General features: G+C 53.1%; 6 protein-coding genes across 19 annotated transcripts in view; 3 read left to right on the top strand and 3 right to left on the bottom strand.

The window, feature by feature from the left end:
* PMEPA1 (prostate transmembrane protein, androgen induced 1) overlaps positions 1-51978 on the top strand; it is a 58653-nt gene extending 6675 nt beyond the window's left edge. For both annotated transcript variants that reach the window (XM_073793132.1, XM_033839178.2), the window contains exons 2-4: positions 42639-42793; positions 47267-47320; positions 47788-51978. In XM_073793132.1, coding sequence (XP_073649233.1) covers positions 42683-42793; positions 47267-47320; positions 47788-48336 — 714 coding nt within the window. In that variant the 5' untranslated portion in view covers positions 42639-42682 and the 3' untranslated portion in view covers positions 48337-51978. The remainder of the gene's footprint in view (positions 1-42638; positions 42794-47266; positions 47321-47787) is intronic.
* Positions 51979-64879: 12901 nt separating this feature from the next.
* On the top strand, positions 64880-77099 carry ZBP1 (Z-DNA binding protein 1). 2 transcript variants are annotated; one of them, XM_073793131.1, is made up of 8 exons: positions 64880-65068; positions 67828-68037; positions 68619-68684; positions 69097-69270; positions 70434-70595; positions 71763-71966; positions 73045-73239; positions 74598-77099. In XM_073793131.1, the coding sequence occupies exons 1-8, from the start codon at positions 65035-65037 to the stop codon at positions 74843-74845; spliced, it is 1293 nt and encodes a 430-aa protein (XP_073649232.1). In that variant the 5' UTR covers positions 64880-65034; the 3' UTR covers positions 74846-77099. The 2 variants fall into 2 exon arrangements, with proteins under 2 accessions (XP_073649232.1, XP_033696377.1); XM_033840486.2 differs by having other exon boundaries at positions 64881-65068; positions 68622-68684.
* Positions 77100-108643: 31544 nt separating this feature from the next.
* PCK1 (phosphoenolpyruvate carboxykinase 1) lies at positions 108644-165802 on the bottom strand. Of its 4 annotated transcripts, XM_073793124.1 has the most exons (11): positions 165169-165802; positions 145937-146039; positions 113673-113936; positions 112990-113171; positions 112313-112516; positions 112003-112190; positions 111626-111788; positions 110780-111004; positions 110550-110681; positions 110068-110163; positions 108644-109736 (listed from the first exon to the last, which is right to left on the bottom strand). In XM_073793124.1, exons 2-11 carry the CDS (start codon positions 145981-145983, stop codon positions 109282-109284), a joined length of 1956 nt encoding a protein of 651 aa, XP_073649225.1. In that variant the 5' UTR covers positions 145984-146039; positions 165169-165802; the 3' UTR covers positions 108644-109281. The 4 variants fall into 4 exon arrangements, with proteins under 4 accessions (XP_073649225.1, XP_073649228.1, XP_073649227.1 ...); XM_073793127.1 differs by lacking the exon at positions 112313-112516 and having other exon boundaries at positions 165169-165800; XM_073793126.1 differs by lacking the exons at positions 145937-146039; positions 165169-165802 and adding an exon at positions 114112-114965 and having other exon boundaries at positions 113673-113961.
* CTCFL (CCCTC-binding factor like) lies at positions 148913-174220 on the top strand. Of its 2 annotated transcripts, XM_004311046.4 has the most exons (11): positions 148913-149233; positions 149327-149452; positions 149881-150094; positions 154165-154335; positions 154645-154778; positions 157849-157969; positions 158646-158795; positions 160976-161136; positions 164436-164618; positions 170274-170397; positions 173816-174220. In XM_004311046.4, the coding sequence occupies exons 1-11, from the start codon at positions 148913-148915 to the stop codon at positions 173920-173922; spliced, it is 1812 nt and encodes a 603-aa protein (XP_004311094.3). In that variant the 3' UTR covers positions 173923-174220. The 2 variants fall into 2 exon arrangements, with proteins under 2 accessions (XP_004311094.3, XP_019799610.2); XM_019944051.3 differs by having other exon boundaries at positions 148913-149452; positions 149896-150094.
* On the bottom strand, positions 167134-257570 carry RBM38 (RNA binding motif protein 38). 5 transcript variants are annotated; one of them, XM_073793129.1, is made up of 4 exons: positions 257138-257570; positions 256276-256399; positions 255745-255799; positions 167134-167173 (listed from the first exon to the last, which is right to left on the bottom strand). In XM_073793129.1, the coding sequence occupies exons 1-4, from the start codon at positions 257372-257374 to the stop codon at positions 167149-167151; spliced, it is 441 nt and encodes a 146-aa protein (XP_073649230.1). In that variant the 5' UTR covers positions 257375-257570; the 3' UTR covers positions 167134-167148. The 5 variants fall into 5 exon arrangements, with proteins under 5 accessions (XP_073649230.1, XP_033695472.1, XP_033695471.1 ...); XM_033839581.2 differs by lacking the exon at positions 167134-167173 and adding an exon at positions 223343-223679; XM_033839580.2 differs by lacking the exon at positions 167134-167173 and adding an exon at positions 242125-243728 and having other exon boundaries at positions 257138-257565.
* A 14189-nt stretch (positions 257571-271759) lies between these two features.
* RAE1 (ribonucleic acid export 1) overlaps positions 271760-281879 on the bottom strand; it is an 18994-nt gene continuing 8874 nt past the window's right edge. For 2 of the 4 annotated variants that reach the window (XM_019943930.2, XM_073793123.1), the window contains 9 exons: positions 281434-281520; positions 280729-280830; positions 280372-280458; positions 279846-279917; positions 278701-278808; positions 276294-276400; positions 276134-276209; positions 275353-275547; positions 271760-272200 (listed from right to left, as the gene is read on the bottom strand). In XM_019943930.2, coding sequence (XP_019799489.1) covers positions 272114-272200; positions 275353-275547; positions 276134-276209; positions 276294-276400; positions 278701-278808; positions 279846-279917; positions 280372-280458; positions 280729-280830; positions 281434-281520 — 921 coding nt within the window. In that variant the 3' untranslated portion in view covers positions 271760-272113. Of the gene's footprint in view, positions 272201-272356; positions 272685-275352; positions 275548-276133; positions 276210-276293; positions 276401-278700; positions 278809-279845; positions 279918-280371; positions 280459-280728; positions 280831-281433; positions 281521-281879 lie in introns of those variants that run through there. The other 2 variants (XM_019943931.3, XM_004324572.3) reach the window with 2 other exon arrangements.

Below are 281879 nucleotides of genomic sequence, written 5' to 3'. Positions count from 1 at the left end.
AGGATTCAAAGATGATTCTCGGGGAGTGTGGCCTGGCGTGTGCACGGCTCTGCGTTCATGGGAGTCGGTGGTGACAGTGCGGTGAACTAGACCCGATGACCCACTTGTCCTGTCCCCTAGCGGTCACACCCTGGCACTCTGCCTTTTGAGAAGGACTTCAGAAGAGGGTTCCTCCACCCTGGGGCTGGGCTGCCGGCACTGGTTGGGGATGTTGGAACGAACAGGCCCATGTGGGTACCATGACCTTGAAAGTGGAGGTAATTGAATATTTGTGTGAGTTTCCTTGTCCCTGGCTGGCAAACCTCCAGCAGGTCCAGCCTTGGCCCAGGAAGGCCCAGACATCTCTTAGGGTCCCCCGCTGGGTCACTGGAATCCAGAGCCTGCTTTGGGGGCAGAGACTGGGCTCTGGGGGTGGAGGGTATGTGGCCATGAAGAAGCACCACCCTGACTCCAGATACCCCACAGGGTCCATTCCTAAGACAGTTGGGAGCACACAGCCCAGAAACTCCAAATGGTTTGAGGCTCTCACTTTGAAAATTCATTTCCATTTTGAACAAGTGAGGGTGCAGGGGTGGAGGATGAGCCATCAGAAAGAGACCGTGATCTTTTCTTCCCCGGTGGGTTTCACTGCTCCACCTCTGAGCACCCGCGTCTTCGCTCCTGCCCTTCCACCTCCCCAGGTGGGCTGTGCCCTCCATGAAGTCACGTCGACTTCACTTTCCTTTGGGTGGCACCACAAAACCAAGCCCTGACATGGCAGGGTCTTGCCAGGGCCTCGTCAGGCACCGGTAGAGGTGTCTGTCACCAAGCCGGGAAAGGTCCCAGAATGGCTTGCCGAGAGGAGCAGGGGCTTCAGCACCGTGGGATGGGTTGAGAAAGGTTTGGGGGCATCCCCAGGCTTTCCAGGAGCCACAGAACAGCTTCTGTCTCCTGTTTCCAGGGTGACTGATGGGTTTTTGTTTCCACTCGCTTTCCTAGTTGGATATGAAGAGCTTATTATGTGCCAGGTACTAGTGACGCATTTTTCTCAATCTTCAAAACAACTCTGTGAGAGAGCTGTTGCTATCACCAATTTGCAGATGCAAAAACGGGATCAGAGAGGGTAAGACACTTGCTCCGGGTCACACAGCCAGGAACTGATGCTCTGTTGGGATTCAAACCTCAGCTCCCTGACCCCACAGCCCATGCTCCCGTGGTCTCTTCCCCATGACACCACACCGACTCCCATTCATGAGGGAAAAACAAATCTCAGAGCATGCAGTCGGACAGCATGCTGACTGACTTTCATTGGAAAGGTCTCCCCCAAACATGTGTCCCGCATCAGGCTGTCTCTGTCTCCTGCTCCTTCCTGCACCCCCAGACCACCACCATCCAATCCTGTGGCAGGGGCTTGCTAAGTGGCCCAGGGCTGTTCCTGGAGGGACCATAGCTTAGCTTTCCTAGGATTTCCAGGCCGTCCGGGGTCTGAGCACTGCCAGCCTTCTGGCCAGGGTGAGATGATGAAGATCTAGACTTTACGGGGGACCTACGTGGGGCAGAGCATCCCGTAGGTGCTGAGTAATTCAGCGCTTCATCCTGCACCGCGGGCGCTGTTCCAAGTGCTGCTCTGGGCACCGCAGAACATCAGGGGACAACTACGCAGATAAACGTACCCTCCAAGGGCTGCCGTTCTAGTAAGGACAGGGACAAGAAAATGAGTTCATTTCGGGGAGGAGGGCTGAGAGGAAACCGAAACAGGGGCAACCTCAAGGCGTCTTTCGGGGAGGCCCCCCGGGCTCCCAGACTGGTCACTGTGTTTGGGCTCCCAGAGCACCCTGTGGGTCTCTTTCCAGACCTATCATGTGGTATCGAATATTGTGTAATGAGTTGTGTCATCTCTCTTCCCTCTGGTCGCTGAGAGGTTGGGGTCCATTTTGTTCGTTATATCCCCGAGCCTGGTTGGTACCTTGTGTATGAGGGGGGAAGGAAGGGGGCAGGGCGGGCCGGCAGGCTCCTAGAAGATTCCAGGCAGGACAGGAGGTGGTCAGGATATAGACTTGGAAAACCATCCTTTTGGGGATCCCTCCTAAGCTTCCCCGCTTGCCCCTCTGTGAAACAGAGGGGAGATTAACACCTGCTTCATAGCTTGTCAAGACAACTGCCCAGCAATGAAAAGCACCGCGGGCACAAAACATTTTGAATGCTCCAGTGACGTTTCCACTGTCTGGGGCAGGAAGCCGTGCCTCAGCCCCCTCCCCACCTCTGCCTCGGAGGCAGGTACTGAAACCCACGCAGAAAGGGGTCTCTCAGCGTCACTTTAGTACCACTAAGAGCTTAGAGATGACACAGGTGCACCGCCGGGCCTGCCCCTCGCCCCCAAAAGGGGGATTTCTAGGACGATTCTTTTCCGCACACAGCTGTTTCAGACTCGGAGGGTTTTTTGATTGCTCTATCCATTTGTCACCCCCGGTGGAGCTGGCGTCCACTCGGATGTGACGGTGAGACCCACACGTTGCAAGGAGTTGGGCAGCTACTGTGACTCACCGTCCGAGGTAACCAGGTGGTGATCAGATCTTCTGGACGTTCCGCAAAGTCTGATATGTATTTGTTTTTCACTGGAGTGGGAGGGGGGAGGAAGGGGGTGGTCACCTGGCTTAGAATCGGTGCCTCTGCAATGCACTTGTAGGATGTTGAAAGCATTGGGAAATGTGGAGTCTGATTTTCTTTACCTTCAGATGTATTTTAACTATAGTCATTTATTACTGTAGTCGGTGGGTTTGGGAAGTGGTTCTCCTGGCAGAAAATAGAGTTTTAATTATTTGGTAACAAGTGTAAACTCCCAGGGGCTCTGGGATCTGAACGTTGTGGGTAAAGTTCGCTTCTGTCTTCCTTGAGCCACAGCTGTTCAAGTTACACTGTCCTCTGGAAACGTCTCCTGGTGCCCCATGCCCGGCACCGGCGCTGGGCTCCCCGGGGCTGGACAGATACACCTTAAACCACTGAACAGTCATATGAGTTCAGGACACCAACGTGCCTTTGATGTTTGGAGAAACGGTCCCATATCTTCTGTCCCTAATACGGACTTCGGTGGTGATGGGGCTGGGGGCAGCTATGCCAGGTTCTACTTAGGATGCGTACAACTTTTGCATGATCTTGGCACAGAGTAGATGTTCAGTAAACAATGAGGCAGTGAGTGAAAGGGTGGATTTATGGTGTTCCTTCGTCACCCCCGTGGCTGCTGGGAGCGTGCACTGAGGTCCTGTAACTGCCGGCATTTGATCCGTCACCTTCTGTCATCGCTGTCACGCTTCAGGGATAGGAGAGTCTCTGTAGGTCCTTAAGGTCTGCAGGAGCTGATGTTTCTATCCCTGGCTTTGCGGTTGCAGGCAAAAGTGACAGATCCAGCTGTGGATCTGTGTGGGTGTCAGTGGTTAAGAATGCAGAAATATGTGCTTTAATATGTAAAACTGCATATCATTGGGTATAAAAAATACATACATATATAGACTTATATTTATAATATAAAATATGCAGAATATTTTAAGACGTGTGCATTCCACCCAAGGCTAGGAGACTTCTCTGAGGTCCCCCGACTGGAGGCCACAGCGGGAACCACATCCCCACACCCCCTGCAGGTGTGCTTTGCCCTGGGCTCCCCCAGGGAGGTAGAATCAGGGTTCCCAGGCTCTGTCCTCAGAAGCAATAGAAACGAGCAGCTCAGTCAGTTTTCCTGCACGTTGTGGGCAAAGCAAACTGCCCTTTCCCAAAAGAGGTTTTTTCAGCCCCGCTGGTCTTGGGTACCTGGTTGCTGACTGCTCATCTGAAGTAGATTCCGCAAGACGGCCGCGTCGCTCCCCTTGCCTTGCTTTGCCTGAGAGGGTCCGGGCAGCTGCTGGTAAGTGGGGCTGCCCTAGAGCGTCAGCCAGGCGTGAGCTCAGTTTTGTTCTCGCTTATGTCACTTTGCCCACCAGGGTCAGACATTCCTGACGGGGATGCTTTCAGACTGTGCTGAAGCTGCCCTATAACGTTCAAATGCCTGACCAACAGCGTCAACCCAAGCCCTGTGGGGTGATTCGTCCCAGAGGCCACATTTACACTGGGGAGGCTCAGAATTTGCACGTGGCCATAGCAAGCGCTCTTTCTCCATCTGCCTAAGCTTTATAGCAGGTAGAGTAGCTTTGCTCTGATGTCCCTCCAGTGGACGTCAGTTGAGAGACGGTGGAAGAGTCTGGTGGTTGTAGATGATGTATTTCAAAATCCCGATCACAGAAGGGAGAATCTGTGTGGTCTGTTACGGCTGCTCCACTTCAGGAATAAAAAATAAAAGTCAACACCAAGACGTTTAGTAAAACTAAGTGCGTACATGCGTACTTCCTTTACACAGCTCATGTGGCTACACAGCAAGGCTTCATCAGGGTCTTAAATAACCCTCCAGAAGAAAGTAGAAAGCGAAGGAGGCAGGGAGGGTCCATTCAGCCTGGGGAGCCCTGCAGGAATTTGGTATCTGCCCCTGCCCCAGTTTGCGAATTCCCAAGTCTGAGAATTCAGGCTGAGGTCCTGCAGCTGGTCACGGGTCTAATCGCCTTCCTGAAAATAATTTAGTCGGTAATAATTCTGTAAACCTATGAATCAACTTTGCGCAAACACCCTGAGTAATTTCTTTGTTCTTTTCTTTCTCCTCTGTAAATTGGCGTCTGTAAAAGCCAAAGGTTTGGTCTTGTGGAAGGCATGATTCATTTATTGGTGTCTGTGCTGCCCCGTTATCGTCCAGTCATTTCAGAACCCAGTCGCGGTGAGCCGGGAATGATTCATACGGGGCTGAGTTGAGCAGCCGATGGGGGTCACAGCCACAGGGGAAACAATTTTTTCTAATCTGTTTGCGGTATGGGAGAAAAAGATGGCTGCATCGAGATGATGGAAAGGGTGTCAATTACATCGGTGAGTGTAGCCGATGAAATGACACCAGCCAGCCCTTTGAACACCCCTCCGTTTGCTGCTGTTGATCGTCCTGATGGACCACAGCTAAATGCACTCCTATCTCGGGTGTATCTCTCCTGTGTTTTGTGGATCCCAATCTCTGAGCAGGCTGACATCTAGGGACACCCCCAGGCAAACCTAGAGCAGACTTTCAACCCAAAAGCCACAAATGCAGAGAACATTGCCTTTTTAAAAAGTCTATCCACTAGGTTCACCACGGGATAGTTCAGATGTCCAGGCTTAAGGGTCAGGGACCACTCCCGTCCCCGCTGTCATGTCTCTAACAAGGACAGTTATTAGGTGTTTGCAGTTGTCAAGTCTCTGCATTAATCTGTAGCGTGTGGGGACTTACACGTGGAACTGCTAATTTTGTCTAATTTTATTAGTTACTTTTCGCCCTAAATAAAATTGTCACCATCCTCCCATCCAGAGGGTAATTAGAGTCGCCTGCGACGTGGCGCAGAGGTGTAATTATGAGTCCAACTTCCAGTCATCCACGTGAATCTGGGCCCTGCCTGCAAGTGCATAACCCAGAAGTCGCTTATGTTTAGTTAAGGACTATTTCTTCCTGTGGCCATTTCTCTTCTGAAGTCTCCTTGTCTGGTTGATTCTCCATCTGTGTGACTTGCTCCACTGTATCCTGTCCTCCGCATCGCTGAGTAAGGTCCTGGCTCGGGTATCTGTGGATCCCCAGCTCCTGTAACTCTTTAGTTAGAGGAGAATTTAGCTGGTACTTATGGAACCACTTTGTGACTTTCAAAGTGTGGATCAGGGATGAGTGCGTGGCGTTTGAGCAGCACTCCCCTTGCTGCCCGTGACAGACATTGCTAATCGATCCCAGCATGGGACTGTGGCAAGGGCTGCAGAACTCCTGGAAGGGAAGGGACTGCTCCTGCATGCAGCCACCGGGACTCCCCACCTGCTCGTCATGTCACATGGAGGCCCTTGGGCTGCCTGACGAGTCGGGGACAGTCCCTACTATGAGTTCTTAAGGCTGTACCACCACTTTGATGTGACCCAGGCCCCGGCTTCAGCTGTCAGGCCTGGGTCCCTCCCAATCCTCTGGGCTCATTCATGGTGAGATCTGGAGTAAGCCCCCCACCCATGTTACTCTCAGCTCCCCAATATTACTTCATTTGTCTTTCTTTAAAATCGGGGTCACCAACTCAAATGTCACAGAAGCCTCCATTTTTACCTGGGATGCATGTTGCAGCGTTCTTTTGCAGTCTAGTGAGAATGAGCTCTGAACCCTCTCCTGGAAGAGACCCAAGTGAGTGGGGGTGGGCTTCAGGACGAAGAGGAAGAAAGGAGAGGAGCTGGGCAGTCAGTGTTCAGGCAGCGAGCCCCCAGTGCCCAGCAGCTCTGTCTGTTTCCTTGATGATTTGCCTTAGTGGCACTGTGGCTTTTCAAACCCCAGCCATTCCTGCCAACAGTCACAGACGCTCACCAAGCACCATGTACGCCCTCGGGGCAACCCCGTTGGCACAGGAGGAAGCGGAGCTAAGGCATGTGCCAGGGGGCGGAGATCACCAGCCAGGAGCAGAGCAGGATTTGAACTTGGGCTGCGGGACTCCAAAGTCTGTGCTTTGCCCGCCGTCCCCCCAGCTTCAGAACCGCCTGTCGCCCGTGTAAGGCTGTGGCCGACTCCAGGCCTCTCCGCCTTTGCCCTCGGGCTTTTGCAGCTGGGCCTGCGTCCTGTTCATCCCTCCTGCACACGCTCCCCTTCTTGGAATGGTCACCGGCGACGATCCCGGGGCTCCGTGCCAGCGAGAGCAGGAATCTGTCCCGTGTCGGGTTGCAGCTGACGGGAGAAAAGGGTCATGGTGACCTGTGGGGCGCTGGGCAGGGCCTGGGCTCCCCAAGAAGGGTGCCTCGGGAGAGGGCGCGAGGAGAGGGTCCAGAGAGCATTAGGACTGAGGTCCCTTCCCAGCCTTCTTCTCAACAGCCTTTCTCCATCCTGCTGCAGGTCATGGAAGCCCTGGGGGGTCTGCAACCCTGACCCTCAGGCACACCCCAAGGCAGGAGTGGGGCTTCTTAAAGCTCCCCGGCTAATTTCCAGGGTGCGGCTGTGGTTAAGCCCCGCTGGGCTGGCCCCCACCCCGTGCCTACAGATGGAGAAACTGAGATTCAGTCGAGGGAAAGGAGGAAATCCGGGCTAGTTTTCAACCCGAAGCCTTTCTGTGGCTAATCAGAGCGCTGCCACTAATAATGTCGTCATTGTAAGGACAGCAGGCTGGCGGGACTCCGTGTGAGCCAGGCCGGAGCTCACACTTGCACGTGTCACTGTGCGCTGGGCAGCAGGACCGCGGGGCCCGTGAGCCCTGGCGTCAGCCTCATCTTCCAGCGTCTGTCCTGTCCTTCCAGGCCGGGTGCTCGAGCAGCCGAGCGACCCCTGAGGCCTCTGCCAGCTGCGGTGCAGGGGAAGGCCTGGGGTCTGGTGGGTGGAGTGGGGACCCGGGGCCTGTAACTTACCGTCTAGTTCAGGGAATGGTAGGGGCCCCCGGTTTCACCAGGATCAGGCTGGGCACCCACCGTCCTGGCTTCCTCTTCTGCCGCCTGTGGCTGCCGGACACGCCTTTAACCCACCCTTCAGCGTGAGCTGCCCCTACCTTTGCCTTCTGGGTTCTTGGCTACCAACGTGTGGCTTTCTGCTTCACCAGGGGCGGCACGTCTCTTCTCGAAGGGTATCTTTCCCGGGGGGTGGGAGGGAGAATCCCGCAGAGGCGGGAACAGGGCACTGGTGGGCTTGCAGTTGAAGGCGGAATGTTCCAGACACAAGATTTTCTCATCCTGGAAGCCCCCGATGAGCCCTGCTCATACCTCTCCCCCGACCATTTCTTTCCTTCCCCTCCCTTCTTAATTTTGTTCTCTGTACAACGGGCTTCATTGAACCCTGAGGCTCTTGTGAGAAGGAAGGCGCAGCAAAGACCCAGTCAGACCTCACCGGCTGTCCCTTCCCTTCCCTTCAGTTGTTAAACTTCCTCTTGGAATCTGCACTTCCCCTGCTGTGACGTGTCTGTTGAGGTATAATTCATAGACAGAAAGCGCACAGACGTAAGGGTGCACTGTGATGAGGTTTGGCACGTGTCTGTGCATGTTACCAGTGCCCAGATGGAGACGAGGGACCTTCCGTCTCAGCACCCGGCCCCCGGCCCCTCCCAGGCTGTACCTGCCCCACCCTGCCCCTCACCGAGGCAGTCACTGCAGATTCAATCACAGAATCTCAGAGATTGAAATTTAATCTCAGGGATTAAATTTTCTGAGTGGAGAACTTTGCATAAATGGCGTCACACTGTATGTTCACTCTCTTTTTTTAATTATTTATTTATTTATTTATTTTTGAGGTACGCGGGCCTCTCACTGTTGTGGCCTCTCCCGTTGCGGAGCACAGGCTCCGGACGCGCAGGCTCAGCGGCCATGGCTCACGGGCCCAGCCGCTCCGCGGCATGTGGGATCTTCCCGGACCGGGGCACGAACCCGCGTCCCCTGCATCGGCAGGCGGACTCTCAACCACTGCGCCACCAGGGAAGCCCTGTTCACTCTTTTTGTTTGGCTTCTTTCCCTCGGCCTCCTGACTTTGAGATCCATCCGTGTTGTGTGTCTCAGTAGTGATTCCTTTTTATTTCTGAGCGGCATTCATTCAGTTGTGTGGATGAACCACAGGGCTGCCATTCAAACAGGGAAAAGCCCCGTAAAAGGGGCATGTGGACCCAGAGGAATGACTATCTAAGGGTGGAATTCCAGGCGCCGTCGTGGGGAAGAGCTTTTATAACCTGAATCTGAGCCCCATAAACGGGCACTTGGGGCCCGGGCACCTGTCCAGCCCTAGCCAGGGAGACTCAGGGTGGTGGCAGAGGCTTTGGAAACTCAGCAGGCCACACCTCTGCCGCCACCTGGCACGGCCCCGCCAGCCACAGATGCCAGCCCGCCAGCCCGCCTCACCTGGCCCGCATTCCTTTGCAGGGAATGAGGATGTGGGTGACCCCAGACAGGTATGAATCACGTCTGGGGGAGGTGGTTACTCAAGCAGAGAGCACCCAGGCTGAGTTCCTGACGGCTGACGGCTGACGGCTGACGGCTGACGGATGGCTCGGACCTCGGGATGGAGCTGTATGTCCTGGGGGTTGGGGCATGCCTCACTGGAGAGTGTGGAGCTGGCAGACGGGGTCCCCGACACTGGGACTCGAGCATTCCCTGAAGAAGAAAAGGATACCCGCAGAATGGCTTCCGAGGCCAAGTGCCAGTTCAGAATCGTGGCTGTGTTGCTTACCAGCTTCGTGGCCGCCAGGCCTCAGTTCTTCGTCTGTAAAATGGGGATGTTAGTAAGCGTTCTGAATTTTGAGGGCTGTACGTGACAACACATAGCTCACCCCAGGTATTTAGTGAATGCCAGGCACCGTGCGACATGCAGTTTTGCAGGAGCTGCCGTTCCTAGATCTGTTTTTCGGACTGGCAGGCTGGGGCTCAGAGGACAGAAGTCACTTGGGTCATAAGTACCTGACCTTGTAAGGTCAAAGAAATCGACAGACCCAAAGCAAACTGGCAGCGCATGAGAAAATTTTAGATGGCATGTGGATGGGTATTTCATATTTAATGGTTCTATTCTTAGGTTAATGTATGTTAAATGTAAATACGGAAGAGCGGAACAAGCAAAAACAGCACATCATTGACTTCATGAGTGTTGTTTAAAACGAGGCTAAGTAGTAAAACTCAGTCGATCGAGTATTTATTTTTTTAAAATATCAAGGAATATAAGTTCCTTTAACGGGGTATTTGGAAATGGCAAAGGTCAGGAAGGCTGGTTGACGTGATGTTTAAGATGCGCGCCCCGAGGAGTCCTCGGGGGTCTTTAATAAGCAATTACAGACTCACGGCACCTCCTGCAGAGTAGAAGCACTTTGCTCTTTGCCCCTCTAAGGTCACCCGGCCGTTTGAAGGTCGGGGTCAACTCAGTTCTAATGAGATCTAGGTCACGGGGTCGCGTCATGGGCGGGAACCCGAGGGGAAGGTTCACGGGTAGAGTTATGGATGGAGGGGAAACTCTCATCCTTCCCCCAGACAGACAGCTCCGAGCAGCTTCCGGCAGGTGACGGGCTCCAGCTTTATCCTCAGGAAGGTGCTAGTGGGGAGAAGCAAACCCATTGCCCCACCAGATCTCAGGGCCGTGGTTTGCACAGGAGTGCTCTGGGGCCGGGGTGTCCACGACCTGCCCCGCACAGCTGTGCGTCATCCGGATCTCGGTGTGTGTTTGAATCAAAATTTCTACGTTCTTTCTTTGTAATGGGAAAAATCTCCTTAACTTAATTGCCCTGCGCTGCCTGAAATGATTTGATGTTTTGCAGAATAGACCTGTGATTTATTACGTAGCCTGCTGATGCACCTTTTCGGCTCTGGGGAGAGGGAGACACAGTGGGAAGAAAGGGAAGCGCAGGGCCCGGTGGGTCCAGCTCCGGCCGGGGCCTCGCGGCGGGTGTGGGCTCCTGCCCTCTGGCTGAGATGCCCCCAGCATCACCTGGTCACTGCTGGGACATGTCCCGTCGTTGGGGGAAGTTCTGCCACCTGCCTGGCTTGGGGTTTGGCAGAGCTGTGCTTATTTCTCCTATTTTCCGAACAGTTTGCATGTCGAAATCCCCTAGCGGTCCAGTGGTTAAGACTCTGCGCTTCCACTGCAGGAGGCGTGGGTTCCACCCCTGGTTGGGGAACCAAGATCCCGCCTTGCCCCGTGTTGCGGCCAAAAAAATAGAAAAAAATCAATCAATCAATCAGTGTTAAAAAAAGAAAAAAAACAGTTTGCACGTGACAGACGGTGGCGGGAGCTGTTTGAAGACCCCACGTGAGACTAGAATTGAGCCTCTTGGTGGTGTCAAGGCTCCCTGGGGGCCCGACCCCGTGAGGCTGCTCCAGCTGGGGTGTGAGCTAGGCTTCTTCCTAAAGAGCCCCTGACTCGGAGACCTTCCCGCACCCGGACCCCAGGTCTCAGACCCTGGGCCTGGGTCTGGTCCTAAAGAACTGAGAGGAAAGGGCAAACAGGTGGCTCCTTGAACCCACTGACCCTACCCGTGGGGCAGCGGAGAGCACACGGCCCTGGTCCCTGCCCTCCCTGCTCATCTGGGGCCCGCCTCGTCCCTGACTACCTGTCTAGGAATTTTTATTGCAGCCCACAGAGGCATTGCAGCTTGGCTGGAATGTGAAAGATCCTGGTGTGCGGCGGGCATCCGTAGGTCCCGGCCCCTGGGCGGGAGTGCAGGGGCAGAGGCACCCGGCCTGCTCACAGGTGAGCATGGCCGGCGTGGTACCGCTGCTTCGGGCCCCATCTGGCCTTTGTGCTGCCTCTTTGGGCCCTGATTCCCCTCTGGGTCCATTTTGCTTTGACCGTTTCCCCCGAGACCTCAAACCACAGCAAGGACTAAATCAACAGTTGCTTGCAGCACTTAGGCAGCCCCACCGTGTCCCCAGGAACGCGGCCCGGGACTCTCCCTGTGACGTGGGATCCTCCCGGCGCCCCCGGCAGGCAGGACGAAGATTGTTAGTCCCCGTGTACAGACGCACACGTGCCGAGGTCGAGAGGGCGCCGGGCTTCCGGCTCGTGGCTGCCGAGGGGCAGGGCCGGGACCTGAATCCCAGCAGCGTGGCTTCAGCTCCGCTTATGTATCCGTGTGGGCTACGGGCTCGGCCAAGGATCTCATCAGCCTTGCCGGTCAGCAACAGGAAGGAGGGATGGTGGCCTGGGGTTCCCAGAGCTCTGCCTTTTCCCTCCACCCTGGAGAGTGGACAGAGGGGCCCCAGCCTCCAGGCTTCCGCAGGCCACCCTGCCAGTGGGTGCCGAGCTCGCGGTGCCGGCCGGCGTGGCAGAGCCGTCCTGCCTCTGCTCCATCTGGCAGCCTCAGCCCTCGCGGAATTCCTCCTGCGGCCAGGAGTGGCCATGTCATCCCCTGCCGGCCACAGGCCAGGTGGAGACCGGGCTTCCCTGAAGGAGCAGAGGAGGGGGCTTCTGGGGGGCAGGACCAGGCTGCCCCGTGGTTATCCACTCCGCCCCCATGATTCACGGGCACATCTGATCTGCCCTGAAGCGACAGCAGCAGCATTTGGAGGCCTTGGTGAGGCCAGGCCCAGCGTGCAGGGAGTGAGTGGTCACTGAGGACCCAGACCCAGGGAGCAGGGGGCATGGGTCTGCCCGCCGCAGCTTAGGAGACGGTCCTCGGTGCCGCTCCTGCTCTCGGGGTTTCTGCTTCCGCCTCTGCACAGTGGGGGTGGTGAGAGGCACCCACGCTATGGGGTCGTAGTGAGGATTACAGGAGAGAAGACATGCTTAGCTGAGCAATGGGCGCCTCGTAGATGCTTCGGAAATGCAGCCTCTTCTGTGGTTTAAGACGTGGCCAGTATTGAGGGAGAGATGGCTACACCCGCCCCAGGACCTGCCTGTGAGAAGGGAGGGGAGAGTGATGTGGAAGCCCTTGGCTCCAGTGGGAAAAGTTAGACGGGACCTTGAGGCATGAGTAGGAGTTCTACCCAGGGAGAGGTTTCTCCCGTGAGATGACAGGGACCAGCCCCTCCCAGGCACACTCAGGGATGTGTTCACCCCACTCGCCAGAGGAAGTAGAGGCACAGTTGTCCACGGCCGTGCAGTCGGGGCGGCGTTAGAGCTGAGGCTGTGGGCACCAGCGAGGTGATTCTGGGCCCCTGTGTTGTATGTGTGTCAGGGACAAAACCTAGACCAGGAGACGTGGACCCGGCCCCAGCTTGCTCTGCAGCCTCGGGCCGGTTTCTTCCCTGCTCTGGGAGTGTGGAGGGTGTGGGCATCTGCCCATCTCCACTCTGACCTGTTAGTTTTCCACAGCAGAGGAGTGATTTCTTTGGGGGAAAAGTTTGCCCTTCCCCCACCCCTGAGGGACCAGGAGAGGAGTTCTGGGGGATGGGAGGAGCTGCTGCCTCAAGGGGGCCTCTCCAGACCCTGCCCATGGGCCTGCCAGCCTGGGCTCCCCCAGCACCTCCTTCACCTTCCCGTCTACCGGCCCAGAGACCCTTGATGACTCAGCCCTGCAGACCCTCCTGAATCCACCCCTTCCGCTACAGAGCCTGCCCAGGGCTCCTGACCAGTGCCCCACTCAAGGCATCTATGGGGCACCCATCTGTGGATGCAAGAGCCCTCGGCCCATCCTAGGGGTACTGGAAGGCTGGATGGGGTGGGTGTGTCATCTGTAATTTTGTGCTCATTAGGAACCTTACTGATGGGTAGTTTGCCTGAATATTTCATTCCTTCACTCGTGAATTCATTTGACACATTTACTGAGCACCTACTATGTGTTGGGCCTAAGACTCTGGAAGTTCACAGCCATGTAAAAGGCAGACTCACTTGAGTGGGGCAGACAGGAAGTAAGGAAACCAATGCAAGTGTAACAGCTTTCCCAAGGTCCCACAGGAAAAGGGAGAGGCGGGCGGGGCGGGGGCCGGGACCCTCTTTCTCTGTTTCCTTTGCTTTTCCATCAGCCTTGTAAACTGAGGTTATCCTGTGGGACCAGTGCAGCCCGTTTTATCACGTGCATTTGTTCTTAACTCAGATATGGAGCTGAACAAGAGGAACTTCGCGACTTTCCCTCTGGGGCACTGATCCAGAAACCTGGGGTGGGCCAGGAATCAGCATTTTTATAGGTTTTCTTGTAGGAGATACAGATTCAAGAACACAGAGTCCTGGATTCTCGTCAGCTGGGGCCCCAGCAATGCTGGCATCCAGGGCCCATCCCCAGGGGTTCTAGTGGGTCAGGGCTGGCCTTGAAGCCTTTGTCCCCTCTCTGAGGTTTCCTAGAACAGATAGATGCCAGGCAGTGGAGTCACAGGGCTAACCCGTGTGTTTGCTCTTCAAGCTTCTGCTCGTGTTTCTAAACGGACCCCTCGGAACGCCCAGAGCAATGTATACCAGCCCTAAAGAGATAACGCTGATTTCACAGTGAAAATAGCCCGGTTCTTCTGATAGAAAAAAGTGATATGTGCTCCTTATTTAAGAAAAATTCGAAGAATTTGATAAATGACAAAGACAAAAGTGTAAACGCCCACAGCCCCATCACGTGGAGGTGAGTTTACTCCGCAGGTCTGTTTCCAGGCATCTGCACTGCAGGCTGATGAAGGGCAGGTAGCCGTGGTTGGAGGGAGGGGTGCAGCTCCCTCCCCTGCAGCGGTTTTTGCGAGGGGGAGGAAGACGTCCCCTCCAGCTTGCCCGTGCCTCGTCTCCCCACTGAGACATGGGGTCTGAGGCCCGCCTGGGGACCTCCTGCTGATGCTGGTTGCCTGGACAGCAGCCTGCGCCTTCACCTCTGATGGCCGTTGGAGAGGCCGGGCCAGCGCCCGCTGGACCTCAGCTGCTATGGGAGACGCAGCCTCTCACCTCTGGGGCTCACATCGGCCGAGTAGTGCTGCTTCTGTGTCCATTTGATACCGCGAAGCTCCTGGGTCAGACTTTCATTGAATTGAAGGTCCTTGCTGGTGAAACATGGTCTGAAAAACCACAGATCTTATTCGAGCCTCTTTTTACAGACAAGGTGTCCCAGAGGCCCAGAGAGGGTGAGTAGGAACCTGGAGTCACACAGCCAGTGTTCACCACCCAGGTGTCCAGGAACACGTCCCCTCCCCTACTCGGAGCAAGGCCTTCCAGATGCTGGAAGACGCCAGGGTCCCTGCTGGGGACTCTCCACCCTGGTCCCCTCAGCCCAAAATACACGTGAAGCTTCTAAACTGATCAAGATGAACAGCTGACATTTATGGCCACGCCTGGATTCAGGCACTGCTCCGGGGCCTTCCTGTGAATTAGCTCCTCGAGTGAATGAACGTTTTAGTGACAGGCTAAGGAATTCCCTGCATTTAGTTTGGAGATGGCATGCCACCCAGGCTGGATCCTCGGGGCTGAGCTCTGGCCACATCTCTGTCCCAGGAGGGACAGGCAGCGAGCGTAGGGGACCCGAGAGGTGTCAGGCCTTCACCACGCCCCTCCCGGCCCCCCCCCCCCCCCACGCCCCAACCTTTCCGCCTGGGAGGCCAGGCCTCCGTCCTGGTCATACAATGCCCCCTTCTCACATTCAGACTGGCGGTCTAGACACTCACGCTCCCTTTTGTTCTGGAGGGTCAGGGGTTGGGGAGAGGCCCCAGAGAGTGGGATTTGGGCCGAGGCAGGAAGAAATCTTCCCCGAAAGAAGAAAGGGGTGGGGGTGGGTGAAGAGACACCCATTTCAAAGGAGGCAGCCCATTGTCTCCCCTGCTCGGCCGGTGACCGGCCTCCCAGCAAAACATGCACCGATTTATAATGATGGGGGCAGCTCCCGGCGCAGACGCGCCGTGAAACCCGACGGAGCTACACCCCCTCGGGCCTGTGCGCCCGAAGCTGCCCAGCGGACGCTGTCTAAATAAAGTCCTGCGGCCCATGCCAGGAGATCTGGGCCAGGCCGCCAGCCAGGTCCCAAGGGCAGTGCTTGGCCCGGCCTGAGCCCAAGAAACCCCGTGGGAAGAGACACAGCCGTACCACATCCCCCGGCCTCCAGCCGCCACCTGCTCAGGGCGCTCCCGATGTCTGGGTGCTTCGTCAAGGGTGAGGCGGACCAAAACATCACTAAGCTGGGAGCCCAAAGCCACCTTGTCCTGTGGCCTTTGTCGACAGGAAGCTCATTGCTCGGGAGCTGGCACTGGCCGAGGAGAGACGCAGAACCTCCAGTTTGAAGCTCAGGTTCTAGGCCTGGTTCTTGGCTAGCAAGGTCTGTAACCACTTAGAGCCTCGGTTGCCTCATCTGTGAAATGGGGACACACATGAGATTGTCCACATTCCCTGCCTGGCACCAAGTGAGTGCCGTCCCTCTTGCTGTTGGTGATTGTGACATCGTTCAGTCTCGGAATGAGCCCCTTCCCCTGGGGAATTCGGAGGCAGTAGGCAGCCTGGGCAGAGGCCATCGCAGTTAGGAAGAGAAGCATCTTTGAGTGGAGGATGGCACTGGGAGGTAGGGGCAGCCGTGGAGGCCTGGGACTGGGGTGGGGGCGACATGCCCAGGATGGGAGTCAGGCCAGTGGGGCTCGGCTCAGACCAGGACTTGGTGCTGTGTGATGTAGCCAGTCGCTTGCCCTCTCTGAATGGCGTGTTCTCACCAGGAGGCCCCTCCCAGCTCTGCTGTGCTAGGGGGAAGCCCCCAGAATCGGAGTGCCACATAGCGCTCATCACCCAGTCAGGCCACAGTACCTGTTGGCCCAGCCTTGGGGAAGGAGAAGCAGGATTCCATCTCAGGGATGAAGATTTCCTCCTGAAGCCAGAAAAAGCGTGCAGTGCCTTTGGGACCTTCAAAGCCACCACGGTGGCTGGAGCTGATGGGTGAAGAGGGGGCCGTTAGAGTTGGGAGGATGGGGTCTGATCTCGCCTGGTTTCAGGGGAGTTTGGGTACTGGGGAGCCCTGCAAGGGTTTAGAGCAGGGGAGGGGGGCGGGTAACAGGGTCCAGTGGATGCCCATCTCCAGCTGCAGAGTGGAGAACGGGCTTGAGGCGGGGGGGCAGCGAGGGGCGGTCCTGTCGAGGTCCATGATACCAGGGATGACGCTTGGATCGGGTATAAGGGGAGGGAGGATGGGCTCAAGGTTATGGTGAGGACAGAGGTTACAGAAGGACCTGGACCACTAGGCTGACCTCAAGGTGCTCAGAGCTGAGGGCAAGACAGAGGGACACAGGACCCAGAATGGTCAGGGACAGAGGCTGTCCCTGAGCCTGGTGAGGAGAACTTGGTTTCCGCCCCTGGACACTTTCCTCCACTGGTGGAGAGAGCTGCCCCAGCCTCCCAGGAGCCTTCTGGGAGGCCCTGGGGGTCTGAGATGAGTTCGGGAAAGCAGAGCAGGGTGGAGAGAGGCAGGCAGAGTAGGAACCCGTGTGGGCAAAGGTGTGGAGAGAGGCTGGACATTTCTGTGGGTGTCTGTGATCCCTGGGGCCCAGCCCATCAGTGGTCCTCCCAGCTGCCCTGGACCTGGTCCTGCAGGAGTTCTCCTAGTTCCTGCCCGTATTTTATCATTTCCTTTCAGGTCAAAGACTCCCCACGACTGTGTTTGGAAAAGAGTTGGCAGAGAACATTTTACTTACTTCCTGGGACACTGGGGACAGGAGGCTCCCAGAGGCCTGTGCTGGGCTCGGGGAATGTGCAGTTATTGATTAGTTATGTCTGCTGTGGTTGCCAGATGAGAGTGGCAGCAGGTGTGTGTAGGAGGGACTCACCAGTGCAGGAAGTATCTGGGTTCTTTCTAGTTCTGGCTGGGTCACCTGGGCAAGTCGCATCCCCAGTGGCCCTGGCCTTGGGGTCCAGTTGTTAAATGGCTGTGCTGACCCAGCTGGCCTCTCCCATCCTTCCAGAGCTTCAGCCCTGTCCCAGGCGCAAGAGACCGCGTGCTCCCGTTTCCCGTTGCCTCGGTTGAACCCCTTGACCAAAGAGAACACCGTTCTAAACCCCGGTGTCATATACCCCATGGCAGTGGATGTCTTGCAGAACCTCCACATCCGTGTGTCTGGGTGAAACCAGAGGTTCTGCCTACAGACGGCGGAGCCTGTGGGCTGTTCACTGTGGGAGAAGCAGCCTCTGGAAAAGCAGTTATTAAAAATGAGTCTGGAAACCAAAACCAAATAAGGGAGGAAACACTCCATTCATTAGTCCTCTGACATATAGCCCACAGTCAATCCCCCGTTTATTTGAGTGGATCAGGGTCCCTGTAAGGACCAGCGTGGGAGGCTGCTGACGCTTTATGTCATCAGCACGCTGACCTCCCCAGTGGACAGTGTAGACAGCTTTCATTGGTGAGCCTCCCAATCCTGGCGGTGTTTTGTTTACGGACCGTGTGCCTTGTGTCCTCACTTTCGCCTCCCAGCGTGTGAAGGAGGCCGGTACCCACTTCACAGGTGAGGGCAGCGAGGCCCGGACCTGGGACTGGGCCTGCAGGATGCCGGGCCAGTGGCGGGGGCATTTAATCCTCACGACAGCCCTTCTGGGCAGGTGGCCAGGACCCTGCTGCACAGGTGGGGAAACAGGCTCAGAGAGGCAACCTGCTTTGGGCCACGTAGCCTGAAAGCGGTGGAGCTGGGGTTTGCTCTGTGTCCGTCTGGCTCCAGGGTCTGGACTCCACACGTTTGAGAGACGGGGGAGGACAGAAAACCAGCACCCTGGCAGAGAAGGCGGTGAGGGTTGATGGAAAGAATGACCCCGCATTGGGCACCAGTGGGCACCAGGCCTTCCTCTAGAAGTTGGCAAATCTGAATTGAAGAGACCGGAGACCCCATGTCGGGGACCCGCCCCATCTGGCCGCCCCAGGTCCTGCACACGCCCTGGGCTGGAGCCCACGAGCTTGGGTGCGGTTTCTCCTCCCTCTGACCTGACCTGGCCGAGTAGAGGCACATCCTCTGGTTTTGGGGGCGTTTGGGGTACACTGAACGTGTCCAAAGGATGCACCCCTGAGGCCGGCCCACCCCCGACACCGTCCTTGCCTGGGAAGGGAGGACTTTTTGCCTGTTTTGCTGCGACTCTACAACAGGGGCAAGGGCCACTCCTGCAAAATGCACGGTTGGAGGTGACGCCAAATTCCTCCTCCCCGTTTATTCTCCGTGTCTTTCCCCCCACAGAGGCAGGTGGAGACAAGTTCTCATCCCACCCACAGCCCCCCCCCATGCCGTTTTTTTTTTTTTTTTTTTTTTTTTTGCGGTACGCGGGACTGTCACTGCTGTGGCCTCTCCCGCTGCGGAGCACAGGCTCCGGATGCGCAGGCCCAGCGGCCCATGGCTCACGCGCCCAGCCGCTCCGCGGCATGTGGGATCTTCCCGGACCGGGGCACGTACCCGTGTCCCCTGCATCGGCAGGCGGACTCCCAACCACTGTGCCACCAGGGAAGCCCTGCCCATGCTTTTTAATGTAACCCTGCCCAGCCTGGGTGTTAGCAACATTTTAGCAGCCGGCTTCTTAGAACAAGAAGAGCGAGAATTATGTGCCGGTGGGCCACGTACAAGTCCTCTTCTCCAGGCCACCTGGAGGGCGGCCCAATCAGAGATGATGTGTTTTCTATTTCTCCGGGGCGGCCCAAGCCCCTCCCCGCCCCGTCCACCGGCAGACCCCAAAACAGACCATTAACTTAGCGTTTTCATTGAAGTCCATCTGACAAATGGTTTCGACGGAGAAAGCAATACTGCATCTTTAAATGGCGACTTTGTCAGCGCGTCTCTGGGCCGCCGTAAAAAGTCCTTTGTTATCTGTGTCTAGACAGCACGCCAGCGGGATATTTGGTCTGCGTGAGGGAGAGCGATCTGACAAGGTTGAATTCATTTACCGGCTTATTTAAAGCAGAATTTCCAAACACTTGCTCATAAACTGTTTTCGGCCCAGACTGCCCCGGCCTCCCCCTCGCCCACGCTGCCTCTTCGTGCTTTTATAATTTTTCGCCGGTTTGGGCAGTGAGCGGGTTGCACCCGGTGCCCTGGCGAGGGGAGGTGAGGGGCGACGGGGGCTTGCGGCTTTTTTCTTTCTTTAATTGTCCTCTTTATGACTGTCTAGACACCCTGCAGATGTACGTTCGCAGGGAAATGGCTTTTCCCTCTGGTTACGGGACACTGTGTAGGAAGGTTGCAGAGCTCCCCGCCCCCTACCATCTGACTGCCCTCCCCCTGCCCAGAACCTTCTCCCGCCATCTTCCCTCCGTTAACTTAAGGCACTTCGCCTTCTGGCAGCGTCTTTGTGTTTATAACACATTTACTTGACTGTGCTAATTTTATACCGCCACCAAAAAAAAAGAGAGAAAGTGACATCCAGGTTTTCTCCTCTCGGAAGGGTGGGCCGAGACCCCTCCCATCCCTTCCCCCAACTTCCCCCTCTTCTTATCACTCTTTGGCATTCCTTCCCCCCGCCCCTGGGGCATAGGCTAATAAAACGAAACATATAGGCATAGACTAATAAAACGAAACACCAGAAGTTAGCTTTTTAAGGATGAAAGTATCAGGGCGACTTGAATGGGGTCCTAGGTTTTAGTTATTCGAAATAGATGCATTCATTAACTTCCTTGCCATAGCGACTAGGGGACTGTTGCCTCAGTGAACAGGGAGCAGCCTGTGCGCCTGGAGGGTCCCCGGCCCCCAGACACCCATCGCCAGCCCTGCAGGACCTGAACCTGCAAACAGGCAAGTTGTCCTGCCAGGAAGGGAGAGTGGGTGCTCTGGGCAGTTTCCAGACCCTGCAGTGCAAGTTGGGCTTGGAGGCGGGACGGGGGTGGGGGGGGTCCTTCTCAAACTCCCCTCCCCTTGGGGGCAGCCACAAGGCGCTGGCGTTAGGTAGGAAGTCGAGTTGCTTTGCAGTCCAGCTATACGTTAGGCTTAGGCTGGGAGGGAAGCAGACACCAGACCTCCCGTCCGGAGCGGGTGAATGTAAGACGGAGACAGGGCTGCACTGCCTCCCTGCCTGCCCCCCCAGCCAAATGCCACAAGGTGCCCCCCAAAAAACTATTGTCATCGCTGTTGACCTGGCTGCAAAGCCATAAATTTCCACCCTCCGCCCCGCGGTCACGAATCGGCCCTCTGGGTTTTACATGGTAGGGGGCACAAAAGGTGGGGAGGGGTTTGGAGGCGTCCAGCTGACCAGATGTCTCCTGGGATCCCTGAACTGCATCTCATTTCTGCCGGCCCAAGCAAACCCAGCATATCAATCTACTTCCTTGAGTGGGGGGGGGGGGGGGCGGGGATTGGACATTTCATCCGCAGGAGATGGGAGATAAATTACCCAAAACACTCCGGGCTTCTCGGCCCGATCCTTTCATTTCTTCCCCCAAACAGACAAAACCCACAGGCAGAGGGGCCTGTGACACTGCTCCTCCCGTTGTACCCCGGCACTGGTTTATTACCGGCTTTGCGCGGGCAGCTCAGCGACGGGCGAAGGAGAACTGGACCGCTGTGGGGTTCCAAGCCTGTCCTGGTCATCGCCTTAGCCTGGAATTCTGTAAGTCCAGATCTATCAGTTCTGATTTGTGACTGAATTGTAATATTTTGAGTTCCACAGTCATTGGGGTCTCTCCCCGCTCCCACATTACTATAACGTACGTCTTGAAGGAGAAAAATCCAAAATGAAGGTCAGGGACCTTTTTAAAACGAGGGCTTCCCTGGTGGCGCAGTGGTTGAGAGTCCGCCTGCCGATGCAGGGGACGCGGGTTCGTGCCCCGGTCCGGGAAGATCCCACATGCCGCGGAGCGGCTGAGCCCGTGAGCCATGGCCGCTGAGCCTGCGCGTCTTGAACCTGTGCTCCGCAACGGGAGAGGCCGCAGCAGTGAGAGGCCCGCGTACCGAGAAAAAAAAAAAAAAAAAAAAACTAAAAGAGAGAGCCCAGGACAGCATCACCAGGTTTGTACTGTGTGCAGATGCACTGCTGACCCTGCTCCCTCCTCCAAGCTCCCGAGCAGGAATGGTCCTTAAGAAGGATGGGCTATTAGATATCCTCAGGCTGGCAGACGTGTCTGTGCTGTAATTGGGTCTGTCTTGGAGTAATTAAAGGAAAATGATTATATTAACCCAGTCACCAAGCCATCGTGGCACAGAGAAACGAGTGCCACCGGTATTGATGTTCACTCCAAAAATTGGCCTTTTTCAGCACATCAAAAATGCACTCTTGGCTTGAGTTTGGGGGGACTTTTTTTTTTTTTTTTTTGCATTTTTTTTTTTATACTTGATCATATGTCTCTTGGTCTTCTTTTTCCTTTTAAAGAGCAGCGGGATCCCCATTCCCTCTAATACAAGCAGCTTCAGTTCACACAGGGAGATGGGAGCTTTGAAAGCCGAGCTTAAGGATGTGCGTGGCACAGATGCCCCGAGAGCCTGCAGCTTGAGAGATGAGATTGAAAAGAGTCTCGTGTCTCAGTCTCAAATCTGGGAGGCCTGGCCTTGTTTTTTTCTTCTTGGGGAAGCTGCAGTTTCAAGACGGCCTTGCTGTGCTGCCTTATTTAGGAGGCGACTTGCTGCTCATTTGTCAGGCAAAACAGATGTGGTAGGGAGACAACATCTATTTTCATAATTCGAAACAAATCTGGTGGCCGCCTTCCTTTTCAGTGGGGCCTGCTCATCCACAGGGCCCAACTCCCCGGCAGCGTTTAGCAGAAATATTTATAGCTCATCAATTGAACCTTTCTTCTTCCAGGAGAAGTTGGTTTCTGCTGGCGACTGGGAACACTGACTCTTGCAGGCAGTGGGGGCTTGGCAGGGATTTTTTTTAATGGAGGATTGGGGGTGCCAGCCAGTCCGAGCAGCTGTGCTCCACCCCATCAGCAGGTCTTCTCAGAGTGGGCTGTTCGCTAAGGAGCCCTGCTTTCCTGTCACTGCACCTCTTTGTCAGGAGGGGCAGTTGGAGGTTGGTCTTGGGGGACCCCTCTGGGCAGGCAGCTGGCACCCCCGACACTCCAGGAAGACCCAGGACCTGGGCCACTATCAGTGGGGAGTTCGTGCTTAGGTTTGCAGGGTAACCGGGGTGTCATCTCCCCATTTTATGGTTGAGAACACTGAGGCTCAGAGAGGAACAGCTTGCCCAAGATCATGTGATACATTGATGGTGGAGCTGGTCTCCTGGCTCAGGGGCAGGGTACAGAAATGACCCGGTTTGTTCAGATTCTGCTCAAGCATTCATTCCCAACTGCAGCTTTCCAGGTACCATAACCCCCAGCTAAACATAGCCCGGTGTCTGCGTACATGCAGTTTATGGAGGGAAAGAGAGTGGCCCCAGGGTTTGGGGAATTGGCCGTTGCGTGTTCATCCATCAGATGGTTGGACTCCTACCGTGTGCCACTGAGGCAGCTGGTGATGGACAGTGGTGACCGAAAAGGATCTGTGCCAGTCCTCGCGGAGCTCAGGCGCTCACGGGGGAGCAGACGGTAGTTTCAGGCGCTGGTGATGCCAGGGTCACGTGACTGTGCCTGGGGGCGTGTGCTGGGCGGGAGCTGAGAGGCCTCTCAGAGGGGCCGACACACATGCTGAGATTTGAGGGATGAGACCCAGCCAGCAATGGGAAGCTGTGGGGTCTGCTGGCCGTGGCACCTGGTGGAGGGAGAGATGGGGTTCAGTCCCCTCGCCTGAAAAACGCACGTTGACCAAAAAGTGGGGAAGTTTCAGATTCACGTGGGAGAGCCACAAATGATGCAGTTCTGCAGGTTGGTAACCACTGGGGACACCTGGACGAAGGTGTAGGGAGATCTCTCTATAGTATGTGAATCTATAGTTATCTCAGAATAAAAATTGTGTTCTAAAAAGCGGAAGACCTGGCAGGACCCCTTCCCTTCTCGTTGCTGGGACCACCCTGATGCGGGTCCCTTAGTATCCTTACCATTGTAGCCCAGGAAGAGAAAACGTGGATAGCTTCTGTCTCGCGTTCACCTGCAAACTGTCGGGTGGGGGCCCTGGGCAGCTTGCACACTGCCCCTTGTGGCCCTGGCAGAAAGGAGGCCCATGCAAGGGTCAGGGTGACTTCTGGGCCTCACACAGGCAGCTGGTTTGGAGGGCATGGTGGAACCCAGTGAGGCAGGGTTTCCCGTAACCACCAGAAGTTGGAAACACACGCATCTCTTGTCTGTCCTGCCGGCCCCTGGGGCAGACATCACTAATCACTCGCAGCACCCTTTGCTGTGGACCTGGACACAGCCTTACCCCCTGTCGGTGGTAGAACCTGGGGTGGATGAGTAGGGTCTCGAGGCCCAGGAGGACTGGTCGTGAAGATGACCACGCAGAGGGCCCCGCTTTGCATCTGGAGGCTAAGGTCACCCGGGACATTGCAGCTGCCTGTAAGACTGAACGAAGACACTGTGTTTCTTTGAGGCCCCTGAGCTTATGGTCTTTGTGTTCGGGCAAAAGCGCTCTCAGATAGTGACTGCTGTTTGCACAAAACTCTGAAGCCAGAGGTTTTCATAGACCCCTGTTTTCCTACAGATGGTCATCCCGTTCCAGAAATCCCCTTTCTCACTGATCCGGGCCCCGCCCGTGGTTGGTTCCTTCTCCTTCCTGCAGAGGAGGGCCTGTAAACAACACAGGGGCTGCTTTCCCTCGTTTTCACTCATTTACTCCTTTCGCAAGCATTTATGAAGCGCCTACTGTGTGCCTGGGACAGGAGACGCGTCTGTGATCAGGGAGCTGCCGCAGCTCCGACCTGCGGAAATTTACAATCCAAGTGTTCAGTGAACAAGTGCTGTTCCCTCGTTTGTCTCCTTTCACATCAGATGTTTCGACTGGGCTGTTGATACTCTTTAAAACAGCCGTGTGTAACTTAAGTCCTTGCCGCCGTCTCCGTCCTGAGCCTAATGAGGACTCTCGTGTTGCCTGACTCCTGTTCAGGGAGCAGGTTTTACGGACCAGGCGCCGTGCTTGAGATATGACCCATCGTCCAGAGTTTCTCGACCTCGGCACTGGTGGCACCGGAGCAGGATAAACCCCTTCCTGTGGGCGCTGTCCTGTGTGTTGTAGGATGTTCACCAGCGTCCCTGGTCCCTTTACCCGCTAGAAGCCAGTAGGACCCCCTTCCAGGTGGGACAACCACAATGTCCACAGGCATTACCAGATGTCCCCCGGTGGACAGAATCGTCCCCAGGGAGAACCGCTACCTGTACCCTCAGGGCCTGCCCTTGAGGTGGCCGCGTGAGTGTGGGCGGGCTGGCAGTCTGTCCCTTCATCTGTCGGATTAGGCGCTGACAGGACGTCCTGTCAGTGGCCGCTGGGAGCCTTGAACGATAGAATGCACTTACAGCTGTAGCACAGCCCAGCCCAGCCATCGTAGCTGGTGTGGCTGATGGGCAGGAGTCATGCCTCCCGTTCACTCATCCAACCTGGGGCTTTCGGTGACCGCGAGGCAGTCTCCACGCCACCTGGAAAAGGCAGGCAGGGTCCTGGTGCGTCATGCTGACCCCCACCAGGTAATGCCGGTGTGGGCAGCTGGTATCCAAGGGATTGGGAGGCTGGCGCCGGCCCCTCCGGCCTTGCCCAGGTCGCTCCGTGACTCTGAGCAGGTCTCTTCCCCTCTCTGGTCCGTCCTTTTTGTTTCTGACCCATGTTGGGGGTTTCCAAGCTGCCGCCTTCCCCAGAGGTCCAGCATCCCGCAGGCCTGTTTTCTGTCCGGCTTCGTTCCTGACCCCAGTCACTTCAGGGTTCTCTGAACCACTCAAGGTCCCAGGTGTCCACCCCTTCCTCTCCCTTTCACCTTAATTAGTTTAAATATTAAGTTCCGGCATTTGCTTTTACATCTGGGACTTGAGTGTAAGAGTTTATTTGAACAAGTGGATCCTCCACTAAAGGAGTGAGAAGCCTGATAGAAATCGACTAATCCGCAGCAGGGTGATTGTAAGACACACCAAATCCTGCAGGTCCCTGAACACAGCACTGGAAGATGTCGACTCGGTCGTGGACGTGGGGGCCGTGTGCTGCGTTTAAGGAGCTTCCGCGGCGATTCTGACGTGTGGCCGTGTTCGGAAGATCGCGCTGGAAAGTGAATCGTTTCGAAACTCACACTTTCTGTGCTGCTTCTGCTTGCACGCACACACCCAGGCACCCCAGAGACTCTCGTGTACTTTGCCGGCCCCAGAGCAGCTCACTCCACTTCATGCCCTCACTCCGTGGCCCAGAGGCATCAGTCTTCTTTCTTCCCCTTGAATGTGGCAGACGTTCCTGCCTCAGGGCATTTGCACTGGACGTTCATTAAGCCAGGAGTGTTCTTCCCCCAGCTCTCCTCACCTTTCAGGTCTTGGCTTGAAGGCCACCTCCTCAAAGATGGGTCCCTGACTCCCCATCCAAGGAGCCTCCCCCCTTCCTGGGCACTCCCCCCATCACCCTCTTGTGCTGTCTTCCTAAACACCCTTAGCTGTTGGTGCTTACTTGCATATTTATAGCTCAGCTTTGGTCTCTCCCCAGTCGACTTGAGCCCCATGGGAGCAGGCATCGCTTCTCCTGAGCTAGCACAGGGCTGGCCTGGACCCTCAGATGCGGAGGGACCAGCGCTCATCACAGGTCAATTCCGGTTCCGGTCAGGTTTCCTGAGAAGACAGGTGAGCCGTATTTGAGAGGACACTCAGGTGTCTCCCAAGACGCCCGTGTTGTTTGAAGATCCCTGCAGCTCCTGACTCTTCTGTGCCCGAGATGGCGACCAGCAGCAGTTTGCAGTCACTTCGTCATCGGCGACGCGTTGACACTTAACAGTGATGCTTTACCTTGGGGATACCTGACGCTTTGACCTGTCGTTTTGGGGCTGTTGGGTTGTATTGGGGATGTGGTGATACTTTGGGGAACCCAAGCTGCTCTCTCTCCCTTTGGGACAGAAGTAGGAGGTGCTTTGCTCTCTGCTGCGGGGGGTGGGGGGGTAGGACAATGCTTAGAGGTTACTTAAAATCTTCCTTCTTCATTTCTAAATTTTAAACGGCATGTTTAGAATTTAATCTTCAAACCTGGGAGCCAGACCTGCAAGTTGAGAGATGACAGCCGAGGGGTGGTTTCGTCTGGCTGGCTGCAGCACAGATGACAGATGCTGTGAGCGGGAGACGGAGCGAGGCCGGGACAGGGGGGCGGGGGGGCTTCTGTTTCGGCTCTTACCCTCCCCCCGAAGTAAGCCATCCTCCCAGCACCAGACCTGGGCCGTGCGTGCCCCAGGGATCGCTTGAAGCAGCTGGCATTGCCCTCTGCCAGGGTGATGTAGGGCCCCAAGAGACAGGGCCCCCCATACTCCTCACTTTTCTTTTTTAACTTTTTATTTTGAGATAATCATAGATTCGCATGCAGTCGTAAGAAATGATACAGGGAGAGCTCTTATACACTTCCTCCGGCTTCCCCCAGTGCTAACAGCTTCTGCGGCGATGGCGCAGTATCCCAGCCAGGAATCGGCGTTCAGTAGCGTCCATTGACCTTGCTCCCATCTTCCCCATTCTCATGCACTCATTTGAGCGAGTGTGTCTGTGCACGTGCGTTTGTGTGTACCTGTGTGCATGCTTAGTTCCATGCAGTTTTATCAGACGAACCGCTGGCAGCCAGTAATCTGTTCATCTCTATAATTTTGTCATTTTGAGACTGTCATATAACGGGAATCGTACAGTATGTAACCTTTTGAGATTGGCTTTTTTTCACTTGGTATGACTCTGAAGAGCCTCGCAGGTCGTTTTGCGTATCAGTAGTTCATTCCTTTCCATTGTTTCTGGGCCACGGAGGTACCCCTGGTTCGTTTGACCACTCACCTGCCGAAGGGCATCTGGGCTGCTTCCAGTTTGGGGCTGTTTTGAATAAAGCCCCTGTGAACTTTCACGTCCAGGTTTTTATGCGAACATAAGTTTTCGTTTCTCTGGGCTAAAAGCCCAGGAGCGTAATTCCTGGGTCGTATGGTAGTTGCATATTTCGTTTTGTGAAAGACCCTCCACTTTTCAGCAACACCCGTCCATCCTCTGGCCTGTGGGGAGAGATGTGAGTCCCGGCAAGTGGACCTTGGACGTGAATTCCTTCCTCCTTCAAATATTAATTGAGGGCAGCGTACGGTGCCAAGCATGGTGTTGCCCTCCAGGGGTTCAGCAAGAGCAAGGTAAACAAGGGCCTTCGCGTGGAGCTTCCTTGCTGCTGAGGTGAAATCAGCAATAAACAACCATCGAATCGGTAAAGAAGATATAGTTACTCTTACACGGTGCTGTGCCCCACGCCACGCACTCTCCACTCTTACAGTCCTCAAGCCGGCCAGGGAGCGGGCGCTATCCTTTGCAACGCCCCTCACTGCAGATGCAGATAAAGAAACAGAGCCACAGAGAGCCATGGGACAGAGTGGATAATCCAGGCTCCTAACTGTGCACTATGTTGCCCCTCATGGCCAAGACAGGCCATCAGGAGGTGCAGAGGGTGGTGGGAGGTGAGTGCATTTGGGATAGGGTGACCGGGAGGCCTCCCTGAGGTGGGAACGTGAAACATCCCAGGACAGAATTGCACGTGCAAAGGTCCTGGGGTGAGAACAGGAAAAAGGCCAGCATGGCTGGAGTGTGGTGAGCACGGGAAGGAGACCAGAGGTACAGGAATGAGGTTGAGTGGGCATTGCAGGGCTTTAATCTGAGCGTGAGTCAGGGATCCAATTGGTGGTGTTTAAAGACTGCTCTGCCTGCTGGGCACAGGGTGGACTGGGGAGGGGTGTCAGCGTGCAGTGGAGGAAGCAGGGAGATGAGAGAGAACACGTAGGCAAACCTTTTGCTCTTGAGGGAGGACCCCCAAGTCTCCTCCAACCTCAGCCTGGGAAGACCCCCGCAGGCTCCCCGTGAGGGCGGTGGGCTCCCTCTGGAGCACAGCGCAGGGCAGAGTCTCCCCGTGGCTGGATCTGCATCTGATGAGCCGTTAGGGCAGGAAGAGGACCCCCGCCGGCCACCCCCTCGAGCATCTGGACCTGGACTTTGGACTCCCCTGTGGGTCTGTCTCCTGGTGACTTTCCTGGTTTCTCTGTCCTTCTCGCCTTTTTCTCTCCTCCCTCTGTCCACGCCAGTTGTTATCCCACAAACTGAACTCGCCTGCTCAGCATCGTTCACTCCGGATCGCTGACGAACACGTGCGGATGCTCTCGTGTCCCTCACACCTGGTCAGGTGCGGCTGCCTGCTTTTTAATCTAATGATTATGCATTTATTATGCACTTGCTGTGTACCTGTTAGTGTTGGGAGAGCTAGTACACATCTACTAGCTCAGTTCATCCTCCACAATCCTGGGAGGTGATACCGTTACTGGTCCATGCTTTACGATGGGGAAACAGAGCAAAGGGGGCCAAGTAGCCACCGAAGGTCACACATACGGGAAGTGGTAGCTCCTGGACTCAAATCCAGAGCCGGGCCGCTTGTCTCCCACGGCTTTGCTATGTCCCCCTCTCAGTCCCCATCATAAGCTCTGCTTCCCTCAGAGAACAGCTGTTCGGAACCTTGGTCTTTCCATTCTTTGGAATTTTCTGCTCCTGGAAGATGTTCAAAAGGAAATGATACCGAGTGCTGGAATAGCCTCACCCGTGGTGTGGGGACCCGGAGAGGCAGCTGGTGTCTGGGAGGCTTGTAACTGCCCTCTGGGAATTTGTTTTGCTTGTTGCCTGAAAAGGAGAGAGGAAGGGACGCATGAGAGTCGCAGGGAAAGACTGGACAGATCTAGACCCCAGACTGTCACGCACACACACACACACACGCATACACACACACACACATACACACGCGCGCGCACACACGTATACACACACACACACATACACACACGCACACACACACATACACACACGCGCGCGCACGCAGGAGACACCCAGAAAGACAAACAGCCCGAGAGAAGGCCATAGGAACGCAGACAGTCAACGATGCGAGACAGACACACAGACGCCCTCAGACAGACCCAGACTCACAGGCCCTCGGAGAGAGGCAGAGACAGACGCTGGGGCTCCCACCTGCTGGGGGAAGGGGGGTCCTGCCGTGGTGACGTCACTTCCCCCACCCGAGCTCTTCCTGGCCGTGGGCCCTGCCCAGCCAGGGAATCCACGCAGTGGCCGACTGTCAGTGTGTCCAGCCTTGTTTCCTAGAGCCCACGCCCCCACCCCCGAAACCTGTAAATAAACTCCTGGGCCAGGGCTCTTCCTCGGGACCCGAGGCCCACATCGAGGTGATGCACCACCTGCGTCCCCAGGCCAGCACGTTGGCACGCGTGTCACCTTGCAGCCCAGTCTGTCTCCTGACGGACTCGGCCTTTGCCTGCTGCCGCTCTTTCTACGAGACAAGAGGAGGTGAGAGAGAGTGAGGGACCACTTCAGCCTGGGGCTGCCGGGAAGCGGTGGTTTGTGGGGTGGCTTCGTGTTGAGCTTCTTGTCGGGAGAGGGTGACGGTTAGGACACCAGGCCCCGCGTGGAAACCTGTGTGAGTGTGGGCGTGTCCCTCCCTGAGCCTCAGATTCCCTGTCCCTGTAATAGGGGGGCCATAAGACTAAGCCCGCCGCCCAAACCTGGAGCTGCTGGGAAAGCTCCATGAGATGAAAACTCGGACCCGGGAAACACGGGGAGTGGGGGCCGCACCTGTTGTATGCGTGTGTTGTTAGAACGGCCTTGGGAGAATCCAGATCATTGATTTCCTGTCCCAGAAATAAATCCACCCAGGGTTCTGAGCACACAGGTTCGAATCCTTTTGCCACAGAGAGCAGGATTTACTTACCGCCCTGGATATCCTCAGCTCCCGGGGCCTGGCTCTGAATCCCCGGGGCCCGGTGCAGGGCCTGGCACATAGGAGGTGCACAGTGAACGTGCGCCCTGGAGTGAATGAGTGGGACTGAAAAGTCCCTGAGGCTGGATGTAGATGACAGAAGAGAACGTCCCTCCTGGAAAATAAAACCACATGCGCCCTGGGAGATTGCGGGCAGGCTGCTGGCTGTGCTTCTATCCCCGTGGGTGCACTTGTGTCTCCATAGGCCCATCCCCACCTCCCCACCCAGGGCAGGTTTCCTGCCTCCACGGCTCGTAGTTGATTTCCCTGCATCAGCTCCTACTGTTCAAGGTGCCAGTAAATTGGGTTCTGGTGAGGGCTTCCCTCCTTGCTGGTAGACGGGCCACCTTCTTGCTGTGTCCTCACATGGCCTTTCCTTGGTGTGTGTGTGCGGAGAGAGAAGGTGAGCTCTCTGGTGTCTCTTTTTTTTGGCCACACCGCACGGCTTGCAGGATCCTAGTTCCCTGGCCAGGGATTGAACCCGGGCCCCGGCAGTGAAAGCTCTGAGTCCTAACCACTGGACCACCAGGGAATCCCCACTGGTGTGTCTTATAAGAATACTAATCCTATAGGACCAGGGCCCCACCCTTATGGCCCCATTTATCCTTAATTGCTTTTTCGGAGGCCCCATCCCCAAATACAGCCACACTTGGGGTGTTAGGACTTTAACATACTATTTTTGAGGGAACGCACATTCAGTCCGTAACACAAGGTACCCTTCTGCTCCAAACAGAGGATTTGAGAAGGCAGGTGAGAACTGCCGCTCCTTGTAAGTTGATCTGTTAGCACCAGCCCCCGTAGTAGCTATCACTTTAGGGTTTGCTATGAGCCTGGCACATCCAGGTCTACACCTCAAGCCTCTGCACTGCTCTGGAGGTTCCAGGCTCCTTGCTTTTTGGCAATGTATTGACCAATACAAGTTTCTTTGCTGCCTGAGCACCATGGTGGGCCAGACACCAGTGAGAAACCAGAAAAAGGGATTCCCTTTTCCTTGGAGCTGGGAATCCCACATGGCAATGGCCTAGGCTTGACACCATGATAGGATGTAAAAGTTGCTCTGGGACAACCACAGGTGGGCTTTGAGGGTTGAAGAGGAGTGCGCACCCCCCCCCTTGCAAAGACTGGGCAGAAAGGCTCCTGCTTGCCAGTCTTATGCTGGCTGTGAGGAAGCTGCAGGACAAGGAGACAGCATCCTGATGGTGTGGACAGACTGACAGTGGCAAGAAGACACAGACCAAGGGAAGGCTAAGTCATGACACATACATTTTCTTGGAACTCATAGCGGATATCCTGGTTGGTATTTACAACATTAACCACCAGTGATATGGGAGAGCTTAAAACTGCCAGAGAAAGCCAGAGAAGGAAGTGACCGCGGGGGGTCAGGTAGCTGGAGCTGGGCTCAGAGCCGGATTAGGAGGAGGAGAGGGGCCATCCCAGGAAGGTGGACCACCCTGGGCAAAGGCCCAGCAGAAGGGAAGCGGAGATGCTGCTCACGGGGCAGCAGGGATGCTGTTGGCTGAGAGGATCTTGTAGGCAATCAGGAGGCGATGAGCAATGAAAGTCGGAGAGCCGAGCAAGTAGCCCTCGTGGATGACAGCTGATGCTTATGGGCCACTTAACGTGCTCCGGGCACTTGATACGGATTCAGCCGCCCCATCCACCTGCATGACTTAAGCTGGGCGCTCCTGGTGCCCCGCCTCTCCAGATGCGGAAACTGAGGCGCAGAAGATGAAATAACGTCCTCAGGTCGCACGTTTGGCCGTAGGTAGAGCTGGGGTTTGGATCTAGGCAGGCCAGCTCCAGGGCTCCTGCTGAGGCCACTCTAGGTGTTTGCTGAACCAGATTCAGTTCCTGGGAGCCCAAGGGTTCAGGGGACCCCGTCCTGCTCTTATAGCTTCTCCAGTCTCTCCTGACGTCTGACCTTGGCCATCACTGCATCTCCTGCCGCTGCCCTGGTTGAGACCCAGAATGGCTGGGCCCTTCGTGGTCCTAAGGGAAGGGGCACCCGTGGCCAGCGCTGAGATCCCTCCTGACGGAGCGGATCTCGCCGACCCCGAAGCCTCCAGCACGGGGTCGGGTTGATGGAGGAGCTATTGAGAAGCGGCTCAATACCGGCCGCATTGTGGGCCGATTCAGAGCTGAGCTCTTTGTCTGAGAGGCCTGGAGACGGAGCCGCATTCACTTTCCCTCTCCTGGCGCTGCCCTCCAAGCCCCTCCGAGCTCATGTTGGGAAACACCAGGCCCTTGAAAATTGGTAATTGAGAGAAACATCTGCTGGTTTCCAAGGAGCACACGGTGACTCCTGAGTGGTGAGGGCAAGCGAGAGTCGCGTTGTCACCGCATGCTGAAACTCACACACACACACACACACACACACACACACACACACACACAGGCACACACGCGCCTGAGTCTCTTTGGTATGTTAATTAAGATTGATTAAATTAAAGTTGTCAATGCTTGTTATAAAGATACAAGCAATATAGGCATACAGAAAGTAAAAAGGATAGACTCCCTCTTTCAGAAGTGGCCATCACGAACAATTTGATTTTTATCATTTTTGCTATAAAAATGGGTCCATATTATATATACTGTTCCGGTTTCATTATTTCTGCTCAGCAGTAATTGCAAACAGCCAGCCACCATCCGACCTATAGATCAGCCGTTCTCAGCCAGGGGTGATTCTGCCCCCCAGGGGACCTTGGGCGATGTCTGCAGATGTTTTTGGTTGTCACAACTTGGCAGTGATGCTGCTCCTGGTATCTAGTGCGTAGAGGCCAGGGGTGTGGCTAGATATCCTACAATGCACAGAGCACACCTCAGAGAAGTATCCAGCTCAGAACATCAGTACTATCAAGGTTGGGAAACCCCACTATAGACTTATGTATCTTTCTAGTGGCCCCATTGTATTCGATAGTGAGATAGATAGATATATATATTTATATATTTATACACACACCAGGGTTTGTCTAGTGGGATTTGGACAGTCTCTGGTTGGTCACGTTTACCAGAAACGCTGCAGAGGTGTCCTTATACGTATATGCTCTCAGCTCCTTCTGCGAATTTTTCTGTTGGATACAATCCTGGAAGTTAAAATTGCTGGGTGGAAAGGTAGTATGCATCTCAGGTTTTGGTAGGTACTGCCATGGTGCCCTCCGAAGTGATTATGACCGTTGACATTGCCACCACAGACAGCTCACTCACCCATGCCTCCTCTCCTCAATTAACAAAACGCATTTCATTTATTTCCAATCGCTTTCCACCGCACCTCCTTGTCCATTGACAGGAAGGGCTCTCTCACCGCAAATTCACTCCATCCTGCCAATAACTCTCCAACGGTGATTGCTGTTTTGCTGACAGTGGGTGTTTAAAGACGTTCGACGTCAGTGACAATAGAAAAAAGCAAGTCCCATTAGTTCTTTCCATGCGGATAATAGCAAGAAAGGTAAAAGGCACTGCTTTGTCTTTTCTTATTGAAGGAGCATTTAATCGTGAGGTTCTAAAATGATTATAAAGACCTTCTGCTCTCCCTGGAGTTGATTTCCCCACCCCGTTCCCACACGCACTTTGAGACCCGGGGCTCACCCATCGCCCAGCTGCAGCCCCTTCCCAGGCCACCTCCCAAAAGGCGACTTCGGGGTGTGTGGGGTGAGGCCCCGCACACTTCTGCCACTCGGCTGCAAGAAGGCAGTTCGCCTGTAACCAGGACAAGGTATCTTACTAGTTAAAAGGAGACGCACACATAAGCAGGATACGTGGGGCTAATGATTTACCATCAACACCCTTTAAACCTGGCCCTGTATTTATTGTCTACTTAATGAACCTTGACTGTAGGGTCCCCTGGGCTTCCGGATGCTTCCATCGCCACTGGGACAGACTAGAGTGGACCTTCTCTGTTAGGCTGCAGCTGTCGGGGGCTGCAGAGCTGCTTCCAGTGCTCCCATCCCGTGATGCTCTAGACTAGAGTAGATGAGTGTTAAGAGCTGGGAGACTGATGCCCACATGCTTGGGAGCTCAGGGGGGCGTGGGGGGCAAGCCCAGCAGGGAAGTACGTGCGTGTGTGCGTGCGTGTGTGTGCATGCGTGCGTGCGTGTGCATGTGTGTGTGTTCATGCATGCACGTGTGCGCGGGTGCAATCCGGGGGGGGAGCGGGAAGTGGGGGAAGGGGTCAGCTGGGCGAGGAAAGGCTGGAAGTGGTCGGGCAGAGGGTGTGGCTCAGGTGTGAGCGTGGACCATCCCCTGTCGTCCCATTCGCTCTACAGCACCACACACTGCATCCCTGGGGAGGCCGTCAGTCCAGCCAGTGTTGGGGAGAGACAGGGAGCCACAGTCTCACGGGGCAAGCTGTGCATTCATGCACACGCGTCTCCCCTCTCCAGGCGAGGGGAGGCCAGGCCCGGGGACTAGATGACCACCTGGCACCTGGGTATCACCTTGGGCTCCTCAGCCGGGGCCACCTGGAGGGGCCATCAGGCCCTTCCGTGCCCCACCAAGGGCAACCTCAGTGCTGCACCTAATCTCCCAGGAACAGTCAGAGGCTACCCGATGCCTGGGCTCCACTGCCCTCAACCCCAGGCTGAGAGGTTTGACCCAGACCTGCTGCCAGACCCAGGATGACAGCACCTCTGCCAGGAGACACCTGGGAAGCCCCATTACGGGGAGAGGCTGCCTGTTCGGATACTGACAGGTGCTTCTTACATCTTTGTTTTTCTCTTTTATTATGAATGTAGTTACACACGCTCAACAGTGCTGAGTGTGCAGGAGCGTGTGTTACAAGGAAGGGGCCGTCCCCTCTTGGGCACCCACCAGGGTAACCACACCTGTCCCCTGGTCTGCGTAGACGCATGTAGTCACGGGCATATGTATTTATCGCAAGATTCGCTTTTGTTTTAAAATACACACGTCTGTGCTTTTCTAAACAAAGATGGGCTCGTCCTACCTGGTGGCTTCTCCTCTTTCTCACGGGGCATCTTTCCGTGTCAGCGCCCACAGACCTGCCGGCCGTGCCTTCCTGGTCGCGTCGACCCCTTGGAGGGACGTTTACGTGATTCCCAGTCATTCTCCCTTTTCGCGCACACCCGCCGTGGGCCTTCCTGACCCACCTCTGTTTACCTGAGAGCCCTGCGATCCTTATTCCACACACTTACTGTGCGTCTGCTCTGGGAAAGGTGCTGGGGACACAGAATGCTCACAGGGTCGCTGGACACTGGCATTCGAGGAGGGAGAGGCAGGAAACAAGCCGTTAGACAGGCCGCATGTGGCCTCTGATTACAGCTGCAGAGAAGAGTGAAGCCCGCACGGGACATGGGGTCCTGGGGACTGGGGCAGGCACTGGTTCAGACAGGATGCTCAGGGATGCTTCCTGAGGAAGTGACGTTGGAACAGAGACCAGAAGGTAAGGAGGGAGCGAGCACGTGGATGTGGGGAAGGATCATTCCAGGCAGAGGGAGAGGCACGTGCAAAGGCCCTCAGGTGGGCTGAGTTGGGACCTTTTACAGAACACAGAACAGAACTCTTATTAGAGCAGAGAGAGCGAAAGGGAGAGGGTCCCAGGAGAAATGCACGTGGAGATAAATACCCAGGAAGTGATTTGCCTGGTCAAAGGTTGTCTCTTGGAAGTTCTGAGAGATTGTTCTTTTGCTCTGCAGAGATGCCCCCAGCTTGCACCGTCCATCAGCTACCGCACTGGCAGAGGGGCCCACTTGGATGGGCCTTCTCCAGCTACTGTGGATTCCACAGCTCAGGTCTGCTAGGGGATAGGTATGGCCCAGGGCCTGGAGTTCTTGGTTCCCGTAATGAGGCTTCCCAGGTGGTCTCCCTGCAGAGGTGCTGTCATCCTGAGTCCGTGGCCCCAGTTAACTCACTTCACACAGCCATGTGAAGTGGGGACTGGGTGATCCCTCTTCCCCCCCCCCCCAGATGAGGACACTAGTGATATACCGAAGGTCACAGTCTAAGTGGTAAAGTTGGAATGCGAACCCAGGAATCTTGGGGGCAGACCTCGTGTTCTGAGTCTGTACCCTAAATTCTTCCACGAACAGCAATGCGGGGAGCCCCAGGCCCCTGTGCAAGGCCGGATCCCCCCGCCCCAGCCAGCCGAGAACTTGTTTGCCCCTAGCCCGCAACACCAGACAGTGGTGGATAGTCTCTCACGGTTATGTGTTCCGGTATGAGGTGCCCGGAGCCCAGCCGTGTGCTTGGCACAGAGTAGGTGCTTGGGTAAGCGATGTGGTCTGTCTTTAAAAAAGAGAAAACTGGCCTAGATTTGCTGCCCACCTCCCAAACCTTAAGAGAAAGACCCATTTTTTACTTACAAATGGTCTTACCCTAAGAAAGAAAGGTGCGTCAGGGGTGCTTGAAATAGCACCAGGAGCGATCAGAAAGTTATTCCTTTGACGTCTGGTTCAATTTTATTTGAAATTCCAGGGGGGGAAGGAGCTGGGCTCTTATTCAAATGCAGTGGTGGAGGAGGGGCAGCAAATGAAGTGGCAGGAACCCCAGGCAGGCTAGGGCTCCACTGAATGACAATGAGGCCCGCCCCGGCCCGGCCCCGTCGCATCCAGGCAGGCCTAACGAGATTAGATTTTCATAAATTTCAGACAGTGCCAATTCCTAATTCCTCGGCGTACGGCCGGGAGGCCAGACAGGGCTGCCTGCACGGGCTGCTTGTTAACCAGGAAGCACGCTGGCTGCCCCGCCGCCCGGAGCAGACGCGATGGGGGCAGGCGGCGGGGGAGGGGGGAGAGCCGTCTGGTCTGGAGACCTCCCGTGGGCTGGCAGGAGTTGGGTGGACTCTGGCCCAGCTCTCCAGCCAAGGAAGGAGAAAAGAGCCCCAGCACCGGGCTGCCGCTCCGATTATTAACTGAGAGCCCAGTGACAGTCGTGCCCACGTCGCATGGTGAATTCTACACCAGCCCCATTTACAGCTGGGAAGTGGCCGGACAGGGGTTTGAACCAAGGCTCCTGCGTTTGGTTCACGTTATGGCTCCATCACCAAGAACAGGGGACCATAAGCTTGGACGCAAAAGAATTGCATCTTTACCTTAACCAGCCCGAACAGGAACATGGACACCAAACCGCAGGGCGTCAACAGCACCTGCGATGTGGTCGCCGGTGGAAACCACAGGCTGCCTGTCGCATTGAAACCTGCCGGGTTATACTTACTGTGATAGTGTCTCCGGGTCACACGTGTGATCCTGTGTATTCTTCCTATGTCGCAAGTCTGGTTGAGAGTTTGAGAACTATTTTGATACGGTTGGCTTCCTTTCAAAGCCTGACTTGAATTTTTATTCAGTTTAATTTTATTTTAAAAATCTCTTTCTGAGAGCGCGTCCTGGCTCCCCCAGGTGCCGGAGGAGGAAGCCTCGGAGTCAGGACTGTTCTCTTCTGACTCTTGGTCTGACCGACGTTGCTGCCCCTCGGGGGTTTGTGGGAACGAAGAGGGAAGGTCCTGTTCTGGGCGGGTGCCAGGCACTCAGGTAGCAGCCGAGGAGAACGCAGCTGTGAGTATCTTTCTGCAGTTTCGCGGGAGGTGCCCAGAGCTGCCCTGAGTGCCTGGCACGAGGTCCTTCTAACCATCCTGTGACTTTCCTCCATGCTGGTGGGGAGGTGGTTACTGCTGGCCAAGATACTGGGTTCGAGGACACATGACAAGCGATGCTCCAGCGGTCCTGAACCAGCCTGGCGACCAAGCCCAGTCCACACAAGCGCCTGGCTTGAACCCACACTGTTCCCGACACTCTGGGGCCACGGCACCCAGGACCGCTGGGTGTGGGGCATCAGCCTAACCTGGCCCTGAAAGTATGGGCTTGGGGGGGTCTGGGCTCTCTTGGGCTGTGTGGCCTTTGGCCAGTCACCTCCCCTCTCCCAGCCTCAGTTTCCCCATCTGTAAAGTTGGCGGCGGGGGTCATGTTAGTATCTACTTCACGGAATGCTGTTGACGGTTCAGTAAGATGATGCCTGTACGGATTTGGGCTGTGCCTGGCCTTGAGGGGCCTCTCTGCGACGCTGCCTCTCTCACTAGTGTCAGAGGGACTGGGAGAGGATCAGAGATGCCCGTGCACGCGTCTCGACGTGACTGCGTCTGTCTCTGGAGGAGGAGACAAAAGGAGGGTCAGGCCGCTCCAATGAGGCGGACGAACCTGTTAATTTGAAATTATTCACGAGGAAAGAAGACACTCAAATTAGAATGACCTTACTTTGCATGTGGAAGATGGGCTTGGCCACCCCCAAGAGCCTGCCACATCCATCACCCATCCCAAGGGGGAGATTATGAAGAAAAGTGGCAGGACCTCTCCCCCACCCCCACCCCTCAACAGCGAGCGGACTTGACGCCCAGAACAGGATGAGGGAAATGTGATGTTTCCTCCCCAAAGGCTCCTGTCCTTGGAGCAGAGACCAGTGCCCAGAAGTCCAGCCGCCACCCTGGGTGACCTTTCTGGACTGACCCTGGGGCAGAGGCCCGTGAGGCATGCTCAGCGTTTCCAGGGCATCGGCCTGGGTGAGGGGTGCCTGTTGTCCCCAAAGGCATGTTGGGAATTGTGACAGGATCACGTGCTGTTTTCTGCCCCGTCCTGAGCTCTTGACATCTATTATTTCATCCCCCGGGGACCTCACAGGGGTGCCTGTGCCCAGGGTCACACAGCTAATAGCTGGCACATGTAAGGAGACAGGACTGGGCATCCTCAGAGGTATTCCCGGCGTGGGAAGGGGAAACTAACAGACACTTCGGGAACGCTGGGAGAATTTAGCAGTTTCCCCTTCTCGCTCCCTGAGGGAGGCTCTGGGTTCGGGACCGGCCCTGCCCTTTGATCTAGAGCAATTTCTCCCTATGCCTCGGTTTGCCCATCTGTAAAATGGCAGTGGTGGTGGCTGGCGCCTCACAGACTCGGGGGAGGCGGGCTCAAAGCAGGGCCGTGCGTGTGTTGTACGTTATCATCCTGACTGTAGTCCCAGTGAGTAGTCGCCACGACAACAGGGAGCTTGGGCTGTGGACCAGCCTGCCATCTCCTCTTGCTCTAGTCTCCCTTTGTCTGTGACCAGGCTTTGCTGTGAGTCCCATGGTCACAGGAGACTTGAGCTGAGTGGAGGGCAGTGGTTGGACCCACGCCTTCCACCACTGTGCTGGGCACTCGGCCGCATGTCCAGCAGGATCGGTGTGGCTCCACATCTTGGGGGCTCCTCTCTTGGCTGGAACTCCCGAAGCTGCCCGTCCTGCAGGCTTTGGCCTGCTCGGTGCTTTCAGAACTCTAGAATGTGTTGCCGGCGTTAAGGCCCAGGCAGTTCTGGGGAGATGGGGAGGTGTGGCTGCACTGGGCCAGCCTGCCTGGGGGCTGTCCTGTTTGGCCTGCTGGGCTTTCAATTAGCAGTGCCTGTCTAGAGTGCCCTGTGGACCTGGTGAGGAGGACCTCCTGCTCGATTAGTGATGCCTGCTGTGGGAGCAGGATTGAGGAGTTGGGTACGAATGCTGAAACCCAGGCTGCCCACAGGGGCCAGGCAGATGCGATCAAGCAGAATGGGGGCCGAGGTGGAGCTTGGGGCCAAGTGGACAGCACAGCCTGTGTAGTGAGGGTGGCTGCCCTGCAGCTCCGTTCCTTTGAGTGGGGGCAGGGGACTGTGCATGCAAGCACCCTCAGGTCCCCAGTTTGCCACCGTTCCCAGCAGGTCCTTTCCGATACACTTCCCGGAAAGGTGGGTTCCTATCGCCCAAGGCAGTGTCTCCCGGAAGGAGCCCCCTGAGAGTGAAAGTTCACTGTGGTGCTGTCGGCGAGACCAGAGCCCCCTCACCCCGTGGCCAAGGTCAAAACACCCAGCCCAGGGTGTTCTCTGCCTCATGGGTTGGGGTGAATCACCTGCCGGCCGGGGGGGCCTCTCCTGCACCCCTTAGTGCCCGCCCTCCCCCGCCCAGTCCGTGTCTCTGCACGGCCCGGAATACCCAGCTCGGTCCTGCTCGACCCTCTCTATTCAGGCTTACGGGTTCGGGCCGCCCTTGTTTTGCCGTGGCTGGAGTGCTGCAGGGCCCCCCACTAACTGGCCACCCTGAGGAGTGCTCTCCGCGCTGGGCACGTCGCCCTCGCACCACCTCCTCCTCCACACAGGGAAGCTGGGATGGATTCAGCGAGTCAGGGTGCTGGAGCCAGCCTGGGGGTCCCCTTGGGGACCTGCCCAAGGGTCTCGGGAGCCCGCAGGAGTCTCCCTCCTCCTCTGGCCAAGACCCCAGGCCTTTGGCTTCCAGAATGGAGCCTAGAAATGATTCGTGGTTTCTCTTCTTCTGAGCGTTTTCCCCTCTCTTCTCCCACATGGATGTGCACAGGGCTGTGGCCCAGGGACCAGGGTGGTCACGTTGGCACTTCCGGCACCCTGGGCTCCTTCCTAGGGGTGACGCTTCACGCTGGACCCCGGCCCCCAGAAATCAGGTCCTCCTGCCCTTTTGGGGTCGGGAGAGCTGTGAGGTTTGTTCACACCCGCTCGGCCTGCTGGGGCCTCGTCCACTGCTCTCTTTCAGGCCCTACCGGCCTTGTTGCCTCGGCCGCTGGACAACACCAGGAGGAGGGCAGAGGCCTGGCCAGGGCCCTGCAGGCCGCCGGGGCCAGGGACAGAGACGGAGGCAGCGCACACCTCCTTTCCTGCAGGCCCGGGCGGGCAGGGCGCCTGGAGAGGGCGGGGGGAGGAGCAGAGAGGTGCCCACCCCCAGGTCCCCGGCGGGGTGAAGAGTGCATGGCCTGGGGGGAGCGGGTGCGGGCCTCTCTGGGGTGGGCCGTGGGTGTTGCACAAAGCCAGCCTCTGTGTCTCCTGAATGGGCAGCTTCATCCCAGGCCCTAGCGGACGGGCCCTGGACCAGCCCGTCTGGGGAGGCGAGAGGTGTGGCCGCAGTGATCGGGGCTGAGGCCAGAGACCTGGCCTTTGCCCAGCCCAGGCCCTGCCGTCCTCCTGGCGGGAAAGTGAAGAAGCCCCTCAGAGGGTTTGAGGCTTGTCCGATTCCCCGCTAGGCGGGGCACGGCCTTCTGGGGCTCGGGAAGGTCTCACCAAAGTCCCTGGCTACTTCTTCCTCCTTCCTGGGCCCCCCAAGGCGAGGGAGGGCTGCAGCTCCACACAGGCCGGAGCCAGGGCCCCGGCTCCAGACCGAATTCCCGGGTGCAGAGGCGGCCGTCCAGCGGGTGGTCGAGCGGGGGCGGGGGGAGGGGGCCCAGCGCTGGGCCCTGGGGCTACACGAGTCTGTCACTAGGCCTGAACCTGGGTCTCCTCACCTGCAAGACGGGATGATAAAAAGTACCCGTGTGTACGCTCAGCCCTGAGCAGAGGTCCTCAGCCCCGGCACACTCTTTGTCCGGGGTGCCCTGTGCCCTGTAGGATGTTAAGGTTCCAGGAGCGCCCCCAGTTGTGACAAGCCACTAGTGTCCCCAGACATTGCCACGTGTCCCCTGGGGGTTAGACTAACCCGACTCACTGACGGCCTCAGGCAGACATTGGCACAGCTGGGCAAAGGCTTGACATGGTGGAGGAAGGTGGGCGTCCTGCAGAGCCCTGGGTGGGGGAGAAGGGGTGGCCGGGGCTTCGGAGAGGACGTGCGGGCAGGCTGCGTGTGGAGGAGCTTCCGCGGCTGTACCAGCAGGGACGCCCACCCGGGATGCCCCGATCTCCCGCGGGACACCGAGGCTAGCGGCAGGAGGGTGGGCCCTCGCCGGGTTTGGCGGGGCCCCGCTTGAGCGACCCGCGAGCGACACAGTCCCCACCTGCGGCCCGCCCTCCGCACCCCAGCTTCCTTGCGTCTCTCTGGGGGGAAGAAGAGCTGAGTCAGTGGCCCTGAGCTTGAACCTGTGCCCCTGGGGAGCCCTCCACCAATTGCTTGTTAGCGGGGGAGGGGGGCCTTCCTGCTTGCCCTCTGGGATCGTCCGTGGGCGGCCTCAGGCTGGCGGAGGCCGGCTGCGCCCCCTCTGCCGCCCTGTCCCTCCCCAGGTCCCCGGCATCTCGCCCGCCGCTGCTGGGGACTCTGCTGGCACCGGGCACGGCCAGCTGCCGCGCCGCCCGACACGGACCCGCTCGAGTCAGCAGAAACCGCCCGACTCCGGCAGGATCAAAATAACCTCCTTCCTTTTCCAGCACTTGAGGGTTTTTCCGCCTTCTGGGGGAAAAACAAAACAAACCCGAAAAAAAGAAATGAGAGCTGCAGTGTTTGCAGCCGCCCGGAATGGGGTTTCTCTGAGGCCTCTTCCCGGCGGTGGCCCGCACACGCTCTGTCCCGTGGAGGGTGGTGTGTCTTCGTGCGTCTCGCGTGTGTGATAGATGTGTGTGTACGTGGCTGTGTTATCTGTGTTCGTTTGTGTTGGCGCGTGTGTGGGTGTGTAGGGGTGCTGACGCTTTTGCGTATTCGGTGTGCATGTGTGTCGGGGTGTGTGGGTGCTCAGACGCCCCGAGCCTCTGCCCGCACCAGCGTCCCTGAGGCCTCACGTGTCCCCTTGGTCTTGCAGCGGAGCTGGAGTTCGTTGAGATCACCGTCATCGTGGTGGTGGTGATGGTGATGGTGGTGGTGATCACGTGTCTGCTGAGCCATTACAAACTGTCCGCGCGCTCCTTCATTGGCCGGCATAGCCAGGGCAGGAGGAGGGAAGACGCCCTGTCCTCGGTGAGTGCCTGCCCTCCCTGAGCTTCCGGGGGCCCGTGGACGCCCCTGATCAAGTGCCTGTGGTGTCGGGGTCGGGTGCTCACAGGAGCTGACGGCAGGGAGGCAGTCTGGGGGGAGCTTCTAGGTACAGGCAGTGACCCAGAAGGAAGGGAGCCCGTGGACCAGTCCATGCAGTGGGGCTTTGGTCCCCAGATCCATCCGTCCATCCATCCGTTGGACAGACATTTACTGAGCACCCTCTGTGTGTCTAGAGCCTTCCCAGGCATTGGGGGGAGATAGCTTCGAGCAGGTCGCCGGGGGGTGCTGCCTGATGGGAGGGATGTAGACAGACAGGAGCGCCGGCTGCTCCGAAGGAAGCTGAAAGGAATCACCGGGAATCCCAGAGGCTGGTTTACCCAGGACAGTCGAGGTGAGCCCCTGAGGCCGAGCTCTGGAGGGAGAAACAAGGGTGGGGTGCAGAGTGGGTGAGTGCAGGAAGGGTGAGAAGGACAAACGCGGCACGGCCCTTGCTGTCCCTACAAAACTGCAGTTTGATATGTTACTAGAACTGTGTGCCCTGTTGGGCATTCTGGAAACCCAGGAATATCCCCACAAAACTCCACAAACTGGGGCAGGTGGAGCAGCTCCCAGCGGTTTGGGAACTCACCCTCGTCCAGACCTGAGCACCCACGTTCCCCTCATTCACCTGCACCTTCGGTGCCACCCCTGCCCGCCGCTCCGTGTTCCTCAGCAGATGGACCAGGGGGCGGTGTAGAGTCCATCACTAAACAGTTTCCATCTCCACGCCTGTCAGGTGTAATTTAACAACCTGGACAGGAGTAGCTGTCTGAGGGACGGGCTGCAGATGACACGGAGAGGGGGGCCCGTGGGCGGCCCCGGGGCTGTGCAGGGAGCACATCTCTGAGCCCGTGTTCACTGGGCGCTGGGGGGAAGCGGCAGCAGGCATGGCCTCCCGGCTCTGGGGGACGCCTGGGGCCAGCGCTGGTGCCCAGAGTCTGTGGGACTGAGCTGAGTCAGGCTGGCAGGCCTGTCCCTGGCAAATTTGGGCATCTCCGCTTGCGTCAGGCCTCAGTATGTCACCAGGTTGCCAGGGCTTGGAGCATCCGCTCTGGTGCCTCTGACGGGAGCACTGGGTGCCCCAAACCCGAGGCCGGTGTGTCCGGAGGACGCTCGGCAGCTCCCTGCAGGGCTTACCTGCGTGTTTATTTGCTGTCGCTGTTGCCTGAGTGACAGTGCCACCAGCTGCACTGCCACGTCCGCGCTCAGTAATCCCTCCCACATTTTACAGAGGAGAAACGGGGGCTCAGAGAGGTGGGAACATTTGCCTAGGGCCACACAGCTTCTAAGCGACAGCTTGAAGAGCCCATGACCCGTTTTGTCCCACCTCGGATGCTGGGGCAAGCTTTGGACAAATGAGAAGACGTCAGCCTGGTAGCCGTGCTCCAGGGTGGGGCATCCTACCCCCTCTGAGCCTCAGTGTGTGCGTCTGTAAAATGGGTGGAGCAAGCCTTTCTCCTTCCTACCCTGCATGGTCACAGGGCGGGTGAAGTTAGCTGAGGGAGCTGGGGAGATGGCAGAGGTTCCGGCGTGAGGGACCCGTGCCACCATAGCGGGGACAGCCCTGTAGGCAGCACTGGGACTTCGTGCCCAAGTGGAGGTCAGGATTCGGGTTCTGGTTCCTGAACATCTGAGGTTAAAAGAAAGTCTCCCCTGCCCCCCTGCCCCCGGCCGACTTCTACCAGACACCTGCACAGGCCCCCGGGGATGCCCAGCTGGGTAAACATGGAGGCTTGTTAGACCTGAAGTACGTGTGGCGGCTCCCCTGGGGCCCCTGCCAGACAGGGCGTGTCTGAGGAGTCTCGAGGGCCCATGACCTCCCAGAGAGACCCAAACGCAGCCGCCGTCTGCTTGGCGCTGGGCCCACCCCTGGCATGGCTGTCCTGCCGTGGCCCCTTTTCAGGGTGAACCTCTGGGAGTTCATTTCCTCATCTGTCAAGAGGGTGGGGCTCAGGTGCAGGTAAAGCCCTGTGGCCCTGGGACCTCACTTCCCCACCTGATGCTGCTGCCAGAGAAGCTGGAAAATACTGCAGGGGTACAGACTGCAGCTGAAGGCAGGGCGGGAGTCAGCCAGGTCCACATAGACCAGGGCCGGGTGCCCACTCTGTGAGTCAGGTTTCTGGGCTCATCCCCACGATCTCTTCTGTGGCTGCAGTGGCCCTGCAGCAGCCTTCTTGGTGGTGTGACAGACTGTCTGGCCCTTTATGGAGCCAGTTTGCGGACCCCTGGTCTAGATGGGGAAGCCATGGGCAGCTGGACGAACTCTCGAAGGAAGCTTTTAGAAAGAGAAGGAGGTGTCGGGGAGTGGAGCGGGGGTGAGAGAAGGAGCTGCCAGGAGCAGCCCTGTGGGCACTGGCACCTGGAAAGGCGTCAGGGCCATTCACTGAATAAGAGAACGAGGTGAGTTAAGACACGGCCTGTGGGCAGGTGTAGTGCAGCCAGCTGGCCTCCGGGTTCCTCACAGCAGGGCCAGGCTGATACAGGAGCTGAGATGCTGTGGGAGGGGCATCCGGCAGGTGGGAGGTTCCTGGAGGCCTCCCTGGAGGAGGAGGTGACCTCCAGGTGCACAAGTTGGGGGTAGTCAGGTGACAAGGATGGAAGTGATTCTGGGGTCTGCGGTGGGGCCTCCCAAGCAGTGACTGGTATTTTCCTAAGCACTGTGGGTGGAGACTCCCCGGGCTAGGGCTCGACGGAGGGCTGGGGGGTGGGCAGTGGTGGGAAGACATTGTGGGGACCTCGAACAGAGGGCCTCCTAGGGGGCTTTTAGGCAGGGGCCCGTCTGGGTCACATTTATCCAAGTTGACCTTGGCTGCTTGCACCCCTCCCCAGGACTCCCGACTTGAATGGGGAGCAGGTGGATGTCCCCCCATCTGCTTCCTGATGCTCACATGGACTGTGCCAGGGGCCCGACTGGGGGCCACAGAGCCTGCCAGGGCCGGCTTGAGCCCGAATGCTTCTGGAGGCGGTGGGCGAGGTTTGGATCCCAGCACTGCCCGCTACCAGCGGGAGCAGCTCGGCTTAGCCACCTGACCTCCGCCTTGCCGGCTTTGTCGGGATGTCGGGAGAGTTGAGTTAGTGCTTTAAAGAGCGTAGCACAGTGCCTGGCGCCAAGGCGTTCCTAATATCAGTAACAGAATGGCCCTTGATGACCATATTAACAGTAATCGTGTATGTCTGCCCTCCGTATCCCCACGCCTGGAATAAACTAGACCCCGGTGAGTCTTTGCGGGGTGCTTTCCTCATGAGAGACACAGAGCTCCCCTAGTGGCCATATAGGAAATTGCAGCCCTCCTGGCAATTCCTCCCCAGGCTGCCGGTGAGAATCGTCTTACAAGGGAACCCTCAAGAAAACATGTCCCCCAAAAAACTCTGGGGTGATAGATATGTTCATTATCTTGATTGTGGTGATGGGCTCCTGGTAGATACCTATGCCACAACAACCAAATTGTATGCTTTGAATAGGTGCAGTTGATTATATGTCAGTTACATCTCAATAAAACTATAAAATTAGAGGAAGGAAGGCATCCCTCCCCATAGGCCCGGGCCTATCCATGTGTATCACCGGAACAGAAGTGGTGCTGCATGATTGCATGATTAACTCTCCTGTATTTCTTCATCTATAAACTGGGCCCCCAACAACGGGGGCAAGACAGACTATAGTAAGTGCTAAGTAAATACGCGGACAAGGTGATTACAGACATGACGGATGCTTTGAAGGAGATAAGCAGGTGACGGGATGTTTAATGGGAGAAGGCCCTTCAGATAGTGGTGCTAGAGAAAGCCTGCGGTGGGCACTGGAATTGAAAAGCGAGAAGGAGCCAGCTGTGCAGTGGGGCAGCCAGTGCAAAGGCCCCGTGGTGCACAGTTAGCACTTCCATGCACTAAATAGCGGGTCAGCGCGACAGGAGGGAGAGTGGTGGTGGCACCCAGCACTGTCACAGGCTCACTGAGCGTTGCGCGCACCCTGGGGGCTTTTGCATGTTCGCCTCCTTCAGTTCTTCGACAGATACTGCAGTATGCACGTTTTCAGATGCAGTAACTTGACCGAGGTCGCACAGCAAGTACCTAGGCTTTCTTAGCCGGTTCACCCGTGCATTTGGATGTGTTCTAAGGCCCACGGAAGCTGCTGGAGGGTTTTGAGAAGGAGGGACCCACGAATCAGATGTATGTTTTGGAAAGTGTGAGTTCGGAGGATGCATTTTCGGGGAGCAGCCTTGGGACCTGGGAGATCAGCGATTGTGTCATGTCCGAGAGAAACGTCCAGGCCCGGGCTGGGGTCGCTGCAGTGGGGCTGAAGAGGGGGATGGGTGCAGCATCTCATGCCGAGTGGAGGCTCTCAGAGTCCACGCCAGGCTGCCCCTTGGCTCTCCCACCTCTGCCCGTCCCGCTGACCCTGTCCTCTTCCTCCCCGTACAGGAAGGATGCCTCTGGCCCTCGGAGAGCACGGTGTCAGGCAGTGGAATCCCGGAGGTGAGACCCAGCGCCGCCTCCCCTCCACCACTACCCTCCCCCCGCCCCCCACCCCCCCACCCCCCCACCCAAGACTGCTGTAGTGGACGCCGAAGGCCCCCTACCCAGTAGCTCCCCTAATCCGGACCAGAGGCACCTCCCCTGCTAGTAGAGTGGCTACAGGAGGCCCACACCTGCCCTTCTCTGAAGAATCCTCCTTGGTTGCTGGCATCGTCCCTACCGGGACATCATACGCTCCCCACCCCCAGGGAGCAGCCCTCAGTACCTGCGACACCGAAGGCCAAAGGCTGCCCTCTTCCAACTGTGTGACGATGTTCACACTCCAGGGCTCGCCAGTCATCAGGGGGCTGGACCCTGGGCTTGGCTCCTCCCCCCGCCACCCGGCGGCCATCTCTCCCTTTCCCCAGAGAGCAGAGTCACAGGGGCCCTGCCGCTGGGGGGACACTCACTCTGCTCTTCCCCTCCAGCCGCAGGTTTACGCCCCGCCCCGGCCCACCGACCGCCTGGCCGTGCCCGCCTTCGCCCAGCGGGACCGCTTCCACCGCTTCCAGCCCACCTACCCGTACCTGCAGCACGAGATCGACCTGCCGCCCACCATCTCGCTGTCGGACGGGGAGGAGCCCCCGCCCTACCAGGGCCCCTGCACGCTCCAGCTGCGGGACCCCGAGCAGCAGCTGGAGCTGAACCGAGAGTCGGTGCGCGCGCCCCCAAACAGAACCATCTTCGACAGCGACCTGATGGACAGCGCCATGCTGGGCGGCCCCTGCCCTCCCAGCAGTAACTCGGGCATCAGCGCCACGTGCTACGGGGGCGGTGGGCGCATGGAGGGGCCACCCCCCACCTACAGCGAGGTCATCGGCCACTACCCCGGGGCCTCCACCTTCCAGCACCAGCAGAGCAGCGGGCCGGCCTCCTTGCTGGAGGGGACCCGGCTGCACCCCGCACACATCGCCCCCCTGGAGAGCACAGCGGCCTGGAGCAAAGAGAAGGATAAACAGAAGGGACACCCCCTCTAGGAGTCCCGGGGGGCCAGGGCCGGGGCCGCAGTAGGTAAAACAGCAAAACACTCCGCACTTCTTGAAAGAAAAGAGAGAGGAGGACGGGGCGACACACAGGAAACTGCGACGCATGACCATCCTCTCCCCACCTCTCTGTGTGTAAATATTTACATGTTCTGTCTGGTCTGAATGCACAAAGCTAAGAAGACTTGCAAAAAAAACCATGTTTCTCTGTTGAGCTGCGTCTTGAAGGCAAAAGAGGAAACAAAATTCTACGCTAGTCTTTCCTGTTTCTAGTTGAGCTGCGTGCGTGAATGCTTACTTTCTTCTGTTTGTTTATGATGATTTCACTTAACTTTAAAGACATATTTGCACAAAACCTTTGTTTAAAGATCTGCAATATTATATAAATATAAATATATATATAAAATAAGAGAGACTGTATGTGCGAGGGCAGGAGTATTTTTGTATTAGAAGAGGCCTATTACAAAAAAAAAAGTTGTTTTCTGAGCTAGAAGAGAAAAAAAAAGGCCATTTTTGAGTGCCAACTCAGAAAGTGTGTATTACCTTGTAAAGAAAAAAAACTACAAAGCAGGGGTTTAGAGTTATTTATATAAATGTTGAGCTTTTGCACTATTTTTTAATATAAATATGTCAGTGCTTGTTTGATGGAAACTTCTATCAACGTCTGTCGAGACTTTTAAGGGAGAAATGTTGGAATTTCACGGTGGACGTCAGGCAGAGGGTGGGCTCCACGCTGAGTCTGGAGAGAGGCTCCCAGAGGGGCTGATTTCCTGCAGAGTGGAAGCTTCTGTCTAGTGATAGGTTATTACCTCGTTATACATTCCCTCCCGAAGGAGACGCATTTTTTTCCCCTCTGGGCCAGGACAGCCTTTGGATCGCAAAGAAAATAGGAAAGTTACTCGAGGCCCCAAGTTCCAGGAGGTGGGCTTTGCTCTTCCCAAAATGAAGATACACTGTTACTGAAGGAATCTTAGTATTTTCTCCTCTTTTCCGAACCACGAAGGTCCCTGTAGGAAGGGGCTCGCTAAGGTGCTCTCTGCCCCCTGCCTGCCTCGCCAGGGCCACGCCAGAGGCGGTTAGGTGGCTCACGCGTGCGGGATACTCTGGTCATTCAGACTCTACTGGCTGAGGTGGGTGCAGCCCACTGGCGTATAGGAAAGGCCCAAAGGACTAGCAATGTGATCTCATCCCTGTCTTTATGTATTGATTCTCACGTAACAGGCCCATAACCAGAAGACCAGAGATGAAAAGGTGACACGCCCAGGTTTCTCCCAGGACACTGCAAAAGGGTTATAACGAGAAAGACAGTCGAACCAACGCGAACTCGAGCTTTAGGATGTAGAAGCAGAACTCTTTCCCTTCTCCCCTCTTTCGCATTTCATTCCCTTCCCCGTGGAAACCATCGTTTTTGATGTGTTTGTGTATCTGTGTTTTCATAAGCGTCTTCATCAGACACAACTCTTGTTTACCAGGGTTTTACTGAGTAGATGTCGGCGGGACCCCTTGCTGGTGGCGTGCGTGTGTGCAAGTAGAGAAGGCGGGGAGAGAGCGGAGTCGGGGTCCTCCCTCCCACCAAGGGTGGGCTAATACTCCATGGGGTGACGCCCTTAGCAGGAGAGCAGGCCGCCCTGCCCCCTGCCCCCTGCATCCCACGGAGGTGTCTTTTCATCTTCGGCAGAATGCCAACTAGCCGGTTAACATAAGAGAAAGGTATAAGAGGCAATAAGTATTGATTTTAAACAACTTTTTTATTACTTGAAAAACAAAAACTCGAGAACAGTTTTGAAGTTCTGACCATTTGAACTCTATTTCTATACGTACCTTTTAAGACCACGGTGACCAATAGATGACCGAGGTGTCTGAGTGCCCGCTCACCAGCCTGGCAGAAAGTTCTGGTACCTTGACAATAAAACCTGCCTCTCCGTGGGGTCTTCAGCCTAACCTTTGCCTAACCTTTGCTTCTCTCTCAAAGATTCTTTGAAAAGGTCATTCATGCAGAGACATCCATAGTTTGTCCTGAAAGGTACAGGGACACATTTATAGATAAAGTTTAAAAGAAAAAAATATATATCGTTCCTTTATGTGAAACGTCTCCCTAGTGCCTTACTGAGAAAGCGGTTGACCCCTTTTGTCCCCCGGCAGCGGCGTTCCTGGACAACGCCCTGCTCACCCGGGCCCGGCCTTCCCGCTCGAGGTGGACAGAGGGCTACTGCTTCTTTAAAAACATCCCCATCGCCTCGTGCCGTGTCCCACCCACCCGCCCTCCACCCTGGATGTGCCTCCCTTGGGTCAGGCCGCCCCTCCTGCCCCTCCAGCCTCTTGTCAGTACTCGTTGATCTCCCACCTGGGTCACAAACCTAGTCGTGGACCTTGTTTGTGTGAGTAGCGTAGCAGCAGACGAGAGCCAGGCCCAAGTGTTCCCGAGGTCCTCGAACCAAACCTTGAATCTCGTTGCTGGGTGGTGCGGTCTGCCGTTGCCGTATGAGCAGCGAGGTAGAAGAAGGAAGCAGGTGAGGGGGTTACTGACCTCAGCTGGCTTGAGGGCAGAGCACCCTCCCCACGCCCCCATTACGCCCCAGGATGGCGGTCCAGGCCTCAAGGCCGCCGCCTTGTCCCTGGGCTCCGTGCCTAGCGGATGACAGTTGCAGAAGTTCATGGTGGAGCAGCTCGTCAAGGCCAGGGCACCTCCCAAGAAAACCATGGGGTGTGTTTCTGCAGACCTCTTGGTTTCCCTGCTGGACCCAGAGCCCTGAGGGTACACTCCTTCCACTAGGTGTTAGCTGTCGTGTCCTTACCTTTGAAAAGCCTTTGCGCATCCCTCGGGAGGCCCCCTTTTTTCAGTAGAAAGTTGGTGGGGTTGGGGGTGGCCCTTGGCAGTGGCCAGTTGGAGGGGGACCAGGCTGGGCTCAGAGAAGGTGGCAGAGCTTGGCTTTCTCTAAGCCTCTCATTGTTTCCCCGCTTGTCAATCATCACATTTCCTCCGGAGGAAAACTCTTTCCCCCGCCAAGCCCAGGTCCACACAGACGGACTTAGCAAAGTGCCCTAAGAGCCGTCCACGTCCCCGTGTCTTTGCCAGGAGCTGAGAGCGACGCCTCCCCACGGCTAGCAAACACCGGGGCGGGGCGAGGACCGAACCCTTCCCAGTCCTTTTCTGTCTGCTCTGTGAATTGTACTTTTCAGAGAATTTTCTTTTCTACGTGCAACACCAAGCTTCCAGATCCGTAGAACATGCTGATGACAAAGGAGAGAAAATGTTCCGTTTTGTTTGGTTTTCCGGAAACTGCGCTTCAAATTCTGCTGTACTATAGAGCTCAGAAGGACCTGCTGCGTTCTCATTTGCCTGCCTGGTTCCATGGTGGTTGTGCTGATGGTGACGCTTTCACGTTGCTCCCTTGGCGTTGGAACCGCTCTCTTTCGCAGCCCTGTTTCCCAAGTTCTGTTCAAGTTACACGTATGTAAACTCTCCGTGGCACGCTGGGTGCGGCGCCCGCGTTGCTGCTGCGTAAGACTCTGTATTTGGATGCCAGTCCACAGGCCTGATGAAATCGCTTGTTGTGTATCAATAATCATTAGTGGCAATGATGACATTCTGAAAAGCTGCAATACTTATACAATAAATTTTACAATTCTTTGGAACGAGGCTCTTTCGCTTTCTTGGGCTGCATTGCTTTCCCTCTACCACCCCACCGCCCTCGGCACCAACACTTGGATGCCTTTAGTGGGAAGGAAGCAATCCCTCGGAGCTGCTGTGTGGCCTTGAGCGATTCCATCAACCTCTCTGTTTTCATTCAGGCAGCGTTCAGGGAGCCCAGTGAAAACACTTGCACGGGCAGGGGGTGCGTTGGGTGACATTGGGGTAAAAGAGTTTGCAAAATACTGCCTACTTTTCCCCCCTCTTGGGATATCAGCCACCGTGGCGTGATGAAAGCTCTGGTAAGGGCTGCGAGAAAGAAACTGTCTTAAATGGGGCTCTTCCAGAGACGTGGACTTGTGTGAAGGGATGTATCAAAGTTCTGCTCCCAGGGGAGACAGTGAAGGGAGCTGGGAAAAGGCCAGAGGGAGGAGAAGTGCGAGGGGGACTGTTTTAGGCCAAGTCCCAGCCTCAGGCTGATCCGCAGGGAGTCTGGGAAGCTCTGGGATGCAGACTGCACCCGGGAGAGGCAGGCTCTCAGATGCTCCTGGCTCTTCCTGCCTGAGAGTGGGGCAGAGAGGACTCCCCCAGGCCCCAGGGTGGCCCTCTGAAAACATCCCCGGATGCCAGCCCCTAGCAGCGACCCACATGGAAGCAGGGAATGGGATCCCGAGGGTCTGGGTGGGACACTCACAGTGCCCACTACAGAAATTCTTGTTTATTTCTCTAAGTTGAACCATTTTTCATGTCTGGTCAAGGATTTTTTTTTCAAGTCAGCCAAAAGAGCTGATCCCCAGGGATGGACATTGTTTGGCCTCATTCCAGGTCTTGTAATCTTCTGGGCCATAGAGCCCTGTGATTGGGGCAGAACCGGACACACGTCTGCCTTACCTGTTTCCCTCTCTGGTGAAAAGATTACAGAGAATTGGGGAGACACCAAAAGAGCTCATTGCTCTTGGCTGGTGAGAGCAGGGACCGCGGTGCTCTGCCCTGGCCTGGCTCCAGAACCCGAGTGCCTCTTACTGGCGGTCACTCCCCTTGCTGACCCTCAGTCACCTGGTCTGTAGAATGGGTTGACAGCAGTGCCTGTGAGGTGGTGTCTGATTCAATGATGCCAAAGGGTGCCTGGCAGACACAAATATTAGCCACTCTCATTAGTCACAGGCTCCCTGGGACAGTTTCCCTATACCTGAATGTCCCTCGAAGATTCTGGATGAGTTTGCATGTCCCGGGCTGAGCACACAGACAGCACCACCTCCCCAGGTGGTGGGGTCGGTCGGAACAGAGCTTTTCCCCACTGGAGAGGGGAGTTGCGGTTCTAACCAAAGAGCTGACACCCCTGCCCCACTTTGAGTTTAGCTCGAGCAGAAGTCGCCACGTGGGTCCAGACTAACAACTGACGTCGCTGCGGCTAATGCTCACTGAGCATCTACTAGGCTCCAAGCACAACGCCAAATCCTGAGTGAAGGTGGCATCTCCTTTCGGGAGGCCTCACTTTGCACTCACTCCCCCCACGTTTTCTGAGTCCTGCTGAGGGATGCTGGCGCATCAGACCCAACCCTGACCTCAAAGAACTCACCTTCTGGTTCTAGAGACAGACTCGCAGCCTGGGACCACAGCCCAGTATGGTGAGGGCAAGGAGAGTGTGCTGTCAGGAGCTGGGAGAGGTCTGTGAAGGCTGGATTTGGAGCTCAAGGATGTGAGGAAGGAAGACGAGGACAGCAGAGACCGAACCAGGCGCTCGCGTGAGCAGAGGCCGCGAGGGCACTCGACAGGGCACCTGCGCAGCCTGGCAAAACCATGCCCGGGAGGGGAGGCTGAGCCCCTGGCTGGGTGGGAGTGGGGGCACGGAGAAGCCCAGCGCGGTTAGAAACACCAGGAAGATAATCATGCGACCAAGAGAAGGGCGTAAGTTTCCTTTAGAGCCTATCTGATAAGCAGGTATTTCACATCCTCTGTACGCCCGTGCCAGGGACACAGGATGACAGGAAAGACCCCGTCCTGCCTCCGCAGCCTCCAGGCTGGTGTGTGCTGCAGGTGATGGGAAGAGCCCCTGACTGGCCTCCCGCAGGTCTGACATTGAGATGGAGTAGCGGGGGGCAGCCTTAGGTAGCTCTTTGTGAGGCCAGGACCTCAGCAGTTACCTAAAAATCAACAGGCCAACTGGTCTCCCCCATCACCCACCATCCCCATCACCCAGAGCCAGTGCCTTCTCTACTCTCCTATGACCCGTGGACCAAATCCCCAGCTGTCTGGTTTTGTAAATAAAGTTTTATTGGCACAGAGCCCCAGCAGCTTAGTTACACATCATCTATGGCTGCTTTTGTGCAATAACGATAAAGTTTAGTTGCGACAGAGACCAAATGGTCCACAACGCCTAAAATATTTACATTTGGCCCATTACAGAAAAGTTTTCTGATCTCTGCTTTAGAACCCCACGTGGCTACAAGATGGCTGCTGCAGCTCCAGGCATCACAACCAAAGATAGAAAAGAATCCCATTCTTCTTTGTATCTTTTTTAAAAAAAAATAAATCTTAAAAAATAAGCTTTATTTTTAGAACACTTTTATGTTTATGGAAAAATTGAGAAAATAGTGGGCTTTCCATACACCCAGTTTCACCCATTATTAACATCTTATACCAGGGTGATATATTTGTTACAATTAATTAATCAATGTTGATATATTATCATTAACTAAAGTCTAAACTTTATTCAGATTTCCTTAGCTTTTCCCTAACATCCTTTTCCTGGTCCAGGACCCCACCTAGGACACCACATGACATTTAGTCATCACAACTCCTGAGGCTTCTCTGGGCTCTGACAGTTCCTCAGACTTTCCTTGTTTGTGATGACCTTGAGAGTTGGGAGTCCTGGTCAGGTATTTATTTTGTAGGATGTCCCTGTATTGGAATATGTCTGAGGTTTTTCTCATAGTTTAGACTGGGATGACGGGTTTTGGGGAGGAAGAACCCAGAGGTAATGTGCCCTTCTCATCACATCATATGAAGGGTCATACATTTCCAAAGATACTTAGGTCAGCACTCTTTCCCCCAACCCCTTTCCCTGAGGCAGTGACACATGTTTGTAAGACAGTTAGTGTCTTGTCACATTCTGCCTTCCATCCAGGGATCCTCTGACCTCCTAAATGTTTTTTAATTTACATACACCAAGGTTCATCCCTTGTGTTGTAAAGTTTTGACAAATGCATAGTGTCATGTATCCACCATTGCAGTATCATACACAAGAGATTCACTGTCCTGAAAAACTCCCCTGGGCTTCACCTGTTCCACCTCCCCTCCCTTCAAGGTCCTGCAAACATGGATTGTTTTACCAACCTGAGTCCTGTTTTCTTCCGGGAAACAGGCCTGGGAGGTGAGTCCTGCCCCATGGTTCTTGCTGAGAGGCCCACTGAGATCAGCAGGACACTGTCCCTTATAGTCTGTAACAGGCGGGGATGTGGTTGTTTTTTTGTTTTTTGTTTTTTTATTGTGTATATTTTACATTCTTATCAAAGTAAAACAGCAGGTCCAAAGCAACAGCCTCCTGCCCCATCTTTTCCAAACCCACAGCCCAGTCCTTGGAGGCAACAACCGTTCTTATACCTCTTCCTTCTGAGAATGACTACTTCATCTCCAAAACAATAATCTTCTACCTCTAGCTTGCGGTTTCCCAAAGTCAAGACGTTACTTACTGACTTCCTGCTTCGACAGACAAATATTTAGCACATTGACACGCCTCCCTACTTCCCAATAAAGAAATGTTCTTACTTGGGTTCCTTTTATGATTGTCTTTATGACTTCAAGTACTGTTATCTACACCTCTGTTTTGTGTTCCTTCTATGAGGACAGTGTTTCTGGACTCCCCACCTGGCAAGTTGAGGAGACTGTACCCCTGGCCTGGCTGGTCTTCAGCTCACCCCCTCTTCCCAAACTCCTTTCACTTCCTTTCTACCTGTGTTCTCTCCATTTTTACTTCCAACTTATCAAGATGAGTGACATTTCTATTCTGCCCATAGCATAATTCAGTCCTCTGTGCTTTATCTGTGAGTTGATCCTAAAACTGAAATTCAGTAAATGCCGTTTACATTGTTGTGACTATGTGGATATTGTTCATTGCACGCAAAGTCCCATTCAATATAAAGAACTGAGTTTTGATATTATTTTTTATTACACTGTGCTATGGACTGAATTGCATCCCCCAAATTCATGTGTTGAATCTCTAACCCCCAATGTGTTGGTATTTGGAGATGGAGCCTTTGAGAGGTAATTAGGTTTAGGTGAGATCATGAGGGTGGGGCCCCCATGATGGGATTAGTGCCCTTAGAAGAAGAGATACCAGAGAACTCTCCCAAGCCCCCACCCCATGCTCTCTCTCCCTCTTTCTCTCTCTCTTTCTCTCTCTCAACCATCAGAGGACACAGTTGGAAATCAGCCATGTGTAAGTCAAGAAGAGAGTTCCCACCAGAACCCAACCAGGTTGGTATACTGATCTCAGACTTCCAGCCTCCAGAACTGTGACAAAATTAGTTTCTGTTCTTTAAGCCCCCAGCCCCCCGTCTTCTGTGGTATTTTGTTATGGCAGCCCCAGCAGACAAGATACACAGGTAATCCACATTTATTGTAGAAAATGTAGAAAATTATAGAATACAAATTATATTGTAGAAAATATAGAAAACAAATCACCTATGTATTGCTAAGAGATAATCCATACTCTCTCTAGGCATTTTTCTATGTTATAGGTAATCACATATGTTTAAAAATGGAATCATCCTCTAGCTTTATAAACATCTTTCCTTAATATACTATAAACACTTTTCTTTATCCATAAATACAGTTCTATATGGCATTTTTTCATAGTTTCAGAGAATTCTATTGTACAGATTTCCTAATGTACTTAACTAGTCCCCTTTGGTTGGACATCTAGGTTGTTTATAATTCCTTCACGTTTATAAACTATCTTGTGATGAACAGCTCAGGCATACGTCTCAGTACACAGGTGATATTATTCATTATTATTATTTCATCAGGATAAAAGAAAGAAGCTCCTAATATTAATGTTTTTACAGAATACAGTGGTTCAAACTGAGGGTGAAAAAGCAGAGGTCACATGCCAAGCATATGGCAAAAGGATTCTCTCCCTCTCTATCCTCCCTCAAAGATGCTTTCCATTCCTAGATGTCCACCAAGTAGCCTTGAATCAATTCATCCAATATTTTAGTCTTCTGTCTGATAAAAGTGTATGTTCTTGTTAATTCTTTATATAATAAATGACCCAAAACAACTGAGACTGAATTCAGCAGAAGAGGGAATCACTGACTCTTGCAACTGGTTGGGAGCTGGGCTAGATCACATGCCCTCCAGGTCCAGATGTGCACACCATGATGTTAGGAAGGTGTCTGTCTCCATCAAACTGCCACCTCTACCAATTTCCCTTTCAAGTAGATCCTCCTCTCCCACCACCTTTTCTCCAGGTGCATTTCCTGACAGCTCTAAGTCAAGTGGGAAGAAATTAGCTCTCAATCTTCTATCACGAGTCCCAGAATAGAATCCCATTGGCTGGCTCAGGTCATGTGCCCATCCCTGAGCCAATCACTACAGCCAAAAGAAGAGAGTGCTCTGGTTGGCCTGGTTTGAGTCTCATGCCCTGCTCTGGACCTAGAGGTGGGGTCAGCTTCCTCCCATCCATGTGGATTGAGAAGGGGGTGAGGTGGCTCACCAAAGGAAAATTGGAGTGATCGTGCCAGAAGAAGGGGGCTGGGTGCTGGACAGCCAAAAGCAGCAGGTGTCATTACACTGGACAAGTAAAGGCCTTAATAATGAAAACAGAAAACTTTCTATAAACACAGCAACACTTTTGCCATGTGTAGCCTGTGCTGCCTCCTTTGCACCGAGCTGGGGAAGGCCGCGGTGCCTGAACCAGCCCTGCCATTTTGACTACTTCAAGTTGGTTTAAAGTTGATATTTGTTGAAATTATTTCAGCATGTGTGTCTGGCTTCCTGTCTCAGTCGCGGGCATAGATGGAACGTTCAGAGTGAGGAAGGATGTGTGAGCCAAACGGGGGAGACAGAACACACAGGAAGTCTGTGCCAAATCAGCATCGCATTTTCTTTAACACGTTGTACAGTTGTCTCGAAGTAAAAGAACTGTTTCTAAAAATAAAACAAAATATTATAAAAGCTTCACAATTAAACGATTTGGAATAAATGATGGGTTTAAATGTGCAAATAAAAGTTTAAAATAAATATCCACCCATGCGTGTGCGTGTGTGAGTATGTGTGTGTTCATGCCCGTGTGTGTGGGCTGGCATGATTTGCCCCTCCCCGCTGCCCCACGCCCCCCACCTCCACTCTCCCCTCTCCTTTGTGGCCCCTCCTTGCCGTGACTGATAACCCTGGAAGCAAAACACTGAAACCATGATGTTCAGCTTATTAAAAGGCTTTTATTGAGCTCAAAATAATTAAATTTGCCTTTAAAAGCATCTAACTTGATTGAGTGAGCAAACGTAAAAATGAATTTTTAAAATTCATGGAGTTAGACTTCTGCCTGCTCTTTACAGTTGTGGGCAAATGCAGGGGAAGCTGCAAAGGATGGACTCAGGGCCCAGCTCTGTGATCATTTGATCTGGATTCAAATCCACCCCTTGTCCCTCTCCAGCTAGTTAACCCTTGGGGCCTCAGTGCCAAGAGGAGTTACTTGTGCAGAGAACTGCAGCAAAAGCCATCAGTAACCCCATCATACCTCCTTGGCCTTCTCCATTTCTTTCATGTGGGTCCAGCTGCCCACCATGCTGCAGGCCAGACAGGCTGGCCAGGCAGGCTGACACAGTTGGGAGCAGCCTCCTTCAGGGATGGGAGTGGAGGGTAAGCACCCCAGCTCCCTCAACCTCGGTGGGGAGCCCTGAGAAGATGTTCCCCATGCTCCCAGCATTCCTAGCGCTCCCTGTGGCACTGAACCCCAGGTGCCCCCAGGGGGCTTGCTTGACGGCGAAGCCCTCGATTAGCCCATCCTTCCCCTGTCCCAGGTCCCCACCACCTTCCCAGGGTTTCCTAGCATCACCTCCTAAATAACTCCTTGCACTCAACTCTGTGCCTCAGAGTGTGCTTCTGGGGCACCCAGCCTCAGACTACAAATTCTAAAGTGGTGGTGGGTACAGCGAGAGATCAGAGCACCTTAGAGAGAAGAGCTCCCTGTGAGGAAGGTATGGAGGGGGTCCTGTGTGTCCGCTCAGGTGTGGACATACAGTCACCAAGTCTTGTTTTTAACCCAATATAGCCAAAATATCATTTCAATCAATCAATATAAAAATTGTTAATGAGAACAAAAATTTTAAACATTGGACTCTTTTCTACTAACTTAGGTTTCTGTGTCTCCGAGGACTTAGGACAGGGCTGTGCTCATAGGGACACTGTTAGGAACTGAATATTTGGGTCCCCCTGCCAGCAAATTCAGTGTTGAAACCCTACCCCACCATGAGACAGTGTTAGGAGGTGGGGCCTTTGGGAGGTGATTAGGATTAAATGAGGTCATGAGGGTGGATCCCCCATGATGGGATTAGTGCCCTTATAAGAGTCAGGAGACAGCTCACTCCCCCTCACCCCCACCAGCTGAGGACACAGAGAGAAGACGGTTATCTAAGAACCAGGAGGTAGATCTCACCAGACACCAAATCTTCCAATGACCTTGGACTTCCAGCCTCCAGAACTGAGAGATACATATTTGTTGTTTAAGCCGCTTGGCCTATGGTATTTTGTTATGGCAGCTAAGCTGACTGAGACAGGCACACTCAGTCAAAGAAACTTTAGAAAAAAGAATAAAATACCAACCTTTTTCCTGCTAGATCTGATAAGTCACAGCAGGCAGCACTAAGCTGTCCAGCATAGAAAGCGTTGCTCCTTATCCTGTGGCAGGATGACACGTACCTGTTCATAACAATAGAAATAATTGCGAAGAGCTTGGCTTCTAGAGCTCGATAGCCTGGGTCTCAACTCCATCAATTTCACCCACTGGCCACGTGATCTTGCCCAGGTTACTTAGTAATCTTTCTGTACCTCAGTTTTCTTATCAGATTTAATATTAAAATGCAGATTTAATATTACTTGTCGGATTGCTGGAAGAATTGAATAAAAGAATGTAAAGCACTGGAAATAGTAAGCTCTAAATAAATCAGTTGCTATCCAGTTGATAAGTCTTTTAAGAAACATTTTCGGGTCAAATTTTAGAGTACGTTACCCATTTAAAACTAAAAGAAGTTACGAATTAACTCATAAAAGTATTCTGCTGGTGCCCCATCTTCTACCCCATACTTGACAATACCCTGGCCACAACTCACCTTGGGCCACGATCCCCAAAAGACCAGGAATCCTGGCCCTCGCGATCTGTCTCTCTGCCTTTCCCCGTTTTATCTTCTAGGTGTAGAAGTCTTAGCACCTCAGGCCTACAGATGCTTCGAGAGCTTTTGAAAATGAACTCCAAAATATGGGGGAAAAACCTGGCAAAATCAGAATCAATACATGTTTAATTAAACATCTAGAAGACGTAACATTATGTCAAGTTCATTAGCTGTTCCATTTGGTCGTCAAAAATTCTTCGTTATATTTTTCATTATATTTGAAACAAATTTATAGGTGAGCTCTCTTCATTGTGCAAGAATTCCCAAGAATACTGGACCCTCGGTGGAGGAATTGTGGCCAATTGTAATTAAATGAATTTCTTGTAGGCAAAGAATTTTGGAAGCAGCATTATCAAAAAATCTTTTGATTATAAAAATAAAAGTTAGTTGTGAATTCATTTCAATCTATTTTGGGGGATGTGGGGAAGGACTTCTAAAAAGAGTTAGTGGGGGAAGGAAGGGTGTGAAAGCAGCCTGATGCTGGCCACAGGTCCCTCCCCTGGACTCCACACAGCCTCCTTGTGGCCGCAGCCCCTCTCCCCCGTCAACCTCCTGCCAACGCTCTCTGGCACCCCTGGCGGTCTCTCCCAATCCCCAGCCCACCTTGGGTGAAAATCTTCCAGGAACTCTTCCGTTGCCCCGAGGGAAGATCACAAGTTTCAATCACGGCCTTCAATGCCCTGGCCCCTGGCCAGCTCCCTGACTCCTGTGACCCCTGCCCAGCTCCCCTTTACCAGCCAGCACTGCTGGGAGTTGGGGGAGGGGACCCAGGACTTGGCCTGAGTCACCCGTCAATCCCTCGATTGGGTAGTGTGGCCTTTTCTGCAGCCGACGTGGGAAGTAGAGCCAGGAACTAGGAGGGGGTCGGGGCTTTCTCCCTGCAGCGCCCTCACCCCACCCCGCCCCCCACTGGCTCCAGCACTTCGCCTGGGATAAAGGAGGCACAAGGAATGAGTTGGTGCAAGACCAGATGAGTAAATGGGACTGCTTGTCACTCAGAGAGGGACAGGTGGGTCATACCATGAAGATACAATAGCTCCTGTTTATTGAGCACATGCTACGTGCGCGGTGCTCTGCTGGGACCTTCCGGAGCAAGATCTCGGATTAGCTTTGCCACAAGCCCAGGGTGGGGCTGCTGTGATCCCCTTTTACAAAAGGAGAAATGGAGGCTCAGAAAGGGTAGTGACCGGCTCCAGGCGCAGAGGTACGAGATCGGGGCCCGGGGATCAGAACCCCAGGTCTCTCCGACGTGATGACCCAAGGAGGCTCACTGAGCTCTGCCTTGAAGGTCAGTGAATGGAGCCCAGGCAGATGCCTTGGGGGGGCTGCACTGAGAACCCGCTGCCCGTTGCAGCCCCTGGTTGGGTCTTGGCCCCTCGCCCTCCGCTGGTAGCTCTTGTGATCTCGTGCAGTCCCTGTCTCTGGCCACCTCTGGCTCTCTGCCCTTTGCCCCTGGCCAAAGACACATTATTGTCCCCGCTTGGTGCCTTCAGACCTTTCCACTCCCTCCCCCCGAGGTGAATTCACAGAAGAACCCTGATCGTAACATCCAGGCTGCCGGGTAGAAAGGAGACTGGGTTTTGCCAACACAATGTGCAGTAAAAATATCTCTCTTTTAAAAGAGAGAGAGAGAGAAATTTAAAGACTAGAGATCAGTAACATGTAATTATCATCTGGTTTGGGCGGAGAGTTCTAATAGTTTCCAGAAAAACACAAGCCATGAAAAAGGAGTGTGCTTTCCAAGACAAAAAGGGATCTGGGCCCCAGCAGGCAGTAGCGCCATCTTGGAACTCCTGTGGGCTTTGAGGTCCTTCCCAGGCAGAGTCGGGGGTCACCAGAGTCCCTGTCTCCCTTCCTCTCCCCTTTTGTCTTGCATGCTGGACGGGAGTCTCTGAGAGTGTGGGAACTACCTTTGAACTCAGCCTCGGACCTGCTCAATACATAAGCTCTGGAGAACAGATATACTTCAAGGCATAGAGGAGGTTTCCTCGTTCCTTTCTTGGGGGGAAAACAGAGCCTTGCAATGGCAGGGACAGCTAAGTATCCTCTGATATCTGTTGTCACCTATTTGGAAGTTAGTCGATCCCTTAATTTTAGCTAGGTGCCTGGTGGCCCAGAATAACGATCTTTCCTAGTCTCCCTTGCTGGGCCATGGGACTGACGGATGTCAGGGGAATGTCTGTGCAACTTGTGAGTATTCTTAAAGGAGCGGTACCTACTCTTCTTCCCTTGCCTCCTTCCTGCTGTAAGTAATGCAGTTGTGATGGCTGGAGCTTGAGCAGCCGTCTTAGAACATAAGGCCACATATGGCAGAGCAACAAGATAGAAGGGGCCTGGGTCTCAACACTATGGTGTGCCACACCACACCTGGACTGCCTACCAGACTGTTGTAGGAGAGAGACACAAGTTTCTGTATCGTTTAAGCCACTGATATTGCAGTTGAAGACAAACCTCATGGTCAAAATTACCTGGAAAGTCTCTTAAATTGAGAAGAGGAAATGCAAGCTAATTAAAACTTTAAAAGCGAGAGCCCCACTCAGTGTGGTGAGATGCTCACAGCAGGTACATGGCTTCCATGAATTCCAAATTGCCACAAAATGCTATGGAAGATGGAGCCCACCCACATTAAATTGTTTTTTCTTTCTCTTTCTCTCTTGCTTTTTTTTCCCCCCCTAATGTCTAGAAGTTATATTATGGAGTTATGGAGCTCCACCACATCACATTTTCTAAATGATGCAAATTTTGTGAACACCAACTAAAGGTCAGGTAAACATGCTTTTTCTTATCTATTATCTTTGTTTTATAATTAAAGAAACCAAGGCTCAGGGAGGTAGTGACACACAGGTAGGGAGGGGGTGATGGAGACACAGGGGCACCGGAAAGGGCCATCCAAACATGTCCAGACAGACACGGGCCAGAAGCAAAGTTGACCCTCAAATCAAGCTTGAGTTCCTCAGCCGGACCTGCAAGCCCGCCAGGCACCCTAGTCAAGGCCTAGGTCGGGGTGTCCATACTAAGGGGTCAGCAGCACGCAGGGAAGGAGCCAAGGAGCCTGTGTAGGAGAGGCATGGGGAATGGGGAGAAGCTGGGGTACAGCCAGATGGAGTTTGGGTTTTTCTAGGGTGGGGGACGGGGTGAGAGGCCCCCCTAAATCAGAGGGACCGGACGAGGGAAGCCGGGACGCAGGCTGGTGAGCGGGCGCCATCTAGTGGCTGGTCCAGGCACGGCGCCTCCCAGCCTCCCGCAGGGGCTCAGCAAGAGCCCGGAGGGCGCCCCACAATCTCCCTCAACACCTCCAATTACTTCGCATTTAACATTAAGACTGTCAGTTTACATAGAGATACACGTTTCTTTGGTTTTACATGAAAAAAGGAACAAAAGCATCATCGTGGCTTCCTGTTTTTATTGAGTTGTCCAACACTCCCCCTTTGGTTGGAATGAAATCACCTGGGACTCTCGGCCCTGCCTCCCGAGATTGGGGTTTAAGTGGTCTGCGTGTGGACTGGGCATCAGGATTTTTCCTGCTTGCTCTGCAAGGACAGCTTTGAGTCAAGTCTCCGGGGCCCTTTCCATGGCTATACTTGCTCCTGAGCTCCTCCCTTTGCAGAAATGCTAGGGATGGGGACCCCTGGGAGCCTGGGCCTGGCCCCCTCCCCAGCTTCTGCAGCTGGGATCCCAGGCCCAGGGGCTTCCAGGGTTGAGTTCTTGACACTCTGGGCTGCCTCACACAAAGCCGTTCACCTCTGTAGGCCTCAGTTTACCGTTCTGTTACCTGGACCAGAACAGCGGCTCTGAACTGCTTGGGGCAGGGGGGGTGTCAATGGCCCCTTTGAGAATTTACAAAAGCGATGCATCCTTCTTCCAGAAACAGGTAAGTGGGTGTCCAGCTGTGTTCATGGCTGTAGAAGGCATGAATTAACCCTTTTAGTCCTCACTACCACCTCCTGAGGTTGCTACTTGTATTAGCCCATTTCATAGATGAGAAAACTGAGGCATAAATAGGTTAAATAACTTGCTCAAGGCGCCACAGACAGTAAATGGTGGGGCTGAGTTAGAACCCAAGCATCTCTGTGGCCTTGGACTAGTGGCCTCACTGACCCAAGCTTCAGTTTCCTAAGAAAAGAGGCCAGTACTAGCCCCTACCCTGTAGATGATTCAGGGGCACACGAGATTGGAAAGCACATAGTAAGTACTCATTAAAGAGGGTTGTTGTTCTGATATGCACAAACGCAGGCACCCACCCATCCACCCACCCAGGTGTCTTGGCCTGAGTGTGGGGCTCAGGGTGGGCAGCGGTGGGAAGTCCCCTGGCCCCAGAGGAAGCGCTGGTCTTGCCCAGCTCAGCTGTTCCCTGCTAGCATCTAGCTGGAGGCCTAACTGTGTCTCACTTATCAATTTCATTTTCGATTTTGTTTCCTTCAAAAGCCACACACAGAAGTTTCATTTTCTTTTTCTCCGAAATCTGATCAGCTTGGGCTGACTAGGCATCTGTTTCCGGGGGGTGTGAACAGCTGACAGCTGGCTGGGTGAAGCTGGAATAGCTCCACAGCTGGCAAAGCACCGCCAGGACCACAAAAGCACACCCAGCCTCGACCGGGCCCACCTTCTCCAGGCCACGGGGTCGGGGAGCCTGCCGCTGCCCTCAAGTCGCCTGGGCTCGCAGCTGCCAGCATGGCCGAGGCCCCTGCCAGCCCAGGAGACGCAGGTACGTTCTTACTTCTAAGGAACAGTGGGAGTGCCCGGGTGGGACTTGCACCTTTTCTCTGGTTCCTTTTCTTGGTCCAGATTAGAGTCACGAGAGGACAGTATCTGAAAGCACAACGGTAGTAAGAAAGAGGGACAGAGGGCACGGCATCAGGTTCAGAGCCTTGCTCTGCCCAGGCCTCTTGCAACATGCTCTGTGTGCATTTTGCAATAACCCGCAGGCCCGATGAGGTTTCCATCTTACGAGTGAGATCACTGAGGCTTGCAGGTGAAATGACTCAGGGGACCACGGCAGAGCCTGGGGCCTTAACACCCGTCTTCACACTCATTTTGAGGAAGGACAGAAGTTGTCTGCTAAGAGGGGCAAGTGCATGTGGTTTTCCTCCTGCTGCATTCATTCCTCGGATAGCACTCTATTCCTGGAAGCACATGATGCAAGTTAACTGTTACTGAGCAGTGCTTTTTCTAGGGTCCCCACTGAAAGCGTGAGGGCTGTGGGCTGGGACGCTTTTTGTTTGCCTTTTTTTTTTTTTTTTTTTGCGGTACGCGGGCCTCTCACTGTTGTGGCCTCTCCCGCTGCGGAGCACAAGCTCCGGATGCGCAGGCTCGGCAGCCATGGCTCACGGGCCCAGCCGCTCCGCGGCATGTGGGATCTTCCCGGACCGGGGCACGAACCCGCGTCCCCTGCATCGGCAGGTGGACTCTCAACCACTGCGCCACCAGGGAAGCCCTGTTTGTCTTTGTTTTGTGATTGTTAGCTATTTAATCCTCACCACAATCTCTGAAGTAGCTGCTATTATCACCATTTCACAGATAGAGAAACTGAGGCCCAGAGAGGTCACATAGCTAGTAGGTGGCAGAGCTGGGGCTCAAAACCAGGAAAATAGGGTGTGCTGGGGAGGGGTGCCGACTGGGTGTGACCCAGGACCCCAGGCTGGTTCCCAAGCTCCTGTTGCACTTCCCCAACCCGGTAACTGAATTTAACTTGCCCCCCGGCAGATTTTCCTTTTAACTGACGTGTCACTTACACCTCATCCGTTTCACCAGCCTGAAGACTCAGCAGGTGACACCAGCCCCGCCATGGACCCCATTTCCCCTTTGAGGTCAGGGCACTGGAGGGGGAGGAAGAGGCTCCCCCAGGGGCAGGTTTTTTAAGAACCAAAACTCTTTTTAAAACTAGGCAAAGCCACAGTGGGTTGGACGGGTATCCCAGTTGAGGGGTAGTTTGGTGGGTGAAGGGGTGGGTGACCCCACGTGTTCTAATTGCACATCACCTGCGCCCAGAAGGACGCAAACATTCCGACCATAAGGGCAAGGCCACGGTGCCCAGCGCAGAGTTGGCAAATGGGTTGTCCCTTCCCCCGCTAGTGCCGCCCACTAGGAATCCAGGAAAAACCCAGAAGGTAAAGGATTGGGTTGCTGCCCTGGAAGGGGACCTAGGTCTTCCCAAGAAGGGCCCTGCTTTGCATTTTCCTCAGGGTTCTCGGGGCAGACATTTCCTCTCCCCAGCCCCTGGCGCTGCAGGCCCCGTGTCTGACCAGTTCTCTCACTCCCCACAGGGCAGCTGGCTTGGGTTTACGGGAGCCTGTCTGGGAGGAGTAGGGGCCATTTGGGGCCATTTGGAAAGTTCCTCGTTGAGCCTCGAGGCACCCTGCTTAGGACCATTAACTCAGGGGGGGCGGGAAACAGAGGCCCCGGAGAGCTACTCATCCCTCGCCCAGGTCATCTGGGCAAACACCTACCCAGCAGTGTACGCTCACTTTTTCACTCAGTCACTCCTTCATTCAAATGCTATTTCCTGAGACCCTACTGTGTGCCCGGCCCCATGCTAGACACTGAGCCACTACACTGAACCTGGCAATCCCAGCAGGGGATCCTTGGGGACACTCTGCAGGGGACCCACACACACCCAGCACCCCACCCACTCAGGGCATCCAGGACAGCCTCCCAACGATGGAGTCTGAGCAAGACCTGAGGAGGAGTATCCGTTGGACAGGTGGAGGGAGGGAACATTGCTCCTAACAGAGGGAAGAGCATGTGCAAAGGCCCAGGGGTGAGTGCGTCTGAAGGGAATGCAGACAGGTTGGCCCTTGAAGGGAAGCTGAGGGCGGGTGAAGACGAGGCTGGCAGAACCACGAGTTGGTGGCGTTGCTGTCATCCGGGAGATGGTGGTGACAAGGAGTAGAAGGTAGAGGCAGCGAAAGGAGAAGAGAGGATTTGAGGCAGCCAGGGACAGTGTTGCTAGGACTCTGGGATTGGGCATCAGGGCGAAAGATCCATTTCTGAGCGGCCGTTGGGTTCCTGGTGGGGATGAATAGTGACATCGCCCGAGTGGATTGTGAGCCCAAGAGGACGGGCAGATTCCACCGGGAGGAGAAGGATGGGGGATGGAGGACACCGGGCTGGGCCTCACTCCCCGCTCCCCGCTTCCTGTGCTCTGCCCCACCCTCCAGCATCCTGCCGCCCCCACTCCCCTCTCTCTGAGGACATCTGTGAGCTGAGCGTTCCCACCTGCCCTCCAGCGCTCACTCAGGTGGGGGACGCTCGGAAGGCCTGGCACCGCCTCTGGCCACCAGGCTGTCCAGCCAAGGTCATTTCTGAGCAGCCCACGTGCCCCTCCCTGTACAGAGATGCTGGTGGATGTCTGCTCAGACCTCTGTGCCTGCCTCTGCCCTGGATCCCTCTCCTGGAGGGCCACCAGCCCAGGCTGGGTAGTTGTGGGGACTCAGTTCTGTCTCTGCCCCTGTCTCCCTCCCCCAGACATTGAGCAGAGGATTTTGGAGGTGCTGAGGGACTCTGGCTCCCCTGTGAAGACTGCCCAGCTGGTAATGAAATGCCAAGTGCCCAGGAAGAAACTCAACCAGGTCCTCTACAAGATGCAGAAGGAGTCCAAGGCAGTCCTGCTCGTAGGCCCCGCGACGTGGAGCTTGGCCAATGGTGGGACCGAAGAAGTGGTTCCTGCAGAGCTGGGTAACCTGCCACCCCGGGACGGGGCAGTTGGAGGGGGCGGGTGTTGGACCCAGCACGAGCAGTCCTGGCAACGGCCTAGCCCAGATTTGGGCCTGGGTTCAAATACAGGCTCTGCCCTCAGGGACACATGATGTACCCTCACTGCATCTTGATTTCTTTTTCTGGCCAGTGGAGGTAACAGTAGGGCTGCTTTGTAGGGTTGTGAGAGGATTTGATGCAAACGGCTGAGCCTAGTGCCAGTATGTAGTAGGTGCTCAGCAAAACATTAATAATGATGATGATGGCAGTAACGATATGATAATAATAGAAGAGCCGTAGCATTGCACGAGATCCACTTTTCTGGTTCTGGTGCGGTGCCCGGGGGTCCTCTAGCCTGCACACAACCGCAGAGGGAGTAGATGGTCTTCCCCCCAACCCCAAGCCACACAGCTGGAAGGGAGTGGGGCGGGCTTTGAAGCTAATTTCCTTCCGAGTTTGGAGCGTCCATGCGCTAGGGGCTTCTGCAGAGCAGCCCACCTCTGTCTGGTAGGGTCCCCATCCCCTCTCCCGCTCGGCTGACCCCTGACTGTCTTTCCTCCCAGCAGAGAGGCCCCAGAAAGATGCAGCTGCAATTCCCCGGAAGCCTGGTCCTGAGTTCAGTCAGCGGCGTAAGCATCTTGTTTCCTTTCAGCTCTTGTTTCCTCTGACCCCAAACTCTCCTTGGCCACTCGAGAAGTTACAAGTGTTCAGGGGCCACGGCCCACCCACTAACAGGTCCCCACAAAGTGTTCAGAGGCAAGACTCTGTCTTTCGGTGAAAGAAGCTAAACGGCTGAGAAACCATTTGATGGGTACTTGGCAATTACTGTGCACCTAGGACGTGCCAGGCACTGTTCAGAGCCCTTGACGAACATCCCCAACCCCCAGAACAACCTCTGTGGTCCATTATAATTATGCCCATTTTACAGATGAGGAAAATGGGCACAGAGGCTGTGTCTGTCCCAGGTCACACAGCGGGTAAGCAGGGGAGTGGATTCGGCCTCCGGGGTCCTCCTTAACTACTTGCTGTTCTGCCTCCCAGAGGAAGAGATCTTCCGGTTTCTGGAAGCCCATGGGCCCCATAGAGCCCTGATCATTGCCCAGGCCCTGGGAATGAAGACAGCAAAGGAAGTCAACCCAGACTTGTACGCGATGAGGAACAAGCACCTCCTGGACTTAGACCAGAAATCAAACACTTGGGCTATTTATCGACCAGGTAGGCCCTTTACCTGCTGCCCACACCTGGACGGGGCAGAGGGTATAACACCCAACACCTGGTCCTTGCTGGGCTCCTGCTAAGCTCTTTGCCTGCCCCACCTCGTCAGAAGCTTGCTGTGCTCTTGCTGACCCGTCCCTGGAGGAGGGTTCCAGGAGGGAGGGACATGCTGGCAGGAGTAACCAGGGAGGGCTTCCTAGAGGTGTGGCCCGCCCCTGACTGTATCAGTCCTGGGCGCAGGTCTCAGCCTGAGTTTGCTAACAGTCTTCTGTAAGCACTTTGCCCAACTTGGAGTTTTAAGGCTGCTGAAGGAATAGGCTAGGCTGAGCTCAGATACCCACAGGGTAGAGTCCCAGAACCGACTTATCCATTACATGCAGCAGGTACCAGGCCTAGAGCCCACGGTGCTTTTAGGGGGTCACAAAAATGCTCTAGTTTCTCTTAAAATCAGAAGAAAAAATGAGTATTATAGTAACAATGAATAGCTAATAATGACTCTAGCCGATATTATATTTGTCTATATCCCAACGCAGTCATAAAATGTAATTTTAAATATTTTTTATGGCTGTAGGGGCTCACAAAGGCACAGGAGCCGAGGGCTCCCGAAGGTGGGAATGTGGCCCCGTGTGTGGAGCCCACGTGGGGCTGACATCCCTGCTTATGGTACCCAAGGAGGGTCTCAGCCTCCTAGGCTGGATGTTAAACACTGGTGACAAATCCAAATTCTTAAAAATGCCTTGTGAGTCAAGCAAAGTTTATCCCATGGCCAGAAACAGCCTGTGGACGGCCACCTTGCATCCTTCCCTGAAGGAAGAGAGGACCCTGGAAGCAATGGTTAGGGCTGTGGTTTCCTCGCAGTGAGAGGTACAGAGGGTGGGCAAGCATCAAGGCACCTGCCATCCTCCCAGGGTGGCAGAGGACACAGGGGTAGGGTGGCCTGCGGGACAAAGTCCAAGCAAGGCTCGTCTGTGATACCTGCAGTGTTTGGTAAACACTCCACTTCCTGGGGCACACCTTGGACCTGCTGACTCAGAGCCCCAGGGTGGGCCTGGGAATCTGTGTTTTAACCAGCTCCCCAGGAGATTCTGATACTGCCAACTAGTATTTGGAACTTCTGACTCCTAGAGAGATACAAAGGGATTGAGTGGAATGTTACTTTGCAGAAGGTTCTACAAATCAGTCCACCCCAGTCATTTACCAGCAAAATCCAGTCAACATGATCAGTCAGAATGGACCAAACAGCCACATTTCCATTGAGAACTCCAAAGCCATCCAGATTGGACACAGGAATGTCATAGTGGGACAAATGGCCTCTGGGGAAAAAGGTGAGTCCTCTGAAATGTCCAGGAGAAGGGACCTGTCAGGGCATCTGCTCCATCTGGGTGGGGGCAGGGAGTGGGGGGCATTCAACCTTCCAGGGAGGAAGGGCAGCTTTCAGATCTCCAAGGTCCTTCCTGGCTTTCTCAGGAATAAGGATGTCCCTGCTTGTGCCTGGATCAAACCTCTCCTGCTTCCCCTTCCTGCCAACATCTTTTGCCTCATTTTCATCGGGACCCAATATTTTCCCACAAGAAACAACTCAGTTCGCTCTTCCTCTCTAGGATGTCACAAGGGGTCGTTGAGCATTCTGTGTGTCCTGAGACACTCTTTTTTCCCATGTGTTCACATCTCAGAAACTGGGATGCATCGTATGGGTGTATCCGAGCTTTGGTGAGATACAGTAAGCAAATGAGTGCCTGCTGCACGGCGGGCACTGTGGGCAGAGGGGCCAGGGCCACCCATCAGTCCAGCCATGGGACGTGAGTGAGAGCGCGGGCCCCAAAGTTGGAACGCTCCCTGGGACCTCGAGAGAGCCCTTCCCTGCTGCAGGCCTCAGTTTCCCCAACTGTGAAATGAGGAACTTGATTCTAGAATCTAGATCAACCTTTCCCCAGCTTTGGTCCTCTGAGCTCCACCTCCCTCATTTTGGCCACGCCCATGGCTGATTCTTTACGCCATGTTGTTAAATGGTTTACTTTTTATTCTACTCAAGTTAATTTTAAAGTAAACTTTCACAGCATTACCTTGAAAACTACCAAGGTTACCATCAAAAATAAATGCTGACAAAATAGAACAATGTCAGAAGCTCTGAGGGCCCCATGCCAACAGCAAGTTAACCCCAAAGGAGACTTTCTCCTGACGGGCCCAGAGGACTGAGAACAGCTAGGAAGCAGTGGATGTGCCCATTGTCTGGGTTTTCAGTGCCCCAGTGACGCCCCAGGCACCAGTGGTAAAAACCCCGGAGCCCCACGCTACCTGTTCTGCCGGCCCACCTGCTCTCCAGTCCAGACCCTGAAGTAATCACTCCCAGTCTGATGGGGTCCAGAAAGAATCCCGAAGCCTGTCTCCTCTGTCCGGCCAGGACTTAGTGTGTGTGGGGGGGGGGGGGGCGGGTAGGGGGTAGGGGGAGGTCAGAGGGGGGTCAGGGGTCACGTTTCTGTGTCCCCTGCCAGGCTCCTCGGCTCCCCTCTACCTCCCTCCAATGGCACCCACTGATCCCTCAACTCAGGGCCCCCTGGCTGGATCCTGGGGGCCCCAGGACATCCGGATGGAGAAGTCTGTGCTCAGACATGTACAGATGGGACACGGCAACGAGATGAGTCTTCACAGCAACCCAGCCAAGGGCCCTGCCCACAGCGCCTGTGGCAGCCCCCCAGGTAACTGGAGAACAGGCTGCCACCCCACCCCCAGCCCACTGCATTCGGCTCCTGGCTAGATGGAACTTGAGCCGGTCCTTGTGGGGAGAGAGGCATGATGGGAAATTCTTTCCCTCCCACCAGGAGGCTGTAGAGCGGGGGGCTCTTTTAGAGTTAGCACCTGGGTTCCCATTCCCTACTACCCCCCTCAGGAAACCTCAGTTTCCTCATCTGTACAATGGGCAGGGGTCATTTCCTGGGCCAGCTGAAGCGGGAACAGAGGAGATGGCTGGACTGGAACTGGACATGCATTTAAGGAGCCACCTAGGCGCTGTCACCAGTGACCAGAGCTCCCAGGCCGCGTCCTCCCTGGCACTGGTCATCGAGAGACAGGCTGGGGTGTGGGAGCACAGCAGAGAGGCCTGAGAGAGAGAAGGAGAACCAGGGACGCCAGGGGACGGGTTTCCAGAGGAGGCGAGGCCGGTGAGATCAAGGGAGGGCTGTAGGGTCCAGCAACAAGGGGTCAGTGGTGACCTGAGGGGACAGAAGGGGCACGGAGAGTGGAAGGAGGGGAGACAGAGCACGGGCAGCTCTTTCCTGACGTTTGGCCGGGAGAGGCAGGAGCGAAACAGCTGCGGCTGGGGGCCGGACTGGGGGGCCACAGGGAGATTCTAACCAAAGATGGAGAGGGTGTTCCAGAGCTGCCAGGAAGCAGGCAGCAGAGAGACGGGAAGCAGGAGGCAGCAGGGGGAGGGGTTGAGTCCCAGGCGAGGCCCAGAGGACCAGTTCAGCTGGGCTGGGCTGCAGGAGGAGGGGCACCCAAGCTGGCAGAGCCGGGGGCCGAGGGAGCCGGCAGCCCCAGCAGGTGAAAGGCATGCGCAGATACGCCGTGTGAGGCCACGCGTCCACCAGTGACAGAGCACGGCATGGGCCACTGAGGGGAGGTTCCAGGAGGACAGCCGTGGAGGACCTGAGAACCAGGCTGGGGGTCAGGCCCACCGTCCAGCTGCTCTCACCGTCCACCTCCCCTCCCGCCCCCCCCCCCCCCCCCCCGGCATCTCTCTCTTTGGCTGACCTGCAGTCTCTGTCCTGGGTACAGGCCCGGAAGCTTCCATCAAAATTCAAATCCCCGAACCAGGACCTCACTCCGAAGGGGGCGTGGCCCAGAGAGTCCACATCCGCTCGTGCTTCCTGGAGGAGACCACCGTAGGCAACAACAACAAGATGACTGTCAACCCAGGGGCGGCTGATCCCAGAGGAGTCGCAAGGGCTGGCAAGCCAGGAGGGAGCACAGGTGAGCCTGGGACACCCCGTGTGTCCTCTTTCCCTCTCTCATTCATTCATTTATTCAACAGTCACGAGCCTCCCATTTCTGGAGTCTGGGAGACAGGAGAGGGTCGTAGCAGGAGCGGGGGCTCTAGGGTAGAACGTGTGGGGTCCACCTAACCCACCGCCCAGCTTGGAGCCTGTTTCCCCGTCTGTAAAATGAGGGTGGTTAGACTAGCCTGTGGCTCCCGAGTTGGAGTGAGGACTGGATACGCTCCCCTCACTGCTGGGACACCTGGACCGGACCAGTGACGTGACTTGCGGTGCCCAGAGCAACCAGTAAAAGCAAGGCTCCTTGTTCAAAACCTAGCAAGAATTTCAAGACAAAGACAGCAGAGCAGTAAACTGAGCACAGGCCCCTCTGAACGGGCCTGTGTGACTGCCCGGGCCACATGCCCGTGAAGCTGGGCCTCCCTGGAAACTTCTGGAACATGATCCCTCCTCAGTTCTTAGTCACCCACTTCACCGATTCTTCCCCCCAAATAATGCGGTAGCCACTTTACGCTTCTTCCCCGTTTCAGTTATTAGGAAGAAGTCGTTCATTCATTCATGCACCTGCTCAGGCCCCACTCCTGCCCTCAAACGCTCCCTCCCCCGGAGATACAGCTAAGGGCACAAACAGACAAACGCTACCCACTCACAGGGGCCAGAGTCCAGTACAGGGACTAGAGACAGTCACAAACCAAACCTTTTGAGGCTTTGAAGACCAACACTATAAAAAACTATAAAACCTGGGGCGGTGGCTGGGCAGCGCCGTGACGGAGAGGAGCTGCCTTAGCCAGGCCGCCAGAGAGGCTCCAGGAGGAGGTGACATCTAAGCCCAGGCGTGTGGGGAAGGAGAAGCTGGCCAAGCACAGATGTGGGAACAGCATTGCCAGTGGAGGGAACAGCAAGTGCAAAGGCCCCGTGGTGGGAAGAAGGGTGACGTCCAGAATCACACACACACGAGCCCAGGGAGCGGAAGGGAGTAGATCCGGTGGGCAAGGCCAGGTCTCTCTGTGCCGGGAAGCCCAGAAGAAAGGTCCGGATCTTATCTGAAGTGACCTGGCGAGGCCTGGAGGGTTCAACCAGGGGCAACTTGATGTGGGGCACGATTTAAAAGTCTGGCTGAAGACAATCGGGGGAAAGCAAAGGGGGCTGAGGAAGCGGGAGCAACGGTAGAGGGGAGAAAGGATGGGGCCTCGGAGATGGGGACACAAGGTCACCCACAGGGGAAGCCTGTGTCCGGGGCAGCAGCCTCAGTCCCGGTGAAGCAAATCGACTTGGTTATTCGGTAATTCGAGGGGAGGCGGCTCACGTGTTCCTGGGGCCCCATCTCTTCCCTAGACCCTCCCTCCGGAGCTGCAGGATCCAGAAGCGAGGTCCCTCCCGGCAGCAGTCAGGCTGCCCCCGTCAACGCTGAGACGCTCATCTCAGAAGAGCTAGCGGCTATGACGCTCAAAACGCAGGGGTCCCAGAAGTGCGGAAGACACCTGCTGAGTGACAGAATCGCAGAGCCAGTGTCCCCGGAGGGTGGAACTCAGTGCAAGCAGCCTGTAGGCGGACTCCTGCAGGAAGGGCCTGGGAGCCAGTGAGCTCTCTGCTGCCGTCATTGTCGTTTTTGACCTTCTCGCCTCCTGACACGTGGCCAGCCTGCCTCTGCATTTGGGCTGGGCCCGGCGTGGGGCAAGGGCAGGGCTGCTGGTGGCAGGAGCAGCCTGCCAGGGGGTCACCTTCCCGGGCCTGCCGTCCATCAGGACCACCCATTCTCTGCCCTTCACTCAGGACCTGACTTCCTCAAGGCCTATCTTGGCCACCTGACCACTTAACTACCTGACCTTTCTAGAACCTTCCTACCTCGGCCTTGAGGGCTAGGGATGGGTCATTCTCTAAAGTTGCCAGAAAAGGGATACCACCAGACAGGTAAGAACCTCAGAAGTCGGCTGTATCTCCCCAAGCGCTGGCCAGTGAATTCACTAGGTACAGAGGCCCTGTCTTTTCACTCTTGAACCTCCGGTGCACGCTGGACCGGCCCCTCCACTGACCACCTCCTGAGTACCATGCCGTCGGGCTACAGAGAGAGGAAGGCCAAGCCCTGCCCTTGGGGAGCGGTTCACAGCCAGCGGGAGAGGCAGCCTGGGACGTGGGCAGTGAGCCCTGAGCAGGAACCATCATGGGGAATTAAAGGAGTGCAGAGCACCAATGCAGACACTGTCCGGAGCGCCCAGGAGGCTCCCCGGGGAAGGAGAAAGCTCTAGGGCTCATTCTTCAACATCTGGCAGAGGGAGGAGGTTGGACGGGGAATGGTGTTCTAGGCAGGGGCTCGGCCTGGCCAAAGGCATGATGGTCAGAACAAGAGGACTTATAGCAGCACAGCAGTTTGGGTGTTGCTAGAAAGCCCAATGCAAAGAAAATGCAAGTGGGAGTTTGGCTGGAGAGGAGTTTGGACTTGATGATGAGCTCTGGACAAGCACGGCTCCACCTGCCCAAATATTCCAGGAGGAACTGGGCAAGTCCATGCAACAAGGAAGTTGGGTTCATTACAGGGAAGGAAGGCTTTTGTCCAATGGGCCGGAATGGCCCAGCCTACAGGGGGCAAAGGCATCTCGGCCACCACCGTGGCCTGGGGCCCCCAGATCCCTCCTGCCTGGGATATCCAGTTCGCAGACGTGCCACACGGTGTAAGGGGCTGGAAATCAGGTTTGACTCGTTGCTTCGGGCATTGTCTGCCCTCTGGGGTGAGCTGAAAACTAACTGCTTGCCTCAAAGTTTGCCTGAGGTCTGTGGCTAACCAGGCCCGTATAAGTGGGCCATCAAAATGCATCTCAGAACTCAGCCTCAGCTCCCACCTGCAGCCCAAGCCAGAACACTCAATTTTCCTGCGAGATTTCCCCTCTCTGTATAATTAATTTGTCATAAACTCGCTGACAAAGCATTGCTGGCTGTTAATAGGGGCCGGAGGTGAAGGTCAAAGCTGGTCTCTTCAGGAAGGAAATGAACTAGCTACCATTAAAAGCAAAGAATGATTAAGTCCATCCACCCCCCAATACTTTGCTCTCACTAGCTCATCCACCGTCCCCCCTTTCTGCAATGATACCTGTGCACACAGAACTTGCCATCCCTGGAGTTGGATGGGGTCGGGGTGGGGATGGGGGAGGAGGAATTTGCTACAAGAGTTGGAAGTGATTTTCCAAAAGCACCATGACCTGGTCACAAATGCAATTCTATTTTCTTTTTCTTTGTAAAAAAATTTTTATTGGCGTATAGTTGATTTACAATGTTGTGTTAGTTTCAGGTATACAGCAAAATGAATCCGTTTATATATATACATATATATCTCCACTCTTTTTTAGATTCTTTTCCCATATAGGCCATTAAAGAATATTGAGTAGAGTTCCCTGTGCTGTACAGTAGGTCCTTATTAGTTATGTATCTTATATATAGTAGTGTGTATATGTCAATTCCAATCTCCCAATTTATCCATTCCCCCCTCTTACCCCGTGGAAACCACAAGTTTGTTTTCTACACCTGTAACTCTATTTCTGTTTTGTAGATAAGTTCATGTATACCTTTTTAGATTCCACATATAAGCAATATCATATGATATTTGTCTTTCTCTGTCTGACTTACTTCACTCTATGACAATCTCTAGATCCATCCATGTTGCTGTAAATGGCATTATTTCAGGTTTTTTTTAAATGGCTGAGTAATATTCCATTGTATATATGTCCCACATCTTCTTTATCCATTCCTTTGTTGATGGACATTTAAGCTGTTTCCAAGTCCTGGCTATTGTAAATAGTGCTGCAATGAACATTGGGGTGCATGTATCTTTTTGAATTATGGTTTTCTCCAGGTATATACCCAGGAGTGGGTTTGCTGGATCATATGGTAGCTCTATTTTTAGTGTCTTAAGGAACCTCCATACTGTTCTCCACAGTGGCTGCACCAATTTACATTCCCACCAACAGTGCAAGAGGGCTCCCTTTTCTCCACACCCTGCAATTCTGTTTTCTTATCCCAGCTTCTCTGCTCCTCTCAGAGTAAGCTTAGACAGGACTCCTCACCTGTGGGGCTTTAGCAGACAGCCAAGATTAGAGGCTTAGAGCAAGAAAAATAGTCTAGGGAGAAATCCAGGAGCATTTGGGCTGCAAATGACAGAAACCTAAAAGGGGAATCTATTTACTCATGCAACTGGGAAATCAAGAGATAACTAGCTTCAGGAATGGCTGGATCCAGGGGCTCAAGCAGTATTTTCAGGCCTTTTCTCTCCATCTCTCTGAGAGACTCTTTCCAGATGGCTGCCAGCCACCCAAGACTTACATCTTGTCAGCTTAGCAACCCCAGCAGAAAGAGAATTCTTCAAGCCAAACACAACAGGTAGAATGTCCCAGGGAGGATTCTGATTGGTTGAGCATGGATCACATGCTGATCCTTGAACCAATCAGGGAGAATGGAGTGCTCTGATTGGCTAATGTGGAGTCAAATGTGCTCACCTCCATGGTGGGGGAGGTGAAGGCATCCTGGCTCTCACTGCCTGGCCCACGTTTTTTGACCCACTTGCACATTCTCTTTCCCACCCCAACCTGAGACCCTATGGCCTTTGCCTCCTTCAGCTGAATCTCCACCAGCTGCTGGAGAAGCGGCCCAGCTGGGAAAAGGCCACAAAACCCAGAGATCAGGGGTGTCCGACAGTGGGCGTGAGGGCCGGGCTGCCCCTTACCTGGGCTGCAGAGCCCCCGAAAGGCCTGGCATCTCCGCGGGGAGACAGACCCAGCTCCGCCCACTGGTGGGAGGCATGAGGGTGCAGGGACGCAGAGTCTGGGAAGGAGGCTGCGAGATTCTAAAGGGGAATCCGTTTCACTGTCCTATCTGTGTGACCCCCATCCCTCACTGCCCATTTAAAGGATCTGAGCCTCAGCCATTTCATCTGCAGAATGGGCCGGGGAGGCGACTAAGGGCACACAGCTCAGGTGTGCGAGAGTGCTGGACGGTATGGGGGCCTCCGAAGGCTGGACCGCACGTGGGAAGAACTCAGTAAAGAATAAGTAGTTCAGTGGTTCCCCATTGGGGCCCATTCTACCCGCATCCTCCCATCCTGGGGACAAGTGGCATGTCTGGAGACTTGGTTGTCACGGGGCAGGGGAAGTAGTCTCCTGTTGCTCCTGTAACAAATTGCAGCACATGAGTGGTTTAAAACAACATAAACTTAGCATCTTCCAGTCCTGGAGGTCGGAAGTCCCACACGAGCTCAGCAGGCTAAAATCAAGGTGTGGGCAGAGCTGGTTCCTCCGGAGGTTCAGCAGAGAATTGCTCCCTTGCCTTTTCCAGCTTCCAGAGGCACCTGATTTCCCAGCTCGTGGCCCCTTCCTCTGTCCCCAGATTGAGCAGGATCACATCTTCCAATCTCCCCTCCACCCCCTCCTCTTTCCTCCCTCTTCTAAGAACCCTTGTGATTACTCTCCGCCTACCCCGCCAATCTAGGATAATCTCCCCTCAAATCCGTAATCACAACCACAAAGCCTGGTTCACTACGTAAGGTGACATACTCATAGCTTCTGGGGATCAGGGCTTGGCCATCATTGTGGGGTGGGGGTGGGACTGTATTCCACCTCCCCCTCCGCTAGGCAGCACCGCCCCACAGCAAAGAATTGTCAGGACCCCAATGTCAGCAGTGCCAGGTTGAGAAACCCTGCATCGGTGATGTTATTATTATTAATATCCTGGAGATAAAAGAATGAGTGGGGCTTAGCATTGCAGCCCTAGGTGTAACCTGAGCATAACCTCAGGTAAGTCCCATCACCCCTGAGCCTCAGTTTCCTCCTCTGTGAGATGGGCAGAGATAAGGACAGCACCCTCTCCATGGAGTTCCTCGGGAGGATGGAAGGGTATTTCACACAGTGATTCTCAGCCCTCAGGGCGTCTAACAAATGCTGAGTCCCGGTCCAGCCCAGATCGATTGACGACAGTCTCTGGGAGCGGGGCCTGGGAAGCAGTATTTTTTAAAGCTCCTCCATGATCCCAAAGAGCCCCTTGGGGGCTGAGATGTCCCTGCCTGGCTCCGGGTGGACACACCCAGGGCACCAATGGACCACAGCCGTAGCTGGGACCCCAGAAACCCCCCACCCAGCACCACTTTCTGGCTGGTCTCTGTGGCAGGAGAGTGTCTGTGGGGAGAGGAGCCCCAAGCCAGGTCCCAGCCAGGTCCCAGGTCCCAGGTCCCAGACGACCTCAGCCTGAGAGCCAGCAGTGGAGGATTCGGGGCTCAGCCTGTCATGGCTTTGGTCCGAGCGCCACCTGCTGGCTGGATATGGCCCCTCACCAGGCAGGGCTTGTGAACTTCCAGGGTCCCAGTCTGGGGCCAGGCAGGATGGGACCATTCCCTCCCACCAAAGTGGCCAGACCTACGGCATTTCCCCTAGGGTTCTGGGGCTCTGCGTTGCACCCTAAGCCTATGCACAGACCCCAGGTCAAGTCCCTGCACTGCCCTCCCTTCCCACAGATGCCAGCACCCCAAAGTCAGAAACCCAGTCCCCACAAAAGCTGATTTTCTTCCCTCAAGAGGAACCCCTCTGTAAGCTGGGACCCACCCCCAGAAGACCCCAGACCAGCTCCTGCAGGAGTCCCAGGGACCTTGCCTGCAGCCCTGAGCCCTGACGTTTGTGGAACTCCCACCTGTACTCAGTCACTTCATCCTTCCATCCAGCCTGTGAAGAAAGGGATTCTCAACCCATTTCACATGGTGAAAATACTGAGGCACAGAGAGGTTAAGCTACTTGCCTAAGGTCATACAGCCAGGGTTGAATCCAGGGGACAAAGTGGGATAAGATAACCCCCTTGGATGTAAAAGAAAACCTTCCTGCGTGGAAGGCCCACATCATGTTTGGGCAACGCCTTGGTCTGGGAGGGCATATGGGGGTGGGGGCCCCGTTGGTGAGTGGAACAGGACCCCATCTGAGCGCAGTCAGGCCCCCTGTCCTCACGCAGGCCCACCACGCAGGTGGATGCCCCCGGGTCTCTGCGACAGTGTAGGACTGAAGAGAGCAAGCTCAGGGCCACCCCAGTTAGAAGTTCAGTCCCACCATTTCCTGCTGTGTGACCTTGGGCAGATACCTAGTCTGCCTGTGCCTCAGTTTCCACACGTGTAAAATGGGATAATCACAGCCCCTCCCTCTCAAGATGGTTTGCAGGATGAAATCAGTGTCTGGCTCATAGGAACCAGGAGTCCCTGTGTCAGTGCTGTTGGTAAGTGTGCCCTTCGCCACACGGCCTCCCGAGCTGCCCACATCTCAAAGGCCGCCCCCCTGCCATGTTGCCCCCCCCAGACCCCATCTTCCCTCCCTGACTCCCTAATTTTAATCTGACATCAGTTTGGATAGGATGGTCAGAAGCTGAACCGCCCCTAGTGAGCCCTGCTCAGGCCCAGCAGGCAGCGGCTTCTCCCTCTGGGCTGTGACCTCAGCCGCCTGACCCACCAGCACACACACAGCTCAGTGTCCGGGACAGAGGGGGGACCTCCCGACAGGGCAGCCCCCTCCCACCATCACACACACACACATACACATGACACACACACATCACTCACACACACACGACACACACATCACTCACACACATGACACACACATCACTCACACACACATCACACACACATACATACATCACACACACACATCACTCACACACACCACACACACACCACACACACACACACACACACACACACACACACACACACACATATCACACCTCGGGGCCACTGGGCAGCATCACCTCCTCCTGCCCAGCGAGGGGCAGCCAGGCCTGGGCCCCGTCAGGGCTCAGACTCTTAGCAGAGGCTTGGCCCTGGAACCGTTGTGCAGTCTCCCTGAGCCTCGGTTCCCCATCTGCAAAGCGGGGGGTTAACAGAGAATCCGTGGCAGTGCCTAGCACGCAGCGAGCGTGCCGTGGACAGCCGTGGAAGTGGCTGCTGTCATCCCTGTGCTCACGGTTCCCCACAAGGCCACGGCCACAGTGACAGCGAACAGTGAGTGTAACCTGCTGTGACTTAATGACATCTGTCACTCAGGGGTAGGAGGTATCCGAGCCCTCTGCAGAGGAAAAGGACAGGCTGGGCCGTCCCAGGGTTTGCCCGACCCACAGCCCATGAATCTACATTTGAACACAGGCCTAGGCACTGTCCCTCCACACAGACGGAGGCTGTTTAACACTCACAGCAGCTCTACGAAATGGACAAACAGATTTTGCCCGTTGCCCCATTGCACAGATGAGGAAACTGAGACCCAGGAAAGCGAGATCAAATCCAGGTCTGACTGGCCCAGACCGGTCCCATTGTGCGTCAGGACCCTCCGACTCTGCGAGGAGCCTGGGGTGGGTCGTGGGGTAACTCAGAGCGCCGCTGGGAGGCTGGGTGGGCCTGGTCCCCAGAGCCATGAGGTTTGTATCCGAATGTGGATTTGTCAAAACCCCCTTCTCATCACAGAGCCGAGGGCTTTGAAGTTTCAATCTTCCTCAAGGGAAGCAACAACAAAACCAAAAAACTCTGGAAAGCTCACTTTGCTCCAGTAAATCCAACCTACAGCGCTCAGCCAGCCTGAGTCCCGCCCTGGCCACACCCAGAGGGCGTGTGCAGCTGCTCAAGTTATGTTGTGAAAGAATCTTCAGCGACACGGAAAGAGATCCGGCATCTGGTGGCGCATAGGGACAATCCCAGCAGGCCCCAGAGCTCTGTGTGGGGTGTGATGCACTTTTTGGGTTAAAAAATGTCTGGATGCATGGAAAAGGGATTGAAGGAAGTCGGTGTACATGTGAAGAAAGGCTCTCTCTGGCTGAAATCCCAGGTGGTCAGTTTCTTTTGACTTTGTCTGGGTTTTCGACTTTACCTGCAGGGCACGTGCATTAATTGCGTAACTATAAGCATCTGTCATAGACTCCTGGGCCCCCGGACACTGTGGGCCCTGACGCGGGCCATGGCCACGGCTCTGGCCACCAGGTGGCACCCCCGATCTTTTTACTGCAAAAGGAGCCCAAGTTTGGAATTAACTGAGCAGTGAGACAGGGGGTCATGGGATCCACTTCTCTGCCTCAGCTAAGCCGGGACGCCTAGGGTGAGGACTGATTCCTGAGGTCCAGAGCTCAGACTCTAAGATCTCCACCTCATCTCTGTGGACCCGCCACCCCCAAGCTGGGCAGTTCTTCTGCAGAGCAAGGGTGACAACCCTGCCCGTGTATCCCGTCTGCCCAGAGCTGTGTGTCCTCAAGGTGACCTTTGGGTGCCTTTGTGTTCAGTTCCTCAGGGGGCCCCATCTTCTCTGGCCCCTTCCCAGCCCTCTCCGACCCCCTCATTCTTGTAGGTATCATCTCCTAGGTGCGCCTAGAGCCCTAAGAGCTCTTGTCTCTCTCCGCCCGTCTCTCTGCATCCTTCTGTCTGATTTCCTCTCTCTGTCTCTGTGTCTCTGTCTCCCGCTCACCATCCCCTCCTACCACATGACATCTTATGGTCCAGCAAAGTCCATGTGTCTGCACAGGTGGCCTCCCAGCCCCCCACCGATGAGAATTCAGGCCAGCAGGTCTGGGTGGGGCCCCGGAATCTGCATTTCATGTAAATCTCATCAGACTCTTCTCTGCTGAAAACCGTCTGTGGTGAGCTCACTGCTCAGAATCCCTCCCAACCTGGGGTGGAGGACAGACCTGGCCCTGCCCGCCCCTTGGCTTCATCTCCAGATGTCCTCCTGTCTCCCTCCCTAGCCCCAATCTCACCAGTCTCGAATTTACTGCAATCCTCCTGCCTCAGGGACTTTGCACACACACTCCCTCTGGCTTCCTTTCTCTGTCTCTTCCGGCTGGCTCATCTTCCAGGTCTTAGAGGGTCCCCTCTCCAGAGAGGCCCCCTCCCTGTCACCCAGGCCCTCTCTGTCACACCCACTGAGCAATTTCCATTTAAGCACCCAGAGCAATCGGCCATCGTTTTACTTCCCTGTTCCTTTCATTTCAGTCTCTCTCCCTGGACAACACTTTCACCCCACCAGGGCAGAGATCTTGTCTGTCAGCTTGTCCGCTGTCCCCTCAGTTTCAAGAACTATGCCTGGCTTTCGAGTAGGGACACAATGTGTATGTATTTCATAAATGAATGAATGAACTCCCGCAGGTGACTGATGTCCAGTACGGCTGGAAACCTGGACGATTAGCCTACCCTTCAGGGCCTTTCAAGATATGGCCTCACCACTAGGCTTCACTCCCTACACCGCCTCCCTCATGGGCTCCCCAGACCTGATTACTCCAGTGTAGGGTCCCCCTTTCCAGCCGCCTGGATGCCCTCCTTCAACTCTGCCCACTAAACTCAACTGTTAAGGTCCCACCCAACCTCCAACTCCACCAGGAAGCCTTCCTGGGTTGTTCCCTAAGTCAATATTTATTTCTCTGTCCTATAAACTCCACCCCACACTTTATGGGTTTCTAGGGGTTCCGCCCAAGGCATTTGCTGTTTTCTCCAGGGGCAGCCCCACCCGGGGCCCGGCCTGTATCGACCATCCTCAGATCCCAGTGTGGACTCCATAGAAGTGCTGGTTCCGGAGCTCCCAACCAAGAGGTGTAGGGTGAGTGTGGCCCCGGGAATCAGCATTCAGCAGCCTCCTCCCTGGGAGCTGACGCGAGCTGTGGTTGGCTGGACTCGGTGACTCACGTCTTCAGGGGCCCAGAACCCAGAATAAGCAGCTCCTGCCCCCTGCCCTCTGCCAGGACCCAGGGCAGCAGGATAAACTGAGGCCTCCTTCTCCAGCTTGAGCCAAGGGCAGGGGCTTTGCCCCAGAGCTGCCCCGGCAGTTCAAACCCTCTCCCAGGCTGGGCAGCTGTGGGCAAGCGCACAGCCTCTCTGTGGCCGGTTTCCCCCCTGCACCAACCTCGCAGGCTGCTGTGTGGGTCCAGGGATCCCAGACACCTGATGCGCCCGGACAGGCCTGACACAGAGAAGTGAGAGCTGTTTGTTTATTGAAGAAGGGAAAGTCAGTCCAGAAGCAGAGAGCGGGCTCTTCCTCGCGGCCCCGTATGACACTAAGGCAGAGAGGCGAGGGTGCTGGTGACCCTCCGAGGCTCTTCCCTCGCCTGTAACAGGGTCCCTCATCCATCCGACCTCCGCCTGGGATGGAAGAGAGGGACTCAGCAGCTGTTCCCTCCGCTGGACAGTGAGCTCCTGAAGACCACGGCCCTGACACTGTGCGCGGTCCCACATGGTCCTGCCCCCTCCCGCATCCCGGTCCACGTTCCCAGACGGCCCTGTGCCCTCGCCCCTGTGTGGGGAATCTGTGACCCCCCGATGAAGCCATCACGGCGGGGCTGCACCTCGGATTCCTTGGGGGCCCCAGTCAGGCTCCAGGAAGATCGGGTGCCCTGGGAACCCCACAGTCTCTGCGCCCACTTCCCTTCGGGCTCCAGCCGCCGAGCACCCACACGCACAGTCAGGCGTGTGGGGCTGAATCCCATGGCAGCTGGGACCTCGCTCCAGGCTGGGACCTCGCTCCAGGCTGGGGTGGTTACGGAGACCCAGGGCTCCCGCCCAGCGCTGACGTCGTGGCCGATGTCTCCGTCAGAGTCCCTGGCTTAAGCATTGATGTTTCTGGCTGATTCTGGCTTTGGACAGGGGACATCTAAGGGAACTGCCAGGGGCTGGACGTGGTGAAAACGGTCCAGAGATTTTCCACCTGAGGCGGGGGCCACCCCTTGCACTCCTAACCCAGCCTCTCCTTTGCTGGCATTCAAGGCCCAGACCAAGCCCCTCCTCTCTGCCCTCGGCCCCAAACCGCCATCCCAGCCCCCCACCTGCACCCCGAGTGTGCCTCCACTCCTCTGCCCAACTGTGTCCCCGCTCCAGCCTGCCTTCACCCTGTGAGGGATGGAGAAGGGTAGGGCTGAGCCACGCCTTCCCGGCCTTTCCAGCAGCTCTGAGGTTGTTCCACCTCCTCCTGGGTGAGACAGAAGTCCTCGAGGAACAGGACCCGGCACCCTGGGTCTCGGCCCTCCCAGCACCCCAGGAGCAGGCAAGGGCCTGGCCAGGGGGCTCTGGGCGTCCCCCACCCTGCGCATCACATCCCCCCCAGGACCCCGCAGATCGTCTCCCTTGAGAAGTCTCCCCGCGGATGGTCCCGACAACACTCACTCGTTAGAGCCCTCAAACCCACCAGAATCCCCACTTCCAAAGCCACTCTGGCTGGGACCGTCTTTCTAGGGACACTGCAGGACCAGGACTCTTCTAGGGACACTGCAGGAGCCTCCCCACTGCCCTCCCTTCTCACCCCTCCGCCCATTCTCCACGCAGCATCCGGGAGACTTGGGAAATGCCTCTCCGGTTCTGCTGCTCTCCCGCTGCAACCCTCCATGGCTCCCCATTGCCTCCTTGAACTTGGCCCTTGGGCCGGCCAGACCCTCCACCCACTCCACCTCTTCTCCCTGCTCCCCGCCCCTCCCCCAGCTCAGCCCGCCACCCCCAGCTGCTGCATCTGGTTCCCCACGCGTGTCGGCCTCACCCTGGCCTCAGAGCCACTGGACGAGGCCATTCCCTCTCACGGGACGCCCTTCCTCCTTCTTCACGTGGCTCAGCTTGGGCGTCCCTCTTCCAGGCAGGAGGTTCCTGTCACTGTCCCCACAGAGGTGCCGTCTTGGTGCCGCGGGTGGCCCTGGGATTGGCACTCAGCCGCGGGTCTCCATTGGAGACAGCTGTGTTGGGCCGAAGTGAGCCTGGGGCAGCAGAGGCTGTGTATGCTCCCAGACACAGCAGAGTGCGGAGGGAGGTCCAGCTCCCTGCCCGGCCCTCATGGGGCACATTCCACCTGCTGCTCGGGTCCCCTCCCGGCAGAGCCCCTCACTGTACCCTCCAGCTGATGTGAGTGGGTCTTGGTCCTGCCCTCAGGATCTGTGTGAGTCCCCAGCGGCGCCTCCCACCGGACCACCTCATGGGGAACTGGCCACTGGCCGCGGGTCCCCAAGGGGGAAGTGTCTCTCTCCATCTCCATCCCAGGCCTGTCCCACACCTGGCTCACAGGTGGCCGAGGGGCTCAGAGCTCACCTGCTCTACCGTTTCCCACGTGGGACCCTGGGTAGGGGGCTGACCCCGCTGAGCTTCAGCGGCGCCCCCCTTCCCCCATGTGGAGCTAAGGATGATTTCCCCACCCAGCGGGGCCGGTGTGAGCCAGGCAGGTGTTGAGCACCCAGAACCGTGCCTGATGTGTAGCAAAAGCTCAATACATGTGAACATTTCCTTTTCAATCGCATCATCCTTTTACCAAGACTTTATTTTCATATTCATGTCCGCATCTGGAGTCTCCCGCCACCAGGTGCTCCTTCGGTGTTCAGTGAATAAGCAGTGGTCCCCAGGGCTCCAGGAAGACCCTGCCCCTCTTGATAGGCTGTGACGGGAAGGGGGCGTCTCTGGGGCTGCCCAGCTCCTGTGCACCAGACCCCGTTTCTCATCTGATCTCATCCCACCGCATCTTGGCTCTGGAAGGACCGTGAGGTGGTGTGACCCCAGCCACGGAAGCTCAGGCCTTCCCCACAGACCCCAAACCTCCCCCTTTCTCGGGTGCTCACAAAACACCCCACTGGAACGATCGTGGCCAGGCGTGATGCTGGGGCCTGGAAAATCCATCCAGGCGGGCTCTCTGATGGACAGGGAATGCTTCACAGAGCCGGCTTGGGCCGGATCTCTGGCTGGAAACTCCTGAGCTCTCTGAGACATTGGTTTGGGTTCACTGCCCCCACTGCTCAGGACTTTGGTAACGAAAAGCCAGGTCCTGCCAAGCCCTGTCCTGGTAGGGCAGGGGTCAGTGCAGGGGACACCGGCTGGACTTCCCCCCGCCTGCCAGAGCTGGTGGCATCCAAGGAGGGAGGAGGGGGACTGGTGACCTCAAGTGCACGAGGCAGCTCTGTCCTGGTTTGCTCCTTGACTGGTTTTGAACTTGGAGGCATTCCTGGGGAGGGGGCTGCTCACTCGCAGGCTCTGAGCCCAGGCACCCCGCAGGCCAGCTGGGGACTCATGCAGGGCAGCTCCCCCAGCCCATCCCTCTGCCCTGGGCAGCCCTCCTCTGAGCTGCAGCTCTCCCCCCAGGGCCACAGCCGCAGCCCAGAACGCAGCCGTGCAGGGTCGGGATGGGCCAGGCCTGTTGTGTGCCAAGCTGGGCGAGGAGTGGTGTGAGAGTTGCCCCAATTCCTCCTCCCAGCACCCCAGGGGTAGGACAGGGCGGTGGGGAGGAACCAGGGCAGACTGGGAGCCTCACTGGCTGGGCTCAACCCCAGCCATGGTTTTGTTCTCTGCAAAATGGGCACAGTAATCCAATTCAGAGAGCCGAGATCAGAGTGGGTAGGCCACTGACCACGGGTCACACAGCTGGAGAGCAGCCTTGCAGGATCTGAGTCCATGACTCCCCCGGCCACCACTGGCAGCCCTGCCCCTCCTGCAGAGGCTGCCTGCACTACAGCCACCTCTAGGCATGTCACAGGGCGTCAGTGTAAAGGGTACTGACTTAGGGTGGAGCCAGCCTTTGCTGCCCATGAGGAGGAAGCAGTAGGGAAGTACTGTGTGGTTGGTAATTACTGGAGCTCTGCTCTTCGAGAGACTTGAGTTCAAATCCTGCCTCCCTGTGTGGCCTCAGGCAGGTCTAGTCTCCCTGGTCATACTGTCCCCATCCATAATGAGGACGATAGCCCCTCTTAGTGGGGGGTGCTCAGAAAGCACCTCTGGGGCCACAGCCCCCAGAATCATCCTCATTTTCATCATTCATGTCCTTGAACTGATCCCTTGAAATGTCTGGGTTAGTGTCCAGGGTTAATATCCAGGGTTCAGCCCAGGGCTCAGGAGGGTTGATCATAAATCACGCTTGCTGGCCTCAGTGTCCTCATCTGTTGAATGGGACTAATAGCAGTCTGCACTTCTCAAGCACTTAGAAGGCACCAGGCCCCGTGAGTACAGGTGTGGGGAGGGTGGCCCACACCTCCCCAGGCTGCTAAGAAGAGCACATGGGTCAGTCCTTCTAAGAGGCTGGAACACTCCTGGCACACAGAGAGTGCCGAGCGTGGCCGGCTTTGTCACTATTCCCGAGGTGAACCATATGCTTCGCTTAACTGCTCCCCAGCCCCGGCACCCCCGAGGATATGCCAGCATCCGTAGAGCCAGCCCAAGGGTCCAAGCCCGCTGGGATAGGTGCCCTTCTTGCTTCTTCTTACTCCCTGCAGAATGTGGAGTGACACCAGGGATGCTGCAGGCTAAACCCCAGAAGCTTCCTTGGAAGACCAGGTCTGTTTCAGGTACTGGGTTAGGTAAGCAAGGGCAGAGCCATCCACATCAGGATAGCAGGATAGAAGGAGGAACATCTGGGCTCATTAAGGGTTGTTTTTAATCACAGGAGTGTTTTCTGGGACGTAGACTCGAAGCCCTTGAGGACTAGAGTGGGCTCGTGGCTGCTGGCACTGTTGGGCATAGCCATTCTGCAGCTGCTTGGGAGAGAGGAGGGAGTTCCCCATCCCTGGAAGAAACCAAGCTGGGATGTGCGTCCCGTTGCCCGTGGTCCTGAGGTGGCTTGCCTGGGTGGGAGGGTGAACCGGACAGTTCCCTAAGGCAGCCGTTTGACAATGAGGGTGGGTGGGTAAGTGAGTTAAGACCTGGTCAAGCATCAGCACAGCGTCTGGCTCACAGCGCCTTCCATGTGCTGGTTATTCGTTAAAGGTCCCTTCCTGTCCTAAACTGCATGAGTCTGTGGCTTTGTGTATGTGCCCCAGTGCATAGCATGAAGAAGGGACACCAGGCGAGAAAATGCTGCAGGATTAAGGATTAAGTTAGAAACCAATTAAGGAGTGAGCGAGTCTAGAAGCACCTCTGAGCTCCGGCTGCCTGTGCACTAGAACATCCGTGGAAACGTGACCAACTGGAGAAATTCATATTTATTAGAGCCCCTCTCAGAGACAGCGTGTTTGTGATTGCGAGAAATCTCAGGACAGACTAACTGGTCTGGGGATGAAACCTCTTTTCCAAAGATGTGTTTGGACCATAGAAGCGCCCCTACAGCTCCTTCTAAGGAGGTGCAGTCATGCTCCAAAGGCCTCGTGTTCAGCGGAGCACGTTGGGGCTGGCGCAGACCTGCTCGGGCCAAAAATGGAGGCTAAACCCTGTCACCTTCTACACTCTGAACACAGGACACAGGCACGAGGACATCCAAGGGGGAGGTGGCCTGGGGGCCTTCTGCCTTCTGTCTGTCCCAGAGTCAGTCCCAAACTGAGAAGCCTCTTTCAGGATGGAGAAAGATGGGAGACAAACAGGTTCCTTATGGCAGCAAGGTGTGTCTCCTCCTTCCAGAAGAAACCACAAGGTGGACCGTTCAGTCCCCTTTGCTTGAGATGCACCCCAGCTGCCCTAGAGGAGAGAAGAGGCCCCTGATGCGCCCCCAACCTGCTCCCAGGGAGTCATTGCTCAACGATGACCTTGTACGATGACCCCTGGGCCGGCCCACCAGAGCATGTGCTCCATGGGGACAGGGCCACATCTGTCCGGTTCTCCATTGTGTCTTCACATGTGCAAAGTTCCTGCACGTGGTGGGTGCTCAATTAATATGCGCTGGATCAGATTACATACAATCAAAGCCTCTTCCAGAGATAAGCATCTGTTTTCATTCTCTACTTGCCATTCCTGAGCTCCTACGTTCAGTGAACCCATATGTCCCTCCCCAGCCTGACAGGCTTCTCCCCAGCCCATCCCCAGGCATCTTCTCCTGAGCTCAGGGAGCCGGCTGGCCAGCTGGTCCCCAAACACGGTCCTTCCCACCTCTGCTCCTTCCTCTGCCATCGGTCTGTCCTCACAGCTCTGCACTTCATTCCAGATTTCTGTAAGTCCTAAACACGTTCCTTTCTCCCCACCTCTCCATCTTGCGCGAGCGTCCTCGGGCCATATCAAACATCGGTTTCCTGAGCATCTGAATACCACGTGCAAACAATGGAATTATTTTTCAACGCTTTTTAAAGTGATCATCTGGTTTTTAAGTTGGTTCTAGTGTGGGGATAGCTCTGCTCTCCGACGTGGAAATTCACGGTGAGCCCACTGGTGTCCCAGCCAAAGCCCTCTTCGTACCTTGGTACTGCCAGGGTGTGGCCATCCTTGGAGGGCTCCATGTTTGGCTGGACAACCATTCTTTTAAAGCTTTGAATGCAATTGTGGAACACAGCTATTGGTTTTTTCTTTCCTGAGTGGGGCACAGCCAGGTTCACCCCCGGTGTCCTCTACCCTGGCACCTATGCCCACGCCCTAGCTGAAGCCAGAAACCTAGGGGGCATCTTTGGCTCTTCTTGTCCGCGCCCCCCACCAGCCCATCCATCTCCAGGTCTGTGGCTCAGCCCTAAATGTAGCCTGACTCTGACAGGTTCTTTCCACCCTCCTCTCTCCCCTGAAGACTCTCCTCCGTAGGATGAAAAGCCCTCTGCTGCTTCCCACCTTTCTCCCACATGGCAGCCAGAGGAAGATTTTCAAACTGTATGTCAGGTCACATCTACACCGCCGTCTACGCTGGTGGCTCTCAGACGTGAGTGAGTGTGGGCCAGAGTCTCCTGGGGGGAGATCCTGGGCCCACCCCGAGTTTCTGATTCAGCAGATCAGGAGTGGGGCTCCCAAGTCAGCCTCGGTAATGAGTTCCCGAGGGCCACTCTGCTGCTGCGGGTGCTGAGAGACCCCAGGAGGAGAACGGTGGTCTGCTCGGGGCCTTATCCTGCCTCCAAACCGAAATCAGAACCACGCGTCAACTACGCCACAGGGTAGGGTGTTAACACACACCCTGTCTGGTTTCAAGTCCTGGCTCTGCCGCTTCCTGTGTGTCCTTGATCAAACGACTTAACCTCTCTGTGCTTCGGTTCAGTTTTCTTCTCTGCAAAATGGGAGCAATAACAGTATCTTCTTTCCAGGGTTGTTGTGAGGAAGGAAAGAGCTCATACTGTGTCTGGGTCGGGTTCTCCCAAGGGCAGACTGGAGACGAAGATGAGAGTGATCCCGGAAGCCCTGAGGGAGGGGTGGGGAAGGGACACCCGGAAGCGGGAGGCAGGCAGTGTAGGGGCCTGGACAGGGTGGGTTATCCCCCTGGGCAGCTTGGACCTGGCCCTTCAGGGGAGCCCTGGGAGCCAGTGCAGGACATGCCATTGGTAACCTTGAGATCGAGGCTGCTCCCTCTGGGAGGTGAGGGAGATGGGGTGTTTATCCAACAACGGGGAGCAGCCGCGAGTTGACAGCTGCCCCCAGTGTGTGTGTGAGGCAGTGTGAGCAGCCTGCCCCACAGCTGGAAGAGCAACTCCAGTGGTCCCAGAAAGCCCCCCGCCCAGTGAGTCATGCTCACCACTGGGAGAGAGCCAGGGGCACGTGGGGACCTCCCGAAAATCCCAGCAAGGCAGGCAGAGCACTGAGGAAGAGCTGGTGGAGCTCCAGCTCCTTTCCTAACTCTCCCCATGACCTGAGCCCCATCCGAATCGCCTTCAAGGCTGGCTGGCCCATGCCAGCCCCCCGGCCGGTTTCCTGCTCCCTGACACTCCTGAGAGCCCTTGCGCTGGCTGTGCACTCCCGAGAGCCCTTGTGCTGGCTGTGTCCTCTGCCCCGAGCATCATTCCCAGCTCTCACAGGCCTCTCTTCCCACTTCCTCGTGTGTCAACACCATCCCTTCTCAGGGAGCGCTTTCCTGTCTCTCCTGTGAAGCCAGCCCCACCGGCCCTCTCAATTCCTCCTCCCCTTGCGCTCCCAGCCTAGCACACCTACTCCAGAATCTCCTCGTCCAGTTCCCTGCTTACTGGTTCACAGTCTGTCTCCCCCAGCTAGTCTGTTTCACCCTGGATTCCAGAAGCAGTCGTGTTTACCATCCTGTCTCCAGACTCTAGCAAACACAGAATGGCTTTCACTGAACAGGTGAAGGAATGAATGAATGAATGACTAGAAGTACCTGGCTGAGAGTCAGAGAACCAGCAATGTCGTCTAAGGAACATGCGTTCCTGAGCTGGCACTGCAAGGCTTGAATCCCAGCCCATTTCTCCCTCCTGCATCTTTCCTCTGACCCTCTTGCTTCACTTTTCTTGTGGGACCACCAACACCCCTCCCACCTTGGCAGCTGGGAGCACTGACCTTGACAGTCTAGGTGGGACTCCTTCTAGCTGAAGGGACCCATGAGCCCCATAGGTCTGAGAACAACCTGGACAACCTGGACAGAATGAACAACATCTGCTTCCTCCTCTATCCTAGGCACTCCCAAAAGCCCAGAACGTGGGTTAGGATTCAGTGTGGCACATAGAACCAAGAAACCAAGGTAAGAGTAACTTAAATGCAACAGATTATTTACCTTCATGTAAAAGAGGCTCAGAGGAAGAACGTCTGGAGTGGGTAAGGTCACTCGCAGCAGTCAGCAAAGCCCAGGTCCTTTCTGCCTTGTTGCCCCTCCATCCTCAACACAGAGCTCCTACTTCATAGTCCAAGATGGCTGCTTGTGCTCCAGCCATCATGTCTGCATTCTAGCCATCAGTTAAAAGAAAGAGGTGAGGGAGACCTTGCTCGCTCCTGATACAAACACCTCCCAGAATGCCACACGTAAGACTTCCACTTATAACTCATTGGCCAGCGCTTGGCTGCACAAGCAATTGCCCAGCAGTTCTGCCATTCTGTTGTTCTTTGATTCATCTAGTATGTGCTGATGAAACAGCAGGGGACAACATGAAGAAAGCCCTGCTTGCTGACTGATGGGACCCACATTCCAGAGCAGGGGGACAGAAGAGAATGAGGCCAACACACGCATGAACTGGTGGCTATGGGCAAAGCCCTACGAAGAGAATGGGGATTGGGGAGAGAGGAGGTGAAAGAGAAAGAGCAGTGGGGAGAGAGGGGGTGAAAACCTGCCCGAGCCGAGGGACACAGAGTGAGCCTTCCTGGGGAGGAGACATTTGGATGGAGCTACTGACCATTCCAAGAAGCAGGAGATGGCCTACATGCCTCCGCTCAGCCACGTGCCCGCTGTGCACCCCTGGGCAAGTCCCAGTACCTCTCTGAGCCCGTTTTCTGTCCTCTGCAAAGTGAACGGTAGCCACTCTCTCACTGGTTAGTGGGGTGGAATCTTATTCGCACGGTGGGGGTCTCCGTGAAGAAATGGAGGCTTACGGAGACTGAAGAACCTGGCTCTAGACCAGTAGTTCTCAGATGGGTAGGAGGGTGGATTTTGCACCCCAGGGGACATGTGTCAATGTCTGGAGACGTTTCTGATGGTCACGACGGGGGAGGGGGCTGCTGCGAATGGCATTCAGTGAATGGAGGCCAGGGATGCTGCCAGAAACGTCCTGTAATGCCCAGAAGAGTCCCCAGGACAGAGAATCATAGACCCCACAAGTCAACAGTGCCGAGCCCGAGAAACCCCGCCCTCTGCAGGCGCCCAGCTGGAAGGAGCAGAGTCAGGGTCTAAAGGCAGGGTCCCTTCACCCAAAGCCCACTCTCTGTCTTCTCCACATGTGTTTCAGAATCCCCACCCCAGACCCCTTCCTTGTCCCCCAGACAATGGGGTTCAAACGTCTGCTTTCTTACAAACACCCACGATGGCTCCGATATTCACGGAAGTTTAAGGAGAGCTCAACTTTGTGCTTATGAAGTGTCAGGCACGTAGTCGCCACCCCCATACACACCCAAATCCATTACAAATCTAAAGTACAGCTATTATTTTTGCAGCATTGCTTAGAAATGGCTTGCAATCTCTAATTTGCTAAATTGGTGTGTATATTGACTAAATAAATATTCGGCACGAAGCCCGAGTCCCCCTCCACACTTATTAATTCTCAGGAAATGGAAACACAAGACACGAAATGAGCTTTTGCTCAGAGCTGCCGACAGGAATACATTATGTTGTTTTTCAAGCGTTCGGGGACTTGACGCGCTGCAGCAGGGGCGGCCGAATCGGCAGCCTCCAAGTTTTCCATGACGCACATGTCTGCCAGCAGACGTGACTGTGCTGCTGAGGGCCCTTCTTGGACTCTGAGAGTCTAGAACAAGAAACCTTTATCTCCATGGGGGAAATCTGGGGCGTCTGCCTTTGGGGGGAGTTGATTTGAGGGGTTGATGGATGGCACTGATAACGGTAAATAGAAATCACAGCTGCTGCAGGATCCTCCAGAGATAAACTGGGGACAGTTTCCTTTCTTTCTTTTTTTTTTTTTCCGGTGTTTGTTTATTTGTTTTGGTCACACCGAGAAACATGCAGAACTTCCCCAACCAGGGACGGAACCTGTGCCCTGTGCATTGGAAGTGCGCAGTCTTAACCACGGGACCGCCAGGGATGTCCCAGCTCCCTTTCTTTAAGGACTAGGGCTGTTAGTGCTCTCAGCTCTGGGGAGACAAGACAGAGCTAACTGGGGTGGGGCAGTTTCTGTGGACAAAGTTTGCTTTGAGTTTCCCCACTCCTGGAGGCTCTCATCCGGGGTTTTGTTGAGACCTAGAAGTTGGCCTTATACCAGGGTGACCAGGGGTCCCCAGACACGTGGGGATGAGCCGGGGGGTGGAGGAGGTCTTTCAGGTATTAACATGTAAAGTTCCCAATCCATAGAACATTCGCCTATGGTGCTGACTGATACCAGGGAAGCAATAGAGCCCAGAGTCAGCAGAGGAGTTCATCTCATGAGAATTGGGAGGTGGGGAAATGGCCTCCGGAGAGGAAAGGCAAGGGCTTTCCTTTTGCCCTATTGGGAGGCCGTGAATCCCAAGGGGGAAGCGTTTCATCAAGTCTAGTCTCTGCCTAAAGCCAGCCCAAACTGCTCAGGTCTCCTCCCCAAAGGAAAGCCAGATTCCATGGGCTAGAGACACAGGGGGCGTGGGCACCATGGAGACCTCAGTTTCCTGGTCTGTCAGATGGGGTTGTTCACGACGACACCACCCGCAGTGACCTCACCCACAGCAAGCAAGCTCCCCGCTACAGAACACAGTGGCGACTTCTCCCTGGACACATGTTTACTAACAGATGGGGCTGGCAGACGGGAGGGCAGCAGGGGCCTCTCTGCAGCCTCTGCACCCTCAGGGCTGTCCCCCGTCCCCGCCCCGAGTGAGCCTGTGGGACCCCCAGGATGGGGCAGCTACAGAGGACGCAGGGGTGAGAGAGAAGAAAACACAGACATCTCCAAGGAAGGACCCTCGTCCCTACCATTCTCCAGGCAGAAGGAGCAGCCAATGAAAAGGCCCTGGGGTGGGACTGGACCTGCTTAACAGGTGGGACAGTGGCCTGAGATGCTGCCCTCCTGTAGGACCAGCAGAGACTTTGTGGATTAAACAAAGGGGAGTCCCACGCCAGTTGCCACCACACATCTAGGGGAGGTGATAGAAACGGCAGACCACACCGAGTGCTGGCCAGGGTGCCGAGGCAGCGCTCGGACCGCTCGTCCACTTGGAAGTCTGCTTGATGGTTCCTGAAAAAGTTAGCTGTGCATCCGCTCCACCTAAGAGAAAGACCAGGTCAGGCGCTCACAGCAGCCTTACCCTAAACAGGCAGAACCAGAAGCAGACCAGGCAGCCGTGCCGAGGGGAACGGCTCAGCCAGCTGTGGTCGTCGCCTCCAGCAGAGGAGGACCACGCAGCTGAGCAGAAGGGTGACCTGCTGGTAGCACAGCCCCTTGAGGACGCTGGGCAAAACAGGCAGAACCCAAAACGGCACACAGAGGATGAACCCAGGTCCACCCCGGTCTCTGTCTACCACGGATAAGGCGAACTCTGTCTCTAGTGATAGAAGGATCAGTGGTTCCCTGGGGCTTGGGGAGGCGGGGGTTAATAGGAAAGGGCACTAGGGAACTTTTGGGGGTGAAGATGGAATGTTCTAGATCTTGATCCGGGTGGTGGTTACACCCAGGGGTCCAAACTCATCCCACTTCCCACTTAAGACTGTGGGTTTTGCTGCATGTAAAACATGCTTGAGTGAAAAGGATCCATGAAACGGGGTCTGCAGTGGGGTTTGGGGTCCATGACCCCCCTCCTCTCTCTTTCAAGCTGCCCAAGTTCCCCAGACAGAAGCAGAAGTTCTGTGCAGGTGGAAAGCGCCTCGTTCCGGCGCCGAGGGCTCCTGAGGCCACCGCGCCTGCCTTCCTGCTTCCATCGTGTTATTGCCAGAGCCCGAGAATTGCTCCCGAGGCGGAATCTTGAATATTCATCTGATTTACGGCCGCCGCCGCCGACAGCTTTATGAATCCGCCCACCAATACCTGCAGCCGGTCACCAATCTTCCCCCGAGATTGTGCTCCTGCCAGTAACTCATGAATTAAAGAGGCCCCCGGCGGCCCTCACGCCTCCCTCCCCTCGCGTGGCGCATCGTGATGGGAGAGGGACCTGACCAGAAGTCAAAACACTGCTGCCGTCATGCCGCGGCGGCTCGGGCGACCTTGGATGACTCTCTCAGCCTGTCTGCAGCGGGGAAGGGAAACTCGGGCGCCCTCACATCAGCCCCATCCCAGCTCCCAGCCTCAGTTTCCCCACCTGCAGAGACAGACAGGGGCTGGGCATCCCCTCTGTCTGCTCACCTGGGAGGGGGCGGGCAGGTGAGTGAGCTCACGGGAATGCAGGACGCTCGCTACTATTGGACTTGGAGATGCTCACAGAACGGGAGAGGTGGCGGTCCTCACAGCAAACTCCCCTCGGCTTTCTCATAAACAGAGTGGGAATCAAGGCAGCGTTTCCCTCCGGGACTTTCGGGGGGCTCCAGGTGGGACACCCAGCCCCTGTCCATAGGGAGTAGATGTGATGATTTTTATCCAGGAAGAAGCAAAGGTCACAGGCTTAGCCCTGGTTCAGGAAGCAGCCCCCAAGTGTTTGCAGAGCTGACTCCTGGGCGGGACCCCTGGCCATGAAGCTGCTACCCGACGCCTTAGCCAGTCTGGCTCAGCCGGGATCCCCAGCACCTGCCATGGGGAGAACACTTGGCAAATGTTCCCGGGGTTGAGCGAACCTTCGCCAACCAGGAAGACGTTAGTAACATCTGCAAAAGCATTGGAAGAAAGCCGTGCCTGGCTCCGTCCTGGTCCCCAGATGGCTGCGAGGCAGAGTGGTGGACGCAGCCTCCCCGACCCAGACACGTCAGGGTTCAAAGCCGCTCTGCCCCTCAGCATCCGGTGACCTTGGTAAGTTGCCTGGCACCAGCCCCCCAGCCCCGAAAGCTGGACGTTGGGGCCATGGTTCCCTCAGAGGGTTGGCTAGGGGCTTGGAGAAGCCACCTGTGGCCAGTGCGTCCACTGACCCGCACGAGCCCGCGGGAGTGTCAGTTCACTGTCCTCCCGACCTCTGGCAGCGTGCTGGGCACCGAGCAGGGCGCCCTGCTCCTCAGTGGGTCACTCAACAAACACTCGTTTCCCTTTGGATGACAAAAAGCTCGTGATATCTGTGCCCGAGGACACACTGCGGGCGCCCCTCCCTACGTGCCAGCTCCCAGCAGTCTCTGTGATGAGGGAACCTCTCCGGGGCTGTGACCTGCTGCCCGCAGAGGACCGCCAGCCCTTCCAGTGCCCTGCCCAAGGGCCCTTCCAGTGCCCTTCCAGTGCCCACCTCCCCAAGGCTTGGGTCCTCCGGGCTTCTGTCTAGTCCCACATCGAGGTGGCGGAGGGTTAACTACGAGGCACCGGGGGCCCCCAGCACAGTGCTGGGCTGGGGGGGCCGCTCGACAAGCATGCCCTCCCCTGCCCCTTCCTCTGCTCTGGACCAGAACCCCCTCCCCGTGTGTCAAGAGTCAGGCGGTTGAGGAGTCCACCAACTATCAAACTGTTTCTGGGGACGGAATACCTTGGAAGGAGGGAAGGAGGGAAAAGGGGAGGCAGAGGCCAAAGCTGAGGGTACCAGTTTGCCTACTGGGCATCCCCTGAAAGGGGGCAGAGCTCACTGGAGGAAAGGTCTCAGCTACTGGGAACACTTTCCAGGGGGCTTGTCCTCAGCTGCTAAGGTTTCTGACCCCTGGACTTTTCACCTTGGCACCAGCTGCCTGACCACGCTGGCAGTATTGACCCTGCGGGAAGGGAAATGGCCAGAAATGGGGGACAAGTGTGTGTATGCCCAGCCCCTGGGCAAGGAGTCAGAGCCAGGACAGCTTGACCCGGGGCTCTGAGAGCCTCTGGCCCCTGAAGCTCTGGATATGGTTTTTCCCCTGATGCCCTCACCCTCTCTGTCCCCATCCTCCTTCAAGTCTTGCTCTTAGGGATGAAACACGGGTGGATGGATGACGCCAAACCCACAGCCCCCGTCTCTGGGGATTTGCTCCCAGGGTGGAGAGAAGAGTTAAAATCCAACTCCCAGGGGGCTTCCCTGGTGGTGCAGTGGTTGAGAGTCCACCTGCCGATGCAGGGGACACGGGTTCGTGCCCCGGTCCGGGAAGATCCCACATGCCGCTGAGCGGCTGGGCCCGTGAGCCATGGCTGCTGAGCCTGCGCGTCCGGAGCCTGTGCTCCGCAACGGGAGAGGCCACAACAGTGAGAGACCCGCGTACCGCAAAAAAAAAAAAAAAAAAAAAAAAACAACTCCCACCCTTGCTAGCCATAAGAACTCTTCTAGTGCCTCATCTATAGAATGTGGATAATGATAACACCCAAGCCTAGCAGTGAGCGGAGGAACTAAAGAGAGAACGCCTGGCGAGTGCCCAGCACGCTGCACGCGCTCAGTAAGGAGAAGCTATTGTTATTGGACCACGAGTGCTCAGTAGATGTTTACTAACTAGATGGGTGGGTGGATGAGAGGATGAATGGATGGACGGGTGAATGTATAAGCAAGTGGATCCCTAGATAGGTAAATGGAGGTAATGGATAGAAGAGTGGATATGCGCTCATTCACCATCCATCCATCCATCCATATATCCATGCATTTATCCATCCAACTCTGTGTGTGTGTGTGTGTGTGTGTGTGTGGTGAGGGAGGCCTAGGTGAACAGAAAGTGGGTGGACAGGTAAACAGATAGATGGATAGGTAGATGAACAAATACACAGGTGGATGGCTGGCTTGATGGGTGGATGGATGTTCCGATGGATAACTAGATGAATGAACAGATGGAGAGAGAGATGAATGGGCAGACGCATTGCTGGATGGCCAGGACCACAAACGAAAACCTAAATGGCCTCCCTGCAGAAGGTGGAGATAACAATTACTTCAGCTCCTGGCTGGTACCACATACATGGACACAGCCACAGGGGCCGGAACACTGCAGCCTTCACAATCTGCTCATTAACTGACTCATGAAGCTTTTCACCTATTCGATGCCAACAGGGGAGCAGCCTGACATTTCAGGTTTCCTTTCAGCAATCGCTTGCTTGGCCTTTCACAGAACACGTTCACTGGCTTTTGCATTCTCTTCCAGAGATGCCTTCAAGCCCCCAGGCTGGTAATGGGTCCAGCTTCCCCAGGGCCGGGGGGGGGGGGGTGTCCTAAAATGTTGGGGGCCCCTTCTCCCCAGCCGCCTTGCCACATCCTCTGTCTGCAGCAGTACCACCAATCACCTTAATTACCCTTCAGTTAGGGGCTTTAATTTATAACGTGGTGGCGAGGAAGTATCGGAGAAGGAGTTTCCCTGGCAACCAAGTTTTTAAACCCAAGATCCTCCGGGTTTTAAAAGCCCCTTCGCGTCTAATTCGCCCCCTCAGCATAACCGCAGGCTAGCACTTGTGTCGGAAGCCATAAAAGATGTAGATTCCTCCCCCGCCAGAGGCAAGACCCTGGAACGTTGCTCGGTTTCTTCTGCCACTTTCTTCTTGGTGGAAAAGCAGGGACTGCAAAGGCCATTACGAAATCCCACCGAGGTGTCATTTTCGGAGCTGCGGGCAGCCAGGCTCCTGAGAGCAGCCTGTTTTCTGGCTCAGGTTGTTCCAAATCCCTGTTGAGTTCCTCCATGAGCGCTGGATGCAGAGGCTCCCGCCCCGGGCACGGCTGGATGGCCTGGGGCTGCACTCACTGACAACCTGGGCCCATCTCCCCAGGTTGAGAAGGACAGTGCCCAGCAGCACCTCCAAAGGGGACGGTGCACGATTCCAGCGTCTACCCCTGGTTCGGGTTTCTCCCACTGGGTGCTCCCCATTAACAGCAGGCTTCCTATCTCCCTGTGCCAACAAACTGAACCCCAGCTGGAGCCGTGGCCTGGATTTCTGTGGTGTGCACCGGCACGGGGGCCTGCTTTCCCTTTCCCACTCTCCGCTATCCACACCCTTCACTTTGCCCAAAGCCGCACTCCATCCATCCAATCTCCAGCCACCTACACAGCATCCCCCCTCTCTTCACCCTCCACCCGTCCGCAAACACACTCCACGCTCCGTCCGCCCTGATCCTGGCTCACGTCCCTTGCTCCACCTGGAATTCCTTTACTTTGCCCTGTAGATCTTGGCTTTCCAAGTCTGACAGCCGTTTACGAACACTGTTCAAAGGCTGCTTCCTCTAAAGAGCCTTCCTGACCCCCCTCCCCTTTTTTCGAAACCTTTGTAGCAACCTGTCTCCACCTCGGGGAGCACTCAGCTCTTCTGCTCTGTCCAGATGAGCAGTTATTGTGTCCTGGAGGCACATGATAGGGGAAAACCAGGCCGAGCTGCTTCAGATTCTGGCTCTCCCAGCTTGGTAGCTGTGTGACCTGGGTGAGAAGACAGAAGGGTGGCTTGGGGGTGAATGCAGAATTTACGGCTGATGGACCCCGTGGAGGTTAGATGAGCACCTGAGTGAATGGTCCATTGGATGGGTGTGTGGATGGAAGATGTGTGGAGACGGAGATGGAGGATACAGGAGTGGATAATTAAATGGAAGGTAGGGCTGGATCAATGGAAGGAAGGGAGGGAGGGAGGTGCATCCCGCTGTCCAGGCAGAGTCACAAAGTCGGGGGTGTGGGCCAGGAGGGGATGTGATCCGGAAATTCTGAACGGGAGCAGAAAGTGAACCTGTAAATTCCTTTCCACAGGAAATAATGCTCCGGATAACTTGAGGCTTGAAGTTTTTCAGTGACCCTGGGAAAAGGACAAGGGCTCCTGCGGGACGAATTCATCGGAAGGACAGTCCTGGTCATCTCATCTAAGCGCCTGGGCCGCCTCTAAGCGCCAGGCCGTCAGAGGGTGTTCAATAACTATTCACTGGAAGGTGACGGATTGATCTTGGAGACCTGCCATCCGAGGGAGGCACGGCTGGCTGGCGACAGCACTGGTGTTTCACCCGTCAGCACCCGTTCCCTCACTCTCAGCGGCAGGAAAAGTTGGTCCTGTTGCAACCAGCCCAGACCCCAGGGTTCAGGCGTTGCCCCCGTGTTTGTGCAGTGACTGTAACCCACACGTCAGAGGGGCCCTGGGTCACACGCCTCCCGACGAGAACCAACATGCATGGTTCCAGGAGGATGAACCTCTGACTGTCTGGGTTCAGTCATGAAGGACCCGAGGTTGCATCAGACCAGTTCAAGGCCACTTGAGTTATAACCTGTTCTCAGGGCTCGATCTGTCTGTGAAGCCAGGAAGACCCTGTAGATAAAGGGCCACCCCGTGGAGTTGTCGGGGGGCAGGGGCAGTGGGGTTGAGTGCCAGCGGGCCTCTCCCACACCAAGTTAGGACCTCCTTTCCAGGGAGGATAAACCTCGATAGACGTTGATCACAGATGCACTCAGAGGCCCAGGAAGGTGCAGACACCTGTTTGCCCACCGGGGCTTCATCCCAGCCTGCAAGGTCTGTTCTGACTTGCGACAGTCTTGCAGACTCTCGCCTGGGCGCCTGGGAGAAGGTTACACTGCACAACCCCAGGGGGTGCCCTTTGCAGTGATCAGGAGGGAGGGTGGTGGGTTTCAGTGTCCTCCATTGTCGGAGGGGGTCTTCGGGCCTCTGGTCCCCAGTGGAGCATCCGAAAAACAAACAAAACTTCCTAACAGAAGTCACTGAGCTTTGTGTTGTTAATGAAACTGTCTCTTTACTTCTTCCCTCAGACTCCCTCCCCACTAGGAAATTAAAGAAAGGGGTGTGGGGGGCTGGAGGGGGACAGATTCACTTCTGCCTTATCTCTGAAGTGTTTAGCTAAGTGCCAGGCTCATAATAAGAGCTCAATAAATAACCATTATTAGGAGAGGAAGAGATGGAGGAAATCGGACGGGTCAGAATTTAATTCTGCCACGCAGATTTATTGTGTTTCTGCCGGAGGAGAAAGAGAGAAAGATTAGCTCAACTTTCCAGCTCCTTCTCTCTCCCAGGCTGACTTTGCCGCAGGCAGTGTCCTCTTGTCCCCTTTTGCTTGCAGCCTGTTGAAAAAAATAAAAAGAAGCAGCTAGTCTGGCACGCTTGGCTGGGCCCCTACCTCTCCAGCCCACAGCTCCCTCCAACTTTCTGTTTAATTTCCCTGGGTCGAGAGGAAGCAATCTGATGATCCCAGTTAATTCAAAATGTAAATTTCATCTCCCATCGGCTACCGGCTCTGAGCTCCGCTTTACATAACGGGGGGCAGCTGCCACATGAATCACCCGGGCCTCTGGCTCCCTGGTCTCTGCTCTTCATGGTGACGAAGCCCTCGCCCAGGCTTCAGACAGCTGACGCCTCCGTGCCCACTGAGGCCAGACCGGAGTCGACCTTGGAGGGCAGAGTGTTGTATTAACTGCGGGGGGGGGGGGGACCATGGGACAGGGGGATAATGGCAACTCCAGGGGCTCTGCTCAGTCCAGGATGCCCCAACTGGGCCAAACCAGTCTCCTGGGGTGCCCACTCTCCCACATTCAAGAGCCTCGGCCCTGGCAGAGAATTTCACCGCGAGCCGGGGGTCCCCGCTGGGCACAGGGAGCTGTCCTCACCCAGATCCGAAAAGTAGCCTTGAAGCCTCCAGGGTCTGGCACTTAAGGGACAGCCAAGGTCTTCCAGATGCTGGCTCTGCTGCGGCTGATACGGTCCCGGAACTGCCCCTGGGCCACAGAGCGTGTCCCCTCCCTCCCCAGCAGATGCTAAGGGCTGAATACCCCACTGGCTAAGCTTCGTGCCCTGAAGACAAAACCAGCAGCAGGATGTCAGTTTCTGTCCCTCCTCTGTGGCCTGCAGGGCAGCCAGGCTTTGAGCCCGGATGGAGGGGCTAAGGGACTGGGGGTGCGCCCTTGAGTCTGAACCTCCTGTTCCCCCCTGTCTTCCCCGGGTCCTGGCACTGGAAGAATTGAGCCATACGTGAGGGGCAGCGGGAGAGACAGGGAGCGGGGGGCGCCCAGGGGTGGGACTGCGGGCATGCTGCATGAGCCCAGCAGAGCTATCCGTGGGTAGAGCGTGCCTTCCTGTCCATGAAGTCGCGCTCTCCACCTTGTCCCTCTCCCCACACCTGGGCCTGGGCTCACTCAATCCCAGTTCTAAGGGTCCCGCCAAAAAGGCCTCCGGCTCTGACGTCAGGGCAGGTTGGAGGGGGAGAGACTTCCCGGGGGCGAGGCTGGGGAAACTGAGCCTCGGGGAGAAGGCTGCCGCTTGGCTGCCCAGGATCCTCGTTTCCTGACCTGGAGTCCATTCCACAGGCTTCTGCTCCCAGGGAGGGGAGAGGGCCCTCCTGCCATGGCTGGTGCCTCTGGGTCCCGGGCACCTGCATCTCGACCCTCCCCTGTGAGGTGACATGAGCCCTCTCTTCCACTGTGCAAATTTCCTGATCCACCGTCAGAGCTGGGTTGGGGCCCATGGACTCCTGACTCTGGGATTTTTCCCTCTGCTGAAGGCCCCTCGACACCCGGACTCTGAGGCCTCAGCTCTGCCACCCGCTGGTCTCCATGACTCCTGCAGGCTTCTGGCCTGTTCCTCCTCTGCCAGGGGCAGAGATGCTTTTTACGGCGCTCAGGATCATTGGAAGAGGGTCACAGGTGCGCGTTAAATGGCATTGAACCCCATAATGAACAAGTCCGTCCCTTTGCCATTTTCCCTGAGTCTTCCTGATACTCTCCGGGAGAGCGTCCCAGTGAGCTGCCTCTGCCCCTGCCGCCTCCCTCTACCCCCTCATCTCCCTTTTTGACAAGGCGAACGCAGCCCTCCAACTCAGAGCCTTTGGCGGACAACCGGTTTCTAATGCAAGTTAAGACAGACTCTTGTTTTTATTGTATTTATTCTTTTTTTCACATCACTCTATGGAGCTTTAATTCACTTGCCATAAAATTCACCCACTTACGATACACAATTTAGTGGCTTTGAATACATTCACAGGATTGTTCACCCTTCACCACAATCTAATTTGAGAACATTTTCATCAGAAACTCTGCACCCGTTAGCAATCTCTCCCCAAGGCCTCTGACCCCTGACCCCCAGAAACCACAAATGTACTTTCTATCTCTGTGGATTTGCCTATTCCGGACATTTCATATCACTGGGACCACGCAATGCATGCGTCTTCTGTGGCTAGCTTCTTCCACTTAGGGGTGTATTTATGTGGTCACCTTAGTGAGGAATGCTGCGTTTAATTAATGATGGAGATGCAACCTTTTCTGCTTCATTCAAACTAGTGCGTTTCCCCCATTTCAGGGTACTGATCGTTTGCTCAAGTGACCAGTTACCCGGGGAAGGTGGGATGTGCCTTAGAACGTTTGGAACACACAGCGCAAATCCCGTCGGAGAGGCGGGGTCCCTTTGCTGTTGGTTCTCTGATTTGGGGAATTTTCCTCTCCCTCCTCTCTCCAGCAGCCACCAAGCCCCTTCCTCCATCCTCCCTGACTTTTCTCAACACCCTCATCGCTCGGAGGAAAGACAGGGACCAGGGCAAAGTCTCTGCAAACAAGCAGTCCCTCCCTCTATTCAGCAAACGCAGAGGGACAGCTGAGGTCTCAACTTCTCCCCAGTCATTCCGTCCGGAAGCAGCATCTACATCGAGTTTAATTACGCAGTTAAAGTCATTCTCCTGGGCTGAGCAAATATTCACAGCATATTTTGCTGAAAATGTCTTCGCCTGGAGAAAGGGTCTGCCTTTGGGGCTGGCGTGTCTGGTGTGCATTCACACATTTACAGACCGAGCTACCAGGGGGCCTCCCGGCGCCGAGCAGGTGGCAGACAAGCCAGCCCCCAGGAGCAAGCATCAGCGCAAAGATGTGGCAGCTGTCAGCCAGACGTGTGTTCTGGGCCCCACCCCGGATGTGACTGTGGACCAGTGACGTCTGTCGTTCCTCCGTAGCAGCCCTGAATCCCGGCTCTGTGGCATCAAAGAAACCTCTGGGCTCTGGGGTGGGGGTGGGGAGGCAGATGGTAGAGAGAATATCGTGCGTGGGAGCAGCTCTGTAATAATCAGAACCGCAGCCACCCTGCCTGCGTCAATGTCCTTGTCACCCGTGCTGTGGTCCCGGGAGGTGATACTTAACAAGAGCCCGCGTGGAGCATCTCCCAAGGGTCCCACTCTGTTCAGCTTTCTGTGCAAGAAAGACTCAAGGAAAGCTTCAGAAAAGCAGGAAAAAGTCACATTTTTAATATCACTCCCTCTGAAACTTGCCTCCATCTCAGGGCCCCGGTTTTCCCCCTGGAGGAAGCTTGATCTCAGTCCATTGCAGGGAGGTCAGAGGACTCAGGGTTTTTTCAGTTAGAGGGTTTCCTCTCCACCGGCCAAGCTCCATGGTTTGCAGCAAAGTTCTGAGTTGGGGGATTTGTGTGGTGTAAAAGCATTGAGGCGGGGCTAGGACAGGAGTGATGTTCAAAATATTGAAAAGCCGGTGGGAGCAATGACCACCCAGAGGGGACCCTGAGCCCAGATTTGGGAGCCCCTCAGCTGTGTGCGGAGGTCTGGGGGTCCTGAGGGAAGACTGGGGGTGGGTGAGCCAGGGGCAGTCAGAGCGCTGGGGCAGCAGCTCCCCATCAGCCTGTGTGGGGTGATTTCAGCTCCTCACCTCCAACCCCACCGTATCGAATGTCAGCCCTGATTGGAGTGGAGGCCATTTTACAGTTGAGGAAACTGAGGTTCAGAGTTTTGTGCGGTCACCTGAAGCCACACTGCTGTGAAGAGGTAGCGTGGGACTCACACCCAGACCCTCTGGGCCCCAGCACCTGTGCTGAGCTGGGCTATTTCGCTTTATACTCCTTGGACTCCAGCAGAGGTCTTATTGTGTCACGGCATCGATCAGGGTGTCATGTCAGGTAACGCTGCTGGCCAAAGGCAGAGCTGGGATGTGTCCAAGGTCACCAGTATTTACTACCCCTGAGGAAAGGAAGGAGTGCAGGAGGGAGGGATGAGGCAGCCCGCCCTTTCCCATAGATGATGGAACCCGGTCCCTTGTTGCTGCAACTGCTGGCAGTGAGGACAAAGAAGAGGTGAGGTCACCGCTCTGGCAGGGGAGCAGGTCCAGGAGCCTCCAGGGCCCCGCCTGTGGCCTTAAAGCTCGGGAAGGAACGTGCTGTGTGGCACCCGGGGGGGCGAGAGCAGGGGCAGACTGGGGACTCTGGGTTAGGCTGGGCCAAAGCAGAGAGGGAGGAAGGGGACAGGGCCCTGCAATTCCCGACTCCCAGAGCCCCCGGCCCCGCCCCCTCACCTGCCCCGCTACCCTGGATTCTCCCCCAGAACCTCGGGTGAACATAGGGACAGGTCTGTTGTCCTGGTTCAATATGTGCTATGTACCTACTGTGTTCTGGTCTTTAACCCAGACCCCAGCAGGGCTCCGGGAACCCATGGAGGTCAGGGGGCAGCCCCTACACTGGATTCCAGTAGAGAACGTCAGTCCCTGTGTTGATTTGGACTCGTGTGTACTGTGGGGAGGGCTGACCAGGACCTGGGGGGCTGAGTTTTCACTCTCACTCCCATCCCACCTGACCAATGGGCCACTCTCAGGGCCTCAGCCTGACCACCTGCACACGGCCTTGGCCTTACCTGCCTTCCCGCCTGGCTCGGGCTCAGGCAGAACACTATAATGTCAGCCATCAAGGTCATAGCGTCCTGATGATTGTGGCCACAGGGCCCAGCACAGAAACTAGGACCTCGAGGTGGAACACAGTGGGCACTGTTTTCGGAAACTGACTTAGGCGCCAATGGTGAGTGCTGAGTCCTTTTGGTTCCCTGAAAACTCTTACTCTGTTTAAGGCACCTCCTCCAGGCTGTCCTCCAGGCTTCCTGGGCCAGGTGGCAACATGGTCATATAAGAGTCTGCTGGCTGGGTGAGTGATGCTGTGCACAGGGAATTCTGAGATGGCTGGCTTTACTCGAAAAGGGATGAAGCCTACCGAGGGCCTGGAACAGGAAGCCGGGGCCGGGAGCATGCATTTTAAAAATGGTGCCCACGCTATATCCTGGAAGTGCCTCTCAGGGGTCCAAGGAACTGCCTCAGGGGGTGGAAGAAAGGAAGCCGGGGGCCCGGGTCCCGACACCCACCCAGCCTCCTGTCGTGTCTCCCTTCGCTGCTGGGTTTCTGAGTCAGAGTACATGTCAAGCGAGTGTTCTGCAGCGAAAAGGAAAAACAGGTCTGAAAGCCACTGATTTAAATTAATACAGCAGATAGCGTTTAATTGAGTTAAATGGTTTTTCCCGTCAGTGGTTTTGCTATCAGAGCTTGACACTTTGCGGGCAGAGCCCCGGCAGCTCTCAACGCCTTAAAGGAGAAGGAAACTCTGGCTCCCCGACGGACCCGTCTGACCTCGGTCTCCCCACCTATAAAATAGGGGGGTCTCAGCTTGACCTTCCACATGGTGCCTGCGAGGCACAGAGGACTTTTGGGGAACCGGCGAGTCTGTGAGCTGTGGCAGCGAGCAAAGCCAAGGCGTCCTGACCCCCCTGAGAACACGCACGGCTGGGGTGTGCTGAGCAGGAGAGCCGGCCCAGAAAGGAGACCGGCAACCAGAGAAGGCCCTGTGCGTCCACAGAATGCGAGGCCCCGTCCAGTGTGTGGTTCGTTCGGGTTGCCCGGAGGACCTGATAAACGAACATCTGGAACAGAGGGACCAGCGGAGGGCTTGAGGCAGCCCATTGTGAGCCCACCAGTGGCACGACACTCTGTATACAGAAGGCGCTCCGTCAATGCCTGGAGAGCCCTTTTGCTGTTTCTTCCGAAGGACCTTTTTCTCTCTACTCTCTTCCCCTATGGATGACGGTGGAGAAAAGCATTGCTCAAAAGAAGTATTGATTGACAAAAATCTGTGAAGTTAGCCACGACAGAATTCTTGTGGAAAGCCGAGACCCAAGGTTTTGTCAAAAAGCACATTTTAAACGTTCCCGTTCCAGTTACACAGGATCCACCACTGAAAGGTTTGTGGAATTGTTCAAGGACACTAACTAGTGGCTTCTAGGCACTAACCAGTGGTTAACTCAGAAAATCCAAAGTGTGGCACCGTGTCACCTCTGGGTAGCATTCTCTCTGCTCACACCTCCCCACCTGGCTCTGTCCTGCCCCCTCAAACCCCACCTAACCCCTCCGTCAGGGGTTAGGGGATTCTTTGCAGGGGATTCCATCACAAAGCGCGTCATCAGAGTTCCCTGTTTGTGGTGGTTCAAATAAGAAAAACACAGCAAACAAATCCACCTTTTCTATAAAAGTTTATTTTGTGATTCTTGTTCCAAGAAGTGTTAAGGGAAAACGTTGAAATCATGTAGAGGTAAGGAACTACGGTATATAAAAATAATTTAAACACACACATTAATAACAAAGCAACGTCGCTTTCTAGCAACTACTAGTAGGTAATCTTGCCCGAGATTTTTCCAGAGTTATTAAATGTGCTTTAGACAACAGTACACAGACACACACACACGTACACATATATACAGCTCAAGTATCTTCTTGTGTGCATTCCGGCTAACTGATACAGCGGAAGAGAAGGAACAAAAAAGACTCTGAGCCTGAGGTCCCTAAGCTGAACAAAGGTGCATCGCATAGTGGACTCTGGAGCTGCCGAGATTTCCCTCCACAGCCTCATTAGTGACTAGCCTTACTCTGCTGTGGTCTTATCAGAAAAATTAAGGGGTGTCTTTCGATCGGCCTCTGGGTGCGGTCATTGCGGTGCTGCAAGCAGTGAGAACTCAGGAAGCCCCATCCCTCTCTCTCTCTCTCTCTCTCTCTCTCTCTCTCGCTCTCTCGCTCTCTCGCTTGCACTGTACGGATTGGAGGCGGAGGACCAGGTGAGGTCTGGGGTGTGACTACATCTGGCTGATTCTTTGCTTCAGGGCCAGGACCTCGCTCTCGATCTCGTGGGGGAGGTCGGCGTTCACCTGCCCCTCCAGGTACTTCTGGATGTCTTCCACCTCCTCCTCCCAGAACTCCTTGGAGATGTGGAAGAGCTCCTTCACGCTGACGTCCCCCAGGCCCTGAAGGTCCAGGGCGTCCTCGTCCGGGATGTAGCCGATGGGCGTGAGCTTGGCGCCCCCTTCCCCGCCAACGCGGTTGAACATCCACTCCAGCACCCTGGAGTTCTCGCCGAAGCCCGGCCAGAGGAACCTGCCGGCCTTGTCCTTCCGGAACCAGTTGACGTGGAAGATCTTGGGCAGCTTGGCCTCGGGGCGCTGGGCCATGCTGAGCCAGTGCGCCAGGTACTGGCCGAAGTTGTAGCCGAAGAAGGGCCGCATGGCGAAGGGGTCGTGCATGATGACTTTGCCTGTTAACAGAGGGGCTCTGTTGGTAAATGATGCCTCAGAGGACGCTGTTGGCACGTTTACTGTTGACATGGCCACTTGGCTTTCTCTACCTCTCTACACAGAGAGAGACACAGGGAGACAGAGACAGAGAGGGAACACAGAGACAGAGATAGAGAAACAGAGCCAGAGAGAGACAAAGACACGCATGCAGAGACAGAGAGGCACAGAGAGAGAGAGACACACAGAGGCAAAGAGGCACAGAGACACAGAGACAGAGACAGAGACAGAGAGCCACAGAGACAGAGCAGTCCATCTCCCTTCTCAGCGGCTCCAGATTCTGGCCGGACTCACCCTTGTGTTCTGCCGCTGCCGTGGCCTCCGATCTCATGGCCGCACCCACAAACACGCCATGCTGCCAGCTGAGGGCCTCATAGACCAGAGGGACACCTTTAGCAGGAGAAAGGAACGTTCTTTACAGGCCTTGACACCCAGACCCCTCGGCCGGCGATGCCAGCTCACAAATGGGAAGACACAGCTGTGTGTTGTCTTTCTAACTGAGCTAATTCTGCATCCCCAGAGCTAAGGGCAGATGCCGCCACGTCAAGTTACAGCAGGAGGCCACGCAGCCGAAGTCAATCTGGGGGCGGCATCACAGGACCAAGGATCCAGAAGTTCTAGGTGGCCAGAAATTACGTTCTAGCCTGGGGCTTGCTCATTGCCCTGCCATCTGGGAAAGGAAGCTCTGCATCCCTGACACCCTCCGACAAGGTCACGTCACAGGGGAGAGTGCGCCACGTCCTCTGGTCCCCAGCCCGAATGCAGGGGAGCCTCACCAACAGGTCGGCGCCCCCCGAAGATGATGGCCTCGATGGGCACGCCATCCGGAGACTCCCAGTCAGGGTCAATGATGGGGCACTGGCTGGCAGGGGTGCAGAACCGCGAGTTGGGGTGGGCGCAAGGCTCCCCTACAGCAGCAAGAGAGGAGAGGCCCTGAGCGTCTGGCCCGACACACACGCCCATGGGCTGGGGCCCCAGGCCTCCCGGGGGGGCGGGGGGCGCTTACCATCCTTGGGGTCCCACTCCTTGCCCTTCCAGGAAATGAGCTTGATGCCCGGGGCCAGTGGCTGGTCAATGCCTTCCCAGTAAACACCCCCATCGCTGGTCTCGGCCACGTTGGTGAAGATGGTGTTCTTCTGGATGGTCTTGATGGCATTGGGGTTTGTCTTCACAGAGGTTCCAGGAGCGACACCAAAAAACCCGTTCTCTGGGTTGATGGCCCGCAAGTTACCTGGAAAGTTTAAACCAGGTAGTAGAAGTAAATACCAAGCAAAGCATAATATATATTCTTATATCTCGCCAGGCTAATTTCTGTACCAAATTCTCAAGTCTTTTATTTTTATCCTCCTGCCTAGAATCTATTTCTCTTTTTTCATCCCAGCATTATCAGTCAACTCTGATTCTTTCTTCCACACCAGTTTCCCACCAAGCTTTTTTTTTTTTTTTTTTTAGTCTTTATTGAATTTGTTACAATATTGCTTCTGTTTTATATTTTGGGTTTTTGGCCCAAAGGCATGTGGGATCTTAGCTCTCCAACCAGGGATCGAACCTGTACCCCTTGCACTGGAAGGTGAAGTCTTAACCATTGGACCGCCAGGGAAGTCCCCCAGCAAGCTATTTTAATCAATTTATTATACAAACAAACAGCAATATAGGGTCCCATTTCAATCCAGATTTGATATGAGATTAAAGAATGCTGATGGAATACATCTGTCTGAGCTTTGGCAAGAACTGAAATAACTGAATTAAAAATCCAAACACTGTGGATTTAAGAGAATTTGGTACGTTCTGAAAGCCAAAACTTCACTTAGGTTCAATTATTATCATCAACACTTGGGCCTAAAAGAGTCACCTTGTTGGTCAAATTTCATCCAGGCGATGTCATCCCCCACACACTCTACTTTCCACCCTGGGAGGGTGGGGTTCATCATGGCCAGGTTGGTCTTCCCGCAGGCGCTGGGAAAGGCAGCCGCGAAGTACTTCTTCTGGCCCTTGGGGTTGGTTATGCCCAGAATCTGTCGGAGGCAAGATTTCTCCTTAAGCACTTCGTTCCTTTCTGCCCCAGAGGTGCACGCTTTAGTCTGGGAGGGTGTCTCCATCATCGTTACTGATGGAATTTCTAGACCTGTCCTTGGAGCACGGTCGGAACTCTGAAGCGGTAGGGGTTCGCCACTTCCCCTCCTCTGCCCGACCCTCTACAGTGCGCAGTTAGAATTTCCTGCTTCTTACCAGCATGTGCTCTGCCAGCCACCCCTCCTCCTTGGCCAGCCGGCTGGCCATCCTGAGAGCAAAGCACTTCTTCCCAAGGAGCGAGTTCCCGCCGTACCCACTCCCGAAGGAGATGATTTCTCTGCGGTCGGGCAGGTGGGCGATGAGTGTCATCTCCGGGTTGCAGGCCCAGTTGTTAACCAAAGGCTCTGCACGGGAGGACACGCCCACATCAGTGTGCACCGTCCCCGCCTGGGTTTAAGGCGAAGCTTGCTTTTTGCTGTTTGTTTTTTTTCAGTTCTAGCTTTTGATTTTGAAACAATATGCTTACTTTGTAAAGGCAAAGGGCACCCCACGGAATGGAGGCATTTGACAAACTCCCCGTCCCCCAGCACTTCCAGGACGGGCGTGCCCATTCGCGTCATGATGCGCATGCTGGCCACCACGTAGGGCGAATCCGTCAGCTCAATGCCGATCCTGGACAGAGGCGAGCCCAGGGGCCCCATGCTGAATGGGATGACGTACATGGTGCGACCTGCGGGGCCGGTGAGTGGGAAGCGGTGAGAAATGACCCCGGACTCACAAACAACCACCACTGTTTCCCTCGGTGGACCCTTCTCAAGATTCCGCCTCTGACAACATCACGCCTTGCTTGCCACCAGTGCCCCCGAGTTAGCAGAGTCCACTGAAAAGTGGCCAGAACTCCAAAATCAAAGAGTTTTCATAAATGTGCAATTGGGTTCCACCAAGCTATCTTAAGTCCACATGTGTAGAAAGCGTTTTCCTGGTCGCATAAGACAGTCTATAAAACCAGAACTGAGACGTACATTTTCAATATGCGGCCAAGTTCACATGTGGAATGTAAGGCTCTCTGGGGCCGGGGGAGTTTCTATGACGAGTAACATTAGGGCAGACGCAATAAGAAAAGGTTCTCTGACGAGTAACATCAGGGCAGACGCAATAATAAAAGGTTTGCTGACATTTTGCTCAAATAAACGTTTCACTCACCTTTCATGCACCCTGGAAATCGGGCATTGAACGCTTTCTCAAAATCCTCCTCGGACATCCAGCGACCCAGCTGGCTGAGGCCGGTTTTGGGGATGGGCACTGTATCTCTTTGCTCTTGAGTAATGATGACCGTCTTGCTTTCAATTCTGGCCACATCCCTGGGGTCAGTGAGAGCCAACCAGCTGCAAAAAGCAAAACTACACAGGTGAGGACTGGAGAGGAAGCGCTGCTTCTCTGCACGGCACCTGCGCCCTGGACGCCCTCAGCCCCGCGCCATTCACGAAGGGACCAGTTGTTCATCATCACTTTCTTCCCACACCTGGCCGGTGCCCAGCGCGCTAGCGAGGCTCCGGCAATGTGGACACAGCCGTGCCGCCGGGGACACAGTCAGGGAGACACACACCAGACCAGGAGCTAGTCTGTTAGGACAGGGACTGTCCGACCTTCCTTTGGATCGGGGACCTAGTTTGCAGACAGCGTTCGCGTGCGCCCCCTCTTTGACGACTTGGGCTGCTCTGCGAACGTCATAAAATTAAGTTTCTGTGGTTCTGGCTCTTTTCCTAAGCTTTTCAAGAGTCTGCAAACCACACAGCCCCGGCCCGGCCCTGCCCAAGGCCCTCCTCCACCACTTCCCCACCTGCACCCTGGGCGGCGCGCGCGGAAGGGCCCGAGGCTGTGCTCACCAGTTGTCATACTTCCTCAGCCTCTTGATCACACCCTCCTCCTCCATGCGGCCCAGCAGCTGCCGGTTCTCATCCTCAGAGCCGTCGCAGATGTGGATCTGGTCGGGCCAGCACAGCTTGGCGTTGCTCTCCACGAACTCTCTCACGGCCTGGGGCAGGCTGTCCAGGGTGCCCTGGACAACTCTGGCTGAGCAGCTGAGACCACCTGAGAGCTGGGGAGGCATCTCTGCGGGGCTGGGCTGAGGGGCACGGGCGCCAAGTTTCCTGCCATAGAAAAAGCACAGGCTTCCTGAACAAAAACAACCACGGAGGCCCCCCAACTCCACGCGCCTTGTCCGGGTTGCACCTCGCCAGACAGTCGGGGCTGGGAGGAGAAAAGAAAGCCAGTTCCTGTTAGCACTGCAGTTTGTGAGAGACATAAACGAACAGCTCTACCTACCTTTCTTCTCTTTGGACGATCCGGATCAGGGACCCAAAGGTCTCTTTCAAGGCTCTTCCCGCGGGTGAGTGTGCGTTCCCAGTGGGAAGAAGGCCCTGTCTGGTGTTTGGGGGCAGAACTTCCTGGCTTTAAATTCCATGAAGGACAGAGGTCCAGCCCCTCAGCCACACCCAAGGAGGCTCATCTCTGACGTCAGGGGCTGGTCTTTGGATCACGGCCACGGTCAGTTATGCTTTGGACCGGCTCACCACAATAACCCCCAGGGAGATAATCATTGAACAGATAGTTGTTAATGAGTGCTGGAGGCCTCCGGCCCCTGGCCCAGCCATAGCAAAGCCTTACACAACTGCTGATTGACGAAACTCTGACCCAGTCCCCTGCTGATGCAAAACACAGGCCCTCCCTCTGACAGGCAGGTGGGACAGAGCACCGGCTTGGGGGGACCTCAGGGCTTTTGGCAGTACGTCTTGTGTACGGACCGCTGCTGGTTGGTAGAACGAGACAGTGGTGAGGTATCACCCCACAGTCAAAGGCCAACGGGAAGAACACCCCCAAATGCAACGGGATGGTGTGCGGCTGTTGGCAATTGTCTGACCTAATTAGGGGTGATTAACCTTATAGAGTGTCCATGGTGCGCCCCCTGCCCTCACTCCAAATAGAAAGAAACTCCGCGAGGGCAGGGATTTCTGCCTATTTTCTCCCTGTTTTGTATGCACAGTTCCTGGCACACGGTAGGCGCTGAATGAATAAGTGCAGAGCACTGTTGTAAGCTCTTTGTATCGACTTAACTCCTTGCCACCATCTGAGGTGGCGCCCACGAACAGTCTGTACAGACAAGGACACTGAGGCACAGGGGGCCCAGCGGCTACTCCCCAGTGCGGGGCTGGTGGGTGGCAGAGGGAGGGTTGGAACAGGAGCCGCTGGGCTCCGGAGCGGCACACCGGACTGCCCCTTGTGAGGAACCTTTGCCCCTTCTGGAACCTTCCATGTATTGTCCGAGGAGTTCCGGCTGGGTGCAGTTATTTCTGGAGTCGACTATACACTTTTTGTCGCCCTTGCAAATCTTAGCGTCCGGGGAGTGGAGGGGGCTGGTTTTGCTAGATTACACTTGAGCAATGAGACCTTTATAACAGCTGCAAAGAATCTGCTTTGCAAGCCGTCAGAACGTCAGTCGAATTTAATGACCTATGGAGCTGCTGGCCAGTGTCGAGAACACTAGGTGAGAAGTCGGGAGAACGGGGCCAAGGCCCGACACCGCCCCCCTCAGCCAGCTCCACAGCTGAGTGGGCGCCCCCTCCCTGGAGGAGGGCGGTGGGGAGTTGCCCGCCTCCCCCGTGGAGGGTGAGCTGAGATGGCTCCGTGACTGTGTCTGCAAGGCGCCGTGACCGTCACAAGGCGTCGGGAACGACAATCTCAGACCGGGAGTACTTGGAGGACCATCCTACGGGGCTTTGCTTCCACTGCCGCGCTGGGTGTGCACGTGTCACCAACTTCCACCCAAACTATCAGCCCATCGCTAGGTTTCATTCACCCAGCTTTTTAATTCAGCCAGCCGGATCTTTCAGTATAAGTACGACAGGAGATGTCTGTGTTTAAAGTCATTTGCCTAGATGGTCACTGGAATTCATTCTTAATGATGCTATCAGCCACACAGAAGGGAGTGTCCTGGCTAATTTCAACCACAATGTGATGCTCCGTCGCTGGGGACACTTCCTCAGCATCTGACATCCGTGAAATTAGCCATTCAAAGGCACAAGCGTACATACACAGGACACACGTTTACACCAGTATGGCTGATCTCCCCGAGTGGGTAGAGATTCCCATTTTGCCAGTAAAAACTGTAATAGTTAAACCAAGTCCCCCCAGAACCGAGTCCCCTTACTGAGTTTATGGTTAATCGCTCTATCCAAAACTGTTCCCTTGCTCTCTGACCTCAATCCCTTTCTCGTCACCTCTGAACTCCACGCTCTGCTAACTGAACACTAATCAACCAGCATTAGATGACCGAGAACATTGATGTCATAACATCACTAACGCACGGAAGCCGCTGCTCTAGATCTCATCGCTAACTTACAAACGCGGGTTGTTGCTCTAGGGCGGTGTGAGCTCACAGCCCCCCGAGCCATGGGCCACCTGGCCAGAGAGTCACATATCAGAGAACCCTGAGCCCTGAAACTACGATTAAGAAATGTCACAGAAATGTCACAAGACAATGATTAATCCCATTTCTTTGTTCCTCCCCTTTAAAACACCCCCGACTCAAAGACCAAGACGGAGTGGATCTGAGGCTTGTCTCCCATCTCCTTGCCTGGGGCCCTGCGGATAAACCCTGACTTTGCTGCAAACACCCGCAGTCAGAGTCTGGCTTTCTGCACCTCCCTTGATAACCGTCAGAGCCAATGGGCTGCGGACCCTCTGCTGGTGCGCGGCTTCTCCTTTGCAGATCCAGCAGCAGCCCAGGTCCCTTTGGCCTGGGGATCTGGCTGGAGAATCCCCTTCTGGACCAAGCATCGGCACCCCTAGGCAGTATTTTAGGCTTGTCGAGAAGGAATGGTTTGGGGATTGGAAGATGTCTGTGGGTGAGCAACCGGCACAAGGGTGTGGGCCGAAAACTTTTTTTTTAGTAATTTTCCATTTTTTTCTTAGACTATTTTTTTTAATGATTCTTTACATTTTTAAAAAAATTTATTTTATTTTTAAACTTATTCTGGCTGTGTTGGGTCTTTGTTGCTGTGCGCGGGCTTTCCCTAGTTGTGGTGAGCAGGGGCTACTCCTGGTTGAGGTGCACAGGCTTCTCATTGCGGTGGCTTCTCCTGTTGCGGAGCACGGGCTCCAGGCGCGCGGGCTTCAGTAGTTGTGGCACGTGGGCTCAGCGGTTGTGGCTCACCAGCTCTAAAGCGCAAGCTCAGTAGTTATGGCGCACGGGCTTAGTTGCTCCGTGGCATGTGGGATCTTCCCGGACCAGGGCTCGAACCCGTGTGCCCTGCATTGGCAGGCGGATTCTTAACCACTGTGCTACCAGGGAAGCCCTCCTCCTTTTTCATTCCTCCAATTAAGGTAGGACTATGCCTCATTTCAGCAGGAAGTAGGCCAGAGTGGTCATCACCCTGTTCCCTCAAAGATTTGGGAAAAGTTAAAACAAGAGTGGGGATTGAAACTGAGCCCCCCTTACCGACTTTAGGACTAATCTCTCTATCCAAAACTTTATTCCCTTTCTTGTCTCCTCTGACCACAATCCTATGCTAACTGATCACTCATCAACCAGAATCAGATGACTAAGACTGCTGTCATCATCGGTAGCATCAACGCACTGAAGGTGCTGTCGTAGGTCTCATCACTAACATACAAACTCAGGTTGTTTCTCCAGAGCAGGGTGAGCTCACAGACCCTGAGCCATGGACCACCTGGCCAGAGAGTTGTAAGCCAGAGAATCCTGACCCCTGAAACTATGAGTAGGAAATGTCACAAAACGATGGTTAATCTCTGTTTCTTTGCTCTTCCCCTTTAAAAACACCCCCAACTCGAAGACCAAGAGGGAGTAGGTCTGAGGCTTGTCTCCCACTCCCTTGCTTGGTGCCCTGCAAAAAAATACCCTGACTTTGCTGCAAACACCAGCTGTCAGAGTTTGGCTTTCTATACCATAGGCACAGGAGCCCTTGCTCCATAACAATAGGTTAGATTCCCTTGAAGAGTACCTAGATTAAAAACAAAAAGGAGAAACTAGAATTTACGCGCAGTTCTACATGCTACCAACACTTACAAGGTTTTTACATTCTGAGTCTCCTGGAGAGAACAAGTTGGTTCAGTTAAAATGTAGGAGCAGTGAGTCATCCAACCGTCCCCTTACGCACATGTACATGATGGAAGGATGGTACTATTCCTTTGCAAGTGTCCCTTGTCAAAATGTTAAAAGTAAACATTGGACCCAGATTTACCTAAAAGTACTGAGTTCTCTAGAAGAAAAGAGTGATACAGAGAGAAGCTAGGGTTTTGAGGACTCACAGGCAAAGTTCCCTAATCCCTCTGTTGATGATGTCTTAGGGCTCCAGTCTGCCCCTGTCCTTGAAGACTCCCTGCTCCAAAGGGGACTCACTGAGCAATGTCTTCAAAGGGCTGACCAGTGACACTGCGTCTTCCCCATTTACCCACGGGCTTAGTTGTATAAGTCTCAGAACTGAGTACCAGCCATTGGTTTCCACAGGGACCTGCAAGGGCAGCTCTACTGTCACCCTGCTGCTGGAATCCCTGAGGACCTTCAGTCAAACCCCCTCATGGATTTTTCAACACACTCCAAGGTGGCTGGGGAGGGTGGGTGGCCACCTCTGGCCAGCCCACCCTGTGAGTTGCATTTGTCGTTTCTGCATTTGCAAACACAGCAGGGACCCCCAGCCCCAGCTTTCCTGGGGCCACTTAAGCACATATGTCCTAATGTACAAAGTTGCTCTTCTTTTGCAGAAACATCTAAAGAGTTGAGTCCACATACAAAACCTCTTTGCTGAAAGGAGAAGGACCAGACACTAAAAAAAAAATAGTTTCAAACCTAAAGGTATCATCTTCCCTACGCCTTCCTGAGGTCACATACACATTTTCTGTTGTCCTAAGCTGCAGCTAGCTGTCCCCAGGGTCCTGAGGAGTGAGGGAGAAAGACTTTGAAAAGCCTACGGGATGCCTGCGTGGATGGAGCCATCAGGAAGGCAACATGGACACCAGGGCAGGGCCAGGACGAATGAGCAGTTGAGGCGAGGGGCGAGGAATAGCTCCATTCCAGATAAGCAATGGAAAACAAAGCCATGCACTTGGGTGGCGTCTCCCAGAGGATTCTGAGGACAGTTTGGTTGACATCCATTGGTCAATGGTTACCTTGAGGCCAATAAAATAAAAATTCCAGAGACCATCAACACCAGTGCTTGCAGTTCCTGTACAGCCAGGATCTGTGGTTTCCATCCTGTGCTCTGAGGGATTTGGGGGCACCCCTCTGAGCCTCCCGGAGAAGGAAGGGGGAATGGCCAGGTGGGATGTGCTCAGAGCCTTCCTCACCCGCAGCATCTCTGACTTCACCCGTGGTGAGTATTATATTAGACTGCCACATCGGATCTCTGTTTGAACAAGGAGTTTCAGAAAACACTGGAAATTCACCACTCACAACCAATTCTTTCATTGGAGGGGTGGAACTGCTGAGACCCAGAGAGGGCAAATAAGCCATTTTCCCAAGCAAGGGCTGTCAACTGCAAGCCCGAGACCTCCCCACTCCACCCCACCATCAATGGGGGTGATGGAGAGGCTCATGACACCCAGGGAATGACCACAAAAATGCCCCTCAGTTCAGGAATCTGAATTCGTAGGTCAGCATGCCCCTTTCCTGGTAAAGATCAAAGGGACAGCAGTTTTCCAGAAGGTGATAAGAAACCAACAATGTAAGTCCCATATCTTGTCCTGAAGCCAAAAGCATGTGCGCAAATCACCTCTGGGTGTCCATTGCCAGGGATGCGACTCCGTGGGCACCAACTGGCCCAGGCGTGGAAGTTTCCAACGGCAGGAAAACACTGTTCAGTCGTGTAATGATCTGTGCAGCACCACCTGCCCCTGGCAATCCCAGTCACCCACCCCGGCTGTGTTTGTTAGGGACAAATATTTAGATGTTCTACTTTTATGGGGAAATCTTAAAAGTCTCTGAAGCGTGGAGGGTTTTTGTTGTTGTTGTTTGTTCGTGTGTTTGTTTTCTACAGAGTTGAATGAGTTGAGTTCCTATTTTAAAGCCACAGAATCATATAATTGAAAGGGTCCTTAAAAGGTGATGTGAATCCAGCTTAATGGGTTGGGGGTCTCCCTCAGGGGTGATGAAAGTTCTGGAACCGGATAGAGGTGGTGGTTGCATCACATTGTGAACGTACGAAATGCCACTGAATTTTACACTTTAAAACGGCTTATTTTTTTTAACATCTTTATTGGAGTGTAACTGCTTTACAATGGTGTGTTCGTTGCTGCTGTATAACAAAGTGAATCAGCTTTACATATACATATATCCCCATATCCCCTCCCTCTTGGGTCTCCCTCCGACCCTCCCTATCCCACCCCTTTAAGTAGACACAAAGCACCAAGCTGATCTCCCTGTGCTATGTGGCTGCTTCCCACTAGCTATCTATTTTACATTTGGCAGTGTATATACGTCCATGCCACTCTCTCGCTTCGTCCCAGCTTACCCTTCCCCCTCCCCGTGTCCTCAAGTCCATTCTCTATGTCTGCGTCTTTATTCCTGTCCTGCCCCTAGGTTCTTCATGACCTTTTTTTTTCCATTCCATTCCAAAATGGTTGATTTCATGCTATGAATTTCACCTCAGTTAAAAAACCAAAAAAAGATTATGTAGTGCCGTCTTTTATGTGCAAGATGTGGGACAATGGCCCAGTGTGGGAGCAGGTATGTTGTGTGTGGGGGAGGGGCGCTCACCTGAAGGCCACTCTAGGAGGCAGGCGGGTCTCCAGCACACCCACCCGTCCCCCACCAGTTTTCTACTCCTGTGTGTTTTCACATGACTTGCAGTGTGGAGGGCGTTAGCTGGGTGGTGTGGCTCCAGGAGGTCTTTGAAAATGCTTGTGCCATCGTTACTGAGCGTCCCTGGATCGGTCCCTTACCCTCTACGGTCTCAGTTTCCTTATCTCTAAACTGAGCCGGTCCTTCCGACTCACAGTGCCCTCGATTTCAGGTGCTACGGGGTAAGCAAGTCCATTTTCCCAGAGCGTGTGCAGCAGAGTGAGAACAGATTCACCGCCAAACACCGTTCCAAGCACACTCACAGAGAAAAGACAGCACCATCAGGCAAAGCACGGGGCAAAAAGAACTAATTGCATAGTTACCAAAAAAAAACAATCCAACGCACTTATCTTGCAGCGAGAAAATGGATCCACTTTGCAGAGCAGTTAACTCTATCGGAAATAACGATAATCGCTCGGGAACTGAACGCTCTCTTTCCTAGAGCTCCCTGGTAACGAAGCAAGTTCTTCCTCATGCCTGCAGTGTTGCGGCTCAGAACAAAAATGTCTTTTCCGATCCGTGCTGGGGATAATTCCTAAAACTCAGTAAATCTCACACTCTCAGCTCCTCTCCCAAGGGTGGGAGGTGGGATTCACAGCACTGGTACTCGGGACACATCCCCCAGGATCGGGGTCCAGCCAGCATGTCTCATCAGGGACTGGGGCATCTAACTTAGCCGTAATACCCTAAAATACTTGCAAATTGAAATACAGAGGAAACGGAGGCCCCTCAGGATGCTGCTCTCATATCCTAGTACCAAGTCAGAGCCCTTCTACCCACACGCAGAAAACCCTGTTTGAACAATGACCACAGAGTCTGATGGAAAAAGATGCCAGCCCACGAGCCGCTTTGCCTAAACTAGTCTGTGCTGCTTGGAAGAGGCAACCAAGTAAAATAAATGGTAAACGTGGAAAGAAACTTTCATTTTGGTGTTTCGGATATTTCAAGAAAAGATAAAATTGGCAAGGGGGTGAGAAATCTGTCGTGGGTACCTAGAATCACAGGCCAACACAGATGGGGAAGATTCGTTGGTGTTTCAGCCGGGAAAATGGGAAGCAGGGGCTGGGGAGACCTCTGCCCTGCTTATGTCTCTGGCATTCTTTAATTTTCAGTCAGGCAGAACTCCATCCTGCAGCTCTGCCGAAAGCCGAGGTTAGGCAAGTTTTCTTTCCCTGGCTTGGTGCAAGGAAGGTGTGACACAACAGGCCTCTTTCGCAATCCTTCCTGCCTTGTTGGGGGCTGACCTGGCCAGGACCAGCAGGGTCTAGGGCACGGACGTCTGTCTCAGGGGCTGGCCTCCGCACACAAGCCCCTGTGGGTCCTCTCTCCAAGCGGCAGGGCCCACTGCTCCAGGGTTGGAAGGCCATGAGAAGTCCGGGCTTTCAGACACCAGCTTCTATATGTACAGACGTGGGCCAACCTCACTGAGCAGTGGCCCCTCTTTGACCATTCCGGTGATCGGAAACAGGGATTGGTTCAGTATTTCAATCTGCAGGCGGGGCCTATGGTGTCCTTTTGGGGGCAGAGCAGTGTCATAGCCGACAGCATGGACGCCGGAGGCCGAGGCTCCCGTCCGTATCTGGACCATGTGGCCCTCCTCAAGTCATACCCTTTCTATGCTTCCTCAGTTCCCTCATCTGTCAAGTGAGGATTATTACAGAACTTACATCAGAGGGTAGCCCCGGTCATACTTGGTAACCCAAATAAACATCCTTGTGGGCTTAGGAAGGGACAACAAAGCAAACGCAAAATTCCTGACTTCTAGGAGTCTGTGTTCTCAATCCTTTCAGCAAACTCTGCACCTTAAACCATGCCTGGCACACAGCAAGCACACAGCAAACAACCGCTAAATAAACGCAGCTGGAAGACAAGTTGTACACACAGCGGCGCAGAGCCCCCCTCGGCGACAGTGACTAAGCACCAAGTACAGGGCACAGGCAATAAATACACCCCATCAATGCATCCGCCCCCTCGTGGAGCAACGGCAGTGCCCCCTCGGGTTTTTATTTAACTTCTTCCATATGCTCTCCTGTCTACTCTTCTCTCTCAGTTCCTTGAGTCAGATTTATGTTATCACGTGTGTGGAATAACCAGCTCATTTTTCACTCCTGATGCTGCCGTGTCCCCGGCATCATCCGCTCCCCGGAGCACGCTCTGCCTGGGCTCATTCGAAGCTATAGCCAGGCAGGCGTTTTTCTGAGCAGCCTTTCTGAGCAGCTGTTTACCTTTCCAGAAGTTCCACAGTGCCTTCTCATAATTAGGAGCATCAGGAACCACAGGACGGACGCATATGCGATCAAATAGGGGCACTAAATAACCCGAGTCGTTTTCAAAGTCCTGAGTTACGGCCGACCGGGCTCCTATGAGCAGCACGCAGGAGCGCATTGTGAATATTGGTAAACACTTCTGGTGGGAGACGCGTCTTGACAGCTTTGATAAATGGCTGGAATCGTCTTCCACCTGGCCCGACTCGTTCCAATCACAAGCTGCTGAAAATATCCTTTTTACACTTGCCCTTTGCTAAGTGCTGAGGCACGAACAAAAGTCCATTCCCAGGCTGGTTACCTAATTTTTATTAATAATATCTCCACTCTATCCATCACTGTTAACGAACGAGAACATATGAAGAAATTAATTTAAGCCTGGCGAGAGGAAGCATGGCAGCCCATTACACTTCCCCTCCCCAGTGCACTCTGTGTCACCGGTGGGCTGCACCACAAAGATGCACGGTGACTCAGGCCGACCTGCCTCGACTTCCTCCGAGAGAGGACAGTTTCTCCTTCAGAGAGCCGTTTCCTAGGCTAGGGGGCTATGCTAGCAAAGTTTTCTTAATTGTTTCCCATCCCTGATCTCATTCGGCGCTGGGAAGGCTGTTGGCCCCTGATGCTCTGGGTGCCAGGGGCTAGTCCATGGGCAAGGGTGAGCCACCTGTCTCAAAACTTCACCTGGCACCGAGGTCGGCCTTTTGCTCCCTGAGCTATTCATTCGAGTCGAGCCTCCATATTTTTGACCAAGGGTGGGGAGCAGAGGAAAAGGAAAAGGAAAAGGGTGAATACCAGGCCCAGAAACAGCTCCCTGGTACCCCTCCCATTGACCCACTGCACCAACCCAAGCTGTATTCAGGCCAACGTTTGTCTTCCTGGGCCCGTGGCATCTTGGGAACAAGACGGTAGCCATGGACCAGTCCTTCGGGGGCTCGTGTTTACTTCTGTTCAGCAAACTACAACTTCCAGGTTCAAAGTCACAAGAGATGCACAAGCATTCTGAACCCTGTGCACACCCGTAAAAAACGTGATGAGTCGCAAACAAGCGAGCTTGGATTTTCTGTGAGTTGGCCCATGGTGGTAAGTGAAAAGTTCCCGTGTTGGGGGTCACTACACGTTTTTAAAATATCTGTATTTGAAGATGTATCTCAAGCACTTCTGTGTTTAGACGTTTTTGCATACGTTTTGAGTGCGTGAAGCCTAGCTGAGTAACTGTAATGCTTCATCTTTCTTCCTTTCAGGTGAAAATTTCAGGTGTCCCTTCAGTTCAAATGAGTCCTTCACAGCCTCCATTTGCAGAGAGAGAAAGAGAAATTCAATCACATTCAGTAGGCGTCCACACAAAGTAGCTCATGTGAATTATTAATGATAAATTTCAGCAGGGGGTGGGGGAACTTCTTGGACTTTCTTTGTTGTACTTTTAACAACTGAATGCAATGCTCATCAGATGTCTTCTTGTGAGATGTCACATTATTTAAATGAGAGCACATCTGACATTTCCAGAAGCACGTGCTAAATTCTGAAAAGGGAATGTTCCCGCTGATTTGATGGGCACCATTTGGGCTTTTCAAAATAAAGGTTTGGAGCACTTTAACTTTGCAGTGACTTGCATAGTTCGACACAGAGATTTAAAACACTCCCAACTACTTTAAAGAAGAACAGCGAGAAAGTTTCCTGCTTTGCGACAGAGGAACCCTCGACAAAGTGACATTTGAAAGGCACTGATGGTAGATAATAACCGCTCAAAATATACTTAGAAACGCTTGCTGTTTCATTGTTCTTTATGTATCTAATTATTACAGGTATTGTCATGTCAAAAAAAAGCTGCATATGACATATGTTTTTCCTTTTAAAAAAAAAAAAGTCTAGGGCTTCCCTGGTGGCGCAGTGGTTGAGAGTCTGCCTGCCGATGCAGGGGACGCGGGTTTGTGCCCCGGTCCGGGAAGATCCCACATGCCGCAGAGCGGCTGGGCCCGTAAGCCATGGCCGCTGAGCCTGCGCGTCCGGAGCCTGTGCTCCGCAACGGGAGAGGCGACAACAGTGAAAGACCCGCTTACCGCAAAAAAAAAAAAAAAAAGTCTAAGTCAGAGATGAAATCTAAGTCTCCACGGTACATCGTGGCGTGGACAGGTCATCTCGGGGAAATGGCCTTTACTATCTCTGGCTGCAGGCACTCACGTTTTAACAGAAAGGCATTTATTTGTTTGGGGTTGGCCCATGCTGCTCCTTCCCTTTCTGCAGTGCCTGGGACATTTACTGACACATACTGGAGCGCAACTCACGAGGCCAGACATTGTGCTAACTGATGTGAGGGGTGAGACGGGTGTGGGACGGTCCACACAGCAACCAGAAGAATCCCAGAAATGTCAGTGCATTGTTTTTTTGTAACCTGCTCCATCTGCTTACCCAACCCTCTGTATCAGATTGTGGTCCGCCCTCAGAACTCCAAAATCAGCTTCCTTTTTGTGAGTTAAACTTGGTCACGTCCTTGAGCCACCTTTGTTCCTACCTCAGGGCCTTTGCACATGCTCTTCCTTCTGCCTGGAGCACTGCCCCTGGCTTGTGGGTGGCTGGGCCTCCCTGTCACTTGGGGCTCAGCCTTTCCAAGCAACCCCCAGCACACTGTCCCCAGGCGTGTTTCCTTCCTGGCATTTATTACTCTTTGACATTAGTGTCTTTATCTGTCTATGGGTTAAACTTCAGGTTCCCTGATTCAAATGTGGTGAGCTCCGTGCCGGACAAACACCTTGTCAGCCTTGATCGGGACTGTGTCCCAGCCTTGACCGTGGTAAATGCTCAGGGCTACTTGCTGCATGAGAAGGTAAACTCCGTTTAACCTAACCGACCTCTTTGCTTGAGTTCTATAGTCTTGAGCACCATGAGACTATGATTTGGTTTCTGAAGGCCTTGTAGGTCATAGATGCCAGGAGTTCAGTCCCAGCACAGCTCTGGTCTCATTGCAGATCAGCATGTTGGTGCTCTTGTTTTTTTTTTTTTTGCGGTTCGCGGGCCTCTCACTGTTGTGGCCTCTCTCGTTGCGGAGCACAGGCTCCTGACGCGCAGGCTCAGCGGCCATGGCTCACGGGCCCAGCTGCTCCGCGGCACGTGGGATCCTCCCGGACCGGGGCACGAACCCGCGTCCCCTGCATCGGCAGGCGGACCCTCAACCGCTGCGCCACCAGGGAAGCCCGGTGTTCTTGTTTTGAACAACAGTCTCGTGAGCTTGGTTAAGATGAGCCCAGCTCTGAGAGCCATCTACTTCCGGGTTACAACATTGGGTTTAAGGATGGGAGTTTGGAGTCGTAACACTGGGCTACGGAAAAGTCAGTCAGAAGTAAATGTCCCCCTCGATGCAACAGGGGGAGCCCTGGGGGCCTCGCCTGGGCCTCCCACTTCTGCCACTGTTACATCTTGTTTGGACTTCCAAGCAGATCAAGAAGCCTCCGGGTTTGATTTGTATGAAGTACTTTACCTCTCTCCTTTCCTGAGACCTCAGAGCCTATTTGTACAAGAATTCTTTGAGTAAACAAAATACAAAAACCTCAAACAAGTGTCTTGCCAGGAATAAATAAGGGCAGCACTAAATTAGATGATCGATTTTAAGTTGGCCACGTGTTCAACAGAGGAGACGCAGACGAGCATTTAGGTGCCCGTGCACACAGCATCTACGAGCGCTTAGCAGAACCTCACCGTCTCAAACGCATTCTCCGCCGGGGGCAGGACCCTCACCACCCCTGGCCACCCGGCTGCCTTTGGAAACGTGCGGAGCTTGTGGGGTTGTCACAAAACGACGGAAGCATGAATGGCATTTACTGCATGGGGACCAGGGACGCGCCACATCCTGCCAAGTGCCGGACGGGCCCGCACACCTGTCCTGTCCCGACACCCCGGGGCCCTGTCGGGAATCTCTGCACATCTGAGTTCTTGGTGGAGGGCAGTGGGCGGGGGATAGGCATCCTGCATCCACACGGCTAAAGGGAGGAACGCAATGACCTCCGGCAGGCATGCAAACATGTTCCAAACTCCATCTCTTTGCAAACGCAGCACCGTCATGAGTCACCGTAGACATAAAAGCGTGAGGCAGAAGCGCCCTTTATGCTGGTGATTCATTTGTTTTTGAAATTAGGTCATAATTTCCCTCATGCTCTGAACATTTACATAACCACGCCAGGGAAAACTCTTAGGAGTCAGGGAGGAGAGCTGGGATGGGGGAGGGGCTTAAGTTCATCTTTTATCATAAGATCGTCACCATTCGCAAAATGTCAGCCAGGCACCCCAAACACGCACTGCTTTACCCGGACCTTGCTCTGGTCATTATTCATTTATTCATTTATTCATTAAACCTTTCAGAGTAGTTTACCATCTGCAAAGAGAGATGATGGCAGAAGATCTGTAGCAGAAAGTCTGCAGTATAAGCCTGAATGAGCCACTTCAGAAAATCTTTAGAAGCTTTTCAATAGCGAAAATATAAAAACTTAAGGGGAAAAAAGAGCCAAGTTTGTGGTGGTAAATTATAATATACTAATATATAAGAAATGCAATTACATACTCATCACTTGCAGTGAAATGATTATTATAATAGTATGGTATTATAAAAATGACAGGGTTATTATAAAATAATAGGGAATTTATCTTACCTTCGTTGCATTAAGATACAATAAAATTACACTCTGAAAACAAATGATGCCTTCCACTACCTTCACGGAACATTAGCTAGGCCTGGGCCGTCCACTAGAAACTTTCTCCCCCTTGCCCTGTCGAGGCATTGATTTCAAAGTCAGCCTTTCTTTCTTCATTTGGTCATAACATTTGAGAACGGGAGAGAACCTTCTAGAATGAGACTGAATCCCTTCTTAGTCTGCAGAGGTCCACGGTGGCTGAGAGTGGTTGCCTGACTCTGCGTGGGCTGGAGAGAGACAGGGGGAGGAGCCCCAGCCTTCCAAGACCCCACCCTCGTCTGAACGCTGAGCTGAGCTGCCCCGTACACCTGAGGCCCGCCTGAAGCGCAGGCCGCGGCCGGCTCCGCAGGCTGGCTGGGCAGAGGCCGGTGTGGAGTGTGGAGGGTTTCCGTGCAGCTTGTTCCCGAGACACACCGAGGCACACTCTTGCCAAGGTGTTATTCCGAGAGCCTGGCGAAGCCATTGCCACTGGAGAGAAGAAGAAGACAACCAACTGCAAAGGAGAGCAAATGTTCAGAATGGCCCTGTCCATTTCCTCTATGGTGACAGGACAAGTGAAACCCATGTCATCCAAGTCTAGGTGGTCCCTGAAAAGCCCTCCTTCCGGCCCTGCCTGGGAGAGGAACGTCTAACCGTTGACGCCGTGGCTCCAGAGGACGCCGGGGAGGGACACAGACGTCAGGGAGGTTAGAAGCACAGGGTCCTTGCTGTGTGCGACTGAGCAAAGCTGCCGCAGGGTCCTCGTCTGGAACAGGGGGATAAGAATAGTTCTAACTGCACAGGGTCACGGGGAAAATCAAAGGCCGGAATGCATGGCAGCCCACGGATGGGTACACGGGCCCCCGGTAACGTTACATGTCTTTACCTTTGTCTGCTATTCTCTTTCTGAACAGAAGAATCAAGGAGATCCAGCGAAACCCCCAAACGTCACCCTGCTCCCACTCTGGCGCCTCACTGACACCTGCAAACTTCATCAAGTCCCGACCGTCCCTGTGCCGAGTCAGAGAGGTCAACCCACAGGACCCCACCGTGCCACGCACCACCCCGCCAGGAGCGCCAATCTCAGATTGTCTGATCATGTTTCCCAGGGAAAGTACACTTATAATTTGTCAGGCTTCTTAATTTCTCCTAAGACAAAGTGACAGACTGCTCTTCCCCTCTGTGTTGGCTTTTAGGATTTCTTCGTTTGTTTTTCCATCTCGCCCACTCTTCCCTCGCTGAGCCCCTCAGCTGTATTCAACTGTCACTTCAGTATTAGCCCACTGTCTGCCTGGCAACCCACTATTATGCACTTATTTTATTACTCGGTTTCCTACCCTGATCTTGTGATTCATTTCTAACCTTTACCGACGGTAACATAACTCCTTTGCCTTTCTTTCCTTCCCCCCCACCAGCCCCCTCCACCTTTAACTTTCAGATGTCAGTTGCAGGTAAAGCCTGCCGTCCCCGGAAAACGGCCTTATCTACAGCTCCAAGTTGACAGTCTTGTTTTTTCACTTAGAGCCATAAGTTTAACCAAATCGAGAGCTGTACTTAATGTTTTCAAGTCGCTTTGAATAAGGTCAGGAGAGATAAACAGGAATCAAGAAAGAAAATCAGGTGATAAATTGGTCCCATGGGCAGGTATCGGACTCGAGACAAAGGACATTCCTTTTTCTAACCCCACCTTGCCTGATTGTGTAACCAGAAGGTTACATAAATGTAGGTCAAGGGTCACAATTCCCATGATCCATGCATGGCGTTTCTAAGTAGTTTTAGAATCGTACGGGACGATTTAAGAAGAATTAGGAACTTTCTGCTTCAAGGACGCCCCGTTCAAAGGAAACCCAATATGTAGAACATCCGAAGTTAGTTAACACCATAAGCGCTCTTCACGTCAGTGCCGGCCAGGAGATGTCGGGTCGAATTTTCTGGGGCTTGGCAAGAAAGAAGACAGGAAGAGAATCTTGGAAATCGCAGGGTATTTACAGCTGGAAAGGAACACATGGATCATTTTATCTAACTCCCTGAGGCTTAGATGAGGAAACTAAGGCCCTGAAAGTTTACGAGACTTGCCCGAGGCCTAGAGGCAGGTCTCCGAACTCCAAAACCCAAACTCTTTCCAGCAACTCAGCACCTGGAGGCATCACTTTTATTAACAGAAATAACGATTTTTAAAAATCCTATTTCAAGTTCTTCTGATCATAACCTCCTAATTCTCTCCCTCTCTCTCTCTGTCTCTCTCTCCCTGTAACATACAATTCACACACCCTAAAGTAATTCATCCTTTAAAAGTATACAATTCAGTGGGCTTTACTATATTCACAGAATTGTGCAACCATCGTCCCAATCACTTTTAAAACATTCCATCACCCCAAAAAGAAACCACTCACTACTCCCCATTCCCAACTCCTAACCCCTTGGGAACCACCCATCCACTTTCCATCTCTACTGATTTGCCTATTCTGTAAATTTCCTATAAATGGAATCATACGAGATGTAGGCCTTTCGGAGCTGCTTTCACTTAGCATCATATTTTCAAGCATGTATCAGTACTTCCTTCCTTTTCATGGCTGAATAGTATTCCATTGTGTGTTTATGCCACCTTTTGTTTATCCAGACCTCTGCTGCTGGACATCTGGGTTGTTTCCATTTGGGGGCTACTATGGATAATGTAGCTGGCTGTTCTCTTTTCCCTTGTAACGATACTATATAAACTTCCTTGGTGACTGTGATGGCCCACCTTTCTCCTAATCTTGCCTGTCTGGCCCTAAGTCATGGCATAAACTACAGACCAAATATCGCTGGGCTGACCCCCCATCCTCTGTAGCAGGCGCTGCCTCTCCTGCCTGAAACCTGACCTTATCTCTAAACCACAATGTGTTTTGTGAAATGTCCCTTGTGACATTTCTGCTTTCCTCCACGGCTCGCTTCCTGTACACTCTCTCTTAAAGATCTTTTTAGGGCTTCCCTGGTGGCGCAGTGGTTGAGAGTCCGCCTGCCGACGCAGGGGACACGGGTTCGTGCCCCGGTCCGGGAAGATCCCACATGCCGCGGAGCGGCTGGGCCCGTGAGCCATGGCCGCTGAGCCTGCACGTCCGGAGCCTGTGCTCCGCAACGGGAGAGGCCACAACAGTGAGAGGCCCGCGTACCGCAAAAAAAAAAAAAAATCTTTTTAGAATTCTGGTATGCCAACCCATCCATTTTCATTTTGCAGATCTGACAGACCCTGTGCACAGATTTTTGTATGAAACCTTTCTGCTTTCCTTCTTTCCCAAATTCAATCTTCACAATTCTGAGAGGTAGGAAAATCGAAGATTATTCCAAAATACTGACACTGCATATTGAAGAAATGAACGTAGTGCGTTAGAGACAAAATCCAAATCTGGCCCAGTTCTGCTGACGGCCAGTCCTGCAAGCTTTCCAGGACACCTCATGGCAATGATTCAACTTCTTAGACAGAGACAGGGAGCTAGTGCGGGTGAACAGGAATGAAAATTCCCTTTTAAAATTATTTACTTCCCTTTGAAAAATCAATAGGTAAAATTGGGTGCCCCAAATTAAATTATGTGAAGCAGCTATAAGACCAGTGTCATGACATGAACATTAGGTATCTCGGAAATATGGAACCGTCGCCCCGGTAAGTACAGCAAAAATGGAAAGGAGCTAAGGAAACCTCATCAATTGTGTACCTCTAATAGGAATTCTGACAGAGGCCGGGTTGAAGTTTACCTTCTCAGATCTTTAAAGAAAGCCTTTGCTAAGCAAATGAACAGTGCCAAGAGGATTTCTGGCGACTGCTGAAGCTACTTAAGGGCTCAAGCTGTTACCCAACACAGCAAGCACAGCGGGGATTATATATGCACTTATCTCCTGGCGGGCGCTGCATAGGCTCACAAAACCAATAAGCAACAGAGACCTTACGAAATGAAGTTCCCAGTCATTCTTGATGTTTACTTAATAGTTCCCTAAAGAATTTTCTTCAGTCATAGTTTTCTAGCCCGGTTCTTGCTGCGTTTGAAAGGAATAAAGTACCTCTTTTTTTTTTTTTTTAGTTGGAAAATTATTTGTGCGTTTACGCATTCAGCCAGGCCTTCTCAGAGATTAGTTCAAACTACAGTGGGGCAAACTGTTCTGGCCATGATATAGCGATTTACGAACCACTGAGTTCCACTGGTAAGGAACATTTGAAATTGGATAGTAACGCAGACCAATATAGGCACTGGAATAATAGAAAAAAAAATAACTGAAGCTTTGACACGCTAAGTTAAGCTCTGTCCTCAAAAACCACTTTGTGGTAAGTATCAAGAGGCAGGGCGAGGTACAATTGAGAATGAAGTTATCATTAGAAAAGACAGAGAAGAGGCGAGAGGCCCGGGAATCTCGGTTCACCTGCGTGCAGGGTACCACTTGGGGAACCTATCGTCGCCCTCATTTTGCACAGGAACCTGAGGTCCAGAGGGGTTAATTCTCATCCCCAAGATCGTAATGCTAGTAAATATCGTGGGCAACCGCACAAGGAAAAAGATAAGCTCTCCAAAGAGGTAATTCTGTGCAAAGAAGGTTGGTCTCCGAGGGGCCAGGGGAGGCTCCAGGCTGCAGGGAGCTTCAGAAACCTGGGGTCAAGGCCCCAGACCACGTGAGCAGCAGTGTGCGGACGGAAGGGCTCAAGGTGGAAGGTCTGTGTGAGGGAGCGTCCCCGAGGGAGAGGCTGAGCCTTGCTCCCCTGTAGATTATCCCCCAGATACTTGGTTCAGAGTAGTCGTTCGACATTTGTCATCAAACAGACAAAAGATAGAGTAGATTAGAAAAGGGAGGATCAGAGCACAACATCGGGCAGGGAGGCCTCCGTACGGGTGTGGACAATGGAGTAACTTATGGAGGACCGTGGGCTTCTCCTTGGTCTGGGTGAAGTTGTCCCTTAGACTAGAGCTCCTCAAGTGGGGCGATTCTGCCCTCTCCCTGGGGACATGGGTCAGTGTCCAGAGGCATCTTTGGTTGTCACAACCGGGTGGTGCTATTGGCATCTGGAGGGAGAAGCCAGAGATGCAGTTCAGTACCAGGGAATGCACAGGACAGCCCTACAGCAGAGAATCTCCGCCTGAAACACCAATAAACGTCAGGGCAGAGAAGCTCTGCCCGTGACCGTCCACCTCTTCATTCGATTTTGTGCTCATCAAGCGATCTTCACCTCCTGGCTTGTTTTGCTGTGGCTGCTGGCGGTGCCACAATCGCTGCTATGATCTCCGCCACCCAAACTACTAAGATTCCTAATGACAGTGGTGAGTTCCATTCCCTGGAGCCCTTGCCATGTCCAGGCACCGTGATCACCATTCAGTATCTCGCTCAATGCAACAACAAGCCTATGCAGCAGATAACTTTCGGATCCCAGTTAGCAGATGAGAAGACTGAAAAAAAAAGCAGCAGCGTATTTCAGGGTATGACAGCTGTAAGAGAAACCCCCTCATTGACTCTGAAGTCTATATGCTTAACCACTGCGTCTGCCTGTCTCATTTACATCATTCAGTGCTTCTTTTTAGACCCAGAAGTTTACATACATATTTTCCCTTAATCTTCCCAACTGCCCTGTGAGTAGGAGGCAGGGTGGCTGTCTTACAAATGAGGAAACTGAAGCTCAGAAAGGTCGGGTCTTGCTGGAGGTCACTAGCGGAGCTGGGACTCTGCCCCAGTCTGTCTTTCCACCAACCACAGTTCTCTCTCATCACAGTAGCCGCAAGGAATGAGGAAGCCTGGATGGTAGAGTTGGGGTCTATCTTTCTAGAAAGGTCGTGTTTTGTCGTAAATTAAGAAATTGGCACTGATTGATATGCCAGTGCCTTCCGAGACCACTGTGGAGTCCCGACAGAATCAAATGCCTAGACCTTCATGGCGGCAAATCAGACCCTGAGCCCAAGCAACAGCCTCAAGGTGACCCCCCGTCCCCCTGTGCCACCGATCGCCCTGTGGCATCAACCCATGACACAATGCACTCGTTAACAAAGCACAATGCCACACAAACAACTGCAGGAAAAAATAATATCAATGCCACCTTACAAATATTAGCGTGTATAAGTCTGACATCTTTGCAGATAGCAACCATGCAGAAAAACTTCCACTTGCAGAGTGAAGCTCCCATGAAAAATGCCCCAGTGATATCTTTAGGCATTATTATCTAGAATAGGCATCAATAGCTATTACATCCTTAACGTCTATACTGACAATGCGGACTCAGAAGCGTTTCATCCAATGAAGATGAATATTTTGGTATTGCTAAGAACACAGACGTCCTTGAAGTGTGTTCCTTTCACCAGTTCTGCTAGCTTGACTTCCACGGCTGGCCCTGTTTGAACTCCATTCTCAAGCAGCCAAACTCTGCCCGGCACTGTCCCCTCATTAGCAAAGAAGCAGAAAGCTAATTGGTTTTTGGTTTTTTGTTGTTGTTGTTGTTTTGGTTATGGAATTCTTTTTATTTATTTATTTTTTTAGCACCTTTATTGGAGTATAATTGCTTTATAATGGTGTGTTCGTTTCTGCTTTATAATAAAGTGAATCAGTTATACATATACATATGTTCCCATATGTCTTCCCTCTTGTGTCTCCCTCCCTATCCCACTCCTCTAGGTGGTCACAAACCACCTAGCTGATCTCCCTGTGCTATGCGGCTGCTTCCCACTAGCTATCTATTTTACGTTTGGTAGTGTATATACGTACATGCCACTCTCACTTTGTCACAGCTTATCCTTCCCCCTCCCCATATCCTCAAGTCCATGCTCTGGTAAGTCTGTGTCTTTATTCCCGTCTTACCCCCAGGTACTTCGTGACCTTTTTTTTTTTTTTTCTTAGATTCCATATATATGTGTTAGCATATGGTATTTGTTTTTCTCTTAGACACTGATGAAAGAAATTAAAGATGATACAAATAGATGGAGAGATATACCATGTTCTTACATTGGAAGAATCAACATTGTGAAAATGACTCTACTACCCAAAGCAATCTACAGATTCAATGCAATCCCTATCAAACTACCACTGGCATTTTTCACAGACCTAGAACAAAAATTTCACAATTTGTATGGAAACACAAAAGACCCCAAATAGCCAAAGCAATCTTGAGAATGAAAAATGGAGCTGGAGGAATCAGGCTTCCTGACTTCAGACTATACTACAAAGCTACAGTAAACAAGACAGTATGGTACTGGCACAAAAACAGAAATATAGATCAATGAAACAGGATAGAAAGCCCAGAGATAAACCCACACACATATGGTTACCTTATCTTTGATAAAGGAGGCAAGAATATACAGTGGAGAAAAGACAGCCTCTTCAATAAGTGGTGCTGGGAAAACTGGACAGCTACATGTAAAAGTATGAAATTAGAACACTCCCTAACACCATACACAAAAATAAACTCAAAATGGATTAAAGACCTAAATGTAAGGCCAGACACTATCAAACTCTTAGAGGAAAACATAGGCAGGACACTCTACGACATAAATCACAGCAAGATACTTTTTGACCCACCTCCTAGAGAAATGGAAATAAAAACAAAAATAAACAAATGGGACCTAATGAGACTTAAAAGCTTTTGCACAGCAAAGCTAATTGGTTTTTAAGCTGCTGTTTCCCTGCATTCATCACTAAGACACAACAACCGGTTCCTGCTGGAGTGAGGGCTGGTCTGTACCAAAGTAAAGATTCAGCGGTCTTTTGTCTCAGTTCATGTGACGACTGCTGGTAATTGGGAAATTACCTCTAAATTCATCTTTCAAAAAACAACTGAAGTCTAGTCTAACTGCTGAAGGGTGCTTAGTCTATAACTTCCTGACGGATTGCTGGAAAGAAGCCAGAGGAAATTCTCAGAAAGCAAGCGGGCATACGGTGCCAAAGCAAACAGTAGGATAAGGGGTGTTGGCACATGTCCACTCCGGAGCCCTGCACCTCCATTCTCTGGAATGCTCCATGTCTTGGAGAGTTCGTTTGCAAGGGCTCAACGCTTGCACAGGGTTAACGAGAAGACTGAATTTGGGGAGTTACGAATGCTGTGTCTGCCGTTGTCAAGGTCAAGACCACCAGCAGTGCCTTCACTCTGTCCACTGCAGGAACTCAAGACTTAAAAGTGCATTATATCAACCATACTTCAATTTTTAAAATTATTTAGTTAGTTATTTTTGGCTGCATTGGGTCTTCGTTGTGGTGTGCGGGCTTCTCGTTGTGGTGGCTTTTCTCGTTGCAGAGCACGGGCTCTAGGCGCACGGGCTTCAGTAGTTGAGGCACGAGGGCTCAGTAGTTGTGGCTCGTGGACTCCAGAGCACAGGCTCAGTAGTTGTGGCGCACAGGCTTAGTTGCTCCACAGCATGTGGGATCTTCCCAGCCCAGGGATCGAACCCGTGTCTCCTGCATTGGCAGGCGGATTCTTAACCACTGTACCACCAGGGAAGTCCTATATTTGAAATTAAAAAAAAAAAAAAAAACTAATAGATTTATAAAGTTTTTTTTTTTTAAGAAAAGGACATTGACATTTGGACTCTTCAAGTTCGCTCAGCAGATGAATGCCAGGCGCTGTTCACGGCTCTGTGGGACAGAGGGGACCAAGGTAGCCCTGCTCTCCTGGAGCCACATCCTAAGGGGAAACAAACAATAAACAGGCAAACTCATAAACAAGAACTGAGAGGAAAGAGCTAATAAAACACGTGACGGTGACAGAAATCATGTGCTGTGGAGGAGTATTCTAGACAGCAGTTACACTGGGCAAAGTACACTTCCGTTGAGAAGGAGTTGCCATTTTTATGTCTGAGGGAGGAGACCCCCCAAAATGGGCATGCCTTTGGCATTTAAAAGGAAAGCTGAGGCCAGGGAGGCTGCAGCGCAGAAACAGTGGGGCAGAGAAGGAGGTGGTGTGACGGCCCAGAGGCCGCTGGCAGGAGCTGGACCAGGCGGGCACGCAGGCCGGGGCAAAGGGTTGCAATCCGGAAAGAACATCTCGGGCTCCTTCTAGATCAAGTGTCCAAGCTCGACCAACCGAAGACTGATTCCCTTACTCTCCAGCCCAGGCTGTTTAGAACAATCAAGACTAAACAGTTCCCAAGTGAGCATCTCCACAAACAGCAACCTGATGAGAAAAATGTTTCGGCTGTAATAACAGACGTGTCTTTCAAGGGAGAGACATGGGGATGAGCTGGTCACGTTTGTGACCTTTCTGGCCGTAAGAAAATCATTTCTGCTCCCTGAGAAGTCAAGACGCCGGGGGCAGCTTGCCTCCATCACCTGGCCATTCACCCGTCACCCTCACCAGAATGACACCTTTAGCAACTTTCTCCTGCCAAGTCAGTGGAAACGCAGCAGACCTTCCCATCAGCAAAAATCACAGTTACCATTATGAAGTCGAAAGCATGAATCTAGGCACCTGAGGGTGCAAGGAGCTGTGAGACGAGAGATAAGGAAAGGAGAGAACTTTCTAAAATATAAATTGGGTTGCGTCACTCCCAGGGGCAAACCCTTCCAGTGGGTTCCTATGGAACCCAAGTAGAGTCCAACTCCTGACCTCGGACCATCCACACAGCCCTGCAGGAACCCTGCCCTCCTCCACCTCCTGGGAGCCCTGAGAACAGGGAAGAAGGAGGGGGCGCTCAGAGGGGGCCTGTGTGGCCCAGGCAGACACAGGAAAAGGCAGATTTGAAGGAGTCTTGAGGGCTGCTTCAGAGTTGGACCAGTGAAGAGACAGGCAAGTGAAAACACACGCAGGGAGCAAGCGTATGTGTGTGCGCGTGCGTGCATCGGGGAGGACGGTGAGAGCCGTCTTTGATGGTGGTGAGAAAAACCGGGGAGCGATGCGGAGGGAAGGGGGTTAGCTTCTGAACACAGTCTAAAGTAAATATAGTCTAAACCCATATGAAAGGCCCTCAAGAAGCAGCAATAGGTCCAACACCACCAGCTTCCCCTCCCAAGTTGGGAAAAGTCACTTTTCTCTGGTTAGCCCCGTTGCAGTAATTGTCACGTACTTGGGGGCTGTAGCAAGAGCCCTGGGGTGCCCCCAGTCCACCCTGATTTCGTGCACACCTGTGGTTCAGATGCTCAGGCCGTGCCTGGACTCCCGGGCCCCGTGACCTCAGGCAAACATCCACGTACCCGTCGTACCAGGAGGGGAATCGGGAACGCCTGCACCGCCGTGGGTGTGGTGAGCCTGACAGCGCTCTACAAAGGTTAATTATTATCACTTCCAGGGCTCTCTTTCGAGAAAAACAATGACGTCGTAAGTTCCTAAAGCGCTCACAAGTACTCTCAGAATGACCCACGGTGCCAACCACCCCGTCCCTCCTTCTGTGACTAAGTAATGGGAACCGATGGGAAAATAGCCCCCTTGGCTTTGGGCCAATCTGGTTCCTGCATCCATTCTGTTTGGTTGACAAGAGGACTGAAAACTTCTTTGAATTAGTTGCCACCGTTTAACACTCAGAGGACTTTAGTTGCACACTCGGGCCCTGGCTTGTCTAGAAAAACAAGACGCTCGGCATCCGTCTCTTTGTGGCTGTGGCTGAGCGGTGCTCGGAGCGCTGTCTCCCTCGGGAGAGGACACCTACCCATCTCCCGCCGCCAGAGTCACCGACGTGCCTGGGCCCTAAAGGCAAATGGCTTTGCCACCTGTGTTCTAGATTTTAAAATGGATCCTTTATCCATGATAGAGGCACTTTGGGATGCTTCATGGAAGTGATCGCTACTGTCACAGGATACTGGGTACGCTTCCGGGGCTGCAGAGGAAATGAATCTGGTAACACAGGGCCCCGATGCTTCCGGACCCCACGAGGCTTTCTCCCCACTGTCCATGGACACCCCTGGCCCTCGAGGACCCAGCTCACAACGTTTAGCTCTCAGACGCCATCCCCACCCGCTTCGTCAGAGGCTGTCCACACACAGACTTTGGGAATGAGAGGACTTTGGAGTGTGAGCTCTTCAGGACGGAAGTCAGAGGCGCTTTGTCACATCAGCATAGTTCTAGGGCTACGGTACAGGAGCCAACACGGCCCCGTAATGTCTAGATAAGATAAACATGAGCCTCCCATCCAGCCTTGTGGAAAAAGACAACATCCTTCCCAAGATTCCTGCCAATTCGCAAGGGGCTTAAATTCTTACGGTCATAGGGATGGGGTAGGGGAGGAGGGTGCGTGTGCCCACAGAGGGGTAGCTGGAGGCACCCCGGGCTGATGGTACTTGCTATCCTGATTGTGGTGGTGGCTACACAAATCTACACGTGTGATAGAACTACACATGCACACACACAGAGGAGTGCACGTCAAACTGTGAAAGTCTAAATAAACTCTGCGGATTGTACCCACGTCCGCTTCCTGGTTTTGATACTGCACTGCGGGCACCTCACACGTAACCACTGCAGGGGACTGGGTAAAGGGACCCCCCCGTACGCTCTTGTTTGACAACCTCCCGTCAATCTATAATTATTTTCAAAACCAACATCCTCATGGTGGCCTCTGCGTCCAAAGCCCAGTTCTGGGTTAATTTCACCTGTGGACCGTTCCCCCGACCCACGCTGGCCTGCACTGCACACGTGCCCACGTGGAAGCCAGCCCGCCGCTTGGTTTCTATATGTACACAAACATCACACACACACCACACACACCGCCCCCAAACCGAGGCCCCTGTGTGTGCGGGAGAGCTCACGGACGGCTGGGAGAGAGAAGCGCCACCTGCAGCTTCGTAAGATGCACCTCGAAGCAACACCTTAGCCATTTCGCGGTACAGGTGACCCTTGAACAACACAGATTGGAACTGTGTGGGTCCACTGACAGGCGGGTGTTTTCAGTAGTAAATACAACAGTGCTGCACTGTCCACCGTGGTTGAATCCCTAGACGTGGATGCAGGGGACCCCTGAGGCACGTTATGTACAGCCGACTGTACGTTATACCAGAACTTTCGACCCTGCAGAGGGTCAGTGCCCCAACCCCCACGTTGCTCAAGGGTCAGCTGTATTGTTTGGCCGTCCCTCTTTCCGTCCTCTCTGCTCTCTTCCTTGCACGCCCCCCACCTTCGAAAACAAACAGACAAGAAAAGGCGAACACAATAGAGGCGAATTCTCCACGTCTGATACAGAGCAGTTTCTTTATCTCGTTGAGGATGTTGGCCGGGAACCTCTTCCACCTGCAGGCAACTTATCAAGGGGATTTTCCACTTCATGATAGTCATGCTCTCCAGAGATGTGAGGAGGCCAGCTGCTTCAGACAATGTGTCTCCCCTTGGGCGGCCTGGCCGGAGGGGCATCTGGCCTGAACAGCAGTCTTTGGGAAACCTGGTCTATCCGCCAGCCTCCCACGCATTCATCGGGGCTTCTAGTCTGCTCTTCAAGCCCCTTCCTTCCTCCCTTCCTTCCCCCTTCCTTCCCTTTTCCTTCCTTCCTTCCATCCATCCATTCACAAATATTTGGCTGACGTGCAGCCCTGACGACCCCAAATTGAAGAGAAGACCGTTTGCCCTGCATCTCGGCAGGTGTCCCACATACGGAGACTCTTCTGAGTCCTCTGTCACCCTAAATGCAGCCCTTGTTCCAAGTGAAAACCATCTCTTCCCCTTTCCAAAGTAATGATTCTTAATTTTAATTCTGTAGAACATATATTTTCGAACATGTGTCAACGAAAAAGCCAGAGGTACTTTGGGCGTAAGTGGTAAACCATGAACAGACTCTCAGCTTCCGTTCGGGGCTTCTATTTCCTACTGCTGTATTACGGCAGGCAGCCTTTCTAAATCCTCCAAATGGAGAAGTTAAAGCAGCATTAGACGTGTGTGACGTTACAAGGATACAGACAACTAACCTTAAAAGGTAAACGGAACCCACTAGGCATTGACTTTGAACGCTTGGCTCTCAGAACCAGGTAAGATTATTGCATAAAATGATTGCACAGCTATTCACTCAGGTCCATTCATTCAACAGGTATTTGTTGAGTGCATTGCAAGGGGCAAGCCTGATCTAGTACCAGGAAGGAACAGACAGCAGAAGAAAACACAGGACGATCTTGGCCCTGGGGGAGCATGCATTTTAGTGACATTTGTTATGAGCACACCATGAGCCTTCAAGTTTTGGAGGACATGCCAACTACTTTTAAGTGCTAGGGAACAGGAAGCTGACAAAGGACACTGGGGGGTCCGTTTTAAACAGGGAGGTCAGGGGTGGTGGTGGTGGGATGAACTGGGAGATTGGAATTGACATGTATACACTAATATGTATAAAATAGATAAGTAATAAGAACCTGCTGTATAAAAAATAAATAAATAAAATTCAAAAAACAAAACAAAACAAAAAAATAAATAAATAAACAGGAAGGTCAGGAAGGCCTCAGAGAAGGGATGGTGGAACAGAGATCAAACTTTAGGGGAGGCAAAACTTTTCCTCTGTCCTCTTAGAGTCTCCAGCTGGGCCTGAGAATTAAATTGATCTAAGACAGATTACCAGGAGAAACACACACAGATTGTTCCATGGACATGGGCGCCCCCCAAGGGAACAAAGACCCAGTGAACGGGTCAGGTCTGGGTGTTTATCCACCGAGCTGAGCAGAGACAGGAAACTACGGAAAAGTAACAATACATGGGGAGACTAAAGGAAAATAGGAATTATTTTAACAAGTCTGCTTGTTCGGACTTCTCTCGGCCTCCACGCCCCACCTCTGGTGACAAGACTGTTTCTTTCTTCCTGGTACCGGGAGGGCACCATTCACGGGGGGGTTTCATCTCCCGCTTTCAGGAAGAAAAGGAGAGGTCAGGAGGCCCTTCTTGCATCTGCTCTTTTCCAAGTGCCTTTAGCTCAAAATAATCCTTATGCGAAAGTGGGGTATTTGGGGTGGCATTCTGCCACCCTTCAAAGCGCAAAGTCCCTGAGGGACAGCCTGCTTGGGGTGTGAGAGGCAGTAAGGGGCTGTGTGACGGGAGCAGGTGGGAGAGAGGTGGTCGCCTGAAGTCTGGGGGGCGGGGGTCACCAGCTCTCCTGGCATCTGGAGGGCTCTGTGTGGGGCGGGATGGTGTTTTGAGCGGAGGCGAGATCCTAGTGGCCTGTGTTGGGGGATGGGCAGGGGAGGATTGGAGGGGTGGTCAGAGCACTGGGAGCTGAGCAGGGACCCATCAGTGTGGTTAGCATTGACCTTGACAAGAGCAAGAATGGAACAGCTCCCGCAAAAGCTAGGCCATCCCAAGCTGTCCTCGGCACTGGACAGCACAGGGCATCAGTCCTCTTAGATTTGAGAGTAGAATTACCAGCCTCTAATTAGCATCTAATTAGGTATGATCTAACCATGCCACTGAATTTAGACCTTTTTCTGATGCTAAACCTACTGGAGAAATATAAAAATGTAAAATAATCCCTCTTTATCTGTTCTGTGCCAGAAGATTTAGGGATGTCATTTTTTTTAAGGCAGATTTAATTTTAGAACTAGCATAAGAAATCTAAAAAGTGAAGTTTAAAAGGCTTGCAGAGGGACTTCCCTGGTGGCGAAGTGGTTAAGAATCCGCCTGCCAATGCAGGGGACAGGGGTTCGATCCCTGGTCCAGGAAGATCCCACATGCCGCGGAGCAACTAAGCCCGTGCGCCACAACGACTGAACCTGTGCTCTAGAGCCCATGTGCCACAACTACTGAAGCCCACGCGCCTAGAGCCCGTGCTCCACAACAAGAGAAGCCACCGCAATGAGAAGCCCGCACACTGCAACGAAGAGTAGCCCCAGCTCACCGCAACTAGAGGAAGCCTGCACGCAGCAACGAAGACCCAATGCAGCCAAAAATAAATAAATAAATAGATAGATAGATAGATAAAGACTTGCAAAATTCCAACAACCTAAATATTCTATTATAAATAACAACTGTTGCATAAATTGGTGAAAAATACTAATAAAATAACTAACATTTATTTTGTATTTACTGTATCCCAAGCTCTGTGTTATTTTTCAGCACTTGATACGGATTATTTCATTTATTCCCCATAATAATAAAATTAGGAATGCACTATTATTAGGCTCAAGTTACAGATGAGAAAATAGAGACTCAGAGAGGGTGAGTAAGCAGTCGAAGGCCACACAGCAGAGAAGCTGTGCACCACTTTTACTGCTAAGTTATGCTTCCTCTGGATGCTGAACAGCAGTTAGAAGCTTGGGCTGTAGAGACAAACGGAGCACAGTCCATAAACCCTCAGCATTTATTTCAGATTTTTGATCCTCCAGGGTTTTTTTTCCCAACAACAAAAAAGTAGTTCACCTTTTCTTTCACACTCGTTTTAGGTACTATCTAAAGAAATTATGCACAGAATAAAACAGTCTTTCCCATCGGCCTCTTCAGTACCCCAGCCCCCAGGTGACCTACCATTCATGGGCTGGAGTACACATTTCCAGGTTTTTTCCCCCCAAAATGCTTGTTTTTGGACTCCAGCTAATCAGACTTAATGTAATAAAGCTTTTATTATTTAGTTATCTACTTATTTCCCAAACGTTTCTTCATGTAGAAGCAGGACAAGGTAGAGGTTATAATGATAAACTTCTGGAGAGTTCCAGAACACCTACTGCACTTTTGCTTAATAGTCAAATTCCCATGCTTGTATCCTGCCTCTTCCCTTCTCATAAACATCCCACATGGTTTTAAGAATTTTCCCCTGTGCCTCCTTTGTCCCCAAACTCTTCACCCTGTGGCCAAGTCCACAAGCAATGCTGAATTGCTCATTAAATAAAAGTACATTCGGTCTGTGTTCATACCAAAGGTCAAAGGGTAATGATCCATATAAAAACATTGTTTGCCCGACAGGTTAACTGGCAGGTTCGAAAGTGGACGCTCCTTGGCAACCCACCGGTTGAAGCCAGAATGACAGCAATCACATTTCAGCAAAAGAGCTAGGCTGTTATGTACTCTTTGGGCATGAATTATCTCTATGACACACGGAGGGGCCAACCTTATCACTGTCACAGCGGATTAAGTAATAATGTACTACCACTTGCTAGTCAGGCTTCAGTGCAGTATAAGCAAATAAACACAGAAACACCCAACCATGCAGAAGAAGAACGTGGTATTTACTCTTAAATTCTAATATTTGACAAAATAGAAATTAACTTTCCATCTCCTCTTCCTTAGCAGTGAACTGATTATAGTGACACACGCAGCTGAGGCAGTACGAACGTACCTTAGTTAGTACCAGGGCTTCCTCCTAACCTATCATGGGTTAAATGCTCTTTACCTTAAAGCAGGCCCGCCGCCCGTCTTGGGAAGTGGCCCATCCAGTGTGGAGTTTGGAAATTCTGGGGCGACACATCATCTTTCAGAAAGGTCCTCTGAGTACCCCATTTCCCAACGATGGAGTTAGCTGAGTTAATTATAAACACCTACGGCATGAATGAACAACTGTTGAAGAAAGTAAAAAGTTTCAGGAAGGCTTCTTAAAATGAAGCGGTCAGAGATGTCTCTCAATTGTTCAGGTAAATATCGCTTCAGGGCAACAGGAGAAAACCACTCTGACGTTTATTTAGGTAAGATTCCAGGATATAAAAACCAAATTCACCCTTCCTGGATGCTAAAGAGGCAAGAAAAATAGAATGGGGAAGGGCTATGGACACCAGCTTCCAGCAATTCCACAGAACACTGCCGAGGACCCTCCCTGTCCTAGGCACACTGGATGCAAACTACTGACAAAGACCCCTTGCCGCAGATTCTCTGACAATTCCAAACTTCACATAGCATTTCACCACCAAACTCCTTTTTCACTTGGGAAGCTCAACTATTTAAGTGCGTACCACGTGCCTTATAACGATTTTGCACTCAAGTTAGGGGGCCAGGGACTCATTAGGTGGCAAGGCTCACGACACTCACTCTGGAAGCAGTGAGCAGACTGAGAATAAATTTTAAAGATGTCGTCAGCACTTGCCGGCCTGCCTCATTCAATGCCGTCCTGCAACACATGCACTTATTATATTTTTGTTTCAAAATATTTTTATATTGATCATGTATATATCTCTGGGTAAATGTATTACATTTCTGAATAGGATTATACATTACGTCTGCTCCCCCCGCTGCCCCCGTCATCCATGCCTCCTGGGTCAAAAGCAGACCTTGGAGGTAGAACTTGTGGCCAAGAGAGCCGAGTAGAGGTACTCGAACATTTGCTTTCTGCAACCAAGTGTTAACGTGGCCTCCTACCCTTGTTCCATCTGACGTGGTAAGCGCCATACACTTGGCCGGGACCCTTCTTTCCTTGGAGCCACGCTGGCCGGTCAAAAGCTGATGATGTGGAGGGCCAAGGAACAGTACCGCCCACAATGCTACAGGCCTCTGTGGCCTCTCCCAGGAGCCCATCCAGCAAGCAGCTGACAGCCACACACAAGTCCCTTGACATACCGGGCAAAAGGTGTGGTGAGCATCCCCGTCACCTGAAGGAGGCAAGCGACCAACAACTACACCAAAGGTGCTGGAGGAGCCTGAGGCCGGCCGGTGCCAACCGCAGCATCTTTAGGAGATGCAGCAGCATATCCCTCCGGGACAGGATGCCAGGTCTCGGCAGGGCTACGCCGTACCCATCAGTGCTCTCAGGGACACCTACGACAGCAAAGCCAAGCCAGGCGCACAGCTCTGGGTATTAGGACAGACACACGGCTCAGCTTACACCCTGTGTGGCCACTTGAGGTCGTCAGGAGATGGGTCTGGATGGAGCAGGGACCGGGAAGGGGTAAAGGAGGCAACTGAAGCGAATCTGAGGAGTTTAGGCTTTTGACAAGACGGCTGCAGGCCCACGAGTTGATTGCTCTTTTCATTCTAGACTACATGCAAGCAACCTGCCTTGCGCTTTACCTCAACGCCCCTAATAAACAGGGCTGGAGAGTGTAACTGGTAGAAACTGCTCCACGCACCTGGGCTGACATAGGTCACATCTCTTACTTTGCTAGTCTCCTGCGCTCCACGGGCCTTTTACAGAAATCCAGCATCTCTTTCTGGAAGTGTCTCCCCCCGAATATTATATTAACCAAGAACGCAGGGAGGCTTATGGAATCGGAAAGGAAGGGTCAGTTCAGATTCCACAGAGAATAAGGAATGGACAGGTGACAGTCACCTGCATCCGCAAAGAAGCCAGCCCTGCCGAAATGAGGCTTCGACAGTCTGGATTCTTCCAGAGGCTGCCAGCCAAGCCTGCTGTCTTGAGATCGTGTCTGGCCTACCGGTGGGCTCCAAATACTGCCCACCTTTTGAACCCAGTCACTGACACGGCCCGGGTAGCAGCCTGGCCCAGGAAGGCTGCCTCGACACCCGCCGCCTCGCGGGTCCTGCACGTGTGCAGTCTCCTCCCCCTCCCCCAGTCAGCAGGGCTGCCTGGAGACTCTCAAAGGAAGACAACCTTCTGGGGTGTCCCTCCTACCTCCACCTTCTGAAAGAAGGCTCCGCAGAGGCTCCAAGGTGACACATCCTTCGGTGGGAGGTTTGCCAGGGAGTCCAGGTTTGCCAGGGAGTCCCAGGGGTGCCTGCAAAGAGGAAAGGAAACAGATGCAATCTTTGCTGGAACTTTCCACATCAGAACCAAAGTTTGGAAAACTGCAGGTTTGTCTGCTCTGCTCTACCTCCTTTGAGTGCTTCACCCACGTCACCCTACTCTCCCTTTCAAGGACGCTCTCCCCCTGCTCGCCCCTCCCCCCGACTCTCTCCTCTTTAAGCCCCTACTTTTCCCTCCAAGTCTACCTCGGTTTCCCCTTTCTATGTCCCTCCTCTCCTTTAAAAAATGTGTTTTTAATCCGTAGTTGAAATTTCTAAACATGAATTTATTATATAAATCCTGTTAAAACTTTCTAGCTTCATGAGTGTGAGGGCAATAATGCAAAATTACCCGAGAAGGCGCTAAATAGGTCGTGATTGCTCAAGCAGAAAAACTCATTTAAATGATTTAAAAGAAGTTATTATAACACAGTCTTTTCCCAGTGACCTTCAAATATTTATCTTCACCCATAGAGCACACATACTGTAATAGAAACCCAGACACAACGTTAAGACTAGCCATCCAAGATTTTAACCAACAAGCCCATTACTGTTGGTACATGAGTTTTTGTTTTTTTGTTTTTTTATTGGAGTATAGTTGGTTTACAGTGCTGTGTTAGTTTCAAATGAGTTTCTTTTAAAAGTGAACTCAGTTCTATCCTTTGTACTATCAAAAATGAAAAAAAATTGCATAGGTACTCTGCACGATAATGTGAAATAAAATACAGAGCTACCAGAAGGGGCTGTGGAGAACGAATGGGCAGACATACAGGAAGCACTTTGATGGACATCAACGATTCTCTGGCTACGGATGGGAGAAAAACCCGTCACCGGTTTGTTGGAAGACGGGCTCAGATAAAGGCAGGCCAGATGACAGGCCATTCCTCCCCGGAGGTTCTGGAGGCCCACCCCAATCCTGTCCTCAAGAATGCTTTCTTCTTTGAGTTATTTTTTGTTTCCCGGCATCCAAATATATTTATACACAATCAGCAAACATTAAATTTTCATTAAAATTTTGAAAAAAATTAAGAAGTAAAAATAAAACAGAATGAAATTTCCTGGAATAGTGTAAACCATGCCTTAAAAACATCAGTGAACTGCAAATGATTTTAATCCTCCGTTGGCCCCAAACTTGTATTTATTCTGTATCTCGCTGGAGAACCAACTCCTTGTGGAGACCATCAAAACCATTATTCTCCATTAAAGAGAACTTATTGAGATGAAATCCGTACAAGAGAAAGTAACCCCTTTACAACGAACAATTCAAGGACAGGTGCTGGGTTCACAGCTCCTTCTGAGTTTCACCTCTCCGCCCACCCCCTTCTCTGTTTCTCCCTCACTTTCCCTTGCCCTCCAGCTGCCTTACAGGAGAGCTTCTGGAAAGCACTTTAGACTGTCTAAAGAGCCGGGAAGGATGTGAAACTGTACGGGGTCCAGCCCCCTCCCAGCGTCTCGCCTTCTCGCTCCCTCTTGCTTCCACCTATAGCCGTGTCTTCCTTCTGGCCTCCTCATATCTCCTCCACAGCCCGCCCTTCACCCCTCAACGTCTTTTACTCCACTGACCGCCATTTCTCACCCCCTGGCCATGTCCTGGGCTCAATCCTGTTTTCCATCACGCCCGCTGTGTTCCCCCCTCCCTCCCTCTACTCCCGCTCTTCCTCTCCTCCGCCATCTCTCCGTAGCCTCCAGCGGGTTCCCTCCTCCCCCTTCCACACACTCCATCTCTCAAAACCCCTTTCAGTTGGTTCTCTCCTCCCCTGCACTCCCCCCACTCACCACCTCCCCGCAGGTCTCAGCGCCCCCTGCAGGTCCCCCTCCCATCCCCCCCTCATCCACCTCCCTCCACGTCTCGGCGCCCCCTGCAGGTCCCCCTCCCCTCCCCACCACCACCTCCCCCCAGGTCTCAGCGCCCCCTGCAGGTCCCCCTCCCCTCCCCCTCACCACCTCCCCCCAGGTCTCAGCGCCCCCTCCCCTCCACTCCCCCCCTCATCCATCCCCACCCCGCCACGGTCTCTCAGCACTACCTGCAGCGCCCCCTGCAGCTCCCACGTCCCCTCCTCCAGATTCCGCATGCCCCATCAACCCCTCCCCCGGCCCCGCCCCTTGCACGCGGCCACGTTCCTGCCCTGCGCCTGCGTACTGCCATTCTTGACCCTCGAGCCCAGGCAGCTGTCTGCGGCAGCAGGCGGCGGCCTGCAGCACGCGGCACGAGGTGGAGCCCACCGGTACTGGGCCGGCCGGGCGCCGATGCCACGCCTCCCGGGTGAGGGACCACCCCCGGGGGCCAGACTGCAGCCTCCTCCAGAGCCGGGGCTGCTCCGCGTGGGTGTGGGCAGGAAAGGTTCCGGTGGGTGGCGAGGAGGGGGTCGGCCAGGGTGGAGCCAGGAGGGGGGAGGTGCCCCAGACCAGGAGAGGCTCATGCTAGACCTGAGGTCTGCATGGCCGAGGGTGCGTGGGTAGAGGCTCGAGGCAAAAAGCCTCCGTGGCTCAAAGGGTGCTGAGTCTGGAATTGTGCCCTGGTGGGAAGCTTGTCCAGGCCTCCCTTCCAGGCCTAGAATGCGCATTTGCTGGAAGCCTGCACAGGGTCAAGCGTTCCAGGCCTGGAATGTGCATTTGTTGAAAGCCTGCCCAGGCCCACATCTGTTGGTTCTAGAATCTTCTGGACAAACACCTGCTTTAGTCTCAGTCCTACTTAGTCCAGCCCCTTGTAGGCCTAGGCTGAGTTAACTTAGTCCTGAGCCGTGTAAGCCCCAAAGCCTTTTGAGGCTGGAACCTTGTCAGGCCTTGAGCAGCCCCAAAGCCTGCTAGGCCGAACCCACTGTGCCCACCCACACGGCTTGCTCTTTCTCTGACAGACCAAGTCACAATGGCAGGGACCGAGATCTCTGTCCCTCCGGAGCAGTTCACCAAAAGCAAAGAACCAGAGTTGATAACAGAAAAAGCCCTGGAGGAGGAAGAAGAAGGGGTGTGCAGAGCGAGGGAACACCCAAGCTCTGAAGAGTTAGAGGCCGAGAGCACCCACGGGGCCCTCCAGGCCAAGATCCCAGGGGACGAGCTGGAGCTCCTGCTGGCCATCCCGGAGGAGGGCGAGAAGCACATCCTGACCCTGCAGATGGTGCACTTGACCTCCGAAGATGCAGAGCTGCAGAACTTGGCACCACAGCACCAGGAAGAGGTGCAGGGGACGGTGCAGCAGGCTGGTAGTGGGCTGCAGTCACTGGTGTGGCTTGGGGAGGGGTCCCAGCAGAGCCCGCACCAGTGTGTCACCATTAGCATCCAGGAGGAGGTGTACCTGCTGCAGGAGGTGGAGGTGATGCAGTTTCATGTTCTGGAGGAGAATGTGACCGGGGCCAGTGAAGACAGTAAGTGTGCAGTGAGCCTGGCAGAAAGCTCTGGATCTAGAAAGGTACAACTAGTTTTAATAAAATGGGGGGCAGGGGAGGAAGCCAGAAAACTATTTTTTAGAGTTACCCTTCATGCAGTATTATGTATGGACAAGCAGTTTAAAATTTGCAATTTAAAATTAAATACAGTAAAAATATTTCCCAGGAAAATCTTGGGGGCCCTCATGTTGTTTTTGAAGAGTTTAAAAAGTTACACTAATTAGAATACGATGAGACGCATCGAGTCTTTAAATTGTGTTCTGTTTCACCACCGAGACCCTCGATGCTTAGTAATTACAGTTGAAGCATTTTGGTTGCAATGGACAATCTTCTGTGCTTCTTTAATTTGTGTTTTTCTCTATGGATTCTGTGGTTTCATCAAAGCAAAGAGTTGAATCAGGCTGTAATTACTAGTACTGTACTTGTTTGAATACCTGTTTTTGTGTATTAGCTTGAGAAAGGTCAGGAAGAGGAACGGCTGCTGGCTGAAGGTGGATCCAGTGAAGAAACAGAAGGGCAGTTTCTTCTTCTGGAAGTGAGACCAGGAGATGAAGGAAGAGTTGAAATTGTTCTGACAATTTCACCCTTAAATATTGAGAAACCTGCGCTGGGTCAAGCACGTGTTGAAGAAGCCAACGCTACAGAAAGTCAAAAAAAGACAAAGGGTAGGCCGGTTCCTTTGTAAGAGACTCTTCAAACAACAGGGCTGCTGATTCTCTTCAGGGGAAGGGGATGGTAGTTGAAGTTTGAAGTGGTTGCCTTAGTCGCTTTCAGCATGTCAGGAAATGGGAGAAGTTTTGAGCTAACGTTCTGTATTGTGAGTCAAATCCAAAAGAGTTTTGCATCTTGTGCGCAGATGTTTTGAAAGCAAAGTACAGAGGCTCCCGAAAGGGCCGTGCACATAAATAGAAATTTGGGCCCCATCTGCTCCCTAGTTTGCATCCCCGGGGGGTTAGGGGGTCTGACGGAGACCAGAGCAAGTGCTTCAGGCCCTGGAGAAGGAAGGAGTGATGCCCAGAGGGCAGCAGAGGCTCCCTTTAAGGGGAGGGGATGTTTAGGTGAGGCCAGGAAAGAGGATGACTCTGACCCTCGAAAAGTATTTGTTCAGCTTTTTTTAAAGTATTAGTTTTTCTCCCTTATTTAAATCAAGAGAGTCCACCCTTGAAGTCTCAACTTTTAGCTCATTTATAAAAAGTCATATCTGGCCACCCTCGGCTGTTTCCTCCTTCTAGCAACAGCTAGTCGGGGTTAGAAAGAGACTCAGTTTAGAAAGCCACACTGCCACCACTGTCCCTTCTTCTTACGTGTGGTTAACGTTATTCATTTAGGCTGATTGCCTCTGGCTTCAGTAGCTGGTTGCATGCGTAACCTTTGCTATATATTAGCTTCTCATATATTTAAATCAAGAGATTGTACCCCCAAATTCCCAGCTCCTAGCTCATTTTCAGGTTTTTTAATATATTCACAATTCTGTGCAAGCGTCACCACTGTCTAATTCCAGAATATTTTTATCACCCTAAAAAGAAAAGTGTACCCATCAAACAGTCGCTTCTGGGCATTTCATTTCAATGGAATCATACCCAGGTAGCACATGGCCTTTTGTGTCTGGATCCCTTCACATACCATAACGTTTTCAAGGCTCATCCACGTCGTCGTAGCATGTGTCGGTACTTCATCCCTTCACCCCTGAATAACATTCCATTGTGTGGATACACACCATGTTCTGTTTATCCAGTGATCTGTTGATCCAGATTTAGGCTGTTTTTACCTTTTAGCTATTGTCCATGGTGCTGCTATGAATATTCATGGACAAGTTTTTGTTTGCACACCTGTTTTCAGTTCTTTTGGGTGTATACCGAGGAGTAGAATTGCTGGACACTCTATGTTTCACTATTTGAGGAGCTGCAGAGCTGCACCAGTTTACATTCCCACCAGCAATGTAGGAGGGTTCCACTTTCTCCACATTCTCACTATTCTCCATTTAAAAAAATTACAGCCATCCTAGTGAGTGTGAAGGGGTGTCCCATTATGGTTTTCATTTGCATTTCCCTAATGACTAATGATGTTGAGTATCTTTTCACGTGTTATTGGCTATTGGTGTGTCTTCTTCGAAAATGTCTATTCAAATCCTTTGCCCATTTTTAAATTGGTACCTGTATTAGCTTCCCAGGGCTGCCATAACAAAATGCCACAAACTGGGTGGCTTAAAACAACATAAACAGGGCTTCCCTGGTGGCGCAGTGGTTGAGAGTCTGCCTGCTAATGCAGGGGACACGGGTTCGAGCCCTGGTCTGGGAAGATCCCACATGCCGCGGAGCAACTACGCCCGCGAGCCACAACTACTGAGCCTGCGCGTCTGAAGCCTGTGCTCCGCAACAAGAGAGGCCGCAATAGTGAGAGGCCCGCGCACCGCGATGAAAAGCTGCCCCTGCTTGCCACAACTAGAGAAAGCCCTCGCACAGAAACGAAGACCCAATACAGCAAAAATAAAATAAATTAATTAATAAACTCCTACCCCCAACATCTTAAAAAAAAAACAAAAAAAAAACCATGAACATATTCTGTCACAGCTCTGGAAGCTGGAAGTCTGAAATCAGTGTTGATACAGCCATGCTCTGTTGGAAGGCTCTAAAAGAGAATATGTTCCATGCCTTTCTCTTAGCTTCTGCTGATGCAGCAACCACGGCATCCTTGGCTTGTAGGTGCATCCCTCCAAGTCTCTGCCTCTGTTGTCACATAAAGTTCTCCGTGTGTCTCTTTCTGTGTCTCTGTTCTCTTCTTATAAGGATACCAGTCGTATTGGATTAGGACCCGTCCTAGTCCAGTATGATCATCTGAAATTGTCTTCAGAGACCCTATGTGCAAGTAAGGTCACATTCATGGATGTTTGCCATTAGGACTGCAACGGATCTTTTTGGGGAACACAACTCAACCCCAAAACCTTCTATTCCAAGTTTGTTGAGTGTTTCGTCATGAAAGGGTGTTGGAATTTGTGAAGTGCTTTTTCTGTACCTATTGAGATGATCACGTAGGGCTTTTTCTCCCTTTCTTTTGTCAGTTTGGTGTATTACATTGATTGATTTCCATCTGTTCAACCTCTCTTCCATTACTGTGATAAATTCCACCTAGTCAAGGTGCACAATCTTTTAAATATGCTACTGGATTTGGTTTGCTAGTATGTTGAAGATTTTTGCATCGGTATTCATAAGGGATATTGGTCTATAGTTTTGTTTTGGTGTCTTTTTTTTTCAGTATCAGAGTAATACTGGCCTCATGAAATGAGTTGGGAAGTGTTTCCTACTCGTCTCTCTTTTTTTTTTAAGAGTTTTAGATGTTAGAGTTTAGAGTTTAGATGTTTTTTAAGAGTTTTAGATTGCTGTTAATTCTTTAAGTCTGGTGGTATTCTCCAATGATGCCATCTGGCCCTGGGGGTTTCTTTGTTGAACTTTTTTGATTAATGACTCAATCTCTTTATTGATTGTAGGGCTATTTGGATTTTCTATTTCTTCTTGAGTCAGTTTTGGTAGTTTGTGTGTTTCTAGGAATTTTCCATTTTGTATAGGTTTTCTAGTTTATTGGCACACATCTGTGTATTCTCTTATAGTCTTTTTTATTTCTGTACGGTTGGTAGTACACTTTGCTTCTTGATTTTAGTTATTTGACTTATCTTTTTTTTTTTTAGTTACAAGTCTAGAGAAAGTGTCAATGTTGATCTTTTAAAAGAACCAACTTTCGTTTCATTGGTCCTCTCTGCTGTTTTCTTATTTTCTATCTCATTTATCTTCACTCTAATCCTTATTATTTCTTCCTTCTGCTAGCTTTGAGTTTAGACTTCTCTTATTTTTCTAGTTCCTTAAGATGTAAAGTTAGGTTATTGATCTGAGATATTTTTTCTTTTTTAATGTAAGTGTTTACAATTAAAAGTTTCCTTCTGAGCACTTTAGCTATATCCTGTAAGCTTGGTATGCCATGTTTTCACTTTTATTCATCTCAAAGCATTTTACAGTTTCTTTGTGATTTCTTCTTTGACCCATTGGTCCTTTAGGAGTATGTTGTTTAACTTCTATATATTTGTGAATATTCCAAATTTCCTTCTTTTATTGATTTCTGACTTCATTCCATAATGGTCAGAGAGCAAATTATTTCTGTCTTTTAAAATTAATTGACACTTGTTTTCTGATTTACCATATGGTCTTTCCTGAAGAAGGTGCCTTATGTACCTGAGAAGAATGTATGTTCTCCTGTTGTTGAGTGGAGTGTTCTATAGCTGTTTCTTCTGTCCAGTTCGTTTATAATGTTGTTTAAGTCTTCTGTTTCCTTGGTGATATTCTGTCTAGTTCTCTTCATTGTTGAAAGTGGGGCATCGAAGTCTCCAACTGTTATTGAACCATCTCTTCCTACTTTCAGTTCTTTCAGTTTTTGCTTCAAGTATTTTGGGGATCTGTTATTAGGTTCACGTATGTTTATAATTGTTATATCTTCATGATGGTTTGACCCTTTTATCATTGCGTTATGTTCTTATTTGTCTCTTGTAACAATTTTTGTTGAAGTCTGTCTTGTCCATTAGTATAGCCACCCAGCTTTCTTTTGCTTACCATTTGCATGGAGCACCTTTTGTTCAGTTACCACATTAGGTGAGAAAAGGATGTGTGTAGTTACTTTGTATTTAAGTGGAACTTGAACACCTAAAGAAAGGTTTGTACAAATACATAAATGTTGTCTCTCCCTCCTACAGAAGGAAAACGAACCTTCCACTGTGACATCTGCACGTTCACCTCTTCTAGAATTTCGAGTTTGAATCGTCATATGAAAACTCACACCAATGAAAAGCCTTATACGTGTCACCTTTGCCTGAAAGCTTTCCGTACTGTTACTGTCCTTCGGAATCATATCAACACCCATACAGGTAAACAGCTGAGAGGGATATTTACCTTGAATGATGTGTGTTGAGGCTTAGGTAAGAATGCAAATCCATCTGTTTGTATATTAAAATAATGCAGTTTTTTAGACTTTAATTTTGTCTTTTTTCTTCAATTTTAGTTAAAAACGTTGGATGTTCCCAAGGTTTTTCTCATATCTTTCCGGGGCCTTTGTGGTTTAAAGAGCCTCTTAATTTTTAAAGCATTTTGAGACTGAGTGTCATTAATAAGTTATGATTCCCTAGGAAAAATGTGGCTAAATCTTGCTTGAAAGAATAAACGATGTGATCTTACAGGAACCAGGCCCTACAAGTGTGGTGACTGTGACATGGCATTTGTCACCAGTGGAGAACGTGCCCGACACAGACGTTATAAACACACTCACGAGAAGCCCTTTAAATGTTCCATGTGCAAGTACGCTAGCGTAGAGGTAAGTTCACTCTTCAAGTTTCGTAGTGTTGTATTAAGAAGCTGCTGTAACAGTCATGTAAGTCAAACTACCAGTAGAATCTCTCGTAACATCTCTGCAGGAAACAATACTCATTTTGTTTCCTAAATTTAATTTTTTAAATGTGATTTCTTTGATTACTGACTAGGGAAAGCAGTATGCAGAGCTGTACAAATTACAAATAACATATGGTCCTGGAGAAATAATTCTCATATTTGTTCAAAAGTTCTACCCTGCATTCTCTGTAGGACTCGTTCCACAAAATCAAAGTGTATTTGCTCTGACAGAACAGAGACCCAATCTGAATGTTCGCTGAGAGTTTTGAGCTTTCCTCAGTGGCACCTGATTTGATACAAAGCAATGTGCTTAAAGATTTAAACATGGCGGGGCTTCCCTGGTGGCGCAGTGGTTGGGAGTCCGCCTGCTGATGCAGGGGACGCGGGTTCGTGATCCGGTCTGGGAGGATCCCACGTGCCGCGGAGCGGCTGGGCCCGTGAGCCACGGCCACTGAGCCTGCGTGTCCGGGAGCCTGTGCTCCGCAGCGGGAGAGGCCACAACAGGGAGAGGCCCGCGTACAGCAAAAAAAAAAAAAAAAAAAAAAAGGTTTAAACGTGGCCATTTCCACTCTTAATGACAGAGGCCAACTTGTTAAATCTTCAGTTATAAGTCATGTTCATTTCAACTAGATCAGTTTCTTTATACCTTCCAGCAGATTTAGTACACCCTCAGTGAAACAACAGAACGGTATATTTACTTTTTTTTTTTTTTTTTTTTTTGCGGTACGCGGGCCTCTCACTGTTGCGGGCTCTCCCGTTGCGGAGCACAGGCTCCGGACGCGCAGGCTCAGCGGCCATAGCTCACGGGCCCAGCTGCTCTGCGGCATGTGGGATCTTCCCGGACCGGGGCACGAACCCGTGTGCCCTGCATCGGCAGGCGGACTCCCAACCACTGCGCCCCCAGGGAAGCCCTATATTTACTTTTGAGTGTCACTTTTGTACAATTAATCTTTAAGAACTCCACTATCTAGCAGAGCGCATGCTGGGTCCTGATTTTGAGCCCCATTGGGAAAGGACGATACGCTTGAATTGAACTGAGTTAAAGGGGAGGGCTAAAGTTTAAATACAGCAGTGATGAAACTGCGTTTCATCAACTAGGAAATTTCACAGACAGGGCAGAATTTGATTCCAAAAAAAAAATTTTTTTTTTTTCTATAACTATTTTCAAAAATTATTTGTCATCTGAGTTAAAGGTTGAAACTGTATGCTGAAAACACAAAATGAGGGTTTCAAAGAACAAAGCCATCTGAGAATCCTACGCCTAGAATAGACGTGTGGTTGGTGTCCTGCCAGTTCTCAGCACAAATTTCCCACGTTCGCTGAGATCCTTCTCCAGGGTCGACCTCAACATATGGACCCTCTGTTTCTGCCCTCACCCTGTGTTTTGCATCTTCCAAGTCCTAGCATGCTGGTCTGCTCTAAGGGGGAGTGGCCAAAGCCCCCCACCCTGACGCCACCCCTTTACACATATGCCAGCAGGAATGTGTGAAGCTGGGATGCAGAGTACCCCAACTTCTGAACTCCCCTCCCTCCTCCTCCTACCTTTCAAAGCCGTCCAGAGAAGGTTTACACACAGCCTTCTTTGATCATGCACACCACTCCGCTTTTCAAACCTCTCATGCTACAGTTTTTTAAATTCCTTTTGTTTTGCTTTCTGATACACTCAAAGCTATCTTTTTTTCTTCTAAAAATCTAAGCTAAATTTTTTGCTTTGGGTCTTGTTTTCCATTCCGAGTCTTCCTTTGTTCTTGAATGTTCTTTAGGCTTCTGGGTACTTTTGCTGCACATTAGGGAACCAGGCCAAGTGGAGCCTTCCTGAGATCACAGACAGGCTGCTGAGGGCTTTCTCACGTCTGTAGCCCAAGCATGGTTCATTACCTCTGTTTCTGCTAAAGGTAGAAAAGAGCCTGAAAGAAGTGAATACAGAATAAGAACAGTCCTAGAAGGTCACTACAATAGGCCCAAAACATGATAAAATGGGCATGTTTGCCTTTTAACTAATTGCCTATGATATGTAATTAATCAAATTAGAAGGTATTTTCTTCTACTTAAGAGTTCTTACAAACTGCTACCGCGTAGAACCTATTCTTATTTTTTATATATAAATGTATTTATTTGTTTATTTTTGGCTTCGTTGGGTCTTCATTGCTGTGCTGGACTTTCTCTAGTTGCCGCGAGCGGGGGCTTCTCTTCGTTCCGGTGCGCGGGCTTCTCATTGCGGTGGCTTCCCTTGTTGCGGAGCACAGGCTCTAGGCGTGTAGGCTTCAGTAGTTGCAGCACACGGGCTCAGTAGATGTGGCACGCGGGCTCAGTAGCTGTGGCTCGTGGGCTCTAGAGCACAGGCTCAGTGGTTGTGGCGCACGGGCTTAGTCGCTCCGCACCATGTGGGATCTTCCCGGACCAGGGCTCAAACCCGTGTCCCCTGCATTGGCAGGCGGATTCGTAACCCCTGCGCCACGAGGGAAGTCCCCGCGTAGAATCTATTCTTAATGGCAAGGAAGGTGTTCCTCCGTCCCTGGGCCGTTTAGGGTCCACAGAGCTTGGAACTGTGAAGTACCTCCGACAGATGTCGGTCCATTCAAGAGCTCATGTTTTCAAGTTTCTCTGTTACGCAAGCAAACAATTTTCTGGCCTCTGCACTTCCGCAGCATGATATAAACTTTGCAGCTATTGAGAGGCCGTTGCCTTAGAAATGAAAATAAGATTGTGGATGCCAGGGAGCAGCTAGATTTCCATTTTCCTTTGTAAAGTGAAGCTGAGGTGAGAGTCTCTTGAACGTCCTGTTCATTGTTGCCCGAGGGTCACACATCAAATGCAGAGCGTCATCCGCCGCAGAAAGGAAGCAGCAGTGGCTTTAGCAGGTTTTCTCCGGGGTGGGAGGTAGGCTCTGCTGTTAAGATCGGACTCGTTTAGATATCTTTTACAACGCTGGTTTATCGAAGACGCCACAAGTTTGGAGTTTCTGCTGCAATAAATATCTTTCATTTGTTTATCAGGCAAGTAAGTTGAAGCGCCACATCCGTTCGCACACGGGCGAGCGCCCCTTTCAGTGCCATCTCTGCAGCTACGCCGGCAAAGACGCCTGCAAGGTGAAACGGCACATGAGGACGCATTCCGGTAAAAGTTTCTCACGCTTAAGGCCAAATAAGTAAAGCGTAGTTTCCTTCTTACAAGTGACCTTGGCAAAGTTATCTTCGGTGCAGAATTAGAAGTCGAACGTCAAAGCGAAGTTTTGACACAGGGATGTTGCCTCTGCATTTATTTAGCGTTGAGGGAGCGTAAGTCAACACGTAAACACAGCACGTAGATACCCCGTGGTGACCCCACTGTGAAGAGTAAACACCGTCAACTATTTGCTCCCATAGGTTTTCCAGGTTTTTCAAAGTCGGCGCCTTAATTCATCCTTCAACGTTAAGGCAAAACAAAAAACAAAGCGTACTGATTTCGTAAAGCACCATCTTTATATTTTGTTGTATAAGGACTGTGATTATGTGTGCTTCTGGGTTCTTTACACCAAGGGTAGGAACTAGGTGTGGGTCTTGAACTGTGAGTACCTCCAGATGTTAGGAGAGTCGCCCATCTGGGCTGCTGTCCACACAGCTGGACATCACGTTGTCCGGGCTTGATTTAGGGACCTGGCCCTAGTTGGGGGTTAAACGTATGAGAAAGGAGTTGCAAAGGGAGTCTTGGGGGGGAAAGAAAGGCTTTCAGCCCCAGGTGTCCTTTGGGGAGCACCAGGGGTTTCGGGGTGAAGCCCCTCGGTGGAGGGTCACTGTTGTCATCCGTGTCCCAGGTGAGAGGCCCTACGAATGCCACATCTGCCACGCACGCTTCACCCAGAGCGGGACCATGAAGATACACGTCCTGCAGAAGCATGGCGAGAACGTCCCCAAGTACCAGTGCCCGCATTGTGACACCGTCACTGCAAGGAAGAGCGACCTGCGTGAGTGTCTGGCTTAGAGAACTTCCTTTAGCTGCCCCGTGGGCCGGCTCTTCGGGAAGCCTGTGGAGCCCTGGGCCTGATTCCAGGGAGGCAGCGGGATTCAGGTGCTGCTCCTGGGTGTGTGTGTGTTTGTTTTCCGGACGTGCTGTGATGCCATCTTGTGGCTAGATCTCGTAAGTGCAGTTTCAGAGTCTGGCCCGGGCCCGGTTCAGGTACACAGATGAGCTCTCACGGGCATTTGAGCTCCTAAAGGGCTTCCCGGGTATTATTTTATTCCATAGTGGGCCTGTTTTTACAGATGACGAAGCGGATAAGGGACAAAAAGCGAACTGCCCCAGAGTCTCGTGACCAGGTGCCAGGAGGTGGCCTGATTTCAGGTTCTGACTCTCTATTAAATGATCTCTCCCGTGACACTCAGCAAATTTTTCTTAAACCCTTGCTGTGACCCTAAGCAATTCTGGGAACCGAGGGTGGAAGCGCGACATGGTTCTTTCCGTAAGGAACTTGCCTCAGTAAAAGAGCCCGCTTCATGTGACGTGAAATCCGTCCTGTGACAAGGTGAACCCCCCTAACAGTACGAGGCACCTTGAGCAGGTCCGAGTGCCAGACTGGGAGCTGGGATTATATCTCGCCTGCAGAGGAAACCGGCCCTACTTAGCCGGGGGCGGTGGTGGAAGTGACGGTGAGTGAACCAGCCCCTCTCCTTTGTTTCGGGGTTCCTGGTCTCTCATTTTCTTCTTTCTAAAACACATAACACTGTGACACTCAGAATATGTCGGCAGAAATAGAGTCCCTGGTTTGCCCAGAGAAATTCTGGATATGAGAGGCACAAACATTTGCAAACATTTCTGAAAGGGTAAAGGTGTTTCATGAAGTCTTAACTTTGCGTCCAGATCCTTTGTCAGTTGCAAAACACAGCCCAGTGAGACCCCGTAGGGCACAGGAGTCTTGAGCCAGTTGCCAAGAAAGGACATTACCGACACCACGGCAAAGAAATACAGGTCATGTCCCATCCAGGTCGGTGGCGCACTCCCTATGCCTCCATATACCTGTAAGATGCTTTGTACACAAGCTAAGTCTTCCTTCCTGTCACTATATGAGACACCAAGCTCTTTAAATGACCGAGTCGGCACGTATGAGGTGCAGAGACGTCTTACACAAAGGACCACAAAGCCACCACGCTTTGGACTTAGTTGAGCCGAAATTATCCTAGAGCGCGCCTCTCGAGTACGACGTAGGGAAAAACAGAGCACTGGCCTCTAACAGAACGTCGGGGCTTCTATTTTAAGCCAGAATACAGAAGTTATATCTTCGTTATGTAGAACCATCTTAACATTATCCTCAAAGTCCGCCCACACCGTAGGGTTCTCCAAGTGCTTGTTAAATGAACACGCCAGGTCCGACGTGCCCTAGCTTAGGTAGCGCTTGGCTCTACGTGAACGAATATTAAGATGAGGTGTCAGCGTGCCATGCATTTAGGGCAGCAGTGTTTTAGCTGAGACTGATTTTACCTCCCAGGAGACACTTGGCAGTGTCTGGAGGCACTTTGGTTGTCACAAGCAGGGAGGAAGGGATGCTACTGGCACTAGAGGGTAGAGGCCAGGGTTGCTGCAGAGAACAGGACACCCACCCAGGAAGGCATGAGCCAGCCTCAAGCGTTAATACAGGCAGACCTCGTTTTATTGCACTTTGCTTTCTCGTGCTTCTCAGCTGCCGCGTATTTTACAGATTGAAGGTTTGTGGCAACCCTGCGTTGAGCAAGTGTGTGGGCACCATCTTTCCGACAGCATTTGCTCACTTCTGGTCTCCGTGTCACATTTTGGTAAATCTCGCAATATTTCAAACCCTCCACCAGCAAAAAGATTATCACTTGCTGAAGGCTCAGATGACGATTAGCATTTTTTAGCAGTATTTTTAAAGTATGTACATTGTTTTTTAGACATAGTGCTAGTGCACACTGAATAGACTACGGTATAGCATAAACATAAATTTTATACGCAGTGGGAAACAAGGAAATCCGTGTGATTCACTTTATTGTGATGGTCTGGAACGGAGCCCGCAATATCTCCGAGGTCTGCCTGTAGTAGCAAGGGTGAGAAACCCTATTTGGAGCGTAGGGGGAAATCGGCCTCACGGAACGTAACCCTATTCTCCCACGTGATGTTCGGTTACTCTTTTAGGCGTCCATTTGCTCAAGCTGCATACGTACGAAGCTGCAGAGATGAAGTGCCGCTACTGTTCTGCTGTCTTCCACGAGCGCTATGCCCTCATTCAGCACCAGAAAACTCACAAAAACGAGAAGAGGTTCAAGTGTGAACACTGCAGCTACGCCTGCAAGCAGGTACTGTGTTTCAGGCACTTGGGGGAGGAGCCGGGAGTTGAAAGCAAGCGTTCTTAAAGTGTGGCTCACAGACCCCTAGAGGTCCTTGAAACCGATCAGGATCATAAGATCAAGATCACTGTTATTAACTAGTTGTAATGCCAACACATTATTCGCCCTTTTCACTAGGTGACATTGGCACTGATGGTGCAAGAACAGTGGAGCTGCTTTAATGTGAGTCAGTGCGGCCACACCAAGCAGGACCACTGTGTTCTTGTTCTTCGTGCCCTGGCAGCAAAAAGGAAGGGCAGTCTACTTAAGAATGTCCTTGACAAAGCCGTGAAAGTTATTCACTTTATTCCATCTTGATTGACCCTGAATGCTCTTTTTAATAGTCTGCGTGATGAACTGCGAAGTTGGCATGAAGCACCTCCGCTGTCCTCCAAAGCACGGTGGTCATCTGGAGGAGGCATCGGTGGGACTTTTGAGTTGCCAGCTCAACTAGCCACCTTTTCGTGAATCACTATTTTTTCTTGAAAGAACAGATGACAAACTCTACTTATTCCATTATTGGGTATTTTATAGACGTTCTCTTGAAAGCCAATGTAGTGATCCTGCCACGTCAAGGAAAATGGGTTGCCAAGAAAGCAGTTCCCACTTGGAAAACTTACATCCATCAGCGTGAACCTGGCAGCTTTCTAATACTTAAGACTTTTCAAATGAGACTGAAGTGATTTTAAGAAAGCATTTTTAATAGTATGTACTCAACACCTAGAAGCTCTTTATAACTCAGAGCTTCTGATGTTTTCCAAATGACCCACCTGTTATTTACAAAATCACGCATGTTATTTACAAAATCACGCATGGGTTAAAGATCCATTGAAAGTATAAAAAGATCAACACATTTTAACATAACAAAGTACAAAAAGTTCACTGGTGTGGTTTCAGGCCCCACATTTTAACCAACTTTTAAGAAATCACCACTTGTTGAATGTTGGTGTAATAGAGAAGAATACCCACAATTATTTGAGAAAAACTATAAAAATTCTGCTCCCTTTCCCAGCTACGTATCTGGGAGAGCAGATGTTCTTCATCTATTTCGGCCACAAGAACACACCCCTGCAGACCGAAGGCAGAAGCTATTTCCTTTGAATAAGGTTGCCAGACTTAGAAATAAAAATAGATAATGACCAGTTAAATTTGCATTTCAGGTAAACAGCAAGTACTTTTGTATACAGGTATGTCCCAAATAGCGCCATCTTATATATGAGGCGAGACATTAGCGTTTTTGTTTTAAAAAAATAGATAATAGGGCTTCCTTGGTGGCGCAGTGGTTGAGAGTCCGCCTGCTGATGCAGAGGACACGGGTTCGTGTCCCGGTCCGGGAGGATCCCACATGCCGCGGAGCGGCTGGGCCCGTGAGCCATGGCCGCTGAGCCTGCGCGTCCGGAGCCTGTGCTCCGCAACGGGAGAGGCCACAACAGTGAGAGGCCCGCGTACCGCAAAAAATAAATAAAAATTAAAAAATAGATAACAGACATTTACAGAGGTATGTTAACATAGTTGATTTGTTATTTTTCAATGAATTGATAAATATTTTTTATATTTTTAATTTCTCAATTGATTTCGAATACAGTCAATATTAATAGATATCATCCCCATAAACAAAAGCTCCTTGGAGTTGGCCATGATTTTTTATGAGTATAATGGGTCCTAAGACCAAAAGCTGAAGAACCGAACAGCGGTTTTGAAGCATTTTGTGCTACTGTGAATATCTTGCCACTGGTCACCAAAGGTGGAGGTCAGTTCTTATTGTGTTTCAAAGTGTGGGCTAGAAATAGCATATGCTTTGAATAAAGGAGAGTGAGTTTTTCTCGTAGATTTTGAGGTTTGGACTGTTTGGATGTCTCAGGCTCAAATTTGTGTAAATCAGCTAAGAGAGCTTCCCGGAAGATGGATGAGACTTGGGAGGTGGTCCCAGGGAGGATAGAGCCCCAGGTGTTTGGGGAGCAGAGAGCAGACAGGGGTACCTGGAGGCCAGGGATGAGGCCAGAGCACTGCTGGGTGCACTGAGCCGCTTTGGTCCTGGAGAGCAGCCCTCCCAGGTTGGACCACGACTCCCAGCAGGAGACCAGGTGATGCTTACCTGGGAGAGAGGGATGAGGTGAAAGGTGCGTGGCGGGGAGGTGTATGTTCATGAGAGAAAGATTGCAAGGAAAGCCATCAGTTAGGGCATTAACAGTAATGCAGAAGTGGTCGTATATTCCATCTGAATAATCATGCCATTTTAAGTAAAACAAATAAAATGTGTACTTTTGCTTGGCTCTCTCTATATTCTTGTCCTGATGCCCCAAATGATTTACTCATATAAATCTTAGTTAAAATTTTTGGCGATTTCTTTGCCAAGAACAATTATTTTCACCCAAATGCTTCTTTTTTTTTAAAAAAAGGAATTTATTAAATTTATTTACTTTTGGCTGCGTTGGGTCTTCATTGCTGCGCATGGGCTTTCTCTAGTTGCAGTGAGCGGGGGCTACTCTTTGTTGCAGTGTGTGGGCTTCTCATTGCGGTGGCTTCTCGTTGCGGAGCATGGGCTCTAGGCATGCGGGCTTCAGTAGTTGTGGCACATGGGCTCAGTAGTTTTGGCTCTCGGGCTCTAGAACGCAGGCTCAGTAGCTGTAGCTCACAGGCTTAGTTGCTCCGCGGCATGTGGGATCCTCCCGGACCAGGGCTCGAACCCATGTCCCCTGCGTTGGCAGGTGGATTCTTAAGCACTGTGCCACTGGGGAAGTCCCCCACTATGCCTTTAAATCGATATGAAGATTTGTAACACTATCAGGAAGTAGCTGGGAAAATGTTTAGATGCTTAATGTCCTTCAGACCCCAAAAGTCTGCTGAGTTGGAACTCTAACAATAGATTTTCAAGTTTGCAGGTTCCATCTGCCCTTTGTAAACTCAGATCATGGCAAATAATTATAGAAATAGGGCTGCAAATACATAAGCTCTTTTGGAGGGGAAATTGATGACGGTTTCACTCCCCAAGGTATGTTCTACTCCATCCCTCCTGGGACTGTAGGACCAGCTGGGATTAATCCTGAGAACTTGGTAACCTGATGGCAGGGACCGTGTAAGCTTGTTTCCTAGAGGCCAGACCGCGCTACTTCCACGGCAGTGCTGTGTCAAGAATGCGTTTGCTTTGTTTTTTCTTAAAAATGCACACATCTTTGGGGAGGAAAAAAAAAAAAGGTATACAATAAATAACGTCTGATGCTAAAAAATTCCTGTCAGTAGCTCAGCCATTTGTTTTCCTTCCCTTCTAGGAACGTCATATGACAGTTCACATACGTACCCACACTGGAGAGAAGCCGTTTGCCTGCCTCTCCTGCAATAGACGTTTCCCACAGAAGCAACTTCTAAACGTGCACTTCAAGAAATACCATGATACAACTTTCGTCCCGACTGTTTACAAATGCCCCAGGTGTGGCAAAGGCTTTACCCGCTTGGTAAGGTCCCTCAAGTCCCAATAAATCCTCCTTGAGAAGATCCCTGTGTCCCCAGGCACGGTGTCACACTTGGGCAGTTTTATCCTGATTATAGAAACTTGCCAGGATTTAAGGTAGCATCTGTCATGCCTTAAGAAAGTGGTTATTAGTTTTCTGGAGTCACAAAACTCTTGAAAATCTTATAAACATGTGGTTTCCCTTCCGTGAAAAAAGACACTCCTGCAGACAGAATCTTGCGAATGGCTTTAGGGAGTTCTCAGGCTCCCGGACAATCTACAAAGAACCCCTGCTTTTAGGGTAACATGTTAAAAATTGTCCCTGTGGATTAGATTTAGGCAGAGAATGCAGTTTTTAATATGTTTTGTAGATATTCTTAGAATAGGGCTCTCGGTACTGTGCTCAGAAATACATTTACTCTTCAGTTTTATTTTTTTAGGTGTCGTATTAGTTATCTATTGCAAAGCAAATTACCTCGAGATGTAGTGGCTTAAGACAACCAACATTTGTTCCCTCTCATTTTCTGTGGGTTGGGAAGTTGGGAGTGGCTCACCTGGGTGGTTCTGCCTCTGGGTCTCTCGTGAGTTGCCGTCAGGATGTTGTCAGGGGCTGCAGTCATTGGATGGCGTGACTGGAGCTGGAGGTACCGCTTCTAAGACGGCGTGCTCAACATGGCTGTTGGCAGGAGGCTTCAGTTCCTCGCTCCGTGGACCTCTCCATTGGGCTGCTCAAGTGTCCTCGTGACCAGAGCGAGAGAGAGCAAGGAGGAAGCCACAGTGTCCCCTAATCTTAGAAGTGACACGACCCTACTTTTCTGTTCATTAGAAATGCAGCATATAATTCAGCCCATATTCAAGGGGTGAGGGGTAAAGTCCCTTTTGAAAGAAAGAGCGCCAAAGAATTTGTGGACATTTAAAGCCACCACAGATGATTAGCTAGATCCCTAGATGATGTGTGTGCTTTATAAAAGTTTAAAATTATCTGAACTTGACTATTTCTATGGAAGAAACTATCTTTTCTCTTAGAGGAAGATGGTAGGGTAGTTGTGTTTTTTGGGTAGTGTGTGGGACAGTTCTGGAGTGTTAATGCTATTAGTTGAAAATTTCAAACAGAAGCGGCGGCAGTGCTCCAAAAACAGTGTCATTCATACTGAGTTAAAATTGTAAAGAAGCTGCCCTTTGGTGTGAGAAACAAGAAAGCAGAGTAAAGAGTAAGTCAGCCTCACAGGATCCTTCAGCATGAAGTCAGAAGTTTTGAAACTTCTCCTTCCATTCAAGAAAGCACATTGGGACTTGCATCTAGAATATAGAAAGAATGTTTACAACACTATAATAAAAAGTTAAATACCCTATTAAAAACAGGCAAAGGATCTAAGTAGACATTTCTCCGAAGAAAATATACAGATGGCCGATAGGCACGTGAAAACATTCGTCACTAAGGAAATGCAAATCAGAATCACAGTGAGATACCCCTAGGACGAGCCATTAGAATGGCTGTGATCAAAGAAGGCAGATAATAAAAGATGTGGGAAAACTGAACCTGTTATACATTGCTGGTGGGATTTTTAAACGGTGAAGTCACCTTGTAAAACAGTCCGGCAGTTCCTCAAAAAGTTAAACATAGAGTTACCATGTGACCCGGCAATTCCACTCCTAGGCATGTATCCCAAAGAGTTGAAACATATGGCCACACAAAAACCTGTACACAAATGTTCACAGCAGCATTATTCATAATAGCCAAAAACTGGAAACTACCCAAATGTCCATCAACTAACGAACAGATAAAACGTGGCCTGCCCATACACTGGAATATTATTCAACCACAAAAAGAAGTGAAACACTGATACATGCTATATAACGTGGGTGAACCTCGAAAAAAGCCAGACACAGAAGGCTACATATTATATGATCCATCTTGATGAAATGTCCAGAACAGGCAAGTTCATAGAGACAGAAAGTAGATTAGTGGCTGCCTGGAGCTGGAAGGAGGGGGAATGCAGAGTGTTTACGGTATAGGATTTCTTTTTGAAATGTTCTAAAATTGATTGTGGTGGATAGTTGCACAATTCTGTGAATGAACTAAAAACCTTGAATTATACATTTTAAACAGGTGGATTTTACGGCATGGGAATTATATCTCAATAAAGCTGTTTATAAGAAATAAAAGAAAGGGATTTCCCATTTCTGGTTCCATGTGTAAGGAACTTGGAAGTCACTACTTCATCCTAACAAGTAAAAAACTGAATAGAGTGAAAAATCAACAACTCTTTAAGATCCGTAAAAGAGGCAAGGCCACAGGGCAAACCTGCCCCCAAGCTTGGAGACACAGACAGGTGAATGCAGGGAGTCCCCTCTTACCTGAGCAGAGACTTAGAAGCAGGAACTGCTGTGGAAGCCAGTGCCGGTGTAGGAAAACCAGAGCTGTCACTGATGAATTGCTGGAGGCTCGGCGTGCACAACTGAGTGTTGAAAGGTGCAGGGGGATCCAGTCATAGGGGGATCCCCACCATATTGTGAGCTTTACCACCAGGAGTTCAACAAGGTTCCCACAGCGAATATCTAAAAAACAAAAACAAAAAAATCTCCTTCTGCTTCCTGCAGGGGGAGTGGAAAAGGAACCATTCTTCTTACCGAGGCTTGTTCTAGGGGTAGACTAGTTAACCAGTACCTAATCTGCTGGGGTTTTATCAGAGCCTAACTGACCTGGGGAAGGGAAATACCCAAGTCCACCCCATTTTGGACATTCTGTCCCACCCAAGAGGGGAGAAAAAAGAAACTGAGAAACCACAGCCCAGAGGCACAGGCTCACGGAAAGGCTGAGCCCTCAACACAGGCTGGAGAACGCACCCCACACCATCACATTACTAAAGGCTTATTTACAGCAGCTCCTTTTATGCAAAAAAAAGAAAAATTCCAAGGCGTGCCAAACAGCAAAAAACACAATTTGAAGAGACAGAGCAAGCATCAGGAATGGCAGGGATGTTGGAGTTATCAGACCAGGAACTTAAAACAACTACGATTCATATGCTAAGGGCGCTAACAAAAAAAGTAGGCAGGGCTTCCCTGGTAACACAGTGGTTGAGAGTCAGCCTGCCGATGCAGGGGACGCGGGTTCGTGCCCCGGTCCGGGAAGATCCCACATGCTGCGGAGCGGCTGGGCCCGTGAGCCATGGCCGCTGAGCCTGCGCATCCGGAGCCTGTGCTCCGCAACGGCAGAGGCCACAGCAGTGAGAGGCCCGCGTACCGCAAAAAAAAAAAACACTTAAACCTCAACAATAAGAAAACAACCCAGTTAAAAAATGGGCTAAGGACTTTGACACCTCACCAAAGAAGATATACTGATGGCAAATAAGCATATGAAAAATTGTTCCCCATCATATGTCATCAGGGAAATGCAAATTAAAACAATGAGATACCACGACACACCTATTGGAATGGCCGAAATCCGGAATACAGACAACACCAAACGCCAGCGAGGAGGTGGGACAACAGAAATTCTTCTTCATTGCTGGTTGCAGCGTAAAATGGGGCAGCCAGTTTGGAAGACAGTTTGGAACTTTCTTACGAAACTAAACATACTCATACCCCACAATTCCACAGTCATGCTCTTTGGTATTTACCCAAAAGAGCTGAAAGCTTATGTCCACACAAAAACCTACACACAGGTGTTATAGCAGCTTTACTCATAATTGCCCAAACTTGGAAACAACCAAGACTCCCTTGAGTAGGTGGATGGATAAACGAACTGTGGTGCATCCAGACGGTGGAATATTATTGAGCGCAATTTGAATATATAAAATCTCTCTTTTATAACATCATTAGGACTAAAGGAGAAATCAAGAATAGAATTAAGATTATATTTACAACTTATGAATAGCACGTGTCCAAACTAATGGGATGCAACCCAAAACTACAGCTATTCGAGTCCTTTGCGTTTCCATTTGAATTTTAGAATTAGCTTGTCAATATTTGTAAAGTTGTAGCTTTAAATGAGTTTATAATACAAAATGTAAAAGAGAAAATAAACATTTAAATTAATATTTTAGAAAGAGCAAAAATAAAAAAGGTCCACATCAAAAAAATCTTAAAAAAAAAAAGACATGGAGGAACTTTAAATGTGCATTAAGTGAAAGAAGCCAGTCGGAAAAGGCTCTACACTGTATGGTTTCAACTCTGTGGCGCTCTGGAAAAGGCAAAACTGGAGACAGTAAGAGGACCAGCGGTCGCTTGGGGTTGGGGTTTGGGGGAAGAAAGAATAGGCAGACAGCAGAGGATTTGTAGGGAAGAAAATCTACCTCCCTCTCAATTTTGCTGTGAACCTAAAACTGCTCTTTAAAAATTGTGTTTAAAAATAGACAAATAAATGAAAGTATATCTGGATACTCAAATTCAATTTAATTTTTAAAAAGCATAGGATTCACAAACTTCCATTCTTTAGCCCACAGTGGTCCCAGGGTATCTCTAGACCAGAATGTCACAGGGCCACCCCTCTCCTCCCCAGTAAGGATCCCCTGCTCTGGATTCAGAATACTGGGCACCTCCTCTCTTGAGAAACAGTTCCCTGACACAGAGCTTTGTGTTATTACTTTGCCCCCTGGGCCGTCAATGTCCATAGGTTTACTTAAAATCTTACCCCACTTACTTTGTAAAGGCTGGATGTGTTTTTGTTTGTTTTGTTTGCTCATCCAAACTGTGTCAGGAGTTCTTAACCATGAACTTTGTGAAGTCGTCGGGAGACTGTGCGTGGAGATACACATGCCTGTTGCTGGGGAAGGAGCCTTGCTTTTTATCATATTCACAAAGGAATCCTTGACTCCAAAAGGCTTGGTTTTATATACTTCGTCATCCTATAAACCAGGGATTGGCACGCTTTTTTCTGTAAAGGGCCAGAGTAAATATTTTCATCTTCACAGACCAGTTTCTGCCCCAACTACTCAAGTCTGCCGTTGTAGCTCAAAAGCAGTTTGCCAACCCGTATGGATAAGCATAAAATGGAAGCAATTTAAATACCATCCCCCTCCCCTTACATACGGATCCTTCCTCTTTCCCCCGACGCACCAGGACAGCCCCGACCACCACACTGAAGTCTCAGTGGAAACTAGGGGTCACATTTTATATAATCAGCATATTTAATGACATGCCGCCAGTATCTTACTTTAGCATATGGACTTAGTGTAAGTGTTCTCACTTATTTTAAACCATCCTGCGTGTTCACAGACAAAAATATATCGTTACTAGGTTCGATAGGAAAGCTCTGAGCTGCCTTTTTCATTCCAAATGTTGTACAGTCTTAATACCTCCATGCATAGTGGGTCTGGAGGGAAGCTGGTAGGGCAGTAAAATGCCCATGGTATAGTGCTGATTTTTATAAAATCGAGGGTATATTGAATTTTTCAAACCTCACTTCAGTAGAAGCAGTCTAGGAAAATGAATTTTGTCTTCTCATTGACGTCCCTGACTTTAAAAATATTTAAAAATAAGCTGGGTTTCGGCTAGACCGAAACACAACGGAAAAGGGTCACCTCTAAAAAAAACCATCTTTTTTGTACAAGATTACCCAAGGCGCGCGTTCCTCCCCGCTTCCCGTCTCCTTAGCCGTGGGTTTTCCACGCCATTCCCAGTGATGCTGGCTTTCTCTGTGCTCTCCTTTCTCCGGCAGAATAACATGCAGAGACACTTGAAAAAGTGTGGCTCCAGGCAAGAGAAGCCAACCACCTCGGAAAAAGGAAGACGAACAAAAATGAGGAAGCCGACCATCCCGAAAGAGACAGCCAAGGAAGACGGTACCTCGTGTTAAATGAATCAGGTTTTATTTTGACGGTGGTTTTCTGGTTCTACGTTTCCCTGGGTGCTGAGCGTTACTGTGCAGGGGACGCATCCAGAAACCCTAAGTGTCCGACCCCAGCAGGCGCCTGTTCCCAGCAGCCATTGCTGCTGCTGCTGCCCCGACGGGCGGGTTGGTGAAGTGGGAGGATGCGCAGAGGAAGTGAGCCTGGGGACCCCGGTGGGTCCACGCCCCCCGTCACGTGGGGTCCTGGCGGGACGTGAGAGCCAGGCGATGACGCTGCACATGCCCCCGCTGTCCCTGGTCGTGCTGGTGGACCGTCCCTGTGCCTGGTGGAGCTATGGGCCTGTGTCCATCTCCTGGGGCTGCCGCGGCAAATGACCACGTGCTGGGTGGCTTAGAACGGGAATTGATTTGCTTGTAGGTCTGGAGGCAGAAGCCTTAAATCAAGGCCATCAGCAGGGCTATGCTCCATCTGCACGCTCTGGGGCGGGGGGGGGGGCACCCTTCCTTGCCTCTTCCGGCCTCCGGTGGCCCAGGCGCCCCGGGCCTGTGGCTGCATCACCCCGTCTCTGCCTCTGTCTGCCCGTGGGCGCATCCCCTGTATCTGCGTCTCACCTTTTCTGTCTCATACAGACACGTGTCGTTGGCTTTAGGGCCTGCCTGGAAGATCCAGGATGATCTCATCCCGAGGGCCTCCATTACATCTTCAAAGACCCTTCTTCCAAATAAAGTCCCAGTCTCAGTTTGGGGGTTGGGATGTGGGCGTGTCTTTTGCGGGGCTGCCATTCAACCCACTCCAGGTGTCAGTCTTTTCCCTCCAGCCTCAGGGAGCAGATGTGAGTCCCCAAGTTAACACAGGGGTTGTCCGTGTGCTGTCGGCCCTGTGGAAGGTTCTGCTCCACGAGGGGGAGGCCCTAGCTCCTGTGCAGCTGTTCTGTTCCTTTCGTATGAGAATCTTAGACTTAGAGTGTGACTGGAAACCAAGGCAACCTTCAGCAAAAACAAATGGAAAATGTTTGCATGGCATCCTCATCCTTTAAATTCCCTAGATTTTGATTCCAGCCCCAATCCTGGACTTGTGAATGTTCCCACGGAGAGCTGGAAGCCTCTTCCTTCCTCCAAGGGTTGTCAGATCAAGTGGAGGACACGCCCAGTTAAATTTGAATTTCAGATAAACGATGAATAACTTTGTCATCTGAGTATATCCCACACACTCTCTGGGATAAACTTATGCTAAGCAATGATTCAGTGTTTATCGGAAACTCACGTTTAACAGGGCGTCCTGCAGTCCGTCCCTTTCCCCTCTGTGCAGCGTCCCTCATTTCAGTAACTGTCCACATGCCAAACTCTCTGGTTCTTTTTCCACGTCTCACCCACCTGGCAAAGCTCAAACTCTGGAGGCATCGTGGGAGCCAGGTTCTGGAGGGCGGGTTACCTGGCAGGACCTAGGGGTCCTCAGTCGGTGCACAGCTGCCCAGCTCAGTTACAACCATCCAGGATCGCACCCACGGCCCATCTCTGGAGCACCTGTTTTATCTCCTGCAGGAGTTACCATGTCCCACCGAGAGCTCACACGTGGTCCCTTTTATCCTGAGTGCAGCCCCACACCGCAGGCCTTCGTGCCGTCCGCCAGTGGCGAACTGGATGGCAGAGGCCACAGCCCGCCCCGGGCTCCCGTGGACACCCCGTGGCACCTCTCCCACCTGCTCACCCCTCCACGTTTCTCTTCTCCCTCCCCAGCGGCCAGCTCGTCCGGTTCAGCCAAATCCTTCTCGACAGCCTCAAATATACTTGTGTCTTGAGAAAAAATAAATACACCGGCAGGACTCCCAGCTCCACTCTGCTCCCTCTTGTTCCCATGGACTCCCCTCTCCCCTGCCCCCTCGGCCCCTCCATTGTTCAAGCCTGTGGGCTTCCAGCCTGGGCACTGGCCTCCGCAGTTGCGGGGCAGCACCTCACCCTCATTAATCCTGAGCTGACCTCTCCCCAACGTGCTTTCTGGACGTTGACATTGAAAGAACAGAAAAAAATTTTTTTAGTGGTGAAGAGTAGGTCCCCACGTGCGCCTTCTCCCCCATTTACTCACACTAGTCTTTGAAACAGGACCGTTCTGTCGACGAGCTCTGGGAAGGGCCCTGGAGACACGGCTGGCGTTGACTGTTCGTGAGTCAGAAGGGCAGAAAGGGCAAAGCTCTTGCAGTTTTAAAAATCGGGGATGGAAAGACTGGATATATTAAAACGTTTTGCGTATCGAAGAGGGTCAGCTGCGTATTCAAAGCAAAGTGTGAATTGAGACAAGTAACCTGACTTGTATTAGCCAGAAACAGGACTTGATTTGCACTTCAGGGTCTTTTTTGAACCTACATCCTCCAGGTCATCGTTTCATTTCTACTTTTGCTGTGTTAGTGGGTCAGCGTGTCCCCCACCAGGTCCTCGGTAGATTTCTGCAAGTTACTGTCAGACGGCACCTGTTCCGCGACTCTTGTGTTCATCTTCGTACACAAGGCCTGAGTCTTATTCCTCTCCCCCCTCCCCCCTCCCAAATGCTTCAAGGAACCGTAAGCAAAACTATGTTGCAACAAGTTTGAAGTCACATGCGATAAAAAGCCGCCTTCTGCGCGGGGCTCTCTGTCTCTCATTCCCGGTGCCTCGTCAGTGACTTTCCACGGGTTTTCTCGGAGGAATTTGGAAAATGGGTATGGGGTTGGATGTGGATGTGAGCCTCTGTTTTGAGACTCCCAAAGTTGGGCTGACTGTTTAGAAGCTGCTGGAAGGAGGGCAGGGATGGTCACGGATCTGAGTGTGGCTCATGGCGTGTACCTAGCAGGACGCTTGGCCCGGAGGTGACTCGGGGTATGTTGATTAGCTGATGGGACAGGTGTCCCGAGAGCCGCTGGCCTTTTTCATGTCATCAGTGTCATTCCGTGGGCACCAGGACAAGACTTGTGTAAGCCGTCCGGCCAGTAACTCACAGGATCTGCATTCACCTCAAGCCGCGGTTCTCAGCGGGGGGTGGTTTTGCCCCGCGGGGCGCAGGTGCCTGTGTCTGGTGGCATTTCTGGCTGCCACAGCTGGGGGAGGGTGCTTCTGGCACCCCGCGGGTCAAGGCCAGGGAGGCTGCTCACCGCCTAACGGTGCGCAGGACAGGTTCCCACAGCAGGGAACCCTCCGGCCCTAAATGTCTGCAGAGCTGAGGTGGAGAAGCCCTGCCTTAAAGCTGGGGTTGAGAAGCCCTGCCTTAAACAGTTGAGATCAGGGTATTTGTACTGTCCCATAAATGGAAGTATTGTTTTGTAAAATGCTGCGCTAAAAATTCAGTCATTGTTTCCAAAATACAATCGCAGCGTTTTTATCAATTCTGATTTCGCGGCTGCTTTATTTTAAATTTGCCAACGCTGTGCCTTTTCCCCAAGAAGCCGCTGCTGAGGAGGCCTCCCTGGTGAGCGGAGAGCAGTACCCGGGGGGGGCTGGTTCCCATCGACTTCGGAGAAGCCATGGCTGGAGGCGAGGACCCGGATGAAGACATGACCTGTGAGATGATCCTGGCCATGATGGAGAACTGATGGGGAGTCCAGGTTCGGTGCGACAACGTGTCGTTCTCAACGCGCGTTACGAGGGTTTAGCACTGTCTTTGAAACAATTAAATTCATGACAACGGATGGTCACAGTTTTTCCAGAGCTTGTGGTAGTGCCTAGAATTGGTTGCCTGTTTTCAGTTGGGTATTTCAGAAACACTACAGGCATTTGATAAAGGGCCCCAATCCTGAATTGGAGGATGAAACCTCAGACCTATGAATTCATTCACTTGATACCGGCAGGGTGACCCCCAATGAATGAGCAGTGATTTTTGGATAATAGTCATTTCCATGGTGACGTAGACCACTTAGTGCTTCACCAGACAGGCGAAGCTGGGGAACTGCAGGTTGGATTGTACACACCCGTGATATTTCTGATATTACGAGTTTTAAACATAAAAGACTAATTTTATGTCCTTTTTTATACAAATGAGTTATCCATAAAATTTAAAGCTACCATAATACTTTTAATTAGTTCTAAATTCAATGCAAAGGGTCCTAATGGTATTTTTAAAAACTGAGTAGAAAAAGAGAAACCTCACATTAGACCGGAAAGTGATGAGCAATTGTTTTTACTGGGGCAGATCAGCAGGGCTCGCTTTGAGATTTTGTTTCTTTCTTAATTTTCTTTGGCAGGTGTGAAGTCCCCCCGTTACATTCCGTTATAGCTTATTAGTGTATCAGTTTGTCACCCTTCTGTTTTGCTAAAACGCCTTTGTTTATATTTTTTAAATAATTGGCCGAGTGAGAAGAAACGGAAAAATCTGATGATGAAAATGTGTACTTGCAGAGAACTGGTACTTTTTTAGAGCACCTATAATGAGTATTTTTTGGCCACGCCAAAGAGGTTTTCCCACATTCGAGCAGCACATGAAATGCCTCTTTAGTACTTAAAGTTAACTAGTATCTATCTTTATACTGAGTCGTATTTTTCTTCTTTTTTTAGCTCAGCAGCTGCTTTTGCTGGGAACTCCCCTCCACCCCATATTTTAAACTCATTGATAGGTCCTAAGTTCAAATTCTTTTTTTTTCAGCCTTATTGCGATATAATTGACAAATAAAACTGTAAAGTGTACCTTGTGATGATTTGATATACAATTTGATGTATGTATGCATTGTGAAAGAATTTCTCCCATCTAGTTGACTAAATTCAAATTCTTAAAATGCTGATCTGGTGTTAAAATACCCCAAGTTCAGAAGCCCCATGTCAGGTGAACATATGGAAGCAATTTCCCAGCAGGAAAGGCAGTATATTCATTTTATGACAGTGAATTAATTGAAATCACATAATAAGACTAACCCCATGGTCTGTTGTATGCTATAATTGGGCCTATTTGAACTTTTGCAGTAGTTTCTTATTCTTTGACTGTTGTTTAAAGAGGTTTTTGCAAAACTCAATAAAATAAAATGACTTAAAATTGCCTTTCTTTGTTATATGTGAATGATGGTTCTAAAAACACGTCTTCTTTGCCTGGTGGGGATGTGGAGAAACTGGAACCCTTGCGCATTGTTGGTAGACATGTAAAATGGTGCCGATTCTATGGAAACACTATGGTGGTTCCTCAAAAAATTAAAAACAGAATCACCACGTGATTCAGCAGTATGGGGATAGACCCAAAAGAATTGAAAGCAGGGTCTTCAAGAGATATTTGTACACCCATGTTCATAGAAGCAGTATTCACAATAACCAAAAGGTGGAAGTAACTCAGATGTCCACAGATAGATAAATGGATAAACAAAATGTGGTCTGTCCATACAATGGAATATCATTAAAAAGGAAGGAAATTTTGACACCTGCTACAGCATGGATGAACCTTGAGGATATTCTGCTAAGTGAAATAAGCCAGCCCCAAAATGATTCCACTTATGTGAGCTCCCTAGAGGAGTCAAGTTCATAGAGACAGAAAGCAGAATGGTGGCTGCCAGGGGCCGAGGGGTGGGGGAGGGGGAATTATTGTCTAATGAGGACAGAGTTTCAGTTTGGGAAGACGAAAAGGGTTCCAGAGATTGGTTGCAAAGCGAATGTACTTAACACTACTGAACTGTACGCTGAAAATGGTTAAGATGCTAAACTTCATGTCATGTATTTTACTAGCATGTAAGTTTTTTAATTTAAAAAGAACAGATAACATAAGAAACATGGTTTGAAAATGTAAGCCCAGTTGGTATGTAGACACCATCAAAAACTCCGCAGAAACAGTCTTTCATAGGTAGTTTTCAGTGTTTTGCATGTATAACATCTGGATGAGCTATTAGGTAGAACTAAGTTCAGATGCTGGGCTTTGATTCCGTTATGTGCCCAGATTCCCACTGACGCCTGGATCGAAGGAGAAATTCCTGATGCCTTTGACTCCTGTGACAGGAGCAATGACACCAGTCTCCACAAGAGGGCAGTGGTTTCTTTCTTTTCAAACACGGAGACGGACGCCAGATCTTGGAGACAGTTAACAAACGCAAGTCATAACAGTCTTGGCGATTCATTTGATCACTTTCGTACAACACAGAAAAGTGAGTAAAAAGCTGTGTCTTTAACAGGAGGGTTTCTGGCCCTTGAGGTTGCTCAGTGAGAAAAGAGCTTTTCCAGGACCTGGAAGAGAAGACACTCGTGGCCCCGGGGTCAGGATGCCCAGAGAGACACCGCCTTCGACATAGTTCTGCGAATCCAGCAGGAAATGATTCTAGAATGGACACTTCTTGCACAATTTAATGCCTCTTTTTTGGGGCAAGGGTGTTCAAATTACAACATGGTTTGACAACAGTTCTACTGTATAAAGGATGCTTTTGAAACACACCTGAGGCATGACTGTTGCCTCTGTTGTTTGAGATCAGTCACTGAAAGGGTTGGGACCACAAGGGGGGTTAAGTCCTGATGGCCCTCAAGCAGCTTACATTATGAAGTTCGACAGCCTTGTGAAAATGGCAGGAATTTCTTATTCTCCAGGTATTATTTCCAGTATAAATGTTACGCATTTGGCTAACCGTTGATAATCTTACTGAACAGCCCCTGGGGATGTATCCTGTATGACGATCCGTCTTTAGTGGGCAGTGTTATTTATACTTAAACATGTTCAATGAACAGCCTTAAGACCTTTGGCTTATCAAACCGACTGTTTCTACATTTCCCCAATTTTTTTTATTGCAGTTTATTTTTAATTGAGTATCAGATAAAACAGATGTTAAGGGGCAGCCTCGTTTACGGCGCCACTTGAGTAGCTTCTGTCTCATTTCTAAGGCGTGGCTGCCATGATGAGCCTCATTTCCATAAATCATTGTCTTTTATAGTATGCACAATTTAGGATGTCAAAGGACATACGTGCTTGTTTTTCTGAGCAGTTGCAGGTAAGTACTATACGGGATGCTCACCATGCTTGTTGAGACAAAAAAAATGCAGTAAAGGAAAAAATACCTCTTAACTGAGCCACCATGGCTGGGAGCCAGCCACGGGAGACCATATAGGAAGACTACAAATAGTTCTTATGGTGGAATATTCCTCAGAGAAGCAGCCAGACGACCGCCGGCACATGATGTCATTTCCTGTTAATGAAGTGTAACAGTTGGTTGAAGAGTCCAAAGGTCGCCGATTAAAAGACTCATCCAGATAATTATTATAATTGTATCCCAAGGCCTGAACTATAAGTGTCAGGAAAGTAATAACAGAAAACAGCACGCCAGACAATGAATTACTTTAAATCAATCAGCATCGGTCAGTAACTTGATTGGAAAAGCTGTGTTTAACCTTTTCCGAGGTAGCCCTTTCACTTAATGGCCATTTGAAAACGTTAAATGAATTTCTGGAGAGAAGCTCATCTAGTATTTCAAAGCGTGAGAACCGCTTTACCCCCTACAAATGAGAGTAACATGCTTATGGCATTGAAATCGTCGGTGAATGCTGACAAAATAATTCTAAAAGGGATCCTAGGGAGCTTCCCTGGTGGCGCAGTGGTTGACAGTCCGCCTGCTGTTGCAGGGGACACGGGTTCGTGCCCCGGTCCAGGAAGATCCCACGTGCCGCGGAGTGGCTGGGCCCGTGAGCCATGGCCGCTGAGCCTGCGCGTCCAGAGCCTGTGCTCCGCAACGGGAGAGGCCACACAACAGTGAGAGGCCTGCATACCACACACAGAAAAAAAAGGATCCTAGGATTTTTCAACAACATAAAAATATGTTGTCAGTTAAATCATTTATCTTAAGCAGAAAAAAGAGTTTCACTACACAGGCACGCCCAAGGTTTGCTGCTGGTGTAGAAAGAAGGGTTTAAGTACAGCTGCCCCAGGTGTCAAAAATCAATTTTAAATGGACTATAGGAACAACTAGGCTTTTTCTGTCCTGGCCACAGAGTGTCATTAGCAAGCCTGATGCCAACTCCCTAAATAAAAAAGCTCATATTTGAAAGTAGGAGTCTTTCGAAGGAGCTAGAGGAAGTTGAAATTTTATTAATGGATGTGCCCAACTTAGCAGTGAAATCCCTGGAACATTTTCTGCTGGGACAAGCCCTGGAGACTGAAGTGTCACCCGGCATGACCGTCTCCCTAGAAGCGGCCGCAATTGTTGACCACTCTTTTTCAACTTTGTGCGCCTGGATTTTAGAATGTGATCCCAAAGCTGTGGCTATTCAGTACCGTATGCGAGAACCCATGTTACCTCTGATTCCTGAATTCCCTCGGAAGCCCCAGCACGAAATGGAAGTAATGTTTCAGGACGTGGGAAGAACAGCGAGCCACAGAGGGAGCCTGGCACCCTTGCCGGACGGGGTGGGGAGGGGTGTTTTCAGGGATGGATGGCGTGGCTGGAGCTGCAGGTGGGCAGTGCGGACAGCGGGACAGCCCCACCTGGACTGAAGCCTGTGTCTGCAGGCAACACCCCAGTTCTCTGGGGGGCTTCTGCTCCAGTGGCAGCCTGTCTCTGCAGAGGGCCTGGGTCCTGCTCGGAGCAGCGTCGCCTGTCGCTTGGGCGTGTACTTCTCACTGCACTGGTCACCTGGTCCCCCACTGGCCTCGGCCAGCGTGAGGCCCCTCCTGAACCGTGGCTCTGTGTCCCACCACACAACACACCTGACCGTCACCTGCTCCCGTCACAGGGGCGGGGGTGGAATCCCAGCTCCTCCAAGGCCCTTGACCATGGAGCTTCAGAAATCTCTCTGGGCGTTGGGACTGTCCAGGGGCTTGTGAACTGGACACCCCAGTCCACGGAATTAGCAGCTCCAAGCGGCACCGGAGAATCAGGCAGTATTGTGGCAACGCCACCTCGGCATCGTCTGCCCTCCAGGCTGGGTTTCTTCCCTGTTTTCACCAATGTCTGGAAAAGTGAAGATGCTTTTAATACCAGGAGCTAAGCACTTCACTCTGGGTGGTTCTACCCCAAAGAGCAACTCAGCAGCTCTCAGGTGTCCTGTCAACTGGTTTTTGTCCCACAGGGAACGGAAGAAGACAGAGCCTCTGGAAGCGACATGTGAGCTGTGTTCTGGAATTTGCGGGGCCTCCTCCGTGGTTTGGCACCGAGATCGCACGCTCAGGTGGCCTGGGACAGCTGTTTCACGGTGGCAGCGCGTGACCCATGGCAAGGGGAGGGAGATGGCAGGAAGATCCGGGACCTGCCAACGGTACGGCAGTTACTATCAGGCTGCCGGTAAATGTGTCACGTAGAGCACGAACGTTTGAAAATGCATTTGTCTGACTTTGCAAACTTTGCATGTGTCCTGTGTCAGGCTAAGAGTCCACTTTGGATAACACAGACCCGTTTCAGAATAAGAACAGCTGGATCTTCTTAAAAATTATCCTTACCATTTACTGCAACAGGTGGGATAATGTCAGGACGGATGGATGCATGTGTACAGGTAGATACTTGCTCACATTTTTAAAAATTTTGTTCTTAAAAAATTTCATGAAGAATCAGAAATCAGTCATGGGAATATGGGGCCTTTAAATGTTGGCCAAATAGAAATTCATTTACTAATCACAACTTTTTATCTAAGTGAATTGGATATTAGAATTCTTCTTAGTGCTATTTTCCAACACTACATTTTTTTACATATTTTTCGTTTTTGAGGTATAAGTTACATAGAGTGAAATTCCCCCTTTTAAGTGTACAATTCTGAGTTTTGACAAACGAATGGCCATGTAACCACGGCCCCAAATCCCACTGTGCTCCCTTGTTGCTCCCCGGCTCCCAATCCGTGGCAGCCACTGGTTTCTTTATGACCCTCCAGTTGTCATTTCCAGAATGTCATGTAGATGCAATCATATGTTTCCAATCAAATACACTATATATTTCAGTCTGGCTGCTGCTGCTTTTTTTTTTTTTTTTGCGGTACGCGGGCCTCTCACCACTGTGGCCTCTCCCATTGCGGAGCACAGGCTCCGGACACGCAGGCTCAGCGGCCATGGCTCACGGGCGCAGCCGCTCCGCGGCATGTGGGATCTTCCCGGACCGGGGCACGAACCCGCGTCCCCTGCATCGGCAGGCAGACTCTCAACCACTGCGCCACCAGGGAAGCCCGAGTCTGGCTTCTTCTATTCAATGTAATGACTTTGAGATTCAGCCTTGCTGTTTCCTGGGTCATTTGTTCATTTCTTTCTACTGGGGGACAATATCCCACTGTATGGCTGTTCGACAGTCCACCTGTCTGTTCGCCAGGTCAAGGACATTTGAGTTGTTCCCACTTTGGGCGGATTGTGAATAAAGCTCTTACAAACATTTGTGTACAGGTTTTGCGCAAATATATATTTTCATTTCTCTTGAGGGGAGATCTCTAGGTCATAAGACAGAAGTTGTTTAACTTGATAAGAAACTACCAAACCAGTTCCCAAAGTGGACACACCTGTATTCCCACCAGGCAGGTATGAGTGGTCAAGTTGCCCACATCCTCGCCTTCACTTGGTATTGTCAGGGGGTTGTCTTGTTTTGTTTTGAGCTGTCCTAGTAGGTGTGTAGTGACATCTCATTGTGGTTTTAGTTTGCATTTCACTGATATCTAGTGAGTTTGAAAGTCTTTCCATGAGCTTACTTGCCATCTGCATATCTTCCCTGATGAAATATCTGGTCAAATCTTTTAACCATTTTTTAAATTGGGTTGAGAGTTATTTATAGATTCTGGACACAAGTTCTTTACCAGACATATATTTTGCAAGTATTTTCTCTCTGTTTTCTCTTTTCATTCTCTTAGTGGTGTTTCTCAAAGGGCAGATTTTTTTTTTAATTTTTGGCGATGTCTAATTTATCCTTTTTTTGGTGGTGAATCATTCTTTTAGCGTCCTAGCTAAGACATCTTTGCATAAAGCAAGGTCACAAAGACTTTTTTCTAGGTTTACTTCTAGAAGTTTCGTAATTTTATGTTTTGCGTGAAAGTCAAGGATCCATTTTGAGTCAAATTTTGTATATGATACAAGGCGTGGATCAAGGTTTCTTTTTCACATATGGATGACCAATTGTTCCAGCACCATTTGTGGAAAAAACCATCCTTTGTCCATTGAATTCCCTTTGCAGCTGCGTTGAAAGTAAATTGGCCACACGTGGGATCTATTTCTGGAATCCATTCTGTTCCACTGATCCAGGCTTTCATCAGTACCACACTGTCTTGATTACTGTGGCTTTATAGTAAGCATCGAAATGAGAAAATGTGAGTCCTCCAACATTGTACTTCTTTCCCAAAATTGTTTTGGTTATTCTAGATCTGTTGCCTCGCCATATGCATTTACAAATCCATTTGTTGATTTGCACAAAAGAAGTACAGATTTGTACATGTTGTTGGACAAAAGTACATTTTGGAGGGGATGAATTTACAGATCTGTTTGGGAAGAATTTATCATTTTAACAATATCAAGTCTTCCAATCCATGAACACAATATATCTCTCCACTTATTTAGGTTTTCGATTTTGTTCATCCTTGTTTTGTAGACTTCACTGTACAGACCTTGCACAGATGTTAGAACTTACCCTGAGTTTTTCATGAGGTTTTTCTTTTTTTGGTACTATTGTAAATGGTACTGTTTTTAGAATTTCAGTTTCCTAATGTTCATTGCTAGCGTAGACAAATACAGTTGAGTTTTGTATATTGACCTTGTATCCTGCAACCTTACTAAACTCACTTGTTATTAGTTCTGCCAATTTGTTTGTAGATGCCTTGGTATTTTCTACATAGGCAATCATGCCGTCTGCAAATAGAGACAATTTTATTTTTTCCCCTCTCCAATCTATGTTTTCATTTTCTTGCCATATTGCTCTAGCTAGGGCCTCCAGTATGATTTTGAATAGGAGTAGTGAGAGTAGACATCTTTGCCTAGTTTCCAATTTACAGGGAACTCAATTTACACTGAGCCTTTTGCCATTAAGTAAGATGTTAGCTGTAGGTGTTTTGTAGATGCCCTTTACTGCACTGAGGACATTTCTTTCTATGACCAGTTTGCTGAGAATTAATCATGAATGAGTACTGAATTCTGCTAAATGCTTTTTCTACATTAATTAAGATGATGATATGCTTTTTAATGTATCTGCCAATATTATAGATTACACTGATTGATTTTCCAATGTTGAACAGCCTCTCATTCCAGGATGAACTTCACTTGGTCATGATGTATTCTCTTTTTTATATTTTGCTGGATTTGACTTGATAACATTTTGCCGAAGATTCTTTTATTTACGTACACTAGCAATACTGGTCTGTCGTTTTCTTGTAATATCTTTGGTTTTAGGGTACTGCTAGCGTCAAGAAATGAGTTGGGAAGTGTTCCCTCCTCTTCAGTTTTCTAGAAGAGTTTGTATAGAATTAGGATTATTTCTTCCTTGAATGGTAGTATTTACCAGTGAAGCCACCTTGTCTGGAGTTAGCTTTGTTAGAAAGTTTTAACTGTGGATTCCATGTCTTTAATAGCTATGGGATTATTCAGGTTAACTATTCCTTCTTGAGTGGGCTTTGGTAGTCCATGTCTTTCAGGCGTTTGTCCATTTCACCTAAGTTGTCAAATTTTAGGACGTAAAGTTGTTCATAACATTCCTATATTATCCTTCTCGTGTCTGTAGAGTCTATAGCAATGTTCTCTCTTTCATTCTCAATACTGCTAATTTCTGTCTTCTCTGTTTTTGTCGTGGTCAGTCCAGCTAGAGGTTCATCAGTTTTGTTGGTCTTGATTCAAGTAGCCAGCTTTTTGTTTCATTAATTTTCTCCCTCATTTTTCCTGATTTTAATTTCATTGGTTTCTGCTCTTATCTTTATAATTTCATCCCTTCAGGTTAAATTTGCCATTCTTTTTCTAGTTTCTTAAGGTAGAAGTTTGGATAATTCATTTGAGATGTTTCTTATTTTCTAACATACGCACTTGATGTTATAAAATTCCCTCCCAACACTGCTTTAGTTGCATTTTACAAATCTTGATATGTTATATTTTTATTTTTAGTTCAGAATATTTCCTACTTTCCCTTGAGATTTCCACTTTGACCCATGGGTTATTTAGAAGTGCATTTAGTTTTTAAATATTTGGGAATTTTCCGTATACCTTTTGGTTTGTGAACTCTAGATTTATTACATTACGGTCAGAGCATGAACTTTGTGTGCTATCATTTCTCTTAAATTTGTTAGGGTTTGTTTGGTGGCCCAGAATATGGTCTCTCTTGGTGACTGTTCCATGTGCACCTGAGAAAACTGTGTATCCTGTTGCTGAGTGGCGTGTTCTAAAATGTCACTTAGGTCACATTGTTGATAGTGCCATCCAGGTCTTTTATATCTTTACTGGTTTTCTGTCTGTTTGTTCTTTCAATAACTTAGAGAAGAGTGTTGAGGTCTTCAACCATAATTGTGGGTTCGTCTATTTATCCTTTCAGTTTTTCTCAGAAGAACCTCAGAGGAACCTCAGACAAACCTCAGACAAGCTTGGCCAACGGGAATGAATTCGTTGGTGTGACAGAGCTTCCAGAGTAGCTCTTAAGCAGAGGGTCTTGGGTTCTCCGTTTTTAACAATGTCTGCAGTAACCTCTCTGCTAGCTGTGAGACCTAGCCCTGAAGAACCAGGGCCATGCAGTGCTCTGATTGGCCAGCCTTGGCCACGCCCCTCCCTGGAACTGGGGGTGGAGTCAGCACCCAGTGGACCAGAGCAGGGAGCAGTAGTGTCCCTGGCACATCTGAGAGCATTAGGGCAGTGGTCCCCAACCTTTTTGGCCCCAGGGACCAGTTTCATGGAAAACAGTTTTTCCACGGACCGGGGTGGGCGGTGGTTTCAGGATGATTCAAGCACATTACATTTATTGTGCACTTTATTGCTATTATTATTACATTGTCATATATAATGAAATAAGTATACAGCTCACCATCATGCAGAATCAGTGGGAGCCCTGAGCTTGTTTTCACTTGCCACTCACTGATAGGGTTTTGATATGAGTCTGCAAGCAACTGAGTTATTATGGTCTCTGTGCAGTCAAACCTCTCTGCTAATGGTAATCAGTATTTGCAGCCGCTCCCCAGCTCCACTTCAGACGATCAGGCATTAGATTCTCCTAGGGAGCGTACAACCTCGATCCCTCACATGCGCAGTTCACGGTAGGGTTCACGCTCCTTCGAGAATCTAATGCCACTGCTGATCTGACAGGAGGCAGAGCTCAGGCGGTAACGCGAGCAACGGGGAGCGGCTGTAAATGCAGATGAAGCTTCGTTCACCCGCCGCTCACCTCCTGCTGTGCGGCCCGTTTCCTAACAGGCCATGGACCGGTACCGGCCTGGGGTTGGGGACCCCTGCATTAGGGAATGGGCAGTGGATGTCCAGTTGTCAGAAACAGTGAGGGAGCATCACACAGAGCCTCAGAAACCTTCAGCTAGCTGTAAATAGTAAATGTAAAGCTTTGCTTATATAAATATAAGGGACAGAGTTACTCATCTCCCCAGCCTCCAACTCCACACCCCAAGCCACCCTACCCCCCCATTCCCATTGTTAGCAGCCTGCCCCATGCCCCTCTCTGGGCTATGCAGTCCCAGACACACATACACACGGGGGGTTGTTTTGTTTTTTGCAGAAGTAGACCCAGACACACATGTGATTCTGCAACTTGCTTTCTCTCACTGTGCGATAAATCTTGGGCGTCTCACCAGTCGGTAGACAGACCCCAGCGTACGTTAGGGTGGGCTCTAGCTGGACTGGTGGGGGGAAGGGGAGCTTTTCATTCATTACTCCTACCAAGGGCGTGGAAGTGCAAAGACCTCTTGTGATTTCTAAATTTGGTCAGAGTGTATGAGGCTGTGCAGGGTGCCTGTGTGCTAAAAATACCAGCCCGGGCCTGGGGTGGAGGCTGCACATTCAGAGAAGGCAAAATGGGGACGCCCAGGGCGGCAGCACATCTGAGGTCCTTGGCAAAGCATCTCCAGGCTTCTCCAAAGAGCCTCGGCCTCTCTACTCTGAAACCCACGCCCCAGGCCACAGTGGTGCCTGTCTCCAGGTGACCAGGGTACGTATTCTAGAAGCTGTGCCCAACTGAGTCACCTCCCCGCCCCCCCGATGGTTATGTTAACCTGTCATTCAGTACCAACTCAGGATTTGGGCCATATCTGGGTACCGCTGCACAGATACTTACTTATTTCCAACTCACTTTTTAAAAATCAAATACATTTATTTTTAAATAAAACTTCACAACTACAATAAATGGAAAACCAAGATCACTTGTCATAAATAGTTATGATATATAGATAACTAGATAATGTACATCACGATAGTACCTAATATTGTTGTTGTTATTAACACTTTTGAGCATTTGCTCTGTGCCGGGCTCTGTTCTAATCTAAATATGAACTCATTTAATCCTTACAACAGCTCCCCGAGGGAGGTGCAGGGTGACCCCCTTTCTACTGTCCCTCATCTTGCAGATGAGAAAAGGAGGTTCAGAGTAGCAGCACCTTAAATAGACAGGTCACTACCAAAACCAGGGACCACCTCGATCGTCCAGGTGCCTGTGGGCGGGGAACCTCAGCTGTGCTGGACTTTGAATTTGCTTCCAGCATTTGCTTCACTCATTCACTCATTCATCTCTTCAACAAGTGTTTACTGAGCACCTACTGTGTGCCGCGTGCTGGGGATGGGGTAGGGGGATTCTGTCTCTGCCCTCCATGAGCTCTGTCTGGTAGTGGAGAGGGTGCATGTGGTGGGTGCTTCAGAGTTGCCGTGCGGGAGAGGGGAAAGGGCATTCACCAGCCTAGGCTTCAGGTGTGGGTCGGGGTGCTGGACCAAGCTTCTAAACTTTTCAAGAAGAATAGGAGCTGGGTGAAATAAGGGGAGAGGAGAGGGGAACGTGGTGATTCAGGTGCATTCAAAAGATGAATTCAAGTCAGTTTCATGTCCTCACCAGAGACCCCTATTTTGAACAGACTGAAAGAAGGAAACCTCAGTTTCCTCATCTGTAAAATGGGAATAATGGTACCAGCCTCATAGAGTTACATCAGTGAAGATGAATGTGTCACACAGTTTGTAAAGCATTCTGGCGGTTCCTGCCACAGAGGAAATGCTCAAAATGTCACTAATAATAATGATGATAATTATTACTGTTTCTGGCAAGTGATGGTGTTTTCCATTTACCAAAGCAGTGTTGAAAAGTTCTTTTTAAGTTTGTTTGTTTTTTTGGTTTTTTTGCGGTACGCGGGCCTCTCACTGCTGTGGCCTCTCCCGTTGCGGAGCACAGGCTCCGGACGCGCAGGCCCAGCGGCCATGGCTCACAGGCCCAGCCGCTCTGCGGCATGTGGGATCCTCCCGGACCGGGACACGAATCCGTGTTCCCTGCATCGGCAGGCGGACTCTCAACCACTGCGCCACCAGGGAAGCCCCTTTTTAAGTATTTTTGATTCAAATAAATGAGTTTAAAAGTGTCACGCTTCACCTGAAACTAAGACAATATTATAAACCGACTATAATTCAAAAAAAAAGAAGTAAAAAATAAAAGTGGCCATCTGCAGTGAGTTTAGGTTAATATCCATATTACCACGTTTGTGTTCATTTGCATACATCCTGAATTTTACAAGCACACAAAAGGTTAACCTGTAACTTCCACCTGTCCTTTTGTCTTCCTGAGGCTTTATTTAGAAAGAAGTGGAAACCCGACACCATTCTTTCAAACTAATAGCAATTCATTTACTTGATGGGGGATTTAAATTCCTTACCACATGGCACCAGCAATCTAATAATGAACAATATTTCTAAGTAGCACAGTTCACAGCGTGGGGTGATCTGACTTAGACGGTGAAACATCTATCTTTATGAATTTTGGAGAAAGCCGTGAATAGGCATCCGCAGCGCTGAGGGGGTGTGGAAATCTGAGGTCGAAGCCATCTCAGGTGGACTGTGAAAAGCAGAGAGTTCAACGGAAAGAGGATGGAGGTTGCTGGTTTTTAGAACTTTTATTCACAGGAAATGCAAGCCTGGGAGACACTAGTGCCCCCCTCAACTTCCCTGCACCCACCCTCTACCCCCGGCCACCGTGCACACACGTGGCCCAAATGAAGCCCACAGCTGATGCAGGGTGCCCACCGAGCCCACAGCTGGAGTGTGAGCGCAGAGCTTTAAGCGTTGTCCCGTAACAGTAATAATAGTAATCAGAAGCCCATGGGCGATGGGCTAGTCCTAGTGCAAGGGGTGTACACTGATTATCCCACCTCATCTTCACAACCATCCCTTAGGGGAAATGCCATCATTATTCACCTTTTGAAAATGCAGAAAGCAAGGCTCAGAAGAAGTTAAGAAACATGCCCCAGGTCACACAGCTCAAAGATGGAGCCAGGATTGCAACCTGGGCAGTGAGACTCTGCGCGAGGCGCTAGGGGAGAATCCATTTGCTTGCCTCTTCCAGCGTCTGGAGGCTGCCCAAACCCCCTGGCTCATGGCCTCTTCCATCTTCAAAGCCAGGAAAGGCCGGTCTTGGTTTTCTCACTCTGACACTGACTCTCCTGCCTCTGTCTTCCACATTTAAATGACCTTGTGATGACATTGGCCCACCTGGATAATCTAGGACAATCTCCCTCTTTTAAAGTTAGCTGATTAGCAACATTAATTCCATCTGCAACTTTAATTTCCTGCCACATAAGGGGACGTCACAGGTTATAGGGATTAGGGCGGGGACATCTTTGGGGGGCCGTTTTTCTGCCTACCACGGCAACCCTGAGTAAATGACCCCACCTCTCGGAATCTCTTGCCTCTTCTCTAAAAAGAGCAATAATGTCTAACCCCCATGGATACTGCAGTGAAGAAAAGCGATAATAGACATGAAGCCAAGATCTCAAACTGGCCACATCCAACCAATGGACATGACTACTCACTCCACACACCCCCCGCGTTTAATATGAATTAATTGCTCGTGGGGTTTTTTTGTTTTTTTTTTAATTTTTTTTTTATTTTTTTGTGTTACGCGGGCCTCTCACTGTTGTGGCCTCTCCCGTTGCGGAGCACAGGCTCCGGACGCGCAGGCTCAGCGGCCATGGCTCCCAGGCCTAGCCGCTCCACGGCATGTGGGATCTTCCCAGACCGGGGCACGAACCCGTGTCCCCTGCATCGGCAGGTGGACTCTCAACCACTGCACCACCAGGGAAGCCCAATTGCTGGTGTTTTAAAATGAGCTAATTTCCCACTAAAATTCAGAGTTCCTGTTTCTCTTGACTCATCAGAAGCCCTCGCCCACTGGGCCTGCTTCCCAGGACACTGGCCACCATCTGCATTGAGTTTCGCTGCCCCTTTAGGACAGGCCATGGTTCCCCAGTTCACCACAGTCCCCACCACTCCCTATCGCCTCTCAGTCCGCTTCCTACAATGGCCTGCCTGGCCCCTGGAGGGAGCCCAGTTTTGTGACATTTGCCCAAAAAACACCCAGTATGAAGAAGATGTTAGATAAACAATAGTTAACGTTATTCCCATTCACAAAGATCCGTTAACACGGGGATCCTCAAGTGTGGCCGTGCAGTAGAATCCCCTAGGGAATCCTAGTGTCCCAGCTGCATCTAGACCAGACCCTCTGGGGCAGGACCCAGCTTGGTATTGCTGAAGCTCTCCGGGGACGCCAGCCATGGCGAGGGCCAAGAACTAAGGCATTCTCAGATGCTCGCTGAGGGTCAGATCTCAGGCAACCTCAGAATCTGCTCAGCGACTCAGAGAAAAAAGATTGAGATCTGAAGTCAAGGGCTGTGGAGCAGACCCTTCCGGAAGCTTCCAGCACTCAGGCAATCCTTCGCAGTGGCTGGGGTGGGCTCCTCAGACCAGTGCCTGGCAAACTAGCCTCCGTTTCTTCTATTCTCACGCCCCCTGGAGCCCCTCCTGGCTGCTTTCTGAGTGATCAGCGTCCTCTCTGCTTTCCATTCCAGAGATGGGAGACCTCCGCATTGCTCCTTTGCTGCCTGAGAGGGGTGCTGACATCTGAATGTCCTGGTAACTCAGATGCAGGATCAGAGTGTGTTTTCGTTACTCACGATGAGAAAGAAGCAAGCCATTCATTCAATGTGCCGATCGTGTCCACAAGTATTTACAGAGCACCTGGTGTGTGCAGAACACCACGTGCTGGGGAGAAAACAGACTGAGACCCTCTCCCTTGGCAGAGCTTACAGTCCAAGAAGTAAAGAAAGAAGTATGATGCCTGGTGGGCAGAGGGTGGTCTGTGCTGTGGAGAAAAATACAGCAAGGATGGGGTAGGGAGTGCTAGGGAGGGAAGGATGGATTTCATGTGTTTTTTTCAAAAGATGGCCCAAGAATTTGACATTTGAACAAAGAAGGAGTGAGTTGTGTGAGAGAGGGATGCCAGGCAGGGGGAACAGCATGTGCAAAGGCCCTGGGGTGGGAGTGGCAATACCCATGATGCCCTCATCACAACAGCACCCTGTGGTTGGTAGAATGACCACCCTGACTTTACAGACAAAGAGGCTCAAGAAGGCTGAATAGCTAGGCCAAGTTCAGCCAGTGGGATTCTAAGCCAGGATTCAAACTTGGGCTCTCCAGGTGTCATCTTGTCTCTGCTGAAGGCTAGGTTGGCCCCTCCTGCAAGTTAATTAGCATCATCACTATAACCCTAACCCCCACCCGCCCCCGTCCCACAGCCTGTGGGGGAAGGAAGGGGGCGCAGAGAGTTCCAGCCGCTTGCTGGGCAGCAGAGGAGGCCGGAGGGCTTCCACTCGTGTTGCATCTCGTGTTCTCCGGAATAAATCCTGATGTTTCTCCACGTGGAGGCATCCTTTGGAAAGAACAGCCTGGGCTGTCAGGTCCCCCCAGAAGGGGTCAGGGTGAGGAACAAGGTGGGGAGGGGAGGGAGGAGGAGAGGCAGAGGGGAAGCGGAGAGAGAGAGACACACACACACACACACACACAGAGACAGAGGGACAGAGAGGAGAGAGGAAGCAGAGCTGGAGGGAAAACCAGCAGCGGCTCGCTCCACCACCCCACGGGGTACGGGCTCCCCTCCTCCCCTTAATGGAGGGTCCCTAACTCAGCTCCTTGGAAGGACTCAGTGGCCGCAGCCTCCCCTTCCAGAGCAGGTGGCAGGAATGGTGCTGCCCTGGCCTGGGGAGGCTCATGGCTCCTTTGCATATGCAAAGAGACTCCGTGTCCAGAGGGGAGGCCAGGCCAGAGTCTGGCAGATGTTGGGGGGCTGGTTCAGGGATCTTCAGCCCCCACCCCCCCCAGAGATCCCCACCCCCAAGCTCTTTGTCCTTACACTCAGCCTGGCCCCGACAAGGCTACTTGACCTTGAAGCCAGGCCTACCACAAAAAGTCACTCTACGTGCCTCCCAAGAACCTCACCTAAGGAGCGAAGAAAGGAGGGGGAGAGGGCGGAGGAAGGAAGGAAAGAAAAGAGAAGGAAGGCTGTGGGTGCAGGACTGCCTGCAATTGCAGGAGAGCAAGGCAACGTCAAAACAGCCTGAACAGTGAGCGGGAGGGGTGCCGAGCTGAGGATGCCACCTGGGGGGGTGGGCTTGCCTACCCCAGCCCTGAGCCCAGCCCACCACCACATCATCTCCTGGATCCACGCAACCACCTGTGAGGCAGGTCGCCATGCCCATTTCACAGATGGGGAAACTGAGGCTCGCCAGTGGGAGAAAGAAGACGGAGAACCCAGGACATGGTCACCAATGCTGGGGACCCCCTCGGAAAACAGCCGCTGCCCATGTGTGCATCTTAGGACAGTGACAGCAGCCGATCGGGCAGCCACTTTGACCAGACCTGTTATTCATCCTGGTGCTTTGAGGCTCTGGTGGCGCCACAGGAAGGGAATATTTGCATATTCAAAGGCAGCTGAGCCTGGGGGGCGTTTTACAGTGCTCCCCTTTATAAAAATGCCCTTAAATTTGCTTTTAATATTTTTTAACAGAGAAAAAGAGAGACTTTGAGAGACTGAGTTAATTTGCAAGGAGAGGTGTTTAAACAGAAGGGAGAACTTTTCAGCTGGGAGGCGACAGGATTTCTAAAGGGACCTCACACCTGAGCTGCAAACCTCTGCGCAGCCAGAGTTCTCATGTGTAAAATGAGAGGTTCAGCTGAACCCCCAATCCCACCCCCACAGGACCAAGTCACCCCAGGGCCACAATTCAAATGCCCCCTGGGTCAGGCAGGTGCAAAATGGGTGATTAGAGAAAGGCAGGAACCGCATCTTCACGTGAACATTCCTCCTGATTCTCACATATTAGGAGCTAATTTGCAATTTTCAGAAACAATCGCATTGGCTGGAAAATGCCGTCTGCAGCTGGATTTGCCTGTGGGCCTGCATCTCCCGTCCCGGCTGCTCTGGGTTCCTTCTTTGTTCTCCTCAGAGCAGTGTGTCCCCCCAAGGCTTTCCAGGACCCAGAATAGCTAGGACTGGGCTCCTCTACAGGACTCTGACAGCACAGGTCTGAGGAGCTCCAGGGCCAGGCCGTTGCTGGGCTTGGAATCCTTATCGGCCTTTATCATCCAGCTCTGAGCCGCTGCACTTGGGGTGCCTGGAAGCATTCGAGAAGCCCAGGAATGTTACCACCGGCGACATCTGCCGAGTCCAGGCAGCCCGTGGAAGGTAAAAATAGGACATCGGCCGGCAGGCTGCAGGGGAAGCCGCTTCCTCCATCTCTTCTGCCGGAGCCTCAGGGGCCCATTTCCCCAACATTTGCATGGCAGTTGTCTGGGTCCACAGTCAAAGTGCACATGCAAATCCAAGTTCTGTGCCCCACCTTAGCTCGTGATGGACGCAGCTCCCAGGACAGCCCTGACCCGAGATGCCCGGGGAGAGAGGGAGCAGATGTTCTTTCATCCCCCGAGTCCATACTGAGCACCTACCATGTGCAGCCAATGTGCTGGGGGCTGGGTAATAGAGTGAGAGGCCAGCCCAGCCCCCTTGGGGCTTCCAGCCGAAGGGGAGACGGCCAGACAGATCAACCACGTGCTGATACGTGAACTGGGGATGGATGTGAAGGGTGAGGGTGACGCCTGAAGCAAGATTGTGCGAGAACGTTCTTAGCAGCTTTACTTATAAGAGCCCCAAACTAGAGATAATCCAAATGCCCATCAACAGGGAAGGGGCAAACAAAGGGTCATGTATCTGATGGTGGCATATTCCCAGTCGCTGAGGACAGATGAGGCACCAGCCACAGGGCTGCATCTCCACGTGAGAAGGAGGCCAGACCAGGAGAACACGCTGTGTGCTTCCACGCTTAGATCATTCGAAGACAGGAAGAGTCTGTGATGTGTGGAGCTGCAAATAAGGACAGTGGGCTAACCCCAGGGTGGGACAGTGGGACCAGAGGGCCACGAGGAAGCTTCTGGGGTCACGTCCTCTTTCCAGATGTGATTACTGGTTACCCTCGTGTGTTCCCTTTGTGAAGATCCGTGCATCTGGTCGGTTAAGATTTGTCCACTTTTCTGTTTGTATATTTTACACCTCAATAAAAAGTTTACATAAAATAATAGAGGAGGGAAGTGGAGAGAGGGGGGTGGTCCAGGAAGTAGGGGTGCAGATAAAACACAGGACGCCCAGTTAAATTTGAATTTCGGATAAACAAGGCATCATTTTTTAGCAGAAGTAGGTCCTGAATATTGCTGGACCCACCAGGCGTGTTACTGGGAACCAGAGCCCCAAGAAGTGGGATCCCTCCGTCACCTCTCATGGCCTCGGGTGGAGGTTTGTAAACAGCACATCTGCTCCCCAGATGGGCCGCATCGGGCTGCTCCCCAGCATGAACTCCAGGGCTCTGGGGGCTCCCCAGGGCAGCTCAGCTCTGCACCAAGACCTGGAACTTGGGGTCAGGAAGTGGAAAACACAAGCAAGCCCCCCACAAGGACCTCCCTGTGTCCAAATGAAAATACAACACGGGAATGACGTCAGAGCTGGACTCTTCGGAGTCTAACGGGTAACGGCCGCGATGCGTTCCTGAGTGTTCAGCAAACATTATGAGCCTCTGGTTTGATCAGCGGCAGCCCTGATCGAAGGCTGACTGTGATTCCAGCACTTAACCCAGAGGAGATGCTTTGTAAAAAGTCAGTTGCCTGAATGAGCTCTCCCGTTGCTACAGCAACCCTCCTGGGGGGCTGCCATGGCCCCCCACCTACCACTTGGGTGGTGGCTTTGAAACACTCCCCTTCTTAAGCCTCGGTTTCTTTCTCTGCAAAACAGAGATGACGATCGTCACTGGCTCCCTAGGCAGGGTTTCTCAGCCTTGGCACCACGGCCGTTTGGGCTGGATCATTCTGTGCTGTGGGGCTGTCCTGTGCTGGGGGGGCTTTGCAGCACCCCTGGCCTCTACTCACAGGATGCCGATAGCAGCCCCTCCCGGCGGTGACAAGCAAAATGTCTCCAGACATCACCAAGTGTCTTCTGGGGGACAAAATCACTGGCTGAAAAAGCCTCTGGGTTATTATGGAGACTAATGAGATGATGCCTGCGAAGGACTCAGCAGAACCCCCAGCACTTGGCGCTCACTGTCGAATTGAAGCGCCAGGACGAGGATTTGAACTCTGGTGTGTCTGACCGCAAAGCCTGGCTGTGCCCAGGGCTGCCCCGGGAGGCTTGCTGGGTGCGGATCTGATGCAGCATGTCTGGGGTGGGCCCGAGATGCGGCCCTTGTACGAGGTGCACGAACCCTTGCGCTCGACGGCCTCCGGGGCTGCCCGTGGCCTTGAGGTGCTTATGGTCCAGAGCAGAGATAAAAACGACACACACCACAGGATCTGCTGTACTACGTTCTTTCACCTTCTCCGCATGCTGGAAAGTTTACATAATAAAAATTAGGTGGCTGTCAGAGGCAGCACATACGTGAAGTCTTCAGTCTGAAAATTCAAATTGGTAAACTCCGGTCCCCAGGCCGCCGTCTGTTTGTGGAAGTCATGTTTATTGGCGCCAGGGCCGGGTTTAAGGTGAGGCAAATAAGGCGGGATGGTGCCAGTGCAGGGCTGCAGCCTGGGTTAAACATTTTCGTCTTTTGTGCATCACGGATGGTTTTGGCATCGATACTTTTTACTTTGGCATCGTGTGTATCTTGATGACAGCGTTTTCTGTGAGCAGGGCCATGCCTCACTCGCCTCACCCTAGCCCCAGCCCTGCTAGAAGGATTCCAGAAGGGCTCTGTGTCCCCGGATGGAACCAACAGGGGCTCAGATGTGACATTGCCCTGTGTCTACACCCCACTTCTGCCCCCTGCTGGCTGTGTGGCTTTGGGCAGCAGCCTGAGCTCTGGGGCCTCAGTTTCCTCCCTGTGAAATGGGGCCAGTGAGGCTCACACCACCCAAACTGGCAGGGATAGTGCAGGAATTAAATGAGATAATATAGGCAGAAGCTTTTCAGAGAGCTGAAAAATACTCATTATTGTCAGCTAGAAAGCAAAGTCAAGTTCACATCCAGGGCACGGAGGCCAAGAAAATCCGGGGAAACCTTCGTGGGGCTGAGCTGGGTCATCGCAGGTGACTCTCGAAACGGGTCTGAAGGAATAAAGAAGGGCTCAGACAATCCAGAAAGACATTCGGGTGAGGGAGCCCTCAGAGGGCAAGGCTTAGCGGAAGGAGTCCTCCCAGCAGGCGGGACGCAGACAGCCACGCGCAGGGGGGCAGCCGGAGCTCAGCGTGTCCACACATCGGCAACGGAGGTCCTTCTCTCCGTGACCAGGAGGGAGGGGAAGTCCCAGGCCAGCGTAGATCACAGTGGAGAGCAGTCACCACGCCGGCAGCAACCGGCCCACATGCCAGAGCCTCAGTGTTAGGGAAGGACTTCCCCAGCACAGTCTCCTTTGCCATGAACACCACGTGCCGTTTCAGAGGTGAGAACACGTGCTTCTGATGGTCCAGGCCTGGAGGGAGGGAGATACAGACCAGGGTGGCCAGGATGCAGGAAAACAAACTGAAAATACACAGCAGACGATTTGGCACTGGGCACCAGGAGACAAGGAGCCCGTGGTGGCCAACCTCGGAAATTTCAGCTTCAGACGTTCTGAGTTTCAAGAACCGCAGGGACCGCATGTGGGGTGGAGACAGGCCTGACAAGTTGTTCTCTGGATTGGAAGCAGCAGGTTCCTGCTGGGGGCCTGGTCTGGGTGATTATCCCCCAAACTTCCCCAGAGGTGGCCCCAGGGGGCGTCTCCTTAAGTCACACAGGGCTGACACGTCTTAAGGTGCACCGTCTTGGGATGCCTTCCCTCTGGGTCCACAGCACTGGGTCGCACAACTCCAGGGGCACCGGCCCAGGCTGTTCTGTAGAACATCAGCCTCATCTCCTCGATCTGTGCTGTCAGCACCATTATTATCTCCTTTCGCGGCTGAATAGAGTAAGGCTAGGCTCCGAGAGGTGGTGTAACTTGCACTTTGGTCAACAGCTAATACAGGTGGAGAGGGATTCGTGGCCAGCTCCATCCTGCTCCAAAACAAATGCCTTCTACCCCACTGGCCTCTCCCCTGATGGTTCACTTTTATCCATATCCCCTCAAAAGGTGCGAAACATTCTCCTGCACCCTCCAGTTCCTCAGCCTGTGAGAGTCGGAGGCCCTCCTTAGGGAAGTCCCCAGGACTTAGGGTTTCTTGGAATTGGAAGGAATCGCTTCCCCAGGACAACACAGCGGAGCCTTCTCCCCGCGCATCCATCTGGGCCTGTTGGGGAGGTGCAGCCTCCAGGAAGTCAGCCTGCTGGGGGTTCAGTGTCGTGCTGAGGTCTGATTTCAGCAAGGAAATTGGCCAAGTCAGATGGCAGGATGTCAGAGAAGTTTCCTAAAAATCATGTAGCAAGAGAGGTAGAGAGGTGGGCGACACACCCTCCAGGGAGCAGCCCGGGAAGGCGTGGGGAAGGGGACACCCACAAACGCACGATGTTCCCCGCAGCGCAGGGAATCCGCGCGCAACCCAAACTGAGACAGGGATGTGAGCTCTGGTTGGACGAGAAGGTGCAAGATTAATTATCCTCACAGCCATTTACGGCATCTGTATTCGTTTTCCTGTGTCTGATGCAACAATGCAGCATGAACCGGCTGGCTTGAAACAACAGAAATTTATTCTCTCGCAGTTCTGGAGGCGAGAGTCCAAAGTCACGCCATCGGCAGAGCCTCTGTCCCTCCGCAGGCTCTGGGGTAGGGTCCTCTCCTGGCCTCTTCTGGTGGCCCCAGGGGTCCTGGGCTTGTGGCTGCCTTGCTCCAGTCTCTGTCTCCATCGTCACATGGCTTCTCCCTGTGTGTCCCCTCCTCTTCTAAGGACACTCGTCATTGGACTTGGGGTCCACCCTGATCTAGGACGACTTCATTTTGAGATCCTTAACTTAATTCCATCTGCAAAGATCCTTTTCCCAGTAAGGTCACAGGCTCCAGGTGTACATAGCTTTTGGGAGCCACCCTCAACCCGCTACTAAGCCCTTCCCGTGTACCAGATGCTAAACGCGCAAGGGAGGGCTTCCCGGGCACGGTCTCATTTGCAGGCACTGTTTTGTATATGAAAACATGAGATCCGGAGAAAACAGTGAGTTGGCTGTGAAGCTGCAGCTGTGTCGGTTGAAGTCATTGCCTGGGGGTTCCTTCACCACCGAGTAAGGGGGGCGGGGAGGGAGGGAGCTTGCAATGACACATTCACTACCCTTTTGAGACGTTTTATGGGAGGAAAACGTTGCACACCTACACGCATACAAGTTTGAAAGCCGAGCATCTGGTCATTTTACAGATGGGGAAACCGAGGCTGGGATGGCTGGAGGGAGGATGACCGGAAGCCAGAGAATCAGAGTGACAGCCTCTGAGCCCAGGTGAGGTTGGCTGACCCCCGGGGGCATTTCATCCTGCCTGGAGCCTGGTCTCAAAAGGACATCCTCAAACACCTCCCAAAACTTTGGTTGAGAGGCTTCCAAGAGAAAATCCACGTCTGAAGCCTTTTTCCTCACACTCCTGGGCTGAACCTGTGTCCGAGCAGATCCAGGCCTGCTTCTCGGAGCAGAGTGGAGGCAGGCGCTCCACAGACGGCATCTGTTTGCACTCCTGGAATAAGCTTATCTTGCAGAGATTAAATCCGCTCTCAGGGCTGAATTAAAGTTTGATGAAAGATATTTCTTAATGCCTTGCTGGCCTTCCAGAGCCCCGTGGGAGACAAAGTCCTTCAGAATTCCTTCCCATGAGCCCCTAACCTCCCCAAATCAAACAGGCATGTCATCCAAGGTAGGGCGCACCAGAAGCGGCCGGAAGAAAAACACAAGTTTTATTCCGGTGGAAAGTTTGGCATCTCCACTACCAGGATTAAAATTCTGGCCCTGTTTCAGACTAACTGAGGAGCAAAGGCTATTTTCATTCGTTTATTCATCCATTCATTCATCCGCAAGAATTTGCTGAGGGCCTACTTAGCCCTGGGGCTCGCATGACCTCACTGTCTAGAGGGAAGGTGGACAGTAAGCCAATAATCACACATCCACACGATCACGCCATGGGAGCATTGAGGGAGAGGCGCGGGCTGCTGCAGGGTGGGACAGGCGGAGCTGACAGACACTGTTGGGAGGGAGACCCTTCCCAGAGGAAGTGACACTTGAAATGAAACTTTAAGGACAACTAGGACGGACCCGGGGGAAGTGGACCTGCGGACAGGGGAGCCATCCAGGCGTGGGAACCGCACGTGCAAAGGCCTTGAGGTGGGAGGACGCCGAGGTAGGAGGGCCTGAAACAGCCCAGGGGAAAGGGGTGTGTGGACCACAGGTGGGAACTCAGGTGTGTGCTGGGGTGGGCGGGGCCAGAGCACGGAGGGGCTTGGATTTAATTCTGGAGACAAGCAAGAGCATTTGGAGCATTTATTTTAAATTAAGCTTTTAATTTTTAGATAATTGATCCCCATGCAGGGGTAAGAAATAACTCAAAGAGATCCTATGTACCTTGACTTAGTTTGCCCTGGTGCTAACACCTTGCAAAACTATAGTGTAACATCACAACCTGGATGCTGACGTGGCTACGAGCCACCCATTTTATTCAGATTCCCCAGTGTGCTTGCACTTGTGTGTATGTGTGTGTGTGTGTGTGTGTGCGTGTGTGTATTTGTGTAACTGTGTGTGTACATGTGTATGTATGTGTATACATGCATGTGTTTGGTTCTGTGCAGTGAGTAAGCTCCTGGGGCTACTCACACATTCAATTACCATTTCATAGAAAAAGCAAATAGCTTGTAAACATGAAAATACGACAGATGGGGTTGAAGTCCCCAACGACCGCTCCCATGACTGGTCCCTGTTGCCGTCCCTCAGAGTGACCCTTGGAGATGACTTTGCTGTGGAGACCTCCACAGCTCTGAGAGACAGATGTACACACCTCCACACTTTGGGTGGAAAGATGTAGTATTATTAGTTTTCCAGGATGGTTAACAAGTAAAAGCAATGCCATGTGGATATCATGTAGCCCGTGGTAGGATGTGACAGGAAGGGTAGTTCACCTCTGTGGTTTTCTTCCCAGAAACGCCAAACCCTGGTCTAACCACGAGGAAAACATCAGGCAGACCCAGATCGCAGGTCATCTCACAAAACACCTGAGCTCTACTCCCCAAAATGGCCAAGATCACCGAAAACGAGGAACGATGGAGAAACTGTCGCAGACCAGACGGCTAAGAAACATGAGTGCTAAATGCAAAGTACATCCTGGATGCGATCCTGACGCGGACACGCTGTGGGCTCGAAATCAAGTCTAGCCTTGGGTGAGTGATGATGTATCGGGGTTGATGAAGAGCCCCGGTCACGTAGAATGACAGCGTTACGGGAAATTCAAACTGAGTGAGGGACGTATGCAAACACTGTGCTATCTTTGCAACTTTTCTTCAGAGTTCAAGGGCACCCCTTGAAGTTCTCAAGGGGCCCCAGGGAGCTTATACATACAAAAGAATACAAAGCCCAAAATTCAAGTTTCCTTTCCAATCTTCTACCGCAAACCCACTCCCCAGTAGCTAAAACATGATATGTGTTTTTCCCCACCTTCAGTTCTTTTAAAAGAATCTTCCAATTCCCGATGATAAACCCATCTTTGCAGAGAAGTCCTAAATCAGGGCGGGGTCTCTGGAAAGATCCACACTTGGTCATACTTCAAATATGACCATAAAACCCACATAGTCGGAGCTTCTGCCGGGAACCAGGCCCTCTGCCTCCTAACCCCAGCCCACCAAGCAGGAACTGTCATTAGCCCATTCTCAAGAGGAGGAAACTGAGGCCCTGAGTCCCAGCCATCAGTGATGGGGTTGGGATTCGGTCCTAGGACTCCAGTGGCAAAACCTGTACCAGTCACCACCGCACAGCATCACCCCCACCCCCTGGGGCTTCTCTTCCACAGAGTACATGCCCCCTTCCTCCCCTCCTTCCTCCCTCCCTCCCTCCTTCCCTTCCTTCCTCTCTGTCTCCCTCCGTCTCCACCTCTCTTTCTTTTTTCCCTTTTCCACTTTCTTTCCTTCTCTCTCTCTCTCTGTCCCTAGACCAGCAGCATTAGCACCACCAGAACGTGAACTGTAAGGAACCCCTGGGACACTGGTGGGCACATACAGTCCGGAGAGTTCTGCTCAGAGCTACTCCCCTCATAAGGGACACTAAGGAGAGGTTCCTGGGCCCGTTTTACTCCAGATGCCGTGTCGGGCCGGGGCAGAAACTCGAGGAGGCTCCACGACCGGGCTCCAGGACGTTTGGGTCTCACACTTCAGCCAGGCACTCAATTGGCACCCTCCTCTTTCTAGCCCAGGAAATGGCTTTAAAAAGCTCCGTAGAACCCAGCCCTGGGAACCCTGGCTCGGTCGGGGCCTCGTGTCCCCAGGGAGGCCACTCTGCCAGCCCAGGCGAGGTCCAGGCTGGTTCCTGGTACTAACAACACGTGGCCCCCAGACAGGTCCCACGGGTGGCCAACCCCACCCCGATGATGCAGCCATGGATCCCGAGCACCTCAAAGTCTTGCACCGTCCCCAGCACAGAGCAAACCCTGGGGAAGGGAGATTGCCAAGGGGCAGAGGATGTGGACCCAGGACACGCTCATCTCTCCGACCTCTGTGGCAGAGACCTCTGCCCTTTGTGGGCAGGAAACGTCTGCTAAGGGTCTGGGCTCTGCAGCCTGGATTCAGGGCCGTCTCAGCCTGTTGCGTGTCTCCCGGCCTCGACTTCCCCATCTGTAAACTAGACTGACGATTGTTTCCATCCCCTGGGGGTGTCGTGAGGACTAAGTGAGATGCTGCAGCAAGAGGGGTCAGCCTGGCACCGGCTCAGACTCGATGAATCTATGGCCAGAAAAAGGTCGAAAATTAAAGAAAAAGCTGGAGGATCAAAAATGGGGTGCAGCGGAGCAGCTCTGAGGGGGCCCCTGAACCAGAATGAATGAACCGCCCCCAGCAGGGCCACATCAATGAGATAGCTCTCAGGAGGAAGCAGACATTGGAGAATGTTTGGGAGAAACAGGGGCTCTTCCCACGGTGGCGGGGGGGCAACCTCAGGGCGCCGGCCAGCCCCATAATCCAAGGGCAGGGCCCAGCGAGAAAAGGACATTCGGGGCCCTTGTTCAAAACGTATTGAGAATTTCCCAACAGCGAGAGCAGAGCACTGAACCAAGCATGGGGTCCTTTAGGGTTCGAGCACCTGTGTGACTACCCAGGTCACACGCTCCTGAAGCCAGCCTTTGCTCAGGGGTCTCTCAGCCTTCAGAGAGCGAAATGTGGAGACCGCTGTTAACAGATGCCTTTACCCAAGCAGCCTGGCCACCCCTGCTCCCACCTCCCCCAATAGCTCCCCAGTGGTCAAAGTGCAAATCGATCTAGAGGTCAGAGTGGCCCACGCCATTATCAAGAGGGGCAATGGGAGGAGGGGAGGGGACTCTGGGAAAAGTCAAAGTGTCACCACGCAGCTCCAGGAGATAAGCCAATCAGAGGCCGTCAGCCAGCGGCTGCCGGACATCTGCCGCGATGCCAGAAATGGCTTTGCTCTGGGTCCCGTGGTCTTGGAAGAAAATCCCCTCACACACAGGGGACGCCTGCTCCATTGCCGGCAGTGGGTGGGCACTTTGAGTTCCTCCTCCCCCAGGCACACTGCAGGATGGAGCCAGCATCTGATGGGACTACGGAGCACAGGGACGACCTTCTCAGGACATCCCTGGGATGCCTCTGGCCACTGGCAGCCAGAGCAGACCTTCAGCCTGCAGACTCGTGGAGATGCTCCTGCCTGAGGACCCGGGACCCGCTGGAGGCCTTCAGATGGGGACGCACAGAGGGAGGGAAGGAGGTGGGCCCCTCAGAACAAAACAGAGGACCCTGGCATTGGTGACCCTGCAGAACAGCCAGGGCCCTGCGGCGGGGCGGGGGCGTGCGGGGAGGCCGAGCCACAGGAGGAACCTGGGAGTGCACGACGGGGGATTACCTCACCTCACCCCACCGCGAGGCAGTGCCAGCAGAGGTGGCCGCAGACAGAGGCCAGGCCCCATTCTCAGGGTGTCCCGACTCCGGGGTGATTGCAGACGGGCAGCGCCCCCCAGCAAGCATGCCCCACACCCTGCACAAGTTCTCCCAATAGACACGGAGAAACCTCAGAGCCCAGCGACGTGGCCACCCCCTATGCTGCTCCGTGCAGGCTCAACCAACCTGTCGCTATCAGAACCTACATCCTGCAGAGAAGGAGCCTGAGGGTCAGAGAGGAACTGTCTCTCCGGGGTCACACAGCTGATCAATGGCAAAAGCAGTATTTAACCCAGATTTGAATCACATTCAGATTCTTCTACCTTTGAAATGAGGTTTTGAGCCCAGCAAGGGCATCTCTCCCCTCTGGCACAGGTGAGCAGAGTCCGTCTTTCTTCCTACCGCAGCCCAGAGAGGACGCGACTCCGGGCGGAGTGCCTGAGGGGGAGAAGCATGCCGCAGTGGAAGCAGGAGGCATCACTTGACTCAATTCTTCTAAGTCAAATAAAACTTGATTTTTGGAGGGAAGTGCTGGGCTCCTCCCCCACTGCAGGGCAGCTTCACACACGGGCGCGGCCAGGGAGGCGCGCAGCCCCGAGCTCAGAAGGGCCTGTGCTCGGTTTGATACTCTGCTGTCTTGAAACTCTTAAGTTTTTAAACAAAGGTCTTCATTTTCACTTTGCACTGGGCCTCACAAATTTGATTGCCCATACTGCCCCAGTGTCCCAGGTATCATGAAAAGCCAGGGTCCCTCCCCAGGTGGAACATTCCAGGTGCTGGCTGCACTCTCCCCACACGTTGCCCTGATGCACCCATCGTCGAAGCCCACATGGCCACCTGAAGGAGGTAGATCTGCAGCCTCTGCTGGGCCAGAGCTGGAGCCCCCGAGATGGGTCAGGCCTCGCCACGTGGCCCAAGGAGACAGTGCCCCCGGGTGTTCCTGCTATCTACCCCCCGCCATCACAGCAGGGAATTGGCCACGCCTCCTCCCCTTCCCAGAAGTCCCCCTCTCCCCCGGGGATGGCTGTATCCCCTTTGCCCCCTGAGTTCTTCCCCCCATCCACCCACCTCAGGGAGCGCCCACTGACTCACACAGACGCATGCAGTGGCTTTAGAATTTCCCCTCAGTTGGCTTCTTGACCCTGGCTGGTGTGGGACGTGGGTGTTCACACCTCTCCCCCCTGGTTTTGTCTCATCAAATGCAGAGACAGCTATGGTCTCTGACATCGCTCTCTGTCCCCCCCTCCCATGCCCCGGTATGCATCCCCACATCTTCTGGAAACAGCACTTAGAATTTTCTTACAGGACCCTCTCTGCCCCACTGGATTCCCTATGGTTTGGGCAGGGGAACCCCATTCCCAGGGTCCAAGGGTGGACGTGTGACTCGGGCCTGGCTCATCAGCTTAGTCCATCCTCTAGGCCTCGGCGACTGATTCACAGATAGGAACATGCCCCAGAACAACCCAGTCTGAGTTAATTCTGTGAAACCGTTGGAAAGAAATAATCTGCGTTTCTATTGGAAGGGGAGGTGGGCGGCTGTAAATCTTGAGCTGCCAGGAGCTGACTGGAAGGGAAGACAGAGCCAGAGATGGAGAGAAATCAAGTCCCGAGGACAGCATTTGATCTCCTGGATCCAGCTGTGCCTGAAGCCAGACCATTTCAGTTACATAAAAATTATTTTTCTTAAGTCAGTTGAGGCAGGTTTTGTGTCACTCGTGACAGAGAGAGCCCTGAGCAGTATCCCGTCTCTCTCTGTTGGGAAGGATACAGCCACACAGGAGCAGGCTCCACACTTGGCTCTCAAACACAGTGTCCAGGACTTGGAGAAACTCCCAAAGCTGTCCAAAGGAATGCTTTGGAATGGAGCCTGTGCCTCTCACTGACATTTCTTTCTAAGGCAGTTTGGCCAGGAGTCCTTCCAGACAGCGCTCTTGTCTCCCCGGGCAACACAGCAGAGCCCGCATCCCTTGCGGGTGGCAGAGCACTGTCTCCCTGGTGCAGGCACCCGGCCTAATTCCCTGCCCTTGAACGTGGGCAGCACTGTGAATGGGACGGAATATCCATCCCAGGAGGAAGTTACTAACTAGTTGACTTGGAGTTTCTCGAAAGGGAGATTACCTAGGGTGGACCTGATCTAATCAGGTGAGCTCTTAAAAGGGACCCGGACCGTCTGAAATCAGAGCTTGAAAGTGTGAGAGGGCCGAAGGAGGAGGTCACATGGTAAGGACCTGGGAGCTCCCAGGTCCCTCAGAAACTGAGAGCAGCTCCCAGCCAACAGCTAGTGGGACAAAGGCATCTCAGTTCTGAGTTAGCCAACAACTTGAGGGAGCTTGAAGATGAGCCTTCAGATGAGAACGCAGGCCAGCCGGCTCCATGGCTGCAGCCTCGTCAGACCCTGAGCACAGAGCTCGGCTAAAACGTGCCGAATCCTGACCCGCGGACACCCCGAGTGCTCTTTCAGCCGCTAAGTTTACGGTACTTTGTTCCACAGCTTTGAAGACTAACACACCTCTCCTCTGCCTGGCTCACCCCTTCTCTTCGTTCAGGTCTCTGCTCAAATGTCACCTCCGCAGAGGCCTTCCTGACCACCTCTTTGCACCCATCCCATCAGCCTCCAGTCTCTAATAACCCACTTTAATGGTCTTTCTAGCCCTTCCACCTGCCACAGCACGGACACCACGTGCTTGCTGACTTCTTATCAGTCTCCCCTTCGGACATGGAACTCCAGGAGAGGAAGCATGGCCTGACCCAGGCTGGCGGAGAACCCAGCGCAGGAGAAGGCCTGCCTCGACATTGGTTGAACAAATGAATGAGCGAGTGAACGAACGAATGAACGAACAAGCAAGTGAATGAAGAACCAGCCGACTTTCGCTGCTCAGGAGCCCTGCCGAGCTGCAGCTCTTGTGGGGAGCAGATAAGAATGTGGTTTCCAAATTTCCGGTTCCCCTTGAGCGGCCGAAGCGCTCCCCGTGACCTCTGCGGCTGGCCGGGCCGAGAATCCCCTCCCAAAGCACGAGCAAACTCAGGGTCAGCAGGCTTCTTCCCAGAGCCGAGGCGCTCAGGCTGTGTCCCCGCGCTAGCACTGCTCCCAAGAGTGTGCGGCCCTGTCAGCTGAGCTCTCCGTGCCTCGGTCTTCTTATCTACAAAATGGGTACAAGAGTTTACCTGGCTCCCAAGGCTTTCTGAGGATTAAATGAACTCATTCGTACCCAGGTTGAGAACGGTCCCTAGCCGGTGCCCAGCAAGCTTTGACAGGTATTATCATGGAAACAAACTTGCAGCACCACCGAGAAGGGTGGTCTTCTATCAAGAACCTCCACCCTTTCTTGGGGCAAGCTGCAGCGTCTGACTGGCCCCATCTGGGGCGTGGCCAAGCCAGAGCAGAGGGCACAGCAGACTGTTAGCACGGTAACGCCCCAGGGCCACGGGTGGAGGGGCTGTGCTAGCGTCAAGGGGGTCGGTGTACCACGTGATGCCTCACCTCTGGGGGGTTGCCAGGGAGGAGCCCTGGTCCTCCACTTTCCTGCCCTGAACTGACCCTGAGTCTCCCCACCCGCACCGCCAACTTCACTGAGCAGGAAACAGAAGTGTCCAGGCCCCCGGCCAACAGGCCAAAGAAACACAAGCCTTTGGGGAGGGCAAGGAGCTGAGTGCCGAGGGCAGAGGGCCACCAGGCCCGGGGCTGTGAGGCTCTGGGTGACCCTGGAGAAAGGCAGACACCTGCCAGGCCCGGACATGTGTCCCAGCCTTCCACTGGCAGGGGCAGGGCCACGAGTACTCCTGGGAAATGGTGAGATGTGCTGGCCACAGTCCCATCTCTTGCTGGCTCCCACCCCGGGCTCCCCCAATCCACCCCCTCCTTCCCCCTCCCACTGGGTCCCAAGGCGCCCGGCAGAGCAGAAGTGTCCTGGAAACAAAGCGTTGACAGCACATTACCCCAACAGACCGTGATGCCCTGTCTCACTCCGGCTGCCAGTACACTTCATCACCTGGCCCCAAAAGTGAGCCGCCCAGACTTCGGAAGCTGTGCTTGGCGCCCTCCGAGGAAATAATTCCCGACTAACGGGCCAGCAAATCGACCGCGGCCAAGTGGAACTTAGGATCTCGCAACCTTCAAGTGACATCCAAGCAAGAGCCCTCATGGGCTCCCTGAGAGAATCTGCTCCCCCTCTGCCCGGCCCCAAGCCTCCCTGCCCCTCTCTGCAGCCAGTTGGTCACCCAGGAGAGACATCACCACCCCTGATGGAGCAGTGCTGATGGACAAGAGCGGCCCATGTCCACGGACAGCCGAATGTTGGCAGATCCGAAATCGTCCCTGAGGCCATGAGGGCAGCCGCCTGTGTAGGTCGGCTAATTGGCCACAGGAAACCCAGGAGCTGGGCCACAGCCACACAGAGTGAGGAAATGGGGCCCGTGGGAGAGGAAAGCACATGTGTCACCAGCAGCTGCTGGGCCTCAGTTACGCAAAGTTAGCTAAGTGGGCTTCCCGCCCTCTGTGTTACATAACTCTTTCTCTGACCCTTCAGGAGGGAGGCTCGCACCTCAGCCCAACCTTGGAGTCACCTGGGAAATGCAGATGCCAGGGTCCACTCCAGAGATTCCAAGGCAACTGGTCTGGGGTGTGGCCTGGGCATCAGGATTTTAAAAGCCCTTCAGATGACTCCAAAGGCAGCCAGGGTTAAGAACACAGGCTCCAGGTTCAGAGGCAGAGCCATGGCCCACGAGCCTAAAGGCTGGACCCCACGCAACCGCAAGGATCACAGAGTCTTAAGGTGTGAGCCGAGCCCTGGAGTTGTGCAGTCCACAACTTGTGCGACTGGACACAGCAGCCCTGTTGGGGGCAGGGGAGAAACTGAGCATCCAACCCTCTTTGTTGATATATAACAACATGGAGATTCTTCTGTTTGTCCAGGGAATTTGTACTCACTACCTCCAACCCTCTAACGGTCTTGGGAGGGAGACAGAAAACCAAGAATCTAACAAGTGAATATAGAACAACAAATTTGATAAATGTGTGTGATGCAAAAGGCCAATAAGGTAACTATGGGAGGAAAATAGTGGTCCCCCAACCTTGTCCAACCCCGATCCCCAGATTCTGTAAATTTGTTAGGTTGCGTGGCAAAGGGCAGTTAAGGCTGCAGATGGAATTGAGGTTACTAAACAGCTGACCTTTTTTTGTTTCACATACCATACTAGATTTTTTCCCTTAATTTTAAACGTTAGGTACAGTTGGGATGTGTGACAATTTCATGTGCACAGACTGGAAGCTCTTAAAACTGTGGAGTCACTTAGGCAGGAAACAGAAATATATGAGAAATTAGAAAATGAATGAAAACATCTAGGCAAATTAGAAGGACCCACTTTTAAGGGAACAAGTTAAAGATTTTTTGAGAAACTTCTACTCATTTTAGGGACTTCCCTGGTGGTGCAGTGGTTAACTCTCCGTGCTCCCAATGCAGGGGGCCCGGGTTCGATCCCTGGTCAGGGAACTAGATCCCACATGCATGCCGCAACTGAGAGTTCGCATGCCTCAACTAACAAGCCTGCCTGCTGCAACTAAGGAGCCCACCTGCCACAACTAAGGAGCCCGCCTACCACAACTAAGGAGCCCACCGGCCACAACTAAGGAGCACACCTGCCACAACCAAGACCTGGTGCAACCAAATAAACAAAATAAACATATTCTTTTAAATTTCTACTCACTTCATTTTCTATTTCAGGTTACATTGAGAAAATCTTTTAAAATTTTTTATTAGTTAATTTTTAACTGAGGTATAATTGACACACATTATATTCGTTTCAGGTGTACAACATAAGGATTCAATATTTGTGTACACTGAGAAATGATCACCACAATAGCTAGCATCCATCCCCATGCACAGTCACAAAATGTTTTCCTTTTTTTTTTTTCTGCTGGTGAGGACTTCAAGTTAATCTACCCTCTCAGCAACTTTTAAATATGCAATATGGTATTATGAAGTATAGTCACCGTGCTGTACAGTACATCCCCATGATTTATTTATCTAAATAGCTGATCTTGGGAATTCCCTGGTGGTCCATTGGTTAGGACTCCACGCTTTCACTGCCAAGGGCACAGGTTCGATCCCTGGTCAGGGAACTGAGATCCCACAAGCTGCAAGGCACAGCCAAAAATAAATAAACTAATTAATTAAAAAATAAACAGCTGAGCTTGAGATGAAGGATTATCCTGGATTATCCAGGTCCAATGTAATCACAAAGAGCCTTAAAAGTGGAAGATAGGGCTTCCCTGGTGGCGCAGTGGTTGAGAGTCCGCCTGCCGATGCAGGGGACACGGGTTCGTGCCCCAGTCCGGGAGGATTCCATGTGCCCCGGAGCGGCTGGGCCCGTGAGCCATGGCCGCTGAGCCTGCGCGTCCGGAGCCTGTGCTCCGCAACGGGAGAGGCCACAACAGTGAGAGGTCCGCGTACCGCAAAAAAAAAAAAAAAAAAAAAAAAGTGGAAGATAACATATACAGATATATATTGTTATATGTCAATCACACCTCAAGAGAAAAAGTGGAAGAGAACTGAAGGAGAGAATCAGAGAGACGGCAGAGGAGAAAGACTTGGCCTGGAGGCTGCTGGAGGAGGGGGCCACGAGCCAAGCCTCTGAATTCTGCCAGCGACCCAAATGAGCAGGAAACAGGCGCTCCCCGGGGCCTCCAGAAAGGAGTGCAGCCTGTCACCACCTTGGGAGACCCCAAAACAGCGAGCAGGTGGGGCCCACTGAGCTTCTGACCCACGCAAACTGCACTAATAAAGGCTGTCGTTTTCGGCCACTACGTTTGTGGTGATGGGTTACAGCAGCAAATAGAAAAACTATACAGTAAGCGCCCCAAAGGAGCGTGGAGTCTAGTTTGGAGGTCAGAGAAGGTCTCCTGAAGAAGCAGCGCTTGGAGTGAGAGGGGAGACAGAGGGAACAGAAGCAGAAGGAAACCCGGTACAAGTGACTGGAGGGCAGACCCCTGGGGACGTCACCGCACTCTGCACCCCAGTTTCCTCCTCTGTGAGATGGGACTATAAGCATTTCCTCGCTGCGAGGGTGAAGTGGGCCTGGGAGCCATGCGAAGGAGCGGAGCGGCTGCGGTCTACAGTCAGACCAGAGCTGGCTTCAAACTCTATGTCTTCTGGGTACTCCTGGGTGACCTGGGCAGGCAGCAGCCCCTCTCTGAACCTCGCTTTCCCCCATGAAAGACGAGAGCAGGCCAGGCATGCGCAACCATTCCTGGCTGCCCCGTCTTCATTGCTGGGAGACTGGGGACCAGAGGTGGGAAGGGACTTGCTCGGGGTCGCATGGAGACCCGGTGGGTGACCCGTTCCTCCCAGAGTCCCGATGGGGACAGAACACTGGCTGCAGCCTTGCACGCCCCCCGCCAAGCCTCCGCTCTGACCAGCACCACCCCGCTCATTTGCAAAGTTCGCTCAGTGTTGGCAGAACGAACCCCAGGTTTCCACACGTACGTATCAGCAGCCTCGATAAAAACCAGCTGTAAGGTTTTAAAATAGCCTCCCAGGCTTCCAGAGATGCCAGGTCCCTGGCTGGGAAGGAAAACCCAACCCTGAAGAGGGGGCACCGTCTTCAGAGAAGAGTAACAGCTTCCACGGGTCCAGGCACCAAAGCTTGCCCAGGAGCTGGCCTGAGGCTGAGCCCCTCAGAGAGGCACGGCTGGAGGGCAAGCGAGGGGGGTCCAGAAAGCCCCCCGAAGCGGGGCATCGTCTTCCCGTAGTCAAGTCTCTTTCTCTCTCCCATCCTCTCCCCATCCGTCTCCTCTCTCAATACCTTATAATTTAAAAACCGGGCTGCGGAGGGACACTACCCCGACTCCACACCACGAGCTGGGTGATGCTAAGCAAGTGACCACCCCCTGTGCCTCAGTTTCCTCATCTGTCAACTGGGGCCCCTGCCCCACTGGGTGGTCCTGCGGGTCCACAGGACAGGGCAGTGAAGAGCTGACGGAGAGACATGCCCGTCAACTCGCTTCTACCCCAGAGAAGGGCGACGATGGTGACAACCCCGCTTCCCGACTCCTCTCCCCAGTCCTTCCCCCTCTTCTGGCCCCCAGTCCTCTCCCTGCTTCCCTAGGTCTCCTGACCTGGCCCGGCAGGCTGCGGACAGATGATGGAATCTCAGAGCTGGGGATCGGTTTGGCCAAAGTCCACCTGCAGTGCAGCCCTGTTGCCCGGACGCGCCCCATCTCTGGCTTGAAGAGGGAGCTGGGGCCGGGCACGCAGCCCACATCCCCCATCAACTCTCACAATGACTTGTGGGGGCTGCTTGGTTCACGGCTGCATCCCACCTCCTAGAATGGTGCGTGGTATGTAGTAGGTTCTCAGTAAATATCTGCTGAGTGGCTGAAGTGGTACTCTTGCTGTCCCCATCTTACAGGTGAGAAACAGGCTCCAAAAGGTCAGCTGGCCCGTAGAAAAGTACAACCCTCAGAGGATGAGGGAACCCAGGTTTGGAAGGGAAAGGTCCTGCCCAAGGTCCCAGAGGCAGAATGTGAACCCAACTCCACTGGCACCAAAGCCTGAATCTTAACCACCAAATGATACCCTGTTTTCCCATCTCTTCTAGCCAACTTCTGCACTCAGCTTCCTTGCAGGCCAGAGCCTGCCATGCACATGCTGTGTGGCCTTAGGTAACTCACACAACCTCTCTGAGCCTTGGTTTCTGAATTTATAAAACAGAAAACCAACCTTGCTGCACTCAGGCAGAATGTCCCTCAGCTCATTTTTCCTCTGATTTCTCAGCATCTAGCGGCCAGCTCCAGCGTGCAGTCATGCCAAATAAATCTCTGTTGATTAATTAACTGAAAGGACAAGTTTACTTTAGAGCACTGAAGTCTGCCCAGAACCTCTCTGGTTGGTTGTCTCTGTGAACATATTCCTTCTTTCTCCACTTTAAAGAAACTGCAAAAAGCAGATGACTTAGGCGTGTGGTTTATGCAAGAAAGACGTGAACTGTCGGCAGACCCCTCAGACCCTTGGAGAGAAGACTTTTCTCTACATCAAAAAATAAGCCAATGCACGTGAATCATCAGGCTTTCCATTAAAATAAAATGTCAAAGGACTAGATAGCACCTTCGCTGTGACCCCAGCCTCAGAGGAGGATTCTGATGAACACCAGCTCCTGGCTCTGATGGCGTGGGCTACAAAGGGGCCTGTGTGCTCCCCTCCACGCAAAGTCTCTTCGTCCCTCCCACGCAGCGCTGTGCCGGGCTCTGGGAGACCCCAGCGAACAAGCTAAGCCCGGTTCCCTCCCTGAGGGACCTCAGAGCTCAGGAGGGAGGACCCGGAAGGTTCTGGGCAGAATCCCCGAGGTTCCCAGTTGGCACGTTCAAGCACTGGGTGGGTGGTTTCTGGAGATCACAGACAACTTTGCAGAGAGGTGGGGAAACACACTTTTCCAGCAGAGTGTAACCCTAGGGCCGGTGTCAAGTGGCAGCCGTCAGGGCAGCCCCAAGACCCTTGGAGAAGCACCCAGATGGCAGCGTCCGGTTCTCGTGCCAGGGAGGGGCTCTGGGCTCTCAGGACATCCTGCCCCTTGGCCCTGGCCTCTGCCTCCAGGGCTCACCAGCTCTGCCCCTGCTGCCCACCCAGCTGAGCCAATCCCGGTCCCCCGATGGGTGTCCCGTTCACAGACAGCCTCACCCACAGCGTCCCGCCAGGCTGGCTAAAAGCAGGAGCTGCACACACTCGCTGGCCTCTGGTCCAAGGGAACAAAGCTCACCTGGACTTACGGAGAACAGCTGCTTTTATCAGGGGCTCCATGTCCCGACCTGGCTCCTGGCTGCTTCCATGACTGGGGGTTGCGAGGTCACTTTTACAGACGTTAAAGACCCTTCCTGCTGATCGCGTGACCACAGCCCAGCCCAGCTCGCACACGCTCACGCTGCCAGGGAGAGGGAGGGGACAGGGCCGAGGCAGTCACACGGGGTCAGCACGCTCCGAAAGGCCCCACGCTTGGTTCAACGCTGTGCTGCTGCCACCTTGGAAGTCTCGATGCTGTTTGAACAAGGGGTTGTACATTTTCATGTTGCACTGGGCCCCTAATTCCATAAGCAATCCCAGGAGAGGGGCCGCATCACCCAGAGATTCCCAGACCTCATGAAAAGGCTTCGGAAGTGGAAATCAGCGGAAACCGCACCTTCGTGCCCAGGCCAGGGGTCCGAGCGCCCACACTCCAGCATGCGTTCACGATCACACAGCTGTGCTCATGGCAGCTCATGGGGGCCCCACACGTTCAAACACACTCATGCGTGTTCACACGTGAACATCGTGTCACCCCCAGCCGCATGCTTTCTGCTCTGGGAGTGGCTCAGGAGACCTCAGAATGCCACCCCAGCTCCCCTAGGCTATTGAGAAAGCAGGGACGGCAGTGAAAAACTGGGCAGGGGTGGCATCGGGAACAGAGGGAGGGCCCCTGTCTCCCCCTATCTCCCAGGAAAGGAGGGATCCCCTCCGTCACCCAGCATCCCACTTAATCCTCAGACAGCTCTCTCCAAAGCCCCTCCACACACCTTATCCCGCTGAATTCCTGCAGCCACCCTTACGGTAGAGTCTGTGTTATACCCATTTTAAGGATGGCATGCAGAGCAATTATACTCCAGTAAAGATGTTAAAAAAAAAAAAAAATGATGGCAAAACTTAGGTTCCAAGAAGTGAAGCTGCTTTCTGGAACCCAGGCAGGCAGACGGGGGAGCTCCACGCCCCACAGTGGCTCCTGAGACGTGACAAGCCCCCGACGCCCCCGTCACCCACGGCGGGCTTGCCCCTCCCTCTTCCCGTTCCCCACCTGCAGGACGCTCTCTCCCAGGTGCGGCTCAGGCTGGTTCATAGGGACGGGGTCCTCCCAGTTCATCCTGTGCTCACGCCCCCTCCCCACTACAGGCACAGGTTGGGGACAGGTCAGTGCCCAGGGGTCCTCAGTTTTCCCTAGACACCCTGTGCGCCTGACCTCGCCCCTTGGCCAGCCTTGCCCTTTGATAGCACGGACCAGGCACTGGGAAGGAGCTGACGGGTGTAACTGGTGACCCACAGATCACACCCAACAGCAGAACAGCCCTGGGGGCGTGGGAGCAGGTGCAGGCGTGTGCACTTGGTGGGGGCAGTTCACCCCTGTGGCCTAGTTTGGGCTCCAGGGGCCACAGCAGGAGCGCCGGGATCTTTCTGCACCTTGACTTATCTCAGATTCTAAACGGAGCTTTCCAAAGGTTCCATATGGAACATGCCAACGGTGCTCAACGGACGCCTCTCCCGGGGATGCTGACCAGTCCCCCCGGGCTTCTTGAGGTGGGGCTCCCTGAACCTCGGGGACAGCACTCTGCAGGGCCAGCTGGCTCTGTGCTCAAGGAGGAAGAGGTGACCCGGCAGCGGGCCGCCCGCCGCTCTGCAGGAGTTTGAGCCTGTCCAGGCACTGCGGCCCAGGCCTTATTTGGTAAGAAGAGCCTGTGCTGCCAACCACTCGGGCTGCGAGAGGACAGGACACTGGGAGGCCCCTGAACCGGCCCTGTGTCTGCCCCGCCTGGCGGCCCGCGCCGCCCCACCTGGCCTCCTCACCCGGCCCCTGGGCCAGAGGCTGGTGGACCTGGAGGTGCAAGATGCCAGGGGTCGGGCCAAGGCTGGGGCAGCCGCCCTCAGATGCCCGTCCGGTGATGGGAGAGGGAGGCTTTTGCCTATATGTGGCCGAGCAGAGGCGGTGCGCTCGGGATGGGCCCGCAGGCCCCGGAGCTATTGTCTTAAGAGGTGTTTGGCATTGGGCAGTGAGGCCTTGGATTCTTGTAAAAACCTGGCAGGGACATTGTTTGACAGCTTTGACGGCGTGCTGGAGTCTCTGCGGGGAGCCGAGAGCATGTGACGCGTCAGCTGCCTGCCCAGTCCTCGCAGGCAGGAGGGAGGCGAGGCCGGGCCAGGGAGGCGAGGCCGGGCCAGGCAGCCACGTTCGGGAGGAGGCTGCCCAGCTCGGGGCGACCAGACAGGGACGACTCCTTCTGGGACTCAGTTTTCTGATCTGTGTGTAGTGTGTGTGGTGGTACCACTGAGGACGCAGGGAGAGGGTGGGTGTGGAGGTGCATGTGAGGTCCCCGTGGGCAGGGCCGCCAGTCCCTGAGTCCCACTATGTGCGGCCACGGTGAAAGGACTGGTCCATCTTTTTTTTTTCTTTTAATAAATTTTATTTATTTATTTTTGGCTGCACTGGGTCTTCGTTGCTGCGCATGGGCTTCCTCTAGTTGCGGTGAGCAGGGGCTACTCTTGTTGCAGTGCGCGGGCTACTCATTGCAGTGGCATCTCTTGTTGCGGAGCACAGGCTCTAGGCACATGGGCTCAGTAGTTGTGGCTCACGGGCTATAGAGCGCAGGCTCTGTAGTTGTAGCGCACGGGCTTAGTTGCTCCGAGGCATGTGGGATCTTCCTGGCCCAGGGATCGAACCCGTGTCCCCTGCATTGGCAGGCAGATTCTTAACCACTGCACCGCCAGGGAAGTCCAGACTGGTCCATCTTTGTACCCCCATCCATGCCTCACAAACCCCAAGGAGCTGGATGCCCCTCTCACCCCTGTGGACAGATGAGGAAACCGAGGCTTGGAGAAGGAAAGACATTTAAGACTCTGGGTTCTTTCTCCAGCCTGCTGGGGACCTTCACAGGCCAACATTCATTTCTTCATCCTCTTGACAAACGTGTCCTGAGCTCTGCTCTGCGCAAGGCATCATCCTAGGGCCTAAGGCAGCAGCCGTGAACCATCTAAGAAACATTCTGTTCCCAAGAAGATAAATATCCCTTCAAATTTGGTAGAAAGGGAAGGGCTCTCTGTGCAGATGACTTTTAAACCAAGGCCCAAAGATGAGAAGAAGCCAGTCCCAGGAAGGGGGTAGGTGTGGGGGAGTCTGGTACTGCAAGCAAAGAAAACAGCACATGCAAAGGCCCCGAGGCAGCGAAAGGGCGGGTTAGGTCTAGGTCAGCCAGGAGACCAGCGTGACTAGAGCAGAGTGAGCAGAGAAGAGCAAGAGATGCAGCCAGAGGTCACAGAGGCAGATCACAGGAGCTTCAAAGGTCCGTGGCTTTATTCTAAGAGTGCTGGGAAGCTGGGTTTTAAGCAGACATCTAATAATATAATCAGACATGCTCTCCTGCATCAGATGTCCACATTCTGCTAAATGCTTATGACTGTTTTCTTATTTGATTCCTCGGCACCCCTGTGAGGAGAGTGGAATCTTATCCCCGTTCTACAAATGAGGCAACTGAGCCTCCAAGAGCTGAAATGACTTGCCCAAGTGATTGTTATGGGAGGGGACAGGGATTCCTCACTCAGCTCTGCCTGACGCCAAAGCCAGGCCCCGTACAGAACCCCGCAGGCAGCAGGGCCAGAGGGGTGCAGAGCAGTGTACTCGGGGTAGCTGATCCCGTCTCCTCCCCACGTGCCATCCAGCCCACCGCACCACCCCACAGGGTGGGCCACCAGGACGCTCCTGGTTCTAGCACTGCAAGTCCTGCTTCCTGGGAAACCCCTCTGTCCTGGGCAGACCAGGACAGTTGGTCACTCACCCTGCAGGTGGCCCAGTCAAGGCCTCCAGGCACCACCAGGAGCTCAGACGGGGAGGAGCGGACCGCAAATCCTCCGCACCTGCACACCTGAGCTCACGCCCACCTCCGCCCAGGCCAGGAAAGGCCGTGGAGAGGAAAGCAAATAGCAACCTGTGTGTGGCTGCCTCAGCCTCCCCCTGGCGCCAGGGCAACGCCACCTGCTGCGGACAGCCAGCGACAGCAGAACAAAGGGAGGGCGGGGCTGTCGCCAGGGACGCGGATGGCAGGAGCAGGCCCTGGAACTGGCCAAACGGGGAGAGCTCGTCCCCCAGGCAAAGACCCAGAGTCACACAGGCCTGCCTTTGAATCCAGAGGCTCTGTGATCTTGGGCATCTTCCGGGCCTCAGTTGCCTCATCTATAAATGGGAGAGGGACAATCGCCAGAGGCTTGCTGGATGCCAGGCCCTGTGTTAAGAGCTGTGCCAATTATCACTCCTGGAAGGCTTGGGGCACCCTTGGAAGGAAGGGCTGTGAACTCTGTGCAGGCAAGGAGCAAAGCCCAGAGAGGGTGAGACAGCCACCCTGGGGCACACAGCTGGTAACTGTACAGCAAGGATTTGAGCCTAGAAACGTCTGCTTCAGACCCTTACCTGGTACAGGAGGCAGCACTCCACAGGGGTGGAGTGCAAGGGCTCTGGGGAATCCCTCCCTGTAGATCCCTGCGACCCTGGGCAAGTGGCTGTACCTTTCTGGGCCTGTTTTCCACCTACAAAGTAGGGATAACAATGGCGCCCACCTCCTAGGGCTGGTCATTTATACCACAAATTTGTATTAGGCGTCTACACTATGCCAGACACTGTTCTAGATGTTGAAGGTACAGCAGAGAACAAAACAGACAAAAATCCCTGCCTACAGCTTATATTCTAGGTGGGGGGACACAAACAAATATATATATATATATATATATATATATATATATTTGTTTATATATAAATATATTTGTTTATATATAAATATATATATAAACAAATATATATTTGCTTATATATATTTATATATATAAATATATATTTTTATATATGAATATGTATTTATATATATATATAAATATGTCGGGGGAGGGAATAGAGAGTGAAGGGGGGTCCCCTTTGATAAGGGGGCACAGCGGGCTGTTCAAGGAGGGGGACACTTGAGCAGAGCCTGAATGAAGTGAAGGAGCAAGTCGTGCAGATATTGGGCAGATACTGTGGGGAGGGCATTTTGGGCTGCGGGAACAGCCAGTGCAAAGGTCCTGCGGCGAGCTCAGGTCTGGAGTGGCTGCAGCATAGTGAAGCAGGAGGTGGGGAAGGAGAGGCGGGCCGGGCTCCGGTTGTGCAGGGGCTGAGGAGCCGCTGCAGGGTTTCAAGCGGAGTAAGGACAGAACCACACCTGACTTTTTAAAGGATTTGTCTCACTGCCTGTGGGCAACCAAGAGAAGGCAATCATGCAGACAAGAGGTGATGGGGCTTGGCCCAGTGTGGGAGCAGGCAAGGTGGGGAGGTCAGATTCTGGAGATGTTTTCCAGAGTCAGTAGCGCTCACTGATGGACTGGGTGCAGCGGGAGACAGGGGATGGGGAATAAGGGGGGAGGGATCAAAGATGACGTCAGGATTATGGTGAGGATCCAATGAGCTAATACCTAAGGAGTTCTTAGCACAGTGCCCTGCATGCAGTTAACTGCTCAGTGACCGTGAGCTCTTGTCATCAGTATTAAACGTGACGCTTTGTCCTCTAAGCTGCACCTCACCCTGTGAAGCCTCTCTAATGAGCAGGCAAGGTAAGAACTGGTGCACTGGCCTAACGAAGGCGGAGAGAAATAGTTGGGGAAGGGAAAGCCAGCACCCAGGGCAGCCCAGCCACCCTCCCCATACGGAAGCCCTCAGACCAACATGGCAATGGCAGGGGGTTGCACTGCGATCCTTCCTGGCCTTGACTTGGCAGGACGGAGAAAGAGGGAAGAAGAGAGAGGAGGAAGGGAAGGGGAGGCCAAAGGTCCCAGAGACTCGAGAACTGGCCACTGGGACTTCCCCGGCGGTCCAGCGGTTAGGACTCTGCGCTTTCACTGCTCAAGGCACGGGTTTGATCCCTGGTCGGGGAACTAAGATCCCGCATGCCGCGTGGCACGGCTGAAAAAAAAAAAAGAACTGGCCACCTAGACACAGAGGACTGACGAGCCAGGAGGGGAGAGGCTGGCAAGACCCACGCCGTCCAGGGCCATGTCGTCAGGGAGGACCACGGAGGGCCCTTAGCTTTGGGCCCCAGACTTCAGGCTTTCAGGGGTCACCTCTATGACTGAGCACATCCATCTGACCTACCATTTGCCTCACGTTTTTATTTAGGATGACTCGCCTTTTAGCTTTACTTCAGTTTATCTTACAAGGAAATTCTCTGTCACCAATGTAGACAGAAAACCAGTACCACTTGCCACTCATAGAAGGTAACTCCGAAAGCGAGCACGGTGAAGACAAATCATGTTATGAAAATGCTGTTGCCTGCCCCTGGCTCTGAGCCTGAGGCCTACTAAAGAGGGGGCCAGGCAGGGGGTGGCCGGCCGTCAAGACACGGGAGCACCAAGCTGAACTGAGAAGGACAGAAAAACTGTTGCAAAGGGATGGCCTTCTCGCCCGTGCCCCACATCTGCCCCACGCACAGCGTCCCGCGGCCGTGGCAGCCTGGGCCCCATATTTTCAACAAACTCACATGGGCCAACCCTGCTCTTTAGAGATGGGGAGAGGAGACCCCAGGAGCACGAGCCGCTGCTCCCTGAGGGTTCGCAGCACGTCAACACTCACACCAGCCTCGGACATGCCACAGGGACGTGTCCCCTCCTATCCCCTTCTTGGGAGGGAGAGGATCCAAGCTCTGGCCTGTGCCAAGAGCATCTCCAAAATGTCACGCCTTCCTTGAAGCTGCAGGTGCCTGGAGCTGTCACTATCCTTCCAGCCGCGAGGCCACCGGCATTTCTGCCCGAGCGGGAGACAGGAGGGTTCTGGGCATCGGTTCAACTGCTCAACTCCCATCAAGGCGGCACGAAGGGCGTTGGCGTGATTCCTTGGACAAACACAGAGCGTGTGTGCCAGCTGGGTCTGTGGCCTGGGCCGGGCCCACCAACACCGGCCACCAACAGGTCTCCGGGGTAGCGGCTCACCCGCATTCCAGAACCACAGGCCGGGGCATGCCTGCCGGGCAGCAGGCATGCATTCACCAGAAGGGAGCAGAAAGGAGCTCTTTTGCCTCTGGTCGCCTCCTGGTGAGAGCACACACACACATAGCTGCAGCAGCGTCTCTTTGGTGGACGACTCTCCTTTCACAGTACAGAGCGATAGTAGTGTGGGGTGAGGACCGCCCCCCAAGTTTCCGGTGGGGCAGCCTGGGTTCAAACCTCAGCTCTGCCACTTACCACCCGCGTGACCGCGGTGGGAGGGCTGGACTCCAGGGGCCTTCAGGTCGTCATCTCTGAAATGAGAGCTCAGAAAACACACACCTCGCCGAGCAGCTGTAAGGTTAAAGAGGTAACACGTGTTCAGCGTTTCAAATACCGTGAGTACTCCACAGAGTTAACTCCACAGAAGTTAACACAGGGCATCTGGGGGGTGGGGCTTTTGTTTTTTCCATTTCCCACTCCTAAATAAGGCCACACTTTGCCAAAAGACAAAATGCTGGGTGAGAGGGTATGTGCAGTTTCTCAGTGTTTATTTCATACAGACAGATCGATCTTCAAAATCTGAATCTGGGGACTTCCCTGGCGGTCCAGTGGTTAAGACTTTGCGCTTCCAATGCAGGGGGCACGGGTTTAACCCCTGGTTGGGGAACTAAGATCCCACACGTCGTGCTGCACGACGCAGCCAAAAAAGAAAGAAAAAAAAATCGGAATCAATTTATAGCAAAGCTGATGTGTTGCTTTCCCCGCATCCCTGCCAGCCCTGGGCTTTATCATTTTCAAATTGTTTTCTAACTGCATCAGCGCGCAGTGGGGCTTTTGTTGGCATTTTTTCTTTCTTTGCCTGCAAGGCTGCGCCTTCTTCCATGTAACAACTGTCTATATTTTCTCGGGGACAAATGATTTGTTCACCCCGTTGGAATGTTTCTCGGATGGTTTCTGTGACATCCTTTGGCGGGTCCACGTGGGAAATGTCTTCTGAGCAGGAAGGGAGATGGGAGAGGTTGCAGCCTGAAAAGGTGGTGAGAGCCTCCGCCCCCAGCCACCCCATCTCCTGCCGTCCCTTCACCTGAGTGTCTTCAGAGCTTCCCCAACTGAGGAACTCCTTCCCTGGGATGGGACTGCAGGCACCCAAGCTGGAGAGAAAGCAAGGAGGGACCAGAGGAACTGATTGCATTCTTGGAGAAACAGGCCAGCCCACTGAGGCAGGAGTGTCACAGGCACCATTCCTGCCCCCGTGACCACCCCTGCTCACCCCCAGCCCTCCCGGAGTCCCCGAGTGTCAGGAGACTTTCCTTCCAAACTAAGGACATGAGAATAAATTCCTCCAAGTTATGATATTGGGATGACTATATCTCTTTGTTCCTTAATCACTCAGGCTTCCAGGCGCTGTATTAACAAGATGCCCAGAACCTCCTCCTCGGGTCCTCCCGCACCTTGAAGGGTCTTCAACCCACAGGTGGGTGCGAGGCCTGTTCCCCACTAAACTTCACTGCAGTCATGGCGTCTTACCACCACATGGGGTCGCTGTTGAAGATGGCTCTCCAAGAGTCCTGTGGACGCCCGTCCACTTTGCAATGATGCCCGAGCTGGTTGGACCCTGGCCTGGGTCTTGGAGGTCCGCCACACTTGGGACTCGAGCTTACAGCTCTTGTGGGTCACTCTTAAACACTCAGATTAGAATGGGGAGTCACCTCCCCATCCTGTGTCCTGTGTCAGCACCTCACTGACTGTACAGAAGCCTCCTGGGGGGACCAGATGGTAGCATTGCCCCTATTTTGACAGAGAAGAAACTGGAGCCCCAAAGAGTAATTTTTCCAAAGTCACCTGGCCAGTGAGTACCCAATTCAAGCTGAAATCCAGTCTCCAGACCCCCGTCCTGTGCTCCCAGAACCTTTGCATTCAGAGGCTGCCAGTGAAACTCCTACTTCTTGGCCCATAAGCCTCTGCAGGGTGTGACCCCCGCCTTCCTTCCTGGCTTCCTCTCACTTCCTCACCCAGATTCAGAATCCTTTCCCACCTGCCCTGGCACCTGTCTTCCTCTCCCTATGGCTCTCCCGGAGATCTTCCAGGGAGGTCCCTCATCATTCAAGCCTCTGCTCACTGTCACCTCCTCCCACAAGCTGTTGTCACCTTCCCTCTCGGGCGTCCCCATCACGCTCCTTCTCAACAATGGTACTTGCCACGATCAGACGTCACCCTGTCCTGTCCGCTCTACCTTCAGAATATACCTCGAATCCCAGCCACCTCCTCTCCTCCGCTGTCCTCATGGTCAAAACTACGCCCTCCTCCAAACTCAGCACCGTTGACATTTGGGGCCGGGCCTTTCTCTGTGGTGGAGCCGGCCACCCCGGGCTGTGTGGCAGCTTCCCTGGCCTCTTCCCCCTAGATTCCAGGAGCAATTCCCTCCCCAGCTGTGACAACCGAAAATGCCTCCAGACATTGCCCGACGGCCCCCCAGTGGAAAACCGCTGCTCTAGACTATGGCAAAACCCGTCTCCCAGATCCTAGAAATGGATCTGGTCCACCCGCATGACTGCAGGGGTAGTGGCGGCGAGGGCCCGCCAGGAAGCCGGAGGAGGCCCCATCCCAGGCCTCGCGGCCTGAGCATCCCCCGCACACGCCCCCTGCGCCACAGGCTCCTGGGGTTCTTGGGAAGCCGCGTGGAAACCCCTCTGTAGAGCCGGAAGCAGCCTCAGGCCCAACCACGCCCAGCCGGGGAAGGCAGGCCGGGGTCTAATTATAGAAGGCAGGCTGTGAGAGGTCGTCTCTGGGAAGAGGAAGTGGCGGTCTGATTAACCCCCGGGTTGGTTCACCCCACATTGAGACAGTCCCCACGGGGAGAGGAAGCGTGGTGAAATGAATTCAGTCTCGGGGCCGGGGCAGCACGGACAAGCCAGGCGGCTCTGGCTCGTGGCCGCGGGGATGGCGGGGAACCGGCTCTGTGGCCCAGGGGCCAGGTCCGCCGAGGAAGCCTTCAACTCTCAGGACCCTGGTTTTAAAAGAAAAGGGTCTGGCGCTTCCCTGGTGGCGCAGTGGTTGAGAGTCCGTCTGCCGATGTAGGGGACGCGGGTTTGTGCCCCGGTCTGGGAAGATCCCACGTGCCGCGGAGCGGCTGGGCCCGTGAGCCATGGCCGCTGAGCCTGCGCGTCCGGAGCCTGTGCTCCGCAACAGGAGAGGCCGCAACAGTGAGAGGCCCGCGTACCGTAAAAAAAAAAAAAAAAAAAAAAAAAAAGGAAAGAAAGGGGTCTGGAGCAGATTCAATCTTCAAAGTGGGTCTTCTGTTTCAGGGCGTGGGCTCCCAAGTCAGGAGCTCTCTGAGCCTCAGTACCCCCATCTGCAGAATGGGGTTGACGGGAACCGCGCCTTTCACAGAGCCTTTGGAGGATGTGCTGAGGTGGTCTGTGCTGCCGGCCAGCCTGGGCCAGGGCCTGTGCCAGGACGGGGGCTCGGTTAGGTGTTCCACGTTGTCAGAACATCAACACGGTTAGTGGGCTCCAGTCAAAATGAAAATGCGGGCCCCTCGTGCAAAAGTTACTAAGAATTTCAAGACGGAGACAGCAGAGCATTAAGCCTGGCGTGGGGCCCTTCCGAGCCCTGTGTGGCTGCCAGGGCTGCAGATGCATGAGCTGGGGCAGATGCAGGGGTCGGGGAGGGGGTGGGGAACGGCTCCTTAAAAGGATGGATCCCTCTCCACCACCGTCAGGAGGGCACCTCAACGTGTATTTGATTGGAACACACAAAATCAGAGCTCTGCATGCTGTAGGAGACTGTTCACGAGCAAGCTGCTTAAACGGTGCACACAGAGCAATACGGAAAATTGACCATCACCATAAACATGTAGGTAGAAACCTGGGCATGAGGCTGCAGCTCTCGCTCCCACTGAGGTTGGCTGTGGGGGGAGGGTGATGGGAGTTACAGCAAAGCTGAGCTGTATCTGTAACATTTTATTTCTTTAAAAGAAAAAGGATTAGTGACAAATGTGACAAAATCTTCGTGTCTCCTTGTGTCATGTTTAATTCTGGGTAGTGGTCGTAGGGGCTTATTATCCTCTGAATATTTTCATTTTTAAAAGGTAGATTTCACCACTTTCGAAAGCTTGAAAGCATTGGATGAGGAAAGAGCTGCCTTTGGCTGAGGTCCTGGGAGTAAGGTGTCTGGGAGACACACAAGTGTTGGGCACCTACTACATGCCTGGTCCAGGAATGGGTTCTAGGGAAATAAAAATGAGCATTTTCCTTCCAGGAACCCAGAGGTCAACACGGGGGGCCGGCCTGTCCTGTGTGGGGACCCACATGAAGTGATCCCCAACCCCAGCATGGGGCTGCCACTTGGCTATTTTCGCAGGAAAGCAGGATCTGTGGCGTTTTTTCCCAGGATGCCAGGAGCCTTGCGGGAGTCAGCTGGCAGGCACCAAGGGCTGTGTGTTGGGGTAGCAGGGGCGGAGGGAAGGTGGAACAGAGGGACATCAATAGGCATGGTCATGGGTGCAGGGGAGCGCCCGGGGCTGCCCCAAACGCTGCTGAAACCATTAAATGAACAACAGGAGAGTCACGAATTGTCAGCAGCCTCTGCTGGTGAGCCTCAGGGTCTGCAGCCTCGGGCATGGAAGTACCTCAGCTGGAACTAGAGCCTGCTCCGGGGCATCAGCAGCCTCTTTGTCAGTAATGGGCAGAGGACTAGACACCAGGCCCCCCCCCCCCAGCCCAGGGCTTTATCCCGAAGGGGCCTTGACTGGTGGTCTCCTCGGGGTCAGGAGCACAGGCAGTTCCTCTGTCCCAGGGCTGCTCTCTAGTCGTTTCTGTCTCCTTCGTTTGTTTTAACTTTTTAATTTTGAAATAATTTTAGACTTAGAGAAAAGGTGCAAAGATAGTCCCCACGTCCCCTTCACCTTGCTTCCCCTAATATTAATCTCTTACATAATAGTACAATGATCCGAACCAAGAAATTCACTTTGATGCAGTACCATTAACTAAACTGCGGACCTGATTCGCATTTTCCCCCAGTGTCCTTCCTCTGTCCCGGGTCCTGCATTGAATTTAGTCATCTCGTCTCCTGCAGGCCCAGGGATGGTCCTCGCTCTTTCCTTGTCCTTCCTGATCTTGCTGGATTTGCAGAGTATCAGGTGTTTTGTAGATCGTACTTCAATTTGGGTTTCTCTGATGTCCTCTCATGTTTTCAAATGAGACAAAATTCATGTTCCATAAAATGCAAACTTGTAAAGAGTACAATTATGTGGCTTTTCATATACACAGAGTTGTGCAACCGTCACCACGATCTAATTCCAGAACCTTCCCATCACCCCAGAAGGAAGCCCAGGGCCCCCATATCCCTTTTTGTCCACCACACAGTACTTTCTCTTGTGCCCTCCCTCTTGCCCCGGCTCCATTTCTCTCCAGGACGCTGGTCCTGTTTCCTTTCGGTTTCTCTTTGTGTCTCTGCCTCTGAGTTGCTGTCTCTCTCTCACATTCGTTTCTATTTCTGTGTTTCTCTCCATCAGTCTCTCCCTGTCTCTCTCTCCATCTGACTCTCTCCCTCTATTTTCTCCCTTCCCTACATCAGTCTCTCCCTGTCTCTCTCTCCATCTGACTCTCCCTCTATTTTCTCCCTTCTCTCCATCAGTCTCTCCCTGTCTCTCTCTCCATCTGACTCTCTCCCTCTATCTTCTCCCTTCTCGTTCTGTTTTGCTCTATGTAGTGTGTGCATCTTTCTCCCTCTTTCATTCTAAAGGAGACACCGGCAAAACCCAAGAGGAATGATAAGGCATCCACAGAGCTCTGGAGACAGACGGGGTGAGGATAGCAAATATCTAAGGGCTGCAGCTAGACAGGGACCTCTCTGAGGAGGTGACGAAGCAGCCAGCCCTGGAAGAGCTGCTGGGAGAGGGCCAGGCAGGAGGGCAGCAGGAGCAAAGGCCCTGGGGCAGGACAGAACTCCAGGGCCGAGCTAGGGAGAGGCAGCGGACAGAGACAGGGGCCTCCCTGTGCCCAGGCTCGCTTAGAGGGAGCCCTGAATTCCTCCCCAGGTCAGGCCCCCAGGATCTGGGGCAGGAGCCCCAGCCAGCCCGGCGCGAGGCTTGTGGAGAATAAGTCATGGCTGAACCTCTGAGAACTTTCCAGGACCAAGCCGCATGCTCAGCCCTGGGGACCCCGAGCTGGGTACAACCCACCTCTTCCTTGAAAGGAACCTGCAGCAGAAAAGCACAACCCAGGCTCAGAAAGAGTCTGTGTGTTGGTTTATTCCATTATTTATTCCAGAAACAATGATTAAGTGCCTGCTGTATACCAGGACCACAAACAGGCATGGGCAGCGCCCTGACCTCACGGGCTCAGAGTCTAGAAAGAGAAGTGGCCCACCTACTCACCCCGACCATGCTGGGGAGAAAGGCTAAAGCTCAGATGACCATTTATTCATCCAGCAGCTATGAGGGCCCACTGCATATGGTGGACAAACACAGATGACCCTCAAGGGGATGGCCCCTGTTCACAGAACAGCTTCTAGAGCAGAATGGCATGGATTCAAGTCCCAGCTCTGCCGGCTATTAGCTGAGCAGCCTTGGGCAAGTTGCTCACCCTCTCTGAGCCTCAGTCTCCTCCTCTGTAGAGTGGGCTGCTGTGAGAGCTACAGGCCAGAACGTCACATGCTGAGCCCCCCTACCCTCCCCGCCCCACCTCCGACATTCAGAGACAGGACAGGAGCTCAGTTTGTCAGCCATAATTGTTCTTCCCAGCTGGTGGGAGGGCTGGCTGGTCGGGAGGATCCCAGGCCCGCTGGGGACCGGGGACCGGGCATCCTCCCCCAGGGGTACAATCTAGGCAGCAGGGGGAGGGAGCAGAATGTGCAGCAGCTGGATGGTGGCTTGTGTCCTTAAGTCACCGAGGGCAGCACCAGGCAGGCTGGCCAGGGCCCAACAGCCTGACCCAGCCTCATTTGTGATGCAAATGGCTGGCAGAGGCTTCGGGTCAGAGCACAGGGTCCCCAGCCAGGGCCCCAAGCTTTTATTCTGCGCAGAGCCGGGCGTGGGGGGGGGGGGGCGGGGGGTTGGGGGGGAGGCAGAGTGGAGCCTCCCCAGACAGCCTCGGGGGACCTCTCTGGGTGGGGTAGGGGTGAGCAGGGACCCCAAGGCCAGGAAATGCATTCCTGGAGGCTGATTGGGGTGGAATGGGGTATAAGGGCTGGGCCACCCCCTGCTTGGCCGGTAGAGTGAGTGGGAATGCCTTCGGCTGGCAGGGCTCCGTCCTGCAGGACCCGGAGGTCCTCTTCGGGCTTTCTCCCGGGATCCCGCAGAAACCAGGGCCCCGCATGTCACACCCTGTCACTTCCAAGCTGGCCCCCACTGGATCTCCAGCCCCTCAGGGGTCCCTGGCAATGCTGTGGCCACACACACCTTCCCTCCTTCTTCCCTGGCTCTTGGCCACACTTGGCTTTTTCACAGGCTGCTCCCTCCGCCTGGAATGTCTTTCCCTTCGTCAATGCCAGTCTTTTTTTCAATCTCTGGCCCTTACTCTGTACATGTAACTATATACTCTTTTTCTTAAAGACAGTGCCCCAAATTGTATAAACTTCAGGCCCCATGAAACCTGGGTCTGTCCCCAGTGGTAGGAAAACATCCCCTGACACCGTCCTTCCTGGTCCCCGAAGAGTTAAGTAGGTCACATCCCCTGTTAGGTCATTCATTCATTCAACAAATATTTACTGAGAAGCTACTGTGTATCAGGCACTTTTCTAGGCACCTCGGATAGAGCAGTGAACAAGGCAAACAAGAATGCCTGCCGTTATGGACTGACAGTCCACCAGGGGTACAGGTAATAGATGAATAAGCAATAATAAGTGATACATAAAGTAAAAGTAGGTTTGAGGCATGATAAGAGCTACAGAGAAAAATGAACAGGCAAGAGAGAGGGAGCACGGTGAGTAGGGGGCTATGAGTTTGAATGCAACAAGGTAAGAAGTGAGCCGTGTGGATACCTGGAAGATGAGTGGTCCAGGCAAAGGGAAGAGCATGTGCAAAGGCCCTGAGGCAGAGGAACACCTGGGAGGGCTTGGCACTTCACTGTAGTATTTATCAGACTGAAATTAAATAATTATTCCAATGATGACTTACGAATTTTTTGTCTTCCTCACTAGGGCTTTGTATCTGGTAGTTGTTCAATAAGTACAATAAGGAGACAGAATGTATTTATTTCTTTGGGAGGACGGGGTTGGTGCTGGTGGAGTTGTAATGAAGCCCCCACCCCAGGGCACTAGGTCGGCTCACAGGGCGGAGCTCTGCAGGCACCTGCAAGGCAGGGACCCGGGGCTGGCACCGGTGTCTGGGGATAAGGGCACCAGGCAGCCTTTTCCAGGGGCGAGGGGGCAGCAGGCATGGTGAGGACAAAGCAGGAAAAGAAAAACAGGAAGACCCCACGATGATCTCCAAGCTTGGTTTGGGGCATATGTGATCCCTCTTCAGATGCCCCAGAAAGAACAGTGACCCCATTTCAGGGGTCAAGTTCTAGCCAGGCCACTGAGTTTGGGACATGAACTTTAAAAGCGTGGCCCTGAATAGTTACCTCCTCTGGTGTGACCTCCCGGCAGTGCCGTGTGAGGGCTGAGAAGGAGCCTGCAGGTGAAATCCCGGCACACAGCAGGTGTGCACGCACCGGACAACGGCAGGTGCACCAGCAACTCTGCTCAAGGTGATTCGTTCTACCTCTGCCTGAATGAGCAAAAGGCTGGAAACGACTTCCACCTCCATCCCAGGGGGCGGGCAGTAGAGCACGCCCACTCACACGTGGAATACTAGGCAGCCGACAACCAGGCGATAGCAAGCTCAGTGTGGGCTCAGCGGGGAATCTTCAAGATGTATTTAAGGGAAAGGAACAAGGGCCTCACAGAGCGGATGGCGCGTGCTGACTTGGAAACAGACACACAGAAGCATAAAATACAATGTGTTGAAACTGGAGGCCCTGGATGCCTGGAGGGAAGAGAACCGGGTGGGGGATGGGAGGGACTTTCCCATCCCACAAACCGCCCCCCTCGCCCCACAATTCCCAGTCGATACACTGGTGAATGGAAGCTGTGCAATTATCCTGAATAAAAATGCCACCGCTCTTAGGAGCAGGAACGTGACTACTGGCATCTGGAGGTGGGAGAAACTACCAGGCAGGGGGCAAAGGGGGCGGGGATGCTGGGCACACCCCCTGGGGCTGGACCTGTCTGTTCCCCTTTCTCACTAAGTCAACCACCCGAGGAACAATAGTGCTTCCCCTGCTCTTAGAGGAAGGGCGGGTGGAGACAGCCTGCAGGGCCAGGGCGGCAGGTGGAAACCTCAGTGAGGTGCCAAACGCTATTCTGAGAGGCCGGCGGAAGCAGGGGCGGAAGTCTGTGCTGGCGATGGTCTCTGGCTCCGTCACTGCACAGGCGGAGGTGCTGGGGGAGGGGAGGGGTGCCCCGGGGAGGGGAGGAAGATGTCACGGGGTGCTCCCACCCCCCCCGGAAGCTGCTAGTCCAAAGCCAAGCCAGTTTCTGTTTTATAGGACTTGGGGGTAGGTTAATGCATTTCATCCCCACCCAGTTCCCTCTACACTCTGCCAGCCTCAACCGCCTTCCCCCGACCACACTCTTGCCCTCCTGGCCTCCCCGCAGTTCCTCAACCTGGCCCAGCGCACCCGACCTCAGGACGTTTGCACAGGCTGTGACCGTCTCTGGAACGCTCTACCGTCTTGCCCCCTTCCATGACTTTTCTCCAGTGACTTTTTTTTTTATAAATGTATTTATTTATTTATTTTTGGCTGTGTTGGGTCTTCGTTGCAGTGCGCGGGCTTCTCACTGTGGTGGCTTTTCTTGTTGCAGAGCACGGGCTCTAGGCGTGCAGGCTTCAGTAGTTGTGGCACATGGGCTCAGTAGTTGTGGCTTGCAGGCTCTAGAGCTCAGGCTCAGTAGTTGTGGCGCACAGGCTTAGTTGCTCTGCAGCATGTGGGATCTTCCCGGGCCAGGGCTCGAACCCATGTCCCTTGCAGTGGCAGGCAGATTCTTAACCACTGCGCCAACAGGGAAGCCCTCCAGTGACTTTTGCTGGACCCGCCTCTCACCTGGACTCTCCCGGTTCTTCTCCATTACCTCACCTGCTTGTTTCCTTCACAAATTTGTAAGGCAGTGATTTTTTTTTTTTTTTTTTTTTTTTTGCTTATGCCCTTGTCAGGGCAGTAGCCACACCCACTTTTTTTTTTTTTTACTGTTGCACCTCCAGTGCCTAGCACAGAGAATAAGCTTGGACATTTGTATAAGGAACAAAATCAGAATCTTTGGGGCACAATGTGCTGCCACTTGGGGGAAAACATTCAGTGGTTCTGAGGCTAGTCAAAGGGAGAGCCAGAATCTAACCGACGTGGGGGATTTTAGAGCAGAAACTTAGACTGCCCTTCAAGATAAAGGAGGTTGATTTTGTGACGGGCTTGGCTAAGGTTAGGGACCAGCGGGAAGGAGACACATTTTCTTTCCAATGGAATAACCCAGAGGTTGGGAGCCAGGGGCCATGGACTCTGAGCATGAAACCAACATAGGCTGAGAAATAAAGAGAACTTGGATCCTTTTAACAGTGCTTGAGCTGCTGGATCCAGCCGTTCCTGAAGTCAGAAATTCAGCTGCATAATCCAGTCATGTCCAACTAATCATTCTCCAGAAGGAGGGCGAATCATTCAGGATTCTTTTCTTTGCAAATGACAGAAAGCCCAAGTCAGACTGCTGTGGTGGGTGGGATAACGCCCCTCCCTCCAAGACATTTGTGTCCTAATCCCGGGAAATTGGGACTATATGAAGTTTGAATATATTGTTACATGGCAAAAGGGACTTTGCAGGTGTGATTAAGGTTATAGATCTTAAAAGAGGGAGAGTAGGGCTTCCCTGGTGGCACAGTGGTTAGGAATCCGCCTGCCAATGCAGGCGACACAGGTTCGAGCCCTGGTCTGGGAAGATCCCACATGCCGCGGAGCAACTAAGCCCGTGCGCCTAGAGCCTGTGCTCCGCAACAAGGGAAGCCACCACAATGAGAAGCCCGCGCACCGCAAAGAAGAGTAACCCCCGCTCACCACAACTAGAGAAAAACCTACGCCCGGCAACGAAGACCCAGTGCAGCCAAAAGTTAAAAAAAAAAAAAAGAGGGAGCGTATCCTGGGTTATCCAGGTGGGGTCAATCTAATCACATAAGTCATTAAAAGCAGAGAACTTTCTCTAGCAGGAGGCAGAGAGGAGCAGCAGAAGAGGAAGTTGGAGAGATTTGAACACTAGGAGGGACTTGACCCACTGTGGCTGAAGGGAGCCATGGGGAAAACACGAGAAGGAATGTGGGCAGCCTCTAGAAGAAAAGACCTACCCCTGCTGTCAGCTAGCAGGAAATGAGGACCACAGTCCCACAGCCACAAGGAACTGAATTCAGCCAGCAAACTGAATGAGGCTGGAAGAGGATTCTTCCCCAGAGCCCCCAGTAAAGATCACAGCTCTGCAGGCACCCTGACTTCTGCCACCCCAAGCTGAAGGCCAAGCTGGGTCATGCTGTATCTGGAGTTCTGACCCACAAAAGTAGGACATAATCATCTATTATGTGTTGTTTTAAGCCATTAAGTTTGTGACGATTTGATAGAAAACGAATACACTGGTTTAATGAAAAAAGAGAATTGACAGGCTCTCTCAGCCTGACTTCAGGAATGGCTGGATCCAGCAGTTTAAACACTGTCCTCGGGATTTAATTTCTCTGCTGCCTCCTAAGCTGGTTCATGCTCAGGCTCCATGGGTCACCCTGGCAGCTCCAGGCTCCCATCCCCCAGGTTAAATCCACAGGCAGGGGGCCTGCCTCTCCCAGCTGTCCCATCATAAGTCTCACTGACTCTCACTGCCTGTAGCTGGACCATGTGCCTACCCCCGAGTCAGTCACTAAGGCCAGTGGCATGCGACATTCTTTCTGGCCAGGTCTGGGTCACATGCCCATCTCAACGGGGTCAGGGGTGGAGCCACCTGAGCCTCGGGGACAGATGTAGGGAACGGCTAGTTCCCAGGGGGACACCCGGGCCCAGTTAGAGGGCAGAGGGCCACAGAAGCCGCCACACCAGGGGGCTTGAGATCGCACCGAGAATTTGCCTGTTTTACTTTCTGGAGATGAGCACCGCGCAGGGTGGCCTGGGCCGAGGAACCCCAAGCCGCCCCAGCGAATGTGACTCAGAACCTCTGGACAACTCCCACCCCCAGGGCCCGCTTTCCAAACTCACGGGCTAAACAACAGGGAAGCCTTGCGTTCCTCAGAACCATGCTCAACTGGGACACAGAGTAAACAAACCGATATTTATACCATGGCCCCGCGGGGTGGCCACTTGGCTCTGAGGCAAATATGGTCAAAACTGAATCATGCAGCCCTCAGAAGAGACCGAGCCTATCCCCAGAGGAGCCCACGGGAGGCGTCCACCTCCCACACTCCCGCGGGCATCCCTGATCCTTCCCAGAAGACTTGGGTGGGGAGGGAGGTGTACGGCTGCTCACTTCTGCTAATTCCTCACACCCAGACCAGGCGATCCCTCCTTTTCCCGGGCCTGGACTCTGCTGGCCCTTCCCAGGTCAGGTCCTGGCTGGGTCCAGAGCCCACAGGCAGGGTACCCACGCCCCCATGCATCCTCTCCTGAAGATGCACTCCCCACTGCCTCAGATTGCCTCTCCTCAACTTAGAAGATCATTTAATTTAAATTATTTAGCATTCACATGGCCAGCACGTATTAGAAGCCCCTTTCTATGTGCCTGGCGTTGGGCGCAGAGGCTGCGTACCAGCATGGATGTCTCTGGCCTGCTCCTGCCCCTCCCAGCTTACAGTCCAGGATGGGAGACAGATATTAAATGAGCAAATAAAATGCACTGAGAAGTACAAACCCTGATAAGTTCTCCAGAGGAGGCAGGCAAGCAGAGTGCAGAGTGGGAAGATGGCAAGGAGTCGGCCAAGGATGGGCACTGCGTGAACATCTGCGGGAAAGGCACAGGCAGCAGGAACAGCTCGTGCAAAGGTCCTGTGATCACCAGCTAATTTCCTCCCCAGCTCCTGCTGATTCCGTAACGATCTTAGTTACCTGTTTCCTTGTCTATTGCCCGCTTCTCCCAGTAAACTGAAAGCCCTGTGAGGGCGGGGATTTGTCTGCGTTATTCCCTGCTGTCTCCGCAGGGCCTAGAAGAGAGTCTGTGCACGGTAGGTGCTAATACAAGTTAGCAGAGTTCACGGAATGCAGAAACGACAAGGGGGCTGTGAGCTACCAAGGTCAGTGGACAAGCACATTGAAAAATAGGGAGGTCTCATTTAAAAATATTTATGACTGTCACTGCCTTGCTACAGAGAAATCTGGAGAAACAAACACAAATGTTATCTGGGATTGGAGGGAATATTCCTTTGTACGTTACTGAACTCTGTAGCCATCCAATGTTTTACTCTGAGATTGTACTTCTTTTCACTCTTCTTGTTTTTTATAATCACAGAAGCAATACGTGAATGTGGTACCACATTCAAACAAAGATACGTATAGAGTAGAAAGTAAAATCCATTCGTCAGACGGCACCCCTCAACCCGCCCTGAAGTCCATGAATGCCCCTTTCATCAGAGCCCCTGCCCCCCAGGTTATACCTGATGCCCCCACGTCCACCCTCAGACCATAGAGGTGGAGGCCCAGGGTCAGGCGAGTGGGGGTGCAGGCCTCAGAGAGGTCTGGGTCTCCTCCCCAGATTGGTTAAGCCCAGAACCTCCCCTCCCCTTGTGTCCTAGAGACACAGCCCAGCACAGGGACGACTCCCTACTTGGGCTGGGCCTGGCCCTGGTCGCAGCCTTTGCCCCACGGCTCCAGCCAAGCCGATACCCTGGGTACAAACATCAAGAAGGACTGGGTGCCCATCGCATGCATCATTCAAAATAGAAGTGATATTCAACGATAAAGAAGTGTGGGGAGGGCCCAGAGTTCTGCCTTTTCCCGCGGTGACGTCCATTGCTCTTCTGGAATATGCTTTCATTGTCTTTTCTCATTGTTTCAGAGCCACTGCCTTGCTGGTTTCCTAAGACCTGCCTGGTGAGGTGTGCCTCGTATGGGACAGGCCACCCCCGCCCCCCAGCCCCTGCAAGCACGGACGTACTTTCTATCTCTATGGATTTGCCCATCCTAGACATTTCATATGAATGGAGTCATACAAGATGCGGTCTTCTGTGACTGTCTTCTGCCAGTTGTCATCCTGTTTTCAAGGTTCACCTGAGTTGTAGCATGTATCCGAATTTCATATGTAGAAAGCAAACTTGTGGTTACCAAGGGGGAAAGCGGGGGAGGAATAAACTGGGAGATGGGATTGACATGTACACCCTAAAATAGGTAATAAGAACTCACTGGATAGCATAGGGAGCTCTACTCAGTACCGTGTAATGACCTATATGGGAATAGAATCTAAAAAAAAGAATAGATATATGTATACGTATAACTGATTCACTTCGCTGTACACCTGAAACTAACACAACATTGTAAATCAAACATTCTCCAATGAAAATTAATTAAAAAAAAAAGAATTTCATTCCCTTTTCATCGGTTCCCTTTATGACCAAGTAATATTTTTTGGATGGGATACCATACTTTGTTTATCCATTTTTCAATGGTGGACACTGAGGTGGTTTCCACTTTGGGGCTACTGTGAATAGGGCTGCTAGAACACCCATGGACAAGGTTTTGCGTGGGCGTATGTCTTTATTTGTCTTGGTATATACCCAGGCGGGCAATGTCTGGGTCATATGGTAACTCCACATTGAATCATTTGAAAACTGCCAGCCTGTCCTCCACTTCACATTCCCGCCACAGGGTGAGAGTTCCAACCCCTCCCACCCCGCCAACATGGGCTCTTTCCTGGCCTTTCCTTCTAGCCATCCTAGGGGCTGTGAACTGGCATCTCACTTTTTGGCTTTGATTGCATTTAGCGTTGTCCTTTCAAACCAGTCTAAGTTACGATAAAAGCCCACGCTATACTCATGGAGGGTCTTAGAGCCACATGAAGGAAAGAGATGGGCTCCCGTCTCTCCCGCTCTAACCAGCTGTACTCCAAGGGGATTCCCAAAAAAATATTTTTTAAAGTGAACTATCAAAACCCTAAAAAGGAAACAAATTTGAATTCTTTCTCCAGCTACGGAAGGCAGAGTCCTTTTTGACCTCTGAAGAAACGAGAGAGAAAAACAAAGGAAAAACGGACAGGGGGAAACATATAAAAAATTGAAAGGTACTAGACACAGTGGTTCTTAGGCCAAGCTTCACTTTAGAACCATCTAGATGCTCTTTAAAAAATACCCATGCCCAGGCCCTCCTCCCAGAGACTGGGCTTCAGCTGGTCCCGGTGGGGCCCATGCAGTATTGTTTTGGGAAGCCCTGTGGAGGCAGGTTCTGTGGTGCAGCCAGGACTGGGGTCAGGGTCGGGGGGGTGCTGCAAGGACCCTCCCCCTGTTCACAGCAGACTGTTTGTGTATTGGGTGGGTTATATCCGTCCAGCTGAGGTTAGAGCCAGTGAGCGAAGGGTGCTATCAGCATTGGCAGTGATCCAGCGAGATCCCAAGATCCTCAGAACTGGAGGGGGAAATGCCAAGTCTCCCCAGGAACCGACCCGTTTTCTCAGGGCCGAGCAGGACAGAAGCACTGACTGTAATAAAGGGCTGGCACTCCTCGAGCTCCTCCCTCAAACCTGGCCCTCACTGCTTTTTCCACTGGTGTCCTAGGAGGCACTGATGAGAAAACTGAGGATCAGAGAGGGTGAGTGACTCACCCAGGGTCACATAGCTTGTAAGGAAAGAAACTCAAATCCAAACTCAAGCCTGTCTGATTCCAAACCCTTGCGCTGGACCCTTGTGCTGACTTTGCTGGAGTGGGGATGGGGGGTAGCAGTCTATCTAACCTACCATTCATCCTTCCATCCACCCTTCATCCGTCACTCCATCCATCCATCCCTTCATCCATGTCTCTCCATCTCTCTACCCCTCCACCCAGCCCTCCATCCATCAGTCCTTCCTTCCTTCTCTCTCTCCATCCCTCCTTCTCTCACTCTCTCTCTCTCTGTCCATACTTTCTTCCATTCATTCATTTATCCCTCCCTCCCTCCATCCATCCATCAAGGCTTAACCACATGAATGTCCTCTAGTTAGACATCGAGGTGGATAAAACATATGTGTATCTGATGTGGCCCCTGCTTTCTCCCCGCCCTTGTCTCTCTCCCATGGCTCCTAGCTGGCAAACTAAAATGCCCACCAGAGCTTGGTGAGAGGCACAATAAGGACTGGTGGGGACTGTGGAAAAGGGGGAAAGCACGTGTTTAATCATTGCTATGCGGGACTGTGGGCCCAGTGTTGCCAGAGAAGCTTCTGTCTCCTTTCCACAGTGCTCCGTGAACATCTCTCCATGTCATAAATGTACTTCTTCACGGCTGCACCGTATTTCATGTTGCCATTCCCTCCAGAGGAGAAGCCGGCAGCAGGTTGGGGGGGCGGGCTTTGGTGTCAGACCCTCCGGGGTTTGGGCCCCAGCTCTGCCAGCTCCCTAACTACTTTCAGCCTCAGTTTCTGCATCTGCAAAATGGGGACAGTGTACATGCATCTTGCACGGGGTTGCTGGGAGCTGACACAGCTGAGTGGCGGGCGCAGGGCCTGGCAGAAGCTAGGTGCTCAGGAAGTGCAGGATTCTCTGTCCTTCCTTCCCCACGAGGAGGAACACGGCGGTCCCACACCCCCTGTGACCCTGGAGACCCATGAAACCACAGCTCCAGACTCAGGATTATGGCCTTTTCCACAAGTCCTTCCCTCATCCTGGGCCCAAGCAGACTCCTGCGATGCTCGCCTCTCCCTGGGTCAGGAGAGCTCGTGTATGCCAGCGGGACAGAGCCCAGGTCCACGCCGCACAGGGGTGGGCAGTCCCGGGCGTGCTGAGCACTGGTGGGCAGGGATGGTGGGAGGCCTCGGGTCAGGCAGGAGTGGGGTTGTCGGGAGAACGCAGCCCAGAGGACCCGGTCAGCCCCAAGTAGGAAGAGGGGGGAGCAAGAGGCCGCCCAGCCTCATTCCAATGACGCTCCGAGGCCAGGTCCAGGCTCTTGTCCCAGATGATGGCGACAGAAAGAGAGACCACTGCCCCAAAAGAAAAATCAGAGAGAACAAGGATGGGGGGCAGGGTAGAGGCAAGAGCTTCGACAAGAAGGTCTGGGAAGGCGTCTAGCAGGTGGGGAGCGGGGATGACATCTGAGCTGAGACTTGGTGACTTTTGGACCCAGGCTGAGGGACAGAAAGGACCTGGCACAGGACACCTGGCGGGAGAGTGGCTCTTGAGAAAGGCATGTGAGAGGTGGCAGGGCCAGTTGAGCCATGGCAAGGAACTGAGGTTTCCTTCCAGGCCAGTGGGGAGCCACAGGGGCTTCTATGCCAGGGAACAGCGTGCTCTGAGTTACCTTTTTAGGAGATCGAGTGGGTCCCCATAGGCAAGAGGCGGGTGGAGGCAAGGACAGCTGTGGACCCCACCCAGCTCTGGCTCATCAGAGACATGCAGAAGAGCAACACAGGCAAGCCGGCGGGCACCCCACCCTGTTAGTATTCGGGGTACGTGCACACAGATGTAACGTCAACCAAGTGCCAAACTTCATTCTCCAATTTTTCTTGCTCAGTTGTAAATCGTACAGAACCATGTTAAGAAAAAAGTAAAACTCTCCTGTAGTCCTAGTACCATTAACATCTAGTCTATTTCCTTCCTCCCGTTTTTATACACATGTGTAGATTATTTTAATAAATTTCCTTTATTTTGGAATTTTTCCCCAACAGTTCTAATGTTATAATTTATTTTTTAAAAAACTTTAATTTCCCTAAAGATATCCCTATCACGGGGCCAAGAAGCCAGCAGGAGGCACCAGGAACTCTTGGGTTGCCTTTAGTGCACCAGGTTCAGATGTCTGGTGGGCTGGGCTTCAGGGGGTGGGGTTGCCCCATCCTTGATCTCCAGGCTGCTGGGCACCCCGATGTGTACACAAGGCTTGGGGTGAGCAGACAGGGCTGATAAGCAAGGCCGTGCACTTATCAGCCCCAGCAGGAGGCCCAGGAGGTATCTGGAGGGCCAGGTGCCCACCCCACACCATGCCCTGTGCAGACACCCAGCCCCAGGGCACGCCGGACAGCTGCCCCTGTTACTCTCGCTGTATCTGGATGGTCCCCAAACCTAGGGGGAGTCTGGTTCAGGGTTTACATCTCTGGGGACAAGCACAAGTGTGACTCAGCAGTCAGGGCAGGGACATGCTGGGCGGGGGGTGGGGGCGGTGACGAAGGAGAGGAGAACGGGGCGGGGATGGGGAGGCCAGAGCCCAGCCCTCTGGGAAGGGCAGCATGTGCCCTCCTGATTCAGGATTCTTGTGTATAAATCCTGGCTCAGCCACACCAGCTCTCTAGCCTTGGGCAAGCAGCTGAATCTCCCCAGCCTTGGTTTTCCCATCTGGGAGCTGGGCACAGTCAACCTCCCACGGGTTGCTGGGAGGGTTCAGAGAAAGAACAGACATAGGAAGTATTTAATGAATGTCAGTTTTCATGAGTTCTGGGACTCTGAGGACAGCCTTAGTTCCAGAGCTGAGGGTAACACAAGGTGGGAGCTGCCTCATTTGACTGGAAACACGGGGTCCTTCATCCACAGGCGGGACTCTGAGAGGCAGCCGGCGGCTTTCACAGGAATTAGGGTGGTTTTCTCACCTCCACCCTCCACTGCTTGCTCAGCTTTCCCACTGGCATGGGGGTTGGGGGCTCCAGGAGCTGGGCGCCCACCCCACAGGGGGCTATCACTGAGCACTTTGCCTAAGTCACCCCCTTTCATCCCAGTGGTGGCCCAGGGAGGGCGACTGTGGGGATTACCCCATGTGCAGGTGATGTAACCACGACCCAGTTATTGCCCAGAGACAGAGCCAGAGGTGCCCAAACAGCCGGCCCTTGGCACTGCACCATGTTGGCCCGATGGGGTCTGCTTGCCTGGAGGCGGCGTGCAGGGCGGAGGGGAAGGGTGGGAGCCCAGGCCAAGATGTTCCACCTCAAGCTCCCGGAGGCCACAGAGCCAACAACACAGGCTTTGGAGTCAGACAGACAAACCCAAGCCTGGACCAGCTACGTTCAGCCACGTAGCCCCTCTGAGCCCCAGTCTTCCCCTCTGTAAAATGGGACTATTAGCCCACTCCTTGTGGGAGGGTTCTGACCAGGAGGAGAAGAGCCAGTACACCGGAAAACATCACGCGGTGCCCCCCTGGCAGCAGCAGACCCAGCACCCCACTCGAGGACCCTAAATGTGAAAGCACCTCGGGCTGCAAGTCCTGCGCAAGGGTGACATGCCCCGTGATGACTGTTCGCCAGACCTGAACACACCATGAGGGAGAAGCTTCAGCTGCCATCTCAGAACTGCCCCTGGGGAGCCAGGTGACCCCAGGCAAATTCTGTGAGCACTCTGAGCCCCGATTTCTCCATGTGGGAAATGGACATAATGATGACAGACCCAGCTCACCTAGCTGGTGTGAAGGTCGAAAGAGAGACTGAGTCAGTAACAGTCTCCACAAAGCCCCTTTGAATGAGACATTAGTATCCTGCACTCACAGCTAAGTGCTGCGAGAGTCTGAGACAGAAACTGCATGATGGACATTCCCACCTTCCTCCTTAGTAACCAAAGGCTTTCTATACTCCAGCTATATGCTCAGCTAAACCCCTGCATTACCCCCCCCCAACAGTTAGGTGTGGCCATGTGCCTAAGTTCTGGCCAGTGAAATGGAAGAGGAATGTGCAATTTCTGAGAAGTCTCCTTGGAAATTCCCAGCTTGAGGTATTCCTTCACTTTCCTCCTGCTTCCTTCTGCTGCCTGGAACTCAGACGCGATGGCTGGAGTTCTGGCAGCCATCTTGTTCTACGAGATGGTCTTGAGAAAGTAAACCATGCACTAAAATAGTGCCATGGGAAGTTAGAAGGAACCTGATTCTGATGACTGGAGCTCTCATTTAAACACTGGACCTTCTGCTTCAGACTTCTTTTACATGAGGAAAAAAAAAAAACTTGTAACTTGCTAAAAACCAGTTATTTTGATTTTTTTAATTGTATGTCACTCAGCCTAATTTTTTAAGTAATGCAGCCCCTTTGAGATTGTATATATCCGGAGTCTTGATTGCAAGGAACAGAAAAAAAAAATTAAATAGGCTTAAGTGAAAAAGGAAATTTATTAGCTCTTGTAATGGAAAAGTCCAGTGTCTAACTCAGGCATAGCTGGATCAAGGGGCCCCAAAGATGTCACTAAGACCCTATCTTCACTCCTCAGCTCTACTTTCCCTAGTTCTGGCTTCCTTCTCAGACAGTCCCTCCATGAGCACAAATAGTCCCACCTCCCAACCCCACCCCCACACACACCCTACCCCTCACCCCAGCAGCTCCAGGCTTATCTGCTCCCAGATTGGCTTCCCCAGCAGAAAGACAGCTTCCTTCCCCCAGGAGTGCCACCAGAAATCCAGGAGGACTGACTCACTGACCCAGACTGGGTCATATGCCTATCCCTGAACCAATCACTGGGGCCACTCTCACTACACTGTCTGCTGGGGACGCAGCGGAGAAGGGACAGAACCCCGGCCTCAGAGGACGGTCATGGCCCCATTCCCAGCGAGGCTCAGGGAGGTGGAGGCCTGGCCGAGCTCACCCTGCTGGCCTGGGGGGACCAGGGCCGCGGGTCAGGCCCACGCCCTTCAGCTCCACGGCAGAGCACCTCCCACCGCCACTCCTCAGGGGCCTGGGCAGTGGCGGCCCCACTCCCGTGTCTCAGTTTCCCTATCTGTGCAAGGGGGCCACTCTGAGCGTTCACCTCGTGGGTCACCAACTGTCCGTGAAAAGCGCTTGCACAGCGCCTGAGCCGCGTCTGCACCGCGGACGTTGCCAGCAGTGCTCACCATCATCATGTATAATCATAGTCACCACATCCCCCGCGGGCACAGACCTCGGCCCTGCCGCCCTCAGCTCGCCCCTGCTCTGCACTCAGTGCCCTGACTCTGCAAGCTCTGTCCCTCCTGGGTTTGCCACCGTCCAGAGCCCTCAATCCCGGGCTCCAGGAAGATGTTGTTGAGTCCTCGAAGTCTGTCCCAGAGGCTGCCACTGGCCGATAGTGACAGGAAACGGGCTGGCCGCAAGTGGCCCTCCCGATAACCCTGGCAGCACCTGCAACTCTCTCCATGGCCCCACAGCCCTTATCAGCTGCAGCAATGTCTCCTCTGAGCTGGGAGCCCCATGTTGACCTCCCTGACCCCTTGCCAGTGTTTGCAAACTAAGACCCAGCCGGAGGGAGATGGGCAGGTGGCAGGGGCAGGCAGGGAGGGGCATCAGCGGTTCCAGGTAAGAAAAGGGGACCCTGCCTGGCAGGATCCCACCTGACTTGACCCCAGGAACCCTGACCCTTCCCTGGGCAGAGGCTGCAGGCCTGGACTACAGAAAGGGGGAATTTGCAAATCTCAGAATCAAAGGGATTGGAAAAGGCCCGAGGAGATCCCACAGGGACGCTAGGACAAAGAAGGTGGCTCCCGGTCACCCCCAGCCACCTCCCGAATCGGGGTGACCCATCTCACTTCACAGCCAAGGGCTGACCATGTGGAGTTGTCACTGGACTCTGGGGTCAGACCCAGCTGCCCAGCTCCGTGCAGGTGCTGTGCTCCCCATGCATCTCCTCTGCCCCATTCCCTGCAGCAGCTCTGACCTCTGCCCGCCCCCCTTTCCCTGGCCCCAGCCTCAGATCTGCCCAGCACACTCCAGCTGGGATGGATGGTCCCAAAACTCCCGCTGGTGTCCCCGCCACAATCAAGTTCTGAGTGCTGGCAGGCCTCAGCTTCGCTGCTGTGCCTGGCACAGCACTAGGTGTGGGGGACACAAGGCAGACAGCCCCTGCCCCCCGGCATCGGTGTTCTAAAGGGGGTGGGACAGAGACAGGTGAGGACGCAGATGAAGGGAGACACAGTTCAACTGCCTGGACCGAGACTGGGGTCGGAGAAGGCCGCTGGGACAAAGACACTTCCGTGTTGAGAGCTGAAGGAGGCCGGCAGGTAAAAGCTGGAGGATTCAACAGCAGGTGCAAAGGTCCTGTGGTGGGTGAGCTGTGCCCAGTGTGGGCAGGGGCCTCACAGACCACAGTGACAGCTTTGGCTTTTTCCTCAAGGATGATGGGGAGCCAGAGGGGAGCTGGAGGAGCCGTGACCCTCTAGCTGCATGTTCAGCAGGACCCTCTACCTGCATGTGGAGTGTGGACTGAAGAAGGATGGGGCAGAAGCCGTGAAGGGGCCACTGCAAGGGTCCAGGAGAGAGGGGGTGGTCCTGGACTGGGGCTGGAAACAGGGGAGGGGGCAAGGAGGGGAGGAGGGGGGCAGATGTGAGACAGGCTTAGCAGGAGTCGGCTGTGAGGGTGAGGGAGGGGTTCAGAGTGACTGGAGGGAGCCCGGCTCACCCGCTGTGCGTGGTAGGTGAACGTGGGAGGCGGGACAGATGCACATGTTGCGTTGTGAGGCCGAGCTCCGCTCTGCAGGATTGGGGCGGTGGTCGCGGGGAGGACAAGCCTGGTGTCTGGAGAGCGACCATCCCAAAGGAGGCCAAGCCGCAACCTCCGAGCTCTGCCCACACTGGCCTCCCCACCAGGAGCGCCCACTCCACTGCCCCAGATCACCAGGAGCCCCCCCGATGGCCCCTCGCCCCTGTGCAGTCCTCCCCTCCCCCGTGGCGTCGACCGCACTGCGCTGCGCTGGCCAGGCCGTGTCTGTGCATTGCTACCCCCGCCCCCCAGACTGCGTTCACAGCACATCTGCCCACCGGGTCTCTGCTGCCGCCCCATCCCCATCACCTCCGAAGCTCACCTCCCACTGACTTTCCCCTCACTGTGCCTCTCCAGCCACACTGGCCTCCTTGTCCCAGGGCCTTTGCACCTGCTGTTCCTCCTGCCTAGAACCCGCTCATTCTCCGTCACCCCCGGTGATACGTCCTGACCAGTATATGAAATTGCCCCGTCTGCCTTCGCTGCATCTCCCCCACTAGTCTGCATGCTTGCTGTGTGCCCCCAGTACGTTATAAACCCAGTGGGCAGGACTGTGTTTTATGACTATCCCCAGTGCTTTGCATGTGACCTGGCACACGCCACTTCTTAGAATGAATGAATGAGGGAGAAAGTGAGGCAATGAGTGAATGAACCTCCTCTCCAGCCTTCACACCCCCTCCAGGAGGCCCCCGTGATTCCCTCAGTGCTGAGTCGGGGCTCCAGCTGGATGGTGGGAGAGGCTGGGACCAGCCCGGGATGGAGCCCCTCTCCCGCACACCCAGACGTCCCTTCCTGACTTGCGCCGCGCCCGGCTGCCAGCAACCTGAGGGCAGGGGGCCTGGACACCTGCTCCTATGCCTTCTCAGCAGCTCCTGCCCGGGTTCTGGCAGCAGTGCCCTGCCTTCTCCAAGGAGCCGCCCCCTGCTCCACCAGGCTCTGGTGGAGCCGCCCAGCCTCTGCCCCCAGGGCCCTGCTCTGAGCACATCAGAGACTGAGCCCGGTGGCTATGGGGCTCAGAGGCGCCCACTTCGAGGGAAAAACTACAGACCCACTTTTTCTTTAAAGAAAACAAGTTTTATTTTTATAATCAGAACATTCTAATAAAAATATTATTAGAATCTGAGCTACTTTGCTTTCTGGGCCTTGACTCTGCCCTGGCGTGCAGGGAAGCACCTGCCCGTGTGCAGCAGCCCCGAGGCCTCCCACTTCCCTGAGGTAGGTCTGCAGGAGCGGCCCGCACGCCCCAACCCCCTCGGGCCTGTCCCCTCATCTCACTCTCCCCTCCCCCTCCAGGAGCCCCATCGCGGGCTGTGGGAACTGTCACCTCCCCCATCCCCGGACCCCCAAGGCAAGCAGATGTGTCTCAGCTCAATCCCGCAGCTGCTTGGGCTGGTACAAACACAGCAGGCGACACCGCGGGGGGCACTCTGAGCCTCCACCCTGCCGGCCAGGACGCTGCGGTCCAGCCCCTCGGCCCGCAACCCCGTCACAGCCGCAGGGAGGCGGACAAGCTTAAGACAACTTACTGTCTGGAGACGCCCACCCTCTGAGGGGCTCGGGCACCCGGGCCAGCAGACACCTTATCACAGAAATACTATCACTGGCTCCTCGGGTGTAGAGCCATCGACAAAAGCGAGTCTTTCGAAGTCAAAAACAGGTTTTGGATTCTTGGTGGTGAGAGTCTCTGCTGAAAAAATAGACTGAAATTCTGAATCATCTTAGTAGCAAAACAATGATGATAAGAAAAAAAAGTCGCAGTGCTTCGACGTAAAGGACCACGGCCAGCTGCCCCGTCGCTGGTCACTGGTGGCCCTGCCGCACCTGGGTGTCTGGGGGCCGGGGGGAGGCGGAGCGCCCCGGGGCCAGCATTTAGAAAATGGGAATTCAGGGGGCCGGTGATCCGCCCCGTGCACGGTTCACAGCTGTGCAGACAGAGCAACAACAGTTCACACACGTCGCGATCCTGGGCTTCCCTGGAGCAAGGCCTCTCTGAGCGGGACAAAGTCTCTGCTCACCCCAGAGGGCCGCTGGGGTCTGTGGAGGGTCTAGAAGGCCCCACAGGATGCTGGGGGGACCGCCCATGGGCTCCAGGGGTGCGGGAGGATGGGGACAGTGCGTGCACGACATTCAGGCTGATCTTCAAATGGCTCTCGGTCACTCTTTTCTCTCAAAGTCCTCCCTCAAGGCGCGACGGTCCTGGGTGTAAAGAGAAGTGGTCTCTGGGCCACCCGGGTTGCAGGCGGGGTCCCGCAGGGTCTCCCGAGGCACAGGTGCGGTGTGCACCCCTGGGCTCGGCTGGCACTCGCCCAGCGCGTGGTGATGGTGCCGCAGTTGCAGGGGCAGAAACGGCCCTCACTGCATCCTGTCGGGCTGCAGCTGCTGAGGCTGGTACTGCACGAAGGCAGTGCCCGCGGGGGCCGCGGCTGAGAGGGCCTGGGGCACGGCGGCCGGGTAGCCATAGCTCACAAAGCTGGCGGCTGTGGCGGGCGAGGCGGCATACGGGTACTGGTCGTAGGTGGCCGGTGGGTACTGGGCGTAGGCCGGGCTGGCCGGTGTGTACTCAATGTAGGGCGAGGACAGTGACGGGACTGGGGCCGCTGGGATCACCACGCTGGGCTGGACGATGGCTTGTGGGTAGATGTAGTGGGGGGTCAGCCTGTGGGGCCAAGCAGAGAGGGTCAGGGTCAGGGTCGGGCGACAGAGCGGGGCAACACAGCTGGCTCGGGTGGAGTGCAGGTGCCGGAAGAGCTGGGTGATGCCGTGTCCCCCCTCCAGCATCTCTACTTCCTCATCTGTAAAATGGGTGCAATTACAACAATAATGGTGCTCCTACCACAGGGCCTTTGCACTGGCCGTGCCCACAACCTGCACAGCACTTTCCCCAGAGACCCACAGGGCTCCCACCTCCCTTTTTCAAGTCTGCACTCAAATGTCTCCTCCGTGAACCCCTCCAGGCAGCCTCCCCCATCCCACCCTACACCCCAAACACCACACATCCCTCACAGGAGCAACACAACATGATTTGGGGGCAGGGGTGGGGAGTTTAAAAATGATGAACAATTTCAGCATCAAATCCAGCACAAGCCCTTCTGAGCACAGGTCCCTGTGTGATCACCCAGGTCACATGTCCATGAAGCCAGTCCTGTCCCCCCACTTCCCTGGGTTCATCTTCCCAGCATGTGCCACCCCCTGCAGTGACACCCTGCACAGTTTACTTGTTCACCACATCTGTCTGCCCTGACTACAACGTCAGCCACCCATGAACTGACAACACAGGCCCTGGCCCAGGCAGGGGCTCACTTGCTGAGTGAACGGAGACAACGATGTAGTACAGGCGTAACTGCAAAACCGCAATGACGGTGCTGCGAAAAAAAGATGATGGCCAGAGCCTCAGGGACAAGGCTCAGCAGGCCGGCGGCCACGCCTCACGCGCAGTAACTGGCTGAAACTTCCCCCAGGTTGGCCTTCAGGTAACCATCTCATTTTACAACAGAAAAACTGGTCTTGGAGGTGCCTCGCCCAAGGCCCCCTGGGCATCAGCCTGGGAGCTGAGAGCTGCACCCCGCACTCGTCCCTCCCTGCAGGATGCCCACCGCGGGCTCCGTGCATGCAGCCCTCCACTGTAGGGGCAACCCAACACGCCGCAGACAGAGAACCTGAGGGTCGGGAAGGCAGTACCAGCAGGTGCCCACTCTGCAGCCAGCGCCGGGCCCCACGGCAGCCTCGGCGGGGCAGACGCCGTGGCCTCCAGCATCAGCCCCTCCTCCTCCTCTCGGGCCCGCACAAGTCACACGGGATGGGGCTGACGTGGTTACACACCTGGGGTCCGCCCCAGCGTCCCTCCACGCCTGTGAGACAGGCCCCGGACCCCTGGCCTGCCCCCCCCCCCTTTCCATTCCGAAGAGAAACTGCTTTGAAAGAAAAAGGGAACCGTCCCCTCCCGGTGCTCCCGCAGGCCTGGCAGGGGCAGAAACTGGGGCAGCTCTGGGAGAGCAAGTGGACAGAAAGCTGGGCCCTGGAAGCTGGGCTCCCTGCCCCCGCCAGGCCCCTCGGCATCCAGCAGCCCTCCCTCCCGAATAAGCACAGGGCCTCAGTGGGTCCCGGCGGCACCCCTGGGAACAGCGAAAAAGCAGAGAAACCCGAGTGTCGTCCACAGGGACGGAGCAGCGTCCAGTGTCCCCAGGCCGCCCCACGTGGCAGCAGGACAAGGCCCACGCTCAGCCCCAAGCCGCTCCCCTCCACGCTGCCGGGAGAGAAAGCCAAGCCGCAGAACAGAGGTACTGTTTATGCAAAACTGTGATATTTATACCGAATGGTGATAATGTTCATGCTAAAAAAAATCACATGTGTATTTATATCCGTGCTGAGGACGGGTGAGGTGGAATTGCATGGAGCTGCCATTTTTATGGGTCCAAGAGCTGACTGAGGGCAACTTTATGTGGGGCAATGTTCTGAACGCAAAGAAAAGGCCTGGAAGGAGGCTGTGTCAGGGTTGCATGTGGGTCCGAGCATCTCTAAAAGGCAAATGGATTCACAGGCACAAAGGGGAATGAGAAGCACCACTCACAAGAGCCAAAAAGGAAAAGCAAGCACCCATCCAGCACCCATGCACTGATGAATGGATTTCCAGCCTGCCGCGTACCCACGCCAAGGAGGAGGATTCCACCATAAAAAAGAATAACACACTGACACACGCCACTGTGTGGATGGACCTCGAGGACACGATGCTGAGCAAAAGAGGCCAGACACAGAAGGCCACAGATTGAATGATTCCCTTCACGTGACATCTCCAGAAAAGCAAACCCAGGAAGAAAGTGGTTACACTGCAGGGGCTTCGGAAAGCAGGGGAGGGGAGTGAGTGCTACGGGCCTCCCTCCGGGCGACGACAAAGTTCTGAATCAGACAGTGGTGATGACCGCACGACTGTGTGAATATATTTCATGCCCTAGACCAGCAGATTTGAGATTACGCGTGCCTTACCACAACAAACGCACAAATACAAGGGGCAAATCCTGAGCGAGGGGTGAACGACCCAGCGAGGAAAGAGCTGGGGTGGCGACGGGCACCACAGCCCCATGGATCCAGCAGCAAACCCCTGGGGGTGAGAGCCTGGGCACACCTGGCCTGTCCCGGAGGGGCCCCAGCTTCCCCCGGCCAGGGAGTGCCTACACCGGGCCCCCGCCTCCCCGTCATCTGCCCTCCTGGGTGGCAGCACTCCTATGGTCGCCAAGGCCACACACTGCTGCTTGTCAGGAAGCCAGGCAGCTTTGGCCCGGAACCCTGCGCCCAGGCCATGGCTCCCACTCTCCCTCTCTGCCCTATTAGGAGTTTCTGCTGCCCACCCCCTCCTGCCTCCCTGGTGGGAACAAGAGCCCTGAACAGAGCAGGGCCTGGGTTCGAATCCCGCCTTGGCCTCCCAGGCTGCAACCAGCCTTCTCACGTGCCTGCGCGTGTGCTCTGGGCGAGGAGGCAGCTGTGAGCAGACGACCCAGCCCCTGGCCTCTCAGCGCTTGGATTCCAGAGGCAACGAACACACCAACCCGTGAGCCAGAGCTGGGAGCGGTCGGGAGAGGCTTCTCGGAGGAGGCGGCAGCGCTCAGAGCCTGAGCTCCTGGCCCATCTCCCCCACTGGACCTCACATGAGCAGGTGGTGCCTCGCCCAGGGCCGGGCCACGGGAGGGGCTGGACACGCGGTGCTGACCAACAGCCGGTGGGCACAGACCCCTCCGAGAAAGGAAAGGGGCCCCGGCCGCCCGGATGTCTCTCTGAAAAGGAGCCAGTGCAGACACGATGGAGCGCGTCTTGGTGCGGTGCCCACTGTGCTGTCCTGGGCATCATCAATGCCCCCACCACGTGAGCCCCACGCGGCTCCCGGAACCCTAGAACATTCCTTAGTGGGCAGCTACGGAAGCTTTGAGCCCAGAACTTCTCCCAACACGGGCAGGCGCACCACTGCTTCACACAGCATTTACTAAAAACGTGGATCCCCGCAGACTGCCAAGTCAGATGGGGGCCGGGAACCTGCATCTGACAGGCCCCCGGAGATTCGGATACACACTGACACTGCAGAACCACTACCTGGACCAGGCACACACTGTCCCCACGGCAGAAGGACCCGGGGCTCTGAAATGACAGGTTTCTGGCCACACCTGCCTCAAGGCTGCTGGCCAAGGCAGCTGTCACGTTTACCAGGTTTCTGACACTCAGCGTCGTCAGGACTAAGCTCTGCTCTGGCCACCACAGAGCTGCCCTGCTGGGGGATGCTCAGACACAGTGCAGGCGAGTAAGCTTCAGGGTGACAGGAAGGGGGACTCCCTTGCTTCCTGGCCTGCGGGGACACTGCGTGTCTGTATTTGTTCACCTGTTTCCCTCAAGCACCTTCTCCCCGCTCCTCACTCTGTTTGGGAAAAGCCCAAGATGACTTATGAAGCATTTCACAGCCATAAAATAGGTGCTGCTGTTACCCTATTTCCCAGAGAGGGAAACCAAGGCTCAGAGAGGCCGAGGCACTAGCAGTCACACGGCCAGGGAGACAACGGCTGGCGTGGGTTCTGCCACTGGGTTAAGCACTGCTGAGTCAAGGTGGGAGGAAGCTGCGAAGCTCCCCCTCCACCCCCAGGAAGGGGACCGGGGCCCTCACCTCTGCGCTGAAGTTACAGAGCTTCTGTGAGTCTCAGTTTTCCCATCTGTAAAACGTGTCTGGCAGAGGCTGACGTCAGGGCTTGAGAACCGAGACCCTCCACCAGAACAGCATTTCTCAGCCACGGCGGCTCTGCCCCCAGGGAACACTCAGCTGCGTCTGGGACATTCCTGGTGTCACACTGGGGGTTGGGGGGTGCCAGTGGCAGCCAGCGGGTGGAGGCCAGGGACACCACCAACAGTGCACAGGATGCCCCCCGCCCCCCCCCCCCCCACCGACCACAAAGAACCCTCCAGCATCACGGTAAGGTCGAGACCCTGCTGTAAACTGCAAAGAAAAAGGCAAATACCATTGTCACGACCACTGACACCCATGCAGAGGGCTAGGAAGAGGCCAGGCAGGGACCAAGGGACTGAGCTGGTGCACACACACCGCCCCCCGACGGGAACCCACTGGACTCTTCGATGAAAAGGAAACCCCAGCCAAACCACCGGCTGGCCCCATCTGAGCACAGCCCCTGCGCCCCCTTCCCAGGCCCACACACCACAACGGGGGAGGTCTCACGCGCCTGGCACCGGGGAACAGGGTGCGCGTCCAGCGGGTTCCTCAGCGCCCCACCTACTCCCCAGAAAGGTCAGGGTGCTGCCGGTCTCCGTGTGCTTGCTCTGCAGGCCTCTGAAAAGGGCACAGGCCTGGCACGCTCTGTCCTCGGGGACTCCCCTGCCCACGTCCACCCCACCGCACCCCCAGTCCCCCAAATCCCCCCGTTCCCCCCCATCCCCCAGCAGCAAGCCTGCATGCCACCCAGACCTGGCAGGCCTGCTGCGCAGCCCCCTACTCTGCGGCCAGGAGTCATCTTAAAAACAGTCCGGGAAACCATGCCACTCAGGCACGTCCCCACAGGGGCCTCCCCTTTGCCCAGAGCCAAACCCTGACTGCTCCCCACCCCCCAGGGCCTCCCTCAGCCTACCTCCCCAGCTTACCTCCAGCCCACTGTCCCCACTCCGGCCTCCCAGAGCTCCTTTCCGTCCCCCAGACTGCACCTGCTTCTCCGAGCACAGGGCCTTTGCACCTGCTGCTCCCGCTGCTGGCAGGCTCCTTCCCACAGCTCAAACCTCACCTCCTCGGAGGGCTTCCCCGACCACGCCCCCCACCAGCCTTACTTCCTTCCTACAACCCCAGACTACCCTGTCATCCATCTTCTGTGCCGCTGTCTTCCCCACGAGAATGTAAGCCCCATGAGGGCGGGAACCTGGCCTGGACGGCTGGGTCCCAAGTGCCTAGCCAACCCCTGCCAAATGCCAAGGGCCCTGCGGGCACCCAGTGGCAAAGGGGCCCCTCCGGGGCTGCTGCCGCTTCCTGGGCCGGGAGTCACGGCCCTGGGGAGGCAGAGGAAGTAGCCCGGCCGGCACAGCCGGGGACCCTGGGGAAGCAGAACCCGCAGCCTCAGTTCAAGTCTGGCTCTTCACCTGCCAGCCTCGGCCTTGACCCAGGGGCCGGGACTGCCCCCTCTCCACACCCCAGAGACCCCCTCCTCGAGCCTGAGGGAGGGCAAGATCAGCCCCCACCCAGCCCAGCCCCATGGAAGGTAGCCCGGGGCCCTGGAGGGAAAAGCAAACCAGCTAGCAGGACGGTCAGGTTTGGGGTCAGAACCTAAAGGTCAGTTGACCCGATGCCCAGGGCCTGGGCAAAGCAAACCCCCAAACCCCCAGATTGGGAAGAGGGCTGCAGCCAGCGAGGTTCAAAAGGCCAGACCAGAGCTTCCCTGGTGGCGCAGTGGTTGAGAGTCTGCCTGCCGATGCGGGGGATGCGGGCTCGAGCCCCGGTCTGGGAAGATCCCACATGCCACGGAGCGGCTGGGCCCATGAGCCATGGCCACTGAGCCTGCGCTCCGCTACGGGAGAGGCCACAACAGTGAGAGGCCCGCGTGATGGCCGAGACCTCTGCCCAGACCCACGCACCCAGGGCAAGCGGCACACAGCCAGGAGCCAGCCAGCTGCCTCGGCCGATGGAGACCAGGGCGGCGGGCGAGGACCGAGCCTGGGTCCTGGCCGTGCCTGTCCAAGTCTATCGGCCCTCTCTGGCCGCGTTTCCCCATGGGTAAACTGAGGGTGCTACAGAGTCCAACAGAGCCTCCCCTGGAGCCCTGAAGGCAGAGGTCTTGGGGTCTGCGCAGGAGCGTCCGGGGACGCTGGGGCAGGTGAGGGGGCCGAGGGAGCCGGCGCCCGGGAGACAGACGGGCACGCCACCCACACACTCAGAGCAAAACTGTCAGCGGAAAGGCATCAGCTGCAGCCCCAAGCACTCATTTTGTGAATGCACAGCTATCCCCAAAATAGAAAGAAAAAAGGCAAATGAGCCCATTTCACTTTCTCTGCTCTCTGGAGGTTCGGCCTGAGGGCTCGGAGAAGCTGGCGGCCGCTGGGGCACAACTCAGGATCCTCAGGCCGGGGAGGGGCCTCCCAGGGCTCTCCGGAGGGGGGACACCCAGGTTCCCTGGGGCCGTCGGACCACAAAGCAGGTAAAACACATCTCCCACGGGGCAGTGCCAGACCCCGGCCCGGCATCTCCACCGGAACCTGTCCAAACCCAGACGCCCGCTCTTCCCCCCAAACTGCAGCCTCCCCTCACTGCCAAGGCCAACTGACCCACCATTAGCTCAGGCCCAAAGTTCTGGAATCTTCTCAGACTTTCTTTCACACGTTCTTTAAATGTGCTCAGAATCCCACAGCTCCTGACTCCCGGGCGGCCACCACGGCCTCGCGCGTGGACTGGATCACTGCGAGGTCCCCTAGTGGCGCCCCGACCCTGGCCTCGGTGGTTCAGGCCTACCCAGCAGCTGAAGAGACGCTGTAAGACACAAGTGACCTGGCCCTCATCTGCTCAGGGCCCACAGCGGCTCCCCAGCACTCAGGCAAATCCAAATGCTCCCCTGGGCCACCGAGGCCCGACGTGAGCTGAGGCCACCCTGCTGGGCCTCTGACCCCGCCAATCTCCCACCACTCATACAGCCTCCCCTGCCCAGCTGCCCCTCTCCCTGCAGAGCGCCTGTCGCCACCCGAGCCGCCACCGCTCTGCCAAAGGCAGCTCCGTAATCACGAGCAGGGCCAGGGCTCCCTCCATCTCCACGAAGTCCCCAACCTGCCACAAACTGGCTGAACGAAAGCACAGCTTCCTCCTTTCAGCCACGTGGGAGGGGTCAGGAGAATGATCCAGATGCACCCCGCCCCCCGTCAGCACGCTGCAGGGCACGCATCACGTCCACATGGCAGATGGGGAAACTGAGGCTCAAGGACGAAAACTCGTCGTGAGAACAAAGGGTCACACGGACAAGTCGCGGGGCTTCCAGGCTCCTTACACAGCCTCCTCCCGCTGCAGTGAGAAGGGGCGGCCCGGCCCACTTGGGCGCCCCCCACCCGGGTCCCTGCTCTGGGACACACCCGTGAGGCCAAGTGAGACGCCCACATCAGCCTGCGAGTGGTCAGGCCTCTCCCTCCGACCAGAGGCTTCCTGACGAGGCCTCGGTACGGGGGCCCCTCCTGCCAGGGCCACTGGGGCCGGCGAAGAGCTCATCCTTGGAGAGCAGCCCAAGAACCGCCCCTGAGGCCAGTGTCTGTTACAGCAGACGGGGACAAACAACAGGTGTGCGCGGGCCGCCCGCCAGGGAGGGCCACGCGCCGGCCCACTCCTCGCTCCAGCGAGTGCCAAACAGGAAGCGACGGGCTGGGGAGGGGCAGGGCCACCCCAGACACCCTGAAAGTAAAAACAAGCCACGTGATGCCACCCGTGAGGGCACCAGCTTCCTCTCTGCCCCCATACCCTCCGGCTCTGACCTCACTTCCTGCCACACCTCCAAGGCGCGGGCCCCCTGTTCAGGCGCTGCGACTCCCCCCGGCTTTATTTACTTCGTATCATGAAATCACGAGAGACTCTCCGGAAAGCACAAACACGGCAGAGAGAGGCCCCAAGGGCCCTCCCGTGGGGTCCCCAGAGGTGACGTCTCATAACCCAACATGCTACCAAACCCAGGAGGCGCACGCCGGACCGTCGCTCTGAGCTCGGCTCCGGGCCTGGCTCGGATTCCACCAGTTCGGGGGCGTCCTCGGGTGTAAGTCCACGATTCTGTATCACACGCACAATCACCCACCCACCGTTACAATCTCGACACACGCCTGTCCCAGGCCACGAGGCCCTCCGCCGGCCAGCTGCCCTGTTCAGCTGTCCCCGTCACCACCTCGGCCCTCAGGTGCCCACGTGGATGTCTAATGGCCTGGCTTCCCCGCCAGAAAGCGAGATGGAGAACCAACCACACCTTTTTTATTCAAAGTATCCAGCAGGCACTCAACAAATACTGGATGAATGAAGGATTCTGGGAACAGCTCTCGGCCTTCTGCCCAGCCCACTGTGCTCCGTGACATCTTCCTGTCACTCTCTGGCCCCTCTCCCGCCCTGGGGACCCAGACACTCTGCTCAGACCCCCTGGGCAGGCACACACCCACAGCCTGGTCACAGTAAGGGCAGCAGGTCTCCATCTGGGCACTGGGGCCCTTCACACAGAGGGTGTAGGGGCCCTGAAACTCTAGGAAGAACAGCGTGTGCACATGCCGGGGAGAGGGTCCCATCCCCAGTCGGCCCTGAGAGGTGGCACCGACACAGTCCCCACCCCGCAGACGGGGAGATGAGCCCAGAGAGAAGGGGCTGGGCCTGGCCTTGCGCCCGGGGCCTTTCTCCAGCATGAGGCCTGCCTGACACCCAGCAGCCCCGGGACCCTGTCCTGCCATCTGGGACCTAGAGACTGGCCCCAACCCGGCACTGAGGGGGGCGGCTTGCAGTGGACGGCTGTGGAGCCCACAACAAGGCACCCTTAAGAAGCTGGGGTGGGGAGCTGAGCCCGGAGAAGCAGTTGGCCCTTCAAAAATAACCCAAGGAGAGGCTCCCAGTGCAGCCAGGCCTGGGACAAACCTCAGCTCCTACAAGCCTCAGGCCCAGGCCTGGACAGACAGCCCTGACACTGGGAGGCCCCTTCCAAGCCAGACCCAACACTCTGCCTGGACCTGTGCCTGCAGTCTGCTGACTGTCCCACCCCATCAGCAAAGGGCCGGTCGGCTGGGGGGTCTATGGCCGCAGTCCCCCCCGCCGGGATCGAGCCACCTGCCACCTGCCAAAGAAGCCTTCTCCAAACCCTAACCCTAACTCTAACCCTCGGCCCCACGTAGGTAACATGACGGAAGTGTCCCGGTCGCGTCAGGTCCTGAAAAATCCCGTTCTTGAAGAAACGAAAAACTGCGGGCAGGGAATCCAAGCAAAAAGCAGCGAGTGTAGAAGTTCTTTGGCAACTCTTTCCACGCTGACATTTACGACCCAGCCAGATGAGGATTCCGCAGCGGCCTTGCCCAGAAGCAAGCTGTGGAATCTTTAGAGCTGTCCCAGGCACACGATCGGGGCCAGAAAGTCGGGGAAAGTTCCGCGGGGCAGGAGAGGGTTAACGGGTTTGCAAACTCTGGGCTGCCCGGGCCTTGCTGCCAACCCAGAGCCACCACCACCGACCGCTGAGTCAGGCCCAGCCGAGCCCAGGCCCGTTGTTTGCAAAATCAAAAGGGACGCTGACGGCCCAACTCTCCAGCCAGGCGGGCGGGCGCTGGGAGGAGACAGCTGACCCCAAAAGCCCGGCCCGGCACCCTTCCTGCCCCCTGGGGTCTCAGCGAGGCCTGGCGGGAGGCGGCACAGCTCTGAGAGGCTGCGGTCCACCGGCCGCTGGAAATGCAGAGCTCGACTGTCCCTCTGATCCTTGTCCCTGTTTGGGTCTCCACCCCGCTGGTAACCAACAAATAGGGCCAGAAGCCTCTTCATCGTCACAGGTATTAAATAGCCAGCCAGCAGATTCACTTACAAAACACTGTCGCCTGCAGTCGGGAGCACATGGCAGTAAAATCGGTGACCGACGCCTGACCACCCTGCCATGGGTGGTGCTCTGAGGACCACGAGGGAAACGGTCGGAGCACCCTTCCCACTCGCCCGCCCCAGAGAGCAGCGGTTGAGAGCACGCGTTCCAGAGCCAGCCCGCGTGGGTTCAAATCCTGTCACTTCAGCCACCCTGGACAAGTTGTTAAACTTCTTAACCTTTCTTTGCCACAGTTTCCCCACCTAAGAAGCAAGAGTAATATCGGTCCCAACCTTAGAGAGCTGCCGTGAGGGCAGGAGAGAATGCAGACAGGCATGGAGCCCCTGGCCCCATGCGCCAGCACTGCCTCAGGTGGTTATTATTCCCATTTTCCGGATGAGGAAAGTGAAGGCTCAGAAGAGAACATCTCTTGCCAAGATGGACCAACTGGTAAGTGACAAGGTCAGCGTTTGAACCCAGGTCTGCAGGCTCCAGGGGCCAAGTGCTGATGCTCACCAAGTCCCAGAGGCAGTTGTGACAGATCAAAAGGGAGCCCAGGCTCGGGCGGGAAGCTACGGTCGCATCTCAAGCAGGAAAGAGCCGCACATGCTCGGGGCTCACGCCCGGATCTCTGTGCCAGCCCCTGGCCCAGCCCCCGCCCTGGGGAACAGAGCCAGGGCTGTGGAAAGTGAGGAACACCCTCCTCGTACGGCCTGAACCCAAACAGGAAGAACCTGGGTGATGACAGGAAGACAGGGGTGTCCCCAAACACCTTCCAAGATGGCTGCAGACACAGGTGAAGCAGACCCCAGGGCGAGAAGGAAACCAGAACCCCCTGTTCCCTGCCGCCCTCCAGGCTTCCTCTCAGGAGAACAGACCGGGACCTGGGCTCACACACTTCCTCCAGTTCACGTGGGGGCCCCTGTGCTGCCACAGAGGCTGCCTGTCAGGGTGAGCAGCCCCGAATCATGGGTGACCTGCCCAGGCCACCCAAGCCCAGCTCCCAACCTGCTCCAGTGCCCGGTTCACGCTGCCCCAGTGAGCCAGGTGGCCCCTTAAACCAAGCCTCTGGGGCAGGTACACACACGCTCACACACACGCTCACACACACACACACACACACTTGCAACTTTCAGCACAAAACGCAGGGTCTGGGATTCAGTCTCTGATAGCTTAAGAAGTTCTAACATTCTAGAAGGGGCTGCCTGTTCTATACCTGCCCCCCCAGAACAAACCCCCATCCCCATCAGCACACTCCCTGCACTGGGGCACACAGCCGGCATCAATCACAGGGCTGGGAAGTCAGCCGGCATGGCAGGCTCCTTTGTGCCCCTGAAGTTTCTGTCCTTTCCCAAGCACCTGCTAGACCTTATTAGACGTTTAAAAAAAAAAAGAAAGACAACGACGAAGGCCCTTTTCGGATGGAGGAGACTGGGACACACTGCTCTAAAGCACATCAGACGAAACGTCCACAGGCCGGGCCCACTCGGGTGGGGACATCTGGCCCTGATCCGGGCTCACCTGTTGCAGCTCCGCAAACATTGGACCGGTTGGCAGTGACCTGCTGCCGCCATCTGTCGGGCACTGGAGCAGGTCAGAGGGGCACCCTCAAAGAGCCTGGCCTGCTTCCTAGTCGGCAAACCCTTCCAGCATACTTACCTAACCTGCATGGGGCCCATGCCAGGCCTCCACCCACAGAACTCAGAGGTGCTGTCACCATCCCATATCACAGGTGAGGAAACTGAGGCACTGGTGGCTGCGTGAGCGGAGATCACGCACCCAGCGAGGAGAAACCGGGATCTGAACCCAGGCCACAGGCTCCAGAGCTCATGCTCCCATGTCTCTGTGGTGCGGCCTTTTCTGGGGGACAGAGAAACGCAACCTGCCTTCTCCCCCTTCTCCCAGCTTATCTCCCTCCCACTCCCAAAACACAATCACGCTTCTGAAAGGCTGGAGCAAAGGTCAGTTCTCAGACGCAGAAAGGTAGCTGCAGACAGTGCAACCGACCACCGTGGGGTCGGCGGTCCCAGGGTAAGAGGCTCCCTCAGACCGATGGGCACCTGCACCAGAAGACCCAGGAAGCTCACAGCCCCTGGCCTGGCTTCCAAGGCCTGTTTACCGCCCCCATCCCAGCCAGCCCTGTCCACTCACCCGTAAGTCCGCTGGATCAAGGTGGGGTGCAGCTGCTGCACGCCGATGGCAAAGCCTAAAACGAGGGACCAGTTAGGGGCCCGGCCTGACACAGGAAAGCACCTCACAATCACCCACCTCTAACCCAACGCGTTAATCAGCTTCCTTTCCCCTCCCAGGCCACCTCCACATGAACCCCGAAACTCTCAGGCGAAGGAGGCCGAGGGACCCGAGAGGCGGCAGCCTCTGGGTGTCGGTCCTCCCAACCTCCAGCCCCAGGGACCAACTTCCTCCCTCCGGTGAGGACAGCTGACAACCGGGTGACGCGCCCTCCTCGCCCTGTCCCACCGGCACACACAGCCAGAGGAAGGGGTTCAGCTTCCAAGCTGGGAGATGACTGCTATGAGATGGCTCTCTGGGAGCACATGACAGCCGACTGCCACCCCTGGAGGGGGGGGGAGCGGGGGGGCGGGCGGGTGCCTTTTCACCCGACAGATACCAACGCTGAATATAGCAACCAGAAGTGCCAGGGAAGGAGAACAGGGCTCTCACCCGTCTGAAGGCTCCGCGGCTTGGCGCCCAGATAGGCCAGGTTCACGTTGGCCTTGCGGCCGTCGATGTTGGGGTTAGGGTCTTTGCAAGCCCTCTCAGCCGCCGCCCGGTCAGCCATGGTCACCTGGAGGAGCACAGACGCATCAGGGGCTTCCCTTGCCGGCGGGGGGAACGGAGAGAGGGCTCTAGAGCCCTGGCACGGGGCCCTCGTTTCCCCCCGCCCCGGGTGCCCATTACCCAAGGCGTCCAGCCCAGTCCCCTCTGACCCCAGCCTGGGGCCCTCCCAAAGCTGCCCCTGGGCCCCGGCTCCTCCCCCGAGTTCAAGTGCTAGGAAACACTGCCCTCAAGGACGGAAACAACCACCAGGGAAGACACGGCCACCCTGAAGGGAGGCAGGGGTCCCGGCCAGTGGGGACGACAAACCTCCTCAAGGGAGGGGTTTAGGAACACCCTAGTTAGAAAGGAAGTAGAAGAGGTGTCTTCAGGCCCATTTTTACTTAGGTTGTTTGGGGTGTCTGAGGGAGCTGCTGGAAAATAAAATGGGGTTGCTTCAGAGCTCCAGAGCGCCCGGGGCTGAAGCCCGGCTCCTCGCTCGCTTGTTGCTCCAGGAAGTGCCGAGAACCTCTCCACAAACTTCGGAGACCTAACTGAACACAGCGGCTCTCCCTTTAAACCGGGCGTGGGGAGGGGGCAGGGAGACGGGGCCTGGGGGGCGGGGGCAGGACCGGCTGGAGCCCGAAAGGGGGCAGCAGGTGCCGAGCCGGCGGGAGGCGCCCGGGGCTGGCGTGCGCCCGCCGGCTGACTCAGCGGCCCGGCCGCGATAAGTGCGGGGAGGGGAGCGCCCGGCCGCGGGGCCACTTACGAAGCCGTAGCCGCGGGACTTCCCCGTCTGGCGGTCGGTGATGACCACTGCCTCCTCGATGTCCCCGAAGCCCTCGAAGTACTTCCTGAGCGAGGCGTCGGTGGTGTGGTAGGGCAGGCCGCCCACGAAGATCTTGGTGAACGTGGTGTCCTTCTGCGAGCCGTGCATGGCGCCGAGGGCGGCCGGGGGCCGCGGGAAGCCCGCGCTCGGGGCGCACGGCGCGGGCTGCAGCAGCATGGGGGGCGCCCCGCCGCCTACGGACCCGGGCCGCGTGAGGCTGCGCTCATTGGGGGCGGCAGGGAGCGAGCGGGGCAGCAGGGGCGCCGGCCCAGCCGCCGGGCCCGTCCACTCGCGGGTCGCTCCCGCTCTACGCGCGGCACTGCGCTGCGTCGCCTTCGTGCCGGCGCTGCGGGAACTCTGCGCCCCGTCGCCCACCCGGGCTTTGTAGTCGGCCCCGCCCCCGGCCGCCCAGGCCCCGCCCCTGGCGTCCTGCCCCGCCCCCTCATCCCCGCCCGGGCGCGCGGGGGCCGCCGGGAGGCGTAGTCCGGCCCCGCCACGCCACGCCCCACGTGCCCTGCTGAAGCCCAGGGGCAGGGCGAGCACAAGGGTAGGGAGCGCATCCGGGTGTTTTGGGGGCACCAATACGTGCTCACTGGGTTCCTGGCCCCTGCTCTCGAGGAGCGCACCGTCTAGCGAATGAGATGTAAACGATTCAGACCATGTTTAGTGAGTCTGAATCGTTTCCCCAGCGCAGCTTACGGTACAGGAACTCATATTAAAGGTGAAACAGCCTTTGTTTTTATATGTAAATATAATTCGTTCGACGAATATTTATCAGGGCGTGGGGGATGCAGAAATGCACGCAACACACTCTACCCCACAGAGCTTCTATGAACAAGACAAACAGGTAAATATACAATGTACTATCCATTAAGAAATAAATCAGGGTGCTGCCGTCCAGGAGTGGCCAGAGTGGTCCCGGAGGCCCCTCTGAGAAGGTGACTGGACAGGGGAAGTAGTTCTGGCCTCCTCAAAAGTCCATCCCTGTGCCAAGGATCCCTCCATCTCTATGGGCCATCCTTGGGGGAAAACAAGCAGAGGGTGGCCCTGTTCCCTCTGTTCCCTTCCCCAGCCCTAGAAACAGGCCCACCCCTGGGTCTCTGTAGCAGGACCCGCTACAGAATTGTCAGGGCATCTTGTCCAAAGTTATTAGGAATTTCATGTCTGACAAGAGCACTGAACCCGAGGCCCTGGCACCAGCACCCCCCCCAACCAGTGGGTCACACGGCCGTGCAGAGCCAGGCCCTGAGGATCTCAAACCCTCCACATGTCCAGGCACCAGCATTGTGATGTCCTGTGCAGTCGGGACTCTGCTGTGGGCGAAAAATGTCACCTGCCGTGTCAGTAAACAAAAGATGTTGCGGCCATCAGCCACTGCAGCCACCCCCAACTGTGTACCCTGAGGGGATTCGGGGTGGAACAAAACAGGATACTGGCCCTAGATGGTTAACGTGCACATCAAAGGAATGATTTCAATGAGCCCAGACTCTTGCATCTTGGCATACGTAGAAAAGCGCTAAATTCGCTAACTTGAGATGTCTGGTTTTTCTTTAACTAACAGTGATCTTTTGATGTTCCCACGTTTTGGTTTTTGTTGCAAAAACTCCTCTATATCCTGGCTCCTCCCTGACCTCTTTGGAGCAGTCCCTGAGAGCTGCTTCAAGGGTTCGAGTCCGCAGAAAGTCCGCCAAGTAAAACATAATTCTTAACTTTTAGGTTGTGCTTTTTTTTTTTAAGTTACCACTGCTCTGAGTGGGGTCGCTCCTGGTGACCCCAGCTCCTGGCGGACTGAGGGGTACAGGGAGGCAGGCGAAGCGTTCACTAGTCTTTCAGGTGTTTATCAGGCACCTTCTCTGTCAGGCTGCGTTTGATTCCAGGCCCAGACCAGCTGTGCCTCAAGCCCCTGGACGCCCTGACCCCGCGCGCCACCCGGCAACCATTGGTCTGAACCTTCCTTCCCCCCAAACCCCCGCCCCAGCCCCCTCACGCTGGGAATGGAACCCCGAGTACTCCGGGGACACACTTTTCAGTCTCCCCTCATTTCTTCCTGGTCTTGTCGCTCCCAGTTTCCTCCAAATCCCCAGGCCCACTCCTGCCTCGGGGCTGGACCTCATCGCTCGCCCTTTATTCTGCTCTTCTTTTCCTTCCGTGTACTTTCACCTCCCCAAGCCCTGGTTACCTATTCATGGGTTTAAGGTCTCTCTCCCCTGCGAGGTGGGCCCTTGGATGGTTTGCTCAAACTGTGCGGCCTGGCAAGCAGAGGGCCCCCGGGAAATGTTTGTTGAGTGAATGCACGATGGAAGGAAGAAGCCGAGGAGAGCTCTCGACCAGACAAGGGACACTCAGCGCGCCCTTGGAAAACTTTGCGAAAGTGTGACCTCCACTTTTTGGGCCAGGGAAGGCGGTCACCGTGCGGCCGCTCCATCTTGGGCACACTGGGTCCCATCAGCGGGCCTCAGTTTCCCCTTCCGTGACAGACAGGGCTTCTAGGGGCGGGGGCAGGCGGGGCGCGGGCAGGCGGGGCGCGGGCGGCGAGACTCCAGGCCTACAAGTCCCAGAGCCGCCCGGACCGGCCCCGCCCCGCCCCGCCCCGCCCACCCTCGCCCCTCCCCGCCCACCCTCGCCCCTCCCGGCGGAACGACCGCGCAGGGAGGGGCGCCGCGGGGAGTGCGGCTGCGCGCCGGCAGGCGGGCGTTTGCAGAGCACGTGCTGGCGCTGCGGGGTCCGAAGGGTCTCGAGCCTGGCGGTTGGCGCCCGGGACGGGGACACGGGGTCAGAAAAGGGAAACGCCCCGGGATGGGCAGGCTCGTTGCGTGCATCTCGCGCTCCCACCCGGCCCGGAAGAGGGCAGGGGGCGTCAGTCTCTTAAAAGGCGGATGCGCCCGCTACGATTCTTTCACGTGTTCATTCTCTGGCCCTTAAGTTTCTGCGTCACCAATCTCTCCGCCCGTCGGGTGGCCCCACCTGCCCACGTGTCACCAACTTCTGCCTGAGAATTAGCTATTCACCCAACACATTCTTATTAATGATCCATTAGGTGCCAGGCCAGGGTTCTAGACCCCGGGAAGACTGCAAGTAGGAAACTAATAACGTACCCCATCCCCAATACACACACACCCACACACACACGCACACACACACGCACACACACACGAGCTTACATTCTAGGAGGAATAGAGAGAAAATGAATGAATGAATATTATATTTACATTTAAATTTTTCCAGGCGGGTCCTGAGATGGGAGCAAAGAAAAGTGACAGGTGTTCTTTAGAGTCCGGTAAGGCCTCTGGGAATTGGTGAGAGCAAGTGGTGAGAGCCAGAGCCATTGGCGCATAGGGAACAGCACAGGTAACAGTGCAAAAGCTTAGAGGCAGGAGATCCAGCCACCATCACTAACGGAATAACCTTTGAGTGCCGGGCACTTTTAGTGGCTAATCCTCCCACACCACTGATAATAATAAAGGTCAGTTGTTTTAGTTCCTGTTTTGAGCCCAGCCCTGAACTGGGTGACACATGTAATTAGGTGATTTAACCTCAAAACACCTTTTTTTCTCAGGTAGGTACTATTAGCCCAGTTTTAAGAGGGAGGGAACTGAAGCTCAGAGTGACTCCCCCCAGGCCCCCCAGAGCAGTAAATGGCCAATCCATGATCCCATTTTGTCCTCCCACAGCCTTTAGAGAAGGCCTTGAGGGCTGGGCAGGTGAGACCTCAGAGAGGTCGAGTGAAGTGAGAACCAAGAAGAAATCTGTTTGGCTTCCAGCCTTCTGCTCAAAGAAACAATGGTATCTGGTACCAGCCCCTTATTGTTATTTCTGCTCTGACATGGTTGGGATGTTCGGAGCTGTGGCAGCTGACTTACGACCTTGAGGCAAAGTGCAAGCGACTCACAGACACCAGTCCTGATACCGCTAAACCCAGGGGACATTTGGCAAATGTCTGGAGACATTTTTGGTGGTCACAGCTTGAGGGAGGAACGCTACTGGCATCTAGAATGTGGGGGCCAGGGAAGCTGCTAAATATTCTATACTGCACAGGACAGCACCCACAAGAAAGAATTATCCAGCCCAAAATGTCAGCAGTGCTGAAACTGAGAAAACTTGGGCTAAACCAAGGCCAACAACCAGGCTCCTTGTTGGGTAAGAAGAATAGATCCCAACATGTTTAAGCCACTGTAGTTGGGTTTTCCATGATGACAACTGAAAGCGTTCCCAAATGAAGCAGATGCAGTTTGATAATTTCTACTGAAGGGGCCAGCATGGCTGGACAGGGGTCATTTGTCCCTGCTTCCTTTGGTGTCCATCACATGGTGGGTTGGGAGGTCAGCCCAGAGGTTGATCTTGGTCCCAACGCTTTGGGCCTTTGGGCCGATGCTCCTCTCTCTAAAGTTCCAAGCCCTTCATTACAAGGGGACAGAGCAGGACACGGGCGGGACATTGGTCAGCCCCCGGGTGGGTGGGCTCACTGCATGCACCTTGCACTCGAGCCCAGCCAGGAAGGGGACAGGGGGAACATCGGTGTCTCAAGAAGAGGACAGCCAGGTTTGAATCATTGACTCATTCATCCTCTGTCCCCTTAGGTCCCTGCATCACCAGCAGAAGGGAAGGGGGGTTGGGAAGCCAAATGGAAAGACACAGGAGTGACGATTTAGGCCAGGCTGCTCGGGGTGAGGGTCTGTCCGCTGCTGCCCAGCACACGTGCTGCCTCTCCTCCCCTGAGGACACTTTCCCAGGCTCACAGCTCTGAATGTGGCAAGTGGATAAAGCCCCGTCCCCCTGCCCACTGCCTACCCTCGCCTGACACAGCTCACTCAGGAGATGGTTTACAGGCTTTGTCACTGTCTCCACGAGGGGAGCCTGGACTCAGGACCCTACTCTGAGACTGTGCCTGGATGTGGGCATTTGCTACGGGTTGGATTGTGTCCCCCAAGAATATATTCAAGTCTCTGGTACCCGTGAATGTGACCTTATTTGTACTACCATCCATTTAAGATGAGGTCATATTGGAGCAGTATGGGGCCTAATCCAATGACGCTTGTCCTTATCAGAAGGCCACGTGAAGACACAGACATGCAAGGAGGAGGCCTTGTGACAACAGAGACAGAGGTTGGAGGGATGCGCCTTCAAGCCGAGGAGCGCCGTGATTGCTGGCGACCCCGGAAGCCACAGCACCGAAAGGCATACAGGGGACAGTCTTCCCTCTTAGCGCCTTCTCGGGGAGCTCGGCCCTGCCGACACCTTGACTTCGGCCTTCTGGCCTCCAGAGCTGTGAGCGAGTAAATGTCTGTTGTCTTAAGTCTTCCAGTTCATGGTCAGATGCTGCAGCAGCCCCAGAAGACTAGCACGGCCGGAGGGGAGAGGAAGCCACAGCCCTGAGCGGGTGGAATCACGGCTGTCAAACTCATGGTTTGGAACGGGCTTCAGAGCCACGTGACGGTCCTGGGACTCCCCGGGGACTGGGAAGCACCCCTGTACCTTTCTGGGCTTCAGCTGCTCAGCTGGGAAAAGTGGGGGTTCAACTAAGGATCCTTTCACTTAAAACATCCCCAGTTTATGTCCGGTCCCATCCTTCCCTCCCAACCCCCGCTGGGAATGGAACCCGCGCCCACCTTCCCTGCCCCCCCTCCTGGCTGTCTCCTGAGTCTGGACCTTTCACTCAGCAAGTAGCCAGGCTGAGACCCCACCGTCCATCCCCACCTGCATCTCAGAGGCGGCATCTGGCCGCAGCCCCAGGAACGACGCAGGTTCTCAGTTCCCAGCCCGTCTTGGAAGGCAGCTGACCTGGTGTTTGGATCTGCTGTCGCTGACTGGATGCTCTCAGGGCCTGGGACTCGGACTCCATCCAGGCCTCTCCTCCAGCACCCCTCAAAAGCTCGTGTCCCTGCCCGACCCTGCTTTATACATCTGTTTGTTTCTGTGCGGACCGCCTCCCCACGAGAGGCCAGCTCCAGGAGGACGGGCTGCTGGCTGCTTTGTGCACTGACGTGTACCCAGGGCCTCGCAAATGGAAAGCACTCAGTAAAGATGTGCTGAGTGAAGGAACAAATGCGTGAATGAACGCATTCCAGAAGACTGAGACTGGGAACGTGGAGGGATCCCCAAAGCCTGTTTATCTTAACCGAGATGCACGCGACGCAGTGTTCCTGTGGAGTCAAGCCTGGGCAGCCCCCTCTGCATCGCAGACCTGGGCTGCAGCTGGGGCCGTGCAGGCCACCTGCACCCACCTCCACCCAAACCGGCGGAGGCCCGAGGAGCCTTGAAATAAAACAACCGACACAGCGAACCAAAAGAGGAAGCGCGAGAGACTTTTGCGCACCAGCCGGGCATGGATTGGGCTCTGCTGTTTCCGCTTCCGAGAGTAACCTGACCCCTGGGCTCCTCTCTGATCATCACCGTCAGGTAGTGAAGTCCCTCCCCGTTCTTTTCAGGCAGAGGGCAGGCCACACTTGTGTCCTGCACGCATCACGTGCTTGCTAGCCAACACCTCTCTGGGCCTCAGTTTTCTCATCTGTAAAACGGGCATAACGACAGTGACTTCCTCCTAGGGCTTCGGTGAGGCTGAAGTGAGATCATACACAGGGTGCTGAGCTCATCCTCATACCGAATGGGAGCTTGGTCAATGCGAACTCCTGCAGTTTGGGTTTTTTCACCAGGCATGCATCAGTTTCCAGGGACCCTGGCAGCCCTCCCACGTGTGCTGCTTTGGTGTCTCCCCAGTGCCCTGGGGCAGAGTCCCAGATCCCTTTGTTCAAGATGCCTTCCCTGCTCTCCAAACCAGAGCCAAAGGGCCCAGCCTCCTCAAGTCATGTCCCCTCCCAGGGGCCCACAGCTCTGTGTAGGCCACGGAGCCCTGGGCAGTCTGCTGAGACTGAAGGACCCTCCTCAGACGGATGGCCTTAGACACTTAATAAAATGCCTAGGAAAACAATCATACTAAAATACAGCTATTACAACAGTGAAAAGCAAGCATGTGCTCCCTTACTAGTGCATTGAGCAATAAGATCCAGCTAGTGAGTCTGTAGTTGTGAAGGCCTGATGAGCAAGACGGCTGTGTCAGGATATCAGAGACACGGTGCGCTACAGCCTCGTGGCTGGGTCACAGCTGCTGCTGGTGGTGGGGCCCCGGCCAAGTTTGTGGCTCCTTTGTGCCTCAGTCTGACGCTGGTTGCTGAACATGAACACTTCCCCCTTCCATTTCATGGACCCCGAAGTCTACATATGGGATCTCTGGGTCCCAGGGGACCCCTTTGCATTAGCTCCCGTTGTTGCTGTCACGGAGTGCCCACACTTTATGGCTTAAAGCAGCAGACATCTCTTCTCTTACAGTTCTGGAGGTCAGAGCCCAGAATGGGTCTCACGGGGCTTAAGTCAAGGTGTAGGCAGGGGTGGTCCTTCTGGCGGCTCCAGGAGGGAATCCGTTTGCTTGCCTTTTCTGGCTTCTAGAAGCCGCCTGCGCCCCTAGCTCGTGGCCTCCTCCTCCACATTCAGAGTCGTGTCTCTCCCACAGCATCTCTCTGACGCTCTCTCCCTTCTACCCACCTCTTCCACTTTAAAGACCCTTTCAACTCCACTGGGCCACTGGATAATCCAGCATAATTTCCCCATCTCGAGGCCCAGGGCCTTGGTCACACCTGCAAAGCCCCTCTTACCGTGTGGGGTGGCGTGGGAAGCAGGGGACGCCTTGGGGACTGAGGATGGTGTGTCAGTGCACACCTTGGACACCACCTCTGTCGGCCTTAGAAGAGCGGCCGCTGCTGGTGTGAAAGTGTGGACTAAACGCAGTCAGCCCCACCCCACCCGGAAGGCTACAAGTGTCTTAGCTTTGGGTGCTGGGAAGCCTGTCCTGCCAGCAGAAGCCCCTTCCCCAGGATGGTGTGTGGCTAATCCCCAGGCTGAGAGTGGTCCTCGAGAACCAACACTGGGGACGAGGGCCAGCCTGTCCCTGCAGGGCGGGGGAGGGCGCCTCCCTGCTGGCAGGGGTCTTTCCCAGTGAGCGCTGGTGGGAGACCCTGCCCCGGCAGACGCAGCCTGGCAGCTCTGGGAGCCCAGGAGCGTGTGTGAAGGTTCCTGTAGGTGCAACATGAACATGGGCTCTATTCCAAGGGGGACACCTTGTCACACAGCTGAAATTCACATGGCTCCCTGGGAACACTTAGCTCAGGGTGCTGGGCCAAAGCGCCACCAAAATTCATTTCCTCACAGTTCCGGAGGCCAGAAGCCCAAGGTCAAGGCGTGGGCAGGCTGGCTTTTGCGAGGCCTCTCTTTCTGCAAGACGGCTTGCAGACGGCCGTCTTCTCCCTGTGTCATCACATGGTCTTTCCTCTGTGGCGTCTGCGTCCCGATCTCTTAAGGACACCAGTCGTATTGGATTCGGGCCCTTTCTCCAAATCCAGTCACATTCTGAGGTACTGGGGAGTTAGGACTTCAAGATACAATGAGGGGGCACAGCTCAGCCCATGACAAATACCTCCTTTGCATCTGCAGGCGACTGAGTTGTTAACCAGAATCACGCTCGGGGCCTTCCGCACTGGTCAAGGGCCCTCCCTGCGGAGTCCCACCGATGCGGCCAAGGAACAGGCTCACGTCACATGAAGTCCGAGAGCTGAAGAGCCTTGGGGGCGCCCCTGGGCCCTGGCGCCAGGAGACACGCACTGATCTGAGAACAGCGGGTACCTCCCACTCTCAGAAAAGAATGGGTCTCCATTGCACTTCTGTTTTAAGGGCCAACCCAGGAGTCAGCAAGATCTGTGAGGGAGTGGAAACGATGGCAGGTATGGTGGCCGAGGAGGCGCCCAGGGTCAGGAGGAAGCGGGGTCCGACTCCACTGCAAGCAGCGAGTCCTGGCCGGAAGCCCGGGTCACAGGGAGCATCGGCCAGCCCCTCCCAGTCCCCAGGCAGCCTTGTGAAATCTGGTGAGTGACCAACGCCCATAAACTCACCTGGAGCAGTGCTGACACTGTACCCAGGGGCTCCCGGCCACATCTAAATTCAAGACTCAAAAGCAGAGGGAGAGACCTTCACTGCTGACCAGTGACGGGGAAGAGAAACTGAAGGTGCGGGGGTGACCCAGCACTGCCAGTGGCCATGATGACCCGAAGGGTGGTGCTGATTTGGATCCATGGGATGCTGGGGATTGACAGTTTCTTCTTAGTACTGTGTCCAGTTCCTCTCCCCATCACTGCCTCTGCCCCACGCCTGGGGGAAAAAACCAAAAGAATGCACACCCGTTGCTTTTTAGGGGCTGACTTATTATTTCAGCAAGTGTGTAACAGGTTTTTCTTATTTGCTTTGGAAATGGCCCTCACCTTAAAGAATATTTCCCAACATACATCAATGCAAAATTTACAATAGACTTACATACAAAAGGCTACAACATTACTCACTCTGCTTCCATTTGCCTTTTGGTGACATAACACCTGTTGTGATGAAAAACTCTCAAAACCGCAGCCGCATGGTTTTGCCACCTTCTCCCACCTTCTGCTGAACAAGATCTGTGAAATCCGGGTAACCTCACTTAGCAGGACATCCTGCAGAGCTATGAAACGGTGGCAGTCTCTGGCTATCAACCCAGCACCTCTCAAGGAAATAGGACACTTGTGTTGAAACTGCCTTTCCCAAACACTGCAGCCGCGAGAGATTTCCCACCGGGCACTGTGGACACAATGACTGGGGCTATACAGCTTGTTCAAGGGCCTACAAAAGTGTCTGGGGGTGGGAGGAGAGAGGGGTTGAGGGGGGGGGGGGGAGAGAGAGAGAGGAAATTGGCTTCAAAATATAAAAACAACCCCAAATTAACATTTCATTGTGTCTACAAATGTAATACTATCAACGGTTTAGTGTTCCAAAAATTTGTCAGAAAACATGTATGAGAAATTTCCTGGTATTCAAGGTGATCATTAAGAAATCATTGCCAAGTGTGAATTAAAGACTGCCAAATAATTTCAGAAGTAACACATGAAACAAAAATTTTCAGAAAATTTGCAGCAAGAATGTGTATTTAAGGAGGGATGTGGGTGTATTTTAACATATGATGTGATGAGTGGGGAAACCTACAAAAAGTCAGAGGGCCTGGAGCCCCAACGTCCCAGGGAAATACACTGCGAGCAGTAGATCTGCATTTCTAGGAGCTACAGGTACAGAAGTATGATCAGGTGAAATTAATTTTATCATCCAGAATATTATTTCAACATATAATTGATAGAAGTTAATGAGATATTTACATTCTTCTTTTTGTTTGAAATCTTCTGTGTACGTTGTACATCTCAATTCTGACTAGTCACGCAGAGGCCTAGAGCACCCAAAGTTACTAAAACTCATTGTAAAATGGCCTGTTTGCCTCCAATGCCCATCTGGGAAGGAGATTTTCCGAATCTTTCCTTCCCAAACCAGGGCAGGGATGCTAAAGGGTGAGCAGGTGCTCAGAACCCCCTGCACCCCACACAACAAGGCTTCAATGTCCCAGGAGGAAACCAATGGGGGCATTAAATTTTAAGTAGAAAAGTCAGGAATCTGACCACTGAAAAATTGTCCCCTTCAGCATTTCCTAAGGAGGCCATCCATCTTCTAAAGATAAAAGTGTATTATTTTAAAGAATAGTCTTCTAGCAGGATAAATAATCTTTGACTCCACTTTCCAACTATTTGACAAGCTTACTGACAGCAGCAAACGGAGAGTAAACATGCCACTTCTTTTAATCAGCTGAAGCCGGTGAAACTGAATACAGAACCTTGTCCCCAATACTGCCACTGGTGTCACTGGCGCCATCTGCTGGCCACACTGAAACAGCCTCCCCCTGCGACAATCCTTAGGGACGTTTTCGTTCCAGCAGACTCCGTGGGATAGGAAACTTCCCACCGATGCCATCCCCCCATGAAGTTACAATAGCAGCAGCTGACATTGGAGCATTTATTACGTGCCAGCCACAGAAGCCCGTGGCATGCACTAGCTCTTTACTCACACCCACCTTCTGCGGTAGCTACTTTTAACGTCTCCTATTTTACAGATGAGGTCACTGAGGCTCAGAGAAGTTTAATCACATGCTCAAGGTCGCCGAGTTGGTAAGTGACAGAGCGCAGATGTGAAGACAGGCAATCCAACTCTGAGTGCATGTTCTTAACTATAACGTTGTACAGCCATTTCAAATGTCACATTAGAATTGATGTAACTACCCCTCCCATTTTGGGGAGAAGGCAAGGACATACTTACGACTGGTACTCATGCAATACTACTTGAGGTTATTATTGAACCTCAAGAACTCACCCTAAACCATATAAAAATTAACAGGGACAGAGAAAAATGCCCATCTCCGATATTAAAATATATCATACATACATACATAGATTCATATATACACATGTAATGGTAGCACAATACTTGCCATTACTGTATGCAACGTACTGGAATGGGTTCTGTCAACTTTTGTGGCTCCATTTAAAAAAATGCTACAACTACAGTCATTGTACCACCTATGAATGAGTCATGATTTAATTTGGAAAATGCTGGCTTAGATGTTCCTATATGCATTCCAGGTTCATTTCTTACAGAGCCCATCCTTAAAAGGAAACTCAAGTTTTGAATAAAAAAAAGTATCCCTCCACTCTACCAAGTAGCCTAGAACACATGGAATAATGTCACCTTTACAGAATTTTCCAGCGAGGTATGTTTGTACCTTGAAGACGACTTTCAGGTGTACGTTTTAACTTCCATTGTATTATTTCCTGTCTCATTTTCATTGCTTTATTTTCACTGTATTATTTTTTATGGTTACTTTCTACAATACCTTGGGCAAGAGATATTAGTTTTCCATATCCTGAAATTTTTTCTCTAAATTTATGGCGGCAACAAATTTATTTTTGAAAGGTAACTATGTTTTCAAGAAGTGGATCGATTTAAAGAAAAATCAGTAAATACCAGTGGAAGCGGTGGCTCAGCCTGCCTGGGAAGCTGCACTGACACCCGCTGTCCAGCGCAGGGCTCCGCCTCTGAGGAGCTCCTCCCCTGCTGGAACTGCCACTTCTCTGGAAGGACTGCAATCCCTCACTGCAGGGAGTCGGGCACACACATAGTTCCACCCAACCCAACCCCTGCATCCTCTTGTCCAGGGCTGGTGACAGATGAAGCCACCCGTAAAGCAGCCCTGGGCAGGGAGGGTTCGGAAGGCCCCCCTGCCTGAGCGGGATTCTCCCAGGCAGGCTCAGACGCGGGCCTGCAGACCTGCGCTCACACACGGAGAACCACAGTGCCCTGCCATTTCCAGGATCTGCCCCTCTGAACCTGGGGTCAGACTAAACGTAACAGGATCAGAGAGGTGCTCCTCCCTGTACTCAGGCTTGGGAAAAACCGTAAGGACACCTTGTCCAGCATCTTTTTTTTTTTTGGCTGCACCATGAGGCACGCAGGATCTCAGTTCCCTGACCAAGGATCAAACCCACGCCCCCTGCAATGGAAGCGCGGAGTCTTAACCACTGGACCGCCATGGAGGTCCTGAGCAGCATCTTAATATGATCATGTCCACAATTAATCAAGAAAGTTATGTTATAAATAGGGATGAGAAGAAACCTAATAAAACCAAGTGGAAAATTGAATGGAAACAAAATGTTAACTGTAGAATCTAGGTGGTAGATATACGGCCACTACAAATCTCCAACTCCTCTGTATGTTTGAAAGTTTTCCTTAAAAATGTTGGAAAAAAATAAGTGAAAACAAAACTTGTCTTCTCCATGAGGTTTACATATTCCACCTTCAGCAAAAGCAGGAACTCTATTTTTAACTGGGTGTAAATTTTTAATGGCAGTATGACTTGACACTTATTAAAGCACAGTCAAGATTACACTTGTATCTTTCCAAACTAGAAGATGCCATCAAATTTACGACTACCTATTGAGCACCTGCTGTATGCAACATACAGTACTGGTGCCTGCAGGGATGAGGATGCTAAAGTTGGAGAGTTCCTCAGACTTCGCATACCTTTTAGGAAACATGAGAACAAGTATCTTAAGTTTAATGACCTCAACAAATATTTACAGGTTCATCATTAGAAAAAATACAGCAGACTTTTATGTTCTGGGTTCTAGGCCGACAGAGAACTGAGCCTGTCTCCCAGCAAGGAGCTTACTTTACTCCTGGTTTCTGGCAGCCCCAAGTCCAACCCTGGACTTAAGCAAATGTTTTAAATTTGCCAATTAGAAAAACTATCCCCTTGGTGATGTGACAAGGCCCAGTCTTGGAAAAGAATACTCTAAAAGGCTCATGACTTAAGACTCACTATTTTGTGGTCATTTTCAACCATAGCCAGCCACTAGCTTGTAAAAAGAGTAACAAAACTGCGGCTAGGGCTTCCCTAGTGGCGCAGTGGTTGAGAGTCCGCCTGCCGATGCAGGGGACATGGGTTCGTGCCCCGGTCCGGGAAGATCCCACATGCTGCGGAGTGGCTGGGCCCGTGAGTCATGGCCGCTGAGCTTGCGCGTCCGGAGCCTGTGCTCCGCAACGGGAGAGGCCCGCATACCGCAAAAAAAAAAATAACTGTGGCTAAACTAAAAGTGATCCATCTATTCTCACCTCCAACGAACGTTGGCTACTGAAATAGCCTGAGCTTGGCTAGAGCTTGGCTCTCCTCATGGCAATCTTTCCTACTCGCCGTCTGCCGATACACACAGATCGCAGAGCTGCAGGGCTGATTCATAAAGGGAAGGAAAAAGTTAGCTGTAAACAGTTAACCTGAATATTAAGACTTTTCTAGTGCACTTGCCTTTCCCTCTCTCTCAAAAAAATAAAAGAAAAAAACAACCAACCCAAAACAAAACTTTTCAGACCAAAAGAACTAGAGAGTTAATGGTCTGAATTCATCTGTGATCTGACTACCAAAGAATTTAAACCATTGAGTGCTGGCAATGTCTTTCAGTAGAAAACTTTATTTTGTCTTTTAAGAGTAGGCAAACATGTCTTACAGTATTATCAATACCAGAGCTCCACACTCAGGAAGTTAATTTACACACCAGCCCCGAAGAGTAAAGCAGAAAAAGCATTCGGGATTGCAGGGCAAAAACACAACAGACTCTCGTTTCAGATACTTACCAATCAGGAATTTTGAACTACATGAAATAAAAAAGCAACACCTCAAACCTATGGCTACTGGGGGCACCAGCTCCAAGTACTTCCCAGGCAGGGTACCTGGGTTCTAACTTGAAGGCCACACATGCATCACCCACTTGGGCTTTGCCCACAAAGGCCTGTCACTCAGAACACGAACACCCCTGTTCCAGTCACCAGGACATCTGCCCTGCAGAACTGAAAAGCACTGGAATGTCCAAGACAGGAATGAAGGAAGCAAAAGAAAAACACATTCAAACTCTGCCCACCAATGCTTGGAGAGACTGCTGCTAGAGAATCCACACAGCAGAAATACTCCCAGCTCAGGGGTTCCTCTCTCCAAAGGGGCAAAATTTCTGCATTTCCCACAGGGCATCTGCAATCACAAATCAAAACCCAATGATGATGCTGAGCAGGGCAACCACTTCAGAGCTTACGGGGTGGGCAAGGGGAGAGACGGACAAAGGGAGCTTAGTAGACAATCTTCTAAATATTTTATTACAAAATACAGTACAGGGCTCGTAGAATGTTTCCCAATGTTCTCTAATACATACACTGCTGAATGAAGCACTGCAAAATACCTGGCAGTTGCCCACATGAATCTAAGATCTTAGAGTTACAGACAAAACCTGTAACCGGCAGTGGAATGGAGAGATGGACAGTCACCGTGGCCGCCAGGCTCCTGACTGCTGAACAATGACATCGTTTTCTTCAGGGGTTGAAATCCATATCCATGGCTGACAACCCACTGAAAGCTGGGACCCAAATTCGTACAGAGATGAGGCAGAGTGGAGAGAAGACAACTCTGGACAACCCACAAGTCTCCAGTCACTACTTCTTATTCCTGGGCTTTAGCTCTTCGGCTGCGTTACGTAGGAAAATGTAATTTTTCTTTTGGGGGTTATAAAATTCATGTCCCTAAAGGGGAAGAAAAACAGTACCTTAAAAATTGATTAAAAATCCGGTTAGCATTTTGTGGGCACTTTTAACATGCCAAGTCCTGTGCTCCATGCATGATGTGTAATCTCTCTGGAGGAATAAAACAGGTAAATGGAGAGAAATAAAAGTCAAATGTTAAACAAAAACTTTAATCCTCAGAGTAAAGGTTAAGGACTTGGTGGAAATGTCTTCAATGTGCCCCTTAGAAGGATGATCTTCTACATACTTGTCTTTTCAGCACTGAGACTTTTGTCAACCTTCCACCGCTTTAATGCCAAGATGACTCCCCCTCAGTGAGCACAGCCTGGGGAAGGGAGGATGGCGGAGGATGAGCTGGAGGTTTCTCAGCACAGGAGACTTCTGGTCTGTGACGTCACAGGGAGCAGGGCAAGTCCCAGGATGCACCATCCCAGACGCGGAGGGAGGTGAAGTGCAGGTGTCAGCGTGTCTGCTTGCGCCTGTGCTGAGGAGGAAGCGGGGCTGTGTGACACTGGGGGAGTCGGAAGCACCCAGCTCAGGCCAGGCTAGAAAGGGCTGTGAACAAGCTGAGGCCTGTGAAAACTGTCCCACAGGGAAAAGGAATGGCAGCCACAAAGCTAAGTGACAATGACAGGACTTATGTTTCAGGAAGACAGCAGAGTGGTGTGGGTAAGACAGATGAGTGGAAACCCGAGGTAACCAAAGGCCTGGAACAGGGAGGTGGGAAGCGCCTCTGGGTGCGTTCTGCCGCCTGCAGTGCAACGATATGCTTTATTCTCACTCCTTGACAGTTACGCCAAGATAGTTCTAGAAGTTCTGCTCACCCAATGACCATTAAGTCTCATCGTAATACACAAAGTGCAGCTTTTCGGAACAGTTACGCTCAAGCAACAAGCTAATAATATTAATCCTATGTGGGGATAACTGTCCTTCAACTAAGAACAATGGAAAATTCGTAAGCAACTTTAAGTTAAAAGATTATAATTTAAGTGTTCCACGGTTGACATTAATTGCTCAGATGAATTAATTCTGAGTGGCATTCAAAGCGATGAGCTTTGATTTTACACTGCTTACAATTTACAATTATTTTTTCAACGCCTGAAACACACAGAGCCATGAGTGTGATGTGAGTTAAACATGGAGTTTTAATGTGGCTGCAGGCTGAGCAGGTGAAGAAGCGGAGATCCATCGAAGAGGCCCACAGGGAAACTGAGGCCTCAGGCCACAATCTGGGTCCAACCCCAGCCAGGCAGAACCAAAAAAGCACACACTTTGCAAAACTGAGTGCGTGGCTTCCACAGGTGAATGGATAAACAAACTGTGATACATCCAGACACCATGAAATACTACTCAGTAAAAACAAACTAGTGACACAAGAGCAAAAAAGAGTACACAGTACATGAGGCCGCCTATATAAAATTCTAGAAAAACGCAAATCCCCTATAATGACAAAAAGCAGATCACTGTGTGCATGAAGGAAAGGATTACAAGGACACAGAGACTTCTGGGGGAGACACAAGTGTATGTTATCTTGACTGTGGCGAAGGTTTCCTGGGTATATACACAGATGCTGAAACTGATCAAGCTACACTTTAAATGTGTGCAATTTACTGCCTTTCAATTACAACTCAGTAAAGTTGCTGGAAAAAAAGGCAGCTATGCGGCTCACATAAGCAAACGCTCAGAGAGAGTGCGCCTCCCACAGGCCTGAGCAGGCATCACAACACTGCGCTGAGCGGGCAAGGTGTACCGCAGGTGAAGTGGACAGAGCTCCGTGACTGCCCAGCTCTTCTGAGAAAGAGAACCCAAGGCGACTCCAAGACCGACACCCCACTGCCCAGGAGGTGTCTGCCTCAAAGAGGAACGAACACAGGAGAAGCAGCAAGCGGGAGGGTACAGCGGGGGCGGAATCCACCGGATTTTGATCTCCTAGGTTAAGGTGCTTAGGGGGTAGCCAGGGGCGGACATCCCGTTGGGACTGGAACACTGGAAGAAGTGGGGAGCGAGGTCAGGAGCCAAGTTAGACATGGAAGAGTCACCTGCTTAGGCTGGAAGAGCTGCTGCTTCGTGAATGCAGACGCGCCTCGAGGACCCGAAGGAGAACCACAGAAAAAGGCCTGCGTACAAGAGGTGGGCAGAGAGCAGAAGCCACCAGAGATGGCAAGGAGCAGACAGGAGTAGGAAGACAACAGACAACGGAAAGCTCAGAGAAACCAAGGGGAGGGCTTTGTGAAGGAAAGAGGAAGGGATGGACCGGTGCCCAGCACAGACAGCAAGGAAGCTTCTGGACTGGACAAGAAGAAAGGCAGCAAGAACCTGACTACAGTCCAGGAAACTGAGGAGGAGACAAAGGTGGGGGAACAAAGAGGGCAGGGGGTCACCACTCTGGACAAGTTTAACAGAAGGGAAACCAGGCTTCTTAACACTTGTGTTAGAAGAGCCGAAGTGTGTGCCTACAGACGGGGGAACGAGACAGGGGACAGGTAGAGAAGAACGAAGGGGGGAGGGGGAGGGGGGAGGGGAGGGGAGGGGAGGGGGGAGAGAGAGAGAGAGAGAGACAGAGAGACAGAGAGAGACAGAGAGAGACAGAGAGACAGAGAGACAGAGAGACAGAGAGAGATGTGTGCTGTGTGTGTCTCGGGGAAGGGAGGGGGGCAGGGCCAGGGAAGACAGACACGTTGTGGATGTGAACAAGAAAGACACCACGGCTATGGAGCCCAAGTACCCAGGTCTGCTCTCTTTACCATCACACTGGGATGACTCCAAAACACAGCCAGGACCCTGTCAGTCCCTAACTTCCCTCCTCCCCACACAGCAAACAAGCAAAGAGCCAATGCCTCTGGTGGAAGCCCCACGGCCTTGCTGAGCCCTCTTCACTCTCGCCCAACAACCCCTGGCATCACTGGATGACTGGACCCCCCAGAGTGGCAGCCGCTGGGTTTACAGTGACCAAACACTTGACGTGGGCACGTTCTCAGAGAAAGGATGGGAGGGAGGCCCTGCTGTTCCCTTTGCAGTCAGGTGACGGTGACATGCCATTTGCAGACACACAGCGTGTCTATGGAGGCCTTGCGACTGAAGCCCAGGCCTTCCGACTCCAGAGCCTGGCTCTGCTGCCTGAAGGGGCCCAACGCAGGTTTGGGAATTCTCACCTTTGACCAGTCGTAGCTGGAAGCATATGCAAATATGTTTCCATTGTGATTGAAGCAGCAAGCCGATATCGGTTGATCTAACTGTTCCGAAGTTTTTAGTTTTGTTCTGGCATCTTTGTCCCAAAAGCTGAATCTACCATCAGACCCCACAGTTGCAAGGGTGCCATGAACAGGATGGAACGCAATTCCATTCACCTACAAATGATGGATATGTACAATGAGAAGCAGAGGCAGAGGAGGGAGGAGAAATCAGGTTCTCGCCAATGCAGACTTCCTGGTTCAGTCAGGACACAAAATGGAACAGACCGTCAGTTCAGTAGAGCTGGCGGCCCGCTGATGACAAGAGAAACTAGCCCCACTTCCTGAACCAATCGGCAGCCCAGGACTGAATCTCGTCTCTTGTTCAAAACACGAGTCAGCAGAGGTTAATAAGTATGTAAGCTAGTGACACCAAGGAGCGAACCTCAGGAAAATGCCTTTTTCTTTTTCAGCAAACAGCAATTTCTCAGTTTTAGCTAAGTGTATCAACTGTCTACCAGCACTCATACAGGTGGAAGTCGCTCCCCAAAACTCCTAAGCCTGCATTCAGAAACAGAGAGAACGAAGACGGTCAATATGTTCATAAAAACAGAAAACTGAAACCTCTCACGTAAGCCATTTATCTCTGCACGCGAACACACACAATGACAGTGATCTTTTCTGACCCCATAATGACTCAGCTACCCACCTCCAAGTCTAGTTTCTAGACACATTCTCAGGGTTACAGTTTCTAAAAACGTACCGCGTAAATGTCCTGAGGAGCTGAAGTGTTGGTTCCGTTAGATCGATGACATTTAAAGGTGAAGTTATCTTTGGCACTGAAAAACAAAGGCCCAACTTAGTTTTCCTTTTTAAAAAAAAGCCTCAAGTGAAAATCTTCAAGCTGATCAGGCCTCACTTACGGATTCGGGGGGTTGATGTAGTGAATGGCAACTCTCCCCTCAATGCTTCCCAGGGCAAAACCTGTCGGCTTGTTCTGTTTGTCTTTAAAAATAGCCACACAGCGATGCTACAGTTGGGGGAAAAAGTATATCATCACAATGGAAGCTGTAACATTCCATAACTAACGTGACTGTACACAGCTTTTACCCCATTTTCGGGTTTTGAAAGAACCAGAAACAATATTTCTCAAATACGGTAAAGAAGATAATTTCTACTCCTCCAGTGAGCGTTATTTTCCTTTTACTCAGCCACATGATTTTATGAATAAACCTTGTACCAAGTGCTTCCATCCAGGCACCGTTCTCCCTCTGCCACCCTAAAGGCCCTGCTGTCACTGCAGCGTGGCACGCGGCCCTCAGAGCCCCGCCAGGTCCTATTCTGCCACCCTGAAGGCCTTGCTGTCACTGCAGCAGGGCACGCGGCCCTCAGAGCCCCACCAGGTCCTTTTCTGGTGCTGGCCCCCGGTGGGTCGGGAGAACATGTCACTTTGATTCACAGCCCACCACTGACTAGGTGAGTGCCCTCCAGCAAGTCACCCAACGTTCCAGAGCCTCTGCGTCCCCAACTGGAAAAGGGAAGTAGTGCCTGCCTGTGGAGCACGGGGGACCAAGGGTCAAGCATACAGTGGACGCGGCCAGAAATTTCTAAACCGTGAATAAGCTATGCAAAGCCAGACACTACACTCGATCCAACGCTGAGTTTGAGGGCCCAAAGGAGGGTTTCCTGGACTCCACAGAAGATCCCACAGAAACAGCCCACGGCCCAGCCTCCAGGGGTAAAGGAGCACAGATCCACATTCTTATTGTCAATCAAGAAGAGGTGCATTAAATGTGGACGCAGGGAAGGAGAGAAATGAACAGATCTGAAACCACATACAGGGTAGAAGTGAGCTTGGTGGTTGATGACATGGGAGAGGAGGAGAGGAGGGAGAGTGAATCAAGGACGACTCCTGATTTCTGGCTTAGACAGCTAAGGGGCGGAGGTGCAGAGCACACAGGGAAGAGCAGGCTGGGGTGGTGGGGAGGGGCAGGTAAAGACTGCTCACTCGGCACACACAGAATGCCTTCTATTCAGGCCTGGCTGCAGGTGCCAGGAATGAGGCAGCAACAAACACAAAATCCCTGCTCTCACTGAGTCTATGCTCTGGTCAAAAAAACAAGATGAGTACAATCTACACGTATGTATATATAAGACACACACACGTATCTCTCTATATATAGCCTGGGGAGAATGAGCAGGGAGGATCCTGAGAAGAGGTAACATGATCTGCAGAAAGTGGTCCTGGGTTTGGCATGGGATGCTCTGGGGCTGAGACATGAGGAGGATGCAAAGGAGCTGCCAGACTGTGGGTGTCCTTGTCAGGAGCACAGAGGCAAGGCCTGCTGGGGATCCAAGTCTCCAGCCCACAAGGCGTACCTAAGCAACAGCAACGGCCGGCAGATGTAGAGGAGGCAGTGGCCAAGGGCAGATGCCTGGGGAACCTCAACATGCAGCAAGAAGCAGCAAGGAAGACAAAGCAGCAACCAGAGAGGCAGGACGCAAGAGGCTGGCATTACAGAAACCAAGGAGAGGTTTAAGAATATGTGATAAGAACAGCAGTGAATGCTGCTGCCACGGTAAGATGAGGGTTGATGAGTACCCACTGGAGCTACTGATTAGAAAGCCATCACTGGCCATGCCAGAAACAGTTTCAGCGGAGTAACGGGGGCAGAAGTCTCAAAGGAGGGTGAGAGATGAATGGGATGTAAGGGAACCAAGAAAGCTCACGTAAGACACTTACTTGACTTCAAAGGGAAAAAGGGACGGAGGTGGCAGAGGATGTGGGGGTCAGAAGAAGCTTGTTTCCTAGGATTGGACTTGAGCCTGGTTCAGTGCCAATGAAGTACAAGAAGAGGGGAGATGAGATACAGGAGAGAGGCAGGTGGTTGACAACCTAAGGCTCCTGAGAAGGCTCACCTAACAGCTGGGAAAAGGCAGGGAAGATGCAGGTGTAGCCAGAGTTCTAGATGCAGCAGGAGGAAGATGGGGAAGTTCCCAACCATCAGCTTCTATGTTCTCGGAGGGAGTGTCCAGGGGACTGAAGAGAGTGAAGGAGATCTAAGAATCCGTGGCAGGTGAAGACCAAGCTAAAGACGGAAGCTGTGGATTCACAATGGAACCGATCCACCGAGGTGTGCACCCATTCAGCAACATGTAGCGCACCCGGGGGATGTTTGCAGAAGATGGTATTTACTCACTAAATATTTGTGTTTAAATTCACCCCCTTTTGAATGTCGGAAAGTACAACGATTTCCATATGTGGCCACATGGCCAGATTGCCTGCGACAAGTGCTAAACATGAGCTTCTTGATTTGACTTGTGACTCACCTGATGTTTCAGTGGAGATTCTATCCTCCTGAATTCAGAAGGTTGATTCTCTAACTGATAGACAATCAGTCCCCTCTCTGCAGTTGCCACCACAGCCATAGGATATATCTGGGAAACAGGGGAAAGCAGGGACATGCTTAAAGTGGACTGTACTCTTTTTTATACCAAAGTATTAGATCAATTTTTTTTAGAGTCGCAAAAAGTAAGCCTGAATTTTTTTTCAAGCTTAACAGTTCAATGATATTATCACATTTCAAGGTAACCTAGAGAAATCGTATTTGAAAGTAGAACATTCATATCTTTTTAAAAGACTCATTTTTTAAAACTACAAAGTATACATTTAGAAAATGTACTGAGAAATAGAGAAGAAATGAACATCACCTCTCTCACCCCATCAAATGGTAACTGTTGTTAGCATTATGGTATGTTAACCCCCGTCTTTTTTCCTGAACATTATACAGGTGTGTATATGCATGTTTCTGTATAATGCTGATCCTTCACTCAAAGCATGTTTAGTGAGCACCGCCCCACACATTTTCCAGAGAACACTAGCAGTGGCCACGTATCTAACATTCCCTCAAATGAACCCACAACAGGGTTCACTTAACCATGTCTGTCTTGTTGGCCCACTGGGTCACTTCCCATGTTTTACTATATTATAGAAAACAAAAAACATTTGCATCTTTACTTTTCTCATGATAAATTCCTAAAAGTGGAATTACTGGGGCAGTTGGTATAAAACTTCAACTTATTGCTAAACCAACAGAGAAGTTCTTTACTTTCAATCCGGCTCACTCAGAGACAGTCACCAAAGCTCTAGCACCACACCACAAAGTTACTGCCAGTCTTCCTACAGCCACACAGTGCATGTCATTCTGGGGACAGCATGGCATGTGGCTATCTGCGTATGTTCATACAAGTGACTAAAAAAATGCGACATCTAGTTTTCTGTAATTCTGGAACATATGCAGCACAAAAATCTACAGATTTAAGATGACTGAGGCAATCCAAACTACATCCCACATCTATTCCTAAAGTTTGAAGGGTTTTTACGTTACCCTCTGATTGCAAGATATCATAAGGTAAGAAGTGCCTTTTTTTTTTTTCTAAAGGAAATAATTATCATTAAGTTAAAAATTCCTTACCATGTCAGCACAGTAACACCTTTCAGGGAGTTGTAAAACCATCATAGGATTTGATGATCGTGTATCCCAAAACTAAAAGACAAAAAAAAAACCCACAAAAACCCAATAAGTGACCATTCAGAGCTAAAGTCCAAATAGTGCAAGAATAAATGTCGGGCTTCCCTGGTGGCGCAGTGGTTAAGAATCCACCTGCCAATGCAGGGGACACTGGTTCAATCCCTGGTCCAGGAAGATCCCACATGCCACGGAGCAACTAAGCCCGTACGCCACAACTACTGAGCCTGAGCGCCAGACCCGCGAGCCACAACTACTGAGCTCGTGTGCCACGACTACTGAAGCCCGTGGTCCGCCACAAAAGAAGCCACCGCAATGAGAAGCCCACGTACCGCAACGAAGAGTAGCCCCCGCGCAGCAACGAAGGCCCAATGCAGCCAAAAATAAAATTAATTAATTAATTTTAAAAAAATAAAATAAAATAAACGCCAATCTTGGTCAGGCCATGCAGTCCCTCAACAGTATATTATACCTTCAAAGTCTTATCCCAGCTCCCGGTCATCACACAGCTGTAGTTTGGTGCTTTGATCCAGTGTATAGTTTTAACAGGAGCATCGTGCTTTCAAGATAAAACCAAAATACACCAAGGTGAATGTAATAATATGCTACACAGCTTTGGTTCTGGAAATTCAAAGAGAAGGAACCTTAAATACTGAGGTCACATCAAACAGAAACCAAAGGATAGTTCAGCTCTTCCCCATGACCAAAACATTCAATGTAACATCAAGAGCATGTATCTACCTTCCATTCTAACAAAATTTAATTTGACTTTAACCATAATTAACTAGCATGTGAGAGTGAAAGGGGGAGATATTCAGGAGTAACTCACAGGGAACTCCACCACAGTTGTATCACTTAGATGACACGCATTAAGAGACGGAGGAGATGCTTCTACACACAGTACTGCAACCTCACGGTACGCAACACCTTCCTGAAAATGTCTCAGTGTCAAGAGGCTCTTCCTCACCAGGCCAGACCCTCTGGTTCCAGGCTCTCTCATCTTCCTCATTTCTGCTTTTCTTAGCAGTCTTCTCACAGAAGCTGCCTGCTGTCCCGAGCAGACCGTAAAAGCTCCTGGCGTGTGGAAGGGTCCCTCTTACTCACTGCGCTATCTCTACTCCTAAGGACAGTGCCTGGAGTATCACAGGCATTCATTCAATACAGACTTGTCGAATGAATGTGTGACCAAATGCAGTTGGTACAAGGCAAGCCGCACACGGGTGTCAGAATGCTGAGGATGAGCTGTACCATTTACAGGTTTTAATGTCACTAGCTCCTTATTATGCCCTCCCCATCCACACGCTATGGAAGACCCATGACAGAACAATTTATGAAACACTAGATAAAACGAGAATGTGTACAAGATTGGTGTCATTTTTGTGCTACAGAGGTTTCTGGTATATTTAAATCTAATTGATTTGGAATGGTCAAACTGCATCTTTCCTATAATAGAGAACTGTTGTAATTAAGGGATCATCGCAACCCTGGGCGCCAGCCCTGACCAGCCTTCCTGCAGAGGGTGAGCGTTTACTACCTGTGCTATCTGTATCGCCTGGTTGCTGTTGAGGTCCCACATTTTGGCAGTTTTATCACATGACGCCGTAAATACTTTGCTCCCATCCTAAAATAAAATAGAAAAAAATCTGACATTCTAAGAAAAATAAAACGTCTATATGAATATCTAGGTATCAGACTGAACATACCGAGGCAGGTTTTATTTTGCAATTTTAATTTTTCCAATTATTTGGGGGCCAGAGTATTGCAAGCTACAGTATCATATACAAAACACATTTTCTGCTCTTTTTAATTGTTAATTTTTTCTAAGAGATAATATGTAAAAAGGTTAAAAAAACTTGAACAGCATTTAGAATTACAGAGTGAAAACAAAGTCTCTCCTGACCCCAGCTCGCCGCTCAGAGGCAGCCATAGCCACTGGCATGTCCTCCAAGAACAGCCTTTGTACATCCTGTATCGATGTGT

The sequence above is a fragment of the Tursiops truncatus genome, chromosome 15 (genome assembly GCF_011762595.2).
Source record: "Tursiops truncatus isolate mTurTru1 chromosome 15, mTurTru1.mat.Y, whole genome shotgun sequence".
Lineage (NCBI taxonomy): Eukaryota > Metazoa > Chordata > Mammalia > Artiodactyla > Delphinidae > Tursiops > Tursiops truncatus.
This window is presented reverse-complemented; position numbering and strand designations above follow the sequence as displayed.

Bases quoted from the DNA above. Each gene is read 5' to 3' on its own strand.
- PCK1 (XM_073793124.1), bottom strand. From the start codon at position 145,983: ATGTGTCACCTTGGAGCCTCTGCGGAGCCTTCTTTCAGAAGGTGGAG. The intron at 111,005-111,625 runs GTGACTCTTTTA...TAAACTTTCCAG, and splicing joins GATGAAATTTGACCAACAAG to GTAACTTGCGGGCCATCAAC. The intron at 110,682-110,779 runs GTAAGCGCCCCC...TTGCTGCTGTAG, and splicing joins GGAGTGGGACCCCAAGGATG to GGGAGCCTTGCGCCCACCCC.
- RBM38 (XM_033839580.2), bottom strand. From the start codon at position 257,374: ATGCTGCTGCAGCCCGCGCCGTGCGCCCCGAGCGCGGGCTTCCCGCGG. The intron at 255,800-256,275 runs GTGAGAGCCCTG...CCCTCGTTTTAG, and splicing joins GCCGCGGAGCCTTCAGACGG to GCTTTGCCATCGGCGTGCAG. The intron at 243,729-255,744 runs GTGAGTGGACAG...TTGGCCCCACAG, and splicing joins TTGATCCAGCGGACTTACGG to GCTGACCCCCCACTACATCT.
- CTCFL (XM_019944051.3), top strand. From the start codon at position 148,913: ATGGCAGGGACCGAGATCTCTGTCCCTCCGGAGCAGTTCACCAAAAGC. The intron at 149,453-149,895 runs GTACAACTAGTT...GAGAAAGGTCAG, and splicing joins AAAGCTCTGGATCTAGAAAG to GAAGAGGAACGGCTGCTGGC. The intron at 158,796-160,975 runs GTGAGTGTCTGG...TTACTCTTTTAG, and splicing joins TGCAAGGAAGAGCGACCTGC to GCGTCCATTTGCTCAAGCTG.
- ZBP1 (XM_073793131.1), top strand. From the start codon at position 65,035: ATGGCCGAGGCCCCTGCCAGCCCAGGAGACGCAG. The intron at 68,038-68,618 runs GTAACCTGCCAC...CTTTCCTCCCAG, and splicing joins AGTGGTTCCTGCAGAGCTGG to CAGAGAGGCCCCAGAAAGAT. The intron at 71,967-73,044 runs GTAACTGGAGAA...TCCTGGGTACAG, and splicing joins CGCCTGTGGCAGCCCCCCAG to GCCCGGAAGCTTCCATCAAA.